This window comes from Gymnogyps californianus, chromosome 3, assembly GCF_018139145.2.
Source record: "Gymnogyps californianus isolate 813 chromosome 3, ASM1813914v2, whole genome shotgun sequence".
Classification (NCBI taxonomy): domain Eukaryota; kingdom Metazoa; phylum Chordata; class Aves; order Accipitriformes; family Cathartidae; genus Gymnogyps; species Gymnogyps californianus.
The window spans coordinates 48,188,063-48,435,024 of NC_059473.1; the positions used below are offsets into that span (position 1 = coordinate 48,188,063).

General features: G+C 40.4%; 3 protein-coding genes across 4 annotated transcripts; all 3 read right to left on the minus strand.

Moving 5' to 3' along the window:
- Positions 1-8,676: 8,676 nt before the first annotated feature.
- SMOC2 (SPARC related modular calcium binding 2) lies at positions 8,677-159,831 on the minus strand. 2 transcript variants are annotated; one of them, XM_050894770.1, is made up of 13 exons: positions 159,650-159,831; positions 112,967-113,138; positions 98,354-98,460; positions 97,132-97,231; positions 88,921-88,968; positions 84,442-84,492; positions 83,565-83,639; positions 56,561-56,747; positions 47,986-48,068; positions 16,889-16,991; positions 15,702-15,976; positions 13,114-13,157; positions 8,677-10,324 (listed from the first exon to the last, which is right to left on the minus strand). In XM_050894770.1, the coding sequence occupies exons 1-13, from the start codon at positions 159,722-159,724 to the stop codon at positions 10,301-10,303; spliced, it is 1,344 nt and encodes a 447-aa protein (XP_050750727.1). In that variant the 5' UTR covers positions 159,725-159,831; the 3' UTR covers positions 8,677-10,300. The 2 variants fall into 2 exon arrangements, with proteins under 2 accessions (XP_050750727.1, XP_050750726.1); XM_050894769.1 differs by having other exon boundaries at positions 84,442-84,525.
- Positions 159,832-200,065: 40,234 nt separating this feature from the next.
- Positions 200,066-207,421, minus strand: LOC127015039 (sulfotransferase 6B1-like). Its single transcript, XM_050894749.1, has 7 exons — positions 207,220-207,421; positions 204,714-204,859; positions 204,163-204,252; positions 202,446-202,572; positions 201,917-202,011; positions 201,338-201,494; positions 200,066-200,196 (listed from the first exon to the last, which is right to left on the minus strand). The coding sequence occupies exons 1-7, from the start codon at positions 207,419-207,421 to the stop codon at positions 200,066-200,068; spliced, it is 948 nt and encodes a 315-aa protein (XP_050750706.1).
- A 5,964-nt stretch (positions 207,422-213,385) lies between these two features.
- Positions 213,386-220,296, minus strand: LOC127014935 (sulfotransferase 6B1-like). Its single transcript, XM_050894588.1, has 7 exons — positions 220,095-220,296; positions 218,464-218,600; positions 217,703-217,792; positions 216,924-217,050; positions 216,028-216,122; positions 215,353-215,509; positions 213,386-213,748 (listed from the first exon to the last, which is right to left on the minus strand). The coding sequence occupies exons 1-7, from the start codon at positions 220,294-220,296 to the stop codon at positions 213,618-213,620; spliced, it is 939 nt and encodes a 312-aa protein (XP_050750545.1). The 3' UTR covers positions 213,386-213,617.
- Positions 220,297-246,962: the final 26,666 nt, after the last annotated feature.

The following is a 246,962-nucleotide window of genomic DNA, read 5'->3' on the forward strand; positions in this document are numbered from 1 at the left end:
CCTGCACTCGTTGCACTGTCAGCCTCTGGTTCCAGGGAACTGGGTATACTTGTATTTCAGAGCACTTTAACTCACCACCTGTGAGAGCATTTGTATGTTGACTCTCACAGGAATCAGACGTGATAAAGTGATGCTTCCATTCCCCTCTCAACTCTGGCTTATTCTAAACCCACACCGTGCTCATTAGACTCTGTATTGGGTTTGCATGGCAAGGTTTTGGTAGCAGGGGGGCTACAGGGGTGGCTTCTGTGAGAACCTGCTAGAAGCTCCCCCTACGTCCAATAAAGTCAATGCCAGTGGGTTCCAGGACGGACCTGCCACTGGCCAAGGCCGAACCCATCAGCAACAGTGGTAGCGCCTCTGGGATAACATATTTAAGAAAGGGAAAAGAAGTTACAGGGGGGTAGCAGTATCAGCCAGAGAGAGAGGAGTGAGAATATGTGAGAGGAACAACTCCGCAGACACCAAGGTCAGTGAAGAAGGAGGGGGAGGAGGTGCTCCAGGTGCCAGAGCAAAGATTCCCCTGCAGCCCGTGGGGAAGACCATGGTGAGGCAGGCTGTCCTCCTGCAGCCCATGGAGGTCCACGGTGGAGCAGATATCCACCTGCAGCCCGTGGAGGACCCCACGCCGGAGCAGGTGGATGCCTGAAGGAGGCTGTGACCCCGTGGGAAGCCCATGCTGGAGCAGGCTCCCTGGCAGGACCTGTGGACCTGCGGACCCATGGAGAGAGGAGCCCACGCTGAAGCAGGTTTGCTGGCAGGACTTGTGACCCCACGGGGGACCCACGCTGGAGCAGTCTGTTCCTGAAGGACTGCACCCTGTGGAAGGGACCCATGCTGGAGCAGTTTGTGAAGAACTGCAGCCCATGGGAAGGACTCACTTTGGAGAAGTCTGCTGAGGACTGTCTCCCGTGGGAGGGACCCCACGCTGGAGCAGGGGGAAGACTGTGAGGAGTCCTCCCCCTGAGGAGGAAGGAGCGGCAGAAACAACGTGTGATGAACTGACCACAACCCCCATTCCCCGTCCCCCTGCGCCGCTCAGGGGGGAGGAGGTAGAGAAAATTTGGAGTAAAGTTAAGCCTGGGAAGAAGGGAGGGGTGGGGGGAAGGTGTTTTTAAGATTTGGTTTTATTTCTCATTATCCTGTTCTGATTTGACTAGTAATAAATCAAACTAATTTTTCCCCAAGTCAAGTCTGTTTTGCCTGTGACAGTAATTGCTGAGTGCTCTCCCTGTCCTTATCTCGACCCACGAGCCTTTCGTTTTATTTTCTCTCCCCTGTCCAGTTGAGGAGGGGGAGTGATAGAGCAGCTTTGGTGGGCACCTGGCATCCAGCCAGGGTCAACCCACCACAGAGTCCCAGGCTCTGGTCTTGAACACTGGCTTAATGTTCCCAGGGAACCAGAGCACAGCTGGTCTGCACAGCATTTCAGAGAAAGGTAGGGATCTTTATGTGGGAACAGAAATCTGCCTGCATGTTAGGTTGTCTGAATAAACATAGGTTTTGCTATTAACCACAGCACTGAGTGTTTATTGGAGGCAATTCACAAAGGATATTAGACAGAGGGCATTATCTTTATATGCAGAAACATCTGTATGCATTTTCCTGTAGCAAATGTATCATACTTCACTATCTATTAAATGTTGTTCTTAAAAAACTGAGCCGAAAGTTCACCAAAAGGCAAGCTTAAGAATAGCACAAGAAGGCATTTTACAAGTTTCCACATGTAGTTTTGCCTTTGCACTTCCACCTGGATCATTTGTATTCCACTCCTTGCTATCTTCGAAACAAAGGCTGTCAGCCACATCCAATTATCTCATAGTTTTGTGATATACTACAACCACACGGGGGTTAGGATGAAAATAGTCAACTCCCTTATATTTCTGGCAGACACTCAAGCAATGGGAGACTCTTTTGTGAAATCCTGTAGCATGACAGAACCATGTAGTAGATCAGGAGGAGCTGAATTTTGCTTATGGTAATGTGTGTAAAAGATGATAAACTTTAATAAACCTTGTGATACAATGAATTCCCTGGCAAAATTTAATTTTGCTTTTCCTAAAATAGATGGATCTTTTTGTTTTCATTGTTTCTTATTTAAAAAGTAGCGATTAATAGAATTATGATGGAAGCTAAATATAATCTAAATGCATGAAGAGCGAAATGTGAAAATACCATTAGCAAAGCATTGTCACCAATATACTGATGCTGCATGATCTGTCCTGTTAGGTCTCTCTCAACCGTGTTTTCTATTGTCCAGAAGAAGACTGGCAACGCTATTCAATATAGAGAGCAATTGGTACAAGTGTGGTGCTTCATGGTGTGAAAGACTGTTTCAAACCCACAAAAAAAAAACCCCAAGATAAAATAATAAAATAAAAGATACACTAACAGTTGCAATCAACCAAGGCTGCTAAAGTACCCATTACTGGCTTCTCCCCTGAGACAAGGCCTATATACTAACAATACAAACTAAAGCAAGACCTATAAGGGAAAATATCTCTGAAACTTACTGTTTCATTTCTATGGCTCAGGCCATAATGAACAATTTCTTAAGCAAAATCCATCAAAAGTGATGCTGAAAATTAAAAGAAAAAGGGGGGGGGACGACGACACACGACAGGATATGTGATGATTGAGTCTCTATGCTCCAGTATTCATTTATGTGTTTAGCTTCTAGTTAAAAGCAATGCTCAATGCTTCTGACTAAACAGCCGTGGCATTTGGACCATCTCTTCACAGAGACGCCTGGCTCATACTGGTGCCTTGATCCCTGTTTCTCACTGTGAAGAGGATGGTGAGCCCTGGGAAGTTGTATGTCATAGATTTCAGGAGATAATGAACGTTTCTTTCTATTTTAAAAAGGTAAAATGGAGCAGAGAATCTAGAGTTTAAAACAATCTTTTTTTCACACACACACATCCCCTGCGTGCACTGCAAGCAACCAGTAAATCTGTGCCAGTTGTCATTTTCTTGCATTTTAAAGCTGTACTGCCTGGCTTAACGTGAAAGCCTTCCAGGCAGAAATTGTCCTGAGAACCACAACATGGACTGGCTATCTGCTTACTGCCAGGACGTCGGTTCTGGACAGGTAAAAGTCTCTGGGCTTTAAGTGGCGCAGCAGGCACTGGTTGTAAGACAGGTTGGCTGGCCACACTCAGGGTCAGCTCTCCCCCATCCTCCTCCAAGCTGTGTGTGGGCATGTAGCTGGCTCTCTCCCTCTCTCCCAGCTGCGCCCAGGTGAAGCCCCTTCCCAGCCTCTCCTGAGAGCCGTCCCAGCCTATGTCAGTTTGCTGTTTGCATTAGGACAGCATGTGATGAACTTGTTCCTTTACCTTCTCTACTGCACCACTGAAAATCTGAGGCATGAGGCATTTCTTGTCATTAGCTATTTTCCAGGTCATTTTCCTGATGACTATTCAAGGCTAATGAAGTCAAACTTCCTGTCATCAGGTCATCGCAGCATTTGTTACCTTGAAAATAGTTCTAGTCTGAACCTGTGATATTTTCTGTAGGCTCCAAGGTTTTCTTGAACATATTTCTTGCACTCTGTTTCTCTACTTTTTTCTCTCTCACATACAGATATAAACCTTTAGATTAATGATTAAAGATTTTGGGAAGTATTTAGATAATTAGTTTTTAGCCACCCCAAGACTGAACATAAATGTAACCACAAAAAAAGACAATGAGAAGCCAGCACTCTCTTGTAATCCTTCGCATCAATGTGTTGATTAAAGAAAATGTCGAACTGTAGGGTATCAGCCAAGCCTGTAGAGGATCTATTGGTACAACAAATGAAATAAAAAACTAAAAAAAAAAAAAAATCTAATTACACTTTGCTTGCATCTTTACTGAATAAGAAATACAAAAGGAAATTCATCTTTGTTGTGGTTCAGATTTCCTCATCCTGCTCAAATCTGCTCTTAATTTAGAAATATGCTGGTTTCTGCTTTCACATTTTCATTAAATGTTGCTTAGACTTCCTGGATCTAAAGGAAGCCTTGGGACTGGCCATGAAAACAAATGTCTCTCGGAACAAAGTGCTGGAGCCCCTGGGATACAGAGGACCAAATTCAGACCTTAAGCATGGACATGGAAGCAATCCAAGGGCAGGCTGGACCTCTTGTATTGGTCAGAAAGTGACGCTGTGTGAGAGAGACGCTGTGCCCAGGAAAAGGAAATTTGGGGTCTCCTTTTCACCTGCGTCCCTTCAGTTCTTTTTCTCTCCTGGGTCCCTCAGACTTCTCCTCCTTATGGAAGTCTTATGGGCAGTTCTGTTTCTTTCTGTCTTTACCATTTCTATCCTTGCTTTGTTTCCATTCCTCTCTCCTCTGTCATTCCTGCCCTTTTACCCTCTCCTCCCATTTCTACCTGCTCCCTCTCCTTCCTTACTTGTTCTGTCTCTTTGTCTCCTCCTCCTTCGCTCCCACATGTGGCTTTAGCACAGAGCTCTGGCCACCCTCTTCAGTTCCCCTGTGGTCTCTCCATGATCCTCTTTTCATTCCTCTCCTCTCTCTGTTCCCCTGCTTCATTTTTTCTTCTCTCTCTCTTTTTTAATTAGTCTTTTTTAAACCTCATATTCCTTTTTTTTCTTCCACTTCAGCACCTTATCCTTCATATATTTTGTCTTGCAAAATATTCCTTGAAACTTATATAATGCAGCAATAATACAATTCAGGCTCCTGGGATAACAGCAAAAGATGGGCTAGAGAACAAGCTCCCTCCCTCAATGCTGAGCATTCGACACAAAGAAATACACTACAGACTGAGAGAAGCACACCTCCCATCTGCAGAGCATTAAAGAGCTGATGTGTGCAGACACTGCTCTATCATATGGTGCTGAGCAGAAAGAGGAATTGTTAGGCGGGAGTTAACTGAGCACATGCATCTGTTGAGGGGTCAGTATTTCTCAAATACTCCTTAGCTGAGACTCACATTGACTCCCACTCGGTTGACGCATGACATTCTGTCACTCTGAGTACGGATTTGATGGATTAAGAAGCAAGAAGTTAGGGTTTGTCATTGATGATACAGGGCAGGAGTTTTCAGTGGATCATAGACCACCAGGGTAAAAAATCTGAGCTATGGAGTAATATCCTGTAATATACAGTATCTGTCATCGTGGTTTTTCTTGTGTTCTTTGTTCGGGGTCTTGGTCCCACTGATATCCCAGCCTGGGGTCTCAGAAGACTGAACCCAAGCTGTGGGTTCAGGAAGACTACCTGGGGAGCTACACACCAACAAAGCTAGAGCTGCTCCTCAGGTAGTGGTCAAAGTGGGGTTTGGCACGCATCAGCCTTTGAGTGAAATGACTGGTAAAAGAGATATGCTAGGATATTATTTTAGGTTTGACGGTGTTTGCATTCAGTCCCATGGCAGGCTTGTTTTGCAAGCTGGAAAAGTGCCCTATGTATTTCTACAGGTCACTAATTCACGCTGCTTCAACTGTGCTGCATAGATACAAACTAGTATAAATACCCTTACCCATATTGTGGTTTTCTTCATGTTCTGTGTGCATACAGTGCTAAATTCATCAGTTCATCAAGCTCCAGTCCTGTTAAACGAAAATGTAGCATTTCTTTGCCTCATACAGGGATAGCAAGATACTCAACGACTGTAAAATGAGACTCAGATGAAGTATGACAAATTAAAGTTCGGAAACCTGACTTCTTTCAAACAACTTTTTTAAAAAAGTTGAGGGAGAGCAAGAATGCTGCTACCTTTCACAATATCTAATTTTGGGATAAAATTGGTGTCAAAATGCCTCTTTTCAGTGTTGACACTTCATGCTTTTTAGATAAAGGAAAAGAAGTTTCAACAGAAAAATAACCACTAAACCAAAAAATACTCTTAAAAGTGAAATTTCATGGAAACCTTCAATCACATGAAATCGGTCAGTCACGGTTTAGTGAAAACAATGTTTCTCAATGGAAACTTCATTCACCACTTTTTTTTTTTATTATTATTTTTTTTTCCCTGACTGACTACTTAGAACAGATATAGGCATCTTCATGAATGTTGTTCAGGTACTGAGTGAGCTTTATAAATCTTTATAAACTTTTATTTGTGGTGTAACACAAAATTGCAGCCTTCCACCTACAATCTCATAGACTGTGCTAATCTTTTATGAGTGATTTTCTTCGTAAAGTACCCATTTAGCCAAGAATGGATTCCATGCCTGTACAAAGAAGAATTCTGTATTTGATAAGAAGCAAGCAATCCTATGCATTGAATTGATGTCAAGAGTGAAGAGAGTCTCTGGGGAAAGGATGCCTCAGATGACTGTATTTTATGGAACAGATTGTTCACATGCACAGAATGGACTCTCATTTCACTATCTTCCCTTCCAATAGGCTTTGTATTCCAGCAGTGACATTAGCCAGAGGAAAAAGTGTATGACGAAATAGAGAAAGTGAACGTAGGAAAGGCAAAATATTGCATATATTTCTATTGCTAACCTAGATAAAAAATCTCTCCCTGTCACCCCCCTCATTGGATGTTCTAGAGGAATGTGTTGTTCTGAATGTTTTCCACATGAGCTTTTGTTTAAAGAAAAAAATAACATGTATTATTTATGCTTTTTAAACAAAGGGCATATTTTCACTTATAAAACTTGAACTGAAACAATTAAATGGGACAAAGAGTACAGTTTGTATCAGTAATTTACTATAATTATGTTAATGTTTCAGACCAATAAATGTAGTTGGTTGCTATTTAATGTCAAAGTAATTACTCCAAAATGACATCAATTTGCCATCCTAAAGAAAACAAAAGTAATAAACCTTTCACTTTCTGCATTAAAGACTTTCACACTAGTTTCTATAACCTAGTTATATAATATGCTAGGGTAAATATTTAAAAGGGACAACTAAATTATCTTTGCCAGGGAAGATTTCTTAACCTCTATTAATCCATCTTTTATTACTACTGTAAAAGGAAAATATTAATTAAATATATCAAATCTTGGACACAGTTAAATGTCTTCAATGATGCAAGCTATATTTTTGTTTCTCCTTTCAGCTTTCTAGGAATGTCTGCTTTCTCCATTGGCTTATGGCACTTATGAAGGGCTAAAGCCTGGTCCAAATGAGAAAAGTACAGTGTATGCCTTGATTTATATGCAGTGAGTATCTAGTTTAAGTCTTCTCCCTTACGCTCATATGAACTGATGCTTTTTTGCTCTCTTATTATCTGAAACAACATTAGCAAGAAAAATTGTCATTTCAAGCAATCATGTAGGTCCAAGTTCTGCAAAATGAGTATCTGAAAGCTAGGCATTTTGTTAGACTGGAAGAAGACTGAGAATTAAGTGATTTTGGTAAAACTGGAACTATGAGGTTGGCCTACTTCTAGGGCTGGGAACAAGATGAGAAAGTAATCCAAAGTGTGGACAAAACATGGAACATTTCTCACTGTGTGGCCTGTTGACTAATGAACATTGTAACAGGCTGGACAAATCATTGAACACATACACATTTTTAAAACTTAACAGTCTTCTACTTAAAACTTCATAAAAGCTCTAAATAAATCTGTTCAGCAATAGCTGGAACTAGAACAAATATTGGTCGACGACAAGCAGAATATAAGTTGTGCTTTCAATAAGAAGAGAATTAAAATTGAAACTAAATTGTTGCACATGGAATAGGATAAAAACTAGAACTAATTAATTACTGTGGAACTAAATAAACACTGGTACTGTAGTGTGAGCCTAAGGGCCTATTCACATGGATTCCTTTTTGGTACCAAGGCTGTGCTTGGTTACAACTAGAAGGGCCAAGAATTATCCGAGTTTAACTATCCTGTGGATATATGGGAGATACGGGAACCCAAGGTGAATTTAGCAGGCTTTCAGGGATCTGGACTCTTAATTGGAACTATGAGAACTCAGTACTGCTTAGAGCTAAGTGGTGTAATGGCTGGAAATTGAAATGAACCTTAAATGTGATGACATGAAAATGTGTACAAAGATGAAATATCTCATGTTTCAGTCATTGTAGAGTCATTAAATGACTCTATGTTGTAGAAGTCTTTGGATACCTAAGAGAATGCCTATAGCATTTATTTGTGTTTTGATAAGCATTTAAGGTTACTCGTTACAGAATCAAGTGGCTAGTCCAAATTTGCCTCCCCACATGCCCTCCCAGTTTAAATGGGCTGCCATTTCAAACCATGGACATGGCAAAATATTTGATTGCCTACATTTATATTGTCTCCGAAGGCCACAGTGATGGAATTAGATGCTTCTTACAAAATGTTGCTATTAACCATACTGTGCCCACCTAACCAAGTGCTGAGTATTCTCAGGGTTTGTCTCTCTCTCCTCATTGTTTCCAGTTAGGTTGAAAGTTGACCAGCAGCTCACACTCAAACTGAGAGGAAAAGGTGTGATCTCTATCTATCTAAAAGAAGAGGCAAGAGACCAAGCTGAATCTATATGGAGATAGTAGCAACAAAGGATCTGGCCTCAAAATCACTATTTTGAGAAAGCAATGGTATGAATAGGGCATGAATGACCTTAGGAGAGAATTCAATAAAGGGGCCAGGGAAGGAAAGAAGATGGACACAATGTGAGGTCGTAAGGTTTCTTATAAACTCAGCGCAGTGGTGTGTTGTCACCACTGTGTGTACCTGGTTCCAAACATGGTTATCTGTGTTGCAGAAGAAAACCCACCAGCATAGTTTGATAACATACTGATCTTTAATCTATAAAGAAGATTAAATTCAAAGTTTAACAGTATAAAAGAATAACAAATACTTTTTGTAACAAAAATACAAGATAACACATAGCTGCATCTTGGTTCCTCCTGCTGCCAAAGCTTAGAGTACACAATTTCTGGGGTACAATTCCACTGCATACAGTGTTTCCTATCACTTCAGCATATGTTGACATTGAAACGAAACATATTTATTTGCAAGAAAGCTTTTCCAGGTACAAGCTCAAGCCAGGGTGCTATTATGATTAGCTAGTCACATGTCAGATCCCACAAGTTATTTAAACAAACCAGAATGAAATCACTGCTTGTTGCAACATTCCTGCCTTTTCATGTCAGCTCCTAGATGCCAGCAGTCCATCTACCACTGCATCGATCAACCCAGCTGCATGTAACTCACAGTTGTTCAAGACCTGAACCTTTTTTACTTGGGTCCCCTGCTCTAAATTCACATCCGCAAGTTCTTATTCCCCTCAGGCACACATACAAAAAAGCACTGGGGGGAAAAAATGACAGAGAAGGTATGAAAACTTGTGGGAACTTTCAGACAGCAAGGAAAAAGCCTCAGGCAGGGGCGATGTGAGTAGCCCCTCCTGACGGCAACTGTTCATAATTTGTTCAGCTTTACCTCTAGTGGACCCTGAGGCAAACCAAAGAGTTGATGGGGGCAGCCAGGTGTAGGGAAAGAAAAGGTTGAACAATCTGTTTAGCCTTCCCTGTCTCTTTATAGTTAGATTTACAATTCTGACCCATATAAACTCTGCTCCTGCTTTGCACTGACCAAAGAAACATGCTTTTAGGCCCAGGCTGAACCAGACTGGAGTGACATTACAATCCACCTTACTCCTTGTTGGTTTGCTGTATTAATAACCCAAGTGAAAATAAACAGGGGAAAAAATCCTACCAAAACTTATAATGGAAGGCACCTCAAAAATGGATAAAAGGATACATTTTTCTACAAGTATCCCAACTGTAGAATAACTGTTTTGAATCCATTAGTGGTTGCATTCTCATTGCATGGTCTTTGGAAAGCATAATAATAACAATAAAAACAAAATGAAATAAAATATTGCCACCGATGAAAAACCTGTTCAGTTAAAAACTGCAAAACCAAGTAAACAGCAATTTACACACTTCCCTCAGTCCTGCAAACCTGAAACATCCAACACTGCTTGGACAAAATTGAGAATACAGTAGACTTTTCAGCATAACTCTACTTAAATGACAGTATTGATTAAGAAAAACAAGGCATACTATTGAAACCAAAATACTTAGAATCAGGTTTCTATGCTACTGTTTGCCAAAAAGCTATTTAAAAAAAAAATGGTTTAAATGCAAACTTTTACATCTCCAACACGTTTTACATATTTCAGACAACAAAAGAATACACATACATTGTATGTGATAATTTTTCAAAACTAGCCATTACATTTTCACAGATTAAAAAAAAAAGTCTGTTTAAATATTTCATTTCTACAAAGTGAATTTACATTTTTAAGTACAAAGTGCAAATACTACAGTTGTTTTTATTGCCTTTTGGTGAGGAAATCTCCCACATGTCAGAGACCTGCCTTGGATCAGTAAGCTGTTCACCCTTGCTTCTTAGAAACTTGCTGAAAGAAATTTGGAAAAATTTGCATTATTAATTATGTTTTCAAGTAATAAGTATAAACATTTATCTCTTTTTCAGCAGTGTCCACATGCCACTATCAGAACAAGAGTTCTGCAGAAATATATATGGTGAATCAAAAAATCCCTGCCCTGTAGTCCTTCATGGCATCTACCAACAAGGGTATGAGCAACATCTTTACTATTTCTTACCTATGGCCTCTTTAAATCTATACCTGTCAAACATACAGTTTTAGCAACTGCCTGGGCAAGTCCCTGGTGCAATATACCTTTCTATGGCATGTGATATGTAAGGAATGGGCTGCTGGCCAAAGTCTTATGAACAATCTGTAGTTTCCTTGTAAACTTTTTGCTAGGCCGCAAAAGACCCTCTGGGTCTCATTGACAGTGTGTGTGCATGTATGTGTATGTTTGTTGGACAGGGTGGAGCTGAGCAAGGGAAATATACCTGGCCACTACCCCAGTTCTGTCAGTCATCATGCATTTGACCTCTTTTAGAGCAACCACAGCTGAGACTCAGTGAGCATATTAGTATATGTATCTATATCTGCTTTCTTTCAGTAAGCTTGTATGTGCGTGTACACATACAGATGTGCACATATGTAAAAAAAAATATTCAGGAATACATGCCTAAGCACACATAAACATATATATAACTGATCTGCCGCAATAAGCTAGTAGAAAATGAGCTCTTGAGTGCCCATCTCCTGAGTGGTGCAAATCTGATCACTCCTTCTTAGATGGGTGGTTTCCTTTGAGCGGCTCCTACCCAGCCCAGTTGCTTTTCAGTAACTTCCTTTCAAGTGAAAACTTTTGTGATGAAAGCCACCTTCTGCATTTGCAGCCTTGTATTGTTTGCATATGAAACTGCCAACAGATGGTTTCCTGAGCCAGCCTTAATTCAAGGCTATCATTTGTCAGCAACAGCTTTTAAAATAATTGGTGCTGAGTCAGCAAAATTATTGGACAAAATTAAAAAACATAGACGCTCTAGGACACTTTTATTACAGATTCTGCAAGTCAGGATCAGATTACAAGAAAGGGGAGAGGGCTTGTCATGCTTCAAGTGTAATGCACGTGTGCCAGTAATTGCCATTATATAATTAAAATAACCCCTTTGAATGTTTTTGAGTTCCGACAGGATAATTGTTTTCAGGCTGCCTTGTTTAAAGCATAAGTGATTTGTGGGGGGAACTTGAAAAGTTAAGACCACAAACATTTGTTTAAACAAACAGAAACTTATCACATCACCCTAGCTGTGAGAATATTTTATATTCCATCAAAGGTATGTAGGAGGTCTCTGGTAGAACCCACAACCAATGTTGAGCTTGCCTTAGGAAGTGTGAACCTAACATCAAACAAATCAGAGATAAAGCAAGTAACAAATTGACTAGCAACAATGAGAGGAAGATTTCTCTTGGCTTGTGGGGAGGTTCACCCTGGGTTCAGTTTTTAACAAATTAATCTAGCTTTCTGATAGATGGAAAGACATTAACCACAACTATGGGTTTGGGATATTTTTAGCCAAATTCCTGTTTTCCCAGCTGCAGGGTTACCTGAGCTGTTCTTATAATATGTTTATATGAATATTTTTAAAAACAATTCATCATTTACTGATGCTTTTGTGGGCATTAATCATTTAATTCCCCTAACTAATACAAAACTGAGGCAAGAAATGCATGAAGATGATTCTTTTACTAGACCACTCAAATAACTGGCAGATTCACAAGTCCTTCTTCAGACCCATGCAAAAGTGCTAGGAAGTTGTGCCCATGTTGTCCAGAAAACTGAATCTTTAGGATTAATGATTATAAAAATAGACACACACAAATGAGAAACCCTTTTTTAACCTTTTTTCCTGAGCTTCCACTTGAGTCCCTCCTTTTCAATGTGCACCTTTCCTTGATTTAAAAACTCTGCTTTTGTGCCTTTTGTAGCTCTGAATGCCTTGAGTAGCCAAAACTCTATGAGTGACATACACTGGTATTATTCGGACAAACAAAACCAAGTCTTTGCAGAAAATTGATGCAAAAACAAATCATGGATTATGTTGTCAGGGCACTTGACATTTTATTTGCTACAATCATTCTGCAGACCTAACCAATTTTAGTTTTAACATACATCAGCAGACTGATGCAAATCCTAGTTCTCCCACATCATTTTGCTCAGCCAGCAAAGGCATTTGAAAGTGACAGCTCTTTTCTTTACACTAAGATTTTAAAAGGTGTTTAAAGCCGCCACATAATAATTCAGTGGGGTTTGTGAAACATATAGATTTTCATAGGGCATGGGAAATGCATGGCTTTGTTTACAAAGAGTAATTTCAATCAATGTAAGTTTGTGTGACACACAGGAAAGCTAACAGAATTCAGTTAAAGCAAAAGGTAAATGAAGATAAAGCAATGCACGTTTAAAACTTTATGGGAATGCTGTCATTCAGGAATGCAGAAGACTCATATGAGGGCACAATTACACTCATCTAATGATCACTAACCTATATGCCAATTTACACTTTACTAGGAACGTCCACGTGCAGGCCTAATCCACTTTGCATTTATGCACATTTAGTCTGCACCTGTAGTTGACCGATTCAGCTTTCCTTAGATAGAACTTAAGTCAAAATTTGTTAATCAGGATGCTGCTCTACATTTTCCTGGTAAGTCTGCAGAATGGCAGATGAATGCAGTTTGAAGCTGCAATGGTAACTGCTAAAACTCCAAGAAGTTCAGCTGGGCAAGGCAAGAATGGAGATCTTGCTCTCCTCAGTACTCACCTGCCTGCTGGATGAAGTGCTCTCAGTGTTGGTTTTAGGGGCCGCTAAAGGAGGGAAAAGAAAACATTATAAATATGGTTTGCAAGTTATATGCAGCATCCCCAAGAATGGAAGCCCTCATTCTGAAAAGGTATTTTTTAGGGCAGGGTAACTGCACAGCTTTCAATAAATGAGATAAAATATTTCAGATCTTTCACTGAAACATCCACTTTTTTCTTTCCTCAATACAGGTGTTGCTTCTTTCATGGAGTCATATGAAAGTTGAATGAAAGCATTTCTTGCCAGTTAATATGTGACATTTGCTTAGGACAGATTGCATGTAGTCAGTGTCAAGCATTTCAAACTTATTAAATCTTTAGTAGTAAATATAGCCTATTATCCCTGGTGGGAAAGAAGCACGGACAAGTAGACTGTCTGGAAAGCATTCACTTTGGTTAAAGATATTGCACAGGAACAGCTCTACGAGCCAAAGACATTGTTCACATTTAATCTGTAAAACACCAAGATTATCACTGTTTTTTAAGTTTCTTAGTGGCAAAATCCGAGACAGTGCTCGAAATGGGGAAAAAAACCCCAGCTACATGAGTCTGCTCACCCATTCAACTTCACAAGCAAACTTGGGAGGCTAGGGAGGAACCTGCTCTCTCGGTTTTCCATGTCAGTTTGCTGTCAATCAAGCTGTACCGGGACAAAGGGGAACAAAACTGGACCTTGAAAAATACTGCAGCAACTAGTATTCCCCTGAGAAAGTATGTTTTGCAGCTCTCTGGCTTTTATATTGCTTCAAATGGTTCTCACAAGACACCTGGGACCCGTACAGAATGATACAGACCCGCCTTCTTATCTCAGCTTTCACACCTCAGGTGACAGGGTCTCACCTATTCCTAGAAATATAACTCTAGCTGTAGTGAAGCGGGGATGGAATTCTTTTGTGCAAGTGAAAGGATTATCAGAAAGGAAATTTTAATTATCAAGCAGGAGAAACAAACCAGAATGCTGATATTCCAACAAAAGCAATTTTTACTGTCTTGTCTTTAAAAGTATGTATTTCTAGGAAAGCAACCAAATGATTTGGTTTAGAATTTTTTTCCAACTGGATGCCATTAGCTTTTCAATGCAAAAGTTCTGAGGTATTTCTTCCTTCCAAAAATGAATGTTCTCATTATTGACTACATTTTTTTTGGAGAAGCTCTGTTAAAAGCCTCCAGTTATGGTGAACATATTTTTTACTTTAGCTAAATTTGTGTGTGATCTTCATATAATTTCATGCATCTTACAACTTGCTTTTCCAAAACAGGTAGTTTATCCTTATCTTTGTTTTTTCACTGGAATGGGCAGAGGGAAAACTACATTTTGCTTTGAGTCTTGCTATAACTTTCCTTTATGTCCTGGGGCAATGATTTTGGACCCAAATTTCATCTATAATAAGAGACCAAGGAGTGCGAGCTGCAGCAGGACAGAAGTGTCTTGAAACGGATGTTAACATATGACGTTAAACATAGACATATGGCTTCCACTTTAAAACACTAGTCTACCAAATAGTGTAAATGAAAAAGAAGGTGTTACGTTTCAGTTTCCACATTTGTAGCATAAAGACAACAAGTCATCCACGTTCATATACTTTTTTTTAACCTCCATCACCTAAGTGAAAATTGCAACATATTATTATTAGGTCCACAAAAAACACAGAAAAAAAATCCTGAATTTGATATATTTGTTTTGAGAGATCTGTTTCTGTGAGCCATAGACAATTTACTTTATCAGTACAATGTAGAGCTATTCCATCTTTCTGCAGTATTCCCTTTCTAGACTTGAATACAACTGATTTTGTGGAAACCATTTTATTTCTGACTGCATTTCCCACTTGACTTGCTTTTCATTTCCTATGACACCTTTGTTTTACTGCCCTGGCTTCATTTTAAGGTCCCAGACAAACAAAACAATTTGCCTATATTCATGTTCTACAACTTCTTATGGTATGGGGATCTACGGTTGCTGTTTACAATTTTTTTTTTTAAATTCTTCCTCATTTTCAGGAATTGTGTGACTGAACTCTGCGGGGACCATTACACACTGTAGGTAGTTGTTCCCCTTTCTACCACTTTGGGAGCAAGGTAAAGTAGCTGTGTACCAGCAGTTGTTCCACCTGTTTGGCAGATGACCACATTCCTCACCGTATCTCTAAACCACATTTGAGAAATGAGAAGTCATTAGAAAGCTCAACAATGTGCTTCCTTCCCAGCAGGAATCCAAAAAGCACAGGTGTGATACTTCTACTCATTCGGGACATCGTACTGTAATGACATTAAACTGGCTTTTCGATAACTGTTAATGTTATTGTATCCTCTTAGGTTTCCTACTGTAATACTTTTAATGGTCAGAATCAATGGGAAGTTTTTGATTCTGTCGGAGCAAATTGATGATTTGCCTACACAGAAGCAGCTTTCCTGCCATCTGCCCTTAGCAACAGCTGCATTAGCTACAGACAGGTGTATTCTTTTATTTTGTATACTTCTGGCATATACAAATGCCAGACTTCATCAGCTTTGATGAATCTAGTGAAAAAGATAGTTAGAAAAGGTTCTTACTATGGCGTTTCTTTGTTTCTGCTTTACCTTCTTCTTTTGTTACTCCCAAGCAGCCCATTAATTCTTGAACTGACAACGACTTATCGTTGTTCACATCACAGTATTCCACAAACTTCTTCACACATTTTTTGGGTTTTGATTTCTTTCTTAGGAATCTCTTAAATGGTTTGATTTCTTTCTTGCCAATGTCACCACTGGAATTTTTATCTAGCTGTTTGAAATACCAATGGACCACTCTCTCTTCCAGAGTATGATTTGGATCAGGCTCTGAAACTCTGAAACAGAAAACAAGAGTTTAGTCTTAATTCTGATACATAAACCTGAGTTTATAACTTTATTTCAGAATAGTTAAACCACTGTCAGATGCTTTGTTACATAAACCTCCCTGCTTTTGGACATAGCTTCTTGTAGTGAATCCCTCTTTTTTCACTTTGGCCAACTGTATCCTAGGTTTTACACTAAGGGCTGTAATCTTCTCTTAGTTAACTCTCTGAAACTGTGTTGAGGTCAGCACCATACTCAGAAAACAGTGCTTTCCCCTTTAATTTCCTGAAACAGAGGAAAGCGAAGACAGAAAAAGGCAGTTTCATAGATGGCAGACACATTAGAACGCGTAATATACCCAACTGATGTAGGTCAACAGTCAGCATCACCAAATACCTAGGCTCCAATTACAACCCATGATGGATGCTCTTAGAGATAAAACACCTAAATATATTGAACTACAGGGTAAGTTATAACAATAAATGCCACCTCCTCTTCAGATGGTAAGCACCTGACCTGCAGACACCCAAAGTTTGACAGCACTTATGCATTTTTAATTCTACCTGTGACTGTTGATAGCATTGGTTTGTTTTACAAGCAACTAGGCAAAATATGAATCAGGAAGGTAGCACACATTCATCAAGTAAAGCCTGAGAGGAGAACAAAGACTGAGACGCAGTTGCACCAGCAGCTACAGATAAACTCTAAGCTGTGCTGCTGCTGAGAATTCAGCTATCATCAAATGCATCTCTGTTTAGTGGACATAGTCCACAGTGGTAACTTTGAAGTCAACTCTCCTAGATAGGTTTTTGGAAATTTACCCTTTGTGAAGGCAGAAAAAGAATTACTTCTCAAAGCCCTCAACAATTCATTCACCACTGCCAAAATCCTTTAAAGACACACAAAAAGGATCTGAAACCCACCGGCTAGAAGACAATGATGGATCAGAGACTGCATGCACCATATCCGTGGACAATGCATCCAAAACACTAGTCAGGAACTCATTCTTCTTGGCCCCAGGACAACCTAGAAAACCAGATTTTTTTCTTTTCTTCTTTCCTTTTTTTACAACATTTGAATTCCAGCAATAGTTCAAACTTAGAGATAGATGTGACTCCCCGTACACAAATTCCCATAAATTGTGGACAAGTTCATAACATAATTCAAAGACAAGCATCTAAATTCAGGTACATATCTATAACATACTGCAGGAATAGAAAAACATCCTTCTGAACTCAAGCAAGTAGGATTCTGGTTTGTATACCTTGGGTCCCTTTCTTTCAATTTTGGCCATTTTTTTTCCTTCTTTAAGACATTTTTCCCATGGGTGTCACGTTTTGAAAAGAACAGCTTTGAAACAACAGACGTTTATACATGACACAGACCATTTGAAACACGGACTAGAAGCCCATAGCACAACACTTCAGATTTCCACTTTTGCTCCTCTGAACTACCATTGGCTTTCTCAACACATGTTCTCTCAGTGCATTGGTTTTCCTCTCCGTAAAATGACAGTCAACTCCTTGCCTCTTTCACTTTTATCTTGGACAGGGGTTAACTCCCACTATACAGCACCTAGCCCAATTGGATGCTATTAGTTGGTACTTTCGTTCATACTGTGGGATCCTATGGTAATGCTAGATCATCCTCATAATCACATTCCCTATGCCACGAAGTTCTTCTCTGAAAGAAACTGACATCACATTTCAGACACATAATACGTCAGATAAACATATACTGAAAGATCCACTCTTAGAGCAGTGCAGCTGGAGCAGAAAAATTCATCTGACAAGTGCATGGATGTTGACACATGGAGGTTTGCTTATACAATACACCTGCTTCCTCTCCTCTTCCCTAGAGCCCTGAGCCAAACACCAGGTCTTCCCCTAGCCCTGTAATAGCTGAGTTGTTAAACTCTAGGATCATCCATGAGCAGTGACACAGAGATGACAATCTTGAAGCTGGAGCCCACGGCAGGACTTTCACAGACAATTCTGTGCTGGAGGCCCGCTTACCCGCAGTTCTGTTCTTAAGTAAAAAAAGGGAAACGCTTTGAAGTGTTGTGGAAAAGGAAGATTAGTCAATCAGTAGGGATTCGTTATTTCATTACGCTTCTCAGCGACCTCTGGAGCAGGCAGTAGGATTATCTGAGCCTGTAAAGCCTCATCTTGCCCAGCAAATTATTTTTTAATACATCCCATGTTGATCCAAGGAAATGAACCTGTGTTATATTAGCCCTTAGCTGTGTTGCAGTAAGAATAGCTCAGCTATTAGGTATAGCAGCAGCACCCACTACATATTATTGTCTAACACATTCATGCAGTTATGAGTTCCCTGTCTCTTATGTGTTTGCCTTCGGCACCAGGGACATTTTATTCCAGAAACTATAAAAGGCGTATAACAGGAATTCACTGAAGCAAGTTTCACTGCACTAAAAGTACACATCTGAAACCAGTTGTCACTCTCCTAGATATGTTCCTCTTCCCTTAGCCTTTAATCAGATTTTTTTCCTGTTACAACTGGAAAAAAAGAAAAAAGAAAGAAAAAAAAAAACAACCCAACAGCTATCACTATAATCCTAAGTTTGAGTTCAGTGAGACAAGCACTTCAGCTTTCTCTGTAAGGCACAGAAATGAGAAGGGTGGCAAGAGATTAACAGGGAGGGACAGAAGACCATACCAACAGGTTCCTGGCAGCATTCAGTGCATAATTCGAAAGTATATTCTCCAGAGCAGAGAGCTTGCTGGTAAGTAAGGCTCAGACACTGCAACTGTGTAAGTAAATTGTGCATTGTGATTTAAATGAAGTCACATAACTTTGCAAGTCACAAAAGCACATTTGCCCGCAGATGAGCAGGCAGAGCCCAAGCAGTTCCCAAGCAGAAGGCATATCCAGCCGTGTTAGCAAGGCAACCTGCCTGAATCAAGCAACTAAGTCTCTGAGCAACCTACTGAGCTCAGCACTACATCTTGCTAGCAAGGGTACTTGGCCTGTGGACCAGAGCTGGTTCTCTTAAAAGGACAGGTGAAAAGAGGTCTGTCCAAGGCTCTCTGTGTAGACCTGTCTTCAATGATACAAGCTTTATCAATTTTGTGCTGGGGTTGTGTTACTGGCATCAGGCAGAAGCCTGAATCCTGCTCCAAACATGAGTTGTGAGTTGATACAGGGCTCACAGAAAATGCAGACAATAATACCTCAGCGCATAAGAGTGCAGTGCAATATGGAGACAAGACAATTTGACTTTTTTCTTTCTCTGTCCTTTTTTGGATAGATAATAATGTTAATATCCAATTTGATTTAGGAGCTCCACCTGAATTTTTCATGTTAGTTACGAGCGTATTCCTGAAACATCTGGAAGAAATAAAAATGTATGCTTTAGGTAGTTTCCACTGCTGTCCAGGGAGCTGCTGAGTGTACATACTCTACGGATGTAGAGGTCCAAATCATGACTTAGCTTGCTATTTATGAGATACAGCTAGGTAGGGGAAAGTATCAACTTCTAAATTCACAAGAAATCACAGGGAAAAAATTCCATAGTTTAAAGCCTGTCTCTGACAATTTTCCCTAAGATTAAGAAAGATTTCTAAATGTGTATTGCATAAAGTTGCAATAGCAGCTGACAGCAATAGAAATCTTCTCTTAGAAAAGAAATCTTGCTGTTAAACACCATCAGTTGCTGTGAAACATTCTAAATTATAACTCTACTACTTAATGTAAAATGACACTCCACAAAATCCTCACCAGTTAAATACAGAGAAAATATTCAGTTTCTCCCAATTATAATTTTTGCTGATGTGTGGGCAATCACACAGCAATTTACCTCACAGTGAGATCTCTGTTCTTTGCAGGTGTTATTAACTCAGAATAATTCTCTGGAGGCTTCACGCTGAGCTTTAATTTTCAACAAACTTGCTGATGAAATGGCAAGACTAGGGGAGCTTTAACTTGATTGTAATGAATAATTCACTCTTACAGCACTAAATACAGACAGGGAAAGACTAGTCTCTTATGGGAGCCTTATGCTTCTCACTATGGTTTATGTGCTTCAGTTTCTTCTTCTGCAGCTGCTTGTCCTGTGTGGATTTGACAGCTTACATAAATAATAATTTGTTGTTAAAGGGTTGAAGTTGAAACCACGTGGAGTTAACCTACAGGTTCAGAGATGTAACACAGAGTTGAGTGTTTGCTTTCAGGATAGTTTTACTCAGAGTAAACCTTAGACCAACAAATACATACCAAAAATGACGGGAATATACAAACACCTCATTTCAGCTATAATATAAAGGTAATCAAAGAATCATCATTATACATTATATATCTCATATATACACGTGCCTCTCTATAAATATAGCTACCTTTAGTACTGAGAATGGATTTTTGGAGTTAAATCTGTGGGGTAGTTGTCTATAAACCTTCTAAAATATGCACCCAAGTGCCTTGGAGCTCCCTGCTTGGTTGATAATAATCTACTACTGTCAGTTTTGGAAAATTGTCTTTTATAGCACATCTGAAGTCATGGCTAGAAAAGTATTTTGTTATTTTCTGTAAAAATGTGAATACAATAGATAAGATTAATTTCTTTAAAAGGGAGTTTACTTTAATCTTCCTGCAAGAGAGGAAACTGTCTTGAGTCAGTTAATCAAGTAATTAAAGGCATGACAACTTCCAATTAGCAAATCTAAAGCTTCTTTTTTATTCCTTATTTGTTAATATGAATATCAGGCTTAGCAGTGCACTCAAATACAATGACCACTGAAATACCTCTGAAGATTATAAATAAGTTTTGATCTGCCAAAAATCAGAATGATCAGAACTATTCATGTTTCTTTTGCAGCTTTGACTTCACTGGAATATAGCAGTATACAGGAGAAAAGAATTTAACAAAGTTTGTCAGTGTTACTGGTTATCCTGGGAGAGTAGACAATACAAGGAAAATATTTTTTCTTGAACTTCTATTCTGTACACACATATATATACAGTTCATAAGTTTATTTCTGTTGATCCATATAAATCACAAGTTTGTGTTTGTCTAGATATGCTGAGGGCCCTCCTCATTTTTTGGAGGACTTCCTGAGCTCTTCCTGAGCCCCATTCCAGCAAAAAAGCCCTTCAAAATACAAGCCTGGGAACTGAAATTTGTAACTCTGCTGGAGACTAAAAATCATGGCCTCAACAGTCAGTGGTTTTATGGCTCATTGCAGTTTTTCCCTCACTGCACCTCCTGGTAACCTCTCACAAACAGTAATTATCTACCTCTTAGTCTCTATCCTAGAGGGGTTGAGGACATTATCATCTCTCCTTGTTAACATCCCTCAGGTATTGCCCTTTTCTTTTCTTTTCTTTTCTTTTCTTTTCTTTTCTTTTCTTTTTTTCTTTTCTTTTCTTTTCTTTTCTTTTTCTTTTCTTTTTCTTTTTCTTTTCTTTTCTTCTCTTCTCTTCTCTTCTCTTCTCTTCTCTTCTCTTCTCTTTTCTCTTTTTCTTTTCTCTTTTCTCTTTTCTTTTCTTTTCTCTTTTCTTTTCTTTTTTCTTTTCTTTTCTTTTTTCTCTCAAATTTTCTTACCGATTAAAAGAAATGAGTTAAACTCAGAGCCAAATTCTCTTTTATCTGTGCTTATCCAAATTTCAGAAATAATAAAGTAGAATAGAACACGTGTTAGCTGGAAGGGAGCTACAGATCCATTGCTTTGTAGCCCCAGATCTCTGTCTCACAGGGAAGAAGTATTATTTCTGGAGAAGGGCAGGAAGCAGATTTCAGTTCTCCACATATATTTATTTTTGTTACTATTTTAAAATGATCTTTCTGTTCTAATTTCAGGGGGGGAAAAACAAAAGAGTTAGCAAAGGATGCTCTCTCAAGGCCCTACCCTTCAATCCCAGGCATTTATATCATACCAAAGTGCATTGAGTGGGATTTGTTGAACTTGAGCCTGCTGAAATGAGGTGTCTCACCCATAACAGTTATTTAAGCTCAGTATAAAGGAACCCATCCAGAAGGCATTCATCCCAACTACCCTAGACTTTTTCTTAGAATAGGATAGGATCTCCCTTCTTAAAAAGTATCTCTACTTCCCCATTAACTACTGAGGAAGCCCAGACGGCTAACTTACACTCCCAGGTGGTGTAAAACTGCTTGTGATGAATTCTATATGTATCTGTTTTGTAAGTTCATTTAGGCTCAAACTACTCTGTTATTCTTTGGGTAAATGTGGTGGAAGGAAGGGATAATGTTCATAGCAGAAACACACATGATCCTACAAACAGTTTTCACAGGCAACTGAGTGACAAAGTTAAGCTAGGGCATTTGTTGATAGGAAAAGCAGTTCATTACATTTATTTCAGTTCTTGTAATATTACTGTTAAACAAGAAAAGGAGAATCAGAACATCACAGCATAACAGGCAAAGTGAAATTACTAACTTTTGATTACCACTTTTTAGTTTGGTTTTTCCTCCATGAGAGTTTGAAAGGCTTTTGAGAAGCAAATTTCTTGCTGCTAACAGTTCAGAGATGTCACGGTGCGAATAGGCAGGGATGAACCAGCTAGAACACTGTAATCCTCTCAGATGCCATCCAAAACTGAAAGCAGAACTTGAGAAGGTCTGTGGACCTTATTTGCCTTTTTTAAACATTCTCTTGTAGACTCTTACCTTTTTAGTTTTGACTGGGAACAGGAAAAAGGTCTGAAAACTCAGACGATAAGGAGGTCTTGCTCCTTTGCTGCCTAACTGAACACAAGGTAGTTGATATTTTTATTAGGTAGTCACTGCCTACACAATATCTACCCCAGTTTTGGAGGCCAAAGACATTTCAGTATGTTGAGAAGAATCTGAAATTCTGAGCATTTAGGTTCAGCCTGTGCCAATGCAAACTCCTAACTTCTAGAGGCTTGTCGCCTTACGTTTAACATGACCTGCAATATAGCCATGTGTGTCCACCTCCAGTGTAAGAAACACAACGTATTTGACTGAAGTGTTGGCACAGTGACACAAATCAATCAGCCCACTGATTAGGACACAGAGAGAAGAGTTTCAGGATTAGAAAGGGGCCCAAAAAAAGTCCAGAAGAGAAAAGCAACTGGATCTGATTTTCGAAAGGTTATACTTCTGCTTTACATACCATATTTCATGACGGCCTGTCCCTGAGATATACAGCTGGTACTTCTGACTGCAGTAACACTTTCAACAATAGCTTATTAAAGTGAAATATTTTGGAATCCAGTTTTGTATAGTATGGCAGGCGTCTGAATCTCCACGTTATCACTCTGAGAGTCTTAACAATTAACAACCAATATTACTTAGGGAGTCAAAATGCAGTCCTTTTTAGTAGACATTTATTACCTCCAATTCACTTGTATTTTCATCATGCTGTTATGTTTCCTCTCAGGAGATGGGTATGAAATAACCGTATTTAATTACCTCCATTTAAATATCCATTAAAAAGGAAGAGCTATTACAAAAAATGTATGTTGTTGCAATTATGGAAGTGACCTCAGAAATAAGGTGCATAATTCTGGTCTCCTGCTGGAAAAATTGAACTATGGGGACTTGCTTAGTGAGGATGTTTTTTACATTACTTAATTAATCTTAGCAGCCTGCTCCTTGGAAATGTGCATGAAAAACAGTGTTTTCTACAAACTGATGTTCATTTTAACCTTTCTGGATATCTCTTACTGAGACTGTTAGCATTGGAGGCATCAGCTGAAAATCCCCAAAGCATCCACTCTCAGCTAAAGCCACCAAAAAGCTCTCTATTCAGATACTAAGAACCAATGGTCATTAAAGCAAAAAGATGGAGGAAATTCAGAGCTGAGTTAGGAAGTGTCAGCCCAGCAGCACACATTTATGTGAGAGCTATTTTCAAAGAGTCCCTGCCCACAGAGTGGTACCAGGTGTTCAGAGAGAAGAGCAGAACCTTCATGCCAGTCTGTGGTTCTTACTCTGTCATAACGTTGGATGGATGGAGATGTAAGGCCAGCACTCCTTAAAGATACCTTTCAGTCCCTCAAAGAGTGTTACATACATGATGGATTTTTTCAAATGCACCTTTGAAACACTGCAGGTTTGTTTTTTTTTATAATCTAGCGGTACAGAGCAACCCCAACCTGTGGCGCACAAATGGGGAGTCCCCAGATGCAGTGACTTGCTGTCGCTCTATCCTGGAAATGAAAGCAGTGGCAGAACCACCAATTACAAAGCTAAGCCACTGCTACAAGGGCACAAGGCATATTGTCGGATGGTGTAGGATGAGCTGGAAAAGGAGATGGGGAAGGGAGGAGTAGAAAGGAGGCAGAAGATCTAGCTATACTGCAAGCAGTCAGGTGAAGTATCAGAATCTTTACCCATGCTTTATTTTGCTTATATAGATACTTACAAGTACTAAATTTGAATTAGGAGACAAATTTTCATCAATGTTATCTGATTATTTGTTCTTCCTCCCTCCCATAACTGGCAAATGAAAGATTTAGAAATTGGATTTCCAACACAGAGGGGAGCTGGGAAGAAGGGGAGGCAGGCATGGCTATTTCTTGGAACATTAACTATATATTGAATTTTAACTCAGAACGAGTTTTTACAGCAGTGATTAGAAGAGGTTTATAAAATGGAAATCTTGGAAGCAACTGAAGTGAAACAAGAGTCAGCAAGAACCACTAAAGCATTACTTGAACACTATGGAATGAACCAGTCCTTGGAAACCTGGCATCACAAAAATATCTCTCTCTCTTTATGTAGTATTAATCTGGGATTGGCAGTTGTGTTACCTTCCTGGACACTTTCCATTAAACATGACAGATTTCCTCTGCAAATACCATTTCAAATCTCACTGGCTCATCCTTTGCTAAATAAATAAGCTGTAAAATGACTAATACAAAAGCATAAATACAGCCTTACAATTGCTCAGTATGAAACTTTTACAATGTATGATATTATGCAAGAAAGAAACATCCTTAGTTCCTGCTGAAGGAAGTGGGCACACTAAGACAGACTGAAGGCTCAGGCCGTAATAATTAGACACTATTCATTTAATTTAAAAATTAGGGTCCACTCCTAATTCACCATTATCCAGCTCACTTCTCCAGGGCTGACAGAGAGAGATCTCCGTAGCTACAGCAGGTTTCCAAACCAACTTTGTTTGCAAATTGACCTCTGTTTGGAATGGATCCCCCAAGCCAAATATAATACTGTGTATCTCATTAAACCACAATAAACTAATGTTCAAGTAATGATGAGCTTGACTTCATCCCACAAAAAGCAGGGCAATTCAGAGTTAATCATGCCACCCTTAATTTGCCATTTACAGTAAGCACCAAGGAAATGAACAAATAGCGCTTGGTAGCAAAGATGCTGCAATGACAGAAGCACAATGGATTAAATTAAAGATGGAGATGAATGTAATTATGGTTCTAAAGTGTCTGCCAGGAAGGATGCTATGCAGCTGACTTCATGTAAAATAGTTTACAGCATGCGGTTTGATTATAAAGTGCTTTGGGTGGTTTTACAGCAGGGAGATCCAATTACATGATAGCACTCCATTATGAATTATGAGGACCGTTTCCTCACTGGACCACTACACTGTATGCTAGTTTCATTGTGAACAGTGTGGTCTGTTTCCCTCGTGTGCTGCACGTCCTGCATTTGATCAGGAACCTAGCTAGGAATATTCTGCAGCCATGTCAAGGCCTGGATTTCCTTGTATTTGTGCAGAAGCCCACCCTGTCAACTTCAGCAGAAGTTGTGGAGTTTAATGCTGATCAGGTTGCCCAGAGTCAGTCACTTGGTATTAACCAATAGGTAATATCCAATAGGGCTGAGGAGAGAGGCTATCGAAAAGTGAAAACCATCTCAGGTTTACTGACTGTGGGACTCGAGAGGAAATAAAGAGATAGAGAAATACCCTATCATACCCCTCCCAGCAGTCAGGCTTGGTACGCAAAAATACATGACCCCATTTTATACGCAGGCTGACGTGACATGGACTGCTGCAAGACTGAGCATGTCTGCACAATTATAGGAGCTTGCGTGTCCTGTTTCTGGAGCAGGCCATGAAATCTCGTTTGTTGATAACACAGCACCAGCAACACACGAAGGAGTTCTCATGCATCTTGCTGTCTGCTGCTGTGTAAGTGGACAGAGATGGAAACAAGACATCACATTATATCTTTGTGCCCTGGGCATTGCAGGGGATGCGGGAAAATACAATCTGAATGCACAACAGCAGCATCCCAAATGCTCATACCCAGTAAAACTGAGTCCCTCCTGTGCATGTACAATAACCTGATTTCCAGCCATGCATCTTGCAACAGTAAGTGCTTGCCTGTTGGTGAATGGAACTGAAACAATGCCTCTGATTATAATTCATACACCCCACACTTCCATTCTAACTCTCCTGTGAATACTTCTTTGGTATAAATATGCAAACTCCAATGCTGATTTAGTAAACAGTGGTCATTTTCCATCTCAAGTGAATGAATGTAAAGCACTCTTACTCAAAATTAGAGGTCCACGCTCCATACTTGGAGATACCTAACACTGCAAATTCCAACAGACACAGACTTTCAGTCCATGAACTTTATATGACTAGAGTAAACTAAGCCCTCTGCAGATGGCTATAAAAGGGTTCACATGCTAGATTGTCAAAAATCAATAGGTGGTCTACTGCTGGTTAAAATCAGAAGGCAGAAGAGAAGGTAATGAGAAAAAATATCCTTAAACCTTTAAAAATGCCTGGGATTAGATTAAGAAATTCAATATGTGTGTGTGGATTACAAGGACAAGATAAACAGTTAAAACCCATCCATTTCTGTCAACTGATATAAGCACATTCACAGAGGATTTTGCAGCAGGGTTCAACTATGTGTGCCATCACAAAGACCAAAGCTTAAGCCAGAACAATTTCTTTTTGTGGGAAGCAGAAGGACATGAATATATGGTAAGGGGAGTGAAAGGAGGAGACAAGCATGGAAATTAGAGACAACCAGGTAGAAAGCCAAGGGAGAGAAGAGAGGCATGGAAACCAGTGGGGAAAAAAGCTGCTTGAAGTTTCAAGCGAACTCACATGGACAGCCTGTGCTCTGACACAGACACCTCTGACAGCACTGACACTGACAGAATATTAATCTTCCTCCCCCATTCTCCAAACAAAACTGTAGTTCACTGAGATAGCTCTGGCGTTCACATGAGTAGGCTTCTGGTGGTTTTGTTTTCTCTGCTTCTGCCAAAGCCATGTGGATAACATGGCCGAATCTCTGCATCTTTAGAGGCATTTGCAGAGACAGAGGGTTTTTATATCTTCTTATTGCCTCTGGCGCTCTCGGTATGTGACCACGAAGTAGCTCTCTCTAGGCCTGGCCAGGCAACAACAATTCCATCATGTGGAAAGTGTCAGGATTGGGTAATTTAGATTTTACCCTGGTGCGGAATGAGCTTTTTTTTTCCTTTTTTTTTTTTTTTTTTAAAGAACAAAACAACCCATCCCATCTTGGCTAAATAGCTTGGTGATGAGGGCACGCAGCTGAGATGGGGGAGACTGAGGTTCAATTCCCTGATCCAAACCAGACAGAGCAGGGAGTTGAAACCTGGCTTGCTGTTATCCCAGCGGAGTACCCTAATCTCTGACACTAGAGAGTCAGGTTCAATTCCCTGCTCTGTCTGGTTTGGATCAGGGATTTGAACCTAGGTCCTTTCCTCTTCAGCTGACTGCTCTAATCATCGAGCTATTGTGTGTCCACAGAAGGGTTCCTTTTGTTGTGAACAAACTCTTCAGAACAAAGAGAGTGTCAGAAACCACTTCTATTGCTACATTAAAACATTTTCTTCAGAAAATAACAATAGCGTCAGACCAGACAGCGTGTTCTTTAAATTAGGGCTTAATCCTGCATGATGTAGAGAAATGCAACCAACATCTTCCAAAAAACTGGGCAAGTAGGTCAACAAAGAGAATGCTCTCACTAGATCAAATGGATTCATGAGCTTAAAGAAAAGCATGGGCTTCAGTGCTTTGCTGGATCAAGGCCACTGCACTTTGCACACTGAAGAGTCAAATTCTTAGTAAATAAGTTTTTTGCCTTGCATGTTTTGGACTCAAGGCTTTCTGCCTTACCAAACAACAGAGTTGTGGGAACTGATGCTTAAGCAGCACTTTATCATTATGCCATACTATAAGCCACTGTTTAAATTTTTTTCAGCAGTGCATATACACAAGAGAAGCCTGTTGTTTGATATAGGAACTCATTAAGTCTGTTGGATTCTATTTTCTAACTTTAAATCCACTCTATTTAAAATTGAGTATTTAACTTGTCTATTATGCAAGATAAATGTTTCACTTAGGAGACATAAAGAGGGTAGACAATACAACTTCCAGTGGGATAAAGTTGAATTCAGAGCACAGTGGAAAAAATAGGGGAGCTGGAGGGAATCAAACATTCAGACATTATGGGAAAGAGCAAAAATAAGTAAAGGTCACTCATAGGGGCAACGAAAAGCATAGGGTACTTCAGTGGCTCTATCTCAATTTGATAGTTTTATTGCCATTCACAACACAGAGTACAAGCTTCATTTCAGCCGCCTTTTTTCTTTTCATGAAAAAGGTTTCATTCAGTTGTCTAAATTTTAAATGGAAAAGGAACTTGCTGTTCTCACACAGTACCTTCAAAAACATCACCAAACTTTATGCTTAATGACATGACTTAGTAAAGCACCGAGGATTGTCTGTAATATTAAGTGTATCTTGGGTTGTTCTGATGGCTGTGATCTGCTGGAGCAGAATCAATATGATTTATTAATTTCATGGATGTATAAAGATAGAAAGATCTATCAAGACAAGGGCAGAGGATGGGAGTTCCAAATTCAAGTTTTACAATAAATTTTTAGTGACCTTTATTTTTTCTGTTTTTTGTTTTTTCTGCATGAAAAGGATCACTTTTCATCTCTCAAGTATTTGAGAGATTCCATTAATGCTGCCGGCGTGTTTTGAAATGGTTACCAGGAAACACTGCAAAAGAATATAACTGCCTAGCTATCAAAGCACGTTTTAAGAATAAATTGCTCTTTTTTTATGACAGGCATTTATCTGTAGTCTCTACTGAAAATATAATGAGTATAGAATGTCCTCACTTTATCTGTCCTGTGTTACAGCATTCTGCTTTATCTGTAAACAGAGATAAATCACAAAGAAGGCAACTGGGGGGTAGAGAGGTTGGGGAATGAATCTTTTGCTGTTGAAGAAAGAAGTTCAAATTTTGGTTTGGTTACAAGCAAATTAACCCAATTAATTCCTACTTGTCTCCAAATTACAAATGTTACTAAGGGAAAGTGTTGAAGCTAAGCAACTGAGAGAGAAAACAAATTTGTGAGGGGAAACTTGACTTGAGTCTATGCACAGAGTATGAATCCTTACTCTAATATAAAATACATTTTTAAATAAATACTTCAAAAAAATAAATTTATTCCTCAGTATTAGGACTGAAAACAGGCCCACTTACGAGTGCCATCTGAGATATAAGGCATACAAGGTACGCTTCTCTTTCTGCACAGTTGAACAATTTCTGAAATTCATTGTAGAAGGAGGGAAAACCTCAGCATCAAGACATTCACTGTACTCCACAATGAGCTCACTTTCTGTATATCAGCCATATCTTCCTGAATTAAGAAAATGGCATAACATTACAGTTAGAGTAAGATCCAGTGGGTCTAATGTGGGGGTTTTTTTCACCCTTCCTCCAGAAGACCAGGTTTGATTCAGAACGAGGAGTCCAGATTTAATAGACCCATTCAGGTAATAGTTTTATGATAAGAAATGCATGCCTCTCCTCTCACATAAACCGGAGTTTTCTGACCTGCTTCCCAGGGCGACTTTCCTTGGGTGGATTGTAAAGAATCAGAGCAGTGTGTATCTGTTCACATTCCTCCTTCCCCCCCAGCCTTCCACACGAAGCGACTATCAAGTGAAGCCTGCCCGCAAGATACCCCACAGCCAGATATGAACGAGAGCTAGCAACAACAAAGCATTCACCCGAACGCTTAGCTAGGTCTCCAAGCTTAAAGCTCAAGGCAGCTGAGGAATTTGATAAAACAAAGTTTCACTGTAGAACAAACCATACAGTTTTTACTCTCCCAGAAGAGTCCTGCTTTCCCAAATAACCCTAGTTTCACCAAGCCACCTGCCTATGTCAGGGAAATTAATGAACTTCAAAAGTAAAAACAACTCGCGATGAACAGTGAGCCCTGTTTTTCTAAACATCGGAAATGCCAGCACCACAGCAGTGTGCCTTCTTTTTTACCAAGCCATACAGGGAGCTGTAAATTAAAGCCTAATTCCTGGACCTTACATGTCCAGCCACTGCACTGCACATTAATCTCTTTCCTTGATTTAGTTGCCAAGTTTGCAATAAGGTTGTGTGATGCATGCCTTGAACCACGAGCTTGGCTCCAAGAGAACTGCGCACCCTGTTAATACAGGGGTCAAAATACCTGTCTTAAGAAATCAATTTTTTGGAACTTCAAATGAGTGATTTTTTGTAATCCCTATTGGATTAAACTTTTCCTACTGACAAACACATCTAGTGAACAAAATGCTACATATAAATCCTGCACAGCTCATAGAACAATGAAATGGGCTTGTAAACATGTGAGACACAGATGGCTCTGTTTGCCTTGATGTTTTTAATCAAGAAGCAAGAACAAGGGAAAAAGAAACAGCAGACAAAGGATGAAATCAGCATTGTGTCAAAGAAAGTGGACAGTCAAAACAGAGAACATGATTTCAAACAGCTCATAACAGACTGGCATTTCAGTGTTTGTAAAAAAACAAACTTAGCTCAGCTGGCAATAGGAAAGCACTGGAGTTTCATGAAAAAAATAGTAAAAGTTAATGTAATTCAGGAAACAAAGTCTTTTTTTTTTATAAGAGAGACTAGCTTCCTTTGATTCAGTAGGAACCAGACTAAGTTCAGTCAGAGAAAAATACTTCCTTTCAAAATCTGACATTGGGATTGTATATCTAATATTAATTATTTTTATCCATGACTTTGGTTCAAATCAATATGGCAATGTCAATGACATCTAGAGCATGAACTCTCTGTAGGTGCTGTTTATGTAGTTTAGATAATCCCAACCTCTACAGCCCAGCTGGTGTTCTAATTACGCTGAAGTATGCTTTGCACAAGCAGATAGGAAAACTTGGATTCCACTAAATGATTAAGGAGGAAGAGAGATATTTACCAAAAGTTCTTAATTAACTAAGTGTCCTGGCTTGCCAGGGGAAAAAACCTCATACTGTATACAGAAAGGAGTCCTTTGATATATATACAGCATAAGATGCATCAATCATATTTTTTTCAGAAGCAATCTTCCTGCTTTTCTAAGAGAAAAGATGTTGAGACACAGTTGTAAGGGCTGGAACGTTAAATTTTCTCTCATACTTGAGTAGACCCCAATTTGTTAATAGGTCTGCATGAGAAATATGAAAGATAAGTATGCAGAGCAGATACAAAGGGGTGAAAAATGTGTCCATTTCTAGTGCTGTACATGGTAACCTACCACTCAGTAGCTTTAAGATGCATGGAAAACATTGATAAATGGAGAGTGTGGATATGCTCAAGGAGTCGCATCGTATGTGCAGTGAACCCAACATCGCCTGAGGCTGTTGAGCTCACCGACACAGCATAGAGTAACTCTTTTCCCCCGGAGGAATGTGTCACACAACAACCTCTAGGCAAAAAATGCAGGCACACACATGTGCCTACAGGAAAGGTGGGCTGGCCAGAGCAGTTCATCCCACTTCTGGTAGGGGAATAGTTCAAAACCCCTGCTAGGTCTCACTGACAGGAAAAGATACAAAGGGCTCATTCATCACATCTCGCCCCCAGCCCAGACTCATGCCTGAGCAAGCTGGCCTCTGCCACATGTGGAAGGAGTTGATTGTCACAACTCATCTCAGCACAGGGGTGCACACAGCAGTTGTCACCCCAACCTCACCTCCCACAGCCCCTCCAGAGTCCAGCATCTGAGCTGGCTCACTCCAGAGCAGGAGAGCAGAAGCAGAGGAATGAACCTCTGCTCAGATGTTCGGAGAGCAGAAGACATGACAGCTACACTCCAGGTCCCAGCATCACTCTCCAGGAAAAGTTAGTATTTGTGAGAGATACCTGGATTGTAACACTGACACTTCTTGAAACCTTCTAACAACCCTTGCAGCTGAACCTCACTTACTTCTTCCCTTCTGTGAAATAAAGAGCAATAAAAGTACTAATGAAAATAGAGTTCTCTATGCTGAGCTCTTTGTAGGGATCGGTAGGTATACTGTCCTGGTTATTGGTGTCATTTGTGCCACTTTAAACCCTAACAGAACTGGTTACTGTGAGATGATTTTCAATTCAAAGCAATAAATTAGAAGCAGAATTTGAACCATAGTTTTACAGACTAAATAAAATTAAAATCTCCTTTAAAGCAAGTAACTGCCAAGCATACCAATAAACTATTATTTACTAAGTCAATTACAAAGCTACTTTCAAGCGGTTATCTATATAATCATCTAGATGATATCAACTAATGTTAGAGGAAGTACTGACATAATATGTATTTACTTATTTTTCTTATTCTTAATAAAATGACCCTTAACAAATTTTAAAATTCAATAGTAAACCCACTGTTTTCTTAAATTTGAATAGTACAGTCAACTGGAGTGAGGCTAAGGAAAATTGTAACGTGTTTCTCTAAAGTATGTCACAACAGTTCATTACAAACAGCAGAAATAGGATACAGCTCACAGAATGTGTTCAGTTCAATTCAATACATAAGAAAGCTCTTCACTGAGCTGGCTTCAATATATTCATAAGTAGAACCTTTTTAAGACCCTTTCATAGGAGGGTGAGTTGAGAGGCATAAGAGGATATCTGTGTGTACACATGTGCATCTTAGTATAAACACAGATTTAAATTTAGGGCTATGTAAACTATCATATAAAAGCTTTTAATCTGCATAAATCAGAAACACATTATTCCTGCGTGGTGAAATTACAAGCACACATCACCCTGAACAAACACTAGTAGAAACTATGCCCCAATGCACCTTCACAAACCCTGTACAAGCACATGTTATTTGGGGAAAAAAGAATCCGAAACTCTTGTATAAATATTTTAGAGAGTTGGAAAACATTTTATTAGGAGTATTTTTTGTATCCTTCCAGCTCTTTCTTTGGTACTATGAATTCAGCAATACAGATCTCAGAGGGAGATAAAAATTCTAACTAATAAAACACTTCTCTAAATAACTTAAAATTGACTTTCTGCATTCAAAGCCTAATGGATCAAGTACCAGATATATTGAAAAATTTCCAAGGGTGGAAATATGTGCTACATATCTTAACGGAAAACCAGGAATCTTCCCTTTTCTGTGGTTCAGAGATCCTGTTTCATGACCATTTAAATATTACTTCTCTGAACTGAAATTAAGGGGATGGAAGTCTCCAGCATACATGAAGGAGTAACTCTTTTTAGGCCCTGGTGTTTGTTTAGATGCACACATATACGCATACATACACAACTAATAGAGCTTTTTACGATGCCTTCCTGCTTGAAATGTTGAAAATGAGAGACACATAGGAATAATGGCAAGTGAGATTGTAGAACCGAATGCCAAATACAATTTATGTGTTAAATCCAAAATGCAGTACATTCTTTTCACCACCAGATATATAGTAGACATAATACAGCTAACTACATAGTTGAATATGCCAGCCAATAGCTATGCCTAGACTCTGCTTTTCTTTTCAGAGAGCTAGCTAAATTTTTGAAACTCCAGGTTTATTTTCTGTGAACAAATCTGCCCAGCTCTAGTAAGCATTTTCTGTTATAACTGTGGATAGCTACAAAACCTAGGAACTCTTCGCTTATCGGTACTTTTCCCCATTATAAAGTTCACAGCACAGAAGGGTCTGTAGTGATGAAAAAGTCATTAAAAAAGCCAATGAATATTCACTCTGATTCTTAAATGAATTTGATTCAATAATCTTTGCTTTGCATTTAACTGTGTTCCAAAGCTAATTTCAAGTTGGATCGCTACCAGCAAATCTGGATTATTTACTCAAAGAACCCAAAATTCAGACTTGTAAGGACGGATTCTGTAACTCTCCAATTAGGGAATGGGAGTAGCACCCTGGAACTGAAAAACTCTGAGTTTCCACAGGTTCTGAGTGCCTGCATCTCATTTAGCAATCAGAGACTACATAGCACGTAGAATATCAAGGGTTATGGAACCAACCTAAACCTTCGTCCTACAAACACTTATGCCTGGGCTTAACTTTACAACCACATGTAAAGGTTCCTTTGATTTTAATGGAACTAATCACAAGAAGAATGTGGGTAAGTGTTTGCAGGATCAGGGTTCAGTGGGTCATGGATTGTATTTTAGGAATATTTACAATAAATTGCTCGTGGATGACTTACAGAGCAAGAGGCTTTACCAGAAGACATTTCTAGAGAGCAAACAAATTCAAGAACTTCACAAGCATAAAGGACAAAATTTGTGAATAATTTATTTCCCAAAATTATTCATGGATTTTTGCCATATGCTAACATCAGGAATCTATGAACAGTAGCACTCCTGCTGAGCTATAGAGAAGCAAATTTCTGAATCTTGTGAAGCATTCTGAACCCTTTGAAAGAATTCCCAGATGTTTGTATGGAGTAATTTCATTTCCTCCTCGAGGGCTCTCAGTTGTGGAGGCCTACAAGTTGTATTGAACCCAAGGAATAACATTATGTATTTGAAAACCACTGAGATAGTCTTGTATACACTGTCATCTTTGTGAACAAGAATATTTGTTCTACATCTCTTCACTGAGCCCAGAGAAATGCATTCTCCACTGTCTAAATACCTGATGCAAAAAGGGACCTGGAGGAAAGCCAGCTGGCTTAAGCTCAGCCAGCGTGAAACGGAGGTGACACATGTTGGCAGACTCAAGCACTTTGAGGAATTGGCAGGAACTTTCACTGCCTCTTCAGCTGATGGCATCTGTCCACCCATTGTCCAAGCGGCTTTGCAATCAGCTCGACTGCAAATTTTTCAGGCATCATTTCGTTATTCTGTGTTTGCACAGTGCCCAGAACACTGGGATCCCAGACTATACAACTATAAACTATTGTGATACAAATAATTAACTATGCTAAGCACGGAGAATTCCCAAGCTCATCTCTGGTCCCAGGTTCTCCATATGAATAGTAGCAGGTACGCCGTCCTCTATCTGTGGCTGCGCCACAGCGTGCACTTCCTTACCAAGGAAGTGCATTTGGTCCTTACCAACTGCAGCACTTCCTTACCAAGACATAGCATGTATAGTCAATCATGTCTTTGATCCCGCATGACTAGGAGGACTTAATTTGGCATTACCTTTGAGCCTCAGCTGGAAACTCTGCTTAATGCTGGTATTTTACTTTCTAAAATAAAACCAACCTCAGTGAGAGCATGCAACACTGATTTTGCCTCTTACACTGGTGACCAGTTCCACTGGGCTTCTCAGGTAAGCCATGCTACTATCTAGAAAACGTAAGCATCGAATATACTCTCTGATTGTCAGAGACAGCCTTTTGAGAAAAAGTGAACAGAAAGATTAATGCAGCTGGCTAAAATCAAAATATTTTCTTCAGAAAAGTATACCTACTGATGTGAGATCAGAGTATCAACAATTTTGACTACATCTTGTTCATTTTCCTTGACAAGTGAAGTAAACTCATTGCTTGACACTTTCAGTCATTACTCATCAGCCAAAACTGATGTTATTTCTGTATTATACATTAACTTACTCAAAATGTTAGGAAGTAGGAAGTCTTGCACTGGCTTAATTTTTCACAAGCCGTAACCTCATAACTCTGCCTGGATTTCAAAAAGTCACTGTTTGATACAAAACACAAAATTACTAGGGTGACTTATTATCAGTACAGGGTATTTTCAAAGTTGCTGGGAACTGAAAATCCCACTGAACTCACTGGGAACTAAGTGCTCATTTTATTTGAACACTGGAACACTTCTCCAAGTGACTAAACGCAAAGAATAAATGCCTAACCATTCTTGTTCCCTCTTGAAAATATAGCTGCAGATAGACATTCATTCAGAAATGAAAATATTTATTTTTCCCTGTCCACAGATTAAACATGAGAGCTGTTTCTGCCAGATAATCAAGGAGAACTTGTATCCAAGTATGAAAACACAACAAAGCAGGATATCCATTTTGCAGGGAACAGTCTTACAAATCAATGGCATGTTTTTATTCAGTTTATACTCTATCAAATGAAAAAGGAGAAGCCTCATACCATGCGTCTTAGAGGAAATAGTGTCTTATTATGCGACTCCCACTCACTGTCATGTAAAAGTTCAGGTGTCATTTTTCATTATGATTACAGCCCTGGCAGACTAAAAGGTTTTGCCTTTTCTGTTCAGTTATATGAGTTTTTCCTGCCATCTTTCAGATTGCAAGATGATAATGATTGCAGGCATTCTGGCAGAAAACACTGAGCTTATTCTACATCAGCCTTCCCCTCTTCTTGTGTTGTTTTTTCTACTCCTCACCCAAGAACTGCAATCCAGTTGCCCCAAGTTATTATGAGATACCTCTCCCATGTCTTCACTGTACCAGAAATTATTTCAAGATTTTTTAAATGCATTTCTTGAAGCTTAGTAGCTTTAGGAATACAGCATCAAAGTTTGTTCAATGAGTGTAAATATTTCAATCCCTTTTAGGTTCCAATGTGATAGAAGTTTCACTCTGCTTATGCTAGGATTTTATACTGGGCACAGACAATACCTCAGTATCTATAGTCATGTAGCTGTTTTACAAGCAGCTGTTTTAAAAGGGTCTGAGGTATTTTCACTGTAAACTTCAGACTTCTTTTAAAAGACAATAAGTATCCTGATCTTCTTGATACTCACATATATTTTCCGCAGAGCCCTTGCTAAAAGAAACAAAGCTGTTTAACATGCACCATTTTGCACTTTCTTTTGGATTTCTGATTAGGCTAATCTCTGCATCAAAATTCACATAAATTCATTCCCTTCTTCGTCTTTTTGGTATTAGAAAAAAAGAATAAAGATAAAAGGAGAGTAAATATAATGTTCAGTAGAAAGGAAGGGCTCAGCTCTCAATTCTAGAGCATCTCTGTTCATCCCCCGGGAGGGCTCAATGCTACATGCTTTTGAGCAGCTGAACGCTGACCAACAGAAAACTCTTGAAGTAGAGAGTATTAGCCCATGCACAGAGGCGCGGGGCTTGTCATCAGTAAGCAGAGCCGAGCAGTCTACACGGAGAGCTAGTTTAAGGAAAACGAAATTTAAGATTTCATTAGACTAAATTGGTTTCAGGGAGCCATTAGTCATTCCTCTCCCCCTCCCCCTGACCAGATATCCACACTGTAGGTAATATTCCAAATACTTAAGTGAGATAAAGGAGTATCTGAAAAAAATGCCGTTTTTCAAACAGATGCTCTCATACCCTATCAGTATTGTCAGACTTATTTCCCTGCTAAAAGCACTTCAGAGTGGAACAGTGCAAGAAAAAATGTTGCTCTGTGATCCAGTCTCAGCTGAATACCATTGACCACAGCAGAGACAGAGCCAGGCTGTATCTCACTGCTTGTGGAATACCACAGCTGTTCATTTTCATGATCTGTTCAGGTAAGGTGGCAATTACGTCATTTAACTTGAGCTATCAAAATATATTCAACTACTGATGTTAGTGATACTTGCTCCCTCTACAGTCAATGGAGACAGGCACTTCCAGAAAGAGATTCAATCCAAAACAGATACCAATGGGACACACAGACATAATTCTAGCATAAGGATCTGAACTCATTGAATATTTATATACCAAAATCTCCGTTCTACCTTTAGGTATTACAAAAATGACCATTTGCTTGAATGGGTAAGAATGAATGCCTTGTGGATTTTTTCCCCCTCTTTGGTGTGATGACTATAAGCCTATGACAGATTTTCCTACTCTGCCGAGTGTGGTTTGACTAGTAATGCACTCTGAGTTTCATGCAGGAGGGCTGTGTATTACATCTTCTTGTAACAGGCTAATCTGCCATGGCATTACAAAGTCTGTCCAAACTTTCACTGTCTTGCAAGACCATATTTGCTTTTAGATAGGAAGTTCACTGTTTTGATCATTGTTAATGGGTGTGCTCCTTCCTATAAGCAGTTCAGAGATATCCAAGCAAAATTACACCATGTGGAAGCAGGGAACTGCTACATATAAGCACAGATTTATAGAGCAGTTAGAAACTTTTCAGTAAAAGACCCCCAAAAATATTAAACCTCTCTAAATCAGCTCCATGAGTTAATAATACTCATGATAATGAGATTGTTATCCATGATGCTGTTCTGTTCTTTAAAAGAAAAACAAATGTGTTCAACCAAAGCTTTTTCATTGCTGGATTTAGAACACCATATGTATTAAATTATGGATTAAATGTCTGGATTAAAATGTATAGATAAATTAAAGGTAGGAATTAAAATATCTTTCTGAAATATCTTTTTTCAGCTTTGCTGAAGTTTTATGATGGAACAGGTTTCACCTAGTTTATTACTTTTCACTGAGGGGAAAACAAATATTTTTTATACGTGTGTATTTATATATATATATATATATATATATGTATGTATATATACATTCACTCCAAAATAATCATTTCCCTAGTAAAGATGGAAGAAAAAGGTCTATCTTCATCAGAATCAATGGCAAAATCACCAAGTGCAGGGGGCAGCATTTGTCTACATATTTACATCATTGATGGGTAAACCAACACAGCTTCATGAAGGTCAGTGGAACTTTTCTGATGTCCACTCAGACTTAGAAAAGGCATTTATGGGGGAAAGCATTCTCTCATGTAATCATTCTTTGGCCCAGAAGGCAAAAAACACAATCGGAAACCCATTTGGAGAGTGTTGATGCAGAGACAGTGACTACAGCTGCTGGGTGACAACCTCGGGGGAAGCCAGCCAGACACAAAAGAATGTTCTCCCTTTCCGGGCATGTGTCCCCTGGAGGTGTCCCACTGCTCCCACTGAGAGCAGCACCCAGTGGCACAGAGCAGCACAGTAGGCAAGGCTGCTCTACTTAACAACGGATTTGTCTGGTAAGGGAGTACAGCAACAAGAGAAACAGAATTCATATTCTTTGGCATAGCCTCCAGCATTTTTTTTAATGCTGAGAAGCAAATGAAGTCAGTGTTTAGTAGTCCTAATATAGTCCTTTAAAATAAACATAAAATTATAGGTTAATATTAAATAGAGCAATGAATGAAATGCTTTTGCTGAGCCAGTAGCATCACCTTTAATTAGCCAGCTTTTCTCTTTTGCTAGCTATGACACAGCTGTGTCTTTCACTGGCACTTTACTAGTAGCTGAAATGCTTTCACTGTAATTTTTTTAGACAAATTCACACATAACTGGAAGTTACAGCAGCTCTTATGTGCTTGAGCGTTTTTTCTGTTTCAGATATTAATATTTCTGCTTTAGGTTGAGGAGAAGATATTGTTTTGTCAAGAAATTACTACAAATTGAGGCAAAAATAAAGCAATATGAAGAACTGTGGCCAGACCATTAGTAATTAAAGACAGGATGGGGAGATGGACAGAAGAGGGTGCGCAGGAAATAAATGTGATCTGCAGAGCCTTGAAAAATAACTTGCAGGCCTTCCTTCCTCTGGAGCAAAACTGCCCGCTGGGGGACTACAATATAATCATGTAGCCAGACAATAGGGTAATAATATTGATGCTACTAAATCCAAAAACCCAAGCAAACTGTTGTAGGTTAAAGAGACAGAGTCCTCTTTGGAGCTTCAGCTGCTCTGAAGCCATAGTAGTGGCCTCAGGACTCACTGCTGCAGACCTCCCTCTTTATACGGAGGTTCAACCAGTAGACCTATGTAGTCATGAGAAGTACTGCCTTAGCCCAACGTCCTCCCCAGGCCACCACTACTCAGTACTCAAATAAGCTTTTGTGTTAACAACGTGGGCACTCTGACTGAGCCAGTCCTTGCGATACCAGCCTGTGTGCTGCGTGCACCCCTCTTCCTATCCAGCAAGCGCGCTGGCGTTGCATCAACCTCACTGCACTGCGGACACACAGATCTCCTCTTCGACAACCACATCTTCGCCTGGCCAGCATCCCCCACCGCCTCTGTCTCAGGCTGCCAGCACAGGATAATTGGAGTGGACGTAACATGTGGAAAGGGCCCTTCACTGAGCTGTCACTAACCTAGGTGAGGCCTATGGTATTGGAAAGGCATCCAGCTGCTCAGGATGGCAGAGGGCTGGAAAGCCAGGCTTCCTCCTGCAGCTCCATACATTAGAGGAGATAGCTACCGCTTGGAAGGGGAAGCAGCCATTCCCCTGCCTCCCCCAGCACTACGGGGCTGAAAAGGAGCCAGCCTGGCCCTCCAGCACCCCTCTGCACCTCGCTGTTGAGCCTCACCTCTCCTGTCCTCCCTGCAGGTCCTGCCAGGCTCCAGACAGGCCCCCTCCTTCATCCTTGCCACGCAGCTATTCAGTTCTGCCATCACTGCCATGAAGGTTCACACCAGCTTTGTACCAACATTCCCTGGTCATGGTTCAAACACTTAACTAGGCAAGTCTGCTCCATATAGAGCCTTTTTGCCAAGTATCTCTTGGTAAATAAAGCAGTATAGGGCTCAGGACAATAGTTACAGGCTCATTCAAAACAGCCAGCAACTTCAAATGGTTGTTTGACAACTCGGAGCTTTAAGGTTCAATAGCAGGAAAGGATATTTTCAATATTAGCTCATGCAGCCAAAAAGCTGGTTACATCACAAAAATATAATCCTTTTAAATCACAGCTCAGTGGAGAAAGTTACATGCCAACTGACCTAACAATTTGAAGCTCATAGGAAGGCAGGCATATGTATATAATCTGTATTATGATCAGAAATACTCAATTACTTAACCGATACCTTTAAAAACAAGCAAAGTTTTAGTCATTCAAATGTTTAAGAATGTGTAGTAAGGTAAGATTATTTTCTGCTGGGTGCCAGTACTGGACTACACAGAGGAAACGAGTAACTGTGTGAAACTACAGAAAGCAAGATGAGGTAGACCAGTGGTGGTACCTCAGCATTTTAGCTGAGAAATAGTCTGGTACCTTATGAGATCTCATGGTCAAAAGCGGAGTAACTGTAAAAGTATAATGGAATATACTTCAAAAGGAAAAGCAGTTAAGCTCTATCACTTTCTTTTTTTTAAAGATGCCTTTGAAGTAAGACACTTTATATGATGGCTGTTTGGCTGTGGGTCTTGCATCATCGTGGTTTGAGCGTTTCCGATTATTTCTTTAACTTTGGAAAAAGAAGATGCACTGCCAACAACCAAAAGCAAACTGCACTTACCCACACATAAGTCACCCATAACTTAAATCATGAATTTTGGTCCACAAAATAGAAACTGTTCAGGGTCAGTGCTGGATTATCACATCAGAAACACAGTAAATAAAGCCATTACAATAGGAAGAAAATTGGGCAGTTAGAATACTTTTGCTTCTCTTAAGTAATGCAAATGTGAAATAAACAAATGAGTTAAACAGCTCTCATGCATGATTTTCAGGAGAAAATATTAACTACTTGAATGCCAAGGTTAAACTAAGCTTATGAAGATCCATAGGACAAAACAATAGCTGAGAAGAGAGTCACTAGTACGCTGTGAAATCAGAAAACAACCTCTAGTTCAACACAACCATATTTAAGGCAGAGTTTTAAGGGAATTTTTTTGTTTTTAAGTAAGTTGGTTGACTATACAAAGGACATGCATCAAGACATTTAAATTAAGTAATATTTTAACATTCTTAGCTTGACTTAAACTGTAGACCATCACAGTACCAACACAGCGATCAGCAGAACTTAGGCCTTGGATGGAAAGCACTGTGTTTTGGTTTGGGGTTGCGGGGAGGAGGGGGCAGTGCTCTATACTCTTGTCCAAACTAAGAATTTGAAATCTGTCTCATAGAGGCTGAGTAAAGATGCCAGTTTTTCTAATTTGGATCCTTCTCGTGTCACTGAATAAACCCTAGACATTAAAAATGGAAACCCTTCAGATGCTTATTAACCCAGTGCTATCAAAACCCCAAAATACTCATCTTTTTGGAGAAATGCTCTAGGATCAAAAATTGTAATGAGAAGCATCTGAAGTGAGGCTTTTCAGAGAGCTGCAAGATTGCCAGGAAGGACAAAAATGGGTGAAATGTTAATCTTATTTCATCAGTAGGAATCTACAGCAACTTCAGTGCGATTGATGCATTCTACTGGATTCCCACTGGGTTAATTGAGATCACCATCTCAGAAAAAGGAAATATTCAGCAGTGAAGAGCTATGCTATTTTGAGAAAACAGAAAAGGGAGACTTTCAGGGCTTTTAGTAGATGGACTTACTGAATCTGCACATTCACCCAAGTCAGTAGATTGTATTACTGTTACCGTTTATAAGTCACTGTCCTTTCCAAACTACAGCTTCCCCTCCCAAATTATCCTTTTCTATGAGAGGAAGTATCACAACTATAGGGACTTCAAAAAACACACTGTGCTAAAGAAAAGGAGAAACTTAAACAAACCAAAATGAAATGTAAACAGAATTAATGGTCTGACTTAAAGCCACAAAACCATAGAAACCCAGTAAAATCTGAAAATCCAGCTTGACATTGTGTCCCTCTCTCAAGCTTGTGTGCCTTTTACTCATTTGGATTTCTTTTTTTTTTTTTTCCCCTGCACAAAAGATAAGGGTACATCTAATTAAAGAATGTTGTGTAAGCAAAATCACATTTCCCATAATACTTTTCAAAATTTTCCACTTTTCAAATTTCAGGTCTTGGTAATGAAAATTATATTACAGGAAAAACAGATAAATTCCCAGGTTAAGTAAGAATACAAAAATCTTAAACTATATAAAGGATTATCCAAAGTCTATCCAGCCCTCACACACAGCGGAGCATAAAACAGAGCCTTCTTGCATTCAATGCATACTTTTGAAATAAGAAAAAGATTTGCCCTTGAGGCAAATTAGCTGAGTGGTCTGGCACTGTCTCAATATGCTATCATGTCTTACTCTCTTACATATCCAAGTCCCTTTCTTCCAGGTTGCTTAGAGCAGAGGCAACACTAGCTTTATGAACAGGTAGCTTATTCGTTGTCTAAGGCACTGGTCTCCAAAGTGGGCTGCACATACCCCATGGGGGGCACAAGACAATCAACTGGAGTGCAGGAAGAAAATATTTTTTGTACTATTAATAAATAAAATTTTTAAAAATTAAAATTGTGTTTATTTCATCTTTATTTCATCCTTTTTTATTTCTATATTTGGGTATGTTTTACAGTGTACTTAATATATTAGTACAGTAGTACAGCTATATAATTTATAAATAAATATACATCTATGGAAGGTGCATGCTGAAAAATATTTTACAGATTATTAAAAACTAGTGAATACATATAATGCTTGAAAATACCTTCATCCATAGACCCAGCCTGAAAAAATACAGTTCCGGGAGCTGATATTTCTTCAGCTTGGCTGAATTTGACCTATTACCACTCATGATTTTAGGAAAATACAGGGGCACCTACACCTTGTTCCATCATATCATAGGTTTAGCTTAACTAGCCTTCATGCTCTACTCTTTTAAATGCTCTTGACCAGCTTGTGTAGAAAACTAAATTTCTGTTTAACACACCAGTTATCCAAAAGTCTGAAATAAACCATTCAAGACTCTTTACAGAATATGTCGGTTCATCAGAGGGCTTTCATTTTACTGTTTAACACAGAGGAGAACAAAAGGTCAAAATATGAACATTTGAAAACTCTGACCGTGAGAAAAGTAAAAAACCCTTCTGTTTCCCCAGTACGTGACATTCTCTAGACTCCTTTTTGGGTTCATTTTCATTATCTCGGAATAACTAGTTTCTGAGAAGGATCAAACCCACAAGTAACCTCAGAAAAATGCTTTGGCTTTAAAAAAAGGACTAGAAATCTAATGGGAAGAATTATTATTATATAACTTCCAGCCCAATCTAACAGATACAGGTGGCTTGGATCATTCTTACAAACATTAGATTAGTCTTCAATTTCAGATGCTTTATATTAAGTTACCCTTAGGATGTGAGGATATATTCTTAGCTAGGTTTAAATCAGTGGGAATTTTGCCTTAGACTCCAAGGGGCCCTTACCTTCTGCAATTTTGCCTTAACAAGATATCAGTGTTTGCCAAAAACTGCATCTTGATTTATTTGCAAATTATTGCTAAAAATATTTGGCTTAACATGTAATGGGTTCAAATTTTCAGGTGGTATAAATCAGCATAGCTGCAGAACTACGCCAATTTAATCCACCTGAGGATGTACCAGTGGGTTTTATCCTATTTAAGATCATTCATACTAGTAAAATAATTGTTCTAAAATCTTCCTGGTTTTATACGGCAGGCAATCACAGTGGTTTCACCCAGGGCTACTGCATTTTTGTGGGTACAAGCTGCAAATCAAGCAAACCCATCCTTTCAAAAATGTATTATTCCTTGACAGTAAGTACACAATTAACCTACATTTTTTATTCAGTCCTGGCACTGCTCAGCAATCAGATGCTGTATTTAAATTTAGACAACACAAATGCAAACATGCCTTTGCAACACTGCTTACAATACAGAAACTTGGAGTAACAGTGGTTCATTTCTACTAAAAAGTTGATTCATATGAGCCATTTGTGCAATTTTATGTGTTACTTGTTAACAACTAGCCACACCTGTGCAAGATCCTATTTCAACCTCCTTTTTTCAAAAAACAATCTGAAGTAAACTCAATTCATTTTTACTTGAGGTAGTGTTTGTATGGTAAGAGAGAAATTTGCCAGTTGAGGACTTGGGCATTTAATAGACTAGTTGAGAGAGACAAAAAGAGAAAGCCTTAAGAGAGAGAAAGAAAAATAAACACCTTAACACAATTGCTACTGTGAAGTAACTTCTTCTCCCTGTTACTTCTATAGACATGTACTTACTCCATGCTGCTGCAGAGTAGAAGAGGGAGATTATTCTAGCTAACCCGTAAGTATTTAAGAAATGTCAGGAAATTTTCATATTTGCCTTATTTTAAAATAATATAAAGCATTTGGATGCCAAAGACTAAGCAACGTAAGATATGGGAGAGCAAATCCATGTCATACACAGTAATTTATGATAATTATGAGCTCACATTGCTGCAGTGGTTTGTTGGACTAAAGCTCACATAATGCAAAATACCATAAAGTAGAAAAAGAAAATCAAAAGACCATTGCCTAACTTAATGAAAATGAATTTATCAGGTAGGAGTTTACAGCCTTGAAAGTTCTTGTTAATTTTTTCACTGGATAAGTATCTTGACTTTGGATAAATCTTTATTACTGTACTGTATAAAAGCACTACCAGTGTTGATAAGAAATAGATGTGTGAAAAATTAAAACCCTTCACCTGCCCATCCTTCCTCTAAGATTCCAGCTAGCAAATGCTTCTTCAAGATTTTTAGCAAAAGGTAGGAGTGATCAGCAAGTGATATCTCGTAGTGCAAAACTTGTTTCTTCAGCTTCCGCTGTGCTATACTCTCTTCTGAGTTCTTTTCACTCAGAAAAAACACACATGAAATCAAGTAATTATCCAAGTCTGTAACTATGCAAGTGCTGTTTGAAACAAATTGTTGAAGATGGCCAACCTTCCATTGGTTTCCATGGAGTAAGGATTGTAAAATATCATAGAATAGTTTGAGTTGGAAGGGACCTTTAAAGGTCATCTAGTCCAACCCCCCTGCAATAAGCAGGGCCATCTTCAACTGGATCAGGTTGCTCAGAGCCCCATCCAACGTGACTTTGAATGTTTCCAGGGATGGGGCATCTACCACTTCTCTGGGCAACCTGTGCCAGTGCCTCATCACCCTCGTCGTAAAAAATTTCTTCCTTATATCTAGTCTGAATCTACCTTCTTTTAGTTTAAAACCATTACCCCTTGTCATATTGCTACAGGCCCTACTAAAAAGTCTGTCCCCATCTTTCTTATAAGCCCCCTTTAAGTATTGAAAGGCCACAATAAGGTCCAAAATATTGTCCAAATTATCCCTGAAATATCTGCTAACTTCCCTGAAGTTACAGCAGCAGTAAGTAACTTCAGTAAGCAAGTACTGACTGATGAAATGATGGATAAACATCATCAATCTGACTGTCAACAGAGGTGTATTTGCCACTAAGTTTCACATACCTGAGGATTTATGTGGCACATACAGTTCTTAGTGAACTCTGTGAGCTGCTAAACAGCAAAACTGCAAGTCAGGCATGCTCCATGCCCTTTTTGTGAAGGAAGAGAAATGGAGACAATTTGGTAAGAGCTGTGAAATTCATGCTCCAAGGTGAATTTTTAGTGTAAATCAGCTTTTCTTCTCTTAGTATACATACATGTTCAGTATCTCAAGTGATAAGCCATAATGCGGAGTGAGTACCTCACTCATTAGACTCTGTCTCCCACTGTCTCTTTCATAAAGTAATGCAGATCTACCTAAAAAACTAACCAGAATTTCTGCCGCATTACTAGCCCTTTAGAAGGCTGTTGCCTCACTGCTTTAATAGTTGGAAACCACCTTACAGCTCCCAGGTGAAATTCATTCAGGGTAGTTCATACCTATTTTTCTTGTGCCCAAATTGTCACAGAGGAAAACAGTTTCTCTTCCTCATGGTCTCAGAGGAACATTGCCTCTGGACCTCGTCTTATATGTCTAAATGAAGCAAATGCTAGCTGCCTTCTCTTGGAAGGTAGCTGCTTTCCCTGATACATTAGTGCTAGCTAACTTCTCCTCTGTATTCATTTTCCTGAACACAGATGACCAGAATTGTACCCACGGTTCTAGATAAAATCCATAAAAAATAATAGGGCTATCTAAAATGGCATGAATGTTTCCTTGTCTGCCTTGTCTGTCCTGTTCCTGCCTGTCTGTCCCATCATACCTAGCTAGATATGTTGTTGGGTCACACTTGCCATTTTTACAGCCACAGTAATTGGACAGCTTACAGTTAATCCTATGATTGACTTGATATGTAGAACACAACCTATAATTATATATGGTATAATAACATATCATTAATATTTCTTACTTCTTTTTTTTATTTTACCTTGTAATTAAATTTGTTTCATGACAGAGTATTAATGTGTGCTTCATTCAATATGCATTTCAACACTGATGGGCACGATTAGTTCAGAATTATTGTCTAGATGTTTCTCTGGGTGGCTAAACTGAAATATTTCTCATGACACAAAAAATCTGCCCACATTTGGTTGTTTCTGGTTCTTTACAATAGCTGACAGTGATTCATAATTCCCTCATAACATGTGCAATTCCATTAAACCTGCTACACTTCAAGTTATTCAAACATATTAAAAGGCCATTTCAAAAATGAAGCAAGTCTACTGACTTCTGTGTAGCTCAACTATCCAGAGATAAGATCTCTTACACGCTTATAAAAAGTGTGAAAAAATGAAAAATCTAATAAACACGAAGGTTTGTTCCTACAACAGAGAAGAATAAAATAATATTATTCTGAGGTAAACTGACAAGGGTACTCTTGGAAAAAAGTAAGTAGATGATACATTTTTTAGACTGATTTGAAGATAGAGGCCAATTTCCCATGGATTTTCCTAGAACAAGGATTATGAAGTACAGGCCAAGTTATTCTGGACTTATTTGCTGACTTCTCTGGTATGACAACAGCAAGGCATAATTCCAGTAAGTAAATGTGACTGCCTTTAAACTACTGAAAAAAATGAGCCTTAGTTTCTCTGACAACATCCCAAGGCCCATATTTACATACATTGTTCCAAAGTCAAAGACTTCAGTCAGTCAGAAAGACTTCATCTATATAGTGATATCTAAAAGATACATTGTTTTGATATAGGGTAAGAAATTGCTTTCTAATTTATTGCAGTGAATAAAAAAAGCATTGGAATGCATGAAACCAAATTTATCTATCTCACTGACCTTGAAGCTGGCGTCCTTTGTATAAATCCTTTGTTTTGGTCGGGTGAGCTCTGGCACCATTATCACACTTAGGTTGTTCATACCTAAAGAACAAACAGAGAGAGAAAAAAAAAACAGCCAAGGTTAATTTGATTTAGAACTAATTTATTTCCAATTTTGTAGTCCAAATTAAACTTGTACCTTCTTTTATTCAGGGAATAAGCCTGTTTTTCATTCAGAAGGGACGATGCAAATTCATCTGCCTGTTTTCCACTTATCTCAAAGAAGCCAGCACATCTTTATTCTCCTGGGGTTGATACCAAACTAAAAAATTATTATCTATTCCAAAGCCCATTCTACAGCAAGGAAAACTGAGGAAGCAGAAAACTGTGGGGAATTGCTATAAAGTAATACATAATAAAGAATAATTTTGAAAAAACACAAATCCAAACCCAAAGTCAGGCTCCCCTCCCACCTACCGATTCAAAAAGCCATAAACAATATGACAAATTCTGACATCTGACACAGTATTCATGTTGGGAAACACCAGAAAATCCATTTCAAAATCACAGCAAGGTAGCTACTGTAGTTAGTTACTACTGCAGCTCTAAAGCCATGTGCTACAGTATCCTCTCAAAGAAAAATTTTAGTTTACATATGAAGGGTTAACCATGAACAGCTAACGTTTTGAACAAGAGGGAAGAACTCATAGTGTTTCCAGAAGAAGAGAATTGGGCTGGAACTGCTTGAAATGGCTTGTGAAAAAGACTGAACCTCCACCTGCTACTTGAATATTCTGGTTCCTCTATGCTTTCTGAGTTTACTTAAAGTCACTTTGTTAGTCCAGCTGGTAACAAGAAACTCTGTGCTATTTGTACTTCCAACAAACATTGACTTACGCAACACCACTATCAATATCTTTTATGCAAGACTGGGAGGCATGGGAGCATCTGCTGCTGAATCTCTCATTTTTTCTTATGTCCCACTATCGATGCATGGTGGTTTTTCACTCAGCTTGACAGAATCACTTTCTGAGAAATTTTACTTTCTCATTCTCCTAAAGTAGCTTGAAGCTGCAGAATTTAGTGTGTAGCATTTCAGAGAAAGTTTCAGTTCTCAGTTAAACACACTTAGTAATATGACTTGTGTTCACATACATGTGTGTGCACATACATGCCTGTTCACTGAATCTAGGTTCTTTCATATTTTATATAACTGCCTATCTTTCTTTGAAATTCTCCTATTCTAAAAGTTCCCCAAAATGACATTTACGGAGTGGCATACTGAAATATCTCATTAAAATATAATAATCCAAATTTTTGGAACAAAATATTCTTTTTAAAAGCATCAAAGGGTGGCTATGTCCTGGATCCAGGCCAGACTGCCCCTAAGAACAATACCTAAGTATTCTGATCTCAATTATCAGGCAGAATGAAAAAAAAAACAATTTTATTTTTCCTTTGAGTGCTTAATTTATTTGCACATCATCTGATGAAACTGCTCACTGGCCCATCAAATTTTGGCTGCTGCAAGAAGGTACAGTGTTGTTTTCATGGACATGGGAGAGCTACAGGCACTTTTTTCCCCTAAAGAATGGCAGGAATAGAAGCTGCTTTGATAGCATGGGTTGGATTCAGATACCTGATGGATGACCACTTCAATCAGCCAAGAAAAGAGTGAAAGGGAAATCTCTGAGCAGTACTCACTAATGCAGTATCTGGCAACCAGCCTGGTCCTCGATTAATCTGATACCTGACTGTGCATTCCCTTCATCCTCTTCCGTTATTGTTACTGCTCTGTGCCTAAACTTTCCTTTTTGGCCTCTACTCTTCTACCCTTTAGGCTTATATTTTTGTTAAATACGCATGTAGTTCATCATCTACAAACTAAATCTATTAAAGCCCAATGGGTGTTAAAATGCTGCAATGAAAAGTCTATGTTTAACTCTTTAAAGCAACTGAAGAAAGAAAATGAATCATTAGAAATTTACCATACAGGAACAGCCATGCGAAGAACTGATAAGAAAAACACACTTGCCTCAGTTTTCATGAGGAAAGAGTGGGAAAGGGACAGCATGTCAGAATGGAGCACTGTCAGGTTAAAAATAATGTAGTCAAAAGACATCTCAAGTTACTCTCTTGAATTTTAAAGGGGAAAGAATCCCTAGCAGTGAATGTATGTGTAGAGTCAGTAAGGGCTTGTGAAGGCTGCTTTATACGTCTGAGCAATCTGCTGGGAAGCACTGAGATTTACTGCGGTGTACCAAGCGGTAGAGGATGGAGGCTTTCACAAGGATTCTACAGTGTGGACAGCCTCATGAAGCAGCTGATTATTGTTCTTTTTTAAGTTTAGAGAATCTTGTGCAAGTGGATTGGGGATTACTTTGCCCATGATCCTAGTTGCTAAAAAGTCGCATGTGAGAACACAGACTCATGGCCCTGATGAGCAAAAAGGCTGAGGGTCACGCTGTGATGTCCAAGAGGCATTGGGAGCCAGCTGGTGAGCCATATGGGGAGCCATACTGATGGGCTTTTGGGGGAATGGCTGTTTGTACCCTTTAAATGCATTACCTCCATTTAGTCAAATGGATGTTTCCTCTAGGCTTTCATAAAAGCCAGCTTTATGAAGCCAGCTTGTGAGTTTTACTGTCTTAAATGTCCTAGAGTGGTTCTTCATTCACATATCTTTATTTTAACTCTGGAATGAGGTTTTTTTTCTGGAATACCTTCACTAACAAATTATTTATCTTTTTTTCAGATGACAGGACATTAGAAGGTGAGTGAATATTAATAACTTCCCTTCATTTTGGGGGTCTAAATTAATGCAACTACTATTTATTGTGGTATTCAGATCCTGATGATATGACAAATTTCATCCTCATGAATATATTCAAAACAAACAACATGCAAAATGCTAAGCTGTTCTGGCAACAGCTTCCCAGATCTGTCTATCCTTTCATTGTTGTCCCCTACTGATTCGATCCAGGTTTGCGGAACAGAGATTCTGGGATGCAATGCATCCATCCTGCTACCAGGAGTATTAATGCTATCAGTTCCTGCAGCAGAGTTTCAACAGCTACTCTTCTCGTTTGGATTTTGCAGTGGAAAGCTGGAAGATAGCATACACTATTTTGGATGAGCACCTCGTTCTTTAAAGTAGGAAAGACTCACATGTTCACTCTTTCCATTCTATAAGAAAGAATTACAAAAAGACAACTGCATCTTTGTCATCATATTCTGATTCCCCTTTACTTCCCACTGCTAGAGAAAAAAAAGTTTAATTTTATCAATATAGAAAAAAAATTAAAATCAAGAAATAATTAATGGGATTCCAGCCCACCTAAATATTTCTTAGAAATGAGATCTAGACACTCTTCTTAAACTCCAGGCAGTAATCCCACCTGCTTCTTCACCAGGACTGTAGATTCCTAAATACACCAGTCATTCTTCATTTACTATGAAACTCCTAAAATTGAGTACTCACCCATCTGTGCTCAGAAACGTCCTCTCCAGGGATATTACTACATATTACTTCCTCAGAGCTCCATTGAGAACTGCCCGTAAGTCCAGCAAAGCTGAACAAATTAGAAATGGTCAAGACCACAGCAGCTGATCTTTTAGTATCAGTCATCAGGCAGAGCACTTATCGAGCAAAAGGAAGACTTGTGTCTAAACCATATACATGAAATGATTGAATCCAGTTTGCCAGCCTTCCAAATTTGGAGACATGCAGCACAGTGAAAGACCTCCCTGCCACCTCTTCTCCCACAGCTGAGTGACTGTGTAGTTGCCAAACCCAAGAGGCCAGCAGACCAAACAAGAAAAAAAGAAGACGGAGACTGATTCTAGATCCATAGGTGATTCATCAAGGTGTTGGGAAGACCTAGAATTCCAGTCTGTATGACAGTAGAAGCCAAAATCACACACACTGCATGCACACTATACATACGAATAGGAAAGTGAGCTGGTTGATTTTCAAGGATCACCACCTCCAGTTTCATGAATGGTTCATCCCGATGTGCAGGATGTGGCAGGAAGCCTGCACAGATGAACAAGGAGCACCTTATAAAATCCAGACTTAAAAAGGAAGCATACAAAGGGTGGAAACAGGGTCAGGTGATACAGGAGGAATATACAGACACTGTCCCAGTGTGCAGGGATGGGGTTAGGAAAGCCAAAGCCCCCTGGAGCTAAATCTGGTAACGGACATGAAGGGCAACAAGAAGGACTTCTTACACACCTATCAGCAGCAAAAAGAAGACTAGGGAAAATGTGGGCCTGCTGCTGGGTGGGACAGGGGACCTTGTGACAAAGGACATAAAGAAGGAAGAAGTACTTAATGCCTTCTTCTCCTTGGTCTTGTAAGACCAGTCTTCAGGAATCCCAGGTCCCTGAGACCAGTAGTAAAGTCTAGAGCAAGGAAGATTTACCCTCGGTGGAGAAGGATCAAGTCAGGGATTTTTTGAACAAACTGGACATACACAAATCCATGGGACCTGATGGGATGCACCCACAAGTGCTGAGGGAGTTGGCTGATGTCATTGTGAGGCCACTCTCAATTATATCTGAAAGGTCATAGTGACTGGGGGAGGTTCCTGGGGACTGGAAGAAAGCAAATGTCACTTCTGTCTTCAAGAAGGGCAAGGAGGAGCCAAATAACAAGCCAGTCAGCCTTACCTCAATTCCTGGGAAGGTGATGAAGCAAATCCTCCTAAAAGCTATTTCAAAACATATGAAGGACAAGAAGGTGATTGAGAGTAGTCAGCATGGATTTATGAAGAGGAAATCATGTTTGGCCAACCCTGCAGCCTTCTATGATGAGATGACTTGCTCAGTGGATGAGGGGAGAACAGATATTGTTTATCTTAATTTTGGGAAGGCTTTTGACACTGTCTCTGATTACATTCTCATAGACAAACTGATGAAGTATGTGCTAGATAAATGAACAGTGAGGTGTGTTGAAAACTGGCTGAACTGCCAGTCTCAAAGAGTTGGGACCAGCAGCACAAATTTCAGCTGGAAGCCAGTCACCAGTGGAGTGCCCCAGAGTTCAATACTAGAGCCAATATTGTTTAACCTCTTCATTAATGACCAGGATGCTGGGACAGGGAACAACTTTAGCAAGTTTGCAGAAGATACAAAATTGGGAGGAGTGGCTGATACACCAGAGGGTTGTGCTGCCATTCACAGGGACCTCAACAGGCTGGAGAAATGGGCTGGCAGGAATCTCATGAAGTTCAAAAAAAGGCAAATGCAAAATTCCCACACCTGGGGAAGATTAACCCCCTGCACCAGCACCGGATGGGCGCCAACCAGCGGGAAAGCAGCTCTGTGGCAAGGGCCTGGGATTTCTGATGGACACTAAGCTGAGTATGAGGCAGCAAAGTGTCCTTGCAGCAAAGAAGGCCAAGAGCCTCCAGGGCTGCATTAGGAAGAGTATTGCAGGTCAAGGGAGGTGATCCTTCCCCTTTCATTGCAGTGGTGAGACATATCTGGAGTGCTGGGTCCAGCTCTGGGCTCCTCAAACAAGAGAGACATAGGCATACTGGAGTGGGTCTATAGCAAAGGGCCATGAATATGATTAAGGGACTGGAGCATTTGGCATTATAAGGAAAGGGTGAGAGAACTGGGACCGTTCAGCCTGGGGAAGAGAAGGCTCAGAGAGGATCTTATTGATGTCTATATATGTCCAAAGGGGGGAAAATAAAGAAAATGGAGTCAGACTCTTCTCAGTGATGTCTAGTGACAGGAAAAGAGGCAATGGGTACAAAATGAAATACAGGAAATTTCATTTAAATGTAAGAAAAAACTTTTTTTTTAACTGTGATGGTGATCGAACACTAGAACAGGCTGCCCAGAGAGGCTGTGGTCTCTCCATCCTTGGAGATATTCAAAGCCCAACTGGACATGGACCTGAGCAATCTGCTCCAGCTGACCTTGCTTTGAGTAGAGGGGTTGGACTAGAGAATCTCCAGAGGTCCTTGCCAATCTCAACTACTCTACGATTCTGTAACAAGATGATACTCATAAAGAAAAACTACAAAAAAAGTCAGCAGAAGCCCCATTGCTTGACAAGCACAAGAAGATGATTTGGACTCAAATCAGAGAATAGGAACTAAGGCTCCATAACATGATTTAAACTATAATTCAAAGAAGGATTAGCACTAAAAACAAGAAACAGTGAACAAACCTATGGGTGGAGAACTGAGGAAGAGCAGAAAATGGAGCCTCTGGAATCTCTAGAGATCATCTCTAGGTCCTCACACAATATGTGTACTGATCCTACAATTTCAGGACCAAATTTGGACTATTTTGTTTTGACAGTTTATGGATCTCAACTTGCCAGAAACAGCAGATCAACAGTAACTTTAAGTCATGCTCACTTCAGCTGGTACTGTAATTGGCATGGTCTAGACTATGGTAAAAACAGCTATCAGTAAATCAGCACTTGAAGAATATGTGAAACACACTCCCCAAGAATATAATACTTTACAGCAAGTGGTTTATAATGTTTTTTTCACAAACCTTATGCAAATGATAAAAAATTATTTTTGCTTAAGCTTGAAAAGATTTATGATTGCATCAAGATACCCATACTGCCCGCCAGCTTTATATGAGCTTCTATAGCATTCCTGCGAGGGCCAAACCTCAATAACCAGCCTAAATAACATCCTTTGGAACCTGATACTTGCCTTGCCTACATCTGCTCTATGTGACTCACAACACTTTACCATGTATCCGGCTCAGCTGAGACGACTGAACTCCAAGCTTCTATTAATAACACACTAAAATGATATTTCCCCTCTATGGGTTCCCAAGCAGTTGTTCCATCAAAGCCAGTCATATGAAATATTGAGGAGGTTGCTGGAAAAATAACTGAACATTTCTGAGGTTGGATGTCATTTCTGTCATAGACCATCTTACTTGGTTCTTCTATATTCAGGCTAAGGAGTGTGATGTTTCCTCTGGGCTTATTCATTATCTGCTCTAAGCCTTGGCTTCCCAGCACAAAAGAGAAGTAAAAAGGAGGACTAGGGAAGCAAACCGCCTGTTACTTGCAGTGAAAGAGTCTGTGGCCATCTGACCTTAACTTTTGATGTCTCTTAGAAATATTTCACTTCATAGTGGAAGAGGCCTACATGACAGTCAGTCTCACCTCTGTGCCTGGCAAGATCATGGAGCAGATCCTCCTGGAAACTATGATAAGGCACATGGAAAATAAGGAGGCAATTGGTGACAGCCAACATAGCTTCACTAAGGGTAAATCATGCCTGACAAATTTGGTGGCCTTCTACAATGGGGTTACAGCCTTGGTGGATAAGGGAAGAGCAACGGACGTCATCTACCTGGACTTGTGCAAAGCATTTGACACTGTCCCGCACAACATCCTTGTCTCTAAATTGGAGAGACATGGATTTGATGGATGGACCAGTCGGTGGATAAGGAATTGGCTGGATGGTCACAGTCAAATAGTTGTGGTCAACAGCTCAATGTCTGAGTGGAGACCAGTGACGAGTGGTGTTCCTCAGGGGTCGGTATTGGGACCGGCGCTGTTTAACATCTTTGTCGGAGACATGGACAGTGGGGTTGACTGCACCCTCAGCAAGTCTGCTGACGACACCAAGCTGTGTGGTGCGGTCGACATGCTGGAGGGAAGGGACACCATCCAGAGGCACCTTGACAGGCTTGAGAGGTGGGCCCGTGCAAACCTCATGAAGTTCAACAAGGCCAAGTGCAAGGTCCTGCACATGGGTCGGGGCAATCCCAAGCACAAATACAGGCTGGGCAATGAATGGATTGAGAGCAGCCCTGAGGAGAAGGACTTGGAGGTGTTGGTTGACAAGAAGCTCAACATGACCTGGCAATGTGCACTTGCAGCCCAGAAAGCCAACCGCATCCTGGGCTGCATCAAAAGAAGCATGACCAGCAGGTCAGGCAGGTGATTCTCCCCCTCTACTCCGCTCTTGTGAGACCCCACCTGGAGTACTGCCTTCAGCTCTGGGGCCCCCAACATAAGAAGGACATGGACCTGTTGGAACGAGTCCACAGGAGGGCCACGAAGATGATCAGAGGGCTGGAGCACCTCTCCTATGAAGACAGGCTGAAAGAATTGGGGTTGTTCAGCTCTCAGAGAAGAGAAGGCTCTGGGGAGACCTTATAGCAGCCTTCCAGTACCTAAAGGGGGCCTACAAGAAAGCTGGAGAGGGACTTTTTACAAGGCCATGTCGTGACAGGACAAGGCGTATTGGCTTTAAACTGAAAGAGGGTAGCTTTGGATTAGATATTAGGAAGAAGTTCTTCACTGTGAGGGTGATGAGGCACTGGAACAGGTTGCCCAGAGAGTTTGTGGATGCTCCCTCCCTGGAAGTGTTCAAGGCCAGGTTGGATGGGGCTTTGAGCAACCTGGTCTAGTGGAAGGTATCCCTGCACATGGCAGTGGTGTTGGAACTAGATGATCTTTAAGGTCCCTTCCAACCCAAACCATTCTATGATTCTATGACATAATTCCACCAGCAATAGAAATCTACATGCTAGTACATGCATACTAAGGCATCTTCTCGCTACAACTTTTGAGCGCTGAACAAGTATTCCCTTACCTGGTTGATGTACCAGGGATGGGACGTCCCGTATCCACCAGAACACACCAGCAGTAGCCTGTGGAAGGATGGCACTGCACTGGTTTGTAGAGGCCACCCTGAGCACACTCTGGAATGAACACATTGTCTTTCTGGGGCTGTTTAGCTTCTTCCAGGGCTGACTGAAGTTCTTGATCACATGATGATGCTTTTGGAAGGAAAAGAAAAAATACTGAAGAAGCTATACGGAAAGGGCCTACTAGATTTTTCAAATAGTTTTTATATTTTTCTTTGATTGCATATAAGGATTGTATTTGAAAAGGCTTGCTACAGCTCAAATACCAGCAACATTGGTTAATGCTGCATACTGTTAGGAACTTTAGTTTCCTTTTCATGCAGCTGCTTCATAATGCAGTCCTAATAATATCTTGACACCCCCTTTCCTATACTAGATATAATCTATGGATAACCAAATATTTTCTCTGCCACCTTAAAAAAATCCTCACCCACTCCACAGTCCCTAAACTACTGATTCTTTTCAGAGGGAACAGTAAAAATCCATCTTCTTAGGATTCCTTATATGAATTATTCATCTAGATATTCATTTAGATGTTTATATTCTGCTCTTTCTCTCCAGTTTTGGAACAACCTCTTAATAGTTTACATGTCTACATGAGAAAAGCTTACATGTCTACACATTCCTAGCCTTTATGCGAAACTATGAACCAGGGGGCAAAGAGCAGACACCGCAGGGCCTGAGAATGCCTGTCAGTTCACACCAAACAGGAAAAAAACACCTCTACTGAGGATTTTTGATCACTACTAAACTGGTATATGTGGCACTGCAGAGACAGTAAATGAGACAGACTAGTTACTCAAGCCATTATTTCTCCAGGAACTTTAAAGTCAGTCTCCTATCATGTGAAATTTAGATGGTTAATAAAACAGCTTCTGTATAACTCCCAAACTAATCCAGTGAACATAAATTAAATATTTGAAAAACAAGAATGTTAAGCACTCTACAAACACACAAATTACTGACAGGAAAATTTCAAGTTACTAGAATTTCAATCAATAAAAGATTCTCCTCAGTTAAAGAAAAGTCAGTTTAATGTTACAAAAAAAAAATCTGTGGGTAATATTTGCTCTTCTTTCAAGTCAGTTAAAGACTAGTGACATGCTTATTCTCTGAATCTCTAGCAAGATTTACTTCTTGATTTTTCACAGTTCAACCATAAGAACAAGTTGAATCTTGACTGGATTTTCTAATGCATTTGTAATGAGTTCCAGCTTCAGTCTAATCTCATTTACTCTTACCCACAGGGTTCAGAAAATACTTTGCAAATTGTAGGCAAAAACTGACAGAAAGTCACTAGTTATGTCCAGAATGCTACTGCTCCTTGCCAGCTTCTTGCAAATGCAGACGACCAAAATCAGTAAGACTTCTGTTGCAAGGGAAAAGGTGGCAGGAAGTTAAACACCTTCATACTTTAAACGTCACACAATTCCATCTATACAATGGCCTGGTTTCCAAAACAGTGTGTTTTTTTCCAATCCATGTAAAAGGTTTAAAAAACAAGCATATCACTTACTAACTTGACTACAAGGCACAGATGGAGTGTTTTTTCAGTTCTTTGGTTGATTTTTTTTTTGCCTCTTTTGTTTCATATGGTATTTGAGCAGGACAGCTAGATAAATTGATTGATTTTGCATGTTTTTGTCTTGGTCTACCCACTGACATAATCAGAGATTGAATAGCTCTCAAAGCACCAGTGTTTAGATAATAAACTGTACTTAGAGAATCAGCGTAGTGAGGACAGAAAGGCTCCTCTAAAAAAGGGAAATAGCTAATTATTTGCATGTTAAAACCTTCACAGAAATAGCTATGGTTTCACAAATCAGAAATCCATCACCAACATCCTCTTAGAGTAGCCAAAATAAATCCTTCCCTCAGTGAATCTGGATTATGATGATTATCAAGTTACAAGGTACGACAACCCTGGAAAACACATCACTTTTAGCTTCGTTGTTCACTTTTTTATGTTTTGTATATAATCAAGCAAAAAGGAGCAAACAGGATGAAGCAGCTGCAGTGAGAGGGAGGAAATCATTACTCCTCTTTAAACTCCACTAAATTCTTTTCTCTTTCATACTGATAAACCTTGGGACCATTCCATTAGCTACTGTGACCTTCTCTCGTTTTACATCCTTGTAACTAGCAACACAATCTGGCAGGTGTGCAGGTATTATTATCTCTCACAAACCCAGAGGAGTGATACATTTTCATTCCTTCAGCTTTGTTTAGAAAATACATTGGCGCATAGAGACTACACAGTCAGGTCATCCAGATAGACAACAAGTAACATGTAAAAGCACGGAGAGGGTGTGATGGAGAATTCCCAGTGCAGAAGCAGATATGGACTGTTTCAGCTGCGAGCATAAGCTACACCACCTAATTTCTGGGAAGCTCTAGTTTCCACTGATTGAAACAACCAGCACAGGACTGCACTGCTGACTCAAAACCACTGGAGTCATGGGCCAGTGCAGTCACCTGCATCGTGGTGATTTAGGAGCAGGTGTTACAGACCTAGATAAATGGTCTTTACTCTCCTGATTGACTTGCTGAGGCAAGGTTTTCTACAAGATGCTGCTCAAGCTAGAAATTTGTCTCATTTGCACTAGGTCAGGTTTGTTCTGGTCCTTTTTCTCCCTTATGTTTGGTTTTAAGTCTCAGAGGTACAGAAAAGCAGTATTATGGGAGAGATGTCAAAGGACAGTTGCAAATATGGCTTATGGCTTTAGGAGGGACAGTCAGAAGACTCGTGGAACTTAACATTGCAAGTGAGACTGGAAACAGGACAGCCAGTGACAGTAATCAAAGGAAGGTTTAAAGGTAAAAATGAATGTTCTTAATGGCAGAAGTCTACGAAAAATAGACAAAAAAGCAGGATTCATACCAAACGCCAAGGTAAAAGTCCTGTAACTGGGAGGACTTTAGTGATGAAAAGTCTGCCTTTGAAGAGCAGCATCAGCACAGGCATTCAAAACAAAAAAACATATATAAAAGAAACTATGGTATTTTCAGGAAGGGCTTCCCCTTCTTGGAACCTTTAATTTCTTACTCTTCCCCTACAGATGGGAAATTGTAACAAGAAGAGGAATTTATCATTAGTCCTAAATTAGTTGTCAGATAAAATGTAGATGATTTTTGACAAATTGGAAAAAATATAAGTTAGTGTGATGGACACTATGTCTGTCAGTTCTTTATGTGCCAAATGACTGAGCCTTATTACAAATCTGCTGAACCCAGTTCATTCATTTTATTCACCAAAACTGCAGTATAGTTTATTATTTTCCTCCCTTGGCTAATGAGCTTCAGGTCAGCTATCAGGCAATCTGCTTAGTGACTGCCCAAGAAAGTAATTTCTGCCGAGTCCAATGCTTTTGTATGCTTTTGACATGACCATTTGTGCCACCATTATTACTTCCCTGTTTGTTTTCCCTACTAGAACACTGTTCCTACATAAAGTAAATGAAAACTGCTCTAAAGTTCTTACCTATAATCCTGCCTGCTTTTCCCAGAACCAGAATATTAGTCCTCTGTGTAATTTCCTCTCTGAGGGAACCATTCACTTCCTTTCAAACTTTTCTTTCAATTATTTACAACAGGAGTACTGGAAAGATGCAATTGTAGCCCTGTGATGACTAAGAGCTACCATACCGCTGCAAATAATTGCCTTTGTAATGTCAGAAGAGTCATGGTCAACAAACGTTCATTCGCCAGGAGAACCAGTGATAAATGTCATTAACTTAGAAAATGCCTTACTGTTTGTCCAAACAATCTGACAACAGCTATGATCTGGAACCATAACAGATGGATGCCAGAAGTTCATGAAGTGAACAGTATGGAAAAAGATCTATGCCACAATAAAAGTAGGATAAATACCTTAATCATTAAAATGCATCAAACTTTCTATGGAAGGTGTTACTACAATAACATTCCTTCTGGGAAGAGAAAAGCACTGACACTCCAGCTTCTTCTTTTCAGGGAATATGCTTACACTGTTGTTATTTCACTTAGTTCCTTCGGTTTTGTCTTGCTGGAAAAAAGGGATGCTTTTCCAAGCATCTTAGTTCAATGAAGTAGTTAGACATGTCTGAAAAATCCTTTCCACATAGTCTGCCATGTTAGCCAGCCACACTGTAGTTCAATTTGGATCCTTAATTTCAGGTTGATAAACCTTCCTGCAGTTTCTACTCAAAACTATATTTTATTCCAGGTTCATAAGCATTAGTGATTCAACACACAAATTTCAACCATGTAAGGAAATACACCTTTTTGCCCAGTTTTACACCAAGAGCCTTTGTGCCACCCAATGACCATCTACTTACTCTGAAAAAGGAATTTTTGAATGATAAGTAAAACCACTAAGAATTAGTTTAAAAACCTGCTTTAAATGTAATATATGTTGTTCTTCCTATGTCATATTGCTATTCTATTTCTTCCCTTTTTACTTTAAATGTTAGTTACTAAATATACTTTTCTTGTTCTGGTTCAAGATGCCTTCATATTCCATTACAAACAGCCAGCTGAAATGCTGCATCTTCTGTCAACGAGAAAGATACTCTAGCTAATGAAAAACTCTGTGGATAAGTTTCATGTTTTGTATAAAATCTTCAGTCAATTCTTGTTGCCAGCTATCCCTAAGAAAACAGTCTGGATTTCAATGAATCAAGTTAATTTACATGAACAGAAAAATACCTCAATAGTAGTAGGGTATAACACTGTAAATCCTTATTTATGAAAGACTCCATTTATTTGTCTCTGATGGGTTACTTAAACTGTTAGTTAATGTTTACTAGGGGATGTCCTAGAGGAGAAGAGAGGTGGCTTTTCTGGAAAAGTCGTCCTGAACAAACTATGTAACTGTGCATTTGTCTGTAGCACATCTAAACCACCGAGCACCGTATTATGTAAGTTATGATAATCATCTTGTCAGTCTTGTAACAGGACATGCTTTAGCTCCTTGTTTCAGAAATTCTGGCAGCTGTTGTGCTGTGTCTTATCACAGCTTCTCCCAACAGGTGGAATTTCATGATTACAAATAATTCTGATTTTTTTTTGCTTAAATGTAAATCACTGTATTTATGTCTAAATTTCAGTGTGTTCTGCAGAAACAAGTTGCCAAATCTGCAGAAAATTACAAAGGCGTCTGTATGCTACTTTAACATTTCCTGCCACTATATAAACATTTCTTTCCAATTTGCAATTTCCTTAACCCCACAATGTGTATACGACAAACAGAATCCATTCCAAGAAATTCTGTTTTCAGTGGTTCCTTCTCCCTCCTTTTCTCATTACCATAATGGGCCATGAAAGGAAATTTAGACAGCCTGGTTTCCAGGGTAAAGGGATCTTTTATTAGGGCTCGAAGCTCAATGTCCTCTATAGAAAGCAGGTAACAAGAAACCTGTGAACAAAAATACTCCGAAAAGTGATACGCATGCTCTGGAGGAGGGCAGTGTAACATTAGAGAAAGTTAATATTGCAGTTCTCCCATGTTTCTGAGAGGATATACAGAGTATATTCATGTCCAGATTTCAGCAACAGAGACTTAAATTGTATGACTATTTCTGCTAATTAAAATGTTATGCAAATAATCTGTCTGTCCTAGTTAATTAAGTCTAATTCAGGCACCCCTTTAGAACACTTCAAATACTGATTTACACAAGTTTTGTGCTAGTTTATTTCGAAACCACAATAATTACGATGGATAGTCATCTTATTGACACCCATGCAACCCTCCAACAAATTCACATCTCACGGGGATAAGAGTTTGATCCATTTGCTTAGGATGAACCCTCCTTGAACCAGTGAAGTTAATAGGCCCCAAGGAAACTGATTACAATGTGGTTTTGTATTTTCAACTAGTTTTCATGGTCTTCAAATTTCATTGAATGGATTTCCACTTACACTACACCAAATTGTATTTCCACATATGACCAAAATGTTCACTTTAGAAAGGCAGTGGGATGTGGGATAATTTCTATTCAAGCTATGCTCTCCCTGCAGCAGATGGATGGCAAAATGATCCATTACAGCAGCGGCCCTGTTATTCCTAACTCCAGCAAACATGCATCTTCAAGGTAAACTAGCAGGTTCTTTACCTGTAGCTGACCAATTTCATCACCCAGAATCCATCATGTCTGTTCCTGCTATAAACACAGATAATACAAATGACGAAAATTCCCTAAATGATTTCATTCTAGGGAAGGAGAGATGTAACTCCATGGCTTCATATTCTTTCAGGGTTTCCAGCTTTCATTTAGACCTTCTCTAGCATGACAAAATCCTTCTCTGAAGAGGTAGATGAGGTGGTATAATGCGGTTTGAGATGTCAACTTCATACCCTTTATGTACACAAAGTTATCTCCTCATCCCTCACGGCCAGGGTACAGGCATCTCACACCAATCTTTCTTAGGAAGACCTGTTCTTACAAGAATTTGTCTGCCTGCCCTCTCTTGATGGTTTCAAATAAACTCAACTCTAACAGAAATCAAGTGCAGCTCAGTGCTACAAACAAATGCAGGAATTAATTTTCTCATGCTACTAGCCTCTTATAAAGACTATTCATTAACCTAAATTAAACAAAGAGTATTTATGTGGCCCAATCTTCCCCCAGTAGAAATCCATGGAAAAATACCCACTAAATTCAATGGACAATACATCAGGCCTCAGCTGAATATATTCACATGCACGTATGTTTCCAGTTAAACCTAATATTTGCTCATGGACCAAGTACTGATTGTAAGGAATAGGTAACATTAATAAACACTCAACCTTAGTCCCGACATCTAGATGGCAACCAAAACCTAAGACTAAATTACAGTATTAATACTCATCTGGCGCCACATGTTTTGATTTACATTAGGTTCAGATAGGCATCAGCATGAGGGTTCTCAAGGCCTGGAGAAAGCTGGCAACATTCCTAACCATATTTTTTCTTGTTTGTGAAAACTTGTGGGAACCAAATATTTCAGGCCCCTTGTGTGCATTTGCAGAGTGCTCTCAATGTACAGCTGATCACTATTCTGCACTTTTGAAGCTTGAGTAGATGATTGTGGCTAAACACAAAGCTCATGGCTTCAACACAGCCCTAAAGATTAATTTATGTACTTTACTCTGCTGAACAAAGCAGGATAAATCACAGACAGATGCTCTCATTTATCTATGTGGTTTCATATGCAAAGACACTGCAATACACAAGGAGGATCATCTGGAAATGCACTGAGCCCATCAAAACAAAGATCCAAAACACAGAGACCACGAGCTCCCATTTAGCTTTACTTGAAAAGAACATGATAATATAACCTACCTGTATACACCAGGATTTTCTCAACTTTTACCCTGGGTTTGAGTAGCCAAGTAGCACTATGTCAAATCAAGATTTCTGCAATACACAAATTCTGGTTCTACCCATAGGCAAAAGTTTGGGGGCCCATACGACAAAGATCTCAGATGCAAAAAGGATGACTTGCTGTTTAACCAAAATCCAAACCCACTTGTCTACTGGAATTTTTAAAAGAGTTTCTGGTTTAGGGAAGGTTTTGCACATACCTCTGCAATTCTTTATTTTTCTTAGAATTTGAAATATTAGGAGTACTGTGAGAAAGACTGTAACCACAACACTGTAACAGAAAAAGAACTGTTTTGCCACAAAAGCCTGCTATTTTAGCATTTTGTGTGTTTGTTCATTTGCTTGTTTGTATGTTTAATTTTTAGCCCAACTTCTTGGTTAAAGAGATGAGAAATATTATGTAAGTATTCAAATTTCTCCTCTCACAGAATTATAACTAATTTTAATTACTCAATTATTCATTTATAATTCTTTCTCTCCTTCACTGAGTTCTCACACTGCCATTGTACAGATTATAAGGGGTCAAACTAACTACCTGTTTTTAAACAAAATGTAATTCTATATTTTGCCATTCTTATTTAGATTGAATACAGCAGTAGTGTGAGATCTGTCCACTGACTTGATGAAAACTCACAGAGAAGCTAGTCATCATTTACAAGTGTGACAGAATCTGGCTCTAAATGTTTAAGTATTAGCATTTACTCCTGCTGTAGATAAACGACAGAGAAACATGAAGTTAGTATACATTAGATTATAAATCTGAGCTTTTTCAAAGATGCATTTTGCATTAGAGCCAAAATGTATATCCTGAACATCCTGAGTCAAACATTTATTATATCATCTATGAAATGTGAGAGAGCAGTGAACCAAGAGTAGCACGTTTTTGTTAAATCTTTAACAGCACTATCAGAAAGTGATAGCAAGCCTTTGCAAAGTAGATTGCATTAGCCAGGCTTGATCCAAGGACTGTTTACACCCTACCCTCTACAATGGATCTTTGAATGCAACCTTAACACAAATCAAAAATCCTTTTAAGCCAGCTGGTCAATCGCATGGCATCAGGCTTCACAAGGAGAGAGAAAAATCTTCTGGTCTTCTGAGGAGATGAGGTCCCTTATCCCCTTTTGCTCAATGAGTTGAGGATATTCACTCTACAAGGCTGGAGAGAGGATGGATTATCATCTCCAGGTGCTCTTGCTTGACTTAGTTAACTTGGCTCCCCTAAAATAAGAGAGGATACTGTGCAAAAGACTGCCCCATCCTGCAAGGATACATCTGAAAGCAGTTATTTGCCAAATGGGATGAAAACTGGTTTTCCTACATAAGAGGAAACATCAGTTCCTATTATTGCTAGGTATGACTGCCTCACCCTGCCAATGCAGAGCAGCACCATAGTGTTTAAACTGCAAAACCAACCAAGCAAAAAAGCCACCACCCAAAATTACAGCAAATGAAAATCACTGACTTTTCCCAAACACAGTGGCTAGCTGGCCAGTTTGCTATAGCAATCTAAAGGCTCATTCATTAAACAAAATTGCGCAAAGCTACCATTCTTGCTTTATGAGTATATTGACCAGCAAATGTTAGTCTTCTGCCAGTGGAAAAATCTCTCATTTTTAAAGAAATATTTGAAGTGAAAATAAAGCTGGTTCACTTTTTCCACAGAGCTGTGAAAATGAAAGTCTTTGCCAGGTGAGCTGAGGGTAAGTATTTGTTTGAATAGCTCTACTAAAAACTACAAAACAAAATGTGCAAACTGGGGTGCCTAAATTCATAATTTGGCACTTAAAGAAGCCAGCCAGCTTACAGGAATGTTTATCAACCCAGCACTTCCCCTCAGTGAAAGCGGAGTTGTTTCTGTTCACCATTTGGGAAACTGAGATACTTACATCAGTGCCTGGATATGATTTTGGATACTTGACCTTAGGCACCCAAGTAATTTTAATTTCAGAGGTGCACAGTGGCATCTCTGGCTGCAGTTTGTGCCATGTTCATGCCATTGGTCCACACTGCTAATGCTGCTGGCACCGTGCAGTGTTTTCCAGCCTTATTGCCTAACTCCTGCCTGAAGTAGCTGCACTCCACCTACACTTTATTTTCTAAGTATCAACTCATTTCCAACCACCTTACAGACAGAACCCTGACTACTGTTGCAGAAGCCAGCAGGAGCCAGGAGGACTTCTGGCTGTTTTATGGGAACGTGATCCAAGGTGCATAGTTAAAAAATATGCAGATATATTCAAAAATGAGAGAATATTATTTTGCCTTTAGGTAGTTCTCCTTTACATGTCTCAGAGTATCTTACAAAATGGTCAATATAATATGCCCTTCTGTCTAGTTCATAGCAGACTGGATGTGCATTACAGAATGGTAAAGATTTGGCCCCTGACACTGAGCAGGAATACTGAGATTAAACAGGTTGTTGAAACAGAAATTCTCCTTTCTTCCTCAGTGTTTCAGGGAGTGTTACTTTGACAGCCATAATGCAAAAGTTTATGCTACCATCATTCCCGCTGCTTCTTCTGTGGCTAAGCAGAACAATTCCACCTCCAGGGCTCTAGATATGTACCCTGCAAACCTACTTGATTTAAAAAATCCCAACATTTAAAAATTGTACTAATGCTAAGAATATAATTGCACCCTTAAAAGCTAATTAATGACAGATGACTCAAAAACCGGCCACTTTTATACTGACTTGCTCTTCTTCATCTTGTCAAAGGGAAAGCAAGAAGCAGGTGGAAAATGAGCATGCATATTATTGCTCATGTCTCTAATTACAAGAACTGTGTTGTGCAATGAAAAGTCTTTTAACAGAGCAAGAAGCAAATTCTGTAAAGTGTTATCATCTGTTGAGTCACACTGCTCCTGGAATGCATTAACTCTCATCCTCAGTATGAGATTCGACAAAAAACATGAACATGAAGACTGGTCAAAAGGTAACTGCACTGCTTTAACCCTGCACAAATCCGAAGGCTCATCTTAGATTAAATGCTGTATGGGTCTTTCCCCCCCAGCACATTATATTCAAAACACACTATTTATATAGCACGTAGGAAGTCAGTATTCATAACAGGATTGGTACACGATTCAGACAGAAAACTGTTTACTGATTTCGGCCAAGTTTTTTGTGCAATAAAGAGGATGAGCCAAAGAAGAGTAAAAGCCAATAAGAATATTCTAATACTATTTCTTTCAGCTCAAACCACTTTTTAATATAGTTTTATGTAGTTCGTTCTTTTTTTTTTCTTTTCTTATACAGCCATGGTTGAACAGCTCAGCTTGTGCTTTGGTTTCAAGAGCAAAGCCAAATCTTTGGCTTGGCTTTACCTTCAAACTTTGGAGAAAAACAAGGGCAATCTGAATTAAAAATAAAAATGCTAATTCCACTCCACTTTCATCTCTGTTTTCAAAAAGAAATAGTTCTCTGAAGTGTAGATAATGCTAAATACGGTGTGATAGTGAAACATCCCTATGCTTTTGAAGAATGGAAGACCCCCTATCATATTGAAAATCCCAGGCCACAATTTCTGCTCCTGTAAACTGGAACCATTCCACGGTACACAGTAGGGATCACCAACAGAAAAGTTGGTCCCTAGCATATCCAGAACAATTTTAAAGGCTTCTTAGATGATGCATAGTAGCAAAGTCAAAGACTTTTTGAACCAGTAAAATTAGAGTTTTAAAGTGTGACTAATGGTCCTTAATCCTTTACAACCCATGGTTACTTTAAGTGCCTAGAACATTATTAAGGTGTTTAACGTACCACACAAATGACCTGTATCAATGGAATAAGCCTTGCATAAATACTTCCCAACAATCCATTTTGTGTGAGAGTAAAGAACAGGTTTCAGAAAGTGTTATTTTTCAAAGTGTTTGCTTAGCTTGTTTCCCACAAATATTTTCAACCCTCAGACCTGCTCCCATCCTGTCTCCCCAACACACATGCACACCTACCTCAAGCCTCATTTATTTTGAAGCTCTCTATGACCAACAGAGAATATCCAAAGGACTGTTTTTGGCAGAACTGTTCAAATAAAACAGATTCTAAATATTTAACTTTTCCAGATAACGAGCATCGCAGGAAACAGCAATGTCGGCATTCAGTCACCTAATAAGGAAACGTTTTTATTATTGCTTATGTGAAGACAGTTCTGTTATTCTTTCAACATATTATGCATTGTATGCTTTGTTTTCTTTTGATTTGAGAAGATTAAAGGTTGTTTGATGGCTTGAAAATAACGCAAAAGGAAGCTCAATGCATGATGCTCCCAGGAGGTTGTGAAGCTGTTGCAACCAGAGCTGTTGCTGATTAAATCTGTCTATTGTTATAAAGCATTCTGGGCCAAACTAATCAACCACTGGCACAATTAATGAGGTCCACAAGGGCCTTTAGTGGGACTTGTTTTCATCAATCAGGAGGAACAAACACAGTCTAAAGAAGAGTGGAAAAGCCTGTGCATTTACAAACCTGCTTGCCTTGGGTCACGCTTGTGAATAACTACAGAACAGTCCCATAGCAAGTACCATTGAATACAAGAAATTTTGCCTTATACATGTAGGCTCATTTAGATAAAGATAACATGGAGGTGAAGACACAGGCTCTCCCTTGCACCAAAGTCATGGGCATCATCTTTTTGCTTGTGTTCTACATATATATTTATTGCAGTCATGCAATGGCAGGTACAGTTTGCAGAAAGAAGGGGAGGAGTCTTTGAAGATGTCAATCAGTTGCAAGGAAAAAGAGTGAAAATCCAATGTCATGATTTCCGTGACTGAAACAAAGAAACCAACCAACAAAACAAAACGCAAGAAGTCTAGATGCAAAATTGAAACTGAGAGAAAGGGTTTAGGTTGTGCCTTTTCATTTAGAGAAATGCAGCTACTTCAACAGGTCAGTACATCTTTTTCTTCACTTCCACCTCCTATACTATGTAAGTCTGTAAAGGTCTTTATTGTATTCAGTAGTCCTGTACTAGACACTACCTTAGCCATCTCTCTGCTGAAACTTTTGCTTCTGCTTGCATTGATCTGTCCAGACTGCAGCAGCCCTCCCAGAAGCAGAGCCAGGGTTAGAGCCCTGGAGTTCCTGGCTAGCTGCCCCGAATGTAAGCAATGAAACCACGCTGTCTCCCTGCAGTAGCTGACGTCAGATGCTTTCGCATACAATACTTTGTAGGCTGCTTAAGTCTCCCCAATGACATCCTGAGGAAGTAAAATTGGCACAGAATATAGGCCAAGACTCTGAGCACTGGTCATTCAGACTAACAGTGTTGATGTTATGACACTTGCATTGAGTTTTATTTGAAAAATACAAATGAACTTCCACAAAAAACTCACAGCCTTGACTATGGAAACATTCTTACTTAGAAAAGCACGGGATTAATGCTGAAAATATACTCCACTAGCTTTAGGATCAAACACCTAGTTGCTCCCACAGTTTGGTACCCTTAGTATCCTGCAGTATGGATACCACAACTGGACAAGGTATCCCTGAAATGATCTCTGAAATCCTGCATAGATAGGTAATGACACCTTTCCATGCTTACTCAATCTAGGAATCACACTCTCTCTCCTATCCATTGCACTGTTCAACCAGTTGCTCCCAAGAACTCTCAGCTTGGTTTTGGAGTCACTGCATTTTCAGAATACAGCCTGCAAATTCATAGCATGATCTACAGCCTTTGTTCCTTGGTTATTCTCCTCATAAGGCTTCCAGTTTATGCCTTTGGCTGCAATAGCCAAAAAGAGAAGGTGGCAGAATAGAGAGATGAGAAATCAGTGTTACAAGAAAAGCCTAAAACAGCAGTATTTGAGATTGAAGAACAATACCTAGGCAAAAATCGAGAAATATGCAGTGAAGATCGGCTATTGACAGAAGAGAAAGCAGACTGCAAAGAAAGGACTGGAAACAAAACAGGGAATTCTGTGTGTGCAACCAACAGTAAGGATGATTAATTATGCTAGAGATAACAGAAACTATGATAAAATTGCATGAGGCTCCAATAAAAGCTGTTATGAAAAAAGGTGAATTAAGCTTAAAGACAGTATTCTGACCCACAAACTTTCTTACTCAATTATACGGGGGACAAAAATATTCGAAGCAAGGCTTTTTTCGTCTAGCCTTGCTGTGGACAGGGGATGCTCCATATAAAAGTCACACAGGCTCATTTTGACAAGTGTATTGAAAAGGTAACTGCACCATGACATCCTTGAGGCTAGCACTATGGTTAGTTAAGTGACATTATATTCTCATATAATGTCACTTACAACATGCGTGAAGGTATTCATGAATATTCAATGCTTCTGAATATGAATATGCTTCAATGTGCAAAACACATCACCTCATCTGGAGAGAATGAAGTTGTATGAAAAGGTAATAAAGAGAAAATACTTTGTTCACTCTTTCAGCTGGTAATACAAGTGGAGCAGCTGAGCCCTTGTGCTGACAGCACATCCATTAAAATCAAGAGGAATTCCAGCTATGCAATAGCAGCAGGATTGGGGTGGACTGTCCTATTACCACTGATCCAGCAGACTGATATACCACATACTAGCTACTTAAAGAAATGAGTGTGCACTGTGTTTCCAAGAGAGGCAATAACACTATCATCAGTCCTGTACCACTAATGCCCCCATTTAGAGGAAATTTAAAAGAAAACAAAAAAAAACCCTCCAGGCCTGATTCTCTTCTCTCCTCATAAGACTTCCAGTGGCACTACCCTTCTAGTTGCAGTGGAGTAACTCCTATTTGCACTGCTTTGAGTAAAATGAGGCTTCATGCCTGCTGAAGCTAAACCGTTTCCTCCTACAGTCATTTGCTATTATTATATTGGACTGTTTAGCTAAAGGGATGGACTACAGGATGTGTGACTACATTAGAAGTCACTGTTTCATACTTGGGATGTTGGTAGGGAAAGGGGGAGAAGTGACCTTTCAAACCACTGACATTTATACTGATATTTTTGGCTTTGCTGCTTCTCTGTTGTATCAACTCAAAGGAACTAAAAATCATGTCCTGAAAAATAATCTTAAATTGCTTTTTAAGCCTGATTAGAAACTGCAAGAACACTAAAATTATAAGTCCCTTAAGCTAGGCGGGATGTAGCCTTTATTCAGCCAAACAGGAGAGCAATGAGAATAATGATTCTCTTATTACCTTCAGGCAGTAAGGGCTATTGAGATTATGGCTTTAGCTATACGGTGGGAGTTTTGGGAAAGTCAGAGAGGAAACATCCAAAATCAGAAGTTACTTACGCTTCTGTTTCCCAAACCAATTAGGTAAGTAAACCAACAGAAAGGGTCCCTACCTCATTGCCAGCCAGAATAACTAGGCACAGTGCTGTTGTGAAAGAAGGGTGAACTGCACCATGACAGTGTGATGGTCATCAACCTCTGCAACTAATCGCACCCCTGCCTCTGTCAAGAGTCTCCATTGTAACGGAGTCTGTGGATGAATTCACTAAATGACAAGTAAACATAATCAGACAGGATCAACCCTTGTCAGCCCTTACATCAGTGGGAGTTTGCCTCAATACAGACCTTAAAACTTGGCCTAAAGACTGAGGGAGATACTCAACCCTTCCTATGATTTGAACCTGAACAGATCATGCAATCCTGAACTGTTTTCTACTTTCTTGCCAAAACTGTGTCTCAGCTTTTGGGGGCACAAGAGGCGTTAATTTGACTTTATACTCCTCTGCTTCCAGACCAAATACCAACCAGTCTGTTGCCCTGATCTAACTGGCTGCACTGGAAAACGATTCAAGGGCATTACAGGTCACCCACATTTGAAGAATGTATGTATTTATAATGCATTCTAGTCCAACAAAAACTGCATCTAAGCAGTCATCCAAATAGAGGAAAATAAAAGACCTTTCATTTTGATAAGTTGTCTTTACTCACTGAAGGACAATAGAAGTGGTAAGTTTAAATAACATTAAGATCTCATGGGAAAACAATGGAACAAGGTAACCCACTGTTTAAGTGGCGATGATACAAATTTTTTCATAGCTTGTTGTGACTGTAATAGGGTTGGTTGAAAAATTTCATTGTGACTGTCTTTGGTGGAAAACCAGGTCTTTAAATGAAAAGATTTCTCATTCAAAGTGTTCGTTTTTCATAAAAACGTGATTTTTAATGAGAAAACAAAAACCCACAAGTTGTTTCTTTGTGTTGAACTTCCCAGAGAACCACAAAATCCAAGATGCCTACAAGTTTTCTGAGGTATCTCTGAGTTTTTAAAAAGGGGAGACCATTATATCCCGCATGTATAGTCAGCTTAAGGACCTCAGCCCCTCAAAAAGAAGGAACTAATGAAGTTTCAAAATTACAGCTCCCACAAGGCGTTACAACGACCAATCAATATTTTGAGTTTTGAGCCAAAACTATTCAGTTTTTTGAAGGTTTTTTGTTGTTGTTTAAATTTTTGTCTTGAAAATACAATTTTTTAGCTGAAAATGCATATCATGTCAAAAAAAGTTCCCTAGGAAGTCATTTTTTCCACAGAAGGCTGCATTTTCAACCAGTTTGGTATATTAAGTTTGCCCTCTCTTTTCTCTTCTGTTTTGTAATGCACCAAGAGAATTTAAGATCTGAAATTTAATTTACAGCCTTAATCTTATTTAAACACAGTTTTATTTGTGGTTGAATGCAGATACTTGGCCTGCCGTTCTTAAACTAAAACAGGTATTAAAAATAGTTTAATGAAAAACAGTGGTCTGTCTCTTCAACCACTGCTTCTTCAGTAACATAGAAATCTAGTGCATTATGGCAACAATAGTTAATGTTATTTCTAGGCAGTGCAGAGTGCAGGGAAAACATAGTGTCTAGCATTTATCTGGAACAGTCTGCTATGAGAGAGGACAGAGCATGATGGACAGGGTGGAGTGAAGCGGAAAGCAAGCCAGTAATAATACAATACTTGGGGTATATACAGCATCTTGCAGATGAAAAGATCTCAAAGTGGTATTACGTACTTTAGCAATGTAATTTGACTAGAACAAGTTCCCTTGTGCCAATTATGACCTTTGGTGTGGCTTTTCATGGAAAGGAGACTCTACACCAGTCCCAAACAGAAAAGCCAGTGTATTGCATTCAGGGCAGGCTAGGGGAAAGGATCCACGAATGACAGCATTAACCTGGGACCTTAACAGTCCATAAAAACAGACGCTGCAGTAAAGGCTTGGACTGATGCAATAGCTACATTCCAGACGTGTGGCCAACGCACAGGTTTTGGGGTGAATTCCACTCCTCCCACAGAAGTCCCTGTAGGAGTTGAATTTCTCTTGCTTTTGCACCAAATGGAAAATGCTACCATTATTGATGAAGCCTCAAAAAGTTCCTGCATCACATGGCAATTTTTTCAAGAACTAAGGAAAAAGCCAAGAATCTATTGGAAAATAATTAAGCAATGCATGAACTGTAGCATGAGCTGTCAATTTGTTCAGGAAGTTTGTTCAGAGATACATGGTTTGACAAATAAGGAAGTTGGAAGTCATATGTGATAAATCATCCCATTAAAAATCCCTCCAAATTTAAACCACTGTGACTGCCCATAACCTGATCTACCAGGGAACATCTAGAAATTAATTCAGACTGTCAGAAATGTACATGTCAGGAAACTCAGGTAAAAGTTTGACTCCAGCCACCAGGGCTGATTCATATTACATGGCTACTGGTCCTTCCATGGTCTGTATTTCCCTTAACAGCAGTCAGAGTTTTTTGTGCAGAACGTGGCCAGATCAAGCGGTAGAATTCCACAGTTCACATAAGATATTAACAGGGGAATATTTTGCCATAACTGTTATTGGCTTTTTTAAAAACACTTCTTACTCTATTATTGGAAAGGCGAACAGTTGGTCATTTGACTTATCCTCATGGAAGAAAGAGAAAATTGCTTTCCTCAGAACAGTCTAGTCTGTCTCATAAAACCAGAATAATCTTGCCAGAACAGCTCACTGGATGACTTTGATTAAAATTAAGAGCAAAACTTAAAATTTTGTTTTTCTTAATTTTAGCGTTTTTGAGAGGTTTTATCAGCTCACAGATGAAGACATAAGGAGTTCTTAACCTTGCAAAATGTAGGAGAGAGTTTGCCGGATATCCTTGGGGTGATGGAATAACTTTCTTCACCATCTATATTCCAAATAGGGTTTCTTCTTGTTCAAGAGCATAACCACCAATTTACTGAAGTTTTGAAAATATGAGTCTCAGAGCTCTCTGACTTCGCATGTATTTCTTTCATTACGTAATATATTTTTTTACTGTCTTGACCTCAAGAGTAGTATTGGATTCCTAATATTTCAGAAAAACACAGGATAATTGTTTAGATGCCAGTTTGCAAGTTTAGATGCCTAATTCTATATGCTCACACTTGACCTGAGCCTCTTGCCCAAGAAAGTGCATCAGAATCAAGAAAAATTTTGCCTTTACTGTATTGATAAAGATATGCAAAGGTTACTGTCTATGTTCATTGCTTTTAGGATTGTTGGCTGGGGGGGGAGGGGCAGGGAAGGGAAGGCATCTCTGCATGGAACATGGACATTTTCTCCTAACTGTCAGGTCATTGGGATGATGATGGAAGGCCTGGCAGCTCTTGCTGTCAACCCTGCTGGACTTCTAATTGCCTGCAAAATTTGGAAGACCCAGCAATCATAGTATAGCCATAGCCAGATCCAGACTGCCTTGACTGAAAGATTTATCTATTTCCCAGAAAGACTATGTCTTTAGATATGATGCAGTCCAACATGTTTCTGTGCATTAACATGATTTACGTGATTTTTTTCGCATCTGTCATTAAAATATAGGCTGTTAGCCTGACATCCCTCTTAGGATTTATGAAGCTTATTGATGCTTTTATGATTATGCAATCTGATGTCTGGTAAACTGTGGAAAGCTGCAGGTAGGTGGGGGAGCGCACATCTGAATACTAAAGCAGAACTTCAAGACTTCAAGCAGGACTGTTGTGTCATTTACTTGCTGCAGAAAGTTATGTGATATAATTAAAAATGGTCAGGAAAGATTACTATCTTTTGGCACCAAATTTTAACACATGCAGTAAAATAGAAATTATCAACCTTGCATAAAACAGATATTTTCTTCCCCCCCCGCCATAGTGGGTGTCCAATAAAACCCTGGAACATCCTGAGCATAAAGAACATCAATTGGATGTAAAACAGAACTCTATTTTTTTAATGGTTTAGGATGGCAGGATCTTCCCCTGCAGTGGGAGGAAAAAACTGGAAATGTCAGTGCTTGATCTTTATAAAGGTTTTGAACTAATATGTAAAATTAAAATAAAGATAAATGAAAATGCTTGTGAAAAAGATTATTAAAGATAGGACAGTACTATAATAAGTATGATCCAGCAGCCTGCAAATTAAGAATGTACCATAATATACAAGCACTGTGGGAAGGTCTGGAAAGTTTTATCTTCTTGGAAGAGGCTGAAAGAACTGAAAGAAAACTGTAATTTTCCTTTACCAATTTAGGACAGGCAAGGCAAGGCAAGGGGACCAAAGAGTATGAAGAGTCATTTTCTTCACAGGTGAAGAAGGTGAAGAGTACTGTTCTCTCTTTGTGTAATAGCTAAACCAAGACTAGGATATCACTAAAAATTGCTACTGAAAATTGCTACTGAAAAGTAAGACAAAGTTCTCCATTAGGAATTAAGTCAACTATTTACTGGTTGTCCCTAATGGTGTGAACAATCAGTAGTTTCAAAGCCACCAGTTTTTCAGCTGCCAAGGAGTATCTTGAAACCAGTATTCTACAAGTATACTACTCTGAAACTATTCTGATTCTTGACAGAAAAATAACAAAAAATGGAAGAGAACTACCTCCTAGTCTTCAAAATATTTAAAAATAAAACAGTAGGGGATATAGCAAGACGTGACAGTGCCTCACAGATCTCCCTCCCCAACAGTTTCTTAACAATGCTGTTTTTATAGTGAAATACAAATCACAAATTATAGTTCACTCCAAATAATTGAGTTCATTCAGGTACTCTAAATGGAACATTTAGTGAGTTAGCAACAAGAGCCAATCCAAAGAGTCTGAGAAGGCCATAAGACTGTTGGCCTGGAAGCTTCCAGTCCTCTGTATCAGTTTTTTCTTACTTAACTTCCTCACAATGCTTTTCTCTTTATCTTCCATGCACATCTTGCTGAGATAACAGGCCAAACAACAAATATTCTACCAGCTGATGTCTTCCAGCACCCACAAATTTTAGAAGGCCCAAAAGCCAGATCTGTGGCCATCACAAAACATTCAGACTTCAGCTGTAGATGTCATGAAAAAATGCTAGGCCCTTTTCTTGTGTAGGGAATTGACCTGCAGATGAGCCCAAGCTATAAAGTTCACAGTAATAATATCTGGATTTGAACTTGTTCAAAATTTCACAGAGACTGACTGCCCATCTGTAATGGACTGAGCTCCCATTGACAGAATCCCTGTGTGGACTTAATAGCCAATTGATATGTTTGAAGACTTATTTAAAATCAATAGTTCTGCCTCCTACTTTCTTTTCATGGTTTGAATTGAGGTTCTTAGGGCTTAATTCAATGTCATTTCAGGTACTCTGGACTATCAAACCTACATGCCAGAACATCACAGTTTTCCAGTAGGCTGTCATAACTCCTAGCCCATGCAGATATTAGATACCCTAGCCCTTATGAAGGCACAAGAAGCCTATATTTCAGCAACTTATTCCCATGCTCTTGGTTTCTCCAGCTACGGCTAATGGCTGTATTTACAACACAAGTTTGGGAATGCTAATTCCATCTTTGAGTGTGGCTGATACCTCACCAATTGTTGGAAGGAAACACTGTCTTTAGGGCTGAAATGAGGTAATAACGGGGAAAAAAACACTGTTTTTCCTATGTAATTCAGTGGTTTGCAATTAATGAACCACTCCTACTCAGGCTATTTTCTTATGCAAATATACTTTATATAGTCATTTAAACTCAATTTCTGAGTGTCCAATATAGGCATAATGCACTCAGAGTGAGTAGGCCTCTTTGGACATACAGGTATATTCTGCTCTAAAGTCCTCACCTGCCCCTCCTTTAATGCTGAATACAAGAAAATTTGAGAATGGAAGATTGGCCAGGGTTCTGCAGGCCAACACATGACTCACTAGGAATCCCTGCCGAAAAATGGAGGCAACAGCTTTTAAAAGACTTTCTTCCCCCTCTTCCCTGTGTTCCTTTCTCAGTTTGTTATGATATCCATTTTGATTTCCTTCTTTTATAACTGGTTTCATATCTCAAATCTTCACATTGTGAAATAAGCCTAATTCAAAATAGTTCTAGAAAAATTCTAATTGATTTGTAATAAATGTGTAACTGAGAACATGCAACTAGATCTTATTTTTTTCTTGCTAGCTCACACATCTTCAACTGCACATAATTTATCTTCAGTCAATATTAAAAGCAACATCTGGAAAATGCAACAATTAATGAGAATAAATACAAAGTCACTGAGCTGTTATTCATTTTGCTGTCTGTAAGTTATTCATTTTCTATGCTTAGAAAGGAATGGCTATATGATTGGGCAGACACACAAATTCTTACATTTATTTCCTTTGAAAGAAAATGCTATTTTCATTTTTTCATGCAGGCTTTTTTAACTTCAGGGTGGAATTTTGCCAGGATAGGCATAGCAGAAGGACATTAGCCAGGTTCAGTTTGGAATGAATGTGAGCATTGGAGTATGGAACAAGGTTTGCCTCGGTCCTTTGTAAGAAGGTGACTTTCAAGGAACGATCAGTGCACAGGGATCCAACTGGAACAATTGCCTCTGAGAAACAAAACACAGCAAGCTAACAAAACAGAAACCTCACTGACAACCAACATAGTTTCCATGTGAGAAAAACTCGTATGTACAAATGCTTTAAAGCAGTCAGATGACAAGGCAATAAAAACTGCATTCAAATCTTAGAATGTCACTCTGTCACATTAGTCAGTCTCACTGGCAAACTTTGCTAACAGATTCAGACTATATGGACAGATAAATGCAGGCAGCTATTTGGTATACAGACACATAATTGCTAGTTACGTTATCACTTTAAATGCCTTATTTTAGTCTGTTAAGAATGTATTCACAGTAGACGTTATACTGTTTTCATTTGCATTTGCAGCCAGTCTATACTACATTACTGTATGTGCACTTCAGTGTTCTCCCAGATGGCGTTTTGAGAATGAAACTCCTGTTGGCTCAAGCCCTCTGGGGCTAATTGATAAAATCTTGTAACAGATTTTTAAAGCCCTGAAACTGATGGTCTGTAGTAAAACGGCAGCAATAAAACACTACTTCATTGTGTCAGAAAATTAAATTAAAAGCTACATGTTCCTTTCATGTGTGCACAGCCAAAGCAAAAAATGAAATTGAAGATGATTCTATATTACCAGAACATCCAGGTACAGTGGCTGAAATCTGGGCACTCTTGAAGTCACTAAAGCCATAGTTTGAGGAGACAATGAATTCTGATTTAGGATTCTTTGTTCTGGATGAAAAAAGTCATAATCACATGATCCACTACTTTTTGCATAGATGTGTTAAGAATTTTGACAGCCTGACCCTGCCTCAGCAGGCTTTATGCCAGAACAGGGTTTCCTCTGGGCTGACCCTACTTTATGCTGGATCATGTATGGCTTGTCCTCTAGCACCTGCTTAAAGCATATAAGCATAAAGCTGGTAGAAAGCATGAAGCTGGCACAAGCCCTACATCACGTGTCTGTGCCTGATCCAGATGAAATGTGAACTAGTGGGTGAACTAGTAGCATGTAGTCAGAGTATGAATGGTTGTTCAAACACTGTCTGGGAGTTCTGCCATTGACTGCCAGGGGCCCTAAATTTCTACCCACTCCTTTCATGTGTTTAAAATTTAACACATGAATCAAAATCAAGTTCAGTAAAGTACAAAGAGATGTGACAATTTCTTCCTGTCTTCTATTTTGCTGGTCATACCGGATTATCAACAAAACAAACACCAGTTTTTCAATCACTTTACAATGCTCATTAAATAAACTACACAACTGATCAATTAACATATAAATCATTAGTGCTAATAATGCCATACTATTCAATCTTTAAGGAAACAGAATACAAAAGTATTAATAAGAGAACAGAACTGAATACTAAATACGTGAAACTGTACTATGTTTTAGCCAATGATATGTTATTTAACCCTAGCTCTTTTAACTTGAATTATATTATCACCAGAATCTCTAAAGACTTTAAGCATATATGTAACCATATTCCAGATTATGGATGACTTTTGCATCCTGCATTTGCAAAATTAATGAAATTTTACACTGAGTATTATTTATTCTGATTTGTGTGGTGTACAGAGTATACTTAGAAATTACTCAGTACATTAAGAATTTTTTTGAACATTAACAATATTATCAGTTAAACTCACCCTACTTATTTTTCATGGAAGTGCTCCCATAACAGACTACTAGAAAAATAAGGCTCTTAAATTCAAGCTAACAAAATGAATCCTAAGCTTCATTGGCCATTGTGAAAAGGATTAAATGACCCTTCTTTTGCCTAGACTCAAACTCAAAAAAGGGCATACATCGTCTGAAAAATGTCACACTTGGTTCCCAAGAATCCCACAGGGATATAAAATGCTGGTAAAGCAGATGCAGCAAGGAGAACCTAAGAGATCTACAGTCCAACCTGAGCTCTCCTCAGGGAACTGCATTTTACCTGTTAGGTGATGGGAAAGTATCTGCACTGTCATGTAATGTTCTCCACCTACATCAAGGCTGCACCTAGCCCTGAAGCTACAGTAACTGGCAACTGCTGAGGACATAGTCCAAAATATCCAGTTTCTTCAAGGCAAAAAGCCTTCTGTCCTCTGGTCTTTACAAAATACAAAAGCTCTAAAAGAATACTGCCTGGGTTTTTAACTGATACTGGAGCGGGATAAAGTTCATCTAAAGCATGTATACCTTCATATAGGCTAGAGATATAAACTAGTCACCACACTCAATGAGGTCCAGTTATCCAGTCAGCTGGCCAAGTGCAGGTGTTGGCTTTATGATGAGGTGGGCTGCTCTCTAGGCTCCACTGACCGCACTGACTGCATCTCCACAAACTACAGCAGGAGTTTAGACACAGAGTTCACATACAGACAGCAGCATGTAGGGTGCTACATTTTGATGTCTTAATCAGAACCCATATAGGCCCACGTTCAGTGTTTTCAATGCATTTCTGCTTATTTTTGATAGCTGCTGCTATAATTCTTATTTTTGTCAATTTGATGTGGCAAACCCACAATATTTTCTGTGAAACGGAGGAAGAAATGAGGAGGGCGGAGGTAAAAAGAAACCCAGAAGAAACAAAAAATTTGCAAAATACCTGCAAAGGCACCAAGGCATATGTATAAAACATAATCTCAGCAAACACTATGTTATTTTAGCAACCACATGCATATTTCTTTTCTAATTCTGGAAAGAAAAAGTCTTTTAAAAAATTCTGGAAATCATCTTCAACATACAAAAAGAGCTAAAATGGAGATGTTTCTACCCAAGTCCAGCACTCTAAACAGAGCTATTGTTACATGACCTGATGTTGATGGCGTTTTTACCAACAGTAACATTTTGTCATCAAAAGCTAATAGGTTAAATACCATTCTACAAATGCCTTTAGTGAGCAGCAAAGGCCTATTTCTCTGAACCAACAAAAAGAATATCCACTAGAAGTCATTATAGAGCACGGATATGTAATCCAGTAATTTCATGCCCTGCATCTGTAAGTCTCCCAAATGCCATTAGTCTGTGCTAAATTAATTTAGGCTGATTTAATCAAATGAAAGCACTGGATAACTAATATAAACTAGAATTTCCTGAGCCATTATTTTCTATCTTCCAAAACCTAAAAGCTTATGCTGATTTTACTGGCTAATTGTAACTGGCAGGTCATTTGCAGAGTAGCAAAAGCAAACCACTTCAGGATGAGTACAATAAATTTAATGTATTCTTTTGTGATCCTTAACTCACAAAAACATTCTCCTAAGGAGATTGATTTCTCAGGTCAAGACAAGTTTCTTTATGACCATGACTTGTTGACCATGACATATGAGGACATATATTCAGGTAAAAACTAGAAAAAATAAAAGCAATACAGACTAAAATAGTCAGCTTTTAAGTAAGATATTTGGAGTTTGCCTGAAATTTTTAGCATTATTATTTTTCTTCAGTTATTTTCTACAGACAGGGCTAGGACATAGTGTTATCTGCACCTGAAGAATTTCTTTGAAAGCACTGGGGTTACTATAGAATAACAAAGGAAAATTTAGCCTATTATGAATAAATTTGGTTTCATCTTTTGTTTTATAAACACAGTTCATATGCAGGCATAAATTCTCCTCATTACTCAGACAAATACATTTCAATAAGCTTTCTGGTGTTTGTATGACCAAATCTGAACCAGAGTTTGCCAAGCAAACTGAGTAAAGAAGACATCAGTATTTATCCCTTATATTGAAGCCTGGGTGTCCAAAGGTGGTTAGTTTACAAGGCAGTGGATTCAGTCATGAGGTCTTTCCTATTCCGTACACAGGGCAGCCCAGAGTTCATTCTCCGTGGATGTTCCCAAAAGCCTTGGCACCACTCTGAGAGATAATAAGGGGAAAACCTAACCTAGTTTTTTCAAGACCTTAAAAGACCTGTTTACTGAATATCAGTGAGGCTCAGCCATCAAAACAACTTATAAATACACAGTCACTGACACACATTATACTTTGGAGTCTGGAAGAGAGATACTGCCTAGCACAACTAGTGAAGACACTGTTTTTAGCACCTAGATTCATCTTGATTGATTATGTCATATTACATGTACAGGAGAAGTTACAGCAGATAGAGCAGTGGTCTCTTCTAGCACATCAGGTATGCCTACAAATTCAAGCAAGGCTGGCTACGTAGTATCTGCTGACTTACTTCTGCTAGTCCGGGTATGCACCACAGACTGTAGCATCTGCTAGTCCTCCAGACATCCCCTGTGCACAGTACAGTTGTGAGCAAGTCCTGTTGTTAGCAAATCCAAACAATCATGCTTTTGATGCTAATGCACCATGGGCTAGGAATCATAAGACAGGTAGACTACGCTTCTCTTTCTCTTCCTTTGTAAATATGTCTTTAGATGGACTGGAGGTTACAAGTTCCTGGTAATAAGCCCACCTTTTCTTCGGTGTTTTTCTAACTTTGTGTGTGTTGAAGCTTTGGCTTCCAGCAGCTGCACTGCAAACTCAGGAATTCTTGCTTTAGATCTAGTCTCTAGCACTATAAAAATTAAACAAACACTCCTAAAAGTGACATATTTCTACACACGTATTTTACACGACAGAAATCCCAAAGGAATTCTGTTCTTGCTAACACTGACTAAAGAAATGACAGAATAATTCTCCAGCACGGAAAGTGTTTGCTTCAAACTCTTGTCTACACTCTGTTTCAGGTCCTCCCCTTAAGTGCGTACTGGAGAATCAAGGAGAGGAAAAAGTATTAATAATTATTTCTTTGATGTTAAAAATAGCTTCTATGAAGGAATCTGTAAGCCTCTAAGTAAGGATATGTCTGTCTGTCTTTCTTATGATGATTACTTGTCTTTTTAAATCCTTTTGGGCCTTAATTCAGTAAAATACTTAAGCACAGTACTTAATGTAAAGCACAACCTCAATTTCCACTGGATCTGAAGTGTGCCTTTGGGTGATTTACTGAATCATACCCTGTATCATTAATGTTTCCTTTCAAATTAAAAAATTTTTCCAGAGAAAAAGAAACCAGGAAACTCAAGAAGATTCTGTAAAGTTTCTTGCACCGAAAAGAAGGAACAGTGAGGAAGGCATCAAAACTTATAGTCCTCCAAAGCACTGAATGTATCTGAATATTTTAGAGGCTTCAGTCTTAGGACATTCTCCTGACATTCCTAGTCCAGGTTTACAAAGCTCAGTTCTGAAGAGTGGTGAAAAAAAGTAAAGCCAAAATTCAACAATTATAAAAAAGGCAACATAATTAATTCACATTAAACTGGCAATCAGTCTGTAAATAACAGGTGAGTGGTGTAGCAAAAAGCAGGTAACACTGTATTTCCAATTTCTTGTTAACTGACAACTGGCTTCTGGTGACTGACAACTGGCTTCTGGTGGGAGTTTGCTTCTTTTGAGGTTTGCCTCCTAAGATTTACCACCAACACGTGTAACCCACACTGTCATTTTCCAAGCACCTTCTTGCTACACATCACCCAAACAAAAAAGAAAATACAAGTAGATAACAAAGAGGCAGAGAATTAAAGAGGATGCAAAAAATAAATGTCAGATCCACTCACAGATGCAAACAGATGTGAGACAGAGACTTTAGTGGAGTAATATCAATTTACACCTAGTAAAGCCTGGCCAAAAATATTTCCATATAAAAGGAAAAAATGATGCATGAGCCTACAAAACCATCACAACGCATATCATTAAGTCGCTATCATATGATGAGAGTGGAAGCATAATGGTTATTAAAATGGCTTTCACTTAAATGGCTTCAGTTTTAACAAGGCTTAATGCATGTCTTCACAGGAGCTTTGCAAAGTAAGGACAAGATAAGTTTCTTACCTGAGCTTTTATTGGTTTTGTTTTGTCTACTCTTTACTTGCTCAGTCCATAATGTAGGATAACGAGAAGCTATATCTAGAAAAAAAAACAACAGAAAAAAGTTTGTAAATGTTACAAATTTTTTTAAGTTACTAGTAGCTGAATAGTAAGTGGCTAGTTTTAAAGATACATGGATCTAAAAAAGAAAAGGGCACACTGGTTTGTATTAGGACAGTTAAAACCTTTATTCATGCAAAGGCATGAATAGTTCCTTCCTTATACCATTCATACAAAAGGTTGAAAAAAATACTTTTGGACTAAAATTATGTTTAACCAGAATTAAAATCTCCCAGTGTGGACCCAAAATATGTAATATCTTCAGATCAGATTCTGTGAGATTTGCAGTGATTGGTAAGGCAGCCACAATATAGGACTACCATTGCATGTAGGCCTTGAGCTTTCCATTTACAGAGCACCGAATTTCCCCAGAGGCAAATAAGCCTGACAAAACATCAACTTTAATATTACTAGGCAATATGCTGAGGTCATAATTTACCCTTTAATTTCCTTATTCCACCATACAGTTTTAATCTGCACTCTCGCTCAAGTTTAAAACCTGTCTCTACCCTGAGCAGTGACAATTAAAATTGCTAATGTCAGACTCCATAGCTACAGTGTCATCTCAAAACTATCACACGAAATTCGTTACTTGTAAGTAAAGACTTTGTTGCGTTTGCTGTCTTTATCTGGAAAAAGGTACAGATGCTTTCAATTTCTTGCAATTTCTTGCAACTGCCCCAGCAGTTGCCCTAACTCTTAAGGTAGCATTTGACGTTGTGGTATACGGTCCATACTGCATAGTTTAATACCGCACTGTTAAGTTCCTGTCAATGCTCACCTTCTTCATCACCTTGAGGCTGAGTTTCCAGCGCGGGAGCTGAGGCATCATCTGAATTCAGAATGGAAAAGATTTGCAAGGAGACTACAATTATGAGAGTAAGCTAAATAAGTGTACATACGTGATTGATACTAATGATTTGCACATAGCCCCGGCCGGTAAACAAACAATAATTTAAACATTATTTATAGGTACTACACAGCATAGATATATTGCATCTACAGACTATGGATTATAAATGGATGGCTTTTGAGGTTATGGCTGATGAAATGATTGCAGGGTCTTTGATGAGGCATGAAGTGATCAGGTTGCTCCCTGGACAGTAACTCTTCGTTTTTAAGGCTGCACATTGATACCTATAGATTATAACTGGTCAAATCATCATTTCTAAAGAAGTAATTAAATAAATGTATAGAAGGGGTAAGACCTGTGAAAGCAAAAGCAGTCTGTGGTGAATGAGTGGCTGCAGACATGTTGACACCTTAAAATGAAAGGAAAGTTTCTTTCGGCACAGCAGGATCTATTTAACAGTCAAGCTGGTTTTATAAGCAAGATTCACAGATTAAAGAACCAGAATATTGTTTGCATAATTCTTATCCTCTGGTGAGCCATCTCCATCCATCCACTACCAATCATTACTGCAAGAAAAGAGGGAGGAAAATTTACAGAAGTGATAAGAGGATGTGAGTAATTTTAGGTTCAGTAAAACACAGTGGAAGTAGAGCTGGAAAAGAAAAATTCAATACGAAAAATGATTTAAGTTAGCATTCTGTGAGAAACAGCAGTACCCAAAGACCCATCTTTACCTTATTACATTTTCATTATTTAAAATTATTGCAGATATGGGGTAAATATGACTTAGTAGGCCTTGCTAGTACATATTTTCCAGTCATTGCTGTTTCCTGTAGCATGGAGCTAACTCCAAGACCAAGGTGTCCCGCAGTAAACAGCATCTTCCATGCATGGGTTTTATTAGCATTTCTTGCAGTTTCACAACTGGACCTTAGACCAACATAGTTTCCAGATTGTTTTCCTGGCATTTTCATGGAAGCTGGAACCAAAGGTAACTGAGAAGCTTCCTCTTGCATGTACCCCTACTGGGGTAACAGTGAGCAGCAGCTTTAAGGCTAACACACTAGCCTTAAAACTGTTTCTATTTCTTCTTGCTACTGCAATTCAGAACAGCCTCCTCCTGTTCTCTTTGTTGTCACCATCACAGGTTTTTTTTGTAAATCTGTATTGTCTTTATGCAAATCATGCAGAGGATTTGGAGGCACTCTGACCTTCGCCTCTGGAGGCCACAGCCTAGTTCACAGCAAACACAGATACCAAGTAAATACTGACAGCAGGTGAAACCAAATTTGCAGCCATGGAACACTAACCTCCATGCTTTTCACAAAACCAAAGCAGCAGCAATAGAAACTTATTTTCACTGCAAAATCCTTTAACCAAAGCATAAGGAGACTTCTTTTAAGAATGCTCATTCTTCATGTCCACGCAATGACAGGATACTTTGCTCCAGTGCCATAACAGACTGTAACTTCTCATTAGTTTTGCTGGCATTTTTGTGGTGTCCTCTGGGTGGTGGAATAAGACCATTGATTAATTTCAGAGAGGCCATCAAGTATCCTAGCGTACTAAGAATCAAGACATATATTTAGATCATCAATCAGCATGTGATTCAGAAAACCCAGAATTTCAGAGGGTAGCTTATGGTAGGTAAATATTACCAAGAGCCCAGCCAGAAACTCAGTTTTGGGTTTAAATGCCATTTTTCTAATCATCTTCTGGTACACAATTTCAGTTTGTGACACATTTGATCTTATGTTATTACCTGAAATTCAGATATAATGCTGCAACTTAGCAATTATCAGACCAATGAAAATTAGTCTCTTGAACTTTGTTCAAGCAGCATTTAAAACAGTTTATAATTTTTTTTTTTTTTTCTAAATTCAACAGTTGTTTAATGATTGAGTCAAAAAACTGGCCTCAGGTCCCCCCCCACCTAAAAGAAAGAAAGAGGTTTGCTTTTGGTCATCAATGAACAAAACATTTGGTACAGGATACCTGTGTAATCTAAAAGGTATTAACTTCTCTCCAGAACTGGAGGACCTACAACAGCTCCTGATCTGCAGGAAGACACCTGCATTAATTTTCTGTTTGCAGTCTGTCAGGTACGTCATCTTTTCATAAAAAACTTTTGTGTTAAGAATGAAGAGGCATGTGGTATTTCATTGTTCAAAACAACATTCAATAGACAGTCACAACTGTAGAGCAATTCATCTTCATGTTAATTAGATACCTCTCAGGTTAATTGCATAGGTCTTCCTGGCTGGCACATGCATACCAGTCCATATGTGCATATATTTAAACAGAAACCATTCTGTTTGCTGTCAGAGTTCAGTTACCAAGAGCATAGTCCTGCAGTCAGCTAAGAATGAGAAAAACGGGATGTGATCCCATCTCTGACACCTGTGCTTTTCAGATAGTCTGAATATTTTCCTTGGATAGAGGAGGGAACTGCGGGGCCAAGGAAGATACTTTAGGAATTATCTTTTAACCTTTATTCCTATTCGGTTTAATGTGCAAATTTGCAAACATGCAAACAGAGCTCCTGACCTCCAAAATCTGCAGCTGGAAATTTTCTTTCAGTATTGAAATACCCGGAGAAAGCGAGGTGCAAAACTGCAACAGATACGGCCCGCCAGGTCATCTTCTCCTGTGAGTCTCTGTGGGACATCTTGGAAGAAAAGACTGTCTCAGGCTAAGTCTATGCTGTCTCTTGAGTAAAGTCCTCAAGACCACACTTGAAGGTCTGGAGCACATCCTCTGCAGCAGTGAGAACATCGTGAACCTGCCTAAGCTTGCTGGGTTACAATACGGGCAGGTACCCCCATCCAGGCACCCCTGGTTAGTCCACAGGAACATGCAGAGGAAAGACGAGCAGGGAGTTTCATGGTTATTTCAAAAACTACTGCTGTGCCCTTTCAAGCTGAGCTACAAAATACTTTTTACTACACTGACTGTGAAGCCGAAGCATAGCTCTTTAACTCAGATAGCTCATCCTGTTCACTACTCTGTGATGGTCTCTAAAGAGGTTGTGATGTCTCTGACAACATGACTTTATTTAAAGCATAAGGCAGTGACTGGCTGGAAGAAGGGTGGGGAGAGGAAGTTAGCAGCATCTGAGAAGAGCCAGGGACCACCTGGGAACCAGGTCAGCAGCCCTTCGTGCTGCAGGCTTGCGCTGGAGAAGGAAAAACAGGGCGTGAGTAAAATGCAACCGTGTCACTTTAGACACGAATATATGTGATGCAAAGGGAGACTTGATAAATTGTGTTCATTTAAGTTCCTTGTTCTATGATTGTTCATTCAGGGTTCAGCAGCTCAGCTGCCACAGTCACAAAGAAAAATAAAGGATTCCAGACAAGTTTTATATACAGGATACTTCATTCAGTTCAAAGCTGAAAATGAAAGTCCTGACCTAAAGCAAATAGGTAACTTAAGGTTAGTGGAATCCATAATTTGTCTGGAAATACATGAAGGAACAAATTTCCAGTACTTTGTAATTATTAGCCTTTAAAGAAATACTGATTTTCTTAACCTAACAGTGCAATACTTTATTTAAATGTCAGGTATATTACAATGCTGTAAAAGTTCCTGTAAAAAAAATAAATTATACTTACAGTGCACCAAATGGATAGTCATTAACATTAGCATGAATATGAGTAACTTCTTTAAAATTAATTTATGCCAGTGTAAGTGACAGCATCATTTAATATGTTATTTTCAGCTGAATTTAAAATTCTCTTAAGTGTTTGGAAAGTGTAAGCTTTAATTTTGTTCAAAGCATAGACATCTCCCTCATTTAAATCTACCAGCTATGATGGAGTCGCATCAGATTTTGTCCTGCCAACAAGATATACACCGTGATCTATCTCGAACAACAGCAATCATCTGGCCATGAATGTAAGCCGTTAGATGAATTAATCACAATATAGAGCAAAGTGCTGGGTCCAAGATGACTCAAGCACTGATTGCTATGGAAATAAAGTGAGGACTCCCGTTCCCGAGATTTTGGGACTGCAGAATGCTGTCTTTACCAAACAGACAGAATAATCTGTCCTCCAGGGCAAGCAAACAATATGCGAAAATATTTCAGAGTATAGCTATGGGAAGAAAAGTTATCTTCCAAACAGCACAGAACAGCAAAGTCTGTAGGGCTGAGACTAGAAAAACATGTCTATGCATATATAGACAAATACATGCATACATATATATATACGTTTATACTCAGAAGTTTACTAAATATCTACAATGCAGACATAAAATGAATAGCATGTAGGCATGTATGCATAATAATATGTGCAGCTATAATACCTGATGAATATATATTGATAATTTAAACCTATGGAAAATCACAGTGGTGTATCCCACAGCTATTTTAGTTTCTATTTAAAGCCCAACTAAGATATTTACCTGTTTTTCCTGCACCTTCTCGTTGTGGCAGCTTCTCACTCACTGAACCTGCAATTGGAAAAAGGAATTAACCAGAAAAATATTATTTTCACTTTTAGTATGTTTTCTAAGAAACACAACTCAGGTTTAATGATTCATTTTTGTTTATTACAGCAATAAATATCAGCAAATTCTTCCCTTGCAAACCAAAGATTTTAGCTTTGCCTGACTTCGGCATTTGCATACGATCGATTTACTGTCAGATGCTACTTCTTGGCCACTGCAGGACCTGAGAAAGAGATAACATTAAACACTACATAGACACAAGTGCAAGAACATGCTCATGTGCTGCAGAGTCACCGTCTCCCTTCCCCACTGACCCAGAGAGGACAGGTCCTGCAGTAAGATGCATCACCCCGGCACTACTCCCTCACGGTCCCTTGTGCAGGGCAGCACCCTTCCTACACACAGAGTCTTGCCCGCTCACCTCAGCTGCTCTGAGGGGCTTCTTCAGCCTCTAGCCCAGCCCTGGCTCAAATTAAGAACTGCCCCTTTCTGCTTTAAATACTTCATACGAAGCCCTCCCCGGGCTGTTGTGGAAAAGTGTGTGTGTGTTGGGGGAGGCAGGGACAGCGCCTTATTCTGAGTTTGAGCCTGAGCTGGTTGCAGGAGACGCCCCCAGAGCTGTGGCCCTTAGGAAAGGAGACAGCAGTGGTGGGAAGTTAAGTGTGCACAAGATGGGTTTTAACAGCTTAGTCTACCAGCCTGGACTCCAGCCCAACCCAGCATCCCATCTTGATTTCAAGTCATCAAGAAATGGAGAATCTACTGGTTTTCTTAGTAGCTTTTACAGAAGGTAGTTGTCCTTAGGGTTTAAAAGAGAAATACTTCCTTATTTCTTGCTTATGTCTCATTATTACAACCTTTTGCATGATTCTAACTCCTAGCCACTTCTTACCGACGTATCTATCTCAGCTGTGTTAAAAAAACACCTTTAAAAGTGGTATTTTTCTCTCTGAAGAGCCACATGCAGTGATCAAAAATTAGGAAGTATAATGTCTATCAATTCTTACCACACAGTCTCTTCTTACGTACACCTGCTTTAATGAAAAAAAAACCCCACATCTGACATGCTCGGAAGTGTGTGAAATAATTTGGTTGCCTTAATTTTCTTAATTTATTTCCCTCTGGAATAAATAAATTCACTGGTTTAAAACAAACAAACAAAAAACCCCAAACCTTGCAGCACAATAAAACTGTTCTAAAAGGACAATTTGAATAAGAGAACCCACTAAATCACAGGCCTTGTTTACCATGCTGAATTGATGGTTACTTCAGCATGAAGTTTAGACACAGGAGTCTGCCAGAGGGAAGACAGCTAACATCACAAATCTGGCATGTTGATTTTAAAGCCTCCCTAAAAGAATACATGACAATGCAGCCAAGCTGGTATTACCTTCTGAAGGATTCAGCTTTTAATATAGCTTTTATACATCCGTATCAAAAATATTCTAGTTTAGACTTGTTTTCTTTTTTGGTGGTAGTGTATTTTTATTGTATTATCTTTGAATCACCAGAAATTCCATATAGTTAGTGATGCATCAGTATTAATTCAGACAGGAAAAATAAAGTCATTATCATTGTAGGAATTATATCCAAGGGTGTTTGGGATAACTTGCTCTAAATAGACTGCAATATTAATCCGTGTTGTTCACTCTGAAGAGGAGGCAGATTCCTGCATTTATGCTAGCTGAAGCCAGAAGATTTGAGCTTTTTGGTGCTTGGCTTGAATTTGATAAGAGGCTCAGCTTGAACTCAAATAAGATGTTCCAGTTTTAGGAAGTACTGCATACAAAATTACAGGTTTTTCTAATTGCACTAAATACCAGTGATCCAATCTTTCCTCAAATTTCTTCCAGTTACAATTAACTGTAGTTTCTCAATTTAATTTTGATGCACAGGTGTATAATTATAATTCTCTTGCAAATACAGAGATTTTAGGTCTGACTCATCCACACTAGAGCATTTTACACTGATTTGTGAGTAGAAATAAGGTCTCAGCATGGGGAATGTGTGTGATGAACTGCCACTGATAGCCCGTTTGCACTAAAAAGAGTGTTAAGTAAAGCCCCAGTTTGACACCAGTGTTGTCTCTTTATGTACATTCAGAACCACTATTATAAATTGAACTTAACATTCAGTTTATACCTAAGTGATTTAACACACTGGTGAAATTTATATAGTATTCCACATCTCAAACCAAAAGAAGAAAAATCTTTCCAGATTTCATTAACACTAAGATACCTTCAGATTACTCCATCTGTATGTGAAATGGTGAGAAATAATGACTATATGATATTCATGTACAGTCAGGGAGAATCGAATTCTTTTTTCTATGCTTTGCTTTTTTTTACTTGAAATTTTGATGGAAAATTGATGGATGGAGGAAGAGAGTGGCATTCACAAAGGCTAACTTTATCATAGTGAATCTAATTTCACTATGAAATTAGATAAATCCTAGGAAAATTAGATTCACTGGGCTAACGTTATTTTTTTTAATAGTCTTAGGAAGCTAACAAAAATATTCACAGAATTTCCTACAAAGGGAAATCTGCGCCCTTCACATAGTTTCACCTGAAATTTTCAATTTATGCAGCAGAAACTTTTCTTGTTGTCTCCAAGTTGGAGGTGAGGAGGGGTTATTGAGCTTGTATCAGTTTTTTCTACCATTTTCTGAACAAATTTAAGGTAGAAGCAGTTCTAGCTTAAATGGTGACAGGAAGTTGCATTTGCAGGTTTCTAGGAAATTGTATCTTCAATACTCACGACGAATGCTCGCATTTTCAGCTAGGCAAGAAACAGAAATAGCAACTTATATAAAAGTTAGGCAATACAATCAGCTTCCAAGTTTTCAGTGCACTGTAAGCAACCAGATCACCACATAAATACATTTGTGGAACAGGAGAGGGCAAGGAGGGATATTAGATTCAGCAGCATTATTTTAACAAGAAAAATTTAGTACCATTCTAGCTTGTAATGTGCTTAGCCATCTATCCATTTATGATTCTGATGAATTAAAAAAAAAAAAACAGAAATATTCAAGCCTTAGTTTATTGTAAACCCCACAATTCTGCCCAGTTTCACTCTAACTTCTGAGGCACAATAAATCTTCCAGGGAACGTGATGTGAGTTTTGTGGTTTGTGATTTTAGCATATCCATTTTCTATAGTTCTGATCATACGTGACTGGGCTTTAAAAGAGAAGGTGAAAGTCTATTATTATCTAGTTTAGATAATGATTTCTGATTTCCTACTGAAGAATATTTGATACGTAATCACTGAATGCAGATATCAAGAAACAGGAAAGTAAACTTTCCATGCTGTTCTTTATCTCACATATGGGTGTGTCTGACTGTGTATGTATAGGGAAAGTATTATGTATGGGGACAGAAGATCTAGATGATTCAAGGATGGATATTTTTTGCAGCTAACAAAAGCAATATAATGTAAATTTTAAAAGTTCATTGCCTTCCCAAACATATTCATTTTCATCATATTATCTGATGATAATACTATACAAACAGGAAGAGTTCTGAATTTTTAAAGGTACTTGTATTTTGGCCTTGAAAGATGATCATGCTATCTTAATTGTAAGGTAGCAAAACTACTTCACAGAATAATAAAACATGTCTCCATACCTCTGCAATCTCACTGGCAGAAGCCCAGAATAGTTAATAGGGCATAAAAACCCTACAATAGGCAAACGCTGTATTTTCCAATGATAATTTAACACCTGCTTCTCAATTTCTGCCCCATTTCCCAGGACTCTGTGTCTATGGAATTTCTGCAGTTCCCTGCAGCGCTGATAACAGAGATGGGGAGTTGTAAAAATGTCTTTTTTTATGTCTGGTGTTCTTTAGTAGAAGTATTGGGAGACATTCATCATTTTTAAGGAGCTTTCTTTTTATTGCTGTCAGGGGAATGTGTTTGATTTACTCTCCTTCTCATCACTGCTCCTGCAACAGTGGAGATTATTTCCATGGAGTGGAATGGCAATCTGAGATTTATCATGTGTGTTTTAGCAGGACCAAGTGTTGGTGTGGGAATAACTGGAAAGGATGGAAGAAGAGCTTCTTTCAGGTAAAGATGTAGTATTTAAAGCAAAGGGTTTACATAAATCAGTTGGAGAGTCCTGCATTTTTTAATGCTGCTTATAACCTTCATCCTTCCACACCTTGTGTCTCTAGTGAAAAAGACAGCTCCAATAAGAGCAACCAGAACAACACAATGAGCAAAAAATGGCTCATACAGCTATTGTAGATACATAAAAAATATACACGTGACACTTTTCTGTCCCAGGACCTGAGATAGCTTTAGGAAGCATCACATTATGCTGCTAAGCAATATTAACAGTTAGATAAACTTAGAGGTTGTTTCACCTATCCAATATCACACAGTAAATGTGAAGCACAGATAGTGGATGGAATCAGGAAACCAAACTCCTAACTGCCCATCCTAAATTCTGCTCCATATTTCCTCTATTAAAAACCAAGTTCTTCCAGGCTGCCATGCTCTTCTTTCCTATTTCTGGATATTCACCAAAGTCAAAGGTGGTTCTACTGGGAGAAAACGAAAGGCAAGAAATTATCCCATAATTTAGGAACAGCACAGTTGATTAGACATATATTCAAACCTTATCTGAAGTTACTGAAGAACTAACCTAGAATTGAAAAGAAACACTGAACATTTTCAGTAAAAAGAGAAATTTTCACACATTCCATGGTATCACATTTCCTATGAGAAAATCATTACAAAAGCATGTTCACAATTGACTCTACCTGCCATCTTGATTGTCTGTGCACATTCTCCTCTAAAGTGAAAAGGTGGCAAAAGTGATCCTGGGAGAAAAAAGTCTGGTACACGCAAACTGAGAAATTTGTATAAATGTTTTTGAAATAGCTATAGCATCATGCCTGCAGAATACACAGAAGCAAGTGAAAATACATAAACATGCTGGTGTCAGGATGCCACCGCTACAGGAGATCTGCCTGCAATATCAAAAAATAGCAAGGCAGCGACTGCAATGAGGCTAGCAATGACAATGTATTAGACCAACCAGGGAGAATAGTGTTGGAAGAAATGGCATCCCTGAAATACTAGTTAAAACAGGAGTACATCTACTCAACTTCAGTATACCCACTAATATTTTGACTGTAATTTCTGTGCATAGTGGTACTAAAGAAAAAGTACAAAAGGGAATCAACGGTGATCTGGAAAACATCAACAGTCCTTCTGGGGGAAAAAAACCCCTCTGTTATCCTAAACAGATGGCAATTTTGAATATATACTGGGAAATGGGAGAAGGGTGCAGTTGTGCTTCAGGCTTTCATTCTGCAATATAAGAGCAAAGTTTTGCCTTATTATACCACATGACTTTCTGAGAAAATCTGTAGCTGCCTTCTCTGCTGAATGAAAAGTTTTCACCAGACCTCTGTCATGGTTTAACCCCAGCCGGCAACTAAGCACCACGTAGGTGCTCACCCCTCCTCCCTCCCAGTGGGATGGGGAGGAGGATCAGGAAAAAAGTAGAACTTGTGGGTTGAGATAAGAGCAGTTTAATAACTAAAGTAAAATAGAATATAATACAATACTAACAATAATAATAATAAAAATATAAAAAATAATAATAGTAATGAAAAGGAATATAACAAAAAAAAGAGAAAAATAAAACCCAAGAAAAGACAAGTGATGCACAATGCAATTGCTCACCACCCACTGACCGATGCCCCAGCAGCGATCCGCCCCTCCTGGCCAGCTCCCCCCAGTTTATATACTAGGCATGATGTTCTATGGTATGGAATATCCCTTCGGCTAGTTCGGGTCAGCTGCCCCGGCTGTGCTCCCTCCCAGCTTCTTGTACACCTGCTTGCTGGCAGAGCATGGGAAACTGAAAAGTCCTTGGCTTAAGATAAGCGCTACTTAGCAACAACTAAAACATCAGTGTGTTATCAACATTATTCTCACACTAAATGCAAAACAAACTGTACCAGCTACTAAGAAGAAAATTAACTCTATCCTAGCCGAAACCAGGACACCTCTTAATTAAGACTGAGCCCTTAGCCACTACCACTGCAAAATCCCCTAGCATTTCAAATCTATTTGCAAACTTTGCTGTAGCTGGACTTCTTTCCTGAGGGACAAAGGAGAAGTGGTGAGCAGTAAAACATGAGAGCACTGATACAAGCAGGGGAGGAAATGGGCAGAGATAATCCCAAAGGATCTCAGAACAATTAGAAAATTACCCGTGATCTTCCATGGAGCAAAATCTGACTCTGCACACTCACCTGGGCCCTGAAGCAGTCTATTTATTAAAATTGAGTGCTACTATCACCTTCTCCTTAGCATTTCTGTAAAACTAACTTCCCTTCCCACCCCTCCAAAAATGAGCTGAAGCAGTCTGGCAGTTTATCTGCTAGGCACATGAATATACCTTTGAGAGGAACTAGGGTTTGGTTCCTGTAGAGATAGAATAATTCTCATATTAATCTATTAATTAACCTGGAACTACACTACAGCTTCTCCTGAATAATAATGAATACAAATAGAAAAAGTGAAGGTACAGTAACTAACTCAGCAACATTTTGAGCCAAAAATAATGCCATGTGTTGTGACACATCTGCCAATTACTTGTTAAACTTTCAGCATCAGCATAACCACTTTTTCACTGATGTCAGTGAAAGGGAAGAAGCTACAAATTGATATTGCAGAGAAAGCAATGAAGGCACGCTTTCAGAGGAGCCCTCGCTATGGACATGCAAAAGCACCTCTACTCAAGAATACACTGAAGCACAAAAATGCTATCCTAACCATGTGTCTTCTGAAGATGTCATCCAGTTATAAACAATAATGACACTAAAATGAATGCATATTTTTCTCTATTTTAAGGCTTCTGAACATTTTATATTATGTTTCACAATTGACTGTCATTCCACAGTGACTTTTCAGACTGGATCAAAAGGATTAGTCTGAAGAGTATTCTTTCTGGCTAAAGTTCACCTACAGGCAAGATGCATAGAAGATTCTGCAAATCATTTAAACAAGATAGACCTTAAAAGTAGGATTAACTTTTTATAATCTTTGTTGAAACTTTCTCAGTGGTGTCTTCCTTCCTGCATCTATTTATTAAAAACATCAATATTGTGCTTGAACGATTGAAGTAGATCAGAGCAGGTGAATTCCCTCAAAGGCCCTAATCCACTTTTTTTTCAGCTTCATTTATATTACAGAGTTAGCTTTCTAAAACTATTTCTTCCGCTCTCTGACAGAGAATGGTGCTGCAGCACAAACAGAAATGCAATACATAGAGCTCAAGTATTTTTAGAGCTATTTCTGTGCAATTCTGTCAGCCTCAAGGAAGGTCAATAGCAACTCTGGCAACTGTTCATACACTGGGGATTCATATTTATTATCAATGTCAATAAAACAGGGTCAGAAGCAAATTCCTAAAAAACAGTGAACCTGTTAATTTTCCTGATGAAAGACAAAAGGCTGTACACATGCCAATGAGTTTGATTTGCCAATTAATTTCTACAGACAATGATTCCATTATGTTCTTAATGCTTTGTTTCATTTTTACTTCTCCTCTGGATTTGGTCATTCATAGGATTTGCTGTGGGAGTTCTTTCATTGGGCTCTGTTACAAATCAGGACATTCACACTCCGTATATTTTTGGGGCGTGGGGTTTTTTCTATACTCTAAATACTTAAAATATTGAAAAGGCAAAGCTCTCCGAAATTTTTTGCAATGAGTTTATGTGCAAGAGAGTTTCAACATAAAGAAGTGACTACCTCAGCGAGTCAGTTGCATGGTTTCATATATTGACACATAAATATCGTACAAATAACCACTGCAGAAAACCCCTTCAATAGCTAGATTATAGTACAAATAAAGTAGATGGATCATGGAATCACAGGGAGGTTTAAAGTGGCAGTGACCTCAGACCTCATGCAGGGCTACCTTAAAAGCTAGACCAACATTCTCAGAGCCTCGTCCAGTTGAGTTTTGCAAATCCCCAAGGATGAGGCATCAACAGCTTCTGCCTGCACCTGTTTCTGGGCTGAACCACTCTTCTAGTGAAGAATTGTTTTCCTTAAGTCTCATCAGATGCCACAGATAAACTCTGTTATTCATGAGACAATGATGTCATAACCTGGCCTACCAAACAAGTCTTACCTGGGCACCGGGGAGTTTTGTGGGCCACAGCAGTACCACTGATAGGACGACCGTTGGGAGTGACACACCAGCAGTATCCAGTGTAACTATGGCACTGAACCTGTCAGAAACGACACGAAACATGCACAGTTTGTCAGACATATGTCTGTTATCCCACAGTGTTCATGACACATGAGTACAAAAGACTAGTCCAACAAACTATATTGACAAAACCTAGAACAATAAACTATAATGGACCTAATCTCAGTCCTACATATGATTCTTCAGCATAAAGAGTTTATTATTTCAGGCAAAGCATGGTAGGTCCTTCAGAATCCAATGGAAGAGAAAACTATCGAAATATGTGGTTGTTTACACTCTATTTCAGAAGAGTGAGGTGCAGGTGTTATGAAAACCTCAGAACGAAGTTCCTCAAGGGACACATAAGCTGTTCCTGAAGCAAGCAATCTTGAGTTTTTTTCCACATAGAGAACATATTGTTCCACCCACTGAAGGAGCAGGACAGAGTGCTTCTGCCAGCATTATTCATATCCCAAGCTGTCAGAAAGGAAACTCTTGGAATTCCTCTTAGAAATCAATTGCATTATATTTCCTGAGGGCCAGTATCACTTCCCTCACCATGCTTAAAATGAGAAGGATTGTCTTCTGCACAACTCTGCAACTGAAATGCAGTACAGAGGCGGCAGAAGGTGATCTTGATTGGAATATATATCACAAGGTAAGCTTCTAACTGTGTCCCTTCTGAATTCCATGATCTAACCTAAAAGTAAATTAGTTTCAGACCATATGCTTGTGCAGAAATTCAGCTGAGAATAGGGAAGAATCCTGTATGATTCATGCTGTAGCACTAAGATATGGACTCTGGTCACAAGATTTCTGGTTCGAATCAGGAACAGAGCAGAAATTCCAAGCATTTTACCATCTGATGAGTATTCAGGGGGCTACAAGAATGACTCAGCTGCCTCAGCCTAGAAGAACAGGGAGTGTATCACATGAACAACTGTAATGTTTGGCTCTTTTGCTGGCCAACTCTGAAAAAAAAAAAAGGACTTGGCACAAAACATGAATTTTCCTTCCATTTTTTACCGTCAGTGTTAGCACAAATTACATTTCATTTTGAAATTACATTTCCCTTCATTACATTTGTCTCTTCTTCATCCTCTGCAAACACACATATTCTGACTTTCCGGTCATGCAAGATACTGAATGAAAAATTTTCAACCTGACTATATGTGCCATCGTCATTGCATTCTGGGATAAACACTTGTTGAAATTCTTTGCGAGCTTGTTCCTGGGTGTACTTCCTTTCAGCCACACATCTGGAAACATCTACAGAAAGGGAGAAGACAAGTCAGTTGGATGACGCAATACAAAGAAAAGATAGGTGATAATCTAAATTAAGAAAAAGGAAGAAGGCTCTGAGATGCAGGTAAAGAGAATCAGAATTATAACCAGTGAAAATGTACCATCAGTTGCATTATTTTTAGGAAAGAAAGCCAATGGAAGACAATAATTTCTGGACAATAATCCAGAACTGAGAAATGAGATGGAGAGATGCCTGGAGAGACAACCTTGCTGCTCCAACTGCTGCCAAAGGGCAGAAGCCCAAACAGGGCTTCTCCTATCAATTTAACACAGCAATAGCTGCCACATTGTGCCCCACAATATTCTTTCAGTGCTGGTGGCAGCACCAGCTTTCTAGTGCTTCAGGAAAGGCAAAGCAGGCAGCAGGAGTATAGCTGCCTTGTATTTCCTACTGTGAGTTTACACGTCGTTTACTGCAGTTAGGCAGCGATCTCAGCTGTGACTACAGGTGTGCCTACTAGGCTGGTAAAAAAAATAAAATAAAATATACCGTACAGCATAAGGGCTTATTGGGAACGTCATTCAATAATAATTTTGGACATACTTAATTCATATTATGCTAAAATTTAGTGTAACAGTTTATGATTTAAACATGGCACGAGTCAAGTCTACCACATGGTCCTTTTTTGTCCACTGTGTGGTTTCTTGCACCATCTCCTGCATTACTTGGCACTGATCTCCATCCAAGACAAGGTAGCAAACTAGACAGCTTTAATTCAGTAGAGTTTCTATTGTCTAATAAATTATATTGTCTACTACATATACTTTATTTCAATTAGGCAGCCAAGAGCTGAGAAAAGACACATAACATAAGCTGTTGTACCTTTTTTTGTTTAAAGCTGCTACAAATTTTAGCATGTTGCTGATGCAGAATCAATACTTCAGGATCTGCTTGAGCTAAGCAATTTCAGGAGAAATGAGAATACCAGGCAAGCTTAAGGTAGTTAGCTTAATAGCTTAATGATTTCAAGATGTGACTGTAACATCTGAATTAGAATGATCTCAAGTATACAAGCAGAGAAATTTGCTGCTTCTGATCCCTGTTTTGTTTAAAGACTGTTTGACAGTAACTGGCTAGTTCCTGTTTAGGGCTAAGACTGTCCAGCGATTACCTGTGAGACAGGAGTGTTGTGGTGGTTCGTGAATGATTGTGGAGTTCTTAGAAAGCATGGGGACAGGCTTTCTAGTCTATGCAAGTTGCACATTGAACAGAATCTGAACAGTGAGGCAACAACACTTTCACTTCCCCATTTGATACCATCATATCTTGACAGGGTTTTGGCATCTAACAGTCCCCAGGAGCATACAAGTGAGCCAGCTACGTTCCCAGTCCCCCAAGCACCCTCTCTGTGCCAGTATCATCCAGACATACATGCACAGAACCAGCATGGAAGCTTGGTGCAACTACAGAAGTCCTTGGTACAGGATGAATCCTTCACCAGTCATCTCCACTGAGCTTTGGACAACTCACTTGGCAACATAAGCATAAAAAATTCCCTTCAAGTCCTAGGCAATCTGGTGTGGAAGTGTAGCACAATGAGGACAGAAACTGGTCCTCAGTATCTGCATCCTGAAAACAAAATTGGGGCCCCTTAATTCTAATCTTCATATTGATTTCCCTTCTGGTCTTGGATTCGTGTGCGCTACTTCTGTGCATTAGTTTACTCTTCTCACAGAGGCATTATGAGAGTTCATGTTGGTAAAATGCCCAAAATACAAGTTGTTTCACTTTGAAAAACTATATTTCAGTCTTAACAACCTTAATCATATTATGCTGTTTCAGGAGGGATATTCATAGAGATGCAATGTTACCTAAAATGGACAGAAAAGTTCAACCATCCAGAAATGAGAGAAAAATAATACGGAACTGAATTAATTTGTACTCTGGTACTTTAATAACTTGCTTCATCAAGGGAAAATTATAGCCAATGTACTGTGCAGCTCAGGTAAAGTCTGTTAATGTACGCACTGCCAAAGTTTTTTGGGAAAAAAAAAAGAAACATTTTAAGCAAGCTTTGGTGTCCTAAGCCTTCTTCTGAGCGTGGTTTGGTTATACAGTACTTAATAACATGTGGTTTTAATGTAGCTAGTATTTTAACTGAAAATAAATCACTCCTTTGTTGGACCTCTGTCCTCGTTTTTCTAGAATGACATGTGGTTTAAATGTCTAAAAGGAAAAGTGATATAAATTCCATCACATAAGGTCTCTGGTATAGTACCAGCAGGGTTGTAAATTATCTCCAATATTTGAATTATCATAAAAACATGCCAAGGAGAAAGAGAAGTTCTCCAAAACTGTCCACCACTTGTTCCTAAACAGCCTGATGCTCTAAATGCCTCCTATTTGTGGATGATCTAATATGCTTTAAAATCAACAATGACCAAATTTAGTGGAATATAAAATTCACGTTTGAAGCCTTATTTTGTATTATATAACCATGGAAACATTTTAAAGCTGTTGGGCATTACTGTGCTTCAGTATACCCAAAATAAACCCATGAGGAACATCTCTTATCAAGTTAAGCATCTGAAACTATGTATAGTCAAAATATTATTCCCAGTTCTGTTTTTTTATTTCACCAAGGTATTACCATAGGGGAATAACTATGACACAGAGATGTGGTCCAAACCTGACAGAAGAAATGTAATAGGGTGGTCAAGATAAAAAGAAGACGTATAAAAACATTCTTCCTCAGAATACTAATGAACATTAGATTATTAATTAAGAGGAGCTAAATTCCTTCCAAATAAAACATCACTGAAGCCAAAAGAAGTTATAATATTTTTTATAATAAATTTGTGAGATTACACCATCTGATCATCTGCCTCTGTGTCCTGGTTGCAATACCTTCTAAATCTACTGCACAATTTCAAACAAATTTTCCAAAGGAAAAGAAGAATTCAAGAGATTTAAGTGCTAGACATTTATGTAAAATAACAGCTGAAAAAGGACAAGAAAATTAATTCTTGCCATGACTGGGAGAAAGGCTGAAACATGAGCTCACATCAAAGTATCTGACAAGAGATAGATGTAGGGAAACCTTGCAGCTCCTAACAGGCAAAAGTCAGTGATGGATGAGATCCTAATCCATATGGAAACAAACCTTCCACATGGCCATTGCTCATGCTCACTCAGCGAAGCCAAATCTGGGACTCACTGTGCGAAGTCCTGTCAGTGCACCCAGACAATTCTTGTCTACAGGCCCCTCTGTGCACCTTGCACAAGTGTAACTAATGAAGATGACTCACATGAATCTCAAATTAGTAGGATGAGTCTAGGCTTAAGTGGCTTGCCAGAAGGAGGTTTATAAGAATATTGACTTCTAGGGGAATACCAGTGAAGTCTCTCACATACAGATTCAACTTTGCTCTTTATCTAGAACAGGAATAATTCAGATCAGGATGGACCCTGATTATTTTGAAATGAAGACCGAGAATGAAAGGTGGTGGGGTTTACTTGGTACCTCTGTGCTGATTAATCAGCCCACAGCTTTGATTTTGATCATCATGGACCCTGACAGGCTAAACCCTTTTGGGGTGAATGGCGTCACACTGGCAACAAACCACCTCAGAGCAGAGGGAACTCCAAGTCTGCAAGGTGTTGGAAGGATGAAAAGCACTGTGCAATGCTGTGCATCACTGGAACAAGTCAGCCTTGTTTCACTGTTGTTATACTGGATTTCTAGCTCTGAGAAAAAAAAAAAAGCTTTTTTTTTTTTTAAATCTGTTTTTGTTTAAACTTTTGGAACCATCTAGTGGAAAAATAAGGGGCTTGAAACTGTCACTGGTTTCTGACTAGAATTCCCACTATACTTTATTTCTCTCCCTAGCTTAAGCATTAATAAGGGAGCCAGGAGGCTCAAGCCAGAATCTGGTATATGACCTGGTGAAAGACCGTTTGGTTCTAAGACTTGTAAAAAGCTGGCTGAAATGAGGCCTTATTTGCCTATACTCAAACAATGGGAAAAACTAATTTTGCAGATATGTATGCCCAGCTGTAATTTTGAATTATGTCAATGACTGACTCAGTGAGACTCCTCTCAACTCCAGATAAATGGGATTTTACATCCCAGAAGCTTGCTGGGAAAAAAATTCTCCTGGTATAGAAACTGAGCATGAAGATGCATGAGTTTACCTTAAATTAGTTCACTTGGACTGTATTAGCTGTCAAACTGGCTTGGTACAGGGCTCAATGCTTTTTACCACAGTACATTGGCTAGTGTGTTGATTGTACCACTGTGACTTAGCACCAGGACTGCAAAGGCAGCTAGAGGTTTAAGAAGACAAATACATCTTGGGGTGTATAACTGAAGACAAAAATGGGTGTATGGGAGTGGACAGAAATACACAGAACTGAGGAGATTACAGAGTTGTAGCTGTTTGGGCAGGTCTTTCTGAATTGCCCTAGTGACCATTCTGGCTTCCAGAGGAAACCAGTATCTGGAAGGCACAGGTGAAATATAAAGCCATCTTAATTCTGTGCTAAGCTTTTATATGCAACAGAGAAGACTTTCACCTATGAAGTGAAGTAGCACCAGTACACTGCTGCAGGATCCAGAACCAGATTCCGTCATGCTTGACACCTGGGAGCACAGGACTTCCTGAGAGAGCACTGAAGTCAATACGAAATTGCAGTACCCAAGGAAATTCTGGAAACAGAATTAGCCTCACAAACAGCACAGGACTGACTTGGAACTAATCTCATTTTATGCCTTATTTCCAACAGTACAGAACCAAAAACACTGAGCTTTGGAAAAAAAAGAAAACATCCATCAACTTCAACTCTGCTGGCTAATCCTTGAATAATATATCACACAGAGAGAAGTTTATTACTGCAAAGTAGAAGTTTATCATTAAAACAATGACACAAACTCATCAAGGGTGTAAACACCATCTCTAAAGTGACATTTAATACAACTGAATTTACAGCAATTTGGGGCTCCACAGGGAGATCTAACCTAGATTCTCTCATGGAAAAGCAAACAGCTTGCCAAAAGAATAGATAAATCTCCTGCAAAGGTTTTGATTTAGTTCATCCGGTATTTCTTGGTTTGCTATGTATTTCAGTAAGAATAGGAGTACTTTTCCCAGTCCCAATACACTGAGCAGACTTTGCTTGCTTTCAAAGAGATTACTGTGTGTGACACGGGCTTGTTATGTATTTATGCATAAAATACACTTCACAGTTTATTTAGTTATTTTATTATAGATGGAACATCCTGCTGAACAGATCAGAAACATTTACCACTTTGTCAAAACTACTTATAAAGTGGTTAAACTTAATCATTTGAAGAAAAAGTTCCCTTGAGGGCTTTCCACAGATACTTAGCTGTTCTTACGCTAAAAAGAAAGCTTTTCTAAAGTCACATAGATGTGAACAAGCAGACCTAGTATAGACACACATAATCCAAATACCTCTCACTGTTTCTGTGTAGGTTTCCTTTATTGCCCCTCCATTATGCCAGAATACCTATATATACTTACCTGCCCTTAAATTTAGAAATATACAGTGCAACAAGCTGTTTAAAGTTAGCTATCCACCTGAGCACTTTACTGAATTGTCCTCACAATGAACCAGAATTTTTTCTACTTCTGTGTTTCTTTCCCACTGCTATACCCTTTCGCTAACTGTTAGTGATATGATAAAAGTCAAATGTCTTAATTTGTAGTTAATTTGGCATGAAAATGTTTTATTCAGAGCACAAGACACCATTTGGTTTATATGGCATAAACTACTCATAACATGAAAATTTTCTATGATATTTGACCTAGGTCAACGTATATTCCAAAGAACTGATCATGTCTACCAACAAAGCATATAAATAGCTGTAGCCTCCAGTGATAAGAAACACATAGCAAGCTATACACGCTTAAAGTTTCAATTTCAAAGGTGCAGAGATTATTAGCCTCTTGGGTTGGAAAGGATGTCAGCACAGTCATTTAGCCTGACACAGCCATAAAATAAAGACTTGCTGCTTCGTGACAAGGGCTGGCCGACTCTTTCACTATTTATTTTTATTGCTGCATTCTGGATTCAAACAAAACAGCAGAGCAATCTTAGCCTAAACTCTCCTCTATTGGCATCTAACAGAGGCAGGCAGTGTGGGGTTTCTTTGTTGTTTTCTTTTTTTTTTCCCACATTTTGCAAACACCCAGCAATTTAGATAGCTAAGCTTTAAGATAAAATAAGGAATGCTGTGCTGGATTCCTTCTTGGCACAATAATATTTCTCTCAATTTGCTAACATTTACATTTGGAGAGATACAGTCTGACTAGAACTGAATCAAATATTTGCAAGAAAAACTAAAGCTACAGTTTTCTGATATTTTACATACCAAAGGCCAGACTAGGCTTTCTGAGCAGAACAGAGATTTGATAAATAGTTTGGAGAAGTCTAATATGGGCCAATTTATAATTCTTGCACTGAAAATCTGAGAAGGTTTGCAACTATTTGTGGTTCCTAGTCTTCAGTGCAGTCTTATTGCTTTAGCATTAGTAGTTTCTACTTCACTTGCTTTGAGATGTTCACTTTATATTAAACCTGAAACTTAAGTTGAAAATACATGAGCACAAATGAAGACTCCACAAAATGAAAAAAAGATTACTTTCATACAATTGCAGTAGTGTATATTTGATTCTAAAAAGATACCTTTTTTGTGCCTAAGAACGCTCTTATATGCCTTGTTTCTGTGCAGTCTGGCTTTGGCAAATTCTGCTTGGAGAAATATTATCAAGAAAAATGGAGTATTTTAAAAAGAGATATTATTCCACCTCCAGCAAATTGTGGATACTATTTCAGTGTTACTTGTTCTGTTTTCTATGTACCAGTAGACACATTTAAAAGAGCAAAGGATATCCCACAAAAAATATTCCAAACATAATTAAAACTTTATCCACCCTCATTAAATACCTACTAGAAAGTATGATCAGAAGCCAACTCCACTCTTTCAGAGACTACGTAAATTATAACTTCTGTATGTAGATACCTTTTGTTCACCAAGATGTTGAATATTTTGTTTCTCAAATTAACACTTTTAGTACAGTGGCTTGATACCTAACAGCTTTACAAATAACACAAATGAAGACTCAAAACCAAAATGAGGTTGGGGCTGAACAGTGTTTGTATCAGGCTTGCCAGCATTACAGTCTGGAAATTTGTAGTCATCCTACAGATTAAATGCAGTGTCTACAGTGAGAAAATATGTCTGAAAAAGGAGACAGATCCTAGCTAAAAGTATTCTAAGATAAAAATCTGCTCTATAATCATTTTTTTCCCAGAACACTTATTTGCAAAAAACCCCAAACTGATACCACTTCTCAATACATTCTCATTTTAACATATTTTTTCCCAAATAATAAAAAAACCCTGCATCCCTCTTTTTGTTTTCTTTTTTTTTTCCCCTCATAAAAGATGAGGGGAAAAAAAAGGAAGAGGTGAGGACAAGTGAAAACTGTTCTGCTTTCAATCTGCAGACTGTGCAAGCTCCCAGTGTGTGTTCAGGATTAATTTATAGACTGACACCTTGGTCCAGTCCCACTTTCACTCATTTCAGTTAGGAAAAGAACCAAACCTACTCACTCCGTCTTTCTCTCTCCAAGCGAAACATCTCTGGAGCGTGTTCTGCCTCCCAAACGCAACCCACAGGGATGCCTTCCAGGCAGCAGGTGGACTGGCCAAGCCAATGTCCCTGCCCACACGCTGACCTAAGGGACGTGCTCAGGCACTGCGAGCACATGTTGAGCTCACACCGGGCTCACAGGCAAACCTGAGCTTGAGGGCAGCCCCCGTGGGAATACAGGATAAGGTGTGCACTCAGAAACCACGTCCAGCATTTACAACCCAGTTCTTTAGCTAAAAGGCAACAGTAACGTTTCCCCAAAGGATGCTTAGATTCATGAATTATGGGACCAAGATCAATTTACGAGCCCAAAAATCTACTGCCCAGCGATGTCTCCTTTCGCTTCACAAAAGGAAAATTATATCAGCATGTTTATCCAAGGACAGAAAGGTACCTTATTCATATAATTTAAAATTATTTCAGCATGTCCTTAATTCATTCATTAACTCATTGTACTAATAGTTCAAATGAGTGAAACTTTTCACTATTGCTGAAAGCCCCATTTTAATGAAACAAATGCTGAGTGTTTCTCTCTTTAAGGAAAGTAAATAGCAAATAGTAAAATACCTCTTTATGGGAAATTCCACTCATATTTTGATGTGCTTCAGTTCTTTATGTGAATTGTGAGAATGAAGATAGTACCTCTTGTTATGTCTATGATAGCCCATAAAAGAATGGCATTTTTAAACAGCCAGGCTCTTTAAGATACCATAAATGAATTAAACTAAACATGAGCTATCTAGGGTTTCCAATGGAGAAAGGGGATCTACAGAGTTATAGAATAACAATGACACTACTGTGTGTGACAGCTCTCCTTGGTGTGCTCACGAAGCAGCAAGGTCCTGCTGGAGCCACCTCTGCAAATACTGAATACATACTCTGAGTGCCAGCCAGACTAAATGCCGAGCTTCTCACAAATTAAATATCACTCTGTGTAAAGTTCCTTACATTGCCATTTTGAGTACGGACTCCTCAGAGATGTGTCCCAAGTCCAGTTTAACAGTTGCCTGTAAACCCGGGTTGCTGTTACATGATGACAGTGAAGTAAGGAAATGTGATGCGAATTGGCAGTTGAAATTTTATAGTGATCAACAATTTGTATCAAACCTTCAGCCATTAGAGAAGTCTTATTTTAGTGAAGTAATGGTAGAGAAGCCACAAAATCCAAGCACCTCAGCTGGGACATTTCAAGAACTCTATGTTAGGGCAGAAGTACGCTGGCAGGACTGTACATGTGAGTTTGTTTTTCCATTGATCACAATGTCAGAATACCAAATATTATTACTGAGCCACTTGCTTAATACATTCAGAGTATTAGTCTCCAATGTCCCAATTATGAGCCTGGTACATTCACTTAAAAACAAACTGAGAAAGGGAACAATTATTCTTAATGTTATTTAAGGAAGAAGAAGAAGAAAAAAAGAAGAAAAAAAGAAGAAAAAAAGAAGAAAAAAAGAAGAAAAAAAGAAAAAAAAAGAAAAAAAGGTATTTTTGAGTGCATTATCCTGCAAGGCTTGTAAACCACTTTCAGGGCAAACTTTAGTTAAACCAACAGGAAATCCTCTTAGCTAACTCTAAGAGGAACATCTCCATGGGAGATAGAGGCTTTGTAGTTCAGGTGAAACATTCCCAGTAGCCACAGACATCCAAAATTCAGTCACGGCATTGCACATGCTCTTCAGCTTCCTCCTGACAAGCTGCCTAAATCTCGGCAAACATTCATATAAAGAGCTTAAATGCTTAAATAAAGTTCAAACTACCCCAGATGAACTACAGTGCTACCTGTTCCAATTCACCCTTACACCATTAGCAAAACTGTGAATTGAACTGGTGCTGGCCACTAGTCACTGCTCGCTTGATGGTCCATTAGAGAGAAAAACTTTGGTCCCTCCACTAGACACTCCTGTTACATATATTGCTCGCTTTGAACAAGATACAATCAGCCAGCAGACTTTCTACGCTTGAGATCTGAAGTTGCTGAGATGGGAGATGAAAAGCTATCCAAGGGGAATGGGGTTATTCAAAGTTTCTGAACTCTGAAAAACTCCGTTAATCCCATAGAAAATCTTCCACTAACCCAGCTAGGACTAAAGCTTGTTGTCATGTCAAAAAAAGGCACAGTTTCATTGAAAAAACCTTCAATCCCACTCGTCTCCACCTAGCATCATAATTTTAGGCTTCAAAGTTAATACATGCTATTTACTGTCACAGAAAACTACTTGAAAAGCCTAAAATTATTTGAAAACTGCTGTAGGAAAAAATATGAGTTCACATTTCAAAGTTCATGGCAAAAAACTTGTTCAGTAGTGGAGAATAAATAGGGTAGGAAACCTGATAGATTTTAGCATAGATGAAACTGATAGGAGTCTGCAGAAATGAGTTGAAGGATTCTCTCATCTTTTTTGTACTTATAATGCAAAATTTTCATGACAATAGAGAATTTGAATATTCTTTGTACAATGCCATTCTACAGTGATAAGACTAAATTTTACAGACTAATTCTGAACAGTTAACAAAGAAAAATAAAAAAAAAACAAAACCAGACCTCCTCATATGGGATATACAAGATACTCCATGAAAAAAACAAAACAACTTGTAGTCTCATCTATCATGATTTGTGACAGACATTCAGCTTTATATTTGTAAGATAAAGAAGGAGATCCTCACTTAGCAATGCCTCTCCCAGTTCTGCTGGGGAAGATGCTTTTAGCTGATGTCTTGTGCATTTCAGTTTCCATACAAGCACAGCCTTTTGGAGTAACCTATACCATGTTCCAAATCATGTAAAATCCCCATTAAATGTAAAACTGCAGCTACTGACCCTACAGGAGACTGCAGTACTGGGCAACACTTCCTACTCATAATGGGCAATGGCATTGTTCAGGGATATAAATTAAAGGGTTTTTTTCCTTTTTAGAATAAGGCTTTTCCCTCTTTTTTCTTTTCTTTTTTTTTCTGTAGGCTTGGTACTTCTGCATGGTTGGTCCTGTTTTCAAGACTAAGAAACTTCAGCTTTTACTTTTTGCATGCACTAACAAAGAGTATCAAAGGCTCGGTTCTGTAAGTTACAAAGCCTTCCTCTGTGATATCCAGAGCTCTCCAGTCCCACCCTCACCAGCTGTAGTGGAGGGAACAAGGCTGAGTGCTAAAGGACTCGTGCCCGAGTTTGTATTAGTCATAGGAATAGATCTACCCTGGCATGTATCAGGGCAGTCCTGTAAGAGTAGCTAGGCTCAGTTCTCAGGTTGAACAGCCTTAAACCCCTAAAAGAAGGTGGCTCTGTGCATGCTGCCTACTGGGAACAGTCCCTGGCCCATCTAACCCCTGAGCCACGTAGATAACAGTCCTCAGGAAAGCACTAGCTGGCCCGTGCTCAAAGTCCAACAGGGAGCACTCTACCAGCTTACCTGTGTAGGCAGTCATACTGTGTCCTGGCACTGCTTAATTAATTAGTGTAGACATAGCCTCTGTGTCTTTCTGACCAGTTTAAAAGCAATCATATTGCTTTTCCACTTCTTGTATGTTTTGTTTCTTTGGCTATACTGGCCTAGATTTACTGTGAAGCATGTCTGTGTGCGTGTAGTGGATCCCCATCACAGGTGATATTTAACAGTCCCCCTAACACAAATAATATTTCTTAGCTGTCAACATACATTTATTTATTAGATTCATAATCTTGTTTCACAGTAAACGTCTGTGTCAAGCAAGTGGCAAATCTCCAGAACTTCAGAGTTCAGATTTTGTTTGGAAAAGTATCCCAAAATGTGGATGTTCATCTACAGTGTACATAGATTATTTGAGACCTTTGAAACTGCAAAAGCAGGCTGGAAATTTTACGAGACTGTAACTTCTCATAGCATTTCCAAGCTTAGCAATGGATTCCAGCACTGCCTGGAAGTGGATCACAAAAAAAAAGAGAAATATTATAAAATTTCGTAATGTCTTCAGAAAAACCCACTATCAGAACAGTTTATTTTGATGCTTATTTTGTCAAAGGTGAGTTGTTTTTCAGAACTGAGGGGAAGGTTCAGGGTTCATTCATTTTCAGGTTTGTTTAAGCTGTTTTGATCTCTGCTGCAGCCATCAGTAACTAGAAGGACAGGAGTGAGAAAAAAGAAAATGGTTTAAAATCTGCCAGTTTTCTGTCATTTAGTTTTAAGATCCAGGATCTAAAAATGGTCTCCTTTGCAATGCTAAAGAATTACCTGGGCTGAGCACTGTTGCTGCGAACAAAACTTGAATTAAGAAAGGAAGGCAAGCATATTTAAAGCAAACTATGCCTTAGTAATTTTAGTATTTAATTGCTCAAAACCAAATTGATGAGACAAATGTTGAGAGTAGGTGAGGAGGAGAAAAGATAGTCAATCTAAATTTGGCTTTCTCGGGAAAAAAGACACAGAGAAAGCAGCCATCAGTCTGGTGGTAGTTCAAACTCCCTTACGGATGTCAAAAGAAATCACAGTTCTGAATACGTAAACAAGAAATGATGGACTCAAAATTATTCCAAAAGGTTGTCGACATAAACTGCCACAGTGTTTAGATTTCTAGTGAATAGACTGAACCGAACAAAAAGCTGATCACTGTGTTTTCAACTAATTAAAATGGTACCTAGAAATATTTAATTTTCAGACAAGTTTTTTGTGAGGTAAACAGGGATTTTTACCTGAGAAGAAGGCAGGAGGAGACTGACACAGACTTAAGACTGCCTTTTCTGATCAATGACGGATGAATATCAGACCCAGATTTAAAGTTGTGAATCCTATACCAGGTATCATCTCTTTTCTCCTTCGTAACTTCCACATGAAAACATGCATGTTTCTTTCCCTTTTTCCTGCATTAGCAACCTCAAAACTTGCTTCAAAGCAATGTTTTAATGGGGGTGGGATGGGGTGTCTGGTTTTTTAGGGGGACAGATGACCACTTCCAAAAGGATTTGCTTTCATTCCAACACAGAATGAAAGCAAATTCTGAAACCTTGAAAGTTGCCCTGAAATGGAACCATCACTTTTTGGTTAGCCCTACTAAAACAACCCTCTGCTCTTTGGTCAAGCTTCACCTGCAACAACAAATTTCACCACTGAAAAGCAACTGGCTCAAAAGAGGTCTTAATCTGAGGACTTCCTTAGCTCTTTCAGAAGAATGTTTGATGGGACTATCAAAAGTAGCCCTAGCAATGCTAAAACTGAAACTGCAGCTAGGCCAATGAATCATCTTGTTCTTCTCTAAAGCTTGTTTTTACAGCTTTAAATATTTCTGATGATTGCAGCCATGGGTAGGAATAAAGACATTGGTCACTTCAAAATTTAAGACTGTTTTGAATGAATAAGAAATACTATGAAAAGGTGAAATTTAAAAGAGCACTGGTCTCTTGCTGATATTGACCAAGTACATTATTGGCAACCATGTGTCTATTGCCAATCAAAGGAAAAAATGTTTAAACATTAGAGTGATGTTTGCATTCATTTAATTGAAGGATTAAAAACATCTGTTTGATGAGGGCATGTTGTGTACTGGCTCTTAGCAATACTTAAGCTGCCCAAGGGGTCTAATTCCAAGTCTACAATTGTACTGACACACTATTCATTAATAAATAAACAGCAAATGAGCACTTCTCCAAATTGTAGTTGTTGACTGCAGAAAAATTAGCCAACATCACCAAGGACACCTTCAGTACGGCAATTCAACACATCTTTATGGAAAACATTTCTTGCAGATGACATTGTCAACATGGCAAGAGGAAAAAACAGTAAAGAAAAACACTCAAAACTGATTTCCATAGAAGTGTGTAATGTTCTAAGGTATAAAATTAACAAATACAAAGTGCATAATAATTGTCTCTGTCGTTCATGAATGTAACAAAAGCTTTGGCTCAGGTAGCTTCATTATGTTATCCTTATTCACAAAAGTAAATAGATCCATCAGCTAATACAATGGCTTATTATAAAAGGGATGAAGAATGAGCATAGTGTTTCACCTAGGCAGAAGATGAGACAGAATGTCTCTTTGAAGCAGTCTTGATGCTTCAGAGGTTTGCTGGAGTCAATGGAGAGAGATGATGTGGAAAATTGCCTCCTAGAGGTTGAATCAGTGTGGGCCTTGGGGTTTTCTTCCCCTTCACCCCTCTCTTTTGGACAGAGAGAAAGGGAAAGTACATCTTTATGACCACTGCTATTCTTACATTTTAGAAAGAAGATCATTGTGTTGGGAATCACCCTACACTTCAGTAAGGAACTGCATTCTCTAGCACCAGGCTACTCTAAAAGTGAAAAGATTTAACTGTGACTGCTTTATAAGTATTGGAACTGAAGTGCCTAGGGTTGCATGTCGCAGTTTCTCTAAACACAGATCAGAAGTAAAAGAGTGGATGATGCAGGTAGGAATGGCCTGTGAGGGCTCTAAGCATTACAAACCTTTTCTTTTTTTTGTCTCTTTTTTTCTTCCCCCAAACTAAATGATTGCAGTTAGGAAACACAAGACCGAATCTGACCATCTCTAACTCAAAATACTAAACTGCAGTAGACAAGAAACCTTGGGCGATAAAAATCTTAAGAGTTACTCTGAGCCTGCCAATGACATGGTCCTTCAGAACAAGGACTTAACCTTGCAATTTCCTTAATAGTGACTTATTATAGTGTAAATGGATGGGGAACCATATTTTTGCTGATGGATAAAGATTAATTTATCCTTATGTAGCATATTGTTATAGAATTAACAGGATGGATTTCAACCTACTTGCTTTTAGAAAACTCCGCAAGTACAGCACTTCTAGTTTTCAATACACAGACATTTTCAAAAACTATTTAAAGTCTATTATTTTTCATTATGGTCAAGAGAAACTTTGATTTGCTCACCTTTGCAGTTGCCCCGGTAGGCTATTTCCAGCTGAGGGTCTTTGCATTTTGCTCGTTGAAATTCACACCGGGACAGAAAAGTTCTTCCATCAGATGCACACAGTGATTTCTGAGGGGAACCTGCACAGTCCAGGCTGCATTCTCTGTCTTTGTCTTGGTCCACTCTCAAAAACTAGAAAAAATAAATTAATGCTGTAGGAATGCTATTCCTTTGCAAAAACTGCTCTGTGATCCCTTTTCCCAGGGAAGACATACAACTATTACCTAAAACTGAAAAGAAAGCTCTGCTTTTTTAGCCTATTCTAATACAAGCTGATTCATCATATCTGGGGTTATTCAGCTGCTGCTTTGAAATGGTAGTGATTGCAACATTTCTGTAGCATACACTAAATCCACTATCGCAATTAGGAAATCTCTGAATCTCCTTCAACAATTATGAAGCTGAAAACAGTGGCTTGGAGTCTTTAGAGCAAAAATGGTGATGGCAGAAATAATCTTCAGAACAAAAATGAGACAGCAATGGAAACGCCTATTTTATTAGTTATGCATTAACTAGTCTACAATAACAAGCTGAAAAGTCTGTTCTAAGATCCAAATAGGATTTTTAACATCAATACTCATCTAAAATTATACCTATAATATCTTCAATGGCCTCAGTGCAAGAGGTCTGAAGAGAAAATGAGTGAGATGATAGATAGGAGAATCTTATGAAGCACCTTATGAAACACAACAGATCACTTGTTCTTGCAGTGCTCATATTCAAAATCTAAAGACTCCTCAACAAAACAAAAATTTCAGATATATTTTATAGAAATATGTGTATTTGTGCATATGCTTGCCTATAAAAATATATGCCAAGATTGAAGAGGGAAATGTTACAAGCTTGCAGTTTTTCCAGTGAGACCATTCTTATAACATGCACAATGGAGTCCTGCACTTGGGTCACAACAACCCCATGCAACGCTACAGGCTTGGGGAAGAGTGGCTGGAAAGCTGCCTGGCGGAAAAGGACCTGGGGGTGTTGATCGACAGCCGCCTGAATATGAGCCGGCAGTGGGCCCAGGTGGCCAAGAAGGCCAATAGCATCCTGGCTTGTATCAGAAATTGTGTGGCCAGCAGGAGTAGGGAAGTGATTGTCCCCCTGTACTCGGCACTAGTGAGGCTGCACCTCAAATACTGTGTTCAGTTTTGGGCCCCTCACTACAAGAAAGACATTGAGGTGCTGGAGTGTGTCCAAAGAAGGGCAACGAAGCTGGTGAAGGGTCTAGAGCACAAGTCTTATGAGGAGGGGCTGAGGGAACTGGGGTTGTTTAGCCTGGAGAGAAAGAGGCTGAGGGGAGACCTTATTGCTCTCTACAACCACCTGAAAGGAGGTTGTAGGGAGGTGGGTTTAGGTCTCTTTTCCCAGGTAACAAGTGATAGGGCGAGAGCAAATGGCCTCAAGTTGCGCCAGGGGAGGTTTAGATTGGATATTAGGAAAAATTTCTTCACCGAAAGGGTTATCAAGCATTGGAACAGGCTGCCCAGGGAAGTGGTTGAGTCACCATCCCTGGAGCTATTTAAAAGCTGTGTAGATGTGGCACCTAGGGACATGGTTTAGTGGTGGGCTTGGCAGTGCTAGGTTTACGGTTGGACTCGATGATCTTAAAGGTCTTTTCCAACATAAATGATTCTATGAGTCTCAGCTGCCATTCCAAAGTGCCCCACCATGGGTGAGCAGAAAAGACAAAACCTGAACCAGACTGCATGCTGTGTGCAAAACAGTCTTGAGCCAAATAATTTTATTTAATTTGTTACCAATCAACAAAAACTTCTGACCGCTGTTTTGAGCATGGTCTAAGCCCTGGCATGGGTTCCCATGACTGCAAACCCTCAGGGGTGTCCCTGCCCCAGCATGGGTTGCCCATGGGCTGCGGTCCCTGGGGCTGTCCTTGCACCAGTGTGGGTCACCTGAGGGCTACAGTATTTTTCTTCTGGACTGGCACAGGGCAGTTTGTGTCCTCCTCTCACACTGGAGAGCCCTGCAAGGCCCCTGCTACTCAACAAACCCTGTCAGTTCTGCCCATTGCATCACACATTCTCCCTTTCTCAGAAATTCCATCTCATCTCCTCCTGAAGACAGTGAGCGGGTACGGGCTGACAGAAGTAATTTAGGTTGTTCCCATTATGAATTTCAACAGATGCTCCCCTTTCTAGTTCTGCCATGAAGCCACACTGAGCCTAGTCTAACTGTTCATCCCTCCACCGCGAAAACTGCAGGCAAGGCTCATGAGTTTGGCATCATCCTTTGCACTGTGAAAAGCAGGAGCTGCTCACCCTGAAACATACTGCCAAAAAACTATTCGGTTCTGATGCCACTGCATGCCAGTCAAAAACAAAGACAGCCAAAAACAAAGACAGTACTTTATCTTCTGAGCTCCTGAAAAGCAGGGACTAGAGAGAAGGTGAACTCAATAAATCCTCACATGAATTTCTCTATCCTTTTCCTGTTTCTGAATAAGCACAAAATTAAGCAAGGCGTATAGCTACCAGGAGATAATCATTCTGCTAAGCATTAGGAGGCACCCGAGAGAAGGTCTTCATCCAGCTCAAGCACTGGTTTCATTGGTGCTACTTCATCATCATAAACCTTGGGTAAAGAAAATTCTGAACTTCAGATTAGAAACTGAGACTACTAGGAGGAAAATTTCAAGCAAAAAAAGAGGACAAAGAAGTATTTGAGCAGGAAAGAGTAGTACAAGCTAAAAAATTCAGAAAATATTTGCTACACATAGTTTCCTTGCATTTTATTACACCAAAAAATGTATAAAGAAAGTCATAAATCACCATAATCTTCATACTTAAACTGTGGTCTATTTGCATTTCCTATCACTTAACGTGAGGAAATGCAGACGTCTTTTTGGAGAGTTTGCCTGAAAATGGAGACACAATCCCAAAGGTATCACTTTAAAATAACAGTCATATGGTTGGATTTCGACCAGAATTTTTATATTTTAGTGGCGCAGTAACATAAAAAGGAAAGCTTCCTTTTCCCGATGTTTTTGAGCAATTTTTCATTTTTAACAATAATTAGCTTCAGAAGCAAATTACTCGCAAATTACTCACAAATTACACACAAACCCCAAACCTTTATTCCTGGAGTTTAGCTATAGAGCTCCAAAAGTGGAGAAGAGATGTTTCTTTTCCCCCCATTTTGGTGCTATTTTGCAGATCCTTCTTGCTGACAGAAATTAATAATTAGCTGAGCTGAGTGGGAAGGGAGAAAAACTGAAGTCATCTCCCTTTACCTGCAAAGTGGGCAACAGTGAAGACAGGCTTCCATGTCTCTGACCAGTCTCCAAATTATGTTGGTCTCCAGGGCCTGCCCAGGTGCCCTGACGAGCTGCAGCACAGGGGCGGTACCGGTGAGGTCCTCCAAGCCTCCCTTTCTTGCCTGGGAGACATCTGCAGGACTCTGGGTTTAGGCCTAGCTAGGACAGTGAAAAGGACTTTTCAAGGAAAAATGGACCACGTGGGGCCTCTGGCAGAAAAACTGGATCCAGTCCCCTGCTCTGCCTCAGACTTCCCCTGTGGATTTGGTGATGGCAAGTCAAGTGATCTCCTTCTTCCTATTTTGCGAAGTAAGGATCGGAGTACAGCCTGTCTATGTGTATAAGACTACCCCTCTGTAATGGCTAGGCACTTTGCCACCCTTAATTTATCCTCAGCAACATCCCTGTTGAGCAGAGAATTATTTTTCAAAAGCACAGGAAGGCTTCGTGACCCACAGAAAATCATGTGGTAGATCAGGGAACTGAATCCAGGCACCAGAAAAAAATCACACACAGCAACAGTCTAGCCTCTGTCCCATTTTTCTCCCAGACTTTCCTCATCTTTTATGTTTTGAGTTGTTGCAGGAGTTAAGATGAGTATGCCCGATCGCAGTGGACAAACCACAGTAACACAGTAGACAGAAAATCCCCTTAATCGTCTGAGGAACAAAATCCACTCCCTTGAGAGCGTGATAGTTCACAGATAAAGCTATATTTTAAAGGGCATTTATCCAAAGAGTTTTATTTAAGTATTTTATTATTTCAAAGCCTTAGAGGAGATTAGGGTAAATTATGGGTTCAAGGATATTCAAGCAACCTGGAAAAGCAGAGGATGAAGACATACCCGGGAGACAAAACCACTTGAATAGCTTGTTGGTTAGCCAAACCTCACTGGAGAATTTGGGTTGTACATTTAAACAATTTCCACCAACCTAGTGTAACTGAGGGATTTAAGAGCAGGAAGGACAAAAAGGCAAGCAACTGCGAGAAAAGATAGCATACAAGAGAGACTAGCAAATGTACTTATAAAAAAAGATAGAAAGTATGTGATTGACATTTGGAAAATACTCCATTGTCATCTTCACTACAGCAGCATAAGATGATACAAGTCCAAATCAGCATTGCTTGCTCACATGTAGCCAAAGGAATCGATAAATATGTCAAAACTAATAGAAATGTGGAAACAAGCAAGGGCTACGGGATTTCTCAGGGGTTTTGCTATTTGTTTAAATAGGAACAAGCAGAGTCAGTGACACAAAAACTAGCTTCATACTGATGCTCATCTTAGAGCTGTACTTTCCTGTGAAAATATTCCTTTTGATTAAAATAGGACAGTTTAGAGAGAGAGAAAGATGGTTCTAGATGGACCAGAAGGTGACTCACCCTGAATACTGGCTCATCTATTTCTGTCTTTAAGTTCATTTAACAAACAAATCTGTTGTTGCACAGACATGTGATTCACTGAAAGACAAGCTTAAAGCAGCATTTCTGTTGAATGCTGGTAGCAACTGAGATTAAGGCAACGATAGTTGACCAACCTGAGGTGGAACTATTTTGAACAACCAGTAAAAACTGGACAATTATGGTTAAACCCTATTAAAAAGCAAACCACTTTTAACAGAGAAGTATTTCTGCCCCTAACAACACAGAAACCAGCCTAGTCAAGTTTCAGAAAATTGTTTTCAACTACAAATGTGAGCTTATGCTACAGATTAACAGGCATGACTCCTCAACTGGAGTTGCTTTAACTTATCTTCTGCTTTACATTTTAATATCATAAAAAATTTTTACAGCCTCCAATTTATTTCAGCCATTCCAAAGCATTATACTTTACAGCACCCAATTTCCAAGGGGCCTACTTTCTATAGCAGGCACTGCTTTAAATTCTCAAGTACTATTTCTAAGAAGAAAGAACAATAATGGGACTATATCAGAAAAATTTTTAATTGTTAAGTTTACCTCAGTTAATAAAACCAAAGTCACTATAAACTGCATGTATCCACTTGACAGATATAAGCATTGATAAAATATTATTTACTGTCATGTGTTTCAGGCATCATGGAATTCCAGTATTTTCCTTCACCGTCTCACACACCAAAGGCTCTTAATACTGATTGAATTGTGCCCCCCTGTATCACCGGTGGTCCCAGTGATCTTTCATCCCTCTGTTACTGGAGTTTGGTAACACTAGAATTGTCGGAATATGAAGTAGTAGATACCTGAAACCTTACTTATACTGGGGAAAATTATTTCTGCTCTGTTTTCTGCCCTGCTTTATCTTTCAGCTTTGTTTTTGTCACTGGTCCCACATCTGGGCTGTGAACAGTCAGGATGCTTACTTCCTCAACCGCAAGCAACATGTTGCAGTCCATGAGAAAGTTTTTCCAGTACCTCAGGAGCAGACTTTTGACGGTTTCTTTACTGTGCTATTAAACCATTTCTCAAGATAACATGTCCATAAACTTGTTCACTGCTATGGCATAACACATATCTTCTCTTTACCTTACACTGTCCACTCTTATGCAGGGATTTAGTGTCATTCCCTCTGGTCTTCATCCTGCTGCCACATCACCAGTAGGGCAGAAAAGGTCTTCAGATGCAACCAAGTCACATGCACATTCGTGCATTTCCAGTGCACAATTCTGTGATCCCACCGTCTACAGTGCACAGCAACTCTCTTTCCAACTAAGCAGATCACAGAGTATACTGGGAGAAAAATGGTGCACGGCTAGAGAGTGAACAACTGGATACATCTACAAGCCAAACTGCCAGTGCAAGAAAGCAGAAGAGTTGAGACCACTGTTACAGTCTGGTCATGGGGAGTGCAGACATCTCTCTCCATTGGAGGAAAAGCTGACGACAGATGCACTTAGGCTGAGGCGTAAAGATTAGTTATTGAATCTGGCTCAGCCTTTTAAACAGTAATGGGAAACGCTCTACTCTACATTTCACAATATAGTGCACAGCTGTGGATTGTCTTTGGTCAGAGGCCACTGTCTGATTAATCTAAGCAAGGCAGGGGAGTGTTCCCCAACTTCTTTTTTTTAATTTTTTTTTTAATTTGGGTCAGTTGATCTCTAAGAGTTTACTTGCAGTCCTGTAGAGACATCCTTAACACAAACAGGCTGCACACAAAGCATAACTCATAACAATGCTAAACCTATTTTTACTTTGCCCTAATGTAAGTTTTGCTACTACAGCTGAAGACCCAGAAACTGCTTCTTTTCTGTCTGTGGAGAAAAACTCCATCCTCTTCCGTGAGATCAGGTTGGAGTCTGCACTAGGAAAAAAAAACACCTTCAAGTTCATGGATTCAGATTGTTCATTAGAGGTTTTCAGACTTTCTTCAATTTATAGACCCCTTCAATTTCCACTGGACCTATATACCCTCCACTGACACTAGGTATTTAAACATACTGACAACAGGTTTTTATTCTGTTATTTTTTGTGGACCCCTTATAACTGATATACAGACTTTCCCTCTGACTAAGTGAAAACTGCTTCAGAATCTAAAATGAAGTTCAAGCCTGCTTGCAAAACAGGAGAATAACACCTCATCTTGGGGGGATGAGGGCCAAAAAGGCCTGAAAAACAATCAGAAGAGAAAAGATGGATGCTAGACATCCAACACTGTTTTGCTTGGAAAAGCCTAGTGTAGACTACAGCTTTGAAAGGCAATTTCTTTATCCTGCATCTGTTTACTGTAAGATGTTGAATAGAACAGTCTGACTTCCCCACTGCTGGCATGGGAGGTCTGTGAATAAACTATGGAGCAGCGCGCTCTAAAGTGGCTCTGTGCTTAGGGCTTTGTGCTGTTGAAAAATGTGCTGATTTGCAGTGATTTATGTAGCCATGCTGTTTCTGTCTGATAGCTGCCTGAAGGGCAGATGTGGAAGTCTCCAAGCTAGGAATATTTTGTTCCCTCCGGGCTCATCTACAGTGGGAAAATGAGTTAGAAAATAGTAATACATATGTGTGTGTGTACATATATATGTATATATGTACATGTGTATATATATGCACACACCATTGTGTATATATATCCACACATGCAGGCTATAATAGGTAAAGTCATATTTCCATGTATGTTTCAGACTAAGGCAATGATGTTTAAATATCAACATGCTAGTCTGCCTTAGAAAGCACTCTAACCGGCTAGTCTGTCTCAGTTAATCTGCTTTATTAAAACACCACTCATGTTTTCACCATTTTTTTCATCACTCTTCTGCCAAGGAATGAAGCAGAAGGTACATTTACGGAACAAACCCTACTCTTATCCCAATGCCATGGAAAAGCATTCAACCCTAGTGCTGAAATGTATGAAAACCCTAAGTTCTCCTTATCCTTATTATTGAGTTTTTTAGGACAGTACCAGAAGATACCTTCAAAATGACAACTCTCTATAACTGCTGTACTTAACCTGTCTTTAACAGATTAGTTCACCTTGCGCTGTCCCACTGAAGCAAAACAGTCCTTCATGACTGTTCCAGGACAAGCCCAGAGCTGCCTACTTCAAATTGTGACCTCCTTCTTTGTCCAGACATACAGGACATCACGATTAAGCTTAAGCTTGCATGGAAGAATTTACACAGAAAGCCATCACACACAGTACTAATCAGATGCTATTCTGATGAGCTAGAATGTGCCCATTCCTGCTATTATATTGGGCAAGGCCATTTGCACTTACAACAAAGAATCTCGTCAAAACATTTCTGTGTCTCTTCTTAATGGTAAAGGTTCTTGGTGTAAATCAGAATCTTTCCATTATATTCCACTACCAGACAAGTGAGCAGACTACTGACTTCAGTGAGGTCATCTCAGACATCTAAAAATGAACATTTGTTCTTGAAAGTTCATTTACCCCTATTCACACAAAAAATTAGTATTCCAGCCACAATACTGCAGTACTCTCCAGGGCAGCAAGCCATGATCATGATTTCATAATGTGGAGCTAGTTGCGTACACTAGAGAAACTAGAAATTGCCAACTTTAGGATAAGATTCGCCTGACTTAGGATAAGATGGATCACATCCTAGAAATGTCCCTTCCACTTTATGAACTGGAGAGTCTGATCAACTAGCTCTCCTGTAAATGGTTGAAGTCCTATGAGATTAATCCAGCCCAAAGAAAAACAGAGGAAGAAACATTCAAAGTCCCAGGTTCCAAATGACTAAAACAGAGGTGGGCTCTAGGTTTCAAAAATAACTTTATCAAAGGTCTCCAGCAGGTGTCTGCACACCTGCAGGAGCACACAGGAGGGACAATTGTCTCTAATGCCTGCTGAGACATCGTTTTATTGAAAAGGACCCTGTTAAACCTCTGAACACAGACACCCCCCGCTTTGCCTCATTATATTTCATGAAACTCTTCATGTGTACCTTATGACATCAGACCTCTTTCCATGTAAACTTAGCAGGGATGGTTGAAAGAAACAGCTAGAGTATGCAATTTCACTAACCGGGAAGGCAGGGTTTGGGTTTGTTGGGATTTTTGTTGGGTTTTTTTGTTGTGGTGGTGTTTGGTTTTTTTAAATCACTCTTGGGTAAGCATCCTCAATAAGGACAGCGTTGTGCTTTACTCCATCAGTGCCCAGAGTGCAGTGGAGCTCTTGGAGACTCACTCCAAAACTACAGTATCATCTTGTTACACCAGCATAGAAAATTGGCTATTAAACAGGGTTGTGCTTTGATTGATATGTTTTGCTTTGGCATGTTATTTTTTAAATGTTTATTGCTTTAACAGGTGTTTCTTTAAGTGAGCTCTACTTTGCTGTATTGATGGAGGGATGGTAGGGCTGAATGTCACCACATCCACTACTTCTTTTTACTGCTGCTTCACAAATGACTAAGAAAGGCAAAACATCTCAGTTGTGCAACCATGTAAACTAGGAAGGACTGAGCTGAAATTGAAGCAAACCGAGTGACACACATTCTTTCCCGCTTTGAAGAAAGGATGGACATCAATTTATTAGACATGCAATCCCAAGTTTCATCATTACCATATCACAAAAAAAGTTCCTCCCAACAGTTCACCAACTTAAAGAGATTTCAAGTGATTTGGTGGCTCGACAGTATTTCAATATTTCTAATCTACTAAGGATGAATTATTTTGGGGGCTTGGGAGGCAGGGAACCACAACCAATTTAGAGAAAGGTTGGGAGGTGGGGAGGAAATGGACTCTGTAAGGGGTTCAAAAGTGCCAGTTGAGAAGATTTTTCTTCTATTTATTATAGTTTTGATCAAAAATGAACTGAATTGCTTTGGTCTCTGGAGGCATAGGTGAAGTTACAGCAAAAGAGCATTCTGTGCTGTTTAAGCATTCTGAGTATAGTATACCAGGAAACACTACAAGAACAAGGGGTCCAAATCTTCTCTTTTTTCTCTCCATTTGGCTTTGTCTTGAAAAGAAACTTCAAGGTAGTGCAATCATACCTCTTGAAGGGCTATTCTCTTGAATAGGTTAATTGTAGGATCTGGTTCCATCCCTACTAAGGTAAATACACAGACTTCAATAGGAGCAGGTTTGGGCTCCTATTGAGTAGCACTCAACCCTGGTGAACTACCCTTTCAGAAGGACCTTTCACTGATTCATTTGAATGCTCCTACAATATAGTCTTTGGAAGCACAAAGCACTCACTCCAAATGAGTCATGCCAGAAGCTGCAAAGTCTAAGCATCAGAAACAATGTATGAACGATTTGTTGGTATTGACCTCGTATAACTAAAAATGAGCTAATGGTCTTAATTTTCAAGACACAATAAACACTGTCAGTGACACTAAAACACCCATTATCTGACTACGTTCATTCATTTCCAAGATTAGGAGTCCTCCATATTTCACGAAACCACTCATTTTTGCAAACTGAGCCTAGTGTATTCACTATAGATGAAAACAGCCCACACATTTAATACTGTAGATATTTAGAAGTAAAAGTGCACCACAGCAAGGACAAATAGACTGCAACTTTTTTTCTTCCAACAAATACTTTACCTGGCTTTTCAGGGATCAAAAAAATCTTCCTGTGATTTTTATTATAGTTATTTTGAACTCCAGTTTAACATAAACAGCTGTTTTCTTTCATTTTGCACCATTAAAAAAGTTAAATAGTATCCAAACTTAGGGTATCAGCTTGCTGTATGTGTTGCCTGAAAATTGAACTGTAGATTGGGATGGAAAGCATGACAGTCTTAAGTACAGTGCTGAAAGCAGCACTGTTGAAAATGTGGTAAAGAAAAAAGACAACTCTTATCAGGAAGGTTGTGTGCTTTGTATGTATGTACAACTGCTAGTTAGAGAGATTTCAGCCTTTTTATTTCTTCAGTAAATATATAGTTTTTCTTTCTCTGTGTCCAGTGGCATTACTTCTCTTGGTTTCAGAGTATTACCAGCAAAGTATAGGGGTTCAACAGAGTCAAAAACACCTATGGATAAACAGACCTTGGGTTACCAGAGACAAAACAATCTACCATAAATTCATACTGAAACTCAAACTGAAAGGGTTTCTAATCTGAAGGCACTCTGTTCTGTATGTACTACAGTCCGCTAGTTTCTAGATATGTCATGCGTCCAATGTTCTGCATTTTTCCCAAGTCACTGGTAACTTTATGCCCTTCATTCTTGTGGTATTGTTATTCATAATCTTTTCTTTGGCGGGTTGCTGTCATTTATAGTGTTTCTTCTCAGTTGCCAGAAGTCACACAGGGAGAAAATAAACAGAGAAACAGTGGGATGCATTGTCTATGTATTGAATTATCCTTTGGTTTACTTAAGCTTTTCATGAGTACTGACCCAACTTTCAGAATACAAGCAGGCTAGCACAACCATCATGTTAGCCAGTTTCCTCACACACAGCTAATCTGCCTGGTTAGTGTCTTTAATAACCACAGCTACAATTTGGGAAAATAGACATATTTTACTTTTTAATCTTGTTCAAAGGCTGCTTACATGAAAAATATTTTGGTTTCTAAAATGTTGAAAAGCTATTTTAAAATTCAAATAAAATCTAAGCCAGATCAACATTTCTATATTTGAGGGTTTTATTTTAGGATTAAAGAATATCACCACACACCCTTAAAGAGTCTGAGGTAGCTTAAAACAATAAAACTAAGAGCAATGTCCTACAACTCAAAATAAGAAGCATTAGGTTGAACCTTTGTCACAAAGGCCAGAAACCTCCTCATACACTGGTACAGCACACAGGACATGCGATACCCTGAAAATGAGCTTCTAGATGGTCTCAAACAATCATGTCCAGGGTGATCCTCATTGCTCCCTGGAATCATGAGAGGGAGACCTCCTTCCCAGCTCACCTCTGCTCTCTTCCCACCACATGCCCAAGCAGCCACCAGCTCTTCATACCAGTCCAGCAGCAATTACACTAGGGGATGTCAAAAAGACAATTTCGTAAGCTCTTACCTCAGTGAAAAGGAAATAATTTATTAAAGGAACAGGGGGATCCCCTCAAAAGCTAAAATGAAACAGTACTGGATGTTGTGTTACAGACTTGTAGGGAACAATCTTCCTTTGTGGGGGGACAGAAAGGCTCAGTTAAACAGGGCTTTTCTATATCTGAGTTTCTATGCAACTCTATTTAATGCCATCATGATCAGCAGGCAACTGGCCACTCTCCATATGGCTGGTTGCCTTCTCTTCCTGGGGAACTAAAGAACACGGAGGGCATCTCAAATGACGAAGACACAGTATGAGATAATATCACAACAGAGCATTTCTTTTTATAATTTAAATCAAGTAAGCAACTGATTCACGCAGGGCAGAAACTCGATAAGACATCAAAGGTCTAATCCCCAACCCATAAAGCTAACTTGCTGACAATAACTGCAGAGCTCTAACTCTCTTACATTTATCACTGCCATCAGCTTCTTCAGAACAAAGTATTTTGGAAGGAAGGCAGGCAGCTGAGTCTGGGAGGCAGATTTTGCTCTTGTTAAACTGTTGATCTTAAAACAACATATTGCTAGGTTTAAATACTGTCATCTTTAAAAGAAGAAATCATGCTAAACAGTTAAATAGTAGACATTTGGAATATACAAGGGTTTAACAAGCTAGTCTAATGAGAAAAAAAACACTTTCCATAGGGATACAAGAACCTGGCTGTGGTTTTCTCAAACCACTGGCAGTTCTACTTCCTCCCAACTTTGGGGTTTTATGGAACTCTTGTATGTTTGTTTGTATGTTAGGCAAAAACATTTTTCCTTTAATTTAAACCATTGTTTTCCAAGGAAAAAAGTCATTAGGAAGCCATTTATTTCTAATTACTATGAGGACTTTTGCAAAAGAAGAACTCTTGAATATGAAAAACAATTTTGTGTGTATCTAGAAGTGGGTAGGAGGGGTCAACACACCATGATCCAAACCAGGCAATTTACCAGAATAAAAAAGAATTTTTCAAAGTTCTGTGTCACATTTTAAGTGGCCTCTGCTTTCTTTGTAGCAGAACACATTTTCCTTGATGTTCTTTGCCTTCTACCCACCAGCTGGCCAGTAGCTTTTAAATCTGTCCTAAAAGATTACCCAGCAATACCAGAGAATGTTAAAGAATCATCATACTAGAAGTATAACCCATTAGTCCCTTTCCACTGTGGACCCTTATGTGTGAGATTTCTTGATAGTAAAAGGAATTGTTAGGGATGAGAAACCTGACGGAGAATTTGCAGAGTTTCCTTTTGAGTTCAGTGAGCAAAGGCCCCACCATAGTAGGCACTGTACCAAAAAAATCCCCAAAGAAGCTGAATGACAGTCACGCATACTGTCTTGTGGATGAAGAATCAACAATAGAAAAGACTACTGCACTCCAGAAGTAAAAAAAACAATGCTATTTCTAAACACAGTGGAGCTGAGAACACACAGAAGAAGATTATATCAGTAGATTGGGATCCTTTCATAAAAATCACTTGTATCACAGATTTTTGAGGTTTTTTTTTAAATGGGATGCAATCAGAACCAATTCTTACACACTTAAGAAAGCCTAGACACTCTGTATTAGTGATAAGAAAACTCTTCCAAGTACTTTGAAAACACAACATATAAAAAAACCAGAGCTCTAAAGAACAGGTATTTCATTTTAATCAGACTTTCTCGCACCCCTCAAAGTGGAAGAATTGAGGCCCAGCAAGTGTCAGCTCTTACCAAGAACTTATCTAAACATTATATTTCTACAACCCAAGAGTGAAGATTTCTGGAGTCCAAAGTCCCTGATGCAATATTTTATATTTGTGGCTTCTAGTCATACCAGAAAAATCAGAGAATCTTATCCTCTCAGATTATTTTTGTTGGAAGCATATAATTACTCCATGTTACAGATACTGTTTATATGCAGTGGAACTTACCAACAAAATATGGACAGGGGTGGCACCTATGAAATAGTTTCCTATTTCACTGTGGAAAATACCTCCCTGATACAGTTTTGCACAGCTTATAGCATTGGGAAGAATACTTGACAGAGCCCATCCCCTTCTAATAAACATACTCATCCCACCAATTCCACATCCTGTTCCTCCCCTGTTCACAAGTTGTTGTTTTTCTTGGAGTCTGGGACCTGGCTTTTGCAAATCATATTTTATCTTTTGGTGCTTGTGAGCTCAAGCAGAGCAATTGTAGCCACAGCTTTGTTTCTCTGTTGTGTAGTGGCCTGGAAAGCCAGCAGTGAGATGGCCAATTTCGACCAAATTTCATGGGCATGGGAGGAAGAAAAGAAATAGTGAAGCCATTTTTAAAAAAGCTTAATCTTTGCTCCCTGCACTCTGCCTCACACAGAGGACGAAGAGTAGATGCCACAGCAGACGCTGAGGCATTCTCACTTCCTTTTGTGCTGTTGCCTGAGGAAAAGGAGCATTAGGTGACTGGCCTAAGGGCAATTGCTCATTCACCTCCCTTCCCTGTAGGGACAGGTTGGCCAAGCACCTAAGCAGAATTACAAGCTGCCCACCACAGACTACTGATGCTTTCTGTGGATGGTGCTTGACCACATTAAAAAGCAATCTAGATAAATATGACAAATGTCAGTCTAAACATATTCAGCCATGAATATGGCTTGGACTAGAGGAACAAGGGGATTTTTCAGGCTCCTTGGCAAATGTAACTCACTGTTTAACTGTTCAGAAAACAGAAGAGCAAAGGTTTTATGAGAATTCAGTGTGCCCATATTTACTACTGGAGAGGCCTTCTTCTAGTTAAGATGCAGGCCTGGGGACCTAAAAAATTTGTCCCCCCTCAGATCTAGCACAGATTGCCTTTGATACCTGGACTAAGTTATTCTTCTGTCATTGCACAGTCTGCCACTTCACCTTTTGGATGTCATCCACTAGGCTGATATCTCTAGCCACCTCTTACAGCACTTGAGGGCCAGGCCTTCCTGGTTTATTAAAGTTCCCTGAGGTCCACCACTACTGCAATCTACACCACAGCTCCAGCCACAACTTATTCAGAGCAGCATCATTAGCCGACTCTGACACATTTGCCATAGGTTTGCTGTCACTGGCTTGGACTCAGGCTCCCAGGTAGGGAAGTATGGTCAGCTGCGAAGCTGTCTAACAGAAAGAGGTACCAAAGTATCACAGATTGCTGACACAAATGACTCCAATTACTTTGTGGCATTTTCCCATTATCGAGACAATCCATAGAAAATGGCCACACCTTTAAAAAATTCTTTTAGATTCATACATTTTAGAAAATTAAAAATCTAAGTCCTCTGCAGCTGCAGTTGATACCTAAATATACATTCTCCTCACAACTTGCCTCTAAAGAAGAGAAATTCCACTAGCATCAGTTTACAGCCAGTGAATTTAGTCACAGAGATGTGGTGGCTTGTCCAAAGTCACAGAGGAAGTCTGTGGCAATGCTGGGAATTAAACCCAAGACTCCAGAAACTCATTCCTGTTTTTTAACCACATGCATCATCCTTCCAAACGTTCTTTCCTACAAAAAGATTTAGTCATGGCTGAAAAAGGCCCGGCTCATTAACAAAGGAAGGACACAGCAAAAGAAACTGTATGAATCCTTCAAAATTGGCATGTGGATTCTCTTGTTAAAAACATTTGAAGATGTTTTGTAAAGTAAATTATGACCTTCTTTGTTTCCATTAAAAAAATCTTTGCTGAAGGTCATTTTTAATGGGATCTAGGATGATGTTCCAAGGGAAAAGCATGGGCTGAGCTGTTTTGGCTCTGCACACCATTAATTCTTTCAAGTTTTGAAAAACAGTGTCATACTGATTGGGTTTTTAGCTCTTTCAGGGCAAATCCTGAATTCAAGGTCTCACACAGTTCTCCTCCATTTCTGAGCCTAGAAGAATAGAGGAGAACAATAATACATTTAGTTTGTAAGAGGTATATACCTGCAATGTTCCTTCCTTAAAAGAACCAGGTCTACCTAAAAATCAAGGCAATATTTGGAGTCAGGACTCTGCCCTTTCTACCTACAATGAACGGACTACATCACAGACAAGCCATTTTATCTCTTGGTGCTTCTTTAGTCCTCACCCAAAAAATCAGACTATTACTTGTCTTTGTAAAGCATTTCATAAACCATGAATGAAAAATGCAATATAAGAGCAAAACATTAAGTAAGTGCCAAAGCCACAAGATCAGGCTCTGAACAAGGCCACAGACTTGACTTTCACTTTAGTTCTCTTGGGCTTATTTATTGCTGAGCATGGATTACTTGGATTTTCTATGACAGCTTAACACAGTGTTTTATTTAGTTATGGGTTTTTTAGCTTTAGGAACACCTCAGTTTTCAGATACTTCTTTGATGTAGCTGTCAGACATGCAGAAACAATGACAGCATTGTTAACATATCCATCAAAACACAAAATAAGTATGATACATTAATGTTTCTATCACAAACTGATACTGTTAAGGCAGAGGTATATTTTCCAAGGTTTTTCCAAACATTGTTCCTTACCACTAATTTGTCTAAAAGCTATACCACAGTGCTTCTCAACAGCAATATTTCAACCAAATTACAAGTTTACCTGAGCAAATTAGAAAATACTCCAACAAAGAAGGATACGTTCCTTAGCATGGCTTCCATACCCAAATATGTCAATCTTTTCTTCTCCCAGTTGGAAAAGCAGAGAGGATTAGCATGACAAGGAGTTGATATCATGATTTATCTGCTGCATACCATGCTTTTAATATCACATCATCTATCAGATAATCAAAATAAATGACAGTAGAAAGTCTTGAACACAGAGTGTGCAAGATGTATGTATGTTAGCTGCTCTAACAGGAATGAAGCTGTAAATTGGCTAAACTCTTTGCCCTCCTTGCACTAAAAGTTTTATTAAGGAAACCAGACTCTGCTTGAAGTTGAGAATGTTTTGTTTCTGTAGAATATTGTTGAACCACAAGAGGATCCAAGCTAACTAAGTATGGAGCAAGAGATGGTTTTGTATACCAGCCCAAAATATTCTGATACTGATTCATTGGTAACTTATGACTGGTTTGGATATAATCTTAACCAACCATCATTGTTTTGGGAGGTGAAATGACATGACTCAACAGAAACTAATATGATAAAGAACAGCTCACTCTTACTGCTTAAGTAAATCCAGTCAAAGCTTTGCTTCTTGCAACAGTGTTCCAGTCCTAACCTCTGAGAAAAGGCAAATACAAAAAGGTACAGCAAGCTCCATTTATCATACAATTCCTTTCTCCCTAGCTCAAAAGCATAACAGTCTTGTACAGATGGAAATGAAACATAATATCATGTTTTCATGTGCGCAGAACACCCAAAAAAACAACAGACAAATGCAGTATTTTTTCATATGATAGCCGTATTGCATATACAGCTTCATAAAGTGTTGCTGTCCGTTACTAAACATTCTTCTTTCTTCTTCCCATTTCTAAGCCTAAAAATCTTGTCAATCAAGATATACTCCAAGTTCTTTCAGTAAGGCTGACATAACCCCACACAAGAATCCAATTAAGAACTTGTTCTTTGGCTATAGTAAAGTCACACCCAGAAAATATTAAAACTTAAACTCTGGAAGTGACAGAGAACTATTTAAAATAGAGAAAAATACTGTGAATAAATTTAACCAGTGAATTTTAAGACTATATCTAACATTCCCTGCAGAAGTAGTACAGACAAATGTGAGGTTTTAAGCTGAATCTTGAACTCCAGATAAAGGAGCAGGTGACCTGGTGCCACCAATAGAAAGGAGACAGATTCCAGAAGTTATCTACTGTTAAGCATATATAAAATTCCAGTAGAGAGAGTGAGTGATAAGTCTGGGGGAAACATGATTCTCAGCAATGAACAGTCTTCTAATTTAAACCTTTAAGCCCTAACTTGGCTTGCCTTATTTGTCAGTGTGAGAGAATACACACTGTTATCTAACCACTATAAAAGTGCCTAGCTTTAAAGTTTTAGGGTTGTATGAGTTTTCCCAATCACCCTGTAGGTTGCCTTTTATCTTTGATTTTTCCTCAGTTCTGTTTTCCTTTTGTTTATCTGTAATATGTAAGCTGAACACTTTTTAAATAAAGTTGTGTTCTGGCACAGCATAAACAGGTTATCAGTTTGAATGTGATCCACCTCTGATGAATCATATGATGTACCATGGATATCATAAAAAAAACTAGAGCCAAAACAGACTTGCTTTTTCTATTATATGTTTAAGCTGCTTTTAAGAGTTTGAAAGAACAACTGATAACTGCTACAAAATTTGCCTGTGTTCTCAAAAGGCTTTAACTGGTAATGTATTTTATGTACACAAAAAGAAGATCCCTGCTGTTCCTTAAGGATTCACGCTGTCTGCAAGCTTTGAAATACTGCTGTTGTCAAGGGGAGGCAGTCTATGATTGCTCATCCTTGCCCGCCTCAAAGTTAAATTTGAATGGCAACTTAAAAGGAGGTGTCAGAATTTGTGTGTTCCTTAGTCAAGACCTAATACTTTGCTGAAGAAGAGCTTGTAGATCTAATCATCTTCTTGCATTCTATTTTATTACTGGCCCAGAGCTATCTGAAGTACCAGTTTCTTCCATCTGATAGAGTATGCAACATGACGTTTCATGGGCCTCACAGTTTTCTCTCTTGCTCCCTTAGTGGATTATATTTTCGTGCTAAGTATTACTGAACTGGTAACTGCACAGATCTTACCCTTGATTCACCCTGGTTTATATTGTTCTTGGCTAGAAGAGGCAAGAATGAACAACCCCCAATGAGAAGTCCGACCATCTTCCTCCCGGAGAATTGCAGCTGTGCAAAGACTACATATCATCTTTGGAAAACAAAAATCTATAAGGCAGTTTCTCCCTGCTGGCGTAATATGGTGCAAGTCAGACCACTTTCACTAGGACAGATAAGTCAAGCCCCACCCTTTGATGAAACAGAAAAATAGCAATCGCATCCAAATAAAGACACAAGTAAAGGAATGGTAATTTATTTTCATCCAGTGTGAATCTGAAAACACACAAAAATTAGATTCAGCAAGCCTGGAAAAGTACACAGGAACACTCAACAAAAGGACTTTGCAGCAATGCTTCCAGGAGTTCCTGCTTCTGGCCAGGACAAGAAATACCACTTTTGCAAGCTCTGTCCAACCTAAAGAAAAGCTTGGGTTTCTTTACAGTTCAAGTTTGGTTGAAACTTTATGTAATTCAATAGGGAAAGCTGGAGTGGAAATCAACACTCGATCCAGCTCTAATATTCTCTTTACCTCAAATACTTCTATACTGTTGGTTCCTAATTGTTGATGAGTGATACCCTTAAAGGTAAGAGGCAAACAGCACAATGACAAACCCAGTGCCCTGACAGCGTGCAGAAGGACATGGCTATAGAAAGTGTGAAGACAAGGCATTCGTGGTAGCAGAGCCTGGAAGAAACCAGTGAGGTGGGCAGAAGACAGCAAGGAGGATACAGCAATGGCACTGAGGCCTACCTTAAAAGAAAGGTCTCAAATGGCCATTATAGAGAGCTGCCATTCCAGCTCCTTTATATTTTGTGTTTGCTAGCATATCTGCATGATGTTCATGCACATGCAAAGACTTGCAGACAGATTTTTCCCAAAGCTGATGCACAGAATACATGTAATTTCTATATTATTAGCATACAGAGCCATCATACGGAAAGCACAGACCTTTCCTCACACATCATCTACTGGCACCAGTTGCACTGACTTTAGCAAAGTTACTCCTGATTTACATCTGTGTAAAAATAAGTCCAATGTGTTCAAGGAAATACTCTGCACAGCTGGGACAGTTTAGACACATGAAATAAATGTTTGTAACACCATGTGATTAAAGAAAAACCCAAACCACAGAGTTTAGATCTGAATCCAAAACCTCCTGAAGCTTGGTGTGTTTTAGATCCAAGATTTTGATTCAGACCCCTGTCTATATAAATTGTAGCAATTCACAATTTGCTGTGATTTTAACTAATATATCATACTGAAGAGATCAGCACCTACTTTGGATTTTACAGGCTTTGTGGTAACTGGTAAATTAAGTTGTGGAACATGAACAGTAATGAGTACTGGTCTAGAACAAAACAGAAACATGGAAAATAAACATGTTAACAGGCAAGTGCCAACTTGATGTTCCACTGAAATTATAATTTCCACTGTCCATGACTCAGATGTGAATATTAATTTGCTATATCAGCAAATATGTGATAATTAGAAGAACTCCCTCCAGACTTAAGCAGTAGGGACACCTATGAGAGAACCCCACAATTTCCAGCACGAAAAAATTGTTATGGCTCCAAAACCAGTTTCTGCTTAAAGTTAGAACTTTATTTCTATGAAGATTATCCATCAACTTCAGCTGTTTCCTTGCTCAAATATTTGTGGGAGGGATTGAACTCTGTTAATGTCATTAACAGCAGCAATCTCATCTCCTTCCATAGGACAAGTCATTGATCACATACACATTAGAAAGCAGAACTTATCTATTCTGAAAACATTTGAAATGCAAACAAACTTTACAGAAAGTATTAAACAAGGAAAATGCTTTCTCATTCAAGGGGTCTGCCTTAACTTCCAGCAAAGGCAAAGATCCAAGAACTTGAAGCTGAAGTTAGAAAAATTCAACACACAAATAAGATTCAGCTTTTAAAAAGAAAGGTAGTTTATCAGATGGATTTACATACTTATTAGTATGAATGAGAACAGGAGTGACCCATCTATGAATATGCACATACTTAATACTTCCTTCCCTAATAGCCTAATATTTTTCTGAATTTGAAAGTGTGCATTTTTAAAATTTATATACTGTAACTGGTTGTATAAGAAGTAATTAACCCAGTAATAAAATGAACTCATCTTCCCATTCTTGAGAATCAGTGTCCAAACCAAAATATGTCAACTATGCAGTTAGTTGTGGGAAAGATGTTTCTTTCCTAGAGTCTACGCCGGGAATCCCAAGTTTGAGAAAGTGCGTTCCAATTAAGTTAAAGGTCTATTGACTCCAGCCACAGATGTTTTCTCTCAGAGGTGGTATATGCTGCCAACCAAGTTGACAATTCAGAAATATCTGGAATATGCAGAATAAGCCTTCATTTCCCCTTTCACTCTGAGCTATGACAATCCAGTCATTTGAAGAGTTTGCACAATACTGTAGTCAGACAGCTTCAGATTCTCTTCTTCAGCAAGCAGTACTGAAGAACAAAAATGCAAAATCAAGCTCTGTGCTGGATGTTAGTACTTAGTTACTAGATACCAGCTTTTTTCTCAATGCAGTATTTTCACAACTAATCAGCATTTCATCTTTTCCCAATGTAAGAATATCCTGCCCACTTGCTCCCACCCAGCTGCTTACATCTTTTCCATAGATTTCCCTGGGGTAGCAAAAGGAACAAGTGTCTGGGAGTAAGACAGCAACCTCCAAAGCAGATCTCAGATCCCCAACCTCATGCCAGCCAGAAAAACAGCATCGCTTACAAGGACATGAACTGATTTTGTCAGCCCCAGCTAGACGATCCTATATGACAAAACTACTTATTTTAATCAAAATCAAGCAGTGCTACACCTCTTACTGTCATCTGAGCGCTAAACATGAAGAGGGTGAACAGAAATACGGTTTCTTGAGTCTCCATATCAACAGTGACACCATTCATTAGAAGAAAACTACCAAAACTGTACTTGTTTCCAAACATCCATAAATTAACTCCAATGCCTCAGAGTGATCCACACTGCAACACCTGTCACATCCAGGTGTTTTTGTTTGTTTTTGTTTGCTTTTGTAGCAGCAAACTTAATGCTTTCACAAGTTGGGAAGACTGTTTTGGTGTTTTTGTTTAAATAGAGGATTTTGATACATCAGTCTGTTTATGCATATATCTGCATACTTAACTACCTCTTCAGAATTAGCTTACATGTGAAATCAGAAGTTTGTTGGTGTTTGGTTTGTTTTTTGTTGTTTTTTTTGTTTTTCTGGTTTTTTTATACAAACCATATGCCCTGCTACAGTCACCTTTTTAAGTACCTCACCAAAAAACTCTGAGCCTGGAAAGATTTGGGGATTGAACTATTTCAGTTAAAGGGTATCTGAGTCAAGGTCACATTGCCAAGGAAGTGCATGGGAAATTTGCTTTACTACTGCTCATACTGTGATTCTTATATTAAATAAAAGTATACAAAGTCAGATTTATAGAAAAAATAGATTATTTCAGTTACTTAAGTATGCTGTTGTTCAGTTCAAGTAAAGAACAGATTGTTTACTATGGGAGCAGGGAGGGAAGGCATTGTTTTACCCAGAGAGTGCATTCAGTAAACTGAATTAATTATTAGTATCTTTCTTCAAACAGGAAGTTAGAAGGTAGGAAGCAACTTTGTTTCCATCAGACAGGAGTGGGAAAATTCACCTACATTTGATTCATAGCTGCAAGTAACACTCAGAGCTCGATTAAAAATTTCAAGTCAATACTGAAATAAGTGGGAAAGTGTCAACTGTTTCCAAGAAGACCAGGCAACCCTTTGTCAGCCCACACAGATAAAATACAGGCTTCTGGAAGTAGTTGATTTTGATTTTTCTGACCTCTGGCTGCTTGGAATTTTCTTTCTACATTTAAGGGTGATAAGCATTTGTTATGAAAACCCAAGCACGTATGCAGTGATTCTTCAGTCTGGCACAGACAGGAGACTCTTAACTGCTTTTGTGTGAGTAAAGCTACAGTGATGAATTCACACACTAACAGTATCTAGCTGAACAAAAATTTCTATGGTCTTTTGTTGTGGCTCAGAGGATCAGGGAACTGGAGTCCAAGCTATGTCTGTGACTGATGGGCACTAAACACAATTTTTCCAAAACTGTCAGTGTGCCATCTGCAAAAACACAGCTGTGAAGTGGAATAGTCCATCTGTGTCACCCTGTGTGGAGAAGAGTTTTATACACCACAGCTACCTGTTAGACTCAGAAGACCCATCTCTATCTCAATGTCAGTGATCTTTTTGACTATTTGTCATTAGAGAAGATAACTTGTCCAAGTGAAAGAATTTAATACACTTGGAAAATATTTTTCCAAATAACTGATTAATTTCAGTTTTTCTTTTAATTCTGGTTTTTGGACTCTATACCAACCATTGTAAACTACATCAGCATATGCAGACACTGCTTTTTCTTGAAAGTAACATAATTCAGATTAGCAGTACTTAAAATGCTCAGGTCCAGAGAGTTATTTTCCTCTAGTAAATTGACAGCCTCCCCTACACTGTGCTATTGTCTCAATGGAAATATAACTACCTACCAGATATAGTTAGAGAGATATACAGCTTGTGTTTTAAACTCATTTGACTCCCTAAAGTGTAAATCATTAGCTAGATTGATCAGTATATTCATGGGACACATTAATTGGGATAAACAAAACATAAATAACATCCCTTTTTCAGCACTGGTAACTCAAGGACATTTCTTTCCAAGATCAGGAGTTGAGTTTCCAGGTGAGATCAATGTCCAAGGTTTTTTTGCCCAACTAATGACTACTTGTTATATTTAATAGGGAAAAGCATTAGCAACACACACTGCACCTGCAGAAAACCAGACCTGAACACAATGACTTATACATCATTTCACTTCGATTTAAACCTTCTCTGAACTGTAGATTCAGCATGGAAAGGCATCCCTATCTACATTTGGTTGCTCTTCTAACAACTCATAATAAAATCCTCTTTGCCTTTATTTTGCAATTGGTTATTTCTAAGAGCCTGGCATCACCTGGGATTTTTATGAACTGTAAGCCTACCCAGGGAAGCTGTAAATTACTTGAACTATATTACAGCATTTCAGTTGGTGTGTTTTAGTGCAGGTGATAGAATTTGTGCTGAAAATTCTCAGCTTCAGGAATTTTCCTAGCAGCCTAAGAGACTAAGAAACAATTTACTACTTTATCCTGTGCTTTATCCTTTTCAGATTCTATTAATAGAAAAGCTCCATGGTCACAATCTTAGCATTTTTCTGAACTAGTGAACTCAATCCAGTTTACAGGAGTCAGTAAGCGCTGCCAACAATAGCGCTTTTCTTCTCAAATACTAAGATCTTCATGCTTTCAGGAGCCAGTTGGATGTGAATCTCCTCTGTTATTAACAGACAAGAAAACTGAAGAGGCTGATGAACTTTTGCAAGGACCCATTTGTAATACAACCTCCAGTAGGGTTTATTCTCCCAATCCTAAAATGAGCACAGACCGGAAAGTGTTATCTGTCTTTTCCTTTCAAGAAAGGTGCATGCTTCATCCATAGACACCTTAGAATATTGTACAATTTTTCCTATAGTGAAAGTCCCTATTCAATACAGGATTTCTACAGTGTTTTAATTATTTTAGTTTCAGCCTTGTAGCTGAACAGTTTGACTACTAGCTGAATAATATGGGCACATCAAGAACCACTGAGGAATGCTGCCTACCATCACTAAACAGAGCAGCATCTCACAGAAGACGAAATAAATAGCAGATGTCACTAAGCCATCACTGTGATCCCATCTGTAAATACTATAGGTCAAACTCTTCCAAGCTGCAGCTGTGCAACCACTTCCATTTGAATAAAGATTCACTGCTATAGCAAGGAATAGTTTTCCTCATGTTATCTAATGTACATATACAGCAGCTTTTATCACAACAGTAAAATAAAAGGTGGAGGGCTTGAGGGGTGTAGGGGGGGTGGCATTCAGCAGAATTCCCCAGAGTTCCCTTTCGGGAGATGTGTTGCAAATTCACTGACACAGGATGCCCAAGTATTCAACAAGGACTATGTAACTTAAATACACAGCAGTAGCTTAAGCGAAGAATATTGGCACTGTGTCCACAGCAATTTTGGGTGAACTCACAGAAATATACACAGGGGATATAATGACTTGAACTGTAAATCTTCCTTTTTCCATTGTTTCTATTATGTGGCTTAGGGAACATCTTTTCAACATTCTTCACGTGTTCCCCTTCCCACTATCCCCAGAAAGGGGGGTGACATTTAGTCCTCCAACCATGAAGCTGTGGAACGAATCCCATACAGCGCTAGTGCAGGAAAATTCCATCTTCCGAGAGGAACCACAAAGCTCTGAGCGCCAAGGTTACATTATGGCATGCAAGCTGGCATCAAGTCCATCCTAAAGTTCAGCTCCATGGTCTTTTTCACCTCACCACCATATAAGATTTTTCCTGGTGGTTGCTCAAATTGAGTTACACAATTACCTGTCTAACAAATCCTCTCCTCCATCCCATTGTTCCCCCTGAGGGAGGACTACATGGGCAGTAGAGATTTATCCTCAGATGATTATCTAAACCAAAAAGGAGAGGCTGAAGAATTTCAATTTCCTCTGGACAAAGAGATAGAGAAATTCTCAGTTGTTCCTGCCAGATAGCCACAGGCTTCTGCTGCCTCTAGGCCAAAACACCTTGACAGAAGCACTTAGTTTGGAAGTCCCTGAGAGGACGGGATGTTTCTCAACTCTTCTTTCTAACTAATTCACGTCTCCTCCACGTCCCACAAGCAAGATTTCAACAGCTCCCTCCACCAGGTTAAACTAGACCAACCAACACAGCTGACCAGCATCCTTGACACCACTGCTGCCATACAGGGGTACACAGACCACCTCACAACAGCACTTCCAGGAGTTTCACAGGAGTTCACAACCTCACACTTGAGAAAGTCTTACCTCACATACACACAGACATCTTTGCCCTGAAGACATTAGATGTGAAGAGGACAGGGCATGAAGGTGGCTGCAATGGTTCTGCGGAGGCAGCTGCCCCCCTCCAAAACCTCACTGCATGAGAGGCCTTCCCTTTAGGTAGCACAAAGCAAGAAGGGCTCAGGCTGTAGCCACATGCTCAAATAGCTACTCAATGTTTGTACAGTAATGGCAGCAAAGAAGGGACTGAGGCCACCAAAACTGACATTCTCCTTGCGGAGGCTGCTGCACTGTAACAGGCCTGAAATACAGTGGACGGCATCATGAGAAGAAAGAGTTTAATTCCCAGAGAGAATATCGATCTATGTTTTCCAGGCTCCTGCAGGATAGAAACGTTATGCTTTTTTGACCCTCCGAATTCCCTCCCTGTTGCCACCTTGAGCTGATGAGTTAAACTGTTTCCTGAATTACAGTTTGCTAGTGCTGTATAACAGATCATAGACAGCACCTACAGAAGGCATACAAAGTATGGAAGGAACAGGAGACTATTCCTATTCAGAGCTGCAGTACCCAGGTTGCTTCCAGCTCAGGAGAGCAGAGGGTTGGCAGGTGCTCCTTTCCTGTTACGCAAAGAATTATTTTAAAGGCACCTTGAGAAGAGCCACCACCTTAAGAGCAGCCTTCATTAAGTAAGGTCTCCACTAGATTTTGCTTCTAGCCTGAACATTTAGTTCAAACCAGAACATATCAAATATTGCCTTGATTATTTAGGTAACAAGCACTACCCACTGATGTTGGCACTAAAAGAAGCTGTTCCCTTAGCAGATATAAGCTGCCAGTCACAGAGAAACAACCCATTGAAAACCTACCTGAGAAATCCCAGTCTGTTCTGTCATCAGCAGCGCTGTGCAAAACAGCAACTAAGAGCCAATACCCCACACAGTATTTATGCAAACATGCATTGATAGACTAGTCCCTTCCCTACACCTCAGCTCTACCAATAGCTCACCCAGACTGCTCCCAGGCTAATATATCAGACTCCCTGGCACCACCAGCTATAAAAAGGCCAGTGAGAGGGCTAGCTAGTTGCACAGCTGCAGCAGATCTCCATGAAATGGAACTGGTGCAAATGGGAAACAGGTTTTATTCCTCCCTTCGTCCATAAATCCATATCATCACTCCATTTGATATGCTACCCAAAAGCATGTGTTGATAAAAAGGTATAGCTCTAACTATATTATGTTAAAAAACAAGGCTATTGCAATGAGGTGACAAAATCTGCACTACTTAAAGAGTAACTCAGTGAGGAACTGGATGGATCATTCAATGTTAATACATTTATTCTGAAGGTAGATAGGACTTACTGATGCAATTTTGTCCCCACACACACTCTTACCAAGTAGCTCCTGTATAAAACTTTTAATCATTTCATAAGCTAATACTTATCCCCAAGAAAGACATCAAAGGTCAAACAAGCCTTCTGCACCAAAAAAATCAGTTAGCAATGAAAATTTCCAAGACAACTGTAAGAGTTCTTCCTATCATTTTATTCATTCAAGTTGATCAAAGAGATTAACTATGAACGGAAAATCTTCTACAAATCCTGAAACTGAGTTTGATTTAGTGTCCAGCCTTATAGCCAGATATGACAGTAACACAAACTACTTTCCAAATGCTTTCAGTGTAAAGGTTTCTCCTAAAGTCCAGAAAAAAATCCTGCTATGGTGAAGTAAGAATGCAAAAGTAAAAATATCATTTCTGTTAGAACAAGAAATGAGAAATTGATACTTGTTTCTTTTTTTCTTTCTTCAAGGAGGAGAAAGTATCTTTCAGAGTTTTCTTGTCTCAGAAAAGGTGATGCTGGCAAGCACCTTTGTTTCATAACTGCAAATACAAGGCATGAAATTTAATCTTTCATCAACATGAGATCAGTTCTTGTGGTCCCACAGCTATGTCTGACCAGACCTTGCAAGATAATAGAAACTGATTTCACTAAGGCATTTCTGGGCTGAACATTTGAAGGCAAATCACATGTTTGTTAGTTACCTGCAACTTGCTTATTTAGTTTAGTCTTCCGAAATTTGAAAACATTGAAAAATGTATCTGATAATTACAAGCATAGTAATCTATGGCATCCCTGCACTGGGCATCCCTGCACTGCCTGGTGGAGAACAGTACTGCCACATTAGTGTTTATGTAGGTGGGTGTGTTTACTCAATGTCGCATGGCTCTGAAAGCCATAGTAGCTTGGGCACCGTGCCATGATAATACAGTTAGGCTGAGCTATGTGGTCTCTTACAACTAAGGAGTGTTTGCACAATACTTAGCTGTGCAGTGGAGAAACAGTTACAAAGCACCCGTCCTGCTTCCTTCACCTGTACACACGTACACAGGCATGCACATAGACAGACATGGACATGTCCTCTCTGCAGCTTCTGTCTCTGGCAGCCTACCCATGCTTTCACAAGGTTTACTTGCACTTCTCAGTTTATATGCTGTGGAAAGCAGGGAAAGCAATGTGGAAAGCCATTTATTCATTTCCTGTTGTAGCTTGCTCCAGCTCACACCCAAGGAGACTGTGGATGAGGGAACTTTATCTGCATGCTGGCTGTCATGTAGATATATTAACATGAGTGGTCAACAGTCTAGTAACTGCTGTCTTGCAAAAAATATTCAATATGATGTGGGAACCTACAAAGACTAGTGCTCCCTAGACATACTGGGTTATTAGCTGTAAGACTGCTGGACACACATTGCTTCCACAGTCTGAGACAGCCCTCTATACAGATGGTTGCATTTTTTTACAGTTTTCCCCAGATTCTCCCTTCAGTCTGGTCTCTGTTTTCATGACTTAGGGGATGATGACATCCTTAGGTTTGGTATTGTGCTAGCTTCTTGTTTGTAATTCAACTTCTCCAAGGGAAAAGTCTTCACTCATGAATAACAAAGCAATTTCAGCATAACATATGTGATCAAATCAGAGGTTTATTTTGTCTATTGCCTGCGTATTTCATAGCAATTTAAAGCTATAAAATCTGTATTATACAAAGTACAATCCTACACAATGCCAACTAGAATGCACAGGTGATTTACTGGGGTTCTTACACTGCCACCAACATAGTTTCTGTCCTGTAAAACTGGAAACAACAGCTTGGCCTTTGCTTGCCTTAAGTTGGTTTCTGTCACCTTTCCCAGATCAAAAATCTGGTTGCTAGGACTTTTCATTGGACGAATTACTTTGCAGATTATACAGCTATTTTTTAGGGTGCATTCTGGATTGTAGTACTTAAACATGATGTTGAATCTCCATGTACAGGTCCTGAGAGCATGCTCTTCATAAAGGTTTGGCTGCCTGGGCTCAGGGTCAACGGAGAGACAGCACAGCTGCAGGCAGCCCCTTTCCCGTGGTGTCCCTGGGGAGAGGCTCCCAGGCAGCGCTGGAGAGGGGACAACCCGCCTGGGGCTTGCTCCCGCCCATGGGAGCTGCTTTTCAGCTAAACCCTTGCTGCTTGGCCTCTGCCTGATCCACTGCTCCTGCCACTTTGCAGCTTCACCATGGGCTCTGCTCATCCAGACCCAGACCCCAACCTATGGATGGCTTCCCACCATGACACCAGCCCATCCCCAGGGAGGTGCCTGATGCCCAGGGTTGGGGCTGCCCCAAGCCCCCGCGGCTGCCCTGATCGTGGCTGGGGGGTGGGACAGGCTCTGGCTGCCCATGGGGAGCCCCTGCCGCTCCCACTCCCTAGTCCTCGTAGCGCCTGACACTCTAATGTAGACTGCTTGCCTTTTACACTACATTTTTTACCATATTAAGAGGTTTTGGGCAGTTGTAGTGGTTCAAGTAGAAAGGAATTGGTCCCCTGAGAGGGATGTGTAATGGTTTGCTTTGGACTGAGGTGCTTTGGACTGAGGAAGAGGAATTCATTTTTAATTGAATAATATGAGAAAAAAGCCTTACATGTGCTAATTTGTTGGATTCAAACGTATTTAGACTGTGTTATAGGGATGTTTTGACATTGGCTAATTAGGATAATTAGAGACAACAGTTGTAAGATTGGACTATTTTGACACTAAAGATTTTGATATGGGTAAGGTCACTGTGACACTAAGATCATGCAAGTGATATAAACGTAAAAGAAATGTGCTTACCCAATGAAACAAGCAATCTGAAAAGTAATTTTCTATATAACACCAAAGATATCTTTAAAAATATATAAATGAAATAGCTTGGGATTTTTCAAAGGCATTTCTGAAGAATGGATCTTTGGAGACATCCCCCAAATCACATCTTTAAACTTCTAAAGATGATCTTATCTGCCATGCAAAGAAGATTATGAGTACGAAACAGATAAAAAATCTGTCAGAATAAAATAAACACTTCTATTTAATAAGAGTTTGTCTTTGATGATATTTATATAAGGATATTAATTCTTTTTCTCCTGTTTCTGCAGGGGTAAATCTGAAGCTGTCTGTGAAAATTTTAATATGCCTGGTCAGAAACAAAGTTAGCAAAAGTAACAATCAACCACTTGACCTGTCTTATCTCAGTCTCTTGTCATGCTAAATAATGATTAAAAATTCAAATGTCAATTTTGCCCATACTTCAGATGTACCTGACAGATTTTCCTGTATTGACATGACAATTAAACAGTATTTATTATGCCTTCAAATGTTTCATGAATAGAGGCTGGTTTTATAGGCTATTTCAAGGCTGAAAAATATTCTGTAAAATCTGCAAAATCCTTGGACATTTTTGCCACTCTGTATTGAAGCTATGGATTTATGAACAGAGGGCTTGATAAACTGGTTTTTAAACGAGCCACGTCTTTGATATACACTAAATCTTTTATCAGAAATGTATATTCTCATATTAAAAATGGTAGAGGAACTCTCAAAAGGAAAAAGGGTAATTGCAAAAAAAGGCAACACTGAGTACTGCTATATTGTCTTCAGTATTGAAATAAGATGTTGTGATCGCTAACAAGGAGCTAAATCGGAGAAGTTGAAGAGTTTGCAAATTTTGCAGAATACCTTTCAGGTTAGAAAAGGTTCACAGAAGTGGACTCAGTTCATGAAACTTTTAAAACTGTATTAGCTCCTGTTTAGCTGATACCCTGTTACTGATACACCACAAAACTACACACATAACTATAGTAACCTGTAGTTGCATCCATGTTACACTACGCATGAAATACTACAGCTGCTTGAAGTTCCTTCCAATTAAAAACCCCTTCTACTTAAAAATTGCTAGATTTCCTGCACTTTTATCTTCTGTCAGCTCTTTTAGGAAACAAAACTCCTTTGCATTACTACACATCCTTAGAGTACAATATAATGACTACTTCTCCATCTCTTTAAGAACATCAACACCGTAAACACAGGATTTCAATAAAATCCACAAAGTTTATAGAAAACTTTCAAACAGAAGAGCTGTTTGTTAAGAAATATTCTCTTTTAAAATGCAACATTTCATAGGCAAATTGCCTTTTAAAAAAACTTACAAAAATTTGCCCAAATTTCTCTGTTCCTTCCCTCTTTATGCTAATATCATTTTTAATCACTTGTAGCTTTGCTTACATAATTCTTATCATGAAAGAAAACATTTAGCCATTCAGCTAATCAGATTGGCTAGCAGAGATTTCACTTGTTTTGTTATTCATAACAACTATTTTTAAATCCCAGATAATGAAAAGCCATCTATCCATAAAAGAAGGAAATCAGTTAAAAACAAAAAAACAAACAAAGGAGTCAGTACACGCATGTACGTGTCTTGGGCAAGATGGGAGCATTTTCTCTAGACTGCCTGGAGCTAGATGGCTATCTTGTATATGATATTGATTAAAACATTCTTCTCTTGTGCTTTTCTTTTTTGATCCTTCAAATATATATGCACCTACCTTTGGATGTATGTGACTCTTCTCTCCCTATTTTTTCAGCCCATCTTATAGCTGATATCTTTTTTGGCCTTTCACAAATGCTATTTTAGTAGGTGAGGGAGCCATCCTTTTCACCAACTCAGTTTCCACTGGCTCCTAAAGAACTAGGCTTTACAGAGATGATGGTAAATAAACAGGAACAACTGGGCAACCGTAACTGTGCCTCACGTGTGAGCTTGTTCTTAGACTCAGCCATCAATCAGAAACGCAGCAGTGATTTACCAGTCACCTAGGAATAAAGCAGAAATATTTGCCCAATTTTTTTTGAACCAAACCCGTCTCCTCTGGTTCTGAGAGGCATTGTAGGCACACTGTTACCAATTTGGCCATTACCAGAGCTTCAGAACCAGCTCCCAAGCCCTAATTTACACTTTCGAGGAGGAAGGGGTCCCCAGACAAATTCCCAAATGACCTACTACGTACAGTGGAACTGCACTTCTCCACCAGACAGATCTGCCACCCTCCGCAGGGTAAGAGAAGTGTCCATAATGAAGCTGAGTGCCACTGATAAATTATCCCTTGGGTAACAAAGTACTGGGTATGTATTTTATTAGGTGATGAGCAGAAGAACGGTAACATCTGGATTCACAGTCCATCAGGCTAAATCTGCCAAGCGTTCAATTCAAGTTACAGTGTATCTGAATAACAGTTAAATGGATTCCCATGGCACAGATCCTAATGCAATTTGGAAAATGAAATAGCAATAGTGCAATGGTGTTCACCTTTGACATGAAAAGTGTGATGAAGAAAAAAGTCTATCTGAGAGACAGCATATAGTCAACAGCTGTTTGAGAAAGCAAAACAGTGAGCAGCAGAGATCTCTGGGCTAGAAAAAGCTTAATACCTTGATCAATGTGCTGCAACAACAATGCAAGTGACCCGTACACTGAAAGACCAACCCTTCATTTCATAGCACCATTCACAGCTTCAAGTTAATGGACATGAGGGAGTACTGGACACATTAACTGAAATAACAGCATTAACTAGTTTCATGCATCATACAGTTACTAAGACAGAGGCTGGCTGTTGAAAACACAAACTCCCACATTGCATGCTTTCATATGGAGTCTGCAGAAAAAGTTTTAACACAATGTGCAAACACTTCTGGACAATGGCAGATTCTCAGCTAAGGTGGCAGCAGGTAAGCAGCAGGAGCCTCACCTTATGTATCGCAATCAAGCTCGGGGAGGATTCCAGGCCATGGGGGGACAGCAGGACTGATGGAGAGGTGTGAGCTTGGAAAACAAAGTGTATTGTGAAACCAACACACACTGAATGAGCTTGCCTATATAATGTAGTCAGAATGAATAACAGTTCCATGAGCTTTTCTTAATGATTGTGTTGATGAACAATAGACATACATGGCCTTAGTTCTAATTTAACAGTTGTATGTGCAGATAATCAATGTGACTGATGTAATATGAAACCTTTAGACATTGCCTTATAGCTTGCTTGTAATATAAAAATGAGTCCATTTTATTTATAGCCCATTTTATTTATAGCTCATTTTATTTGGAACAAACATACCAGTTTCGAAAAAAAAAGAAAAAGAAAAAATACTGAGACTCGAGCTTTTTTCTTCCCACACTTTTGGCATGAGTACAGCTCTCCATTCTGTTGGCCTTGATTACTGTCTCTTCCAGATTCTGCTCACTTCTTCTGTTTCACCTGAGCCAGTGCCTCCACGACTTTCAGGTATCTTTCAGCCAATCTTTGGCTCCCAGAACAGTTTTTGGAGCCTTCATACAGCATGTCATTTAAGAATGGCTGTGTCTCAGAAGAGATTCTCCCCTTGCTGCCAAGATCAAAACTATGATTTTCACCAAAAAAAATTGGACTGTCTTGTAATAATGGTGTTGGTGGATGTGGGATTTAGCTCCAACTTATCAACCTCCTATAAAGTAAGTTAGCTATATTTGCCCTGAAGAGTGAAAGGCAGACAGGATTTTAACAAGTTTTATTTCACAAATTAGTGGTTATTTCAGTGGAACTTTAAGTTCTGTAGTCACATGCATTTGCCAACAATATGTAAGAAGCACGAATATGATGACAAGGTTGATTCAAGAAAGTAAATACCACTCGGTAGCAACAGAGAGCAGAGAGAGGTGATTTTGTACCATTCCTTTGTACAGTATATGCCCAGTAGTAGCCTTCTGTTGATCACCTTCTACGTGTATGTACACAGAGGTGACAACATGTTTCTGTTTTATTCAGGGGGCAGGGGTATGAACAGTCCCACCAGCCAGACACATACAGACTAACAGAGATTTTATCACATCTCTGAGGCTTCACATCCAAACATGCTCATTGACAGTATCAGTTTCAGACACTGCAATCATCTCCAAGCTCCTCTGCACGCTCCTGCCCTTATAGGGGAGACCCATAGTCAAGTTTATTCTCCTTCATTCCTTTCAGGAGAGCAAATAAAGTTTCCCTTGTTCCAGAGTCAAGAGGACAGACACATGTCCAACTTTGCCTTGCTCAAACTCCCACTGGACTCAGGAGGATGTAGTGGAGAAGGTTGGACAAATCCATTATAAAGAGCGTGGAACATTTGAAAAGCCATCACCTAAACCCTCTGGCACCCATGTACAGCTGCACCTGCAGCTCCTCTAGCCATGACACATGACACGATCGGAGAGCTCCAAACATTTCTGTTGAGTGCCTGTCTCAGGCATTTCTGCTTTCCAAGTCACGTGAGGGTGTACAAAAGCAAACTGATATTCCAGAGAGCCAGAACAGAAGCTGCAGTTGTGACCCCTCTCTTTATCGGGAAGGACTGCAGCATGGTGAGGCAGAATCATTTCTGATCTCTCAAAACAGTGTACTGGGGGCAGGCAAACCGTCTCACTTCCCCTCACCCACACTGCTCCACTATTTGAGCTGCCTTGCAGACACCTGGCACACATCCCACCACTTTTTAAACAATGCAGGACACAGAATGTGTGCATATGACATATGCAGCCCTCAGGTCATTTTACAGTCCCAAAGAACTGATATGAAATTAAGTAATCAGCTCCAATTATACTTTGTTAACAACTTCTAAATGTCACTCCACTAAGCGGTAGTGTTCTAGCAAAAACAGAAACATTACAAAAATAATCACAACATTTTAAAAGGTGTTGACCTATATTCAAACAAGAAACATCAGGTATGAGAAATAGAAAGCGTCTATTTCTGCCTCTCTCAGACACACACGCACACCTGCTTTGCTGCTGCTGACAGCAGATAGCTGCGGGGCTCTTCCTGAGAGACATCCTGCATACCACAAAATAGCTGTAGAATATGAACTGTGACCCCCTTCAGCTTTGATAGACTTGTCATTTCTCTCAAGCTTTTCCATCCATCATGCACACTCTTTCTAACGTTTAGCTCATTTATATGAAGATCCCTTGAGGGAATTTCATTGCATCTCTGACACTGCTTTAATTGCTGTCAGGTGGAAATAGTGAGTTTTTACATGTGATTAGTCCTATTTGTAACCATCTAATTTCATTGAACACTTCTGGTTGCTTCTTACTTGTATTAAATCAGTGTGATTTCCTGACATGGTCGTAAAATGAAACTCACTTTGGAGTTTCCTCATCCCCAGGTGTGCAGAGAAGACTGAAGATAGCAGTTTTAAAGAAATAATTTACTTTTGTGTCAAGGAGAGAAACTGTGTAACTTTTTGATTGCTTCTGTCCAGTAAAAGCTCTCTCTATTCACTCATCGTTTAAGATGATAGTCAAGAGAGCTACTAAAATAAAACCAACTATTGCCTGAGGCAGTTCCTGAAGTGGACCTGATCTGAGATTTGAAGGGAGATGGTGTTCTTTCCAGTCTTTAGATAACACAAATTTATCAACTACCAAACACAGCTGCCCTGCAGCATCTCCAGCACAGTCAAAACTTAACAACTTAGAAATCTTGTCAAATGAAAACTAACACTAAACTCCTATGCATCATCCCCTTTCTTAGACCAAAACACACAAACAAACAAAAAAATTTCAGATCAAAGTGGTCAGATCAAATTGCATAAACTTCAGGAAAATAAATCTGAAATTCTAGTTATCAACCCCAAGGGAACTTTAGGCTTTTATGGGGGTTTTCCAATCATCGCTGGAAAACAAAAGGAAGAAAAGCATTGCATGGGAACCTTTATAGTCCACCGCTGCATACACATATATGACCGACATGGGTAGTCTTAAGATAGGAGATGGCAATCTAGGGAATTTATTGCAGCTGATGGATAACATTTTGAAGCCCCAGGTAGCCTATACAAAGAAGATCTGTGCTCCTTGATTATGCTTGACACCTCTTTGAGGTTGTCAAGAGAGCCTTTGGGCCAGGTTTCCCAGAGGGTTCTTCGTGCTGCTGCTATAGAAAAAGAGAGTACGTTCAACAGGTGCTGAATGTAGCATCTTGTAGCAGCAAGAACAGCTCTCAGCTCTTTGGTCTGCATCCACAGGATGAAAGTATCTTGCATCCAGACCCATCTTCTTTTCTCCCTCAAGAAAAGGTAGGGAAGGGCAGTGGTTAGAGAAGCTTCCAGCTCCATGCTGAGCTACATGCAAAAATAGGAAGAGGCATCCAAACATTCCCCTTATTCTTTGCAGGAAAGACCAGGCTGCATTGCTTCAGGGCTTTTTTTTCTTTGGGGGTGAAAGAGTTTTGCACCATGAAAGGAAACACATACTACAGCCTGAGAACCCCAGCTTTAGGGCAATGATAAGGTTGAAACACTAAGCTCTCACAAGTCAGGAAATACCAAGTAGATGACACTTGGCCCTCTGCACTACGCAGAACCCTTTGACTGGCAGCATGACAAGACCAGGGAATAGACCCTTTTGCTCATCTTTTCCTGTAGTGCTGAATTGATTCCTCCAATTCTTTACAAAAGGTAGACTAGGTTCAAAACAAAACAAAACAAAAAAAACAGGGAAGTCTATCCAAAGTAGCCAGCTTCGATACTATGCAGAGGATGTAAAGAACCAGACTGTGGCCACAACTGCCTGATTAACTCCACTATTTGTATACCCTCCATTATTTGTTCAGCCTCATCTGTAAGCAGGTGTCATTCAAGATTTAGTCTTATTTATTATTGAACTTGATAACGATGGCAGACCAAGGGGGCCAGCCAAGAATGAGGCTCTTTTGCCCAAAACATGGTACAAACCCAAAGAGCTTACAGTCTATAAATAGGCAAGGCATATAAACACTGGGCAAGAAGACGTACTAAGGAAAGAAGATCAACTGTATGGGGAAGCAGAAGGTTGGAGCAAAATCTGCAGAGGCCAGAGACAGCCCAGACAAAACTATGAGTCACAAAGGATGTCAGCTTCGAGCTCCTCTGAGCTCGCTCCTACCAGCAGGGTTTCTGCTACCTCTTTTCTTTGGTTTTACCTCAATACTACATGTATTGTGAATCTGTGATTATCTCACCAGTTACTCTATCAAATCAGCAGTGCTGTGTCTACTGTGCTTCTGTGGGTTTGTCACCAGCCACTCAGATGTGTATCTCTATCAGCCATTTCATCTTGGTGTCAGATCTAGCTTTGCCATCTAGTAGGAAATACTCTGACTCTCTCATTGCCTTGCATCTCTCCTGGTCTTGTGTCTAATGAGCGTAAACACTGACACTTCAGAAGAGCAGCACTGTATACCCATTTTGCACTGGAGAAAATTACTGCACTAGGTGCAGACAAATAGACATTTGAGCTCTGCTTTTTGCCATTTTTCCTTCAGAAAGAAATCAATTATCAGTGCATTAATATTGCCTTGTAATTTTATTGCAAACTAATGGAAGTCCATCACCAAGCAATGACAGAACTTTTGCTCTGGGAGTCATTCAGCACCTGGAAAGGGGAAACTTAAACAGAAGAGCAATTTACCAAATGAACACTTCTTTCAAAAAATCTTTCCCTTTCTCTCAGAAATGTAATTTATGGAACCTTTCAAGGAGGAAACAAGATGGAAAGATAAAACCTTCTGTTCAAAGTTCAGATTTGCAACTAAATCCACTTAGGCTGAAATCCATCAAAAATTTGACATGCTTGAAAACTGCCTTCCCAGGAGGACACAGTCTGAAACATAATCCCATTAAATACAGTGTGGAAAATAAGTTGTCCACTTTGTTTTGTCTTGCTCACCAGAATTCATGTAATAAATGCTTCAAAAAGAAACTCTGTGGATACATGCAATGAAATGAACAGGCCATACGCTTTCTGCAGGCTGAACCCCTCCTGGTGTCCCACAGTCAAGAGCAGCTCATATGTTAGGCCATATTTTCCCTCTTGTCCACATGAGCCTGCTCTGAGCTCTCACGAGTGCTAATAGTTAATTAATGTCAAGGCAAGCCACATCATTAAAGACACTTTCTTTTTACAGAACTGTATTCTACCTTTCAATAGTTTCTGTTGAGATTTTTTTCCATTTGAGATTTTTCCCATTTGAGGGCCTATCTGACGGGCAACTGAATGGCAAGTGCTGAAAAATGAAGGTCCCCAGTTTTCCCCCTCCTCCCCTCCAGACTTATGCAGCGGGGTAGAGAAACAAGGGATTCCCCTACTTTCAGCCCTTCCCAGAGGGTACAGAGCAGACCGTGCTGCTCTTGCACTCCCTCCCGTGGAGGATCCCTAAAATGTCATAGAAGAAGACAGGCGACCTCACTGTCCCTGAGGATGCTGCGCAAGTGATGCCACCGGGCTGTATTTGCAACAGAACGACAGGAGGAGAAATGGAGAAAGGTCTGTATAGACCCCCCTCTCTGCTTTTTATCTTACATCTCTGAATTCTTTGATGGCTGCCTCCCAAAAGTAAGCCATCCTACAGACCAGAGAGAATTTACTAAACAAACAAACATATGGTGAAGTCACAGACTTCTTTAGTTTCTTTGCTGCCAGTCTTTTTAATTTCTGTACCCCCACGTGGGGACAAAGGTATCTTTAGAATATGTGCTGTCCTCCACTACAACATAGCATACTTGGGACCAGGTTTCACTTACTTGATTTCATTTATTTGATAGAAATTTCCGCTTTAAAAAGTGACATTTGCTACAGTGATTTTTCACTCTAACAGGCACATCAGCCCACATGATGGCTACTCTCTGGCCTTAAGCAGTGCTATACAGCACTATTGGCATAAAAAGGTGGCACACAGTAACCACAGCACTTGACAAATACAACCTTACAGAGCCTGGGTCAGCTTCACTGGCACCCCTTTGGCTGCACTAAGTGGCATCAATGTAGATGCTAAAGTGAACGAGAACCGATTAAAACACTGTGATTAAATGCATTAAATAATTCTTCACCTACTCAGATGGACATGAGAACAAATACATTAACTGGAGCAACTGAACCAGAGCCAGTTCGGAAGCCATGTTCAACGTGTCCTTACGATACCTGCCTCTGATAGTAACTCTCCTTTTAAGACCATTAGGTTCACCTCGTGGTCCCAAATAAGAATCCAGTGTCTTTGGATGCCTATAGAAAGTCAGGATGAAGGCAAGTGCACTACAGCCAGCTTGGCACACATGTATCAGCCTCACTGAGAAGAGTTTCTCACATTTTAATATCACTGCCTTTCTGATATGCTGCCAACATCATATTTCCACCTTGTATTCACCAAAAAGGGGTCCCAGAGCCTAAGCTCTACCGTTAGCAGAAAGATGCCACTGTAAAGAGCAGCACCTAGCAAAGAAAAAGGTTTGGGAATCAATTCTCTAGATTGCATGATCTAGATCCCAAGATCTGTGATACTTTAGGACACGTGGTCTGGTTTAACAGCATTTCTGTTCACATAGTCATGTTATGGCTAAAATATGGTTAAATGGTTTGTGTGTCCACCAAAATGTCACCCTCTCTTCTCCCCCTCCTTCAAAGTAGTAATGATGAGACTCAATGGCAGACTTTTACTCAGACTAAGCTCCACCACTCCTCTGCTTTACTCCAGATAAGAGCAAGAGAAAGATAATGAAACTGAGTCATTGCTTTCCCTCCCTGACATCCACACATGCCTGCAATCTGCAGGTTTTCTCTGTACTGCAGCTTGCTACATGGATCATAGCGAGTCCATCCTGATTACCATTAAAATGGCTCTTTATCTGGCATTACTTTCATTTCAAAAAATGTACAGACATCTCCTGAGCATTTACGCTGTTTATTTACTGACAGTATCTTGCTTTAATACTGAACAAAAGTCAGAATATTGATAAATACATGATAAACCTAGCCTGAACAAAAGACTGTGAGCACTTTATGGCAGTAATTGTATCCTAAAAATCTGTAAAATACAGCATGCAGCCATGACATAAAGAAACAAAGAGCATTCCAGCGCAATGGAATTTTTCTTTGTTTTCATGTAAGTACTCTGTAGGTACTCTAGGACAAAGAGTCAAAGATTTATAGCATATGTATGACAGCTAATTTGTATACAGTTTAAAAACGAACACCTAAAAGACAGGAAAGTATACTATTACATCCTCAGAACAAATTTAAGGTAGCACAAAAGAAAAAAAGATCTTTATTCAGTGACTCACAAGATGACAGAACAAGCAGCCTAAAGTAAATGAAGAAAAAAAGCTAGGTTTTGGATAGGTATGAGGTAAACATTCTTGAGCGAGTGTTCTAGCAGCACACTGAGCAAGCCAGGGAGAGAGCTGGAAAGGATCGCCTTCAGGAAATGTTTTCTCTTTCTGTCCCGACAAGAATTCTAGGATGTATTCTCTATTAGCCTGGATTTTCAGCAGCTGATGAAATACTTAGTGGTCATTTTTAAAAGCTAATAAATTAGAAAGGGGAAAAAAATTCACTGAAGGGCAGTTACTAACTCATCAAGGCAATTTCTTCTGCAATGACTGGCTAAAACTTCAGTTTGGGGGACTGACTCCACACAAACTTACTTCACGGGTTCTGTGGTAAGATGTGACACTACATTAACTTTGCTTCTTTGAAGACCGTTCAAAATTTGGTAAAGTCATATTAAGAAACCCTCTGATACTAAGTGTTACCACACCAATCTAAATACCAGTCCATATACTTTTGGGTAGCTTTCACCTCCCCGTAACCAAGGTTTGTATCCTTGTATCCCATGCATACCACTGCACTACACCAATGGCTGTAATTCAGACCCATTCCCTATGTAGATGGGGCAACTAGGCAAAGATTGAAAAAGTGCAGGAAAAAATGCAGTTATTTATGCTATGCCTGCTCATCTCTGCTCAGTTCTTTGCTTATGGCCAATTTCTTGCTACATCTTAAGTTATCTCTCCTTTTCCTTTGGCATAAATTACTCTGTGTAACATCAGCATATTGTAAACTGTAAGTTTTTTCCTGAAGCATTTCCTCTTTTCAGGCTCACAGCCACTGTTGCACTGGACAGTGTTTTATTTACCACCACAGATAAATATGAAGGCAGTGATTATCAGTTAATAACCACAAGTGGATAGAGAAATGTCAACAGAAGCATATACTGTGAGACTACAAGGGGCCGTTGAGACCAAAATGATTGGCAACACCAGAATTTTGTTGTAGAAGATAGTAGAGGGGCAGAGGAGGGAAGGGCAGTATTCACATGTCAAAAACTATTTTGACTATATTATTTCTGAAGAAAGCATTCCAGCTTTTCACTGTGAAATGACTTTCGTCGTGAATTTTTCATCTGAACTTTTTAAAAATCCACCTCAAAACACAATATTGAATCAACCAGAAAATTAATAAGCATTTGGGGTTTGATCCTAAAGAAAATACAAAATGTTTGGAAATCCCTGAGTTCTTTGCAAAACGTAACCTCCATTCACTCTGCAGCTTCCCCAAGAACATATGAATTTGTTCAGATAAAAAATGTCACTCCTGAACCAAACTCAGACCTTTATTTGCCGTTCAAAAATAGGTCTTTGATCCCAACTCTTTCTTACTCAGTTTTTAATTTTCAGGCGCCTCTGCACTTCCTGGTCTCAGGCCTGACAGGAAATGGAAGTACCAAAATACCATGAAAATGGCTGCGCCTGTGGTGAGGCTGGTCTGGCTGAAGGAATGGAAACACTAGCAAAGTCCTGAGTGAGCCAGATCTTGAAAAGATTCATAGCCCGATTTCCAAACCAACAGGGTTCAGATAGGTTTTGGATAGCAGCTAAACCTTTGGAGGCTTCTCAAAATGAACCAAACCTTGAGGTTTGCCAATGGTCAAGGACTACACACGGCTGTTCCTCGAGGTATTCAGTGGGCAACAGGGGACAGATGAAAGCATCACAACTGGCCAAAATATGCATGATCTACTTTTTGTCTCCTTTGTCCTGCTCTTCCCTCCCCACCCACATTCACTTCTACTCTTCACTTCTAGGTTTAAAATCTTACGGGTGTGCAGTCAACCTGCCATCTCCATTATGTCTTCCACATTATAAGGTACAGTTTATGTTGGCTGCATACAGAAAAATTACTTCTAACCTCGATCAAAAGTTTTGCTGACTCTTTCAATAATACCTCTTACAGGTTTTGTTTTTGTTTCTTTAGTGAGAAGTGTCTCGAGAGTTTATTGCAAGGAAGCATTGTTGAAAGTGTTTTATTTTCAGAGCTGATGTACCCTTGGTTGTACCAATGCCCATTTGCAGTAACAATGCTGTTAGGATCTGGAGCCACTTACAGTTTTATTTATGGTCTTGGTTTTTCAGTCACAATTAGAGTAACTTTTCCAAATGTTTGGGTTTGCAGGCGCCATCCAAATGGGTCCTTAACTTGGAAAGCTTTGATTGTGTTTAGCTTCCCTTTACCTAACTACCTTAGTGGTCCATCTTATATTGGTGAGTGTTGTGGAAGCTATCCAGCGCATTAAATGCTATTGAATACTCACAAAGCATGTGCCAAGGGAGAAAAAGAAAACAATTGTTCCCTGAAATATTCAGCCTCTGATGAAAGGAACTTTTAACAGGCAGAGGTGTTCATTTCAAGAAGCGATTTCAAGCAAACTTTCTTCCTTTGTAAGATCTAAGATCAATATTGTATTGAGAAGGACACATGGTTCAGCAAGGCTTTGAAAGAATAAAATTAAATAGTTTGTGGTATGTTACAAGTCATCAAGATTTTAAAATAAGAAATACTCATGTCCTATTTTTTGTACAAGTACATGCACACACACAACACTGCAGCTGAGATAAAAACTAAGCTGATGGTTCCAAAAATACAGCATAAACAATGCCAAAGTAAGTGTGGCAGTAAATGCAGTGATCATAAACTTACTTATTTAAGGAACAAAATGAGCTTTCTTCAAAACACTGTGTTTCAAAACAAAAGTAACTATACCCTCAAGATATGACTATTCCGCTAATACAATATGCCGATAAGGCTCAGCTCTCATCGGTTTCATACATCCAGAAAAAATGGGTGCATCTCACAAAGCAGAATAAAAATACAGCATTGCAAAAACATTCCAACAACGTGTTACAAGAATTGCAGACTATTACCTGCCTTTCCATAAACAAGGTAAAAGGACAAGATTACTTAAGATATTTTCTGGAATGTAAGAATGTTTTACATTAGTATTTGACACAAGGGGAGGAAAAACCAGAAGCAGCCAAATTGGCTACAGTCCCTCCAGGTCTCATTGTTTCTTATGAGACAGCTCTCAGCCTACCTTCCCAGAATGAAAGCCATTTTTTCTGTTGCCAATGTTTGTTTATTTGAAATAACAATAAATATAATACTAAATAATGGTCTCCTCCTCCATGCATCCCTGTGGCTCAGTTAGCAATTCAGAACTGAAATATTATGTTTCCCCTCACTTTGTCTATTATTGCAATATGTTCCTACTCAGGAGACGAGTCCAGGAGCAACTTTAGCAAAGAGTATTTTTTGATGACAAGAGACCAAGATTGGTACAAATGCAAAGTAGCTTTGGGCTATCTCTAACCCAGTGAACCCACAAGAACTTTGAAACTCTTGGACCCTGGTGCACATCCTGGCTCCCCAATAAAGATTCAGGTGTGCATCAGCCCACCCCTCCTGTCCCTCCTCTACCCTGGCACACAGACAGGGACCCAAGTGAGTTCTGGCTGGGTCCACAGTTTGGGCAGAGAGGGGTATGTTACAACACTCATACACTCGCTTTAGATATAGCCATGAGGACCACGGGACCAGACTCTAGACTGCCTGATGCATCTCAACTACCAGCTGACTACTCTGATGCATCCGCCTGCCAGAAATTGTCCTGATAGCTATTATTAAGGTTGTAGGAAGCCATATGGTTATCAGTCCCTGCAGACTTGCAGTCACATAAGACTGTTAGGCAATCAGAAATCTCTTGGAGGTGTTATTTGTGTGAAAACTCTGTAATTTCTTGCTCTTGGACTATTGCAAAACTTCCAACATCTGAAAATATTCACCTGAACTATAGACATGGGTGGTCGTTGTGGGTATTTCTGCCTGAGGGAAATGCAAAAATATTATTCCTAATTAAATGGGGATACAGCTCTGTAAACTACTGAAAGTCTTCTCTGAAAGTAATACTTGCTCTGCTTCTGGAGCTAGCGAGGACATAAAGTTAAAACAGCCCAGAAATCTGTTTAGACAGACGAAAAACATAAAGACAGATGCTGATACCCCCCTCCCTGCCCAGCCATCATCCAGTTTGTCGCTTAGAACCCAGAGCTGCTCAACACCCAGGCAAGGAGAAAACCTTTGATCCATGTAGTCATCTTTTGGAAAATGACCTTAACTTTAGTGTTGCTTTTGCTAGAGGGAACTTTAATTTTATTACCATATCATTGCTAAGGTTCATCTTCTGGCAGATTTACCACTGTGGTTAAGGAGACTGTGCCCCTGATATTACCATCACCTGGCAAGCTGCATATACCCATGACAGTGTGATACCATCAGGGATGTGCACACCCTCCCCATAATCATCCCGCAGTTTTCGTGAAACTCAGGTCCACAGTCAAACATGCTCTATCCCCGTGGCCTCTGGTTATTTATGAAAAATCAGTCTTTCTTTGTTATTCTTTCAATCACAAATAAAAAGAAAATCTTAATCTGATGTGTAGAAAAGAACGGTAGTTATCTGCCATCACACACTGGCACGGCAGGTGAAAAAAAGTCATACATTTTCTTGGTCTACACAGCCTACGTTTGTTTTTCTTTATAATTATGCAGATACTATCCATGAATATTTGAGAAAGGTACATGTGGGAAGGGGTTATACAGTCTGTAAGCTATAAGCAAAATGACTGTAGGAGTAAAGAATGATTTAGTGCTGTGGTATTTGTTGCTGTAATAGCATTGCTTTTTTTGTTGTTGTTTAAATAGGAAGTACAAAAATAGTAGAAATAAACCTGTCTCATTCAAAGTTGAGTCTCGTGGAAAGAAGTAAAAAGTATGTGTGCATGAGTGTGTGCATGTGTTGTTTTCTTCCTACGGGTGTCTGACTGTTCATTATTCATTTTATGGAAGGATTTCTAATGTAGTCCAGTATTCCTCTGGGCTAGCCATCTCTGTAAGAAGAGCACAGGCAGTGGAAACACTAGCATGGGCTCACTACCTACAGTCCTCTACTAACAAGGCTAGCTACCCCTAACAAAATGTTCAAGTTCAATTCAGTCCAAAAGCTTAAAGTCTCCAAAGCTCTTACCTTTTTGGTAGCAAAGGGTGGGGATTCCACCAGGATTGACTTTTCTGGTCATGGTTCATAAAGATGCACACTACTATAAGGTACAGAAATGAACAATACACGCTGTGGATGGGTGAAACAGGGAACAGAGGGACTTCAGACATCTCTCAGCTAACAGAGAAGTCAAACACATCTGCATCAGTCTATGACATTTAATTTTTTAAGAGTTTGCCCAAGTGCCCTTGGCCAGATTTTTCTTCCCTTCCGTGAGGCAGGCAATCACTCACTGAATGACAGTTACATTCAGCCGTGATTTATATACATCTCTTACAAGGTTTTGGCATCATTTGAGTCATGGATCATTTAAAGACGATATAACAGTCACAGTCACTCTTATTTTACATTTGGACAAATTAAGTTTTGGTCGCGTTTCCAGTTTACTTCCGTGCTAATATTTAGGACTTTTTTATGTACAGAAGAAAGAATATAACATGTAATCTCTTGTAAATTCTGTTTACACATTTGTGAAAGTGAACTTGGAATTAAATTGCAGTGTTAACCTGTTAACTAGAATGGTATATATCACCTGACAGTCTAAGGGTGCTTCAAATGAGGTTCTTTAAAAGTAAAAGATGAGAACCACTTGACTTTATCTGTCTCACACTTTCAAATGCCACACACTATAAAATTCATGGAGAAAACTCGTTCCTTCAAGGTTTTCAATTAGCAGCTTCTAATCTACAAATCATTTCCGAAAAAAACTAGACAAGAAGGCAAAACTTTTTCTGAAGAATTTCAGGTATGAACAGCTCAGCCATTCCCCACCACCGTTTCTCCTTGAGCTGCCCCCTTACTCAAAAAGAAAAGGAAAAAAAAAGAGAAAGAAAAAGAAAGGAAAAAACCCAACTCTCAGTATTTTACAGAAATTTTCTGAAAGACTGAGACAAAAATAGGGTCTATTTCACTCTGCAGCTGCCTGTAACTTTAGCGTAATAAACTCTAAAGGGCACAGCCCTCACCAAAACACTTAAAAACAGCTTGAAAGGGGTACTCGCTGCCCGTTATGTTTACTCAAGCACTTGTTTAAAAACACATTTAAGGAAAATGTTTTTATTTCTACAGATTGCATTAATTATAGCTTTGCAAACACTGCAAGCTCTACAAGAAGACTGAACTGAGCTATTAGCTGCAAACCTCAGGTCTTGGCTAGAGAAGTGGTTATGGCTTATTTAGCAAGCCTAATGAATTGGCTCACCCATCTCTACACGGAGTTCCATGTTTAGCATCATGGAGCCTGGAATAGCCAAAGAGGCTTGTTTCACGTCGCTTTATAATTAAAGTAAGATCTGTCAACCCGAGACGGTCCAAAAGCAGACCTCACTGCAGCATTATTCCTCTTCGGGAAAATAAAAGCATTAACATGGCCATTAACATCGGCCCGAAGCTCGGCGGAGACCCGCAGTAAACTTCCACTTAGCTGCCACGGGCCGTGCTCTCCCCTGGAAAAACGCGAAGGGGCGGCGGTGCCGGCTGCTCACCGCGCCGCGCCCCGCGCTGCCGGACAAGCCGCGGCGGAGCTCCCCACCTCGTCTGCGGGCTCCATCCTCCGCCCAAAGCGGGGAGCAGCCCTTTGCCCGGCAGCTGAGGGGCGCGGGGAGGCCACACGCCGCCCGGGGGGAGCGCATCAGCCCGCCCAGGTGCGCCCCGGGGGACCGACCCGCCGGGCGCCCGGCGCCCGGCGCCAGGCGCCCAGCGCCCAGCGGCGGGGCGGCCTTACCGTGAGGGCGGAGAGCTTCTGGGCCGGCACGGCGGGGAGCAGCTCCGGCAGCAGCAGCAGCAGCGGCACCCACATCCTGAGGCGGCGGCGGCGGCAGCGGCGGCGGGCACGCAGCGGCTCCGGGAAGCGGAGGAGGGGGACTCTCCTTGGGATGCCGCTCCCCCCTCCGACGCCTGCTTTGGCTCCTTTTCAGTCTCTCCCGCTGGGAGGTCTCAGCTGAGGTCCTCTATTTTCTTTTTCCCCACCCCACCCCTTGAAATTTGGGGACGGGAGTATAGCAGAGAGGCGGCAGTTTCTCCCTCTCTCAGTGTCCCTCCCTCGCTCCTGGAGAGCCAGCCCCGGCTCGGAGATGCTCCCCAGCCTCTCCTCTCCGGGCGCCCTCCCGCCGCGCAGGCACTGCCGGGGGGATCCTCCGGACCCCGCCGCCTCCCCCGGGGCGCCGCCCCTCCCTCCGCCTGGGACGGTCTGCTGCCTAGCCCTGGGGGTCGCTTTCTTTCCCCTCCAGCCTCCTCTCCCCCGTGGCGGGGGAAGCGGGAGGAAAAGATTGGGACGGGAAGGGAGGACCCTCCCACACCAGCCCTCCGGTGTCCGCCGCCGGCGGGGGGCCGCGGGGAAGGCACTGCCGCAGCTGCGGAGGCTGGCGGTGTGCGACCTCACCGAGCCGCTCTTCCCCTTTTCCTCTTATCCTCCCCCTCCCCAGCCCGGCCTCCTCTTTCTCCTCCCAGACCCACAGATCCTCGCCGATTAACCCTCCCCGGTGCTCCCGGGGGTACGCCGGCTTGCTCCCCCGCAGGGCTCATTTTCCCCCGCCTCCTGCTGAATCAACATGTACAAATACCGGCAGCCCTTGGCAGGGCGGGGGTGAGAGGCGCCCCGACCCCCTCCCGGTGCGCCCCGACCCTGGCCCCGCCGCCCGCCCGGTGCGCCGCGCCGCGCCGCCCGCCCCGCCGCCCGCCGGGCACCGCACGGAGCAGGGAGCAAGGGCCGAGGCAGCCAGATTTCTGGCGGGGGCAAAAGCCGGGCAGCATCGCCCGGTGGGGCAGGGAGCGGCAGTCGGGCGTCGCTGGGGGCTGCCAGGCCTTCTGGCACGGCGGGGAGCGGGCACTGCTTGCCCGGGGCGGAGTACCCCGGGGAGATGCAGGGCGCTGCGAAGCTGCCGCTACGCGTGCAGTAAATGCCAGGTGAAACCTTCCTTCCGACAGTTTTGCGCTTTTCTCGCTTATCTTTTAGGAGCCAAATAGAGGTATTTTATTATTTCCTTACTGTGAGCCGCCAGAGGATCTCCTTCCCCCCGGCTGCTTGAAAGAAACCTTTTTACTGCGATTTTGTCAATGGAGGAGTCCCCCGCTCCTCCCCTGAGACCCGCGGCTCGCTGACAGCCTGCAGATATCCCCACGGTTCAGTGGTGCTACCAGGGAGTCTGAAGCTATCAGGGCTTGCTTTATTCTTAGGGTGTGCACATTTGTGGGAGAGGACCTGGGCGTGAAAGGGCTTTACGAAGGCTGAAAAAGCGGTACACTCCCAGCACACAAGTGACAATTTCCCCAAGTGTCCAGATCTGACCTTGCAGGCTTGTCACACCCTGGCAGTCAGTCACACACGGCCCCAGCCAGCGCTCGGGATGGAGCGTGCTCTCCAGAGCAGTAGCTGCATGCACGATGAACCAAGGCAGAGAGAAGCAGGTATTAATTACAGACAGACTTGGGTGCCCTGCTTGAGACACCTGCTGCTGACTTCTCCAGATCCTATGATGTTCAAGGTGTGCAGCCAACAAACTAGTCACAGCTTCTCCAGGTCTCAACTGAGCACCCAGAGTCACGAGAATTTGGAAAGCCCTCTTTTCAAAAAGTTTGGTTTTAAACAACTCAATTATCGACACAAAGTATGTGCATGCATGTGTGTGTGTGTGGCCTGTCATATCTCCTGGGCTTTTTAAATGGGAAAAAGAAAAGAAAGCTATCATATGGCATTGCCTAGGTCAGAGCATGTTTGAGACCCTTCACTGCACCACACAGACCTCCATCAGTCTCAAACTAGCAGCATCTCACACAGAGGTAGCAGATTGCCATTTGCTGCAGTAGGCAGCGCAGGACATTTTGCCAGCATGGGCTTCACAGCCCTTTCCTCTCAGCTGGGAGGTGATGAAACTTGGCAACGTTGATGTCTCTGTCAGAGCCAGAAGGAGCTTTTTACCTTGTGACCGTGACTCCAGCCTCTTTCATACCTCAAAGTTATTCTCCATATGTACCTAGTCCCGTTTTGCCCTCATCAAACCTCTCATTCCCATTGCCTTGTCAATGCAGTCAGTCTCACCTCTCCAGAATCATCTGCCCAGTCCTCTTCATCTGTGCCAGTCCATCCTGGTCTGTCCCTCTGTTCGGGTCTGGGCCCCCTTCATCACCAAGCAGTCCTACAGCCCCATGCCTGCTTTCCCTTCTGCCACCCTCTTTGTAGCTTGCTAGCCCCACAGCCCCTTCGCCTTCAGCTCAGTGTCCGCCTGTGCACTGCCGGCGTGCCGCTGGGCAAAGGCACTTCACGGCGGACAGTCCCTTTGCTTTCGGTTTATCTGTCAGGACATACTAAACGGCACAGCAGTTTGGATTTGACATTGCAGGAAAAAATCTGTGCTCTGAATAGATGAGAAAAGTATCTAATAAAAACAAGCTGCAGGTTTTTGAGGGTTTATAACTTAGTCAAATTTGAGTGGATTTCCACAGAGTTGGCAATAGCCAAAAGGCCAAAACTCTGCAAAACGGGAAGTCTAGAATCCAGAAACTGGTGGCATTATGGTTTTAAAATAAAGATGCCTTGCCAAAATATACACTATTATTTTGTCCACTGTCATTTCCCCAGCTTTTTTTCTCAAGAGACTTGACTATGCTGCTTAAAATTTCTTCCCTTTCTTTGCCCCCCGTCCCAGAAGATAATTCAGCCTAAAGTAAATATTTTTAAAGGAAAATGTGAGATCAAGTGATAAAAGACAGAATGATTTTAACAGGCAGAGCTTCCAGCCACCACCGTGGTGGTAAGAAACCTACCTGCCTCCAAGAACTTCCAGTCTGATTAGATAAGGGATACAAAAAGGGAAAGAAATTGTTTTCCTCATTATAGCTGGGGAATGACTATGAGAGAGTCACGTCAGTATTGCTTAGAGGTGTTGATCTGCTATTTAAAAAGGAGGCATTTCCAGAAGGACTCATGGGTCCATTCACAACAATACATCGTGAGTGTCCCCTGTGCATAGATGCCACTGAAGGAAAATTTTGTTTTACGTGACTTGCTGTAGTTTGTCAGTGGTGGGTTTATCCTGAGCGCAGCCCTCAGCCCCCATGGCCAGCCAGGTTCTGAGTCATGTGTTGGGGTTAGTTTTGACCCAGCTGCCACCTCACACCAGGACCGTGTCCAGACTTGATCTGTGCTACATTAGGAATTGTACCCAAGTTTCCTGAGGTCCTACACTTCTGCTCTCATAATGAGACCCACGTTTTCTCCTCTTCCCCCAAGTCTTCCTAGAACTGTTGTAGAAAGCAACTCACGTTGCTTAGATGAGTGAGAATCATGGAGCAATTCTGTATAGTCTAACAGCAGTGGATCCAAATATACAGGAAATTCTCGGCAGAATTTACCAGAGCATGAATGCTTTCTTTTCATGCTTTTAATTAGGTCAGAAAAAGCAAAAGGGAATTATCTCTCAGCTATAGAATTGTGCAGGCTGCTTTAAAATCCCGTGGACAGTTGACCATCCTGCATTAAATTCAACAGGATTGTTCCAATAAGGATCTTGGAAATTCTAACTGTGAGAAGGGAAGAATTATCTGGCTCTTAACTATCAAGGCTACAGAAAGTAAATCCTCTTAGATTTCAATGCGGTACTGTAACGACAGGGATGGACTGCTAGATCCAAGCCGTGTTACTTACTATGTAACTGTTCAGGAGTCTGCGAGTCTGCTTCTCATTGCAGGATCAGGTGTTGCTTGGCAGAGGATAATGCAATTCTTAGAAAGAGATTCTTTTTCTCCTAAGGATTCCTGGCACCCTCTTTTAAAGAATTACCCTGCACTCTCACCTGCTTTTCAAGTTTGCAGTTTCTCAAGCAGCAAATGCATTCTGCAGCCTCATTTGAGGTATATGAAATGCTTGATTCATTTTTAAAGTTTGAAAAAATAATGGGAAATAATATTAAAAGTCAAGCAAGAAGTTCTAGTACTTAGAGAATATATAGGCACTTACAGACATGCAAACAAGTGCAGAACAGTTATTTGTATGCTGTGTGGCTAGGGCCTACCTTTCTTTCCCAGGTTTCTACATTACTGAGCGTCATGAAGTCCTGGTTAGTGACAGAGACTGATAGGGCCTGTAGCAGATAATAAGAAAAAAGAAGGAATTATTTTTTTTATTTGTAAAGCATTATCACTTAGCTTCTTATAAACAAAGGTATTAAATCAAAACCAACTGACATCAATGGCAAGCCTCCCATGGCTTTCATATGAATATGAATGAAAAGCCCACAAAGAGCAACGCCAGACTCCAGCCGTACCATACTTGTGGTATCATTAAACTGTATTCGCAGGTTTTCATACTTGATATGGATGATTGTTCAAAAAAAAGAAGAGACATATATGTTTAGTTTAAAGGAATAATAAAACCCTCTGCTGTTGTACTTCTTTGTGTTCGCTGTGAGTAGTAGGGAAGATGGAGTCCAAGAGATAAGTAGGAGGTTGTCAGACTTCTTAATCAAAAAATAAAAATGACTCATTCATTTAATTATTTTTTTAAAGTAGAAAATGGTCTTTGTAAACTCCTTTAACGTGCAATTTGTTTTAACACAGCTATGAGCAAGCAGCTGATGACTGAGCTGTGCTCTGTGCCACATGAAACATGGGGTGGAGTTTTTAAAAGTGTTTATGGGAACCAGGGGCCGAGATCCTGTTTTTTGAGAGCTACACAGGTGAGCCAAACCCTCATCCCAAAACTCCAAGGCCCACGCATTATTTGATCATTAAATATAAAGTCATCAAACCAGCCTTTTAGAAAGGTGACAGAATGTAGAAGTCAAGTCTACAAAATTGTGGAGGAACAGGCCTCTGTGTGGCTGGTTATGCTTGGGAAACACAGATAGCTTTGAAAAGTGTCATCCTTCAGTTAGACTTTCCAGTTTCAGCATGTTACATTTTTCATGATAAGAGCTTATTATGTGGAGTTTTATCACACTTTAGTGAGCAGTCAGTATGAGGAAGAGGACTTAATCCTTCCGGGCAACAACAACAACAAAAAACCCTTGTTCTGCATCTTGTGGGGTGAGAGCAGAGCAGTGCTAGTACCTTTCCCATCTGTCAGAGCCGCACGTCTGCTACGCTCTCCCCACCCGACACCAGCACGCTCTTCAGACTTCTCAGTAGGAGGTTGCTTGCTGCAACGCGGAGAGAGGCATCGCTGCTGACTCACTCACCTTGCATTAAATCACCCTCCTGGATCACCACGGCTCTGTGGCCAGAGGCGCTCCTCTTTCGCCCAAGTGTAGAACTTGGGACGGTGTGGTTGGGAGCAGGAGCAAACCCTGAAAAAACAGCTGGTTCCTGAGTTAAAGGAGCACCTGGGATGGCAAGAAGGATGTGAGCACTGATAGAGGGAAGAAAGAAAAAGAGAAAAAAAATAGCCTTTTGGAAAAGTTGCTGACAAGCTCAGTCTGCCACCTGATCATCTGGAAACAAGCACGGGATTCTACACGATTCTCAGAGCCTTGGAAACAAACCATAGTGTGGAGAATGTCAGCGGGAGGAGCTCTGTCTGGGGAGGGATAAATTCATCCCCAATTCTTGTAACTAGATTTGCACCAACCATGAAAATCATACAGGAAAACAGCTATTACATGGAGTGAAATACTGGCTGTAAAATGCTTTTCTGAGAGCCAGTGGAGTAGCTGAAGTGACATAGGATGCAGTAGAAAATAAGAACACAAAATAACACCAGAAGGTGTAAGTCATAAAATAGCTTCAAAATCATTGGGCACAAAAGTAGAATGTACTTATCTCATATTATTATTATTATTACTATTACTATTCCCTTTCCTTGGCCAGACTTACTTTTCTATCACTACCTGTTTGCTGTATGGCTCATCATCTTCCAGAGGAAGTTGTCTATACGTGCAAATAAAAGGAGGAGCAAACAGTTTGAATGTGAAGATGTAGGAAGTCTTCTTACTGGGAAGATCCTGGGCAGCTGTCAGAGATGTGCTACTTCAGCATCCCTTATGGACTGCTTCTCAGAAGAATAAGAAGAGGTCTGTTGTGGGGTTAAATGGAAATGTTTTCACGGGAAAAGTGTGGTATTTTACCAGTGGAAATTTCATGCAGTCCTAAATGTGGAATAAAAAGCTAGGTAAAGTGCATGAATATTTCTTATTTCCAGTCCCCAGCACTGACATTTGAATTATGTGCCAGCTTGCTATTTCAGATTCATAAACCCGTAGTAACCCAAAAACCATTACGTTCTCATGCTTTTTCCTCAGCCCCGTGTAAAGCGAGCTCCATGGTCCCAAGCCAGCCGCCTGTGGGCACGAGGTGTTTGCGAAGCCTTCACCACACTGAGCAATCTCAGCCCAGATGCCAAAGCCTACATGGGCCCAGTGCCAGAGCCACACTGTCAGCACCGACAGAGATCAACCCAGGACAGGATGGAGGCGAAGCCACCTGAGCGTGCAGGGCAGCCATCCTTGTGCCTTCCCGCACCATTCCTGCCTAGTACATAAACAGAGGGCTTCGGTCTGTTACTGTGGCACCTTGCACAGAGATTAATGCCTTCTAAGAAATTAGGAACTAGAAAGCAAACAGGCACAGGCTAGTTGTTCCTCACCCCTTCTCCCCTTCCTTCCTACCCCCTTCTCATAACGGGCACACAGGGAAGAAAAGTGTATTTTCTCCTTTCTGCCCCCAAAGACTGTCCAAGGAAAGCCAGAACAAATCTGCTGTGCTAGGTGGGAAAACATAACTCATGACTACAAACAACAGCCTCATCTGCAGGGGCAAAATACTGGAAATGTGAGCAAGAGAGTGTGGAGGGCCCTACAATTGGGGGAGAGCAGGAACGGCTGCCCAACAGGCCTTACGGGGGGTGCAAGTCTGCAGCAGATGCCCTCAGACAGTTTTCGAGTGCTTCTGAGGGTAGGCAGAGGAGCAGGCACTTCTGATGGGAAAGTGGCGTTATTGGCATGCTGTGGTCTGTGCAAAAATTGCTATGCTTGACCTAGCCAAATTCTGCTTTACGACAGGTAGCAGTGGCTTTTAGTCCACTGAGAGTCATCTTTTCTCACCAAGCTCCCTTCAGAAAGAGGAAAAAATTGACAAATAATGCAAGAAGCCCAGTTAAACCTTCGAGAAAAAAATACCACAGTTTGGGGACAATGCCCATTTCTCTCCGTGTTTATGATTTTCATTAGCTGGTTTTGCCCAGCTGGTAAGTACAGGTACATTCTCATAGACACGGTGGCAGCAGTGAAATAGCACGTTATCACAGTAGTGGACGTGCCTACCTTTCTGCTTTTTAATCAGTTCTTTCCTTTTGGATTTATTCAGTATTTCAGAGGCTGTGATTTTCATGGACTTCCCATTGCCTTACCAAAAGCCACTGGTTGCACCTCATGCCACCAGGTTTTTTTACTTTTGCTGACTACTAAACTAATTAACAATCATACATTTTGGAGAACATGTTGATAAGTGCCAAGGTTTCTTCAAAACCCTTAAAAAATCCTGTAGTGTAATGTCAAGAACTCATTTGGGCATGTGTTGCTTTACCACTTTAGAGAAAAGACAATATTATTTTTTTGTTTTAAAGTGAGGCAAAAAGCAGCAAGTTTTATGGGTTTTGGCAGGCTGGTCTTTGTTGCTAACATTTCCCCTTAGGCTGAGTTAGTGGTGAGCTGCTGGCTCATCATGTCTCTGAGGCACACCGAAGTAAGTGTGAAGAGGGTGGCAAAGAGACAAATTTATAGCAACAACTAGGTGGAAAGACATGAACAATTGAATAAGGACCTGTCTGCTTAGACAAACAACCTGCCAAGGCTTTTTCAGTGTAGGGCTGACGTTAGACAAAAAGTTCATTTCTCAGAGCTGAAGAAAATCTTTCTTTCTCGTTGTGGTTTTAAATCTCTGACAGGCTCCATAAACATTAATCCATAAGGTGTTTAAAATTTTGTGCCTCAGCAAAGATTTGTGCAGGTTCTGTGGTTTGTATTTATTTCTATGGAGTGACTATGGCATGAGAAGAAAGATTCTTGCTTTTGAAGTGTAAACACTGGCCCACTTGAGATACAGAGATATGAATTACACTAAATATTTAGTAAATGATTGGTTTCCAGTGGGAGAACAAAGTATTTTGCATTGGAAGAGATACAGAAAAAAGTAGGGAAAGAAAATCCAGTAGTTTCATAACTATTTTTCTAAGAAAGAATGTGAAACACTATCTGTAACTGGCACCTTGTAACCCTTAGGTCATTTGGCCTTTCCTGAGCTCACAACAAGAGCTGATCAGACATTCTTCAGTGAAATACAATTATGCATGTGCTTGTGTCAGAAAACAGCAACTTTTAAAAAGCTATGCTTTTCGCGGAGGTGCATCAGTTGCAAAAAAATCCTTGTCAGGAAAGATTTCTTGGGCCCCACCAAGTGCTTCTGCTGAGAAACAGACAAAGCTCTGCCCCGGAGGCTAGCCAAAAGGCTGGTGTTTGAGATGTCCGGAGGTACGGGAGACCCCTCTTCGAGCTCCTGTGTTGCCTGACTGACGCCCAGCTCTCCCACCTCCCATCCTAACCACCAGTTCATCGAACTGTCCTGGGGCAGCTCTGACAGATGAGCACAGAGGGATGGAGGGATCTTTTGGCAGCCAGCAGGGCCAGGGCTGGAGAGATGTTTCTCTAGGAGAGGGACTCAGATTTGATGCAGCTGATATGGGCAGAGCGGGAACGCGCACCTTTGTCTCCTGCATGCCAGGTGAACGTCCCAAGCAGCTGGCTGACATGGAGTCCCTGCTTGGTTTCTCAGGAGAAGTTTTTGCTGGTATTCTGTCTCAGCAAAAAAATGCCTTGCAGCTCTGTTGGCAAAAACTGCTCGGGTTGCCAGGATGTGTTATTTCATCCTTGGAATCAGTGCGCTGCTGGGAGTTGCACCACCCCTCAGGGGTTTATTGATATAAAAATTCCAGCATAGCTATACTTGCAAGCTCTTCCTAGTGTACACTATGCCTGTGAAAAAGAGTATTTGAGAACATTTGGCATTAACATATTTTTTTTTACACACTTTTACAGAAATGTGGGATAAACAGTAAAAATAAGTTAGGCTAACAAATTCAGTGCCTAAGCAAATATTATAGGGTGCTTTGTTAGACTGGGGCTGACATTGGAGTTAGGGAAGAAAAACAAACAACAGTGTTACTTTTCTTTGAGATTTGTCTGTGGCTAGCCCTATTAGCTGCAACTAGAATCTAAATGTCATCTCAAAAAAAAACCCAAACCATGTCCTTAATTCCTGTAAATCATATTGACTTCAGTTGCATTCCTCTGGTGTAACTGAGAGCAGAATTTGGCCAAAAACTATTAGTACTGCTCTTTTGCCCACAGGTTTTACATATTTCATGTGGCGATATCTTACTAAATATCAGATAGCTGATCATCTGCCACCTTGGCAGTCAGCATAGATCACCAAGGCCAGACTTGATGTTGTTGATCTCAGTACTACAAATCAGAGGGAAAATGTGCAGAGATAATCTGAAGAGAGCAACAGAGGGCAGGTCTGGCTTTCCAGGTGTTGTTACAACAGGTCTGGACTATACAGATATCCCCTGGCGGCATGGGCAGCCTGTCTTTAGCAGAGTGCCTGAGAAACCATGTTTGCCCCATGGTTCAGTACATCAGTGCCTAATCCACACCATTAGGATGGCTCCAGAGAGCAAACTCCTGCTCACAGTCAGGGCAGTGCCCAGGAATATTAGCTGTCCTTGAGCCATCGTTTGTGCCCTAGCCATTACGAAACTTTTCCTGTTTCTCTCCTACGCAGCTCTGAGCTACTGCTTTTTCTCGACTGTGCCTTCCTCTGGTTGGGAGGCAGGACTTCGCTTTTCTCTCTGAGATGCCTCACTGCTGCAGGTGCCATTACAAATATTTTATTAGTTCATTTTCAGAAACCCGGAGAGCGAAAGAATCTGAGGTAGAACTGAACACTGCTTTGCAAACGCTCTGGAAGGTATGTCCAACTTGGCACTGAGCTTAGTCATCCCAGTTGGCAGGAGAGCAGAAAGTCCTTTTCTCTCTCAAAGATGAAATCTGTATCTCTGCCAACTCCCTGTAATTACAAGCCCCAAAGAGTGTCTACTCCAGTGTAACTAGAGATCTATGGGCTTTGGCATTTCATGTATCAATTACCACTTAGTGCTACATCACCAGGCCAAGATGGGAATTTCCTTTGTGGGGAGACCTCTTTTATTAATAAAATACGAACCATATTCATTCTCCAACATCAATCTCAGCTAGCTAATTTCTTTTCTGTCCCCCAATACAGAGCTCCAGTCGAATGCTCCCAGGGAGTATCCCTTCTCTCTTGCCTCTCTCTTTGCCTGCGTTTAATTCTGCATCAATATACACAGTCATCCTTTTTTCTCTGTGCAGCTAATTCCCACTCCAAAACAACAGAAACCCTTTCTGAACAGCCTCTTAAGGTCACTATGGATTGAACCAACTTTCAGGCTCCTGGGCTTTGCCATGCCTGCCCATGACTACCAGCACCCCAAAGTCAAACCTGACCATATAGTCACACCTATAGCATGTGGCAGTGAGATTTCAGGGGACTCCTGACCAGCTGGAGTCAGGAGTTAGGAGGCGTATCACTGGTTGCAGGCTGAATCTGAATCAGTGTAACATTTTCAAAATCTGCTGAGAAGCTGTTAAACACTCAGATGGATAGCCAGTGCTGAATGTTGTCCTGTCTACACCATACAGCAGGGGGCAACCAAAACAGCTTTAAACTGGAGTGTCGGTGGCATAGATGTACAGGTTGTGTCTGAAAATTGATTCACCAGGCATTACGGGAGAACTCTGACTCTCATGGGCGCTTATGGAAGAGTCCTCAGAGGCTCAGAGGCTCATATAATGCAGATAATTACTACCCTTCATGCATTGACCTTTCTCCATTCCTGACACTATCAGGTATGGATCCACTGCTGGAAGACAAGTCTTTTCCTGCCTGTGACTGAAATGTTATCACAGGAGATTAAGAGAGAGGAAGATTATGAAGAACATTTTGCCAGAAGCCTTCTGGTCCCCAGGAGGAATCAGTGAATCTTGGGGAGGGGTTCAGCCTCTCTAGGGGCTTACACGATACTATCGGTGAAGGAGAAAGCAATACAGCAGCTGTTACAAAACCATCTGACTGCCCAAATCCCTGCGTACACAGGGGCATTTGCTCAGCTCCTGTTCTTTAACTTTTCCCTCAAGATGAAGCTGAAGGAGAGCAAAGTGAAAAAAACAGTATAAGAGGAGAGCTGAGAGTGAGCAGAGGTTCTTTCCCCAAATATTGCCAATGATAAGATACTGAATCTGTTCAGTGAGCAACAGACTCTGCCTCTGGCCTCAATTCTGCAGCTGAAACACCCCATGTTTGGTAAGCTGTGAGCTCCGGCCACAGCTTTCCCTGCTGTCGGTACATGCACCATGGGTCTCACCTCTTTAGTGTCTCTGGTGTCAGGTGATGCAGTCGATCTCCCACCGCAGCTCTTCTGTGCCTCCGTTTGAGCCTGTCTCCAGTACGTTGGGTAGTGGCATTCACAGGGCATTTAGGACCACAATCTCTCCAAGCCTCTAGCGCTCTGTCAGCTTGGGCTGGAGCTAGCCAGCAGGGATCAGAGAGATTGAAAGGGCTGAGAAATACAGTGATATTATATAAATCTTGTTTCCTTATGAACAGCTTCAAAAAATTGTATTCAAATAAGCCAAAAGTATGGAGAAACCGCCTTCATGTGTTTGCCACTTGCCAGTTAGAAACCTCTATGTGCAGTGATTTATAGTTTATTGCTAACCGCACTCTCATTGAAACTTGAAATTATTTCACACCAGAAGGTTTTTGCAGATTTTGAAAACATTTGGTTTTGGTCTGATGGGACTTCTGAATCTTTCAGGGGGTTGTTGGCTTTGGTTTTTGTTCCTTTGGTTTAGAATTGCAAGCTCCATCCCTTCCTTTAACCTCCCTCACCAACTGTCCTCACTATTTACGAAAATATGTATATTATTTGCCATGCTTATAAACAATTTTTATTTTTATGGACCGTAATCAGAAGGGATTTCTCTGGCCTTTGAGGAGTCAGCCTAGGTGGGTTTTGGGTCTCTGTACTGGAGCTTGAGGTCCACAGCTAGTTTTGAACAGTTGAAAATTAGAAGGAAAGTGCAGCTAAAGTTTCAGTTGGTTTGGTTTTTGAAGCAAACACAGATAGGCTCAAAAATCTAGTAAGGCAATTCTTTTACTTCTTTTGACTATTCAAAGAAGGCAAAGTTTTACTTACCTTGTTCACTCATAGCTTCAGTGTCTATCCATGAGATTACCTATGTGGATTTGTCCCCAAAAAGAAAAGCTTCAGAAAGCTTATGTTAACATCTGAGAATATGGCAGGAAGTAGAGTTGTAAGCATTTATATAATTGTATGTGGATTGTGCATTGCAAATCAAGGTAATTTGTGCCTTGATGGAGTTTTGTTAGGATATGGCTATATGTGAAAATGGTAACATTTGGCTAAATGCAATTATCCTTTGACTATCAAGCCCCTGCTCCCAAAACCCCTGAGCCAAAACAATGCCACAAGGTAATCACTTTTACGATGAAAACAGGCATATTTTTTAAAGGTTGAAGATAAACACCAAATATAACATGAAAGAAACTTTCTTTCAGGAAAGGTTAATCAACACTAGTTTCATCAATGGAATAAGTATTTTCTTGTTAGTACTTTAACATAGAAAACCATTTCATTTTTTAGAGTATTTGTAGCCCAGTCAGTCACTCATGATAATCCATGACAAAGCTTCTGCTGGCAAAAATAACAATTATTCTTAGAAGTATAATCATATATTTTCTATAAAATATATCTCATCTTCAGTGATAAAACTAACAAACATGACTGTTTTGAATTTTTTTTTTTTTCCAAACCAAGAATCCCCCAGGAAATTTCAGTGGAGTTGAAAAATTCCCAGCAAAATGTTTGATTTGGTCAAAAACCCTCTTCAAGATTAGATTAAAGTATTTCAAGCAGTTCTACTGTAGACTCTAAATTGTGTCTTTGATCCAATAAAAACTCAATTTAATGAAAGCCATCTGCAAGTCATATCATTGTTACTCCTCACCCCATTCTTATTGCTGCTTAAAGCATCTTTATATTGGCAGTTTCTATCAGTGGCCACTGGTTTCCAGCAGAAGCCTAGTAGTTAAAACATCAGTCCAGCAATTAGGACTTTCTGCTTCTTGCCATCTCTCGCGTTGGCTCATGCTGCATGGCTGAGCCAGTCGTGATCACTGTGCAGCTCATTTTGCCCATCTGATAAGAGGATACCGTATCTGCCTGCCAGGTGTGTTGTAGGGACGCAACACTTAATGTTTGCAAAGAGCTGCTGTGGTACTTGAATAGAAATCCTGCAGAAGGGCAAAGTTTCATAATGGGATTGCAGCAGAGACTCATATAAGCATACTTGATGCTTCTCCAGCCTAAAAAGTTTTACTCAGACTGCAGTGAAATGAAATGCTGACTAAACTAATTTAAGAAATCCCAAAGTCTTTGTTCCCACCCCTGTGCTACGTCTCACAGCCCACTTGCTGGTACTAGGATCTGTTGATGGGACCACACTGTACTTATCAGTACATTGACCTGAATGAGAAATGATGTTGGTGAGGGGAGACATTTTTAACTACATAAGTTTCCTGATCTGCTTTCAGCATCTTCCAGAAAAATTCAGAGTGGAACAACTGACAGGGCAGTGAGTTGCAGTACACAGGCAGGGACAAGCAGATGGGACGGGCAGGAGTCCTCAAACTGATGTCACTGGCAAACCACTTCACTGAACTGCATCTCAGAGAGGCCCCCTCTCCATGCTCGGTGCTTCACAGTAGTACCTCCCTGCACACTAAAAAAATGCCACATTGCAAAGTATGCATGAAAGATGGGAGAAAGGAATCACAGTGATTCCCTCTGCGGAGCTGGGGACCCAGAGGCACGGAAAGTAAATGACTCGCCAAAAGTGGGTCAGACAGCAGTAAGAGAGCAAAGCTGAGTGCAAGTGCCCTGCATCTTGATTAGAAAGCCCGTTCTTCTTCCCATCCTGCAGTATGTATTTTAGATACCTTTCCAACTATTTTCACTCTTTCCACATCTAAAACATAGCTTTGGCTCCATTCTGATTGAAATTTCCTGTGACTGAGGTGCTGCCCTAGAGAAGACTGGGGAGCAAGCTGTAATTTTACAGAAATCAGGGAGTCATGTATGGCACAGAAGTATGAAATTAAAGCAGGGCAGTTTGCTTGGAAAAGAGTTTCTTTTTGTGTGCACTTAAACTCCCACGAAGAAAAGAAGGAGTCTTTGAAATAATTATCTCCATATATGTTGCCATTATTACAAAATGCTCACATTAAAAACAAACGATGAGAACAGTCAAGAGTAGACTCCTGGTGAGAATGTTGTTATTGTGTCGGTCTTGTGAAGGGAGCTTCAGATGTGTCCCTGAGGGTCTCTCTGGAAGAGTGAGGATCTGGCCTGCATGCCTGTTTGTCACAGTACTTTTTAAAGATACTCCTCCAAACATTTAGAAAAAGTTTTTCTTGTTGCTGGAGATCTGAAGGAATGGATCTTATCTTATCAATTTTTCTGAATGTTATTTTTTAATATATATTTTTTAAATTTTCTTTAAATTCAGCTAGATGTCCACATTTCTGAAGAGGTGACTCTAGGGTCACTTTTGTGTGTTTTAGTGGTTATGAATAGTTGTCTATCTCTTAGCAGCATTTTCTGAGAGTTTTTGGAACAGAGAAGGGCTCGTATGGCAGCAGCATAAGGTAATTTTCCTCTTTTTCCTTATCCCATCCCCAAAGTGAAAAAAAAAACCAAACCCACAAACCCAAAAACACTCCAAAGAGACAAATGCCAAATTCTTCATCATCACTACAATATGCTGTTGACCAGGAGGTGTATTCTTCATGGGAAGGGGAGTGCTTTCTCCTGACATCAAAATGACAGCTCTAATTCCCCCATGCATTTGTGATTTTGCAATCTGGAAACTTATTTTGACACATGCAGAGCCAGAAATTGGAATAGCTTAAGGGAGAAAGGAAACCTGTCACAGATGTGAGTGGCAGAGCAAGAACAAAAGATTGTGAGTTTCCTCTTTGCCGCTACAGATCTCTGGGTTGCCATCTTTTTTCATAGCAAAGTAGGAAAGAAAAATTCCTGAAAGCGAAGCTTTGTCTTATCAAGTGTGATAACATCTGACAAACTGTACAGATCTTCCCCTCTCCCTTCCCCTCTCTTTTGCAAAGGTTGGGGCTAGGCCAACGACAGAGTAGCAGGTCATTGACCTATTAGCCTCTGCGATCATTTTACCCCAGGCCTTGAAGGATGTCTGCAGACAGGTCCATGGGGAAAGAGAGGCAATAAGGTCACCACCTCCCCATTTCCTTTTCACCACTATCTCTGCAGCAGCAGCTTCTCCAGGCTCGACTCCTCCATGAGTGATTGATGTGTTGAAAGTTAAGCATGTGCTTAAGTGCTTTGCTGGAGTGGGGCCAGCATGTGCAGCACCTGGCAAGGTCTAGTCCCGGGCAAAGGAGGGGCCGGCTCAGAGCAGCTACCCGTACCTCCCCATGAAGCTGCTGAGAACGTGGGCTTGAAAACCATCATTTACCTCGGGCTTCTCCCTGCCAGCCCAACCCAGGGAGCTGTGTGCTACCCGTGTAAAATCTGCAGAAATCTAAACTCTCTTAAAATATAACATGATAGCTGATTTTCTCTCTGATTTAATACAGAAAGGAGACATTTATCATGATCTGCATATGTCTGGTTGTGTCTCACCACTCCTCCTGCCCCATCTCCTTTGAATGCATTGATCAATTTGATAGAGGAATAGCAATCTCTGAGAAAATTAAGAACCTCCAAATATCATTAAAGTAGGTGGCCAGAAATAGATGCTAAGACAGAGAAATAGCCAAGGGATCTTCCAACTGCTGAAATATTAGAATCATCTTCAATGAAATTACATGTCATTGGGGAGCCAGGCAGTATCAGCGTCAGTGCTTCCAGAACAACTTCTAGGTCCTGTGTGCCTTTACTCAGAGTGCATCATATATTGACCTGACTCTTAGAGCTGGGACTTCTGGGAAAGAAAACTAAGAAAAAGGTACCCCCTCAATTCCCCAAAGCTCCCAATAAAGCTGAAAGGTACCACTGGTATTAATAAGCAAAGCAAAACAAAGGGGGAAAAAAGTATATAAATTCTTCCTGTTTGACAAGCCCTCGGCAATGTTGCGCAAACCAGGGTAGTTCTTTGCATTATGCTAATTGAACAGCTTTTCTGAGTTTGAGTAAGGATTATATACATATTTTGTGTTAAGGAAACAAACCAACTAAAAAATTCCTTTAAGAACTTATTTAAAAAATTGAACATACCCTAAGTGATTAATTCAAGTGCTCTTCTAGCAGGCTGAAAAACACCAAAAAGAGTAACAGAAAGATTGAAGTTACTTCTACTGTAAAGCAGACTTGAAAATAGCTTCACTGATCTTTTAATTATGGAAATTGCTATGCAATACAAAATCCTTGATGCTCCTGAAAAAAAAAGAGTATTTTAAACCTCTTTGAACAGCTCAAATGCAAACTCAGTCTGAGTTATTAGAAATTGACAGTCAAGTACTTTATATTGTTCTTGTATTGTCCCTTGTTAGAGAAGATACTCAGGATGGTTTTGCCCACCTTACGACTTAGGCTTTCCGTGGAAGTACAGTAGCCATTAGTAGTGCAAATGGTAAACGAAGTGTCTCAAAGAAGCTTTGGCAATTTCAAGAGATGGAGTAGTGAGATTTGATGACTCTGCTGTCTCACATGGAGCAGTACATTACAGCTACCCTTCCTGTTACAGCCACCAGTAGCACCACCATGTTTAGATACATTTCTGTGAAAGGCCAAGTGCAAGGCTTTGAAGGCCTTGGAAGACTCCAGGTGCTCCTGCAGGCACCAAGTGCAGTCCAAGAGCCAGTACTGTGCTTCAACAACATCTGTGTAACATTATCTGTACCAAACAATGGGGATTCACTCAACCACTTAGTCTGTGGAGCAAAAAGACAGGAGCAAAAAGCTTCCATTTTCTAAGGTTTGCTGAGCACAAAGCATGCTTGAAATAAACTGTAACCTGTAGCTGTTGATTTTACTTTTAATTGCAGATGTAGTGAAATGAGCAGCTACTTCTTTTCTCTTGAAAGGGAGGCAGAAGTGGAAGCAAATATAATAGTGTTTTCTTTTAATGTTACTTTTAAATTCCTCAACTATATAGATAAGCCAGGTTCAGACTCTGGTTTCATGGCTAGGAGCCAAGGGAGCCAGAGCTCTAAGGTAGACACGGACTTGATCCAAAGTCCACTGAAGTCAGTGGCAGCACTTTCACTGACCATGGTGAATTTTAGATCAGGTTGCATAGCTATAAATATGAAGATTAATTTGAAGATGAAATATGAAAATTCATGTGAAGTTAGTAAGTGCAAAAGGAGAAGGTGAACTAAATGACATTATCATTACCTCATGAAGTATTAACAGGAACTTGTATTTTTTAAAGCAATGCTTTTTTCCTATTTTTTCACTCTGCATTGTGCCGCTCTGCAGAGCACACATGGCACACTGCTGTGATTATGTGTCTTAAGCCTCTGGTACCACTCACTGACTGATAAAGAGGTCAGAGGGGGAGTCTGGGTGATGATAGTGGAGAGAAATGTTCCAGAAGTCCTACAAAGGGCTGTGAACTGTGGAAATTCACTCTCTCACTGTCACCAGCTATTAGCAGGGCCATTAATAACACAACATCCAATGTATAGGTGCATTAGCTGTTGTCTTGCTCTAGTAATGGACTTTCTACTGGAAGGAGTGATGGATGTCTTTATACTAAAGGAGAGCGATAGCCCTGTGCTAACTTGCCTCTTCCCTTCACTCTGACTTGCAGAGGGAAACGAGATAGATCACACACACTTTTCTGAAGGAATCATTCCTGAGAAGTTTTTTAACTCTTTTATGCAACAGTCTTCCATGTTGTTTGTTGCAAGTGCTGTACCCAGTGATTTTAACACTCCTGCTTTCAATGTTAACATACTAAATGTTCTCCATTTAGGAATTTGTAAATGTTCACTGTTGGGTTACTTTGGTTTGAAACCGAGTCATCTGATACCATTTCTATTCTCAATTAGGTGATTTGTGTCCCTGAAGAAATTGTATGATTTGCATTTGCGCACACAGTGGACGCTTCTCAACATGATGGTGACATTTCAGCCTAAGACTTGCAAATGGGCCGATTTCAAGCTTCACAGCAGAACACCCACTTTTGAAATTTTAAAGCTTAAATTGTGTGAACTGGCAACACTACAAGAGTCTTATATGTTGACTTGGATAGAAAATTGCTATCAAATTCACATGAACCTTTAAAATGTATTTTTCTCCATTATTTATTTTGGTTCATAATTCAATGTATATCCTGTTCACAGATGATAGTCCATTCTCTAACCAAAGCAGGTATTTTTTAATTATCATTATAATTCTTTCTTTTGATGGCTTTTAAAAGATTCTGATGAGAAGTATGTTTTCCTTGTAAGAGAAAATTGTCATTTGGCCTCTAGAAAGAAAGAGAAATAAGCAAATTGGAATGAGGCAATGATAAAATGCAAATTTGTGGTTAAAATACAGACATGTTTGGCATATTTCTTTGTATGTCTAGTGAACTCAGCAGAAAACCAATCAGTCTTTAAAAAAACCCATGGCATTCCTAGTTCTGTCCTACAGATTCTCGTGCTGATAACCTGAGTTGAAATATGAAGCTCCGATGAAATCTGTGAGGATAAATTACATTTCTGTGAGCAACTAAAATGAGATTTTGTTCTTTGTGGGCATATACAAATTCATCAATCTGTTTAAAATTCCAGAAGATCAGAACTGAAAAAATAATCCAAGAATCTTCTATAACTGCAAGGAAATATATATGCTTATGCCATTGCCTATTCCCTTCAACATTTCAATCTTTCCTTAAACATTGAAGTGATTGCTTTTCACTGGCATGAATGCCCAGAGAAAAGGAATTAGTAAAGTTAGTTGAATATTCTCCCATGAGACTATTACAAAAAAATGCATCTGCAACAATTCTTGCAGGAAATGCTTTCCTGTTTATCAAACCCAGATAACAGAAATTATATCATATGATGCCACAAGCCTGTCACAACCAGGCTCAAATTTTATTTACGGAATACAAATTTTGAAGAAAGTATATTCGGGGAAAGTATCAGTGTGAAAACTTTGGTATTTTTGTGGATTGTCTGAGAATTGGAGATGATGTCAACAATGATAAATACTTTATATCTTGAATTGTTAGCAAGGGTCTTAAAACACAGGGTGGCAGAGGAAGCACTTCACAGGAATTTTTTCAGAGCCTTTCCATGATGCGTGCACATGCATGCCTGGAGCATATGTGCAAACTTATTGTCATTATAGTTTCAGTCTATCAATCATAAACACTGGGATTATCATGTTTGGCCATGGCAGAGGCATGGGGTTGGCGCACACTCTTAACCTCTCCCTGAAGCACTCATCACAAAACACCACGGCAAGACAAGGCAGCAGACAGAAGTTGTATGACTAAAAGCAGAGGAAGCCTTATGGCACAGCATGTACAACAAATAAAGCTTTTGTGTCTCTTAGGAAGGACTAGGATTTGATGAATAAGGGGGAGGTAAACACTTCCTGTCATATTTTCATTAGATGAGTCTTATTTGGACTTCTTTTCTTGACCAAGCACCTCAGAAGAAACCTTCCATGTGTTGTTTAAAATGAATCCAAATAAGCAAGACAAAGATATAGGTCTGGTGACCTGATGAGTAGAGAAAAAAGAGACAGGGATGCATCTGGAAGGAGGTGTCTCCTGACAGGAAGTCAATGGAAAGATGGTACATGTATGTGCTAGTGCCTGCTCTTTTTGGAGCTCATTGGGCTCTCTAGCACCTCTCCATTACAGAAAGCCACAGAGAAAAATGTGCTGAGATTGCAATTTGTTTCCTCTGAATTTTAGCTCAAGAAGGTAGTACTCATGACAGTGTCTTTTTTCTTGGGAAAGTTAGCATGGCAGGCTCTGTTCATTCCTTCTTTTAGAGAAGAAGCCATTACAGAGCCACATCTGTCTCATTCCACTTGATCTAGATCTTCTCTTCTTAGCTGCTGTGCTATATGTTGTTGAAAAGGCATAGGTTAAATACTCTACCATGCATGATAGTGCTCAAGTGACTGCTGACTGAGGACTAGAAAGAGACTATACATGTGGATAACTACTTTGTAGCCAAAATCAAGCTCAGTATTTTGATTCGTCATATGATTCTCCTACCTAATAAGAGAGAGCTCTGTTGTGCTCCAAGCTAGAGGAAAGAAGGCAAATATTTTTCCTCTTATCCTGGAAGAGAAGTAGGCAGTGTCTTTCCACATGTTCTCTTTAACCTTTGCTGTTCACCTTTTGGTTCCTAAGGTTATTATAAAACCTCAATTCCTCTTATGAAATCACTGTCTTATGTCTTCTGTTTGTCTAGGCCTGTGTCATGTCAGGTCCTTTGGCACTGACTCACAGGCTGGCCAGGGTGAAATCAAATCATAGCTTTCTAAAGCTACTAGCTCAGACTCTCTGGCTTGTATAGTTGCCATTAAATAACCGTTCTTTGTGAAGTTGCTAGTCCAGTACCCGTGGCTGGGGAAAATCAAAACAAAATAACAGTAAGTCCTGTGGTTGTGGAATGACATCACATGTGTTTGGTGTCATGCTGGGCATGTTGAGTTGCAGTTTGTTTCCCTTTGAGTGCCTTCTTTGGCAGTCATGATGTGCTGATGTGCTATTGGAAACGGTTGTTCAAGACAAGTCTGTGGGGATGATATTAATGAGTGATTCAGCAAGACTCAGATATTTACAGAATTGGCCCTGGTGAAGGAGAGCTTACATTTAAGGAAAGGAGAAAAATAAGGAAAGCACATGAAGTTTATGGAAAAGACATGAACATGACCAGATGGAAGAAAACAAGCTGAGAAGAGAGGAAGTATAGGACAGAAACCAGAAGACGAAAGGAGAATAGTGGGATGGCACCAAACATACCAAGAGCATGAGGATTGACATACAAAGAGTAGACCTTGCTATCACTGAGTTAGAAGAAAGCAGCATACCCATACTCTGTAGTAATGATGTCAGAAGAAGAATTCAGCAAAATGCTCTGTTTCACGTTGTTTGTGAGACATTCATCTTACTCAGGGAACTGAACCCTGAATGTAGGCCTTGACATAAAACAGCACAACCAATTATCAAAAACATCATTTTAAGCTAAATTCATGTTAACTATATGATCTTCTCTCTCAGTAATTATGTACACAGTTGTTAAACCCTAAAAAAAATCCAACAACCCAAAACTTTCCAGTTTACCTCAGCTCACCTTTAAATCAGTAGTTTTTACAACATCAATAAGGAAAAGACATCATCTGATATTAGCTGTGTGTCACACATCTTGTTATTCACAGCTTATGAATAGTTGCCTGTCATCTGCCAGTTTACCTCAGTTATGGTCTGGACACCTACAGAGTTGATAGATTGTCCTGTTGGCAGCCCATGTGGCATGTAAGTGCCTCTCATCAGGCTTGACTGAGGAGATCTGCATTTATCAGTCTGCAGCTCTTTAACCTGCTAACACCCATTCTTAACAGGATAATTTTGCACTTGAAGTAACTGGATGAAAATAGATGAAGTTTCTAAACTAAACTAGAGCAAATTCAGTAGGCCACCATAAGGTCACATTCTTTTCTTAGAGTGCTCTGATCCTACCACAACGTCTTTGAACTCAGTGTTTTTTCTCCTCTGAAAAGGTGTAAACCTGAATCACAACTTCTCTGTCTTTTCTCTGTAACATAACCTATGAACCTAGGAACTAGAAATGGAAAAGACTTTCTGGATCATAGCATAGCTGAGGTGGGAAGGGGACCTCTAGATGTCTCTAGTTCAGCCCTCCTACTCAAAGCAGGGTCAAGAGCAGCTCACTCAGGGCCTTGAATCTGTATCCTTTCCTTGCAACTGCAAAATCAACAGCCCCATCCTTTGAGCTTCACCTCTGCAAGGAACCTTTGTAGATGCATAATTACCCACCCATTTCAGTGGCAAGTACTCCTATCAGTGGGTGATTGCAGAACTCAGCTTTGAGCCCACTGCTGGCAGAAGGCATGGCAGATACCAGACTACCTCCTGACCGCCCTCTCTTTCTTTGCAGAAGGTCAGCAGGGGTATTCTTTTACCTGTCATTCTTAGCAGGGGCATTTCAACATGGAAATACCTCCTACCTACTCACTGGTAGGAGGTCTGTCTACCTGTGAATTTCATTTCCTCCATTGGTCTGTCAGTATCCCAGCCTGCTGATTTTTTGGGCAGGGTGCATGGCTCATCTGTTTGGTCAGGCCCTTGCCTGAGGACGTGGTGGTGAGCATGCCTAGTTTATCCTGGAGGGGACTCTGAGCTGAGATGACGCAGATCAATAAGCCATCTGTTTTATTTGCAAATTTCTAATGGTAGCCAGAGGCTGTCTGGACACATTTAATAAATAAAAATTAAATAAAAAGCCACTACATTTCATTTGAACTTAATTGGCATAGGAAGAACTCACAAGAGAGCTATGTAAGGTTTTATGGGGCGTTATTTTGACAGAAGCCATCATTTGTTAAAAGACAGAAAAAAGAAAAAAAAAAACCCACTGCGAGAACTTTGTTTCTCATTCATGCTGCTCTTCTGCATTACAAATCAGCAAATGATGAAATCCAGACATGAAGAAATACAACGATTCATTGGCTCTGAGTATAAATTTGTATTTCTTACTTGTCACTCTTATTTTCCCAACTCACAATGTCTGCAGTTATTTCAGAACACATTTAGGTTGGAAGAGTAAAGGAAATAGGGAGATTTAGGATGCAGAGGGAAAGGAATAGGGAGAAAAGGTTAAAAAGTTCAAGAAAGATGAGTGAACAAGGAAATTTGAGGTGTTGGAGAGGTATAGATGTTTTCCCATAGGCTTGTTTCTGTTTTAGTATGCTCTGTACTTACATATTGGTGTTCCCTAATCTCTCGTGCCCCACTTGTCTTAAATTGTGCTGTATCAGTTATCTAAAATTGCTGCTAATTAGGGAAATAACATTGAGCAGTTTCAGTACAGCAGACCTTTTCAAGATGGGAGTCTTCAGCTGAAAGAAGATGAGGGCTCTATCATTGTGTGCTAAAAAAAGATGAACCTGGAATAGACTGCAATCGCCGTACAAATTATTTGTTTCCCTTCTGAACAAAAGATGCTATCCACATAAAATTTATATGATATATTTATATTATATCTGTATTTATATCATGGTTGTCTTTTTCTTTTATTTCTCTGCCACCATCAAAACCTACTTTTTCTCAAATGCAAAAATAAAAATTACTTTTTCCCTGGCAATTGCTGGGGCCCTTGAGATGATGCCTTTTCCTTGGACTGCAGTGACACCTAGTGCTCATATCCTGAAAGCAAGAACGGCCTGTGCTTTTGACTTGCCAGATTTGGAATATTTTCTTATTATTATGCAATGCCAAATAACAGTGCCAAGATCGTTAATGTAGTCACACCACTGTATTTATAGTGTTTTGGATCTGCGGGGGGGGAGGTGGGCGAGTCCCTTTAATGTGAACATTTGTATGACAATCTCTGTTGAGGCAGTGCTGGCCTAAGGGGGGCCAGGGGCAACAGCAGCTTTGTCACACAGCCGGGATGTTCCCACGTCTCAGCTGAACATGAAAGTATCATTTGGCTTCCTGGCTTAGCGAGGCTTTTCAAACAGCATTGCCAAGGTCTAGCCTTCCAAATGGCTACGTATAAAGCCCTGAATGCAGGGCTTATAATGTCCAATATGTTTCAAAGACTGCCACACCTGAAGGAGTATCCAATCTTTAGTAACATGAAATGAAGTATTTGGAATATCTCTAATTCAGTTTATCATGTAGTTTACAAAGTAATATCTCCAGTGGCATTCACTGTGTGCTTAGTCATGACTTTGCTCCCGCTGTGTATCATCTCAGACACTGACCAGTCAGAAAGAGCCTCACAAAAAGCAGGACACCACTAACCAGCTGGTCTCCTCTATCTTGCATCTCTGTAATGCACAAGAAGCGCTGCTGAGTTTGGAACCACAGCCTTCGGTGCAGTGAACCCAATGTTTGCACTGCCACTGCCCAGAGCGTACACTTCTGCAGTTTTCCTTCTGCCTGTTTCTGCAGTCTCCACAGTGCCACCACACAATGCTGTGCAAGCCACTGGGAATCCCCCCAGAGCAGGCAAAAACCAGCAGTGTCTCAACTCCTCTTCCAAAAACCACCAGAAACAAAATCGGGAGACCCCCCACAGCTTGTCGCCTTCATTTCCTGGGATTAACAGCTGGCTGGTATCCTAAAGATGGGTAAGGCAGGAGAACTGTAGCCTGTATGCAAAATCATATCGCCGCAGAGATCCCATAGCAAGCATCTTTTTCTGCCAGAGCTGGAAAGTCGCTCTGCAGGGCACTGTCTTTTCCCAGTGGGAACTGCAGGCATTTACCTCACCCAGCTCTGCCTCTTTCCCTTCCATAGAAACAAAATCTCAGTGTAACACGTTATCTCCAATGGTTAGGTGCTATTTCGTCTGATTCTGTTGTTTTTTGGAATGACAAACACTTCCTTCCCACAAAACTCCCCCTAAAGAATTGGTGTAACGGGTAGTTTTCTTAATTAGTAATTTCTGACAATACAGTAGTATATAGAAATTGGATAGTGTCCCTTCAAATGGATTGTGAACGTAGTGTCTGCTCTTGCATTACCTGCCCAAACTTCACAGGAGCAACCATGCTTGCCTGTTGCCAGACATTTTTTGTAAAACTCACCTGTGCTCAGACCATTTGCTCACACCCCTAACACTGTGAGAAGGGCACACACTAACCCACATCCAAAACAGGGCTCAGCCCTTCAGGAGGGATTTTTTTGCCCCACACTCTTTGACCACTGGCTCCAGAAAGCTGTTCTGCGTTTGTAACCACCTTCTCCTCTCAGCCAGCTTGAGACGGTGCCGTTTGCCGGTGGTGGAACTGAGAAGGACGTGGGGGGCTGTTGGCCCATCATGGCAATTCTGGAGTGTCAGAGGGGCCCTGGAGCCCCTCCACCACTGCCATGATCCTCCTGGCCCTGACTGTGGGACATCCCGCCCCCACTGCCCATTCCCCCACCACGCATGTGTGGAGGTGTATCTGGATTCAGACAGAAATCCCCACTGCTCTGCCCCACTGCTTTTCATCCTTGCAGCAAGGGTAAAATTGAACACGGCTGTGTGAAGCACACAGATACTCCACATCTTTCATCTTCAACTGATAAACCACGTTGACACATCCATGGGACCACTCCTTCCCATGCAGGAAGACCAACACATCTTACATGTTTTACACTGTTCCAGGTGTCAAAAGTTTCAAAACAAATTTGAAAGCCTTTTTATTATTATGACACTTTTAAAAAATCTGTTTGTTTTTAACAGCCTCAAAGCTCAGGCTAGGATCTGGAAGCTAAGCTGCATTCTCCTGAGCCTGGGACTCCCTTTCTTAAATGTTTGGCAGGGCACTTGCTGGTCTTGTGTTAACTAGCGCTGCTCAATATCTGCTTGCCTCCGTGCATCTCCAGGCCACAGTGAGGGTTGCACAGGTGTGATAAGGCACAACTTCTAAATATGAAGCAGCACGAATTAATTCACTAAAGTCACGTAAACTACATCGAAATGGTGGTACTGGGAAGCCTTGGACCTCCTGAACGGGTTCCCCAAGCCATATCAGAGGGAAACTTTTCTTCCAGCCATCCCTGCCCCCTGAGCATTGCAGTGTCTGCCAGGGCCAGGAGGGACTGCCACGTACCTGGGAGGCGACTCCAGCCTGGTCAGTCAGCAGACCACAACCCAGAGAACTGCATCGAACATCCTAGCTGGAAGTGTTAACAGCTATGTATGTGATCTGAGAGCAGTAGAAAGATCCTGTTCACTTTCTCTTTCCGTGTTGCTCATGAAGAGATATGGATATTTTAAAATTTTATTCTGCTAACCAAAGGAAGCAAAAATGATACTGACCCAGATGGCTATGACGAGCCTTATAGAAATCACCTATTTCAGAAAACCCCAGCTCCTTTCTGAAAGGGATTTCAGCTTTCATTCGCAACAACAGTGATGCTTCTAATTCCAGTGGTTGTGGAGAAAAGCTAAAAATACATTTTAAGTGTATCATACAGAATCAGAAACTGGAAGGCAAAAGAGAGAAATACCTTTTAAAAGGAAGCACACAGCCTTTAAAACAATCTCCTCCTTTTTGAAGCCCAAATAATGAATTACATGAATTTATGCCTTGTGTTCTTGGATTTGGCAATTGCTATTAGATACATATGAGAAGGAGATCTGATAAGAAATGTGTTTCCCTTCTCATTTTATTGCTATAAAGCACAATACTACTTTGTAACCATGAACTATTGTTTGCCATCTCCTCCAAATTAGAAACAGTAGTTCCACAAAATGGTGTTATGGAAAATAAGAGATGGACAGGTTTACTGCTTCACTTGCTTGGGTTTTGCTTCCCTCTGGGGCATAAAATATTTTTGTTTCCCAAGGGCTAATTGCTTATCTTTTCTGTGCCAATCTCCCTAGCCATAAACTGGGGATAATAATGCACCCATGCTGTGAAGCTAATTACATGTAACAATATTTACAGAGCTTCATGAAATCTTCCTTGAACACCACAGATGTTCAAATTTGTGTAAAGTGCATTGAACATTTTCATACATTTGGCAGTGTTCCTTTAGGTTGTCATGCTTTGGCCTCACAGGGCTTCATTTGAGCTGTGGCAAGGACTTGTCACACAGAACATCTGGAGATGAAACAACATCCATGATGTTCTTTCTCAGCTCTTGGCTGAACGGGCTGTACAAATGGCAGGCTCCATCTATGGGGTGATAGTCACCAGCCGCCAAGGGTACAAGTCTGACTTGGAGGAAACTGGTTTTGGCCCTAGAAAACCCATTTTAGGTACTTTGGATTTATAAAGCACTGCATTTTCTGTCATCTAACGCTACGTAAGATAATCAGATGCGGCGACAATTTTTCCTCACATGTGCTCTCCAATATGAGATTGAAATATCAGACCCATCATGGCTGATATTTTATATTTTCCATTGCTACAATAGAATCAGTCATTCTTGGTGATAATAATAGCACAGAAGAGTCCTCTCAGTTCTTTTGGCACAGGAAATCCTACCCACATGTTGCATGGCAATGCAGAAGACAATGGGAGAATATATCCAAAAGCCTCTCCAACATTTCTTTTTGCAGAGTACCCAAAAGTGTAAGTAGCTGTGCTGTCTGTTCACAGCTGTCTTGGAGAAAAAAAGAAAACATTTGAAAATAAGGTATGTTAAATACTTTTAGTGAGGTTAGTAACAATACTACAATCTTGTAGCAAAGTGGTTGCTACACTTGACAAAACTTCAAAGGGAGAATGTACTCCTTCTTTCTTTTTTCCTGGCAAGGATATTAAAGCTCCCTGATTATCGAGATGTATCTAGCAAGCCTTTTCATAATCATATGACTCTTTTGCCATGGAACTACATTTATCACGCTACTTTTTGTATTTTGCATTTTTAACGTTTTTTATGGATTACCCCCTCACTAAATAAAGAAAGAAGCATTTGTTCACTTTGGGAGGTACCATCTGGTTTGAGTTTAATCAGGAGGAGGAGGAGGACCGGTCTCCAGTGCAACGGTACAGAAGGAGCCCAGAGCCCCAGGTTGGGTGAGGCCTGTCCATACAAAGCAACCCCACTGGCCCCATCAGCCTCACCCAAAACACAGCTCGCACCTGGGCAAGGGACATGCAGGGCTCTGCATCCTCACTCCCGCTAGCCTGGCTCTGAAAAGCAGTTAATAATTTTTGCCCTCTGGTGTCCTTTTTGAAACACTGCAGCAAACGATTTAAGAACACAGGAATGTCTCTTAAAACCATCGACAACTATGTATGGTTATTTTGCTACTGCTAGAAAACAGCGAAGCCAAGGCTTTAGTAAAATCAAAATGCCAGCAGCTTATCAAAGGGTCTGGAAGCTACACTAAAGGCCTCTGCCTCTGCCTTTTTGAAAGTAGTGCAGATACCTGAGATACAAATGAGTATTGTCTATTGGTAGAGTAGAAACAAGAGTCATATCCACTAGATTCAATAACTACCACCTGACTGAAAGCTTGGGTTAGCCTTTTTAATGGGCTCATTTCCCCAGTGTGCTTGTGCCCTCATTACTGTCAGAGTTGGTGGGAGTTGCATATGCACAGCACAGCTGAAAAATCTTTTACTTTTCTGTGTTTTGTCTAGCATAAGAAAGTCCTAAGGATTTTTTCTGCAAGTATTTAATAGGAAATTGTGTTCTTGTTACAGAATTCAATAGGGCTGACTTTTTAAAAAGCAGTCAAAGACTCTGGAGAGGATATATTTCCCTATGTGTTTACAATAACTCCTATAACTCTCCTGTTTAATTTAGGGAACCCTTTTAGATTCATCCCTATCAAATTCTATGAACATTTTCTATATTCAGTCAGTACCATCGTCTTTTAAAACGGGGATGACATGAAAACCGCATTGCCTAAATATTCCATCCATCTCTGCTAATAAAAGTATTTATTAATACCATAAAAGCTCTCAACTGATAAGTTTAGTTATAGCACCAACAAAATGAAACCCACCTGGAAAAACTGAAAAGATATAATAACAGAGGTATTTTTAAAACTGGTTTAAAAATGTTAATACCACAGTCCTTCTGGGTAGAGACTATGTAGTATAGTTACCCTATCTGCGCTTGTGTGGGATTGCAGAACAGGTTAAAACAGACATGTGGGGCTAGGAGAGTCTTCCCAGGCCTTTGATTCCATCTGGGAGACCCAAGTGACATCTTCAACTGCATAAAATTAAGTTGCCAAGCTGGGTCCAGCACAAGCTCCAGCACAATTCAACCCCTTGCCAAACACTGTTCAGTGACATCCAGGGAGATACATGTCCTGGGGTGGGTTATCTTGCCCATGGCATAGTGATGCTATAGCAGCAGAGATTTTCTGTGTCTAAGGCAGGGAGCAGGCCCTGCCTCTCAGAATACACTGCCTGTAAGGTCCTCATGCCCCCTGGTAGCTAGAAGTGTGGGCACGCATGACAAGCAGACTTTCAGAGGTTGTACAGATTATGTGCCCTTAAAGTAGAATGAAGAACATGAACTGCAATGTCTGACAATACTCATGAGGCTGGATGTACACTACATATTTTCAAAGACGGTTTACCAGGGGTGGCTTTGCAGTGGCACAAAAACTACCCATTTCAAAAGAAAGGTTCTTGAGGTAATATGTTCCAGCTGATTCTTCAGCTGAGTTTACTTTTCTTTGACAGTCTTTTTGCTCCATGCATGTGTGTATGTATATCACACAGGCTGAACTGTGTGACTTCCCCTGATCTGGTATGCAGCTGGGAGCCAGTGTTGACCATCTGCTGAAGCCTGAAGGATGTTTCACCTGTTCCTTTCTTCCTCTCAAAATGGCAGAAAACTAGGGAAGCTCATTTCCAATGGTAAGCTGAAAATATCTTAGTGGATGCTGGTGAAAAAGTGACTCTGTGCTGCTGCAGGACAGGTCCATACTGCCCAAGAAGTTGAGAATAAGCACATGAATGATAAGATTTGCTCTAAAAGTGATGTGTTCTCAGAGGTAAGTTGCAGTAAAAGGCACACAGGAAGATGGAAAAACAAAGATGTATAGAAGGTATAGGTTTTGTAGCTAGATACAGCTTGGACTTCTGGTCTCCTGACAACAAAATCCCTAGTGACCTGACCTCTTGTACATGTGGGGCCTGATTGCTTTCCCTTTCACCCCAGCAGTTTAAACCCACTCACTTCAGAATCACTCATTCCTAATGGGATGAAGATAGGGTGAGCCCAGTGCTGGTACTGGGCACAGTTTGACACAATTCATCCCCATCTTCATCCACATCTGCAGCATCTCAAGTAGGAACACAGTTGCTGTAGTGCCAGTGGAGACTAAAAGGTGATTCAACCCATCTAAAATCAGACACAGCCTTTGCTACTCAGGGGGATTTATTGCCTTCAGTAACTATAGAGAGGGCTTATTATGCTGCCCCAAGTGCATATTACTCAGATAATCTTTAAATGGGATGAAACTGGAACTCCTATGTGGAACTGCCCAGCACTTCTCGGCATGCCAGACAAGGAGCAGCTGAAAAATTGTGTTCAGACACATCTCTGTGTAAAACGTAGGCTGGCTTTCATAATTTCATAAAGATTTAAGTGGCCTTTAAATTAACCTTCTGTGGGAAGTCTGTAAACTTAGGTTCGGGGAAGAGAAGCTGCTAGAAATGGGAATTTCTTTTTTTTCCTGAATCTTTCTGCAGAGAACACAGATAATTATGCTGTGCTACATTAATCAACACATATACACTATTTCATATGCAATTAGCTTTCAAATGCCTTCCCAACAGTGCCTTAGCCTCCTGCCAATGTTTCCCCTCAGGCCACCAGAAGACCCTGCTTCCCAGGTTGGCACATTTCTCTTCAGACCAATGCCAAGAATTTTGAGCCAGGTTGCAATTACCAGAAGAGCTGTTGTAAGCCATTCAGCCTGCAAGTAATTCTGAGGTGAAGAAAGCATTTCAAAAGTGACAGGCTAAAAATAAAATTTTAGTAAAACCAAGATCGTTTTTCTGGACTTGTGTAGGCAGACCAGTATTAACAAGTATTTTATTGTACTGAATGCTGTTCTGGAGAATCAACACTACATGCTTTGCAAAAGGTTTGTAAAAATGTTTAGCATTTTCAGCTGTTTCCATCTGGAGAGGCCCAGATGGAGGCTCATAAAGAGCCCTCATATTCCAAAAGTGCTGAGTATGAGGGAAAGATGAGATCTAACTGTGAAGTTCAAATGAGCTGTACATAGTTTCAAGAAGCCCCAGGGCTCAGAGCCTGTTAAGACAGAAGAGTTCTTGGACATGTCTTGAAGCAGAATTTGGGTGTCTAGAGACCTTTAAGACAAAAATGGAGTCAGTTCACCTCTGGGGTTAGGCAGCACCTGAGGTGTGGTTTACAGGATGAAAAATGTTAAATTTGCGTACTTTAATTCTTGCTTAAACTCAATTCAAGATATTAAATCCTTCTTCATGTCCAATAAGTCACATACAGCTTCATCTAAAAGCAAACATAACATTCATGGAGTTAGTGGAATTTCTCACCAGGATGTAAAAATCCAAGTGATTTTTTTTCTTCACAGAAAATTTGTGTCATATTTACCAGTAGACAAAATTGTAAGATTCCAGCTCATTCTGCTGAGCTCAAATACCGCAGGTCACCCATTTGCTTAGCCTTGGCGAGGAAAACCTAGGATTAATATCATGAGGAGTGTGCAGTAATTGATCAGTATTGCTCAGCTCACAAGCTATGATTCACAACATTTTTTTTTAAATATGGCCCGTTTTCCCATAACATAACCCTTCAATAGATTATTCTTAAATAAGTGATAAATAAATTGTTTTATTTTTGAATGAGACTTCCTCAGAGGGTAAAACAGTCTCAGTGAAGAATGGGTACCCCCAAAAGGTAATACACCAAGACAGAGGTCTAACAATAGAGTAAGGAACTTTCTGCTGCAAGCACTTACCTCTCTCCATTAGGAAGATATCTAGACCACTAACCTAACTTAGATACCTAACTTTTTGGTAGCTGAACCTACATAACCTCAATGCTACTTTGTATCATTCTGTAAATGCGTCCACACATTTTTCTGTATAACATGAGCTATCTAAGCATAATTGTGACAAGTATTATTCGTACTAAGAACTAGAACAGATTTTTTTGCAGCTGCCTACGAAGAATTGTCAGCTCTCACCTTTTCTGAAAAAATATTCCCAAATGTTTTGGGGTTTCTGAGGGTTTCTCTTCCATAGCTTCGAAACTGGTCTTCTTTGCAGCTGCTTCAATCTCCACCAGTCAAGGAGACGCAGGGAATTCAGCTACGCTTCTCATTCCCAGCATCTGATTCTGATACAGAATTTGTACAGAACTATATTTTGGCTGTACCTTTGGCAAAGTTACAGCAGTGTTTCTGTAGGCTTCACAGTTTTCCCTGAGTGGGCTTGCTGTGAAAAGTCTTTGGGTCCCAGCTCTACTGAGGAAATCTAAGAGGCAGAATAGGTAGGGAACCAGTGGGCAGAGGTTTCTTCTCATGCGAGGCTATTTTGCCCATACAAAATGATGCACACAGGCCACACTGCACTACCACTAACTTCCAGGGAATTCTGGTAGGTTCATTGACACAGCTTATGAGTCTGTATTTGTAAGAGTCAGTGTGCTGGGAAGATCCAGGGCCATGAGCAGAAAGCACGCTTCCCGGGGAACTGATCCTAGTGGATGGGGAGATATTGAGCTAAGGAAGCAGGCTGCCTAATGGCAGGGTAGCATCCCCTACATGCCTATCTATTTCAGACATTTTGAGGAAGACACTTAGAAGACATTTTTCATCTGAAGTAAGACCAATGGGAGATGACACATATAAGCAGTAGTTAAACACTTCTGCCAAATATATAACATTTCATGTTACTGCAATGCAGTTTTCAATTCCATCTATAGGATACATATTTTACAGTTAACTCTTCAGTTCAGTCTTAGGCAGTTTAAATTCCATGACAACATATTGGACCTTTTTTAAAAAAAAAATTGCCATATTGGGTAAAATTTCCCTCCAAAGTATCTTTATGTATCTTTATGATTGTGTTAGCTGGTCCGATTTTAAGAGCTATTCCATGCTATCACCATCTACTGATACCCATGGAAAATAAATGCTCTGTAATTTTGAAAATGAGGCCACTGACTTTATTCATACATGGCCAACATTGTCCAGACAACTTAGGAACAAAAGTGAACCTCTAAGAGTTGTCCTGATTCTGCCGAAAGACTTGGGATTTACACCTATGTGTAGATGTGCATACTTTGGGTGCTGAGGATCATTATGGAGAGGACTGGACATATGGCTTGTTAATACAAAAGTGCTTTTGTTTGTGAAGCCTAGCTTCTTTAGCACATTTTTGTTTGAAGTTGGCAAAATTCTTCCTTTGCACAAGGATTTCATTAGAATTATGTCATATACAAACCCAGTTTTTGGTCTTTCAAAATACATTTCAATGTATATGGTAAGAGCGCCTCCCAAAATGTTTTCGAAGAAGAAAAGGGCTTTTTGACTGAATAGAAAATTTTATGTAAAATTTTCCAGTTTTTTCCAAAAATGTGTTTTGGTATTTCAGGTTTCAATAAAAGCCAACAACTGTATTGCATAAATATACATTCTTTTAATTTCACTTGCAGGAACAGCAATTTCCTGACCATTTCTATTTTGAAGCATCATTGAACTGATCTTAATGGTCATTATGACCTGTTGTCATAATGTACATGATTTCAGTAATACACTGACTATAAGTTGAAATATGCTTTACTTTAAATAACATTAACCCTACCTCCTTTGATTCCTCATAGCTTATTGACTTTAGATATTCATCACTGAAATGCCTGTTCCATTCAACTGCACAGTCAAGACAATTCCCAAGCCACTGTTGAAGAGAAAAAAGTATTCCGCAACAGTGAAAGTAAAGATGCATTACGTAAAGAAGAAAGGGTTTCTTCTTCTTCTTCACCACTGACTTCCTTTCATGACCTTAGGTTTATATTCAACTCTGGGACCTGGACTATGAAGCAAGGATTAAGGAACAGAGGAGCACTGAAGCATAATACCCAGGCACTAGCTGGGGTGAATAACAGACTGAATTCTGAATTGTTCCCAACTTCTTGGCTGTATTTAGTTTTCTCTACAGTAAACTGACTATGGAGGAATAAGATGGAAGAAAGATTTTCTGTATAGCAGAGGGATACTGAGAGGTGCTTTATTAGATTTCATTTCTGGAAGAACCTTCTAAATGAATTCTTCAAATGTTTTAGCATGCATGTCTGTGGTACAATTAACATCATTTATGTCTATAAGTACATGTTCTGTCAGAACCTTTGATCTCTGTATTTTTGAACATAGTATGAGTTTTTTAATGATAACAGTCTTTCTCACTGTCATGTTATCCCTTTTTCCCCTCAAAAAAATGCCACTCAACAATTTTACTGCTGTATTTTATGCAGGATATAGTACTCAACATGTCTTGTCTTTGGAATATTTACAAATAGTAAAAACAAAGCCTCAAAAATAGGTAATTGATATTTTCTCCATATTGCAAGCAAGGAAAATGAATGAAACTGTCCATACCATAAATCAGTCTTAGCTGGTGAAAATTTTTCTTTTGATACCAGGGCTTTAATATGCTTTTACTGAATCATACATAACTAGCATGTTTTTAACATGTTTTTTGTTTTTATTAATACAAGCAAGTCTTCAGGCAATTACACGAGTTTGATTGCTGTGATGTTGTGCTGTGCACAGGTTGTAAACGATGACGTGTCCGCAATAAATAAGGCCTAGAAAACACTGTTCAACAAGAAGTCTGAGGACTATGTCCAACCTGTCCTGATGTTTCAGTCCAGCCTTCCCTTTTCCCTTGGAGTCCAGGCAGAGCAGTTCTCTGATAAATGAACATTGCTCAGGCAGCCCAGATTTGCTTCTTACCAGCCATCAGAAAGTTGGTGAGAGGTAGCAAGGGGCACAGGAACCGCTGAAGAGGGTACCGTGGCCTCCCCCCACAACTCCCCTCATGAGGTTCCAGCTGCAGCAGCCAACGTGTACTGCATTAGCTGGAGAGAAGAAGCCAAATGCACCAAGACTCGCACAAAAACAGCTCCTATCATTAAACACTGGTTCAGTCATTTGCTAAGAGAGGTTCACTGTGGAACCACATCACATCTGTCTCTTTGGAACCTTAAAAATAATACATGAGAATTATTTCAAAACCTGGGAGAATTCAGGGCTAAAGTGTTTGTGTAACTGCTTTTCTGGTGGAAAGACATAAATAACACAGTGTCAGAAAATGGAGTATCTGTCAAACACAAGGTCAAATTCTAATTTCATGTTCATTGCCAAAAAGCTAGGCTCACTTTAGCTACAAGCATTTTTACCTGGACACATTATTAATCAGAAAATCTTTCTAGACAATGGAAAGTACCTCTCCCATTCATAAAGCTGTGAAGTACTCATCCCAGGAGTACAAGTAAAAGTAGAAGATGGTTGCATCTTTGATGTTCTGGATCTTATCTGGAAAAAACATAAGTATGCAACTGAGTGGCCAAGGAAAAAGCTTCTAAATACTCAGAAAATATATATTTTTAACATTTACTAAAATTGTCGATACTATTTGAAAAAATAACGAATGTACACATTTGTTAGCAAGCTGTTTCTTGATAGCAAAGATATGAATTCATTATTTTTCAAATAAGAATGAGTTTCTTGCTAAAACAACCAGAGGGAATGCAATAAACCTTAAATGATTACCACTGGATTTTAGGCCTAAAGTTCCCTTTACAGAAACATGTCCGGTTTCGCCCCTAGCCTAAAAGGCTATCACTTGTAACATATCTACAACGAGTCAGCACTGCTGCCCCTCTCCAGGCATGAGGGAGAGGGATGCAGTCTGTCAGTGTGTGCACAGAGTGTTGCGTCTACCCTGTTCCCTTTCAGTGGCCAGCCAGGGGGTTGCCCATTTGCCTTGCTGTGCCTGCTCTACTCTGGGTGAAGGAGAGTCCTGAGCTGGGAAAGTCGTCTGGAGCGTGGGTGCATGACCCAGCAGGCAAGAAGCCTGCAGCAAGGGCAGACATTAGGAGATGCCTGAAAGAAGCAGAAAATGACAGAGCCAAGGCTCTGAAGCAACAGAAAAATTCTTTCTTAGAGACCCAGAGGCACCGGGGGTGAGGTTGTGCAAGACAGCTGGGACAATCTGACAGCCTGCTGCTACCAAAAGTGAGTGTTTCATGCTGCTTCAAAAAGCTGGGAGTGTCAGACAAACACAAGAGCTCATGCAAAAGAAGGAGCATAAAACTACAGTCAGAAGAGGGGAGTAAGCCTAGCCTTTGGGGCAGCCACTAGCTCAAATTTCTCAGGAATATTCAGCCTGTGTGGAGCCTGCTGCAACCCAAAATGCCACGAAATGTTGCTGGACTGAGACAAAAAAATGTGAGGAGAAAGTAGATTTGCTTAAAAGGTCTGTTCTATTATTATGTTCTCACTCAGAAGAAACTGAGTTTCCATATTTTAAACATTGATTGTCTTCATTTAGCTAAACTTAATGTAGCCTTTAGAAGTTTACAGCCCTCTGGGTGATTATGGTGTGTCCATTGTAAAGAAAAGGTCCAGGTAGGCTCACCTCTAAGCTTTGGACAACTCAAGGTCCTTTCACAGTTAGTTTAAAGAGATCCTGGTCTGGATTATTTGGGATGAAAGAGGCCAGGGAACAGCTCCCCAGGGAAATGTGAGGGAGCAGTTGTCTTTGGCAGGGATGAGCTGAAGGCAGCAATAACCTATGGAGCCATTATAGTTGCAGCTGCAAGAGAACATGTGTCCACAGTCTCTGTAAACAGCACTTTATCACTTCACATTCGGAAATGTATAATTACCCCTCTAAAGCCTACATACAATCTCAGAAAGGACATTTTACACAGGAAATGGAAAACTAATCTGTATGAAAATGCTAATAATAACAGTAGTTTCAGATTAAATCAAAAGGAAGATTCACCTTAGCCTTGCTTTGAAAAAGCACTAGTGAGGCAGGACATGAGGTTGATATTCTTCTGGAAGAGAATTTTTTCATTCTTTTTAATGAGATTGGAAATGAATACAAAATAAACATTTTACTAGAAATAGGTAGTTCCATGGACAATAAATAAAACTAAAAAACCAAGCAAGAAAAAATATTAAGAGCTGTGTGTCTTAGGAAGGGGCTGTTTTATTACAGCCAAGGTTTCCAGCCTTCTGTACACCCAGAAGCATACATATACTGAGATGTCTGGAGAAGGAAATCCTTTAAGTATGGTTGGGTAACATCAGTTGGGAAACTATAAGATATCACAAATCAGAAAAAAATGATGACTGTATCTGTAGAAACAAATGCAAAACAGCCTGGAATGACAACTTAGTCAAAAGGAAATACAATTCATTGATTTCTGAAAAGAAAATTAAAAAAAAATTGGAGGAATCAGTCAAAAGTAACAGTCTTCACAGACTAAAAGAATTTAGGTCCCATCCAAGGTTTTTACTGCTTTTCAGAGGTGTTTCTGTGCAACCATTACATTACCTCCTAATGACGAAATTCAGTTTTGGCCTTTTAACCAGCAGGAGAGTCTGAGCTCATCTCTCCAAGTCATATTGCTATAATTTCCGTGAGAAATGTTGGTTTAGAAGCCAGAAGCCCTTTCCCCCTGTCGAGCTGAAAGTTAGGCTGCATCTCTCTCAGCTTACTCATCATTGACCACCACACCATCTAATTAAGTGGGTTGAATCTTGGCCACATCACATTTAAAACGAGTCACATAAAGCATTTTCTAACACAGTTCTTTAAAGATTGCTTGGAACTTCGAGATGTTATGACTCAAATGTCAAATGGTATCCAAAATACTTTTGATATTTACATGAGACCTCACAATTTTATACCTTTCCTGTGTGAGAAAAATAATTTCAAGTTGAGCATGAAGTGGATGTAATGCAGATCAAACATCACCTCCTTTTTTTTCTCAAATGACCTGTTAAAATAATTCTCTAAGTGATTAGGAGAAAACATGAAGGTATCCCATAATCCCAAATGCTGGGATTGAAAGGCATGGGAAGGGAGAGGAAAAAGGTCCAAGAGTCTGGGTGGCAGGTGTGCCTGTACCTCCACCAAGCACACAGGAATGACCTACGTCCTGCAGTGGAAGAAGTCTATGGAAACACCAGTACTCCTGCCCTCTTCTATGGAACAACCCTTATTCCTGTGCCTCCACAGCAGGCTGAAGTCATCGTTACCCTGTCATGGGTGTTATTGCTGTGTTACGTGCAGTCACACACTTCTGGACTGCAGCAGTGGACTCTTCATCAAGGAAGGAAGACTCACCCATTTTAGGAAAGATAGTGAGAATCACATCATCACTCCCGGTTTCAAAGGATTTCAGAGCTTCCAAAGTTTCTGGGCTGCTAAGAGCCCTTAGGCTACAAAATGCCGTTGCAGGAAAAAAACCAACAGATCTTGAGATGCCATTTTTTCATCTTAGCAAAGGCCTTTTGAATATTTCAGTGACTGTTTCCCCATTTCTGGTCAGGCTTGTTCCCTTGTTCAACTCCTTGCAGACACTGAGATGCACACTGCTTTCTGTTATCTAGATAGATGTAGGAAATAGTAAAGGGTATGTATTAAGGAATAGATTAAAATGTTGATAATTCCAAAATTATGGGGCATTGTGGCTTGTCTCTTTTCATCCATGGAAGCCCAGAGTTAGATGAACTCCTGCTCTTCTGGGAATGAAAACCTTCAAACCCAGAATCATCAGGTTCAAACAAACACACCTCTTTGTGCAGAGCAATTTCACATGGGCAGCTCTCGCACAGAAGTTTAGAAAATCTGTCCAAGAAGTAGGCTGTGAGTGGCCCATCAGAGCCGAATCTGCAACACTCTTCATTATTCCTGTCAGGGAGACATGGGGCAGGGCCTGGCAGCCAGGGCCTGTCCCACTGCCCCAGCCAGGAGCACAGCAGCCAGGGGCACCGGGGCAGCGCCAGCCCCAGGCATCGGGCACCTCCCTGGGGAGCGTGATGGGCTGAGGATGGGCGAGGACGTGGGCCCATGGACGCGTCCAGCTTGGCAGGGCCCATGGCCAGACAGGGCAGGCTGTGAGGAGCTGGAGGCCGACCCCGCTGTGGCATCACTGGGGCAGGGGCTGACAGCCCTGGGGGGCTGACATGGGGTCCTGGGCCATGGGCAGGGTGGGGGGAGCCCCAGGGGGCTGGGCAGGGACAGTCAGGGCTTTGACAGGGCCTTAAGAATTTCCCAGTTTTGTTAGTTACATTTTTGGTTGCTGGTTGCTCAGGTTTTAGTCTTACTTCAGTGTTAGAGTCCTGCAGATACATCTGTCTGGGAATATGGCAGAGGAATCCCTCTTCCAAGGAACTGAATTCCCTTTGCCAGGCGGAGTCAAGGTTTCCTTAGCTTTTCTGTTTTTCCAAAAGAGTGGTTGTGACAAGAGGTTGTGCAGCATGTTCTGCGCAGATGTAGCAAGGACATCTACACCAGCAAGGAGGGTGTGGAAATCATGCCTATGTAGCATAAATGCATTTATTGTCGAACAAATGCAGCTTTAATAGTTTAGCAACAGGGTCATCTAGGGGCTTCTTTCCCCTGAGCCTTCCATTCAAAAGTCATGGTTCTTCCCACTTGCCACTTACCTAACTGTCCCCAGAGAGGCCAATGGGAGCAAAACACTTCAGAAAACATAAGCTGTTCATCACTTAAGAGCTCGTGGCAGTAAGAGCTCGAGGAGTCCCACCCTGCACCAAAGTGAGGAGTTTGCCAAAGTGTCGAAGGCCTTTCTGACCTTGCTGCACAAATGTCAACACCATGGTAGCTGTGGCTGATCTAAACCCAGACTATCATGCTTTCCCCATACACAGACATTTGGGGGTTCAGACCCACACCACAAATCCATGTCAAGCCCGCTGTCTGCCAGCAGGAGAGGCCCTGTGTTGGTCCCTCTGCCTCACCATTGAGCACTGGAGGGGCCTCATTCACCATCTCTGGCCGTGAAGCAGCCACAGGGACACCACCAGATTGGTGCTATGATGCCTGTGCACCGTCTCCCTCCTGGAAGAATGCCAGGCATTCACTCAAGGCATACACACATTTTATTCAGTTACATCAACCAAAGCACATGCCCTAGGCCCAGCACATGCCTAAGAATTACCACCCGAATGCTTGGAGGTACCAGGTAGATCTCTGAGGGGTTTCTCTTTTTTCTCATGGGGAGGAAACATGGGGACTGTCCACCTTTGGAGAATCATCTTTGGAGTATGACTTGCTGTCATGCTGCTCATCTGCTTATTTTCAGGCCTTGCAGTACACATCATATTTCATCTTTGCCGCCAGCTGCGTTCCTCCTAAGCAGTCTTCAAATTTTCGGTCCATTTCTTCATTCTGAGCTTTAGAGAAGAGGTCTCTCCAGTTCCCAACAACCCCTGTGTACAACAAGAAGTACCAAAAACTGAAGGCAGCCACTCCTGAGAGAGAAGAATACCTAGGCAGCAATGAGGCAGAATCACTGCCCACATGAGGCGAGAAGGATCTGATTTATGCCCCTGAGAGGTCTGATGGCCTGGGAGAGGCAAGGTAGCAAAGATAAGAAGTAAAGGCTGCAGCCAGGCCACAGGGAGCATTGCTGATGGGCTGCCTGCATGCCTTCCCTCCCCAGAGGAGGTTTCCAAGGTGGTTTCATGAAGCTTTTACATGGAAGAGAGGGGAACCTGGTTTTGTCACAAGGGAAAGCTCATTTGTGAATGCCTCCCTCTGAAGGGGGAAGTTATTTGGGGTAGTAGGGTAGGTGTCAGAGAGGAGAGCAGTTAAATCCATCTTCCTCCAAGGAGTGGTGAAGGAAAGGCATTAAAGCAAGCCCATGCCCACAGTAGTCAGAAATCAAAGATGCTGGGCTGCCAGAGCTCTGGCCCTGGACGGAGGTCTGTGAGGGACCATCTTGGGGGCTATCACTGACACATCCATTAAGAGGAACCATATTGAGACTATTCCTCAGGTCTCACTGAGTATGTAACAAGAAGATGCCTGTGAGGCTAGCAAAGCAGTGAGCAATGCATTCCCTTGAGATTCAAGAGACTCTTGTCCCATTAGCATACCTCATCCCAAAGGGGACTTTCATGAAGTGACACGTGCAGCCTGGATCCATGATCCAGGATCACGCTCATCACCTGACCGCCAGGCAACAGCCACACCACAACCCCTCTGTAAAGAGTAACCATCCAGCCCCAGCAGATTTAGTGCATAATTGTTGGCATAACCTACACCAGTTTTGGCCCCCACCTTCACACCTCACTTGCCTAACTAACTGGGGCTGCCACAGGGAGATGGAGCAACATGGAAGCAACGGCTGAGGACCTTAAGCCTGGCACTCTGGTATGTTTCTCACAAACAGCCCCCAAATCCCGTCAATGGCAGAAGCTTGTTGTACAGGATGCCACAGGAGAGAATTCACCCACACTTGTCCTTACTAGCCAGCCCAGTGAGTTCATGGCTAAGTGAGGAAACCTACTCAGAACTCCTTCTGGAGTTCTACTTTGGAAAGTAGATTCTCCATTTGTAGAGACTTACCCTTCCGGAAGAGGATGTCCCCAAACTTTCCATGGGTTTCCTTGGATTTCTCTTTCATAGCTTGGAAACTGGTCTTCTTGGCAATTCTGGGAAAATCTTCCTCACACAGGGAGAATCCAAAGAAGGCAGCAATCCTTTTCATTGCCAGTACCTGGTTCTGGCCAAAGGGAAATAGCACAGAGGTGAAACCAAAAGACTTGACACTGTGGCTGTGGCATGGAGCCAGCACCTGATGGGAAGCCCAGCAGAGGAGGCTGTCTCCCACAGTGTCACCAAGGAATTCTAAGAGCTCTAACAGAAAGGGAACCCATACATGGTGGCCTCAGCTTCAAGGCCTTTTCTTCTCTCCCAAAAGTAACTGTGCCTGTGCCAGATATGACTCCTTCCATGAAGAGGCAAGGCTATGCTCCTCCTAACCCCTATGGGCCTCGCCCAAACATAAAAGAGTGGCTCAGAAAGGCACACCCTTCTAAAGGTGCAGACAGGCTTGACCCAAGAGTTTCTTCTTCCCCACAGCCATACATATCAGGAGGGGTCCACAGTGCACTCATCAAGGAAGAGCTGGATAAGATGCCACACCTCTTTGAGTTCCTCGTAGCTTATCATCATGATCCTATCATGGTCGATGTATTTGTTCCATTCCACTAAGTGGTCAATGTAGGATCCCCAAGCCACTGCAGACAAAGAAGAGACATAGCTGTGTAGAGTATTCCCCAAACAGGCCCTTACCAAATCAGAGGAGTCAGCCCAGACAGCTCTCTAAACGTGGCACCAGGATGATGAAGTGGTGACTGGCTCAACATGTCTGTTCTTTCGGCTGAGGTCGGTGCAGGATCCCACAGCTCTGGCCACTACATAGCACTGAACCACAAGCTGTATTGCGGGAACAGAAAAGTCAGGCTAAAGCTTTCTCATGATCTCTCCATTCTGAGTTAGAGACAAAAGAAACTCCGATTCTCTGATACTCCCTGTTTCTGCCATAACATAGGCCTATGTGCCTGTCCTGGGAGTGCCTTGGTAATGTATGTTGGAGTAGGATTCCCATGCACAGGGTCCTGTGTATGTCCCTCATGAAAGGAGGAATGCCAGAGGATGCAGGTCAAAGTACATTTCCCATTCATGAAGGCTGCAAAGTACGCATCCCAGGAGGTGAAGGACGGCAGCACTGGCATGTTGTTGTAGAAGTGGTAATAGGAGACAGCCGTGTCTTTGGGGTTCCGAACTAGCACAAGGATCTAGAGGAAGAAAACACATAATTTGGTTCTGATTTGGTGACTGACCAAAACGGCATCTTCTAAACACATCACATAGAATCATAGAATCATTTAGGTTGGAAAAGACCTTTAAGATCATCGAGTCCAACTGTAAACCTAGCACTGCGAAGTCCACCGCTAAACCATGTCCCTAAGTGCCACATCTACACATCTTTTAAATACCTCCAGGGATGGTGACTCAGCCACTTCCCTGGGCAGCCTCTTCCAATGCTTGATAACCCTTTTGGTGAAAAAATTTTTCCTAATATCCAATCTAAACCTCTCCTGGCGCAACTTGAGGCCATTTCCTCTCGTCCTATTGCTTGTTACTTGGGAGAAGAGACTGACACCCACCTTGCTACAACCTCCTTTCAGGTAGTTGTAGAGAGCAATAAGGTCTCCCCTCAGCCTCCTTCTCTCCAGGCTAAATAACCCCAGTTCCCTCAGCCCCTCCTCATAAGACTTGTGCTCTAGACCCTTCACCAGCTTCGTTGCCCTTCTTTGGACACACTCCAGCACCTCAATGTCTTTCTTGTAGTGAGGGGCCCAAAACTGAACACAGTATTTGAGGTGCAGCCTCACTAGTGCCGAGTACAGGGGGACAATCACTTCCCTACTCCTGCTGGCCACACAATTTCTGATACAAGCCAGGATGCTATTGGCCTTCTTGGCCACCTGGGCCCACTGCCGGCTCATATTCAGGCGGCTGTCGATCAACACCCCCAGGTCCTTTTCCGCCAGGCAGCTTTCCAGCCACTCTTCCCCAAGCCTGTAGCATTGCATGGGGTTGTTGTGACCCAAGTGCAGGCCCTGGCACTTAGCCTTGTTGAATCTCATACAGTGGCCTTGATCCAGCCTGTCCAGATGCCTCTGTAGAGCCTTTCTACCCTCAAGCACATCAACAGTCCTGCCCAACTTGGTGTTGTCTGCAAACTTATTTGTCCACTAACACCCATCAGACCATACAATGCTGGTCTAATTCCTTTTCTTGAGCAAGAAATCAGAGCTTTGGCAGGCCACTTGCTGCTAATGTCAGCTTCAGGCTGAAAACAAGAAGCTTTTCAGTGATGCCCTTGGGACATATTTCTAAGCTAGTTCCAATCCAGAGAAATGAGCTCATGGGCTACTGAACAGGAGAGCCACAAGCAGGCTGTGGGTGCACCCTTGCTCCTCTTTGCAGCAATTCCCATTGGAGACTATCTTAGCCCCAGCCTGTGGTGGGCTTTCCACAGGTACCCTGGTCTTGGAGGCAAGTTAAAGCAAACGGAATAACCGCTTGCCATGCTGTTTTCTGACACAAACCTGGAAGCATCTTTCTGAAGGAGATCTGACGGGCAGTGACACCCAGCAACAAGCCCACTGATAGTAACCTCTTGAGTCAGCAAAGCTGCGGCTGGGAGAGGATGTTTGTTCGCAGCCTCAGTACACAGCACTCTGCCTCTTCAATCTTGGAAATGTGCCTGTGCATTGACCAGCCCAGGTGAAAGTGTGGAAAATACATCTTACACAGACAGAGGAAAGCTAATTTGGGGTGGAAAAGCTTTTGCAGTGTGATGCCAAGAGAAGACTCACCTTAGCCTTGCTTTGGAGAATGGACGGGGGCAGGAGATGAGGTGGCAGATGGGTTAGTATAATTCTTCTGCAAGGCAGTTTCTTCATCCTCTTTAAAGCAAGTGGGAAGAAATGTGACAGAACAGAAGTAGCTTATTGAGTGACATGTGCCTTTTCAGGAATTGTGGGTAATAAGAAAAGGTGAGAGACCAGAGAAGAAGGATCTTATCCCTTGGAAAACCCACAGGGATGCACTGGTGGCGTAGGCTTCTGCCAGCCTCTGCCACAGAGCACCATTTCACCTGAGACAGGCCTGAGGACAGGACACCCAAGAGAAAGGTCTTACTGATCAAACCCACTGGGGCCAAGGCTGGAGCCCTGTGGCTCCTCAGCACTGTCTGTGCTCTGAGACCCTTGCGTTGGGACACCAAGGGCAATAGTACATGTTACTTGTGCAGACCATAGCTGTTGTTAAGGCTCTAGGCTTTCCATTACCTCTGAGATCAGCCATTGTCTTTCAGCTATTACTACCTGTAAGAAGAGCAGTGCCAATATTTTCAGTCCCTGCCAACCTCATATATCCCAGGATCTCCAAATTCTAGACGTGAAAATGTCTCTAGCTTCTTTTCAGCATTTATTCTCTCTTTCATTTCTTCTTCTGTATATTTGGCATCTGTTGATTCCAACTCCCTCACCATTTGGCCAAGCCAGTTGGTTCCTGAAAGAATAAAGACACCAGTATCCCATCCATTCGACTGCACTTTTTCATGTCAACCTGGCTGACAGGATATCCTGTCAAACTGGTTCACATTTGTTGTGGCTCTATGTTGTACTTTAGCCTGCCAACAGGTGGGCATGCTGGTTTTGGCTGCAATAGAGTTAATTTTCCTCATAGTAGCTGGTATGGGGCTATGTTTAGATTTGTGCTGAAAACAGTGTTGATAACACAGGGATGTTTTAGTTATTGCTGAGCAGTGCTTACACAGAGTCAAGGCCTTTTCTGCTTCTCACCCCACCAGCGAGGAGGCTGAAGGTGCACAAGAAATTGGGAGGGGACACAGCTGGGACAGCTGACCCCAACTGACCAAAGGGATATTCCATACCATATGATGTCATGCTCAGCAATAAAAGCTGGGGGAAGAAGAAGGAAGGGGGGGACGTTCGGTGTGATGGCATTTGTCTTCCCAAGTAACCGTTACGTGTGATGGAACCCTGCTTTCCTGGAGATGGCTGAACACCTGCCTGCTGATGGGAAGTAGTGAATGAATTCCTTGTTTTGCTTTGCTTGTGTGCACGGCTTTTGCTTTACCTATTAAACTGTCTTTATTTCAACCCATGACTTTTCTCACTTTTGCCATTCTGATTCTGTCCCCCATCCCACGGGGATGGAATGAGTGAGCGGCTGTGTGGGGCTTAGTTGCCGGCTGAGGTTAAACCACAACACTGGGCAATAATCAACAAGGGTATGCCAAAAGCCAACAGGGACAGAGCTGTCAGCCAGACATTGTAGAGTGCTATCCTGCTCACTTCAGAAGCACATGCCATCCCCCAGTGGAAACAGAAGCAGAGCTCTATTGCTGTTTCCAGCTCTGGCACTTTTTGGTCACCTCAGACTACTCCCTGTGGAAATTACTCAAGAGAAGTGGAGCTCCCAGCACAGGGCCAACTGAGTCATCCCTTGGCTATTTCTGCTCTCCTTCCACAGTGCTGTCTTTGGGAACACTCTGTTCCCTCTTCCCAACCAGCTTCAGTTTACGGTCTCTTCATGATCAACACAGTTTGGCCTCGTTCCCAGCCCCCAGCTAGGCTTCCACAACGGGCAGCAGAAGGGGTCATCAACCAAACCCCCCAGACCGTTAAGCTCCTGTCACCATCTTTGCACCAGGCTTAGCTGTCTTGGCCTCTGCAACCTAGCAAAACTGGTGTGTGAGGGACTGGGTTTGGAGGGCCAAGTCTCAGTTTTCAACTAACATCCTCTGGGATGTGTAGGTGGACCCTCACATCTTTAAACCATTTCTGCCTGTGCACAGCTCTACAGGCTGCACACAAAGGGGATGCGATAAGGATCAACAATTCCTCTTTTTCTGCAAATGACCTACTAAGATATTTCTCTGAAGTGAATAGGGAAAAAATGAAGGAATCTAAAATGCCCATAGTGAAAGAGAGAGGAAATAATCCAAGAGTCCTGGTGGCATTCATGTCTTTCACTCCATTTAGATACATGGGAATCACCTGCATTCTGCAATGCAGTACGTCTATGGAAACAGCAGTTCTTCTGCCCTCATTAGCAGGATATGTTCCCTGTATTGTCCTTGCAGCGAGCAGGGTAACAACATACTTTCCTGTATTAGCCAGAGTGGTCAGAATATCAAGGTATGTGATTATCCTGCTTTACCCAACACTGGTGAGTTCACCACTTGAATACTGTGTGTAGTTCCTGCACTGAAGCACAAGCAATTTTGAGAATCTGGAGAGAGTCTTGCTGAACTTCCATGAAATCACTGGGAGCTGGAGTAAATAAAATGCATAGAAAGGGTTGGTTTGCTCAGGCTGGAGAAAAAAAAAAATAAGGCATGGGGGCATCTCACTGCAGTCTTCCACTATTGAATGTTATAATGAAGACAGAACCAACTCTTCTGAAAATTGGCCAGAAAGTGACAAAAGGGGCATATTACAAATCACAACAAGTGGATGTCTGACTGCATAGAAGTAAAAAACCAACAAACCAACCAAACAACAACAAAAAAACAAACAAACCCCCAAAAATCACTCTAGTGGGAAAACACTGCAATAGATTTCCAGTGCGTGGTGAATCTCCACCCTTAAAGTTTTAAAACTCTTCTGGACAAAGCCTTGAGCAACCAAACCTAACATTGAAGGTTAGGTCTTTCCCTTGCTTTGAGCAGGAGGTTGTACTATTTGACCTCCAGAGATGCCTTACAACTTAAATTCATGATCCTATGAAGTCTGATGTCACCATAAGCTTTTCTCAGGTCTTATTGCTGTGTTAAATGATGGCACAAACTTCTGGATTGCAGCATTGTGTACTTGACTGCTTATCAAGAAAAAAACACTCACCTGTTTTAGGATAGCCTGCTAGAATCACATCTTCGCTCCTGGTTTCAAAGGATTTCAGAGCTTCCAAAGTTTCTGGGCTGCTAAGTATAGCAGGGTATAAAATACCTCTGTAGGAAAACAGCATGCCTTCTGGGGGAATCTTTTCACTCTGTGAAAAAGAATTTTCCACTATTTCGATGACTCTTTCCCTATTTCTGCTCATGTTTGTATCCCTGTGGAACTCTTTTCGAACAAACAGATACAGGCTGTCTCTCCACAATGCAGAAAATCTTTATGCAACATATTAGCAAATGGGACAGGGCCTTCACTCAGGAATGAAGGTACAAGTCACTGATTAACTCTGTTAACTCCTTTTGAAATTACAGGACTGGAGACTGACAATAGTGACATAGAGTCTTTGCTGCAGCTGATACTAGGAACAGGAATCTATTGGGGCAACAACTAATAGCATTCAAAATGTTAAATGAAACCAAAGAAAGACCTATAAAGGGTATCCCCTGAAATATTTTTAACTGGTGAGCAATGCAGTGCAATTTGCAAACTGGACAACCAGCATGTAGTGGACACGTATATAGTGGATCTCAACCTAGCTTGCTATTGACTCCACTAATGGGTACATATCCAAGGGTGCAACTTCCTTCCAGGTGGTGGCTCCATCCTGCAGCCAGTCACTGTAACATCATCACTTCAGCTGATATCTCCAGAGCTAAGGACAAGTACCACTTAAGCCATACTTCACATGATTAAATACTCACATTGGAGACTTTTACTTCATCAAATGTGTGGAATTTTACTTCCATGTGAAGCTCTAATACTTAGGCATTAACATGAATCAAATTCTACCTGTATGACTTCAGTTCTATTTCTCTCTATACATGTCCATAATTTAATCTTCAGGTGAAATTGTTCTTGATGGGGGAGTTATTGGTATTCTGCCTGATGCCTTTTCAGAAGATAAGGAGTACTGAGATGGAGAAATAGATACCTCCACAGGTCATCCCAACAGAGACATGCAATACAGGGAGGCTGAATTACCCTGTGGAGGGGCCTTTCACTCTTTCTTTCTTTCACGTCCTTCAATACAGTATGGGTCTCATTCACTACCCATATATCAAACCCACGGAGAGCTCTACACTGCTGTGCATCACATCCTTGTCTCTTTAGTCATAAATGGATGTTAGACAGTAAACCTATGCACAAGCTTAATTAAGCATGAGGAGGTGTCAAATCAAAAGCACAACTGTAAGACCTGGAAGATTGCTTACAGTTACCTACAAAGAATCATTTAAAATTATTTTTCTGGTCTCCCAAAATGCAGAACCATCAAAATAGACCATTTTATTGGAAATATTTTCTCTATCAGTGCTGTTTTACTCATAAAAACTGGAGACACCATTCATATATTATGCCTTCTGCCAGCTTTGTTATTGTTTTCAGTTTTCTGTCCATGTGTTTACTCTGAGTTGCAAAGGAAAATCTCTTCCCATTTGCCAACACTAAAGAGTAAGAGCATCAAGAAATTAGCATTTTTCCTTCTGCCTCCAGAGCCAGCTGCCTGCATATTGAGGGAGCCAGATCTCTATAACACCTCAACATGAAATCTAACAACCTGTCACCTGAGCCACTGGGGACACGGGTGCCCCTGGGTCCTTTAACCCTTGGACCCTGATCTCTGCTCATGAGCGGGGCCCTCAATGATCTCACAGCCACCTGGCAGGCTGCTCAGGAGCTGCAGAGGTGAGGGCTCAGAGCAGCCCTGTCTCTCTGGAGAGGCTCAGGGGAACCAGGTGTCCTGAGGGTGCCAGGAGTCCCAGTCCTAGTGCTGTCTGCCCAGCAGCCGAGTGTCTTGGGGTAAGCAGGAGACCCCGCAGGAAGGCTGTATGACTGTGGCACAGCTCACATGGCCCCCAGGGAAAACTCTGAGTTGTTCAATTCATCTAAAGGAAAATCTGCCTTGGGTGGAAATCCTGTTAGCAGGAGCATTTGCAGTACAACACAAATAGAAGATTCACCTTAGCTGAAGATTCGCCTTAGCCTTGTTTTGGAAAATGGATTGGGGAAAGGACATAGGTGGGAGATGGATTAGTATAATTTTTCTGGTTTCTTCATCCTCTTTAAAGCAAATAGACAGAAATACAATGTAAGCATCCTCTTCAGTGGAAACATAGCATTTCAGGAACCATAGGTAACAAAAAAGACTAGACCAGAAAGAAAGATACTTTTCTTTTTTTTTTTTTTTTTGACGATTGGTAAGGATCTAGCAGTGATAAAGTTTGAAAACCACTGCTGTTGTGTCAGTCAACTATGTCTTACTTTGAAAACAGATTCCCAAGTTTTTCTGAATTGATTCTCACACTCATTGCCTTCACCTCTGCTTACTTTTCACCCCCTCAAAATGTTACTCATCCATCAAGTCTCCTTGTCCACATTCATTTTCTGACATGGCAGCTTGCCTTTTCCGTCCTCCCCTCTTCCACCTCCTTACCCCACTGAATGCAAGGGCTCACAGAGTATCTTTAACGGAGCAAAAGCACGTGAGCTGTTACTGTTCTGAACAGCTCTGTCCTTCAGGTTGAGATTGTAAGGGCAGAAGGGGACTGAACCCATAGCCCTGCGATGACACAGGAGAGGATAACCTTCAGAAACAGGTCATGGTCTGGTTTTCCATCAGATCAGCCATGCCTTGTCTACTGTTTATTTCAGTTTAGGTGTTCACCAATTAGTTTTAATCTAATTAGTTCAATAGAGTAGTGGTGATGTAGTATTATTATCTGAGGAATTACTGATTGAGCTTGTGTTTACCTTGTGAGCAGTGTAGCACCCAGTCTTTGCAGAAATTTTTCCCAGACTCAGTAACAACTACCTACATAATCTCTCATCCGAAAACGCTTCAAGGGTAACAGTTTTTGAAGATAAACAATTTCCCCTTCTTAACTAAAGTAAATGTGCTACTCACATTTCCTTCTCAAAGCCCAGTGTGCCTGGAAAGCCTCACTGCAAGCGAAGGCTCTTGTGCAGTATCAGTGTCTGAAAACCCAAAAGCTGCCATGAAATCGCAATAAGATTCAGCCAGTGAGAATGTGGAATGTAACTCTAAAATCTGGTGTGGATCTAACTGGGGAAAATATATCACATAAGGAAGTCAGACTTGGTAGACTCTTGCCTGTTTCATAAACTGGAGTGTTTGGTGACAATTTAATTAATGCAAGAAGAATTAACACAGACAGGGGATCAGTAAGAACATGGAAAGCTGGTCTGCTGTATTCCAAAATGCCTACAAATATAGATCTAGAAGGGACTTAATGTGACTTTCTAGTCCTCCCCCTGTACTGCTAAAATATCGAGCATGCTTATGTTCTCCCCACCAGATGCTTCCTTAAATTTCTCTGCAGACTCCCTAAGCCGCATTCTCCAGTTTAGCCTGACCTTCAACCACAGGCTGTAGTAATTATTCCCTGTGTCTTAGGTATGATCCTCCTGTTACTGTAGACCAGAAGAAGATTTGACCTTTTTTTTTCCAGCACTTTCACCATGCTAGCCCTTGCTGAGTGTGATTCCTCAGGTCTTTTCACGCCAACTGCTGCTTGACTGGTTTGCCCCCATTAAGTACCTCTGCCTTTGGTTACTCTTTTCTAAATGTAGCATTTTACACTGACTTTTACTGAACTTCAGGTTTGCCAAACTTCTTCTCAATTTGTTACAATGTTTTGAATTGTTTCCCCATTTTCCCCAGTACTTTCAGCCCTTTGTTCTGATCCCCAGACTTAAAAGTCAATCGTATATGATACAGATATTAGTCTGTCCACCGGTGTTAAGAACAATGTTGAATATGACCAGGACTCACCACTAAAAGATATTGCTTTAATTGTCCTCCCAATTTTGCTGTCATCCAGTATATGCAGTTTGACCGTGAGCACACTATTGCAACCAAGTTCATAACAGCCATGTAAAGAAGTGGATATTCCTGAAAGTATTACTGCTGACGACCCTGCTTCTGGATGCCTTTTGTCACTGTTGTATGAATTTCTAGGAACACAAATCTATGTACAGAACAACCAGGTGATCAGGCCCAGTCAGCATGGGTATATGAAAGGCAGGTCCTGCTTGACTAACCTGATCTCCTCCTATGACAAGCTGACCCGCTTAGTGGATGAGGGAAAGGCTGTGGATGTTGTTTACCCAGACTTTAGTAAAGCCCTTGACACCGTTTCCCACAGCATTCTCCTGGAGAAACTGGCTGCTCATGGCTTGGAGGGGTGTACTGTGTGCTGGGTAAAAAACTGTCTGTATGGCTGGACCCAATGAGTGGCGGTGAACAGAGTTAAATCCAATTGGTGGCTGGTCACAAGTGGTGTTCCCCAGGGCTCAGTATTGGGGCCAGTTCTGTTTAACATCTTCATCAATGATCTGGATGAGGGGATCAAGTGCACCCTCAGTAAATTTGCAGATGACACCAAGTTGGGCAGGACTGTTGATGTGCTTGAGGGTAGAAAGGCTCTACAGAGGCATCTGGACAGGCTGGATTAATGGGCCAAGGCCAGTTGTATGAGGTTCAACAAGGCTAAGTGCCAGGGCCTGCACTTGGGTCACAACAACCCCATGCAATGCTACAGGCTTGGGGAAGAGTGGCTGGAAAGCTGCCTGGCGGAAAAGGACCTGGGGGTGTTGATCGACAGCCGCCTGAATATGAGCCGGCAGTGGGCCCAGGTGGCCAAGAAGGCCAATAGCATCCTGGCTTGTATCAGAAATTGTGTGGCCAGCAGGAGTAGGGAAGTGATTGTCCCCCTGTACTCGGCACTAGTGAGGCTGCACCTCAAATACTGTGTTCAGTTTTGGGCCCCTCACTACAAGAAAGACATTGAGGTGCTGGAGTGTGTCCAAAGAAGGGCAACGAAGCTGGTGAAGGGTCTAGAGCACAAGTCTTATGAGGAGGGGCTGAGGGAACTGGGGTTATTTAGCCTGGAGAGAAGGAGGCTGAGGGGAGACCTTATTGCTCTCTACAACTACCTGAAAGGAGGTTGTAGCAAGGTGGGTGTCAGTCTCTTCTCCCAAGTAACAAGCAATAGGACGAGAGGAAATGGCCTCAAGTTGCGCCAGGAGAGGTTTAGACTGGATATTAGGAAAAATTTTTTCACCGAAAGGGTTATCAAGCATTGGAACAGGCTGCCCAGGGAAGTGGCTGAGTCACCATCCCTGGAGGTATTTAAAAGATGTGTAGATGTGGTGCTTAGGGGCATGGTTTAGTGGTGGACTTAGCAGTGCTAGGTTTACAGTTGGACTCGATGTTCTTAAAGGTCTTTTCCAACCTAAATGATTCTATGATTCTATGATTCTATAACTCAGCACTTCTCAGGCTGCACCTGGACTACTGTGTCCAGTTCTGGTCACCACAATTGAAAAAAGACACAGACAGACTGGAGGGGGTCCAAAGGAGGGCCACAAAGATGAGAAGGCTCAGGGAGGACCTCATCACAGTATTCCAGTACTTAAGGGGCAGCTACAAACAGAACGGAGGCTCTCTGTTCACAAGGAGCCACATGAAGAAGGCAATGGGTACAAGTTGCACGGGGAGAGGTTTCATCTCGATATAAGAAATAAATTCTTTACAGTGAGAACAATCATTCACTGGAAAAACCTCCCCAGGGATGTGGTAGAGTCCTCATCACTGAAGGTTTTCAAGATGCAATAACCTCATCTAGGCCCCCTTTCCCATGAAAGGTTAGACCAGATGATCTTTCAAGGTCCCTTCCAACCTGGGCAGTTCTATGATTCCTCTGAGTGGATCTTGACTGTTAACACCAGCCCATAATCTGAAATCCATCTTGAAATTCTGCATTCAGAGAGATTAAAATCCCTAGGAATGCTGATCCCTATTCCCCTTCATTCTCCTCCCTCTAGCTTTGATCCTGAAGTCACTTTGTGCTGACGTCATGGGGAAGATATCCTTTGTCATTAATTAAGGTTGTGTCAGATCCATATTTTTGCTAGTGATCTTTTCTGTGAAGATGTTGCCTGACTTGAAACATTTTTGCAAAAAATGAAATTCTACATACTAAATAATTATAAGTAGTCTAGAAAGACTGAGTTTGGCTAGAAAGAGAAAAGAGGCATTTCCTTCCATGTGACAGCTACAGAAACAGCGCTGTTTGTTAAGTTTATCTGAATATGGTTAGTTGCCATCTTATTCAGCAAATGAGTGTAGCCAAAGCAAGCCAAAGATCTCACCTTTAAAACAAAAGCCCACTGTTCATTATTGTCACTGTAAAGGCCGCTGCAATGTGATTATTACAGTAATTCTAAGGTGCTTGGATCATTTGATCTAGTTTTCTAGTATAAAGCATTCAGATGATCTGAGAGTGCATTGGAAAGCTCTTGGTCTAATCACATTTCATCACTCTTCAGGCTTTACAGTACTCTTCATACTTTAACTTTGTTCCCAGTTTAGTTCCTCCTACATGTTCTTCAAATGCTTTGTCCATTTTCTCATTCTGATCTTCACTGAAAAGATTCTTCCAGTCACTTACAGCACCTTCAAAGAAGCAAAGAAACTCTTGAAAAACAAGAAATGTTATTATTTTTTATTTTATAGATCTGTCATTCTTGTGCCATTGTACACTAAATTGAGTTGATCCATTTTTCAAGATAAAACTTCACTCATTTTTGCACCAGTATAATTTCGTGAAGTCAGTGGAGCTACAAATCTGTGAAACTGCTGTAATGCAAAAGAATGTAGTCCTCTTCAGGTGACTGTCCGAAAAAGCAGCCTAAAGTCCTCTTTCCCTGCAGTTCTCTACTCAGTCAGTTGTGACCAACAAGGTGGAAGATCATGAAGGCTTGATTAAGAATCATCTGGCAGGAGGCAGAGCTGGGTTTCTGCTCCCTTGGCAGTTTGAGTTTTTATCCAGTAACTTCTTTAACGTAAAATGCAGAAATAGACTCTGACAGCCAGGTTGGCCCTCTCATATCTGTGTCCCCTACACTACACTGCAAAAGTAGTTCCCTTCTGTTTCCCCTTCTCTATGTACCTGATTCTTGCATGCTTGGCTTACTTCTAACCTGTGAGTGTGAACAGGGGGTTGGCAGTGGCCCTTTCAGGAGATCCTACACTCTCCTAAAAAGTGTGATCATGCTACTCAGGCTGAGTTTGGCCAGTTTTGCCTGCTCAGGTAAGCCTCTAACAGCTGAAGAATCAGTGATCTTGGCGCAGAGATGGAGAGGAGTTCAGACACATGACAGTTCCTCCTTCCTGCCAGTCATCTGTAGGACTCTAAAATTTGCTCTGTGCGGTTGCTTCTCCTGTGCTGGCTGCAGCCTGCTGCCAGAGCCTTGCTGGGTCTCTTCCTCACCAGTGCTCCTTGACTAGTTGTCCTGGTTTCAGCTGGGACAGAGTTAACTTTCTTTTTAGTAGCTGGTACAGTGCTGTGTTTTGGATTTAGTGTGAGAATGATGTTGATAACACTCCGATGTTTTAGTTGTTGCTAAGTAGCGCTTATCTTAAGCCAAGGACTTTTCAGTTTCCCATGCTCTGCCAGCAAGCAGGTGTGCAAGAAGCTGGGAGGGAGCACAGCCGGGGCAGCTGACCTGAACCAGCCAAAGGGGTATTCCATACCATGGAACATCATGCCCAGTATATAAACAGGGGGGAGTTGGCCGGGCGGGGCGGACCGTGGCTCGGGAACTAACTGGGCATCGGTCAGCGGGTGGTGAGCAATTGCATTGTGCATCACTGGTGGGTTTTTTTGTTTGTTTGTTTTTTTCCCTTCCTCCCCCTCCTTTTTTGTTATATTCTTTTTCATTACTATTATTATTATTATATTTCATTATTACTATTGTTAGTATTATATTTTACTTTAGTTATTAAACTGTTCTTATCTCAACCCACGAGTTTTACTTTTTTTTCCCCTCTTTCCTCCTCCTCACCCCACTGGGAGGGGAAGGGGGAAGCGGCTGCATGGTGCTTTAGTTGCTGGCTGGGGTTAAACCACGACACTAGTCTTCTCAAGCATAACAGTGATAACCTGCTTGGTACTGATCTGTAATGCTAATATGTGTGCAAAAAAGAAGCAAAGGATGGGTAGCCCAAGTTCTTGAGAGTGTGACATTTCTACCTCTGGACCTCTCGGAGCTTCCTACCTTTGCGAAATAAAATATTGCCAAATGAGCCATGGGTTTTCTGCGAGTTCTTCTTCATTGACTGGAAGCTGCTCCTCTCTGCCACACTCTGAAGCTCTTTCTCAGTCAGGGAAATCCCAAAGAAAGCAGCTATGTTTTTCACACCCAGGACCGGATTCTGAAAAGGGGAATGTAACATACCACATGACATTCAAACAAATTACACTGCTCTCCAAGGTGTTTGCACTTCCCTACATCTCTCTGCTGGCTACGTATATAGAATATTCATAGAGTTCAGTAGGACTAAGTGGTACATAGTGTTTCTCTTCTCCATAATTATTTCAGAGGATATATGAGTCTTCCTATACATCACAAAAGATTATATGTGATTTACAGTTGAGCAAAATCTACATTGTTGAATATATAAAAGCTCCTCCAAAAAAATTACTGGGGATTTTGATTTACAGTGATTTGGGCTTATATCACAGCTAAAGAGAAAACAAGGATCATTTTCACAAACAAAATTTTAAAAAGGCTTTTAAGTTTGAATTTCATCTTTCCTTCCCTTAAAACAAGAATCTATCTTTCTCATACAGTATCATGCAGTTTGAATACACTACCTGAATATAATGGTTAATTGGTTAGGAACAAATGCTCTTTGAAGTATAAAATATTTGTAACTATTGGTAACCTCACCTCTTTTAGCTCTTCGTAAGTTATTGTCATAACATTTTCATCATCGGCATATTTGTTCCATTTGGAAAGGTATTCAAAGTAGCATCCCCAGGGCACTAAATAAAACAAAATGCTAAGATGAAGCATAAATGAAGATTAGACAAGTTCCTTATGAAATAAACCAATTTTTACTCCATAAGTTGACCCCTCAACCGTGGGCATTATTAATCATATCTATGCCAGAGTTTACACCCTTCTGTGTGAATTATGGGGTTTTGCTCCAGGCTGTTCTGACACATGCACATCTCAGGCTTATGATACAATTTGTAAGTCAATACAGTAAAACTTGTTAGTATTTCAAGACAGATGTGCGTCCACCGAAGAGCTGTCAGTACTCAAACCATCTTGCAGACTCCTTTAGTCCAGTTTAAAACTTTGTTTAACTCTCCCTTCTGCTGGCCATGTGATATGCCAAACTGAAGAATTTATGCAATTTTAAACTAGTGGGATTATTTTCTTTTTTTTTTAATTCACTAGACCTAGTCCAAATCATTCCTCTGGTCCAATTTGGCATGTGGGTGTTCAGACGTCTGCGTGGGCATAAAATGATGGACATTGGAGAGGAGGGGTGAAGGGGATCCAAGACAGAGATAAGGAGGAACTGCTTCTTCCAGAGAAAATATCAGTTTATGCAAGTTAAAGCAGTTTGTGGAAGTGGAGTTTTGATAAGGATTTATCCTCAGGCAGTAAAAGACAAGTGCTGTAAACTTTAGTTCAAATTTCTAACTTTCTGTCTTTAATCTGTACTTTTGTACTGTAAACCAAAAAATCCTAGTGAAGCTGATTTACAAAGTACAAGGTTTTTAGACAAAGTCAAAGTATTGAATAATTGACACAGACAGAAGAATATACTGTACTTTTCTTCGTCATGAAAGCTATGAAGAAATCATCCCAGGTCTCATAGGAGGGAAGAAGAGACAAGCCATTGGTAAAATGGTAAAAAGACGTAGCTACATCTTTCGGATTGCGAAGCAGCAACAATATCTAGAAAAAAATTAAAATATTTTATTTGTACAGAAAGACATAACAGACTATAGTATGAAGAAAACAATAATCTACTTTATAATTGCAGTTTGGAGAATTTCTAATATCTTGTATACTACTTGCAGAAATAGCAATTTCATTCTAAATTCAGAAGGTGAAGTATTTCACTTTGCTTCAGTATGTTGTGAAGATGATTGCCTATAATTATTAAAATATCTTTTACAGATTAATCAAATTAATTATGCAGAATCTAAGTATGTTTCACTCGATACAAGCATCATTCATCATTTAGGTAGTGGGGAAAAATCACAAAAATACAAATTCTCTCTGAAACTTGACACACTGAAACCCTCACTTGTGACACCACCATAAAATGCCTCCCATAGGAAACTGTGTCAAAAAAATACATTTTACTGCTGGAGGATTTGTTCCACCCCCCCATCTCACTTGTGGAGACTGAGTCAAAGGTGTCGATAAGGATGAACTGAGATTAAGTGAGATGAATGGCAGTACTTAAACAGGCATGTAGAAATGGCCAGGCTAAACACTTAAGTATAAGAGTGATTCTGAAAATTGGCAGAAAAGTACTAAATTGGCTTTAAAAAAAATCTGTTGGAGTATTTGCTTTCAAGATATTAAAATCAGCACTCACCTTGGCTTTATTTTTGAAGATAGACCTGGGAAGATTTTCAGGAAGGAGATGAGTAAATATAACTCTTCGAGAAGGTAATTTGTTCATTCGCTTTAAGAATTGGAAGGAGGGAAGTGGACAGTTCAGTTAGTACAAGTATTCTTTTCATCAGCCTATGATAAAATATTGCCTTGCTAAACTTATCAACAGTTATTGGCTGATAGAAGTACTTATTTTTTGTGAGTGTTATCCTGGGATCTTAGTGGACTGCTCTGAGTAGCTCTAATCTTCAAAAGCCCCTGAGAATAAGTGATTGGAAAAAGATTATCCATTGCTAGTTCTCTTCAGTGATAATGAATTTAACATGTTCTGTTAGACAAGGAATCAAATCTAAAGGTAAGATGCAGACTCTAACTGGGCGTATGTGAAAGCTGAAGGATCTTGAGGAGAGAGAGAAGGGGTGAGGAGGGAAGAACTAGTAAAAGAGGCAAAAGCCAGTATTTCAGTATTTGACATTTCATGAAACTCTTCTTAAATACAAAACATGCTACATTGAATTTCTGCAGTTCTTGTGTATCTAATGAGTATGTGCTCCTCTCAAACCCTCTGAAATGTCCATTTGTCCCTCAGCATTTGGCAATGCAGATGAGATTCATCCTGACCAGATACCACAGCCAGAGAAGTGGGAGAGTTCTTATCAAACAGTGGAATATTACACACACCATATATTTAGTATTTGAAGCACAAAATTTTGACACCTTTCATACGTATCCTGTGCCCACCTCATATTTCCCAGCATCTCCCATTTCGAGGTAGGGGAATTCTGGTGGTTCATCACTCACGCTGCTTTCTTTATTCTGCGTTTTCTTCTCAAATATGACTACCAGATCACTTAAGATTTGACCTACCCAATTTGTGCCTGAAAGGGGAAAAATACAGAATTGTTTGTAAAACCTTTAGAATAAACAGTAACGGATTTGCCAGGAAAACCAAGAGGTAGGTAGTACTACCAGGTGAGTTGCCTGGTCTCCTTTCATGTGATACAACCACAGCTGACTATCTGGACAATCGCCTCTCAGGGTCCTACCTTTGCTGTTTATAAGGATACACTTCTCCAACTCAAATGGCTCAGTACATCGTAAATTAACTTGTATATTGTAAATTAACTTGTATATTGTAAATTAACTAATAAAGGAGAAGAACCACTAAAATTCAAATAGGAAAACATGCATTAATGTAATAAATTTTTATTGTGACAAATATAAGGAGAATTGGGGTGGTAAACCTGTACCTCAAAACCTAGTATATTATTACATATGTTTTCTGATGTGCTGCACAGGATTATCTTGGGAGGAAAGGGGTCACAGAACTTCAACACAGGAACAGAAGTAGATCTGAAAATTGTGCTGCGTGTGCTCATGTTCTTTACCAATAAGCAAAAATTCTCTAAAGTGATATTTCCTATACACATTTTTATATTTTTATTCAAAACATAAAAAAGAGCCTCTAGAGAACTCCCAACTTTAGTTTACCATTTCTTGACTTCTGAACACTGGGTTCCTACATCTTTGTCACAACAGTCTTAATAACTGCATTCTGGTACATAGCATTTCTTCAAAAAGAAAACATCATAAAAAAGCAAAAACTTTACAATCTGTCAAATGTGACTATCTACTGTAAGACAGTGTGAATCCAATTGCTGGAGGAGAGAAACAGCTACATTAAAATGGATATGAGACACATCTAATCCAAACCTGTAGCTCTGATATGGGCCACTATAGGGTGCTTTCAGGCAGAAGGAGCAAAGATGTAGGGTAAAGTCGCAACTCTAGCAAAGATCTCTTGATTTCCCAATAGTCAAAGATCAGTGTGATCGCTTCAAGTGTTACAAAAATAATTTTTTGATAGTTACGGATTTCAGATATTCTTGACATCTATGTGAAATAAACTAAAGAATATGCAGCATGGCATGTGAAGGTACCAAAAGCTCCATTCTGTGTAAAAACATAAAGCTATTAACTTTAAAAATATAAATGTGAGAGCAGATCCTGCAATATCAGGAGATCTAGTTATCGGTGGTGTGAGAGCTGTATTTTAATTCTCTATTATTTGTGCATTTAACTTCATAACTATAGAAAGTAAAGATAACAAAAACTTTACATGCTATAGAAAAGAAAATCCGGTGTCTTTTTCTCAGTCATTTGAAAAATGCCGTATATAAAATCTTCATAATTAACTTTTTTGTGCTTTTGGAGAACAAAATTAGTTCTACAAAATTTTGTGAAAATTCTAAATATTATTATTTAGTATAATATATAATATTCTATATCATACAATATATATTATATATATTTACTACGAACCTACTTATTTGCCATTACATAACTTTACAAAGCAAGCAAACTATATTCACCAGATTTAGGATATCCTGCCAAAATGATATCATCACTTCTGGCTTCAAGGGACTCCATGGCTCTGAATACTTCAGGACTGGAAAGAGTAACAGGGTAGAGAATCCCCTTGTGAGAAAAAAGCAGTTCATCACGATCCATTGTGTTAGCAGCAACTACTGCCTTCTCTACGAGATCAGTCATTATTTTCCCAAACTTCTCCATTCTTCTCTCTCTCTCACACACAGGCTCCACCACAGTGTGAAATGCTATGCAGAAAAAGCGAGCCACAGATTGCCTTTTAATAGGGGGTTGGGGTTTTTTTTGACCCTGTGAGCAATAGCTCTTTCTGAAACTGTAAAGAAATAACGCAACTCCAGTCAAAGACCTTAAGTCGTTTGAACCTTTTGAAATCAACAGAAGTTGAACATAAGCAAACAAGAAAAACAAGAAAATGCAATTGCATTCTAGGTTAAAGGGCTCAACTAACTTCAAAATATCATGCCAAAAAAATCTGTAATTACAGCACAGAGTTCATAAACAAAATATATCGAAATAGAACAACGTGAATTGCAGGCTGGGTTTTAAACGGCACCATCACATTCCTCATGGCAGTTCTGCTCTTTCCAGTACTCGCTCTGCTGGGATTTTTTTTTATGTTATATCACTCATCATTCTCACCAAAATGGGATCAAACATGTTGGGATTGGGAGAGAAAATGTTCAGTGCACCAGCGACTGAGCTGTGGACCGTCCTGTGAGGGTGGCTGACTGCTCCCTCCAGCCGGTGCCCAGGAGGGCACACGGACACACATACACTTCAGCCATTGTTCGGACTGCAGTACAGAGTTCTGGCTTTCTGGTGGTTACACAGAAATTACTCATTTATACGTGTTCTTTCCTTAATGAGCTCAATCATTGTTTAACAACTGATCAGTCATTACTGAGTTGGTAATAATATAACCTCAGCTACAATGATTAGCATTTATAATGCACTTCAGGTGATGAGCTGCTGACTGCGCTGACCTCAGTAGAAAAACTGAAGTTGGGCTCAGGTTTAATATTCAAGTCTCTGGCAAGAGGGTAGGTCACAAGGAACATGAAAATAGTTCCCCCAAAAAATTCATGCCAAGCATCTAAATACCATTCTTTCTTATCTCCATCTTTTGAATGCTGCCTGTTGGGCACTGGGAGCAGGAGGACCAGCGACTGCATACCTGTGTGTTTTTGCCATTTGCTAACCCTGAGGGATTCATGCCTGGTCCCTGAGGCATGCTACAGTGCTCGCGGGATGACCTAGCCCTACCTTTTGACATCGATTTTGTTCAGTCCATGGAAATCTTTTGCTTTTCCCTTCATCTCCTCTTTTCCGTAAAACTACGTCACTATAGAAAGACTACCTATGTGCAGGTGTCATCTGAACCAAGTGGACATCATATGACTCCTCCTCAATCCATTTATTGAATGAGATCTGTGCCAAAGCGCAGCCAGTTGGCATCACCTGCATCACTTCACTGACATTAGCTAAAAATTGCTGTACCATGAAATAGCACCTTTGCTGATTCTTGAAGTGTAACCAGCCACCCTAGCAAAACAAAAAAACAGCTGCCCTTAATTTTTTTCCTTTACCTTCCCTTGGCATGAAACTGTCTTGGACTGAAGCTAAGAAAATGTGTTTCATTGGTATTTTTACCTGCTGGCAAAAAAAAGGATTGGGACAGTACGCATTCCCTAAGGAAGGAAAAAGGAGGAAAATGGTATGTAAATTATTAATGTATCTCATGCAATAGCATAGTGTTGGAGTAGGATTTTCATGATAGAAAGACAGCTCATTTCACTCCTACACTTCACTCATCACAGAATAGTCCAAAGAAACTTCGATAGTGAAAATCCAGAGTATTTCCAGCATATTTTTGCCAGAGAGGGCGGTCAGGTCAATTATTCCTTGGAGGCATTTTTTATCCTTAGGAACAAAAAAAAACAGGATTAGTGAAGAAAAACCAATTAGAAGATATAAGTCATGAGGAGGGATTTTGAGGGGAGTTGAATTTCTTGGCAAAAAAAAAGCAGGATCAAGATTTAGTAATGTGAGCCTTCGATACAGCCATCTGCCACGACACCTGAGCCGGGAGATGGGAGGAGTGTACCTTGCACCGTACATGTTACACAAGAAGACCCTCTGATCCTACCAAACACTGAACCCAGAGACTGACGGAAAACATCAGTTGATTTAAAGTTTCTAAGAAGCAACTTTAAAAACATGGAGATTAAAAACAGATTAAAGGATTTGGTAATCTCCAGATTAATGGTATTTGTTGTTCAAGCCAACACAGTGCCTCTAAAGGTTTCTGACTTCCCATACTTATCAGACCTGGTCTTTCCTGATTGTGGAGCTTTGCAGAAAGAGGCTGGTGACCTTTTCTGTGATAGCTACAGGACACTGCCAGCTGACAGTTGCATAGTGGACGGATCTGCTTATGCAGATCCATTCCCTGTTAAATGAAACAACAAAGCAATACCCTTAAAAGTTGTGCTCTCAGGTGGTAAATGAGAAGAGTTGGGTTTCTATAACTATTCCTATGAACTGCATTAATCTCAGTAAAACTCTGGAGAAGGCTTCCATAAATTAGTCCTCCAAAATGACCTAATAAGATTTAAGATGGATCCATTAAGGTTGATCCATTCATGAAGGTACCCTAAAATCCCCCTGATCATCCATCTGCCAAAAAAAACCTCGGGGGAATTCCCTGGGATCCTATGAATGAGTCCATGAAAAGTAGGGCTTAAAGCAGAATTGGCTTTATGATGGAAATGCCATATGTGGCATTTTTCCCTTTGAATAATTTAGCATGTGCATGATCAGAGGGGATTCAAAGCCTCCAAACTGAGACCAGGATGGTAGGATGTCTTATGTGATAAAAGCTTGTCTGCACACTCACAAAGGAGCACAGAGAACCAATGGAGGGGGAGCCCAAATAATACCCTGCCCAGATACTCCCAGGCCCATCACAGTAGCCATCAGCTCATCAAAGGCCTGTCTACACAAGCCCAGAGGAGCACAGGGACACAAAGGCAGGCAGAAACCCAAGTTAAGGACTCAGACAAAGGGACATCTTGTCTGGGCCCCTTCTAGGGCTGTCCCAGGCGAGCTTCAGCCCCAGTGTCCTGGTGTGAAGATGACCCATCAAGGTGATCAGTGCTGGAGCACCTTTTGAAGACTGGCAGAGGCTGCTGCCTGGGGGTATAGGCACATGAAAGAATGCAGGGGAAGAGCCTTTCATGATTGCACAGGACTTACTATGTCAGGAGTACGTGACAGGTGTGAGACAACTGCCACAAATCAAATTATTTACCAGCCTGCATGACACTATTGTTATTTACTCAAAAATACAGGAAACACTGAAACAGAGATGAAAAATAATTAATCCTCAGTACATGATCCGGGCTCATTTTCTTGACTACTCTAAAAAACTGTTTGAGCTGGGGTCTAATCTGTTGTAAAATTTTCTAGGATCCTCCATCTTTTGTTTTCCTCCTGAATTGTAGAGTTGACTTTGTGACTGTCACCTTCGCTGACCCGGACAAAGCTGGTCACAACATCAGATTAGACCACTATCCCTTGTCTACAGAAGTATACCCAGCTCTGTCTTTCTGCTACCCAAAATTTCCCACATGTCTCTTCTAAACTTTCCTCTCAGCTTTTTTTCAGCCTCAGCTTTGCTGTCTCTGGAGAGTTTCCACTCTCTTAATCCCCTCTCTGGAACAAGGTAGGAAATAAGCAATTTTCCACAGCTTTCATCATCTCTATTAATGTATTGGCTAGTTGCCAAAGCACAGATGCAAAGGTTAACTGCCCTCTCCCTCCTGTTAATGCTCCACTAGGTAATAAGAAAGAACATGCCAGTAAATACAGAGAATTTCATGACACACAATGCTGGAAAAATCATCATCTTATACTAGTCTGAAGATGTTAGCTGTATGTTAACAGACTCCTCCAACCATCACCAAAAGAGATTTATTTCCTTGCTTGTTTGTTTTATCTGATCTTTCCCAACCGTATTGACGAAATTAATTTTAAAAGTTGGAAGTCTCTGACCAGAACTTTGTTACCAAATAAATGTGCAGATGGAGGAGTCAGGCCAGTGACCTCAAGAAGTCACGTGTTGCCTCATTGTGTATCTATCTATACAACCTGACATTAAAAGAGGAAGGGGAAGAAACAGGAAGGAGGGAGCAGAGAATAATGTCACAAAACACTCACTGATGTTATGGAGGACTTTCTGATTCTTGCTAATGCACTAAATGTCCTATTTCCTGCAAACCTGTCATTAATCCCATTATGGTCTATGCCCCTGAAATAGTGAAAGCTCTGGAGCCTTTAGTGCAGAAGTAATTATGTCATACAAACAAAGTGTAATGCGGCAATACAAATGAGGCCAAATATAAAATGCAAATGTAAACTATGCTAAATAAAGCTGATTAAAGAGATATCTTGAAACAGGTTACCCAGGTGCATTAAAAAAATTAGTCCTGTCACATTCTTTGCAAAAAAAAAAAAAAAATTGCAATTTTAATTTTTAGTATGTGAATTTGAATGCACAAAGCAGGATTATCAAAGCAAACGCAACTTGCTCAGTAGAGCATATGAGACATCAGTGGATATATTCCTATAGGAACTGGAAGTGTGCAGCTCAGGTCTTAAGCATAAAGTCAAAATTGTGTATTTTCACACAGAGAAGATAATTTAATTCATTGTCTGAAGACCATATTTTAGCTGTTTTTTCACTTAATTTATCAAAGACATTTAGTTTTATTCAAATATTGTAGTATTAGGACTGGAAAGTCATGCAAAAAGAACTACAGAGTCTTTTTCTCTTTTTTTTTCAAAACATGTTTCTCCATGGATTTTGTTGAGTCCCAGTCATGACACTGTAAATTAATCCTTTAGAAAGTTTAAAGAAGAACTGCCAGCTAATGGCCTGTGGGCTAATTCAGATGCTGACTAGCTGGCTACCAGGCCAAGGTGGGCACCACCAGTAACAACCTATTTACTCTTGCCCCATGATCTACCACTTTCTTTCACCTCCTGCTGCCCTCTGAAGGACTAAGCGAGCTGACTGAGCTCCACATGGTGTGTTGTGGAGGAGGACAAGGGCTCTAGTGTGTACTGCTAGAAGCACAGTAGGGACATGGGAGGAGGACACAGGGCTTTGTATCCATACCCTCCTACCCTCATAGGGTATGGAGATGAGGGTACAGAAGAGATGAGCTGATGTAAGGGAATAGAGTGGGAAACAATAATTTGAGCATCTCTTCCCTAGAAATACCCAGTTCACAACTATCTATGGGCAGTTTAGCCAGACTGAAGATTAATGGTAGCTAGTGCAGGAACAATAGTTAAAAGCTCAGACACCACTGCGTCTAAGTGCTTTTCTGCTGCTTCCAGGGTAAGCTCAGCAGCATAGCTCTTTTTGGTAGCATCACCTCTAACAAACCCTGAGAAACACAAGATGGCTCCATGCAGAGCTTCTCCAGATGTCTGTGCTGCACTTCCTAGTGCTCTGGGTGCAGTGCTGGACCCAAGCTGGGTCCAGTGTTTGTGCTGCACTGAGCCTTAGGAAACAATTTTTCCTAGAAGCAGCACATGGAGACCCCAGTGCAGAGACACCTAACCGCTTCCTCAGGAACCAAGCTGATGCCAAACAGGCAATTCAAGCCCTGCAAGACACAGGCTAACAAAGCCACTGTATCAGTGTTGGGCTTCCCAGTATGTCTTCTGGTAGCCATATAATCAGACTTCCCCAGTCTGAACATAGATATCTCATAACTGCCTGTCTGTTCTCCCCTGCTTCATGCAGCAGCTCATTGTTTACAAATGACAAAGTTCCTGCATTGCGTTTTCTTCCCAAGCAAACCCAGTGCTCATGAATAAGGAACTATTTCTGCAAAGATGTATGTGCCCGACTAGCTGACATTCCCCTGCAGTGCCCAGGCAACGTGCATCAGCTGTGACCAGGGGGCAAACCCTAGAGCCAAGCAGTGAGTCCATTTGTGTGGCCGCTCAGCTCTTGGCCTGCCTCCCAGGAGTGCTCTGCGACTTTCTACTGAGGGACTCTGCTGAAGAGCTTTCAACACAGGCCAAATGTCAAGTGCTCACCATAAAGTTTCTCCCCATCCTCCTAGTTCCATGTTCCATCATTTTCTTCCCCTCCTCATCCATTAAAAGAAAAAAAAAAAAACAAACCCTTTTTTTATCCCCTCATGATTTTCTCTTCCTTTTTTCACATGGTCAGCAAGTTTGATTCATTTTGTCAATTAATTTTTTTGAGCTCCAGCAGGACTGCTTGACTCTCATCTCCCCTAATTAGATTCCATTCAATACGTCTAGATTCATTCCTACAGGGCAAAGGTGAACTCATATTTCACTCGCTGTACCTGATATTGGACAATTGTCTCTTCAAATCTCCAATCTGAGGAACTTTTATAGCTTAGAGTTAATCAAAATACATAGTCCCCTTTGGTCTCAGGAAAAACACAGATACAAAAACATGAAAGCCTCTCCCTTTTTTTATTTCACCCTACTTCTTTCTTAGTCTCAAGGCTCCCTCATCTTCACCACTCCCCTCTTTGATTCTAACACAATTCCTCAGCTTTCATCTTTCTTTACACATTCCCCAGATCAAGTCCATTCCCTATATTGAGATTTGCTTCGTTGTGTAAAAATGAAGGGATTTTACATCAAAAACACGATAAAAATAGTCAGCAGTAGCACAGCTCACCAGACTTACTAATCTGTCCATGAAATATATTTTCACATTTGGCTCGGAAAAAGCAAAACTTCTGTGTCTTTTTATTTTTAGGTGAGTAATTTATCTTATTTAAGTCTTTTTCTGCCAATAGTTATGGCTGTTCTACACCATAGTAACCCCACAGCTGCTGCCTTTGAAGAGTGAAAACAGATAGCTAATGACAAAACTCCTAAATACCCACAGCTTTTACCATCCTGATTTAAAGTATTCTTAAACTGATGGTATTTTCCTTGATGTACCAGGGATACCATTCAGGAACTGCTTCTGAAGCTCAGTCGTCCACGCCTTACTTTGTCTCCCCCACTACCTCCAGCCAGAGATGGAGGAGTACTTCATGATGGTAAGATAAGGTAGACACCTGGGACTGGTCCAGTTCCAAATCTATCATCTCACCATATGGCTTGAAACCTGTGTTTCCCATTTTTAATAGCAATTTTATAACAACAGCTGTAACTGCAGACTTTATCAGAATTGCCAGGATTTAAAAGTCAGTGTGACAAGACGACAAAAAGGGTCCTGCTAGTGTAGAGTGCCAAGTTAGGAAATTATTTTTCACTCCTGATTAGTTCCAGTGCTGTTCCCACACTTAGTCTCTGCCTTGTGATCAGCAGCAGAAGCTATTTGGTAACTGGGATCCTTGAACCTCTACAGAAAAGAGTGAGGCCACCGACCAGAGGCCACTGAGACCAGCTTTGCTGGATCACCCTATTCCTCAATGAATCGATGACATCCTTAAGGTTTAAGGTTATAAATGGATTTTACTTGAAGGAGACCTAGAAAAAGAATGATTACTAAATCATACAAAGTTCAGATTGAATAACACAGCTCTTTAGTGAAGGCCTTATTATACACAGACCAGATCATATTGTGGGAAACTGTCATTTCACTCATTAGGTTTTAACCTCCACATTTACCTTTCTTCCTAGCTGAGTTCCTACTAACTTTGGTAGCTGCTGACTCGGAAAAGAGTAGAGTGATCTCCAGTTAAGGTGACATATACCAAGCAAAAGTAAGCTGTGGAAGAAAAGTGGTAGAAATGCAAAAAATATCCTTTTCCCCAAACCTGAGTACTATCAGGTTGGAGAATTGCAGGGTAAGGGAGAAATGGAGAACATTGCTTTGAAGAGAGGCATAAAGAGCTGCTCTGAGGAAATGCCCCCATGGGAGAGACAATAGCTTTTATATATTAAAATACACTTATATTAATAAGTATTCATATTTTTATGAGTATTGAATCTTTAATTAGTTGGTTTGTGAACTGTATTTACTCCACAGAAAGGTTAATGCCACACCTGCAAAGAGCAGGTAGCAAAAGCTGTCATCTGCTATGCGGGGAACTAACTATTGCAGAAGAAAACTTGCATAAATGCATTGCAGATTTCTTGGAAGTACTTTCTCCTAGTCTGGAAGCTTAAAAGATATTAAAAATCATCCTTTTTTTTTTTGCTAAGTCCAGCATGTGCACTCTCCGTGCCTGAACTATGCAATTTTCTTCCCTCACTGCTTGGAAACCATCAGGAGAAAAGCATTCCTGGGACCCCAGGCAAGACAGAGTTCCCATATTCAGGCTCAGAGCCTTGTCCTATCATGGTCTGCAGCAGCCGGTAGCAGGGAAAAATCTGTGTCAGAGCCTTTAATCCTGGTCTGGAGGAAAATGGTGCTGCTCAGTCACTGCATGAACATGGGACATGTTGAGTTCTGTCAGGTGCATAAGGCTGCAGAGATGCTCCTTCACTCCCCAGGGAAGGCAGACGCATTGACTCCGATGTGCATGAGGACCTCAGAAAAGCAGGCGAACACAGAGATGTCCTTTAGGTCAGCACTCCGACTTCACGGCACAAGCGACAGTTACAAGCCTTGCTGTGCTCAGACAGGGTGTGCTTGTGGAAGAGTAGCTGAAGTTTAGCTGGGAAGTTTCTTCTGAGCTTCTATGAAAGCCCCAGAGGCTAACATCCTGAGCAGACCTCAGCAGAATTCCACAGTCAGAGCAAAGACACATTCCTCCCACAGAAACTATCTGTCTACCACAGACATGGCATAGTGAGTTGCCTTGAGCTCCCAGGAGCCCCCAAGTGAAAGTCTTAAAGTCTGGGACCAGTGCTTCACTTTTGACTTCAGAGCAGACCTGAGTGGAGAGAAAAAGTAGCCAAGACCCAAGTCCAGGACAGGAATATCTACCCATCACTTTTCCACGTTCATGCCAGTCAGGTAAATGTCTGTTCCTTACAGCAGTGGATTAACGTGTAAAGCAACCACTAGTGATTACAAATATTCCCAACATTATCAAAAAAGCTGTTACCTGTAGGTAACTAAATGACACCACTCAGTGATGTAACCAGCAAAATTATGGCTAAGGGTCCACCTCTTGCTTCTCTGACCAGGAACGAAACTCACAGCAAGGCAGGTCTGGGATGTGTTAGAAATCCATGAAACAAAGCCAAAGGCAGCTGTAAACCGTAGCTTTATTGTATTGTGACAAAATCAACAACAAAAGCAGCATCTAGGAATGACATACATAAACATGATCTGTTTGGTTTATGACAACCATTTTTATTAGGCTAAAAAAAGAAATCAGGAGGCTCAAGCTGGCATGTTATGTCTTAATAAGATTCAGATTTCTTCTGATGCAGACTTGCAAAAAAGCTCAAAGCCTGGCAGAGAATTTACAGAGCAAACTTTGCTAGTAGCTATGCATCGAAACTACCCAAAGCTATGGAGACAGAGGCTGATATTCTGCCTATAAAAAGATAACTGTACTTTAAACAGATTGAGCTACTGATGTGTTAAGATCTTCTTTCTTATCAATGTTTAATGCAGATTTTATTCAAATTCCAATTAAGTCAATGAAAAATTTCCATTGATTTGAATTATAATTGGATGAGAGCTTAACTGTGGCAGAAATCTTTTTGCCAAGAACTGACCTGAATTGACAGTCTTTAGAAAGGTCTCTAGGTATCAACTACACTTAAGCACTCTAGAAAGACTGAGAGAATTCATTAATAAAAGGGGAAATAGAATATTCCTTTAAGAAGGCATATTGTGAAGCAGGGCTGTTAGATTCCTCTGTATATGATTAATTATAATACTGTTCAGTAAATGAACAACTACTCAGTATGCCAAAGGTCTTACATTTAGCATTAACATCTGATATGCACCGTAATCACTATAAAGGCAGCTGTAGTCTGAATATTACAACACTTATCTGCAACATTGACTTTTGTCCTGTGTATCTCGCAACTGTATTCCTGGTGAGAGTTCAGGAAATGATTGCTTTAACAGCTCTGTTTTCTCTCTCAGGCTTTGCAATACACATCATATTTTAAGTTTGAATGGTTGATGTTAAGTGTTCCTTGTACATTTTCTACATTTCCAAAGCATGCTTTTCCTCTGAAAGATTCCTGCAGTTGCTAACACCATCTACAAAGAACCCTTTTTGACACTGTAAGATGTAATGCATAGGTTTTAGTATTCAGTGTATTTATTTTCTCAGGAAGCATTATTTATATCCCTCTATGCGGTAAGTGAGGTGTTTTTCCTTGCCTTTTAAAATTATTATTGGATTTGATTCCTTTCCAAACCTAAGCAGTTCTGCTAGTCTGCACAGATCCACTGGGTGAGGTCAATCTGTGGCCAGCTTTCTGCTTCGCTTATCCAACAGATGGCCCCAGTCTTGGGGCAGGGATGGGTGAATAGCCACAGACTAACTCCTGGGTTGTTACATGGGTGAAATAAAGTTAACCGGCCTCATTTTTTGTTCACCTTAATACACCAGCTGGATGGCAATTGCATTTCAAGAACTATTCACCAGCTGCTTAGTTATTCCTGCCATGAAGGCTGTAACTCTAGATTTACTTCAGTATAAGATGGCACTGATGGTCTGGAGAAAAGGCTTACAGACACTCAGAAATAACCAAATATTTTCTTTCCAGAAAGCCAATGGCTCCCCAAAAAGTTCCCATAGCTTTTTCAAAAGAAAAAAAAGCAAAAGTCTCTTCGGAAGAAGGACTTAATGGTCTTAATGACTGGACAAGCTCTGTCATGCTGTCATCTAATATCTAATATCCTTTTAGCTGCAGAGGAGGAAAGAACTCATTGCCACATCACCAACTCCCTGGCTCTCCCCATCTCAGGTGAGTCTTTGGTGAGTCAGATGCACATGGTTTTAAAAGAGGAAAGGTGTCCAAAAAGCTCTGTGCCACACCAGTTGTAAGACAGTTGTGAAATAACCCTTAAAGCTAGCAAATCTATTGAATTTTTCACCATTGTACACGGTGAATATTCAGCTATTATTTACGGGAGGAAAATTCTGCTAATGAAGCTGGGAATAGCACACCTAACAATAGGAAGGCTGAGAATAGTGTCTTCAGAATGGCTGAAAATTCACCTTTACAGAAGAGAACATCACTAAATGCCCCATGAGTGTCCTTAGAGGTGGTCTTCACAGATTGGAAGCTACTCCTCTGTAAAACAGAATGAATGTCTTCTTCATTCAAAGGGAACCCAAAAATATTCAACAATTTTTTTCACTCCTAAATATGTATTCTGTTAGGAAAAAAGTAATGCACTGGATAATATCCAAGGAAACACAGCATTTCCTCCCTCTAGCCTTCCAACTCTCAGCATCTCTCTTCTCACACCACGTTGATGACAAGGTAAAGACAGCAATGCACACAGCTGTTCCCAGGACTAATTCAATGAATTACTCAAATCAGGGTCTCTATAGCTAAAGTTCTGTGATAATGAGCAGAGTCCATTTACAGAAACAGTGATGAAGACATGCATGTTCCATTCAGAAAGACAGTTGTAATAGGACCCCCACAGCACTGTGTAAAAGCAAAGCATGTAATAAGGTAATAATTATATGATAAAATATTATTGAAGACTGAGTGCATGCTTTCCAATCTCGAATCCACATTGGAACTACAGACAGAGCTCCTTTCCAGGTAAAATCATGCGCTTCTAGAAGGGTTTAGAAGTTAATGTCTCTTGACTGCCTAGGAAATGCAGCCAAGATGATTAGCTCAGGTCATTGTTCTAAGAAATAACTATGTTTATTTGATCCACTGGATACATTGTTTTGGAAATAACCACCACACTTCAGCCATAAAATAAGAGTTAGACATGCAAATACTTGTAGTTTAACTGAGTTTTTATTATCACTGCTGTGATCATTGCTTTCTTATCCTTAACCACGCTGTTACTAAATGTCAGTATTACTTTCATGTTTGAAAATAATGGACAAATACCCTTTAATAACCAAAAGCCATGGTGAGTAGTGAAGGCTCCCTTACTGACTCCAGCGTTTTCCCTGGTATGTCTTCACTGCTTAGTTGAGCTGGATGAACTGCAGGAGGTCCTCAGAAGCGGGGGTAGCCTAGCCAAACTGAGAGCATCATCAAAGAAAATTCATTTCTCTTTACTGGACTGTGAGAGCATTGCAGTAGGCATTTGCTTATGCACATCTATGTGCAACAATCCTCTAGTAATCATTCCCAGTAAGCTGAGGCAATTGAAGAGCAATTTATGAGAAGGCCATTTTGAAGGCAAGATAGTGTTTGTGTGTATTGGGTTTGCATGGCAAGGTTTTGGTAGCAGGGGGGCTACAGGGGTGGCTTCTGTGAGAACCTGCTAGAAGCTTCCCCTCTGTCCGATAAAGTCAATGCCAGTGGGTTGCAAGACAGACCCGCCGCTGGCCAAGGCCGAGCCCATCAGTGACGGTGGTAGCGCCTCTGGGATAACATATTTAAGAAGGGGAAGAAGTTACTGCGCAGCAGCAATTGCAGCCAGAGAGAGGAGTGAGAATATGTGAAGAGAACAACTCTGCAGACACCAAGGTCAGTGAAGAAGGAGGGGGAGGAGGTGCTCCAGGCGCCAGAGCAGAGATTCCCCTGCAGCCCGTGGGGAAGACCATGGTGAGGCAGGCTGTCCCCCTGCAGCCCATGGAGGTCCACGGTGGAGCAGATATCCACGTGTAGCCCGTGGAGGACCCCACGCCGGAGCAGGTAGATGCCCAAAGGAGGCTGTGACCCTGTGGGAAACCCGTGCCGGAGCAGGCTCCTGGCAGGACCTGTGGACCCGTGGAGAGAGAAGCCCACGCTGGAGCAGGTTTGCTGGCAGGACTTGTGACCCCATGGGGGAGCCACGCTGGAGCAGTCTGTTCCTGAAGGACTGCACCCCGTGGAAGGGACCCATGCTGGAGCAGTTTGTGAAGAACTGCAGCCCGTGGGAAGGACTCACATTGGAGAAGTTTGTGGAGGACTGTCTCCCGTGGGAGGGACCCCACGCTGGAGCAGGGGAAGAGTGTGAGGAGTCCTCCCCCTGAGGAGGAAGGAGCGGCAGAAACAACGTGTGATGAACTGACCCAAACCCCCATTCCCCATCCCCCTGCGCCGCTGTGTGGGAGGAGGTAGAGAATTTGTGAGTAAAGTTAAGCCTGGGAAGAAGGGAGGGTTGGGGGGAAGGTGTTTTTAAGATTTGGTTTTATTTCTCATTATCCTACTCTGACTTGATTGGTAATAAATTAAACTAATTTCCCCAAGTCAAGTCTGTTTTGCCTGTGACAGTAATTGCTGAATGATCTCTCCCTGTCCTTATCTCGACCCACGAGCCTTTTGTTATATTTTCTCTCCCCTGTCCAGTTGAGGAGGGGGAGTGATAGAGCGGCTTCGGTGGGCACCTGGCATCCAGCCAGGGTCAACCCACCACATCGTGTTAGAGACTGTTCTACGCTGGTGGTCAAGACAGTGAGAGTAAAACACCAGTAACCATGAGTGAATGTATCCATTAAGAAAGAATACAATACCTCTTCCAGCTGTGAAGTCTTTGAAGAAACTAACCCAGGATTCATAACATGGAAAAGGAAAAAAGACTAGGAAAAAATGATAATAAAATATCACTAAATCTTTTGGATTTCGGAGCAATAGCAGTGTTTGAAAGATATAAATTAAAATACATATACACGTATTAGGAAAGGGCTGTAATGGAAAAATAATAACGTTCATTTTAACTACCACAGCAAAGATTTCTTTGACCATGTACATTAATCTTGAAGTACTGATTTCACATTATAAGCAGAATTCAAATTATTTCACTCTCCTTCACCTTGAAGAAAGTTTTTAAAATATATTTATTGAGCACATGTAAATCAATTATATAGAATCTAAGTGTGTTTTTCTTGGCATGAAGTTTTTCAGATATTTATGGTGAACAGTGGTTTTATTAAAATAGACCAGATAAAACACTAAAATTACAAAGAAGGGTCACATTCGGGTAAAATGCTAGTATTCTTTGCAGGATGACTTGCACTCAGAGTCCAGCCTCTTGCAACACCACAAGTAAATAGTCCCAGTAGCAGACTAGTAAAAAAAATCTAAATTGGCTTGAAAATCCACTGAAGTCAGTACATCTATAAATCATTAAAAAAGCACTCACTTTAGCTTTGTTCTTGAAAATGAACTCAGGTAAATTTTGAGAAGCCATATAGGTACACATAAGTCTTCCTGGGGCTAATTTTTTCACCTGCATCAATAAAATTCAGAGAAGAGAGAAAGTAAAAAGCATAATTAACATAACATTAGTATTTTGAAACCCTTTGCTGACGCAAAGGGTTTCAAAACCCTTAGCAAAAATTTCAGCTGGGAGAGGAGAAATTGCTAAGCTTTTTCCTGGGACCAAATACTGTCTGTTTTCAGTAATCCTAACCTAAAACCTCTTAATAACAATTGTTCAGGGAGAAAAATTGTCCTCTGATCCATTTCAAAATATGAGTTCATGTTTCTTCTTTATGTGATGAGAGAAACCTAAGAGTAATGGGTGGGATCTTGGTGGGGGAGGTGAGAATGATGCATCCTTTTGGAGTCAAGATGGAGGAGCCTGTTGAGACTAAGAGGAGAGAAGGAACAGGAGAAAGAAGCAGCTGAGATTAGATTGGGAAGGAGAGAAGTTGGAACCATGCAGAAAGATGGGGAAAAAGGGAATACCTCCGAAAGTCCTGAGCAAGGATCTGAACTCTGACATACAATAGCAGAAGTTTTTGACTGGCACTGTCTGTATCTAACTTCCTTGTGAGCAGCTCCTACAGCAAGGTCTCTCTACACATGGGGACTGAGCTGTTCACTTGTCTCTGGGGCTTGTCCTTCTGCATCTGTAATAAAGCATATTAGCCAGACAGTGCACAGAAACCTGAACTAGTCATACAGATACTGCACCTCCTTATGAAAAAAAAAACTGGCTTTGGAAAGCAAATAAATATATGTATTTGCTGTTAATAAGTAAATGTTGGGCATAAGAAAGCAGCAGGGCAGTAGCAAATTGAATTGGCTTGTTGGAGGTGCAACAGGAGTTCCTTACAGGACTATCTGCAGCATTTCATCTTCTGTCACATAGTCTTTTTGTTTATCTTTGCATGAAATGCCTCCTTTGTAACCTCTACAGAATAAAATTGGACTGAATTTTGGAAAGTGTCTCACACAGTCCTTCTGAATCTTTTTCTCCTTACAGGGCTACATGGATTTATTTTGGCTAGGGAATCCCTGCAGTTGTCCATACTCCTTACTCTGTAAGGACGTATTTCTTCTGGCACATCTTTCTGATGATTTGTTTTATTTTTATTGGTTTTTTGCAGCTGTTGCTATTAAGTCACTTAATATTTGTCCAAACCAGTTTGTACCTGGAAGCATGAAGAGCGGAATTGCTTTGAAGACTCTAGGAAAAGTCTTCCATGTAATGTATGAAATGGTGCATGAGGGGTACCAGTGACATCTCATTAGGGAAACAAAAGAAAATATTCTGAAGTGTAGAAATTCACACTTATAGAGATGTTGAACAGTACCCAGAAATATGCCTGGTCTGTGGCATTTAAAATATTGCTGAAGCCTATAAAAAAGTAGTTGAGGCCTCTTCTGCTCTGGTAGGTTAAAAGGAGGAACTGCTTTACTGGACTTGTATCAAACCATAAAATAGGAAGAGATAAAAATGTTGATCATTGTTCCAAACAAGTTTCCTTAATTCTTTGTCTTACTGCTAATTAACAAGATGGTTTTAAGAAGGACATTGACCAGTACATCACAGGGTAAAAAGAGTTATTTAGTTGGATTGCATAGGAATATTAGTAAAAGCCATGACGAAATGTCTTGGGTTCGCCTCAAATTAAGTTCTCTAGCCGATCCTCTTCCTTGTCTGCCAAAATTCATCTTGGCTCAAACTGACCCCAGCGTAACTCCTGGTCAGTGGAATTATCATAAGCTTGAACTTTCCCTTTTGTCAGATCCAGTATTTATATGAGCAGGTGTAAATCATTCCAACTTTGAAGTACTCGTGTAAGGACTTGTAACAGCAATGTTAAGTCTGATATGAGTGCAGTATGAAGTGGATGTGTGTCTGAAGGCACCAGGAGAAACAGCAGAACAAGGGTTAAGAGGATGACCTGTATGGATAAGGAAGGAGACTGTTCACAGCAATGCAACTGAGGAAGGTGTTCCTTATGTCACGCCCAGGAGGCCTGTGCTCTGATAAGAACACAACACCACAACTTGTCAGCAGAAGACCCTGCACTGTGACAACACGAGGGTGGTAACAAGGTTACAGCATGCAGCAGACTTGTCTAACATTTATAGAGGCTGAAGTAAGCAAAACTTGGGACCCAAAGCATCACACTGAACTAGTCATCACCCTCTACGGGGTAAAAAAGAGCTGTCCAAAAACTAATTTGTCACCACCAATCGAGATATATGATAAGAACTCAACTTATCCTTCGTGTCACACACCATAAGTGACCCTGGCTACACCATTCAAATACAAACACCTTGCTGCTTGAAAGTATATAGGTATAAGAGAATGAATGCAAATAGATAGAATAAACTTCGAGTTTTTTGTAAAATAATATCACGTTCCTCTCCCTGAAGTCCTGCACTGATTTTTGTTACACTGATTTCCTACAGACAGACATATACTGGAAAGATGTTTTGGCTATGGAATAGGCTATATTAAGCAATTAGAAAAATGAAGGATAGCATTTTACATTCTGGAAAACCAGATGTCCTTCAAAAATGTTTATTCATTTAATTCTGATAACTCTGGATATGCCAAATATCCATGTACATGTCCCTTTTCAGTCTGAGTTCCTGTGGAGTCTCTGGTTTCCTAAGACAAAAAATGCTAAGATTTGTATTTTTGTAGGATGGAAATATTTCATATAGTTTATAGGAAGGGGAGAGAAAAGTCTACAACATACATTATTACACATGAAATACTGTACACATGAAATACACAGATAGTTTTATGCCAAAGTCTGTGGGGTTTTTTTTAATTTGCAAATAGGAATGTCATTTTCCTTTCTTATTCATCTCAAAACCTGAAATAAATATTTCATACTTCTAAATGCAACACTGTAATTACATTAGTAGTAGCAGCAATTACTATTATTGTTGTTGTTGTTGTTACTATTGTTATTGGTATTAGTATTGGTATACCTGTTCTGATTATCAGCATTATTATGGCAACTTCTTTTGTGCAGCAAGAAAAACATACCCGATTTAGGAATGCTTGCTAGGATAACATCATCTCTTCTGGCTTCAGAGGACGCCATAGCTTTGAATATTTCAGGAGTGCAAGGAGTAGTGGGGTAGACAGTCTCCCTGTAGGTAAAGATCAGGTCTTTATGTTCCAGTCTGTCAGCAGCAATCATCAATTTTTCCAACACATCAGCTAAAGCTGTTTTAGACTTTTCCATTCCTTTCTCTTCCCTTTTGCTTTCCAAAAGTCCCTCTGTTGATGTGTAATCGTGGGCAGCAGAGGCAGGTACAGGTTACGTCTTTATGGGTTATTTGTGTCAGTGCGTGTTTCTTAACTCCTCCCTTCCTAGCCCTTTGCAGAAAAAGATCCTGAACTAGCTGCAGCTGGGTCATTTAAAATTGTCTCATTGACCTCACTGAGAAATAGACTCCAGAGGAAATATAAAGGAATCTATTTGTTTTTAATGATGACTCAAAGGACAGCTAACATGCAACCTACATCTTCAGGTGTTTATTCTGATTTCATCATTGTTAACATGGCCTCTGGCATATGTTCATTGGACATGAGATAATTAAGAGCAATTAAGCTTCATACTTGGACTATAAGTGAATATGATAACATGGTTGGCTAATCCTGGGAGAATGTGAGGGTTTTTTCCAAATAATCTGGAGGGAGGAGATTTAGAATACCCAAATTTGGCAAACAGAATGCAAGACTGCCTCTGATGGTAGGTTTTCAGTTGACTCCGGCAGCACCAGAGCTTTGGCCTGGATATGCAGATCGAGGTATAGAGGGTTCAGAAGACAGCAGGGAATGCAGCAGGAATATCAGCATGTTGACAGGGTCCTGAAAAGAGATTTGATGACTGATAGACTGGACACACATTGCAGTGTCACTGAGGGTCAGATCAATGGGCTCTAAGAAAAGTGCGCATTGTGCTTTTTCAGACGTCTGCCTTTCCCTAAAAAGTAAGATCAGCTGGAACAACTTAGGGTTTGGACTAGATGATATTTAAAGACCCCTTCCAACCCAAACCATTCTATGAACTAGTCAACATTTTATCGCCACTTAGGTGAAAAAATGTTCCTGCATGGCCTGGAAAGGTGCTGGCAAGTCTGATATACAAGGATGGGGTAAGTGTATCAGCAGTACTTTGATCCCAAAGGTAAACTAAAATGTTTACATTCTGTAAACAAAGGTCCATACATAAGTGTTTTAAATGGTGAGCTAACAATTTGGACTGGATTTTTATCATTCCAAGTGTTACATAAATGAAGAACTGCTATGCTAGAAGCAAGAGGAGCCATAGCTCTTGATTCATCCTAGAAGTATCCAACCAGTTCAAGCACAACCCTGCTGCAGGACACTGTGGTACTTAAAGCTAAGAAGCTTTCAAAAGGCAGCAACAACCTCATGGAACAGAAATTCTCAGAGGGCTGTTAAATACAAGCACTTCCAGATTCAAGATGTCCTTAGGTCACAGATTGTTGGAGACTGGGAAACTGTTTTGAGGAATTATCATTATATGCTGGATATTCTGTTGGCCACACCTGTACATAGGACGCACAGCTAAATGCAACTTTGGTCCATTCTAGGATGGGACATTAGGGTCTCATATTCTTTAAGGACTTCATTTTAACTTGGCCTCATGTCACAGGAATCTAGCCAGAATCAATATTTATCCTGTAATGGATAAATAAAATATCTGATCTAAAATATGGCTTGAGCTTCAATATATGTTCTATTATGCAATATTTGTGCAAAGTACACAGTTAACTTGTCCTCAGGTTACAGCTGGTGAAAGGATCAGTTTTCAGTCTTTTATGTCACTGTTCTGTTTGCTTAGCTGACAATTATGCTTAAAAATAGAGGGGTTTAGCCTGCTCTAGATGGATGTACTTGTAGGGTCTGTGAGTACAGTTTCATATTATTTTATGAAGAATGAATCATGTCAATTCTGTCAATCATCCCAAAGCCTTTCAGGTTAAGAATTTGACTTGTTGCCAAAGGCTATATTTTTATGAGAATTTGAGTGAAAATGATCTTGCCACTTTTAAGTATGAGAAAAATGGTTGGGAAAATAGTTTCTTCCCTCCTTTTTATGGCCACTATGATTAGGACTTAGTTACTGAAGTCATGACTCAAGCCTTGCCTTAGAGCTTTAATAGGCATGGTATAATTGATGTAAGTTTTATGCAGTTGTATTTTCTTCTGCACGCTCAAAAGAGTAAAATAACATAAAAATTTTCCTCTACAGGAAATGTTATCGTTACTTATTATATAAATGATACAAAATTACCAGAATGGAAACCACAGCTACCACCAGCCCACTGTGGCCTTACTTGCATGGGTAGCTGAGCTGAAGTACATCACTGGGGTAAGCAGTAGAAGTTTGGCCTCATTATTTGCCATTGAACACAGAGCATTGCATAAAAGCCCAGATCACTACAGAGCATGGGAGCAGCCAGGAGTAGAAGAGCTGAGTCCTGTCTCCTGCTAATGTTGGGCAGAGTTGCAATCCAATCAGAAGTAAAATCTCTTGTCATGTACTTGGTTCTTAACATCAAAAGGGAGACCTTTTCTCAACAGTTCAGCTGCTGAAATAGCCAGGTAGAAGCAACATGGGAGCAGTGACACAGACTTTTTGTTATGGCAGATATTTAAGCACGTTCAATAGAGGAGATTTTCTTTAGCCAACTTTGCCCACTCTGCATCATCATTTAGTCCAACTCCACTGCTCAAAGCCGTCACCTAGAGCAGGGTGCCCAGGACTCTGTCCAGATGGCTTTTGAATATCACCAAGGACAGAGATTTCCCAGATCAGATCTTCACCATACGATACATATAAAGCATACTTGAAATATCACAAGATGAACACTATCTTATTGCTCAAGTAGTCTTACTGGCATGAGTTACTGCAGAATTACTCAATGTTTATAGGGGATATAGAATGTGCACCACTGAATGTACATATATTTCATTTATGAGACCCAGTTTGGAACATAGGAACAATTTGGAAAAAAAATAGCGACATGGTATTGGTGAGTTTGTATGCAAAGATACAGAGGAAATACTGTTATTATAAGACTGCTCTGGAGCATTTCAGAGTATTTTCTGATCAAACTTTGTTTCATCAGAAAAGTTCTCATGAGCTGTACTACTGATACCCGAAAGAAAAAAGCAGATTATGGATGACACATGACATGAATCTTGTATTCTAAGAGGGCAGATGTACCTGCTGTCCTCCATACTGAAGACTACGATGTTGGAGAAAGTTTCAGGCACTTTGATCTTAAAAAGAAGTGAAATGGAATAGAACTGAGAATACTGCCTAGTCACAAAGATAAAATTCTAATGAACGTATTTTTATGGGACTTGAATAATTTTATTAGACCCTGCTGATATAATTAGGCTTAGAATCCTTTCGCCAACTGCACCACATTCTGGAAATCAAATCAGTTGAATGATTTTGTTTGAGCCCATTATTGCCCTGAAGCTGACACTGAGGAAAAATGAGGACAAAATATTTATGAAAAATACAACTGTTTCAGCATTAAGTAAATAAAGGATTTTAGCTTCTTTGCTTTCTTTTTATCATTTTTGCCCTGAGGCCAAAAGTTTATCCCACTTTATATGGTGATCCAATACAAGACCTTCTAACAAATATTCTTCATCTATATATGTAGAACACCATAATAACAAGACTACCACCGGTCTTTTCAAAATTCCACATCTATTAAATAAATACTATCCCAAAAACTTTAATTTCATTAACATCTTCACAGTTTACATCACGTGTTCAAGAAGACATTTTACTGTATGTATTGACAGTTATATCTTTGGTAATCTGTCCTTGCAGAAGAAAGAATATTCTCATTCTCCATGGCTTTTCTTGGCATTTTTTTCCAAGACCAGAAGTTACTATTTCCAACAATGATTTGAATACCTTTCCCTGGTACTAAGAACTCAAAAAATTCAACTATTTTTTTGACCCCCAGAATATGGTTCTGAAAAGTAATAGGTGATACACTGCAAGTTACTGGCATCGAACATACTTTTTCTTGGTCTTTCGACCAGCCTGATGCTGGAAATGTCTTTAACAAAGTTATAGGAAATTATAAAGATAGACTTCCCAAATTATTTTCAAGTAGTTTGAACGTTCTTATTCGATATCCCTGCTTCCACAACTGTGCAAACAGAAGCTCCAAGATATTAACCAGACTGGAGCTCAGAAGCACGGAGCACACAGAGTGTTTGTTTGCTTCACTTGAAATCACAGAGTGCCAGTACAGTTCTCACGAATGTCTCATGAATGATGGGATTTTGGCAAGGTTGACACTGCCTTTATATTGTGTAAAGTCCTTTCTAAATAGTTGCTTGTCCACTATCTATTTTTTTTGGACTGAAGCAGCCATTCAGGAATTTTCAAAGCTTATCCCATTTTACCCCAACCTCTTCAGGAACAAAACAAGGTTTTCCATCAGCAGAGAAAGCACAGAAGAAAACACACACTGGACATCCAGGGAAACTTTGGTCTCCTCTTTCTTCCAATAATTAAATGAATGGCTGTCTTGCCTTTTTCTAATTTTCCAGTATCATCTAAGTTGGAAGTGGGAAAAGGGAACCCCTCTGTAGCAGCCTGGGTTGGTCTCAGAGTTAAGAGGGTGCAGACAATAACTGCATCTGTGAAACTGAACTCAAGAACTGAGGGAAGGAAGAGAATAGCTGACACTAGCAATGGAAACAGAGATCATGAGTTTTCATGAGCAGCCTGGGAAAACACAGATACTGCAGAGCAACACCTAGGCTGGTGACTGCAGGAAGGAAGAAATGGAACAGCAGCAGTGAAACAACTTCTTAATAAAGATTTTGCTATCAACAAAAATGGCTGTTGATCTATGGGATATATCCATTAGTTAATACTGCTGTATCTGGCGATCTACGAATAAATGACTGTAGTTCCTTCAAGCTGTGAGGCCTCTGATAGGCCAGAGCTGGCACACAGGTGCACATTTTCCCTCCATACTGAGTTGGACTCATTAAACTCAAGGCTTCCGTTGTACAATAAAGTTGCTATTTATTCCAGCTTTAAGAAGCAGGCACTGGGATTCATTTCAGCTGATGTCCTTATGAAGAGCTATAGCATGGCCACAGCTCTATATGTGAGTTAGTTCCCCAAGGACTCCATTATAGTCAGTGAAGAGAAGTAATCACTGCCGGGGCATCATTCTACTCATCCTGAAACAGATAACTAAAATGAGTCACATGAATTGCCTCCCTGAAATACCAATGCCTCTTGGCACACTTGTGGAACAGAATAGCCATTAACCACTCAAGAACATGTCTCCATCTGAAGAGCCTTCAGCCACCACCATCAGCCTGTCTCAGGGCTAGCAAAGGGGCATAGTTGCGGTCATTTGAGCTCAAGGAGTGCAAAAGTAGCTTTCACTCTTGGTGGTGTAGATGGGGAGGTTCAAAGGCAGGCAGAGTGCTTGTAATAATGTGGGACTTCCCTGGATCTCCTAGTTCAAGATATGAACACTGCCTTTTCTTCATCATATTTCATTTTTTCACCTGTCACCTGTTTGTTTTTCTTTGCATCTATTGCAACTATGTCCCACAATATCTGGAAAATTCAATGATTCTGTGAAACAGGTAAGAAATGGCTTTAAAAAAACCACCACTGAGCAACTGCATCACCTTGTCCTGAACTTTTTGAAGAGTCTCCAAAGGGAAAAGAAAAATATCTGGCATTTTTTCTATATAAATGGGTTATGAAAAAATGGAGAAAGAAGAAATTATGAAAGAAGTATTAAAAAAAAGGTAGAAAGAAGAATGATCTTGGCTGTTGCTACCTGGAGTGTATAATACCAATTCCTCTCAAAAATAGCTGTTGCAAACAGTTTGAAAGATGGATGAATCAGGGAAAAAAAAAGAAAAGAAGGGAAAGCAAATGCGGGCAACACTGGAATAGATTTTGAGTCTTTGCAATGGATTCAATCATGCTGAAGCTTACAGATTTGTCATTTGCTCTATGATAATGCTTGCGTCTGCTGAGAAGAACTTTATTCCTGCTGTGCAGCACAGCTACATGTACGTACCTGATGAGAGCACTTGCCCTTCTTTGGAATTAATGAACTTCCTATTAGTGAACTTTCCACACTGAACACACAGCGAGGCTGAATTTTGCATTATTAATAGTGGTGGCTCTGTGTAACAGAGGAGAACACGACTCTGCAGACATTTTCAAACATAAGCTGGCTGTTTTGTCAACTGTAGAATGTCTTCGAAGACAGTGTCACACATTAAAGTTACCAATTTTTGCATTATTATTTCTACCCAGTGTCCCCCATCTCATTCTTCTGAATTTCTTGCTACGCTACGACACAGTGCTCTGGCTAACATTACATTTCTGTATCTGCGGCTCCTGCCTCCAGTGGAGAACTGTTTCTGGTCTTTCCGCCTCTGGACAAGTCTCGCTAAAGCAGGTTCAGATGCTATGTTTTAAGACTCCTGAAGAGCAGGATCTTCAAATGCAAGAAGAATAATTTTCAAAAATAATCAAACCAAAAATGAACACCATAAGATAGATTTCCACAGTGACATGCTCATATGCCCTATGGTCTCACATGGGAATTATGGTACAAGCTGTTCAAACAGAAAATGCCTTTCAGAGCTCTAAGACTCTAAGACTGACTGTTACAATTGCATTAACCCCCGACTCCTGTTCTTCATGTCTTGGAGCTCTCATTGTATTTAAGCCTGAAATACAAAGCTAGAGTGGTTTTTTTTTAAAACTTCACATATGGACACCAGCCAAATATCTGGGGCCTGTTATTTTGATGTTCAGATGTGCATTGTGCTGTTTAGCATACGGATTTTCTTTATAATCAGCACACACCCAACATTTCCTCTCCAGATGGTAATGGGAAAAACCCTAAAACAACTGTTAGTAGTTACCTCATTTATCGCTCATTTTGGAAGACTCTTAGTTATCATGCCAAAAGGCATAGCATAAGACCCAAAGAACAGCCCTTCTCTTGTTGACAACTGAAGTTGTTAGATGTAGAACCCCAGAAGAAAGATTTTTTTAAAAGCCCAAAGAAATAGGGTGAAAAATTCCCGTAAAAAAAATCAGAGAAAGGTGGATTTCCCATTTTATGGACTATATAATCTTCCCCACTTATGCAAATGTTGTATAATGAGAGTTATTTTGTATTACTTTTACTATTGGATTTGCCTGTTCCTTTCTTAAGACCTTTAGGTGTACAAATTCATAATCACAACATTATACTAACAAAACTTTTTTTTTTTCCTGGAGAGAAAGAACAATAGAAATGTATATCTGATTGGCCACCTGGCTTTCTCTGTGTTTTGTTTTATAACTCGTTGTTCTTCCAGTTTTATGTCGCACTGGATAATCCATATTTTGACCTTTGTTAACACCTGACATCTTGATTCTGTTTTCTTAACGAGAAAGAAGATCATTAATGTTTGAGCTGTTACCTAACAATCCGTGCAAGTTAATGTTTAATTTTAAAGTTGCATTAAGTAAGCAGTAATATTTGAAAACTTCCCTTTGTTACATGAAATCTCAAGAAGACTCCATTTCTACAAGTACTTCAAAGGGTGAACAATGCTCTTCACTCCAGTCAGATAACCATTTTGAAATGAAATTGCTGCCTTCTACACTTGTGTGCACTTGTCCTAACAACTGCTTTTCATGGGGCAGTTTCATAACTACTACTGAAAAAGCCCCGTTATGTGCAAAGCAACAATTGTTATTAAAGAATTTTATTCAATAAGTGAGCAATAAAAGTTCTGGTTCACCAATTTTTCAACCAGCAGCAGCGGTCACTGAGGAGAGAAATGCTGGGAAATTCAAGCATACTTCTTTGGAGCAGATCACAGGGTGCAATGAAGCACAGGGCAGACAACCCTGCACCCATGGAGATTAAGCCTTTAAGTCCACAATCCTAAATTCAGTGGCATATGGGTCTACATGCATGGGTACATAAGCAGGATAACTCTGCCACTCAAGGAAAACCATCTGCCTTACTGCATTTGGTGTAGCCCTGCCCTCAGTTTCCTCCCAAACCTTCCACTGCTGGAGGTATGCTTTATTCCTCCTTGTTCCTATCATCAAGTCTATTTATTTGTATGGAGACTCCTTGTTCCCTACCCTATCTTCTGCAGAAAGCATTTCCACAATTAATCTACTTCTACCAGTATCCAAAATACAGATTTCTTTTGAAGTCCAAAAGAAATAATTAAGTATCTGGTCTGACCACATATACAGAATGTGGAATTTAACTCAGTTTCCCATGTTAAGACCAACAACTTGCTTTGAACTGAACTGCCAGCAGTGGTCGCCTACTTCTAATTTTATTTCACCGAAGCGCAGTTTTCAAGGCCTTTTTCTGGACTTCACTACACTAAACCTTAGTTACTCTCCTCCCTTATTCGGCAGTTCTGTACCAGTGCTTGAGAGGCAGCACTAGCTGATTCTCTGAGGATGGATGTACTTGTAATTAAAGTACATGTAATTCTGTCTGCTTCCCGTTTTTAAGTATAGCATACAGCAAACTGTTGGTTGCAAACAGCCAAATTATTCACATTTCCTTCTAACTGTTTCAGAAAAACTAAGTGCAAGCTCTATTTAAAACAAAACCATGCAATTCCAATGAAAAAAAAATTACAACTGAGAGTAAAATCCTTTGTTGAAAGAAATATCATGAAGAGGCTTCTATATTCCTTGAGTCTACATTTGGCAGATAAACTTATTCACCTCTGACCACTAATTAATAATAAAATCCCAGTGAGGATCTCTGACACAAACCAAGGCAAAATAACACTGTCTCGAGGATAGTGGTGACATCTCAGTATCTTACACTCACAGCCCACAGCAATGTTACCTGACCAGTCCATCACTGTTCCAGCTCTCCCTGCCCAGGAATCTGGTACAAAAGAAAGATGAACTGGTTCAGCTGTCAGAGAAAACTCTTCCTGACGTGGCCCTGTCACTTGATGGGTGTAGTCGAAAAGAAAAATTGAGCTCTTCAACAGCCATGCCTCTCACATCCCTTGCAATCCCAAAGCTGTCCCACTTCAGTGGAAGAGCTGGTGGATTTGGCCCATGCTAAGTGGAAAGAGGAAAAAGCCACCGAGTACCACATACACCATGAAGGTATGGAGGCCAGTCTAAGACTGCTTTGGGCACGTTAACTTTTTATTGCTTATTTTTTCCTTTGCTTTACCTTAATTATGAATTAAAGAAAATATATTATCCAAACACACACACATAAGTTCATTGAGCATACTATTTATTAGCATTCACTTAGCAGCAGATAAAGATTTCTTTTTTATTTAATTTTATTTCATTTAATTTCATTTTTCATTCCACTCCTTTCCATTCCATTTAATTTAAAATACTTCCCGATCATTTTATAATACTTTCACTTGAAGCTGAGAAAAATGACATATTCACCAGATTTAGGATATTCTGCTAATAACACATCAACATTCCTGACTTCAAAGGATTTAAGAGCTTTAAAAATTTCTGGCTGCTTAT

Excerpts from the sequence above, each read along its gene's own strand:
- LOC127015039 (XM_050894749.1), bottom strand. The coding sequence starts at position 207,421 with ATGAGCAGAAATAGGGAAAGAGTCATCGAAATAGTGGAAAATTCTTTT. Across the intron at positions 201,495-201,916 it reads GCTACGAGGAACTCAAAGAG|AACCAGGTACTGGCAATGAA; the intron begins GTGTGGCATCTT and ends CCCTTTGGCCAG. Across the intron at positions 200,197-201,337 it reads GGACATCCTCTTCCGGAAGG|GGGTTGTTGGGAACTGGAGA; the intron begins GTAAGTCTCTAC and ends TGTTGTACACAG.
- SMOC2 (XM_050894769.1), bottom strand. The coding sequence starts at position 159,724 with ATGTGGGTGCCGCTGCTGCTGCTGCTGCCGGAGCTGCTCCCCGCCGTG. Across the intron at positions 113,139-159,649 it reads AGAAGCTCTCCGCCCTCACG|TTTTTGAGAGTGGACCAAGA; the intron begins GTAAGGCCGCCC and ends TATTTTTTCTAG. Across the intron at positions 88,969-97,131 it reads CAAAACTCCCCGGTGCCCAG|GTTCAGTGAGTGAGAAGCTG; the intron begins GTAAGACTTGTT and ends TTCCAATTGCAG.
- LOC127014935 (XM_050894588.1), bottom strand. The coding sequence starts at position 220,296 with ATGGAGAAGTTTGGGAAAATAATGACTGATCTCGTAGAGAAGGCAGTA. Across the intron at positions 217,051-217,702 it reads TCTTCAAAAATAAAGCCAAG|ATATTGTTGCTGCTTCGCAA; the intron begins GTGAGTGCTGAT and ends ATTTTTTTCTAG. Across the intron at positions 216,123-216,923 it reads AGCTTTCATGACGAAGAAAA|TGCCCTGGGGATGCTACTTT; the intron begins GTACAGTATATT and ends TGTTTTATTTAG.